General features: G+C 38.6%; 1 protein-coding gene across 1 annotated transcript; it reads left to right on the top strand.

The window, feature by feature from the left end:
- Positions 1–55,713: 55,713 nt before the first annotated feature.
- Positions 55,714–252,169, top strand: CHN1 (chimerin 1; the record flags this gene model as incomplete). Its single annotated transcript, XM_079710705.1, has 20 exons — positions 55,714–55,770; positions 64,113–64,724; positions 64,830–64,910; positions 65,032–65,124; positions 68,686–68,742; positions 71,218–71,313; positions 73,371–73,518; positions 93,191–93,412; positions 111,579–111,617; positions 117,139–117,194; positions 132,662–132,693; positions 135,004–135,117; positions 166,904–167,192; positions 201,077–201,154; positions 230,476–230,560; positions 240,050–240,223; positions 240,945–241,022; positions 243,863–244,000; positions 250,464–250,569; positions 251,998–252,169. 20 exons carry the CDS (start codon positions 55,714–55,716, stop codon positions 252,167–252,169), a joined length of 2,727 nt encoding a protein of 908 aa, XP_079566831.1.
- Between the last annotated feature and the right edge of the window lie 9,442 nt (positions 252,170–261,611).

Below are 261,611 nucleotides of genomic sequence, written 5' to 3'. Positions count from 1 at the left end.
TATGCAAAAGGAAGAACATTATCAAACACTTTTTAAGTGAGTGAAACATGGTAAAAGACATACAGTGCTTTTATGCACACTTAAACTAAATGAAGATCAGTAACAGTGCGTTTTCTTTTTTTTTTAAGATTTTAAGTAGGCATGAATTTTGGAATCCTTTATCATTTCAAAAATGACTATTTTTAAGGCTTAAATTCAGTATTTTAAACCCTGTTTTGAGACTAACAAAATATGAAATTATATAATGTACAATACAGGGTTATCAGATATCTAATAATTTTTTGAAATTCGTTTTTGGTTTTGTTTTGTTTTGTTTTGCAGATTTCAGGTTTCAAACTGAGAAGTTTATGCATAATCAAGTAAGGTATGGTTGCCAGAAAAGCCTAAAAATTACTACTTAGAAAATTTAAGACTGTTTACCCCCGTTGTCTTGTACTTGCAAGCTAACTTGTACTTATTCTTGTGAAAGCACTGTCATCTTTTAGTAGCAAATTTTGATAACGTTTCTCGTGGGAAAAAAATCAGTATCTATCTTTAGAACAATGTAATTATAATATGGGAAACGAGTGCGTGAGAGTGAGAGAGAGAGAGTGTGTGTGTGTGGTGTGTGTCTGTGTGTGTGTGTGTGTGCGCGCGTGTGTCTTTCAATAGTTCATGCCAGCAATCTTTGCTTGAATGTTTAACGATGCCTTCAGTGTGATGCTGGCCAATAGATGATTGCAATTTAAGATGTCATTACTGTGCAGGCTTGGATAACTAACATTCCATGATGTAGTTTGTTTCTGATGAGATGATTGTAGGTACACTTTTCTCATTATCCAGTCATCTGTGGGATACTGAGTTTTCTAATGTGCCATTATCTATTTTTATTCTGCAGTTATGTTCAAAATACAGTACAATATTTTAAAATAGACAAAATTGTTAAAAAAATAAAAATGTAGTAGACGTGTGTAAGAAAACTTTGTAAAATAGTTATGAGTCCTCCCCAGTAGCAACTTCTGGCATTCGAGCAGGATTCCATTATGTAAATATCTGTAATGCATTTCTAATAAGTTGTGTAGTTCGTTCTGCATCCATACTACACTGTTTGCTAAAGTCTCAGTGCCATCTCCTAATGAGACTGACATTTTAAAAACTGGTATGGAATATCCTTGGTAATTCAAGGAAATATTCCACCTGCCTAAGTTCCAAACTGGGAAACATTCAGATTATACAAATGACATTTCAGGACTTTTAAGTATGAAGATAATAGGAATTTTATTGTTTGGCTTATTAAAAATACCATTTTTGGTTGATAATTCTACTTCTAAAATTTTTTTATTTTTAACTGATTTTATAATTTTCCAGTAATCAATTTCTAATCATGATTTTGCCATAGTTATGCTAAGGAGTTGATCTCAAAGGCACAAAATATGAATTCTGCAAGAAGGCTGTTTTTTATTGTAGTTTGGATGGATTAGGAAAAGCCTCCATTTTTCAATCTCCTGGGTCGTTCAGTGCATTTTTCTTAAATTTTATTATTTATGCAAGTTAAAAGTTCTTTGGTAACAGGAATTCTTGCAATTGTAAAATAAAACTACATAGATGTAAGAAGTCATGTAAACAGTTAATGAGCTTATTACCAAGGTTAGCAAAACTTTCATTGTAAATCAGTCTGTACTCAGCAAATAAAAATCATTATTAGTTGTATAAACACAAATTCCATTTTGACTTTCAGGATGTCACACTACTTCTGTACCTAGCATTTTGAGTCCTTATATTTGCAATGTTACACAAACTGTACTATTTTCTTTTATGTGCAGTTTGCATGAGTAAACCATCAGAGAATAAATTTTATCTTTAAATTATGTTCATAATTTGCTTGTTCTTACCTATCCTTCATAAGGTAACATCACCTGCTAATGTTTTTCTCCTTCAGGGTGTTTATTACCTGAGAAGAACCTGATACTCCTTCTATTTCTGTGATAAAATTCATTCCTTCTCAAAGAAGACCTTTCATCTGCAAGGGTGTTCAGGCCTCTTTCCTCTTCTCTGAATTCACTTTAAGCCTCGTTCATACAAAATGAACCTTTAATCTATGTCTCCAGCCCAGAATATTGCCTGAGCCACACACGGATGCACCAGCCTTTGGTTTATCTTAGTGACTGCCTGACAAAACATAAACAGAGTATCTTCAATACTGAACTCTAATCTTCCCTCACCCTACCTTCAAACACACTGCTCCCATAATGTTTCATAGATCAGTTGAATACGACTCTATCCTTCCAGTTGCTTAAATCAGAACAACCTTGATTCCTCTCTTTTCTCACAACCCGCATCCAGGACGTCGGGAAATACTGTTTGCTTTACCTTCAGAGTAATACAGAATTCAACCACTCCCCACCATTTCCAGTGCTGTCACCCTGATCTGTGCCCTCATCGTTCCTCACCCAGATCCGTCTCCTTTCTTCCACCCTGCCTACTACAGCCCATCCTCAACACAGCAGCTAGAGTGGAGCTTTTCAAACACGTATCAGGTTATGGCACTCCTCCGCTCCGAGTGCTAGAGTGGCTCCTCATTACATTCAGAGCTGGAGTCATTACAGTGGCCTACAAGATGATCTGTTCCCCCATCCACATCTCTGACCTCATCTTCTATCAATCACGTTGTTTATTCAGTGAATATTTGAGCACTACTAGGTGTCAGTGTTTGTTCTACGCACTTGGAATACACCAATAGCCAAAACACAAAAACCCCTGCCTTTGTGAATCTTACATTCTAAGTGGGGAAGGGGGGGTGCTGGGAAACACAATTAACACAGTAAATAAGTACATCTTACTATGTTAGAAACGACAGGAAGTGCTAAGTAAAGAAACAGACAGACATACCAGTGGTGCTGGAGAGCACTGGAGTGACGTTTCAGTCTTCTCTCTCAGATAGAACCAAACTGAAAAGATGTAAAGAATCACATGGCTATTTTTTATTTTAAGGTATACATTTCAACAAATGTGCTTACTCTAACTTACATGATATTAGGTAAAAGATTTCATGAAGACAAACTGATGTGTTTCTGTAACAAAGTTTGACTAATGATACACTGAAAGACCACATCTGCTTTGACTTATTGCAGAGGACAGGAAAGATAAACTCTTGTCTATGGCATGTACTTACTGTTAAGTGTAGTTTTGCTAGTTCTCCATCTCTGAAACTATAAAGTTTGATGCTTGACATTAATAATTTATTTGTGAGACTCTAATTATGGGAGAATCCTATTAACTGCTGGGACTTCATCTTATAAAAATATACACATGTACAATCACACAGACAGACACACACAAAATACCTAAAGAACACAGAGTCATCAAAGCAGTTAGTTCTAAAATAAAGACATTTAGAAGAAAATTTTAATCTGACATTTCTAAATAGATTACCTTGACCACAAGATAATACTTTTGAAGCAATTAAAATTTTATTACCATTTTATGTCTGATGAAAAATCATTTCTTTAAACTATCAATAAATACAAATAAATTTCTTCTGTAATTCTCATACTTTTTTTTTTTAAGTGCAGGTCTTTCTGGCTACGTGTAACTGTAGATTGAGACTTGGGTTTTCATTGAAGCAAAGTATTAAGATCCTTCTGTGTGGAAAAAAAAAAATCACAAAATGTAGAATAAAGATTTTTCTGGAGAAATAAATAGCCCTACCATTTAAGTAAATGGTGAGTTGCCAATTATACATTGCCATAGAAAAAGTACAATCAGTGAAAATGTTTCTAAAACTAAAGGATTTATTAGTTCTGAAATAACCAAGGCCATGTGACATTGGAACCTACAATAAAAACTATGCATAGTTTCATTCTACTATAGCAGTCCAAAGCATCGAATGTTAATTGTAAAATTATCAAATATGTCACAGTAGTCAAACTAGAAGGATTCTGTTACTCAACAATGGGCCAGTGAGTTGTATCTCTTTTCCTCAAATGCACATGCAAATTTTTCCAATGGCTTTATGAGAAGAGGATGTCATTAGTACAGTCTTGTCATGGTCACAGTGCCTTCCTTGCCTCATTTTGCATTAGATTTTACATTTAAGAAATAATTCATTGAGCTAGAATTTTTTGAACCATGGTTTTATCATGTGTTACCTCAATTATTTGAGAAAGTATTTCTGATTATGAATTTCATTTTTAACTATCAGTTAAGTCAAATAAAGGTAGGTTTACTTTATTCACTTAGTTTTACAGTAGATTTTGCTTTCTATGAAAGTAGACAGGAGAGAATGTTCCCTCAAAAGAGCTCTTTTAAAATTATTTTTGCTTTAATAATTTTTTAAGAGCATGTAAATTAAGAAGAAATGCTATTTTCTATAACTTGACACAAAAAACATTTAATAGCATTTACTTAGCAGAATTTAAGATGAAAGAGCTGTCTATAATGAGTTTCTCATAACTGGGAAGAAATGCATTATGTGATGTTTGAGGAAATGAGAAAATCTGTGAATACCATTATCCTCAAAAATAAACCCTTTTGCACAATACAGTATTAAATGGATAATCAATTTTGTTTATTTTTTTCTCAACAATAACTTTTTTTTATCTCTGTGTAATTAAACATGTAGCTAAGTTCCTCTATTTTGGGGAGGTGTGCTTGTTAAAATTCTTTGTTATAGGGTCTAATAACATCAGTGAAAAATAAAATGAGTTAGGTAATACAACTATCCTAGCATAATTAATTTGAGCATTTAAAAATTATTCAACAGATAATTATTGACTTTCCCCAGTTTTTAAATTTTTAGAAAAATACTTCCAACATTACATCTTAATTTATTTGGCTCAGGTAATGGTTTCTGAGGTAATTGACTTCCAGCACTGTGAGGCAATCTGCTAAATTATGAACAATCATGTTAATAGCCTACGTTAACATATTGCAAGCAAAGATCTTCAGATCTTTTTCATGACTCTGAAGACCAATTCAAATAAAACTGATTGCAGTTCTTTTCTATGGACTAGAGTTTATGACAAGGTAACACTAGATAACAATTTTGAAAATAAGATTTGCTTCCACTGTCATTTTCATTAATGTGTCCTATTTATCTGTAGAAGCTGTTATGAGTGCCTCAAAAGTAGTGAGCTATTGAAAATATTATTGATCTATAATTTAAGAACTTGCATAAAAGGTATTTGTTGCTATAACTAGTAGTGCATAAAATTTTGTATAATTTTAAATTATTTATAATTTAAAAATACTTTAATCTCATGCTTAAAGTTTTCCCCCAATTTTTTATCAGAATTCCTAACATAAAAGAATTAATTTAGGTGTCTCTTGCTGGTGAAAGTACTTAGGAGTATTGGCCCACTAAATGACAGGCCATGGATGAGAATTTGGTTAGTAAGTACATAGTAAGCACCTACTTTGTGCTGAGGTGTTGGACTGTAAGGACCACAGTAAAAATAAAAAGACCAGGATCTTACCCTCAAGTAGGATCCATTTGGAAAGACAAAATACTTGTTACACCTGTGACAGGAAATAATCACAATCTACAACTTCTGAAACAGGTTTTATAAGTTCACCAAAGGAGACAAACCACATATTTGAACTTCACCTTAAATTATTAATGAGATTGGGATAGAAAGGAAACAAAGGTAAAGACAAAAGATTAGATAAACAAATGTATTACGTTCATAAGACAGTGGAAAGACGGGAAGAAGAGGGTTAGGAATGAGAAAAATTGCATAGCTAGAATAGGGCTAGATTATACAGGGTCCTAAAAGTTGATTTAGACTAGGAAACGGGAAACTATTGACTTTCACGAGAGGGACATGAGAGTGGCTTTAAAAATGTGCAGCAATAGGAAGGCTGGCCCACATGGAAACCAGCCTACAAATTGCACTAATCCAAGCATGAGTTGTAACCAGCACTAAGGAAGGAGAGCCAGTTAGGAGCAAAAGGAATAGGTGGAAGGAATGTCTTGCAAGAAATATCTGTAGAATTTATAGACTAGTAAGGAAGATGATGAAAAGCAAAAAGGTTAGAAGACTCCATTTTTCAGGCTTGACAGACTGGGGAATGGTGGTTATCACTTGTAAGAACAAGGAAGCTGGGAAAGGAAGCCAGTTTGGGAAGGAAAGATGATCCATATTTCGAAGATAAATGCAAATGTCCACGAAGCACATAAAAATGTAATAATAGCCTCTATTGAGTATGTATTATTTACTAAGTTGCCTGCATTTATTTCATTTAACCATCATCACAACCCTATGATAGTAGTAGCATTGTTTTAGTAAGAAGAAAGAAATGATGAGAGATTTAGAAGTTGGTCATTAAAGTCATGAGACTGAATTATTTGAAAGGAGATGTAACGGGAGACAGGCAGAAAATCACGTCTTGAATCATACCAAATGATTATAATAAAAAAGGCATAATGGTCAGAAGAGAACCAAGATAGTATGATAATTTCTATAGTGGTCTATAATTTATTAAGTGCTTTTATAGATATTAACTTATTAGAACCTCTGAATGCTATGAAGATGGCATTATCCCTATTTTAGATAAGAAATCAAACTCAAAAGTTATTTGACCAAAGTCACACAACCAGTAAGTGGCAGCAACATGCACACCCATCTCCTAACCCCAAATGAATGTGTTGTGTACACCACAAACAAGAAAAGCAAAATTTAAAAGAGAAGTGGTTTACATGCAACAGAAATGTCAAGGGGTGTAAAGATTTAAAATGCCACTTAATCTGGCAATATAAAGGTCTTTCATGACCTTTGGGAACATTTTCAGTACAATGATTGAGATAAGTGACAATAACCTGTATAGGCACTTGGATTTTATTTCTCATCTGGGGATAGGAGGAAAGTCTTGGGCTCTCTGATTTCTGGAGCTAGACCCCTACATTAAAGTGGGATTGTACCCACAAAGAAATACAAAAGGAAGCTTGTTCGTTTCTGCCTAAGTTCTGAGTTTAAAAAAATCTCCCCTGAAAAATGGAACCCTCCTGGGACTTCCGTGGTGGTCCAGTGGGTAAGACTCCACGCTCCCAATGCAGGGGGTGCCCAGGTTCGACCCCTGGTCAGGGAAACTAGATCTTGCATGCATGCTGCAACTCAGAAGTCCTCATGATGCAACTAAAAAAAAAAAGATCCCGCATGCTGCAACTAAAAGATCCCACATGCCACAACAAAGAGCCCGTGTGTCACAACTAAGACCTGGTGCAGCCTGAATGAATGAATGAATAAATAAATAAAAATATATAAATATACACACACACCCACATATATATATACACATATATATATGAAAAAAAAATGGAACCCTCCTGCCCTGTACAGTTCAGTTGCAATGTGTTGGGTTTTTTTAATAATTTATTTATCTTTTTATATTTGGCTGCATTGGGTCTTCGTTACTGCACACGAGCTTTCTTTAGTTGCAGCAAGCAGGGGCTGGTGGCTTCTCTTGTTGCCGAGCATGGCCTCTAGGCGCTTGGGGTTCATTAGCTGTGGCACGTGGGCTCAGTAGTCGTGGCTCGCGGGCTCTAGAGCGCAGGCTCAGTAGTTGTGGTGCATGGGCTTAGTCACTCTGCAGCATGTGGGATCTTCCCAGACCAGGGCTCGAACCCATGTCCCTTGCATTGGCAGGAGGATTCTTAACCACTGTGCCACCAGAGAAGTCCCTGGTTGCAATGTTTTAATGTGCATTATCCACATGATCTAGGAATCCAAGCTGGAAAATGAATGGGATAGCTTTTGGGCACAAATGCAGAGTCTCTACAAGCGAACATTCCCACAATCCAGGTCATACTTAAATGTCACAGGACAAAAGTTTATCCCACTAAAAATGAGTATATGTATATAAAAAAAAAGCTATCACAAACCAGGATTAACAAACAACAAACAGGAGGATTAGAGCGCCAGGAACTTGAGCTAATAAAACAATCAGAAAAAATATATAAGTATGTTGAAATGATTAACAAATAAAAGAAGAAATCAAAACCCTAAGGAAAGAATAAGATACAGTTGGCCCTCCATATTTGCAGGTTCTGCATTTGTGGATACAGAGGCCTGACTATGCTATGGCATTTTATTTAAGGGACTTGAGCATCCATGGATTTTGGTATTCAAGAGGGGCCCTAGAACCAATACTGTGGACTGGACTCCAAGGGATGACTGTACTATGAAATATGAACAGGGAGATTTGAAAAATAATCAACAGAACTTTTACAAATGAAAAATACACACATTGAAATTGAAAGGTCAATTAATATGTTAATTGTAGACTAGAACCATAGAGAATAGTAAACTCAAATTAGACCTGAAGAAATTACACAGAATGTAGGAAGGAGAGACAAAGAAGGAAATATAAGAGAAAAATTAAGAGACAGTAGAATAAGAAGCTCCTACATGTGTTTAACAGGAATTCCAGAAGGAAGGACTTTTTAAAATGGGAGAGATTGTATTAAAAAATAATGATTGAAAATTATCTAAAATAAATGAAAAACATGAATTCTCAGATTCAAGAAACAGTTTACATAAAACTAAATCTCTACCTGAACACATCATGTGAATACTTTAGAACTTCAAAGACAGAGAAAATCTCAAAAGCAGAGAAAAGATACTATTACACAAAGGACTAAGAACCCTCCATCCCCCCCCAAAAAAAACCAAACAATGCTAAAGAAATATTGATAATTGTTAACCCTGCATTATTTTCTCTACTTAGTGTTTTTTCAAAATTTCCCCCGAAAGAGTCTATGTTAAAAACCTTTAAAATCACTCAGGGAAAAATGACAGTCAACCCAGAATTCTGTTATTTAACTGTTGTTTAACAGTGAGACAAAGACAAGAGATTAAAAACCTGACATGTCATGGGACTTCCCAGGTGGTCCAGTGGTAGAGAATACGCCTTACAATGCAGGGGACGCGGGTTCAATCCCTGGTCAGGGAACTAAGATCTCACATGCTGCGGAGCAACTAAGCCCAAGCGCCACAACTACTGAGCTCGTGCATCTCAACTAGAGAGCCTGCATGCCGCAAACTGTAGAGCCCACGTGCTCTGGAACCTGCGTGCCACAACTACAGAGCCCACGTGCCCCGGAGCCTGCACACCACAGCTAGAGAAAACCCGCATGACACAACTAGAGAGAAGCCTGTGTGCCGCAACAAAAGATCTAGTGTGCTGCAACTAAGACCCGATGCAGCCAAAAATTTTAAAAATAAATAAATAATAAATGAACTTTAAAAAATAAAAACCTGACATGTCAAAACATGTACAGAGGGAATTTCATAAACTTAAATAGGAAAGGAAGAAAGGCTGAAAATGAGCTAAGTAACTCAAAAAGTTATAAAAACAATAACAAAAAACCAAAAGATATTAGAAGGAAAGATTAGAAAAAGGAAAATACAAGTAGAAATTAATATTTAAAAAGGACAGGAGAGAGGAGCAATAACACCCCAAATTTGGCTTTGAAGAAGGAAGGGAGGGAGGAAGAGAGGGAGAGAGGAAAAGACAAGCTCCTGAGGGACAAATGATTTAAAAATTAAAAAGAAGGGATATGGTCAGCATGATTTTCTGTATATAATGTTATATTTCAATAAAGTTTTAAAATTATAACCAAAAAAGCACAAGTAAACAGGAAGGGGGATTAAATTCAACAGAGACATAAGAGGTAGAATACCAACTTCACAGTACTAACTTAAAACTTGATAAAAAGAGAATTTTTTAGAGAATGTAACTTATCAAAATTCACAAATATGTGGAGATTAAACAACACACTACAGAATAGCGGGTCAAAGAAGAAATCTAAGGGAAATGAACAAACAACAACAACAAAAACAACCTTGAGACAAAATGGAAATACAGCATACCAAAATTTATGAGATACAGCAAAAGCAGTTCTAAGAAGGAAGATCACAGTGATAAATGCCTACATCAAGAAACAAGAAAAATCTCAACCTAACTTTATACCTCAAGGAACTAGAAAAAAAAGAACAAAAGAAGCCCAACATTAGTAGAAGAAAGGAAATAACAAAGATCAGAGCAAAATATATACTAAAAATAAATCAGTGAAAGAAAGAGCTGGCTCTCTGAAAAGATAAACAAAATTGAAAAACCTTTAACTAGACTCACCAAGGAAAAAGAGAGGACCCAAAATCAGAAATGAAAGAGGATATGTTAATACCGATACCACAGTAATACAAAGGATCATAAGAGACTATATGAACAATTATATGCCAAAAAATTTCACAATCTATAAGGAATGGATACGTTCCTAGAAACATACAACCTACCAAGACTGAATCGTGAAGAAACATAAAATCTAAAGAGACTGATTACTAGTAAGGAGATTGAATCAGTAATCAAAAACCTCCTAACAAACAAAAATTTACAACCAGATGGCTTCACTGGTAGATTCAACCAAGTATTTAAAGAAGAATTAATACCAATCTTTCTCAAACTCTTCCAAAAAATAGAGGAGGAGGGACTACTTCCAAGCTCATTTTACAAGGCCAACATTACCCTGATACCAAAACCAGACAAGGACACCACAAGAAAAAAAAAAAATTACAGTCCAATATCCCTGATGAGTGCAGCTGCAAAAATCCTCAACAAAATACTAGCAAACTGAATTCAACAATACATTAAAAGGATCATATATCTTGATCAACTGAGACTTATTCCAGGGATGCATGGATGGTTCAACATCTGCAAATCAATAAATATATTATGCCACATTAACAAAATGGATAAAAATCATATCTCAATAGCTGCAGAAAAAACATTTAACAAAATTCGACATCCATTTATAATTAAAACTGTCAACAAAGGTGGGTATAGAAGGAACATAACTCAACATAATAAAGGCCATATATGATAAGCCCACAGCTAACATCATATTCAATGGTGAAAAGCTGAAAGCTTTTCCTTTAAGATCAGGAACAAAACAATGATGCCCACTCTTGCCACTTTTATTCAATATAGTATTGGAAGTCCTAGCCGAGCAATTAGGCCAGAAAAAGAAATAAAAGACCTCCAAATCGGAAAGGAAAAAGTAATCTCTCACTATTTGCAGATAGCATGATATTATATATAGAAAACCCTGAAGACTCCACCAAAAAATTGTTAGAATAAATGAAGTCAGTAAAGTTGCAGGATACAAAACCAATATACAAAAATCTGTTGCATTTCTATATACTAATTATATACCATCAGAAAGAGAATTTAAGAAAACAATTCCATTTACAGTTGCATCAAAAAGAATAAAATACCTAGAAATAAACTTAACCAAGGAGGTGAAAGACTTGTATACTGGAAACTATAAGACATTTATGAAAGAAATTGAAGATACAAATAAATGGAAAGAAGTTTCATGCTCATGAATTAGAAAAATTAATGTTAAAATGTACGTACTACCCAAAGAAATCGACAGTCATTGCAATTCCAATCAAAATTCCAATGGCATTTTTCACAGAAATGGAACAAACAATCCTAAAATTTGTATGGAACCACAAAAGGCGCCAGATAGCCAAGGCACTCTTGAGTAACGAGAACAAAGCTGGAGGCCATCACAATCCCTGATTTCAAACTACAGTTGACTCTTGAACAACACAAACTTGAACTTCGTGGGTCCATTTATACACGGATTATTTTCAGTAGTAAAAACTGTGGTACTAAATGATCTGCATTTGGTTGAATCCACAGGTGCAGAACTGTGGATATGAGGGACCCTGGATACATACTGCCAACTGTAAGTTATATGTGAATTTTCGACTGCACAGAGGGTCCTAACCCCAGTTTGATCAAGGGTCAACCATATACTACAAAGCTATAGTAATCAAAAGAGTATGGTATTGGCATAGAAATAGACATACAGATCAGTGGAACAGAAGGAACCCAGAAATAGACTCATACATATATGATCAATTAATTTACAACAAAGGACTCAAAAGAACATATAATGGAGGGGGAGGAGTCAAGATGGCAGAGTAGGAGGACGTGGAGTTCACCTCTCCCCACAAATACATCAAGAATACATCTACAGGGATTCCCCTGGTGGTGCAGTGGTTAAGAATCTGCCTGAAAATGCAGGGGACACGGGTTCAAGCCCTAGTCCAGGAAGATCCCACATGCCGTGAAGCAACTAACCCATGTGCCACAACTACTGAGCCTGTGCTCTAGAGCCCATGAGCCACAACTACTGAGCCTGTTTGCCACAACTACTGAGCCTCTTTGCCACAACTATGAAGCCTGCGAGCCTAGAGCCCATGCTCCACAACAAGAGAAGCCACCACGATGAGAAGCCCACACATCGCAACGAAGAGTAGTCCCTGCTCGCCGCAACTAGAGAAAGGCTGTGCACAGCAACAAAGATCCAATGCAGCCACAAATAAATAAATAAAATTTAAAAAAAAGAATACATCTACAAATGGAACAATTCTCACAGAGCACCTGCTGAACGGTAGCATAGTACCTCAGACACCTAAAAGGACAAGAAAGATCGCCATGTAACTGGGTAGGATGAAAGAAAGGAAAAAAAAGAAAGGAGTAAGCGGGATGGGACCTGTGCCCCTGGGGGTGGGGAGGTGAAGGACAGGAGAGGTTCCTGCATCCAGGGAAGCCCCCTCACCAGCAGGGAGATCAGCTGGGACAGAAGGGGAGCTTTGGGGGCTCAGAGGAGAGCGCAGCAACAAGTCTGTGGCAGGCAGCACAGAGTGACACCTACACAGATAGTCCGTGCCACAGCCCTGCGTGCCCCAGCCTGAGACGTGTGTCCGCTGGTGTGCATGCGGGCTGGGTGCTGGAACATGAGGTTTGGAGAGTAGACCTGGGAAAAGCACTGCTGTTGGCTGTGAGGAGACAGCCTGAAGGGATGGGAATGAGGAGCTCCGCAACCAGAAATGTTCGCTGAAGAAGCACGGGACACCATAGAAGTGAAGTGCCATTGTTGAGTGACACGTGAAAAGTGGGGCTGCCACTGCAGCCTCTTTCCCCACGCGCTGTGCCCTGCCTCTGTGGGCCCTATGAGGGGCTCCCACCAGAGAGGGTTCACGTGCCCTAGTAGGTCACCACATCTGCCCCCTCCTGCTTGGGCAGGCTCATGTGCTCTGGGACAGCATCAGGAGCAGATGCCAGTGGGGGGCCCACATGCACATGGAGGCTAAACAATATGTTACTAAACAACCAATGGATCACTGAAGAAATCAAAGAGGAAATCAAAAAATACCTAGAGAGAAATAACAATGAAAACATGACGATCCAAAACCTATGAGATGCAGCAAAAGCAGTTCTAAGAGGAAAGTTATAGCGTACAATCTTATCTCAGGAAACAAGAAAAATCTCAAAGAAACAACCTAACCTTACACCTAAAGCAGCTAGAGAAAGAACAAACAAGACCCAAAGTTAGTAGAAGGAAAAAGAATCATAAAGATCAGAGCAGAAATAAATGATATAGAGATGAAGAAAACAATATTAAAGACCAATGAAACTAAAAGTTGGTTCTTTGAAAAGATAAACAAATTTGAAAAACCTTTAGCCAGAATCATCAAGAAAAAAGGGAGAGGGATCAAATCAATAAAATCAGAGACAAAAAAGAAGTTACAAGTGACACCACAGAAATACAAAGGATCCTAAGAGACTACTACAAGCAATTATACACCAATAAACTGCACAATGTAGAAGAAATGGACAAATTCTTAGAAAGGTACAACCTTCCATGACTGAACCAGGAAGAAACAGAAAATATGAGCAGACCAATCACAAGTATTGAAATTGAAACCGTGATTTTAAAACTTCCAACAAACAACAGTTCAGGACCAGATGGCTTCACAGGCGAATTATATCAAACATTTTGAGAAGAGTTAACACCTATCCTCTGAAACTATTCCAAAAAATTACATAGGAATGAACACTCCCAAGCTTATTCTACAAGGCCACCATCACCCTGATACCAAAACCAGACAAAAATACCACAAAAAAAGAAAATTACAGGTCAATATCACTGATGAACATAGATGCAAAAATCCTCAACAAAATGCTAGCAAACCAAATCCAACAGCACACTAAAAGGATCATCCACTATGATCCAGTGGGATTTATGCCTGGGATGCAAGGATTCTTCAATATCTGCAAATCAATCAATGTGATACACTACATTAACAAACTGAAGAATAAAAACCACATGACCATCTCAATAGATGCAGGGACTTCCCTGGTGGCACAGTGGTTAAGAGTCTGCCTGCCAATGCAGGGGACACAGGTTCAAGCCCTGGTCCAGGAAGATCCCACATGCCACAGAGCAACTAAGCCATGCACCACAACTACTGAGCCTGTGCTCTAGAGCCCGCGAGCCACAACTACTAAAGCCCACGCACCTAGAGCCCATGCTCCACAACAAGAGAAGCCACTGCAATGAGAAGCCCATGCACTGCAACAAAGAGTAGCCCCCACTCACCACAACTAGAGAAAGCCCACACCCAGCAATGAAGACCCAAAACAGCCAAAAATAAAATAAATTAATAAATTAATTTTTAAAAATCACTTCAATAGATGCAGAAAAAGCTTTTGACAAAATTCAACACCCATTTATGATAAAAACTCTCCAGAAGTGGGCATAAAGGGAACATACCTCAACATAATAAAGGCCATATATGACAAACCCACAGCTAACATCATTCTCAGTGGAGAAAAACTGAAAGCATTTCCTCTAAGATCAGGAACAAGACATAGTTTTGGAACTCCTAGCCACAGCAGTCCAAGAAGAAAATGATATAAAGAGAATCCAAATTGGAAAAGAAGAAGTAAAACTGTCACTGTTTACAGATGACATGCTACTACACATAGAAGATCCTAAAGATGCTACCAGAAAACTACTAGAGCTCATCAATGAATTTGGTAAAGCTGCAGGATACAAAATTAATACACAGAAATCTCTTGCATTCCTATACACTAACAACGGAAGATCAGAGAGAGAAATTAAGGAAACAATCCCATTTACCATCACATCAAAAAGAATAAAATACCTAGGAATAAACCTACCTAAGGAGGCAAAAGACCTGTATGCAGAAAACAATAAGATAACTGATGAAAGAAATAAAAGAGGACACAAACAGATGGAGAGATATACCATGTTCTTGGATTGGAAGAATCAATATTGTGAACATGACTATACTACCCAAAGCAATCTACAGATTCAGTGCAACCCCTATCAAATTACCAATGGCATTTTTCACAGAATTAGAGCAAAAAAATTTACAATTTGTATGGAAACACAAAAGACCCTGAATAGCCAAAGCAATCTTGAGAGAGAAAGACAGAGCTGGAGGAAATCAGGCTCCCTGACTTCAGACTATACTACAAAGCTACAGTAATCAAAACAGTATGGTATGGGCTTCTCTGGTGACTCAGTGGTTAAGAATCCATCTGCCAATGCAGGGGACACGGATTCAAGCCCTGGTCCGGGAAGATCCCACATGCTGCAGAGCAACTAAGCCCGTGCACCACAACTACTGATCCTGCACTCTGGAGCCCACGAGCCACAACTACTGAGCCCACGTGCTGCAACTACTGAAGCCCGTGTGCGTACAGCCCATGCTCCGCAACAAGAGAAGACACCACAATGAGAAGCCTGCGCACTGCAATGAAGAGTAGCCCCTGCTCACTGCAACTAGAGAAACCCCACATGCAGCAACAAAGACTCAATGCATCCAAAAATCAAACAAATAAATAAATTTATTTTTTAAAAAAACAGTATGGTGCTGGCACAAAAACAGAAATATAGTTCAGTGGAACAAGATAGAAAGTCCAGAGATAAACCCACGCACCTATGGTCACCTAATCTATGACAAAGGAGGCAAAAATATATGATGGAGAAAAGACAGTCTCTTCAGTAAGTGGTGCTGGGAAAACTGGACAGCTAAATGTAAACAAATGAAATTAGAACACTCCCTAACACTATACACACAAAAAAAAACCTCAAAACGGATTAAAGACCTAAATGTAAGGCTGGATACTATAAAACCCTTAGAGGAAAACATAGGCAGAACATTCTTTGACATAAATCGCAGCAAGATCTTTTTCAATCCACCCCCTAGAGTAATGAAAATATAAACAAAAATAAACAAATGGGACCTAATTAAACTTAAAAGCTCTCGCACAGCAAAGGAAACCATAAACAAAATGAAAAGACAACCCTCAGAATGGGAGAAAATATTTGCAAACGAAGCAACTGACAAGGGATTAATCTCCAAAATATACAAACAGCTCATGCAGCTTAATATCAAAAAAATAAACAACCCAATCAAAAAATGGGCAGAAGATCTAAATAGACATTTTTCCAAAGAAGACATACAGATGGTTAAAAAGTATGTGAAAAGATGCTCAACATGACTAATTATTAGAGAAATGCAAATCAAGACTAGAATGAGGTATCACCTCACACCAGTCAGAATGGGTATCATCAAAAAATCTACAAACAGGGCTTCCCTGGTGGCGCAGTGGTTGAGAGTCCGCCTGCCGATGCAGGGGACACGGGTTCGTGCCCCGGTCTGGAAAGATCCCACATGCCGCAGAGCGGCTGGGCCCGTGAGCCATGGCCGATGAGCCTGTGCGTCCAGAGCCTGTGCTCCGCAACAGGAGAGGCCACAACAGTGAGAGGCCCGCATACCGCAAAAAAAAAAAAAAAAAAAAAAAAAAATCTACAAACAGTAAATGCTGGAGAGGGTGTGGAGAAATGAGAACCCTCCTACACTGTTGGTGGGAATGCAAACTGGTACAGCCAGTATGGAGAACAGTATGGAGGTTCCTTAAAAAACTGAAAATAGAGCTACCATATGATCCAACAATCCCACTCCTGGGCATATATTCAGAAAATAACCATAATCTGAAAAAATACATGCACCCCAATGTTCATTGCAGCACTATTCACAATAGCCAGAACATGAAAGCAGCCTAAATGTCCATCAACAAAGGAATGGATAAAGAAGATGTGGTACGTATATACAATGGAGTATTACTCAGCCATAAAAAAGAACAAAATAATGCATTTGCAGCAACATGGATGGACCCAGAGATTCTCATACTGAGTGAAGTAAGTCAGACAGAGAAAGACAAATATCATACATCACTTATATGTGGAATCTTAAAAAAAAGCCTACAAATGAACTTATCTACATGAAATAGAGTTACACATGTAGAAAATAAACTTATGGTTACCAGGGAGTAAAGTGGGGAGGGATAAATTGGAAGATTGCGATTGACACATACACACTATTATATATAAAATAGATAACTAATAAGGACCTACTGTATAGCACAGGAAACTCTACTCAATACTCTGTAATGGCCTATATGGGAAAAGAGTCTAAAAAAGTGGATATATGTATTTCTATAGCAGATTCACTTTGCTGTACACTTGAAACTAACACAACATTGTAAATGAATTATACTCCAATAAAATTTTTAAAAAAAACCTACAATGAGGTATCTCCTCACACCGGTCAGAATGGCCATCATCAAAATATCTATAGACAATCAATGCTGGAGAGAGTGTGGAGAAAAGGGAAACCTCCAACACTGTTGGTGGGAATGTAAATTGGTACAGCCACTATGGAGAACAGTACGAAGGTTCCTTAAAAAAACTAAAAATAGAGCTACCATATGATCCAGCAATCCCACTCCTGGGCATATATCCGGAGAAAACCATAATTCGAAAAGATACATGCACCCCTATGTTCACTGCAGCACTGTTTACAAAAGAGGGGACATGGAAGCAACCTAAATGTCCATCAACAGAGGAGTAGATAAAGAAGATGTGGTACACATATACAATGGAACTTACTTAGCCATAAAAAAGAATGAAATAATGCCAATTGCAGCAACATGGATGGACCTAGAGATTATCATACTAAGTCAGACAGAGAAAGACAAATATTATATGGTATCGCTTAGATGTGGAATCTAAAATAATGGTACAAATGAACTTATTTACAAAACAGAAATAGAGTCACAGATGTAGAAAACAAAGCTATGATTACCAAAGGGGAAGGGAGGGGGAGGGATAAATTAGGAGATTGGGATTAACTGTAAATAAAATAGATAAGGACCTACTGTATAGTACAGGGAACTCTACTCAATATTCTGTAATAACCTATATGGGAAAAGAATCTAAAAAAGAACAGATACATGCATGTGTATAACTGATTCACTTTACTGTACACCTGAAACTAACACAACATTGTAAATCAACTATATGCCAATAACAAATTTTTTATAAAGAACATATAATGGAGAAAGGATAGTCTCTTCAATAAACAGCGTTGGAAAACTAGATAGCCACATGCGAAAGAATGAAACTGGACCACCATCTTATACCATACACAAAAATTAACTCAAAATGGATTAAAGACTTGAACATGAGACCTAAAACCATAAAACTCCTAGAAGAAAACATAGGTGGTAAACTCCCTGAAATTGGTCTTGCCAACAATTTTTTGAATTTGATACCAAAAGTAAAGGCAACAAAAGCAAAAATAAACAAGTGAGACTACATCACACTACAAAGGTTCTGCAAAACAAAATGAAAAGGCATACCAAGTGGGAGAAGATATCTGCAAATCATGTATCTGATAGGAGATTAATATTCAAACTATATAAAGAACTCATACAATTCAACAGCAAAAAACAAGCAAACAAATTCAATTGAAAAATTTCATACAGAGGAAAATGATAAGAATCACAGCAGACTTCTTGTCCACAACTAAGCAAGCCTCTTTAGTGTCTCCTTAACCTGCTGCAGAGAAAACTGATGAATCTAGATTTCTATATTCAACGAAAATATTTTTCAAAGTTGGAGGAAAAATAAAGGCTTTTTTAGACAAGCAAGTACTGAGAGAATTTATTAACTTCAGAATTGCACTGCAAGAAATGTCAGAGGAAGTCCTTCAAGAAGAAGAAATATGATGACAGACAGAAACTTGTATTGACAAAAAGAAACAAAGTTTTCCAGAAATAGTTAAAATGAAGGTAAATATAAAAGACATTTTTTCTTATGTCTAATCACTCTAAAAGATCATTGGCTGTCTAAAGCAAAAATAATAGCAATGTATTGTAGGTTTATAGCATATGCAAAAATAATATATATGACCGCAACAGCACAAAAGATGGAAGGAGAAATTGAAATAATATGTTGTAAGGTTCTTATACTGTATATGAAGTAGGATGACACTGTTTACAAAGATACAGTGTGATTACATAAAGACAAATGTTGTAAATCCTAGGGCAACTACTAAAAAAATGTGTAAAATCCTCTTTAAATAACTTCTATAAACTATAAAGTAATAGGAAAAACCAAATGTTACAACAAAAAGTAGACAAGGACAAAAATAGACAAACAAAAGGAAACCCAAACAGCAAACAAATACAGTATGTTTTAAAAGATTCAACCCAATAATAACCAGGGAAATGTAAATAAAAACAATGATATAAAAATTTCTCATCAGATTGGAAAAATAAATCAGATGTGACCAAGTATTGAGGGAGCATGTGAGAACACTGGAACCCCCGCACATTGCTGGTGGAAGCATAATTGGTACCATGACTTTGAAGAGCAATTTGATAACACTTTATAAAGCTGACATCCTACTGCTCAGCAATTTCACTTCTCTTGTCTAATTTTCTATAAATGTTTCATAATGTAAAATAAAATATTACATAAAAACAATTTTACTAAAATTGCACTGAATTTTTTGGAGTAGCTCATTGCCAGTTTTTCTCATAACAACCTGCTTTTTAAACCACCATGATCAAATCCCAGTCCCTGTGTGTTACTTCTCTTGAGGCTATTCAGAATCTTAAATATAGGCAAATATTTACACCAAGAGCAGATTTAGTTGACCAGTATTTGAAACAAGTAGCCAGTGATTTATACCGTAAAATGCCACTGCTGACCAGTTTTTCGCATATCCATTATGCTTCTGAGATTCTAGGTCATACATTTGCGTGAAATACTCTTTTGGATAGAGAAAAGATATTGATATACTCCTTCAAGACAAACCAAAATGGACCCAATTTAAGCAATTCATCTTCAATATATACCAGAACCTCTTTCTGAAACTAAAAGAACAAATATTGTATCTTCCCAAACGGAAAGTCTATTAAGAAAATTGCAGTTAGAAGAAAAGTCATAGTTAAGAATTAAAAAAAAAACTTTTTAAGATCTTACCATCAGATGTATCTGACGGTAAATTAGTGTATTATATTTATGTTCTACTTGATGGATAGCAAGCAGAGGCCACTAAGAAATTCACTACAAAAATATTGTATGGAACCTAATGAATGTTATGCAAACATTAAGATCATGATTTATATGGTAATTACAACAATGTAAAGAGATGCATATGATAAGATGAAATAAATATATTTTAAAGAATAATAAATAAAATTAATGCTTCTGCTTCCTCGGTGATTTAATTCAACATTTTTGGAACTTTGGAATTTATTTTTTGGATGTTTGCTGTTGTTTGGGAGAACTTCAGGATGGCAGACAGAGCTAATGTGGAATGCAACCCTACCTCCTCCAAACACATAAAAATGCTATATATAATATTTGAAATATTTTAATATATAGCTGAGGTATAAAGCAAGAGGAGTGCCATAAATAAAGAGGACGCCCACAGCAGAGTTGGACTTGAAGTTAGATTTCCTTGGCAGTGAGAGGCTGCCCTGGGCTTCTACTATAAAGCCAGAGCCAGGAAAGCATAACCCTAGTAAAACTCATCCCTGGCAGAAGAACTGATTTTATGTCTTTCCAGCAATATCTCTACACTATGGAGATAGAGCACGATTTTCGATGGGAGGTGGCCATCTCTACAGCAGTCCACCCCTTTGGCTACTAGATACTGGGCACACTCTCCTTCCCACACTGAACATGCTGTCATCTCCCAAAGGAAGAAAAACCAAAGTCCCATCAAGTTACTGCATCCAGTTCAAATTCCAGGGCTGATGAGGCACAGACCTCTTTAGATCTGCATGTGCCTCTGTGGGACCTCACAACACATGAACTAATGGGCATGCTATCTTCCCTCAGACCCCTAACACTCCCACTGTACCACTGCAGATCAAGGAGAGGATAACTATGACAGAAACTTCCCTCCAGAAGAAGGCCTGATGGAGGACACACAGCAATCATTGGTCTGTAGCAATTATGAAATCTGATGGGACAGGCATTATGAGGATTCTCTTTTCTGGCAGTTGGGGAATTTCCTTGATTAGACCTGATTCCACTTGTTGATGAATTTCTCGATTCTTTGTGGCCCCTGGATCACCTTTCTGGAGGTTCTTCCATGTCCATTATCCTCCTTGGCCACATTATGGTGTGTGTTAGAGATTATGTCCTTGGGAGCCTCAAGATTTCACAGCCTACTTCCCGCCTATGAAAGTTTGGGGGCCAGAGATTGTTTGAACCTGTTAAAAGCATTTTAGTCTAGGCTCACAGATTCTTCTGCAATATAACTTTCTCAAAATCTCAATTGGCTTATGATCTATTTGCTTCTTTAGTGTCAGGAGCCAGTAAGCACACTCAACTTTCATTTCTATTCATATCTTTCCAAAGACATCAAGTCTAGTTTACTATATTAATGTCTCACTCCCAGGCCTCTCTCTCTCTCTCTCTAATCACTGGCAGTTTGAAGCCATCAGACTTAAATGAGAAGACTCAATCCTTTATTGCTGGGTTTATTACTGATTGGCCTTTGATATTCAAACCTTTTCTTAATGTCTCTCACTCTTTAAAGTTTAGGAGCAGGTGGCTTCTCCAACTCTGCCACTCTAGTTCCCCCAGACCTAGACAGGAGGAGCTACTGCCCTTAGCTCCATATTTTAGAGAGTCTCTGTCACTCAAGATCTGATACTCAGCCCTGGCACAACACAAACAGCTGCTCTCATATCTTACACCATTCAGGCCCCAGGAATACACTTCTCTATATCTCTTTCATATGTCATCAAAACAAAATAACTAGGGAACTCCCCGGCAGTCCAGTGGTTAGGACTCCACATTTTCACTGCCGAGGGCCTGGGTTCAATTCCTGGCCAGGGAACTAAGATCCCGCAGCTGTGCAGCACAGCCAAAACAAACAAACCAACAAAAAACCAAAGTAACTAAATGGGAGTGTAATGTACCTTCATAGCCCACGTGCTGTCACTGCTGATGTCAGAGATGAACACTAATTTGTAGTGGACGGAAGACTGGAGTAATTGAAGTGAAAGAAAAAAGACTAACTTGTCAAATCTTTTCTCTCAACATGAATGCAGTAGATTCTTGCACAACAAAGTATCATTTCCCAGTAATGTCAAATGCCCATTTTCTTTTCCTGTTCCAATTTGTAGTATTGTCAAAAGTTGCACATACTGTCAGAGAAACATTTTGCAATATTAATAATTCATATTACTCTTGAATTTGTAAATATAAGATCTAGATACACGCATAAAGTGATACCAATATCCTTTATATTGGCAACTAGATGGACACTGAACACTAAAATTGCAATAAAAATTATAAAGTATCAATAATATTAAAGTTTTGAAATATTAAATTTATGCTTACTTAATTTTGATGTATAAGTTTGATATTCATTAATTATAATTTTATTTTACCTTTTCATAGATAATTTTACTATTATGGGAGAAAATGTTTTTTGAAAATAAAATAATTTTAATTTTTGATTTTGCATCTATAAAATTTTCCATTTTGATAAAATTCTATTTAAATTTTGTATACTTTGAATAATTACTTTGCTTTTAACACTTAATATCACTAATGTCAAGAGAATAGAAATAATGTAAATTCTTATATTCACATAATTAGTGATTTCATTAAAATAAAATTATATCAAATGTCATAAATTTTGTTTCTTAATTTTCTTATTCATGTAAATATTATTGACCCACCAAAGACCACCTAAAATATGTGCAGTAATTATTAATACAGTCATCTGTGATATTTTGTTGATTCTCAGTCATAAAAAAAGCTTTACATTATTTTTAATTTTTTTGTTATGGAAATATATTTGTCAAGGCAGGAGGGTAGAACAGATTTTATTTAATATTTTATCTCAGTTTATAACTTTCAAATATCTAGACAATTGTATACACACCTCCTTTGTGCTCTGGCTCCAGACCTCAGAAATGTTATGGGCAGGCCTACCCACAAGGCCTCAAATTTCAGGTGCTTTTTATTCCCTTTCATTTGTGTGTGCAAACTGGACAATTCTTATCACCTTATACATTGCTTATCACTATGCCAAAGTGGGGAGGTGGGGGGAGAGAACTCTTGAGGGTCTCAAACCAGCAATTCCAGATATCACAAATGTCATTTCTACTCACAACCAAGAACTAGTCACCTAGCTTAACCCAGGCACAAGGGGACCAAAGCTGGAGAACTGGAAAGATTTGGTCAGCACAACTGATGTGTTATTTTCCCATTTTACAGGTGAGGCAATGAAAGTTTAAGAAACCAAGGTCACATGGTTACACAAGCAACAGAGTCAGAATTTAAACACAGGCAGTTTAGGTCGTGAGCCTGTTCTCTTAAACACTACATGAATCCCCTGGGAATCTGAAGAAATCTTGGGTACTGCTCTGGACATACATAAGATGTGAAATCAGGGTTCAAGTTGATCTCAAGGACACAAGAAACCCTAGCTGATATCTAAGAGTAATTTTTACAGTGTTCTCACCCTAGAATTGCACACCCAGCCAAATTATCTTTTATAGGTGTCAGTGCCAACATTACCAAGAAATAAACATCCAAGGGCTCTGGAGGTTCATTCCCTCATCTCTCTCAGTAGCTTAACAAGAAGTCCATTCAAACGGTAATCACATCTACAAAATACCTTCACAGCAGAAACATCTAGACTGGTGTTTGACCAAACAACTGGGCACCATAGCCTAGCCAAATTTACCATAAAAACTCACCATCACATTGGTTCAAGATGGCAGGGTAGAAGGACGTGCTCTCACTCCCTCCCACAAGAGCACCGGAATCACAACTAACTGCTGAACAATCATCGGCAGGAAGACACTGGAACTCACCAAAAAAGATACCCCACATCCAAAGACAAAGGAGAAGCCACAATGAGATGGTAGGAGGGGCGCAATCACAGTAAAATCAAATCCCATAACTGCTGGGTGGGCGACTCACAGACTGGAGAAACATTTATACCACAGAAGTCCACCCACTGGAGTGAAGGTTCTGAGCCCCACGTCAGGCTTCCCAACCTGGGGGTCCAGCAATGGGAGGAGGAATTCCTAGAGAATCAGACTTTGAAGGCTCGTGGGATTTGATTGCAGGACTTCGACAGGACTGGGGGAAACAGAGACTCCACTCTTGGAGGGCACACACAAAGTAGTGTGTGCATCAGGACCCAGGGGAAGGAGCAGTGACCCCATAGGAGACTGAACCAGGCCTACCTGCTAGTGTTGCAGGATCTCCTGCAGAGGCGGCGGGGGGTGGCTGTGTCTCACTGTGAGGACAAGGACACTGGCAGCAGAAGTTCCGGGAAATACTCCTTGGCATGAGCCCTCCCAGAGTCTGCCATTAGCCCCACCAAAGAGCCCAGGTAGGCTCCAGTGTTGGGTCGCCTCAGGCCAAACAACCAACAGGGAGGGAGCCCAGCCCCACCCATCAGCAGACAAGCGGATTAAAGTTTTACTGAGCTCTGCCCACCAGAGCAACAGCCAGCTCTACCCAGCACCAGTCCCTCCCATCAGGAAAATTGCACAAGCCACTTAGATAGCCTCATCCACTAGAGGGCAGACAGCAGAAGCAAGAACTACAATCCTGCAGCCTGTGGAACAAAAACCACATTCACAGAAAGACAGACAAGATGAAAAGGCAGAGGGCTATGTACCAGATGAAGGAAAAACATAAAACCACAGAAAAACAACTAAATTAAGTGGAGATAGGCAACCTTCCAGAAAAAGAAATCAGAATAATGATAGTGAAGATGATCCAGGACCTTGGAAAAAGAATGGAGGCAAATATCGAAAAGGTGCAAGAAATGTTTAACAAACACCTAGAAGAATTAAAGAACAAACAAACAGAGATGAACAATACAATAACTGAAATGAAAACTACAGTAGAAGGAAGCAATAGCAGAATAATGGAGGCAGAAGAACGGGTAAGTGACCTGGAAGACAGAATGGTGGAATTCACTGCTGTGGAGCAGAATAAAGAAAAAAGAATGAAAAGAAATGAAGACAGCCTAAGAGACCTCTGGGACAACATTAAACACACCAACATTCACATTACAGGGGTCCCAGAAAGAGAAGAGAGAGAGAAAGGACCCGAGAAAATATTTGAAGAGATTATAGTCGAAAACTTCCCTAACATGGAAAAGGAAATAGCGACCCAAGTCCAGGAAGCACAGAGTCCCATACAGGATAAACCCAAGGAGAAACATGCTGAGACACATAGTAATCGAACTGGCAAAAATTAAAGACAAAGAAAAATTATTGAAAGCAGCAAGGGAAAAACAACAAATAACATACAAGGGAACTCCCATAAGGTTAACAGCTGATTTCTCAGCAGAAATTCTACAAGCCAGAAGGGAGTGGCATGACATACTTAAAGTGATGCAAGGGAAGAACCTACAACCAAGATTACTCTACCTGGCAAGGATCTCATTTAGATTTGATGGAGAAATCAAAAGCTTTACAGACAAGCAAAAGCTAAGAGAATTCAGCACCACCAAACCAGCTCTATAACAAATGCTAAAGGAACTTCTCTAACTGGGAAACACAAGAGAAGAAAAGGACCTACCAAAACAAACCCATAACAATTTAAAAAATGGTAATAGGAACATATATCAATAATTACCTTAAGCGTGAATGGATTAAATGCTCCAACCAAAAGACACAGGATTGCTGAATGGATACAAAAACAAGACCCATATATATGCTGTCTCCAAGAGACCCACTTCAGACCTAGGGACACATACAGACTGAAAGTGAGGGAATGGAAAAAGATATTCCATGCAAATGGAAATCAAAAGAAAGCTGGAGTAGCAATACTCAGATCAGATAGACTTTAAATAACGAATGTTATAAGAGACAAGGAAGGACACTATATAATGATCAAGGGATCAATCCAAGAAGGAGATATAACAATTATAAATATATATGCACCCAACATAGGAGCACCTCAATACATAAGGCAACTGCTAACAGCTATAAAAGAGGAAATCGACAGTAACACAGTAATAGTGGCGGACTTTAACACCTCACTTACACCAGAGGACAGATCATCCAAACAGAAAATTAATAAGGAAACACAAGCTTTAAATGACACAATAGACCAGATAGATTTAATTCATATTTATAGGACATTCCATCCAAAAACAGCAGATTACACTTTCTTCTCAAGTGCACATGGAACATTGTCCAGGATAGATCACATCTTGGGTCACAAATCAAGCCTCGGTAAATTTAAGACAATTGAAATCATATCAAGCATCTTTTCTGACCACAACGCTATGAAATTAGAAATCAGTTACAGGGAAAAAAACGTAAAGAACACAAACACATGGAGGCTAAACAATACACTACTAAATAACCAAGAGATCACTGAAGATATCAAAGAGGAAATCAAAAAATACCTAGAAACAAATGACAATGAAAACACAATGATCCAAAACCTATGGGATGCAGCAAAAGCAGTTCTAAGATGGAAGTTTATAGCAATACAATCCTACCTCAAAAAACAACAAACAGCTCAAATAAACAATCTAACCTCACACCTAAAGTAACTAGAGAAAGAAGAACAAACAAAACCCAAAGTTAGCAGAAGGAAAGAAATCATAAAGATCAGAGCAGAATAAATGAAATAGAAACAAAGAAAACAATAGCAAAAATCAATAAAACTAAAAGCTGGTTCTTTGAGAAGATAAACAAAATGATAAACCATTAGCCAGACTCATCAAGAAAAAGAGGGAGAGGACTCAAATCAATAAAACTAGAAATGAAAAAGGAGAAGTTACAACAGACACCGCAGAAATAAAAAGCATCCTAAGAGACTACTACAAGCAACTCTATGCCAATAAAATGGACAACCTGGAAGAAATGGACAAATTCTTAGAAAGGTATAAGCTTCCAAGACTGAACCAGGAAGAAATAGAAAATATGAACAGACCAATCACAAGTAATGAAATTGAAACTGTGATTAAAAATCTTCCAACAAACAAAAGTCCAGGACCAGATGGCTTCACAGGTCAATTCTATCAAACATTTAGAGAAGAGCTAACACCCATCCTTCTCAAACTCTTCCAAAAAATTACAGAGGAAGGAACACTCCCAATCTCATTCTATGAGGCCACCATCACCATGATACCAAAACTAGACAAAGATACTACAAAAAAAAGAAAATTACAGACCAATATCACTGATGAATATAGATACAAAAATCCTCAACAAAATACTAGCAAACAGAATCCAACAACACATTAAAAGGATCATACACCATGATCAAGTGGGATATATCCCAGAGATGCAAGGATTCTTCAATATATGCAAAGTCAATCAATGTGATATACCATATGAACAAACTGAAGAATAAAAACCATATGATCATCTCAATAGATGCAGAAAGAGCTTTTGACAAAATTCAACACCCATTTATGATAAAAACTCTCCAGAAACTGGGCATAGATGGAACCTACCTCAACATAATAAAGGCCATATATGGCGAACCCACAGCAAACATCATTCTCAATGGTGAAAAACTGAAAGCATTTCCTCTAAGATCAGCAACAAGACAAGGATGTCCACTCTCACCACTATTATTCAACATAGTTTTGGAAGTCTCAGCCACGGCAATCAGAGAAGAAAAAGAAATAAAAGGAATACAAATTGGAAAAGAAGAAGTAAAACTGTCACTGTTTGAAGATGACATGATACTATACCTAGAGAATCTTAAAGATGCCACCAGAAAACTCCTAGAGCTAATCAATGAATTTAGTAAAGTTGCAGGATACAAAATTAATGCACAGAAATCTCTTCATCCCTATACACTAATGATGAAAAATCTGAAAGAGAAATTAAGGAAACACTCCCATTTACCATTGCAACAAACAGAATAAAGTACCTAGGAATAAACCTACCTAGGGAGACAGAAGACCTGTATGCAGAAAACTATAAGACACTGATAAAAGAAATTAAAGATGATACAGACAGATGGAGAGGTATACCATGTTCTTGGATTGGAAGAATCAATATTGTGAAAATGACTATACTACCCAAAGCAATCTACAGATTCAACGCAATCCCTATCAAAGTACCAATGGCACTCTTTACAGAACTAGAACAAAAATTTTATAATTTGTAAGGAGACACAAAAGACCCCAAATAGCCAAAGCGGTCTTGAGGGAAAAAAACGGAGCTGGAGGAATCAGACTCCCTGACTTCAGACTGTACTATAAAGCTACAGTAATCAAGACAATATAGTACTGGCACAAAAACAGAAATATAGATCAAAGGGACAGGACAGAAAGCCCAGAGATAAACCCATGCACCTATGGTCAACTAATCTATGACAAAGGAGGCAAGGATATACAATGGAGAAAAGACAGTCTCTTCAGTAAGTGGTGCTGGGAAAACTGGACAACTACATGTAAAAGAATGAAATTAGAACACTCCCTAACACCATACACAAAAATAAACTCAAAATTGGTTAGAGACCTAAATGCAAGACCAGACACTATAAAACGCTTAGAGGAAAATACAGGCAGAACAGTCTCTGACATAAATTGCAGCAATATCTTTTTTGATCTGTCTCATAGAGTAATGGAAATAAAAACAAAAATAAACAAATGGGACCTAATTAAAGTCAAAAGCTTTTGCACAGTAAAGGAAACCATAAACAAAACAAAAAGACAACCTACAGAATGGGAGAAAATATTTGCAAATGATGTGACCAACAAGGGATTAATCTCCAAAATTTAAAAACAGCTCATGCGGCTCAATATCAAAAAAACAAACAACCCAATCAAAAAATGGGCAGAAGACCTAAATAGACATTTCTCCAGTGAAGACATTCAGATGGCCAAGAGACACATGAAGAGATGCTCAACATCACTAATTATTAGAGAAATGCAAATCAAAACTACAATGAGGTATCACCTCACACCAGTTAGAATGGGCATCATCAGAAAATCTACAAACAACAAATGCTGAAGAGGGTGTGGAGAAAAGGGAACCCTCTTGCACTGTTGGTGGGAATGTAAATTGATACAGCCACTATGGAGAACAGTATAGAGGTTCCTTTAAAAACTAAAAATGGAACTACCATACGACCCAGCAATCCCACTACTGGGCATATACCCCGAGAAAACAATAATTCAAAAGGACACATGCACCCCAGTGTTCACTGCAGCACTATTTACAATAGCCAGGACATGGAAGCAACCTAAATGCCTATCAACAGACGAATGGATAAGGAAGATGTGGCACATATATACATATATACAATGGAATATTACTCAGCCATAAAAAGGAACAAAATTAAGTCATCTGTAGAGACAGGGATGGATGTAGAGACTGTCATACAGACTGAAGTAAGTCAGAAAGAGAAAAACAAATATCGTATATTAATGCATATATGTGGAACCTAGAAAAATGGTACAGATGAACTGGTTTGCAGGGCAGAAACTGAGACACAGATGTAGAGAACAAACATATGGACACTAAGGCGGGAAGTGGCGAGGGTGGTGGTGGTGGTGGGATGAATTGGGAGACTGGGATTGACATATACACACTAATATGTATAAAATAGATAACTAATAAGAACCTGCTGTGTAAAAAAATAAAATTCAAAAAAAAAAGTGTCTATTCAGCAGGCTTAAGTGAGCCCAGTAGAAGAACAGGTTAAAACAAAAGGCTGAGCTCTGGAGGCTTTTTATCAGCCTCCTCAACCAGGAAAACCCACTATTATACCCACTAAGTGTTCCTCACTTTCTCCCATCTTCCCTATAAATATATAGAGTACTTTGGGGCCTCCCCTCCTGAAAACTGGTCCATATGCATGCAGTCCACCTTTCTGTGGAATAATCACCCTTCTGTGGAATAATGAGTGCTTAGGGCACTGGTGCCCTGTGCTACTTCTCTGTAAGTTTTTCCTCAATAAAATAATCTTAAATCTATATTACATGACACTATTCACATGTGGACCCATTCACTATAAGACACATTTTTGAATACCCAGGAATCCAGAACGTATGCTACACACATACATTTTTTTCTAAAAAAAATATCACGTAGGGAAGGAAAAAGAATCAGAATAAATAACTTACAAAACACGAAGTTCTGTAATATCAAAAAGTTATGAAAAATAAAACCAATAAAATGTGTTAAGTCCAAATATTGATACTATGTCTGTGAATTTAAGTAGAACTGTTTAAAGAAGTCTTTAAATGTTATAGGCATAAACTACAAAAAAATTAATCATCTGGAACAAAAGCTCAACATGGTTTCAACAAATCTTCAAAGCTACGGTGGACTTATGCGCCCACAAGAATGAAATTGTACTAAAATTCTTGTTTAGTTCTGAAGACTGATAGTTCTCCCCAATATCCATTCTCCCCGACTTAAATAGCATTAGAATTTTTAGTGGCATTTGGCCATTAAGCTACAGATTAATATATCAGGCAGGGTCCATTCAGGAAAGCTGAAACCATACTAGGTATTTAAACAAAGAGAATTTAATGTAGGGAATTAGTTTAACAGATGTTGGAAGACTGAAAAGTCAAAGAGGGAATGTGGCAGTAAAACAGAGGTAATAACTCCAGGAAGCAGCTACAAGTCCTTGGGCTGGAGGAACAAAGAGAAGAAATTGAAGTTGTAGAACCTAAAGGTTCAGAGAAAGGGTCTCCCGGAGCTGTGACTCAGACCTCTGAGGTGAGGGCGATGAGGCTGGTTCTGGGAGTGCCAAAAGAAGTTGGAGATTACAACCAATTGGTGCTACTGGGGGTGCATGACCGTTCCCAGCGCGACATGAAAAGGACAGCCAGCAAATAAGGAAGAAACACTCCGCTCTCCCCTTCTCCTACCTTCCAGCATCCCTGCACGGCATCCTCTTGGTGGAACTTATCACAAAGTCAGCTGACAAAGAAGAAACGTAGTGTGCAGAGTCCCAATCCCAGCATCAAAAACCAGAATTTAGAAGGGTGGAAATGGATCTGAGAGACAAGCATTCAATAGCCACACAATTGCTTTTCCCAGCCTCCCTTGCTACTGGGGCGGGCAGGTGAGGACGTTCTGGTTCACTGAATGAAGGGAAATCACATGTGCATTTGTTTGGTCATGCCCTTCCTTTTTTCCCTTTTCCCTGGCTGCATGTCCACATGGAAGTGAGCCATGATGACCATGCAGATGAGGTTAACAACTTACAGGTGGTGGAGTAATAAATTAAAAGGGGCTGAGTCCCTGAAATCACAGAGCCATCGTACATTAATGCAGAAAAATGTTAATTCAGCAGAAATCGTGAAATTGAGTGAAAAGGGAAAAAAAATACTACATAATAGACAGAAAGTTGGGTGAAATAGCAACCAAACTCCAACTTTATTCTCTGTACAAGAGATGCATATAAAACAAAAAGAGAGAAGGTTGACAATAAAGACATGAATAAAAAGGTACGCTAGGGAAAAGCAAACTAATAAAATTGGGGGTTGGGGAATGTTCAAAGTCTAAAGTATTAAATGAGACAAAAACATTTAAAATGGTAAAAATTTATCAAAAATATAAATAAGCCTTCTATTCTGAACAACACATCACCAAAATACGTTGTAGCAAAGTGAACCATGGATAAACTGGATCCCAAGAATTTTTAATTCTTGAAGAGAGACTGCAAACCCAAATTGGGTTGTCACACAATCCAAATTCAATTCAGCTTTTGATGTTCCAAACATACTCTAACATTAGATAAAGCAGTCCAGAATTTGAGAAATGTATTCATAATTATCAGGTAATTATTCACTTGAGTCTATGAAGCCTCTGTGAGGAGACTGGGTTTTCCCTTGATCGGATGGATACTTTCACTGTCAGTCATTCTGGGAACAGCTCAGCCCACGCAGAGACAAGGCTTTGGGTTGGAGAGAGAGGTGTCCCCGGAAACAGGAGGTCGTGATCTGGGGTGTGGAGATGCCTGGTGTGAGCTACTCCTTGCTCAGGTGGTCTGAGAGTGAGGCAGGTTAGGGACCCTGGGAAGATCTGGCCTATTTAGAAGTTTTTGTTGTTGTTCCTTTATGCTTTTTTTATTTCTGTATGGTACCTTTTTCATGATCCCTGTGGGTCTTCGGAACGTCTGGAGTCTTTTTAAATGTTCCCCCTGACCTCAGCTTTCACTGTGGGTGACTGAGGCAAAGCTGGTGCAGGGAGATCAGCGGCCTGAGAGCACAGTCCAGCACAGCAGGCTGGTGGCCAGTAACCATCAGAGTGTCTGTTCAGCCTCTCGGCTCCCACACCACCTCAGCCCTCCTTGGGCTCCTTAACCAGATGTGGTTGCCACTGGCAGCTGGCTGGGCCTGTGTACACTGGGTCTGCAGTCACCGGCCATCACCCTGGCCAACGAGGCTCCAGGCCCAGGACCTCATCACCAGCCCACCTCCTACTCCAGGAGGAAGGGCCCCCAGTCTAAGTGCCCACAGTCCTGGGCTGGGGCTCCTCCTATAGCCAGAGTTTGTTCTTCGCTTATTTTGTGAAGAGGTGGGGGAGGGTAATCTTTGATCATTGATCTGGAGGAGCTCTTGAAACTGTGTAAAAGTGGCTCCTGCGTTCACAGGAGGGAACGCCCCAAGACCACCAAGCTGTGGTCATCAAGTAGAGTCCTAGGTTAAACACTTGGTTCCCAAGGTTCCTTTGGTTTGTTTCTTGCCACCTGATCCCAAATTGCCCCCCGCTCCAATGTCTGCTGTGGGATCTCAGGGGGATAACTTGTCAGTGGGGTTAGGTAAGGAGTTGGCCTAACTGTGGAGCCCACTGGGTGATTTCAGGACTTTGTTGAGCCTGTTTGTTTTCCCACGGGTCACAAGATGAGATGATTTTGAGCTGTGATGGGCGCTCCAATCAGAGAAACACTGGGAGCAGGTGAGGTGGATGACGTGCGATGAGAGACAAGGGGGCCCATTTGGGAGCAGCACAGGTGTGGGGAGGCAGTACCGATGGCTGCAATCTGGGTGGCAGGCTATGGGGTCCCTGCTGTGTCACCCTCACTCTTCAGCAAAGTCAAAGAGCATCACACAATACTGAACGTTTTTGGAGTTCTTAGGACAATGCAGAGGGCTGGAGCTTCACGTCTGGGTCTGATCCACAGCTGAACCGAGGAGAGCTGGACTCACGAGCACAGAAAGCAGCAGGAGGACATAGTGGAAGTAGCGGGGAGGCTTTCAAGTACACAGAGATTCTCGAATTTGGGTTCAGTCCAAGTTTCATCAAGCTTTCTGGAGAAACACAGAGGCCTCAAGCAATGAAGAGTCTAAGGATATTTCTTGTAGTGGCCTCCAAATTAGCAGAGGTCCCGGATCACAGAGACCCAGCAGGAAAAAGATGGCACATTTAAATTAAGTAATGTGAGGAGCATTTAATAAAGGAATTATATACAAAGAGCAGGGCATGGAGGTTCTGCAAGTTCAGTGATTGGGACCAGTCACTGTGAGGGCAAAGACAGTGAGTAGTTACTGAAACCCAGAGGAAGAGAGAGAGCTGTGTGATGAGGGCTGCCTGTCAGATCCTGGGAAATTCAGTTGAGAGCTGCAGCCAGCCCCCAATGACCCCACAGGAAGGGACCTGGATGAACAAATAGCCCAACCTCTTTTTCCAACCTCTCTCCAATCTCCTGTCCACTGGCCAGACTCAAAGGGAAGCCAGAGGACAAAGGAAACTGTTCATCCAATCTACACAAGTCAACCCCCCGGGGCACAAAACAAGCTGGAGATGGGTGGACATTGGGCCTGGGCTGGGGGAGGGAGAGCCAACAGCAGATGTCCTGCACAACTCCTGTATGTTATTTAGTTTTCTAACAGAAATAACAATGAATCTGAAATGCACTTGTACTTAATCTCTGCTATTTATCAAGCATTCTGTACCCAAAACTTCACAACATTAAAAAAAAAATGTTCTGTTCGCCATAACAACCCTGGGGGTAGGGGTGGGGGGCAGATACTGGTATTACAGGTGAGAAAGCCAAGGTTCAGAGAGGTCAAGAGGTGTGCCCAAGGTCATAGAGGTGATAAGTAGCAGGATTAGTGTTCAAACCGAGGATGAATAGAGAGGGAAAGGAAGGCTTTGGGTTGATACATAAAATCCTATTTTACCGCTTCTAATGAGAAAGAAAAAATGTATTTATTTTACTTAAATAGTTGTTCTACTAGCTTGGAGGATCATAAGAGATTGATAATTTCGGTTGTTAACAGAGTGTTTTTAGTAATGAATTTGCAGAAGACCTGGTATGTCTAGTATAGGAGTGATAGGCACTATTAAATGGGACTAAAAAAGGCTTGTAAGCACCTTTAGTTTAAAGGGGAATTTGATTATTTTTTAAATATGAAATTTTAATTTTTTTAAAAAAAGGTGCAAGAATTGCAAATACAAAGTGACTTCTCAGTCAGGCAAACATTCATACTTCTCTCTCACATAGGACCTGCTTCCTGCATCACTACCTTCCCCGGGTCCTTCTCAGGGGAAGAAAAGAAAGACCTACTCATCTCCATTTCCTTTCAGGACAAGCAGGACATTGTGTAACACTCAAGAAAAGCAAAGTCTTCATTTTATACCATAGCTGGTCTAGAGAACTGGAATGAGCTGGAAAGCAAATATTAGGACTGAACTGCAGCTGGTAGCATGTTTACCTTACAGTACATTTCCTTCTGAAAAGGTGAATCAAAAGAACTTTACTTTTGCATGAATTGAACAAAACACCACCTAGGGGCAGTCGAAAATATTTTAAAAGTGAAGAGAACATAAGTTCCTTGTAGAAAACTTGGAATCAATTCACTATCAGTTTATTTTACCAGGTAACTTTAGTTAAATATTAAAATATTAAAGGGCTTACATAATTCGGGTTTTGGGGGGCTATAACTGTAAAATGTTGGGCAGATAAATTCCTGTTGCACCAAATATCCCTGAATACTCCTTTCTTAATGCATGTGTTCCAGTGCAGTATACACAGCCAATGGGACACAGTCTCTACTTGGAAGCCCAGAAAAACACCCTCCCCACATTTCAAATTTTTCATTTTCAAAACTAGCAGGCGATGATAGTTTGCTTCACTGGATGTACTAATGAGCCCTGCAGTGTCCCTTCTCTGTGTAGCCCCAAGAGTCACCTCCACTCTTCTCAAACTTTTATCCATGTGCCCACCTCTCTGAAAGAGATCCTCTGCCTACGACTTCACAGAGAAAAGGGGAGTTGTCACATGGGAACTCACTCAACTTCCTGCCACTGAAGCTACACACTTCCCTCCTGTGAGGACAGAAGAGGCGTCCTCTCCCTGTCTGAGCTTGAGCCTAATGCTCCCATCTGAATCGGGGCATCTTTCCTCAGGCCTCCTCGGATGTTCCTCTCTCTGCTGTGTCCAGGTCCTTCCCTGCTGACTCATTCCCAGCTTCGTTAAAATGGGGTGTCTCTCCCATCCTACAAGCAGACAAACCTCAAACTTACTCAGTGACTGCCTCTACCTTTAGTCCTATTTTCCTTCTTTACAGGTTATCTGCCTTTGCTGTCCCCAATTCTTTACCTGCCATTTGTTCCTTAACCAGATAGAATCTGGGCACTTAAGGCTTCTCTGCAGCATTGACCTCCAGTGGTCATTCCTTCCTCACTGAAGTGATTTTTGTCCCTTGGCTTCTATGGCACTCTTCTGGTTTCCCTCCACCCTCACCTCCAACTTTCCTCTTCATCTGCTTGGTGTGCCCTGGAGATGGTCTTCAGCTCTGGGTGTTTAACCCACTCCCTTGGCTTAACTTTCTGGTGGACTGAAGGAGTCTGCCACCCAAACACCTACCTCATTGTTGTTCAAAGTGTTTAGTACATTCTTTTAATTGTTCATTTATACTCTGCCTTGTTACAAAATGGAACTGAAGTGTAACTATGTGTCTATAAAAGCAAGAACTATGTGCTGTGTATTATGCCCAACAACTTTAAATGATTTATCTCATCTAATTCTCACAGCAAACTCATGAATCAGGTTCTACTTCTTTCATCTATTTTGCAAATTAAAACACCAAGGTTCTGAGCAGATAAATAATTTTTCCAAGGTCATACAGTTAGAAAGTCACAGAACTAGGATTCTACAATGGGGTAACGTTTTCATATTAAATTATACAATTTTTATTTCTTTACCCTCCACCTCTCACCCCAACCATTAAGCAGTAATTGTTTTCTAGGTGCATGACCTACAGAGGAATAATGGAAACAGTCTAGAACAAAGAAGTTATAGCTCAATTTTGCCTATCCAAACAGACATTTCTAAAGCCTGTGGTAGAAAAAAAAAGAAAGAGAGGCCTGGCTTTCTACTGTAAGAACTAAGCATTTGAATGAGACAAGGATTCTTGCTATACCTCCAAACACTGAGAATTAAGCTTGGAAATTTACAGAATGTACCCAGAACCACCGAGAAGAGAAACTGCAGAATGTGACATACAGGTCATGCTTCCTGAGTTGGGGAGGAACTTGGGAAGATTTGGGGGGATGAGTACTTAAGACATGTTGAGAGCCTGTTCCTTGAACCCCACTTTGGGGCCAACATTCTGATATAGGGGAGTGATGATGTCCACGAGACAGGTGTGGGGAAATTCAAAGCAGATGGGCTTGTTTCCTGCTTTTTAGTACATGGCAAAGAAAGTTTCCGATTCTCCCAGAGATGTCCTGTGTTGGAATGGTGCCAGAACAACATGACCCCAGGAGCTGGATTAGCAGTGGATGTGAGAGCTGTTTAGATGGATGTGTCCCAAGATAGCTTCACAGAGGCCTGCACCCTCCAGAATGGAACAGGGAATGCAGCTAAGACATCCTGGACTCCAAAGGAGGGGCACAGAAGTGCTGAGAGACTTGGGAGCCTGGAAGAGATATAGGGTCAGGACAATGGGGTCTCAAAAAAGCTGGAGGCAAGACTCACCAACATCAGCAGCGAGGCCTGTGTACAGAGATCAAAATCCAGGTGGCTCTAGCGCACTAGAGGGACAAGACTTCAAGGGATACCAGCAAAGACAGAATGACAGCTTGGGGTCTGGGCCACCCTGCCTCATTGCTATTATGTAATTTGAGGTTCCCTCTGAGCCAAAATGTCACTTGGGAAGAACAGAATGGAAGCAGGCACATCGCCTGAAAGATGGAATACTCACACCAAAGAAACCTAGTAACCTTAGCGGAGACTGGGGCTTAGGAGAGAGGAATTTAGGAAAGAGTGAGGTGAGAGTCTAAGCACAGAACTGTCAAGTCATGGAAAAGTTCCCCATGTCACATGTCCCCTGGAGTTGTCTTTGTTTTTCTGCTTTGTCCCTTGGAGGGACTGGTCACAGCAAGCCTGGTGGCCAACCGGCCTGGACATAGTTGGAATGGGACCCTCATCACTGCTGCTCATATTATTTTTGCTTTTTCCTCATTTTATTTGTTTGGCAGATTGGGGGTCAAAAATACTTCAGGGCGTAGTAAGAAATAAAGTCTAAAAGCTAATTAATTTGAAACCATGGTTGTGAGAGTTTGTCTTTGCTGAAGATTTCTGGATATAATCAAACAACTCAGGATAAAGTAGAAAGGATAGGCTCCTTCTCTCAGTGCCCATTGAGTTCTTCCCTAAAACAGGAAGTTTCTCTTCTAGTTATGTTCTGGGGTACCCTCACCAAATTTTTCATTAATGTGTGTAATCTGTGTGTGTGTGTGCATTCGTCAAGACCCAGTGGAACCTGAGTGATGAGAACAACACAGAAACCAGCATACTGAGCAAGTCATAAGGAACAGACCCCTCAGGGGGTGCAGCAGCCACCAAGGTTTTCTACCCACTCGCATTCCAACCCTCTTCTTGGTCCCCTCAGTCCTGACTTTGTTCAGGAATCATGCATACGTGTGCTTCAGGGAACTCTGGTCCCTAGCTAAATCAATCCCTGTAATCCCAGGCCTCTTGCCAGTGATTAGTCTAGTGATGGACTAAATTCTTTGCAATAATACAGAGAGCAATGGCTGCTGAGTAGATCCTGGGAGAGTTTGGGAAGGGCATCTATTCATTTGCCAGGGCTGGTGTAACAAATTACCACAAACTGGGTGGCTTAAGTAACAAAATATATTGTCTCACAGTTCTGGAGGCTGGAAGTCTGAAATCAAGATGTCGGCAGGTCTGGTTCCTTCCTAGGGCTGTGAGGGACAATCTGTTCCAGGCTTCTCTCCTTGGCTTGTAGATGGCCGTCTTCATGCTCACATGGCTTTCTCCCTGTGTCTTCACATTGTCTTCCCTCTGTGTGTTTCTCTGTGTCCAGATGTTCCCTTTTTATAAGTGATAGAAAAGGAGAAGACATAGAGATACAGAGAGGGAGGCCATGTGAAGCCGAGCCAGAGTGAAGTGTTGCAGCTACAAGTCAAGGAATGCCAAAGGCTGCAGCAACCCCAGAAGGCAGGAGAAAGGCATGGAACAGATTCCCCCCTCAGCGCCTCCAGAAGGAACCAACTCTGCTCATACCTTGTTTCAGTTCTGGCCACCAGAACAGTGACAGAAGACACTTCTGTGTTTTAAACCAACCAGTCTGTAGTAATTTGTTATGCCAGCCCTATCGCACAACCTGTGTGGCCAAAAGTGCTGCATTCACACAAACAGAGGCTCCTCTGAATTGGCTGAAACCTGTCATACCTGGAATAAAATCGCCAAAAAGTAACCTGAACGCTGGCTCTCAGCAGACAAGTAGCAGACATGCAGGAGTCACCAGGAAAGCCAGCTCCTGCACAACCAGGATCAGCCACCCGCAGCAGGATGGACGTGCTGGGCGCAGAGCCTGCTGTAGTAGTGATGACTGCTGTCCCTGGGACCTGGGAAAGGAGCCCACGTCTCACAGAAGGCGAAAGCAGACAGAAAGCACTAAAGCACCCAGAGGAGACCAAGAACAGAAACTAGCCCTGGGGCTTCCCTGGTGGCCGCAGTGGTTGCGGGTCTGCCTGCCGGTGCAGGGGACACGGGTTCGTGCCCTGGTTTGGGAGGATCCCGCATGCCGCGGAGCGGCTGGGCCCGTGAGCCACAATTACTGAGCCTGCGCGTCTGGAGCCTGTGCTCCGCCACGAGAGAGACCGCAACAGTGAGAGGCCCGTGCACTGCGATGAGGAGTGGTCCCCGCTTGCCGCGGCTCGAGAAAGCCCTCGCGCAGAAACGAAGACCCAGCACAGCAAGCAAGCAATAAATAAATAAGTAAGTAAGTAAGTAAGTAAATAAATAAATAAATAAATAAAACTAGCCCTGGCTAGTTAGCTGACAATATCACACTTTAGGACAATGGGGCTAGGAAGGTGCCGCTGGTTCTGCTACCTCTGGACACTTAACACTGCACTGTTGTCCCAGTAAATAATTTCTCAGTGGTCCCTTCATCTTTGAATTATTGCACAAGAGTTAAAGCCGCAGGTGGCAGCATCTGACTGGCTGAGCCCAGGTCCCCAGATGCCCATGCTAACTCCTGAGGGATGGAGAGAGAGGCTACCTGTCGGCTCCTGGTTCTGTCGTGGGAGGGAGGCCTTTTCCCACCCAGCCTTATGCAGTGGAAGACTCACCCGACACAGAAATAAAGTTTGGATGCTGAGTAGGCAGAGGAACTAACAAGCATCCCCCACAGTGAAACTACGCAACGGAAACATCAGAAACAAACCCGAGTAGCAGCTGGAACCAGAAATGCGGAGGCCTGCTTCTCAGCTGAAATGGTCTGGGAAGTGAAGGGAAACTTCATTGATTTAGGTAGGAATGACTGTAAATTTGTTTCCATTTCACTGGGCAAGGGCGGACTGAACAATACCTTGTAGGGAGCACTTGAATGAAAAACTTCAGGTTTGGCAAAGCTCCCGAGGCCCCGGACAGCAGACGCAGCTCTCAGAACTCGCGCGGCCCGGGGAGGGGCAGGCGGCTGTGCGCATGCGTACCACGAGGCGTGGACTCGAGGTCCCCCTGCTGGCGCGGATTTTCTCCAACTTCCCTTTCGCTGAGCCTTCAGTGCGCAGGGCTCGCAGTGCCCAGCAGCCTGGGGATTAGCACAAGTGGGCCCAGCTGCAAAGTCTAGCGTGGGTTCCTCAAATAAGAGTGGAGAAGGGGCGGTTAATCAAGAACGCAGTTCTTGGTGGGTCGGGGTGGGGACTGGAAGCTGGCTGTTTTTTCATTTCAGGATGCACACGACACCTCCGGGCTGAAGCAGAGAATTTCTGTGGTCCTGAGGCTGGGTGCAGAGCTGACACTGTGGCTCTCAGGAGTCTGCCCCTTACCCTGATGGCCAGGATAGGGGACAGATGCCTGCTAGACGCTGTGGCCCTGCAGGGCCCTTCCTGGCCCATCTTCTTCCTCCCCCTTTCTCACGCTCCTCCAGCATCTGTCAGCAGAAGAGAGGCTGTTCTCGGCAGGTCTGTTCTCGCCAATTGTGTGACTCATGGCTTTTTGGCCATGTCTTCTTTCTTGCCCAAGACTTGTACATACATATAGCCCGGATGAGCTGAGTTTTATCACTGCTTCCTAGATTTCCCCTGCTTCCCTTCTCCAGCTTGAAAGACCAGAACTTCCTCCCACCTGCTGCCAGGTGTCACGTTAGGGCTTCCTGTGTCTGTGCCACACGTCTTGGAGACATACACAGGATGATATGGAACAAGTGTAGATTGTTGCCTGGGGACTAATTCACTGCTATGCAATGTCAATAAGCCCCTTTGGGGTTGCTGTGAACAGGCCTCCTTGGCTGTGGGTACCATCTAGGGATCACTGGTTAGAGAACAGTGCTTCTGTGGCCACGGTCCCTGGGTCTGACACCCTCATTCATAGGGACAAGCCCAGCCCCAACCAGCCTTCTTAGAAATACAGTTTGGCTGTGAGTTAAAAAAAAAAAAAATCTAGGCCTAATTAAATCCACAAATCTTAAGGGTACAGGAGAGTTTTTATGAATTTATGTCCCTGTGTAACTGCCACCCAGATCCAGATACACATGTGATTGGACTTGAGAGGGTGAGTCAGAGCCAATTCCCCACTGGGGGATGGGGCCGCCTAAGGCAGTGGTTCTTAAACTTTAACATGCATCAGAATCACCTGGAGGACTTGTTATAACACGGATTGCTGGTCCCCACCCCAGAGTTTCTGATTCAGCAGGTGTGAGGTGGGCTGAGAATCTGCATCTCTAACAAGTTCCCAGAAGATGCTGACGCTGTTCTTCAAGGCCACACGTAGAGAACACCACCCCAAGCCAGGATCAAGGATTGCCAGTAAGTGTTAGTTAACCATACAAAGAAGGAAAGTCCATTAGCAGAATAATTTTGATAAAAATGAATCAGCCAGGTGCTTAGCATGTGGTCTTTAAATTCTGGCATTCAGTTGTCTGGCCCAGAACACTTTGATCCAATCTTTGTTTCCAGCAAAGGGGTCACCAAAGTTATAAACATAGATTGCATCAGCACATTACCTCTTGAGACTACTTACCAGGGAATTAATCAGTCCAAAGAGCTCCAAAGAATCGCATGTTTTTTTTTTGGTTTTTTGGTTTTTATTTATTTTTGGCTGCATTGGGTCTTTGTTGCTGCACGCAGGCTTTCTCTAGTTGCAGCGAGCAGGGGCTATTCTTCTTTGTGGTGCAGAGGCTTCTCATTGTGGTGGTTTCTCTTACTGCGGACCACAGGCTCTAGGTGCGTGGGCTTCAGTAGTTGTGGCATGTGGGCTCAGTAGTTGTGGCTAAGGGGCTCTAGAGCGCAGGCTTAGTAGTGGTGGTGCACGGGTTAGTTGCTCCGCGGCATGTGGGATCTTCCCGGACCAGGGCTCAAACCCGTGTCCCCTGCATTGGCAGGCAGATTCTTAACCACTGCACCACCAGGGAAGCCCGGATCATATGCTTTTAAAGTCTAGAAGATTCACTATACCCTTTTACAGTCAGAGAAAGGGTATTGACAAATTGCTCTGAAATCCTCAGAAGGAGATTAACCAGTCAGTATCTACTTTTAGGGCATTTAAAACATTTTTTTTTTTTTTTTTTTGCGGTATGCGGGCCTCTCACTGTCGTGGCCTCTCCCGTTGCGGAGCACAGGCTCCGGACGCGCAGGCGCAGCGGCCATGGCCCACGGGCCCCGCCGCTCTGCGGCATGCGGGATCCTCCCGGACCGGGGCACAAACCCGCGTCCCCTGCATCGGCAGGCGGACTCTCAACCACTGCTCCACCAGGGAAGCCCTAAAACATTTTTTAAAGGAGCACTGTGGCATAATAAGAAATATATATCAATATTTGGTCTTCCTCCCCATTTCCTGACACACAGTTCCTAAAACCCTTGGAAACTCTGGAGAGGGATAAGTATCTTTCGTATGCCCATGAGATGACTGTTACCTGGAGGCCCCTAGAAGGCTTCTGGATGGAACTCCAAGGCATGAGTAGAGGGTTGGAACTTTTAGTTCCACCAACCTCCCCACCCATGACTGGAGAGGGGCTGGAGATGGAATTCAATCACCAGTGGCCAGTGATTTCACCAATCATGCCTACATAGTTAAACTTCCATAAAAAACCCTAAGCCAGGGGTTTGGAGAGCTTCTTGGTTGATGAGAACATTGAGGTGCTGGGAGGGTGACCTAAAGAGAAGGCGTGGAAGCTCTGTGTAAGATCTTGCCCTATGCATCTCTTCCAATTGACTCTTCTTGAGTTGTATCCTTATAATAAACCAATAATGGTAAGTAAAGTGCTGTCCTGAGTTCTGTGAGCCATTCTGCCAAATTATTGAACCTGAGGAGGTGGGATCATGAGAATCCCCTATTAATAGCCAGATGGTTAGTCAAAAGTACAGGTGACAGATAGTCTGGGATTTTGCCTGGGCAGTCCTATAGGGTCTGCATGCTAACTCTGAATAGTTAGGGTCAGAACTGAATTGAATTGTAGGACACCCAGTTGGTGTCTGGAGAGCAGAAGAATAGATTGGTGTAGAGAAACATCCAACACATCTGGTGTCAGAACTGTTGTGATTGGGCTTCCCTGGTGGCACAGTGGTTAAGAATCCACCTGCCAGTGCAGCGGACACGGGTTCGAGCCCTGGTCTGGGAAGATCCCACATGCCGCAGAGAAACTAAGCCTGTGCACCACAACTACTGAGCGTGAGCTCTAGAGCCCACGAGCCACAACTCCTGAAGCCTGGGAGCCTAGAGCCCGTGCTCTGCAACGGGGGAGACCACCGCAATGAGAAGCCCTCACACCACAATGAGGAGTAGCCCCTGCTCACTGCAGCTGGAGAAAGCCCGCGCACAGCAACGAGGACCCAACACAGCCAAAAATAAATAAATTAATTTAAAAAAAATCTTTGAAAAAAAGTGTGATTAAGGACAGCTCAAGCACATTTAATAAATGTGACACCAACCACCTAAAATGTGCATTTTTTGTTTTCATATTCATTTTTCTGAACCTAGAAAGTTTTTCATGACTTTCCATATGTTCCAGATTTTTAAACAATGATTATATATTGCTTTTATCATCAGAAAAAAAACCCTGTCAACAAAAATTCAATTAACTATAAAGAAGAAAAAAGGGAATTTTATTCAAGCCAAACTGAATTATAACTTGGAAAACATTCTCAGAAATCTCTGAAAACTGTTCCACCTGTTAGAAGTCAAAGGCATAGTCATATACATTTTTGAGACAAAGGATCGTACATCAAAATGACACACTGATATTTTACATAAAGGTCACCAAGGATACATAGTCCAGGTAAGCTTGTAAAAAGTGAGCAGCAAGTCACCATGACCCCCTACAGAGCTGGGAAAGAACACTATTCTTTTAAGAAGTTACATTGCTAGCCTCAGAACAAAGAAAAAAAATTGATCTTTATGGTTGAGCAGACACTCCCATCTTTGAGGTGCTCTGGTTAATGTGTAATGCAGATGCACACTGCACATTAGGGAGAGAGGAGGCCCAAACAAACACACAGAGAGAATCTTATGTTTACTTTTTTTCCTGTCCTGCCTTAAAATATAAATTTCATTTCATCACCCCCAGACAAAAAATTTCCAGGGAAAGCAACAATAGAGATCCCAGGAGTTTAAATGATTCACTGACTGACACCTCTTGCTGCCTCTATTTGGATAAACAGCTGTATTTAAGAATTTCTGTGTTACAAGACATTTACTTTTCTTCCTACAAACATATATATATCGAAGTGTCCATGGGCTGTTTCTCAGTGCTATTTGAATCTACAATGTAGAAGAAATAGATTTGTAAACAATAATCGTTTCTTTAAATACACCTTTACTGGAGTATAATTGCTTTACAATGTTGTGTTAGTTTCTGCTGTATAACACAGTGAATCAGCTATATGTATACCTAGATCCCTATATCCCCTCCCTCTTGAGCCTCCCTCCCACCCTCCCTATCCCACCCCTCTAGGTGGTCACAAAGCACCGAGTTGATTAGTCTTTTAATATACTATCTTTCTATAGATTTTTCTTTTTGAAAAAGCAGCATGGAGCTAGAGCAGTGTTTAGATATAGAATGAAGGCTTTTGTGTTTTTTTGGTTTTTGGGGTTTTTTTTGCGGTACACGGGCCTCTCACTGTTGTGGCCTCTCCAGTTGCGGAGCACAGGCTCCGGACGTGCAGGCTCAGCGGCCATGGCTCACGGGCCCAGCCGCTCCGCGGCATGTGGGATCTTCCCGGACCGGGGCACAAACCCGTGTCCCCTGCATCGGCAGGCGGACTCTCAACCACTGCGCCACCAGGGAAGCCCTGTGTGTTTTGTTTTGTTTTGTTTTTTAAAGAAAAAGTAAATCACCACTTTCACTGTGGAGTAATTCTGGTCCCCCTGGTTCATTTTAATCCCCTGTGTTTACTTAGCGTGGGCTCTGCTAGCCAGTAGTTGCTCTGTGAGCAAACATTCTGGCAACTTTTTCTTTAGAAAGAAACGCACTTGCAGACAGGACCTGCACAATCAACCCTGTCTAACGGGCCTCCAGGGCTGAAAAGGAAGTGACCAAAGTGAGAAACTACACTCAGGTGGATTCGCAAGTCCTCACCTTAACATCACACTCGGTGGGGGGCTTCCTCTGGGTCCTTCCGAGGCTGTGGCCACGAGCGTCAGCGGCGGGGAAAGCAGACTCCTTGCTAACCACATGTCATGGTCCTGAAGACAGGACCAGCTGGGGGCAATCTGCCGTGATGGGCAGGCGTGGCTCCTCCCACTCCCATTAGGGCAAAAGGCAACCAATGTATGCAGCTGCTTCTACTTTTCCAAAGTCGCAACTCATCGGTCGAGTGTTTGATCTCCTTTAAATCTAAAAAATAAAGTTAAAAAAAAAAGAGGCATGTTTTTTCAGAATGTGAAATGAAACAGCGTATTTATGGATGACCCATCCCTCCTTGGGTTCTTTGTTAATACGTCCCTAAACTCACGTTCGCCCGGCTCCTCTCAGGGTCAGGGGCTTGTGGCTTTGCAAGGCGGCGCTCTCCATCACTAGACAGCTCTCCTGGCTAAAGAGCACGTACTCACTCTGAGCTGGGGTCTGCCACCGGTGCCTTCCCCCGCCCCACAGGCTTTCGGAGCAAGCCAGATGAAGTCCCACCCCTCCGACCCCTCCGCCACAGGACAGCACTTCCAGTCTCTGTTATTTCATTTTCTCTGAGTCTCCTGTTATTCAGAGCAAGCATTTTGAAGGCTCTCAACTGTTCTTCAAATTCTCGGGTTGCTACATGCCTCACTTCGGGCTCGCTCTCCACCAGACGCTCTCCAGCCTGTTCAAGTGCTGAATCTGTACTCCTACTTGAACGCTGAACGAAGACCCAAACATTGTAATCTTCCTTAGACGCTCTCCAGCCTGTTCAAGTGCTGAATCTGTACTCCTACTTGAACGCTGAACGAAGACCCAAACATTGTAATCTTCCTTAATTGACACTGCTGCTAGCAAGGCTGTCTAATCTTTGAAAGTTTTATGACAGCCTTGCCGTTCTTCTAGCTCAAAACGAGCTTGTGGTCAGCTAACCCCACGCCACTCCCCAAACTCAGGGTCTGTATTACATGAACGTCTGTTAAACCACCTGTGTTTAATTACTTGAGCCAGAGTAAGGGACTTTCTATATGCCTGGTTAAATAGTAAAAAACGGATTCTCAGGGAAAGTAGCCATTTCATCTAAGATTCCAACTAGTAACTGAGGTGTTAGCATATTATTCCTTGAGAGCACATCAACATCTTTTTCATTCCTGACTGTATCATTCAAAAGACTGTCAGCATCAAAACAAAACAAAAAATTTTTAAAAACACTTGCATGTATCAGGCATTGTTTAAACGCTTTTTGTAAGTTAACTAATTCAATCCTCATAACCACTTTATGAGATAGGTCCTATTATCATCCACATTTTAGGGTTGAAGAAGCTGAGACACAGAGAAATTAATAACTTGCCCAAGGTCACAGAGTTGATACATGGCAGAGCTGGGATTCACATCCAGGCAGTCTGGCTTCAGGAGAGGTGTGCTTAACCACTGTGCCGCGCAAAGAAACATTTCCACTTTTCTGTCATCTACAGATTTATAAAAATGTCTTGGATTTTAAGAATGTAGTAATTTATTTACTCAGCACTTGCTGACTCCCAGGCTTTATGCTTGGCACTTGATACACATATACAGAACAGACAAAGGGGAGGTTGGGCACAGGGTGATTTCAGTCATAAGTGACAGAAAGCTGGCTCAGGCCAGCCAAAAGGGAGGGTCTTTTGGCTCATAAATCCAAAGTGTAAGAGGAGGAGATCTTGGTTTACAGGTGATAGGATCTAGAGGCAGAGTGGTTAGAGGATGGGTAGGATTTGTTCCCAATAGAAGATGAGAAGCAGCCAACCAGGCAGAAGTAAACAAGAGCCACCTGTAGCAGATGGAGGTCCTTGGTTACAAGCAACAGAGGCCTATTCTAGCTACCTCAAAGGCAAAGGAAGTCTTAGAAGGCATGGGGTAGCTTTTAAAATTATAAAATCAACTGAAGATCCAGGCTCACCACTAACAGGAACTACGGCAGCTCGAGGGATCCCAGTAGCATGAGATTAACTGATACGCATCTTCCCTAGATGAATCTGCACCAATCTTTTTTTTTCCCTTCACGTCTCTCCACTCAAGATTAATGAGATTAATGAGATATCTCTGCACACCAATGGCTAAAATTAAAAAGACTGTACCACATGTTGATAAGCATGTGGAGGGATAGGAACTCTCATACACTATTGGTGAGAGTGTAAGATTGCACAACCACTTTGCAAAAGAGTTTGGGTTTTTTTTTTTTTTGACTGTTGGGTCTTTGTTGCTGTGTGCGGGCTTTCTCTAGTTGCGGCGAGTGGGGGCTGCTCTTCGTTCTGGAGTGCGGGTTTCTCACTGCGGTGGCTTCTCTTGCTGCGGAGCTCGGGCTCTAGGCCTGTGAGCTTCAGTAGTTGTGGCTCTAGAGTGCAGGCTCAGTAGTTGTGGCGCACGGGCTTAGTTGCTCCCCGGCATGTCGGATCTTCCTGGACCAGGGCTCGAACCCATGTCCCCTGCATTGGCAGGTAGAGCCTTAACCACTGCGCCACCAGGGAAGCCCTAAGAGTCTCGTTATTAAAAAGTTAAACATGCATCTATCATCTGATCCAACCACTCCACTCCTAAGCATTTACCCAAGAGAAATGGAAGCATGTGTGTCTACTAAGACTTGTATACAAATGTTGCTAGCACTTTGCTCATAATCACCCCAAACTGGAAACAACCCCAAAACCCATCAAAAAGTGAATGGATAAACAAACTGGAGTATTCATTCGATGGACTGCTACTCAGCAAGAAAAAGGAACAAGCTGTTGATGCACGCGACATGGATAAATCTAAAATAATTACGCTGAATAAAAGGAGGCAGTCAAAAAAAGTTGCACTGTGTATTATTCAATTTATATAAAATTCTAAAAAAATGCAAACAAATTTATAGTGACAGAAAGGAGATCAGTAGTTTTCCAGAGGGAGGAGCTAGAAGAAGAAATTACAAAGGAGAAGAAGAAAACTTTTTGAGGATGATGGATATGTTTATTTTCTTGATTGTGGTGATGGTTTCACAAGTATATACCTATGTCTAAATGCAGCAAAGTATACATTTTAAATCTGTACAGTTTATCATATGTTAATTATACCTCAAAAAAGCTGTTAACAACGTTCTCTACAAAGTCTCCACTAAAGATTGGAGAAGAGATGATAATTCCCCTCCTCTCCCAAACACCACTATTGGATAAATTATTAAATGTACGCTAATTTCTTAACGTGTCTTTGGTAAGTTAGTCTTTGGCGGTGTTGGTTATAGTGGATGCGAAATGCCTTGGGGGAATACAGCATTTTATTAATGGTTTCATACAGCCCAACACATTTGTACACAGGAAACTAGTAAATTAGTAAATCAGAATTTTTAGATTTGTAGGAACATTAGAAATTATCTAGTTCAACTGTGACGTTTAGTAAGTGAAAAAAATTCAGATTCAAAGAAAGAATTTGCCTTTAGTTATTTGTCTAGTTTAAAAAATCATGATACAATTAATTAATTTAAAATTTATCTTACTGGGCAAATGATAATCCCCCTCAAAATAAATACTAATAATAATCTTGCCAGATGTTTTCATTTGTTTGGCTTGTTTCTGCTTCTTCAATAGTCTTTGATTTATCCAATCTAGAGACACTCCTTTTCACAGAAAAAAAGCATGGGAAAGATGTGGCAGTCACTTGACTGCCTTTCTGAATTCAACTGTTTCTCCACCAAGGTCTGGAGAAGATACATGCCTTTCTGTGTATTGTGATGAAATCTATGCCATCCTGCTCCATGCTGCTCGGTCCTGCCTGGGATAGGAATCATCCCTTTGTCCAGCATATCCCACCTGTTAGTCACTCAGGAGCTGGCTCACTTACCAGATCAACTGTTGGGACATCGCAGTGCTTGTGTCCAGGTCTCCCTTATCTTCCTTAATAAGGTCCCAAAATGCAAAGGATGCTGGCAATTTGGATATGTCAAAGAGAAGCCATAAAATGCTTCCTTTAGGGGCTTCCCTGGTGGCGCAGTGGTTGAGAGTCCGCCTGCCAATGCAGGGGACACGGGTTCGTGCCCCGGTCCGGGAGGATCCCACATGCCGCGGAGCGGCTGGGCCCATGAGGCATGGCCACTGAGCCTGCGCATCCGGAGCCTGTGCTCCACAACGGGAGAGGCCACAACAGTGAGAGGCCCGCGTACCGCAAAAAAAAAAAAAAAAAAAAAAAAAAATGCTTCCTTTAAGTGAAAAGGTAGACGTTCTCAACTTAATAGAGAAAAAAAATCATATGCTGAGGTTGCTAAGATCTATGCTAAGAAGGAAAAAAAGAAAAAAGAAATTTATGCCAGTTTTGCTGTTGCACCTCAGACTGCAAAGTTACAGCCACAGTGTGTGATCGGTGCTAAGATAAGATGGAAAAAGCATTAAATTCATGCAATAAGATATTTTAAGAGAGAGACTACATTCACATTACTTTTATTACAGTATATTGTTATAATTGTTCTATTTTATTATTGGTTATTGTTCATCTCTGAATGTGCATAATTTATAAAACTTTATCTTAGGTATGTATGTGTAGGAGAAAACCCAGTATATATAGGATTCAGTACTACCCGCAGTTACAAGTATTCACTGCGGTCCTGGACCATATACCCTGAGGATGGTTGGCCGGGAAGGGGGGCCGGCAGCGGGGCGGGGAACTGTAGTCTTTTCTTTACACAGCAGCCAGAGGGCGCCTTTTGAATCATAAGTTGAAATGTGTCACTCCTGTCCTCCAATCTCTCTAGTGGCTCTCCATCTTGTCTAGAGGAAGCCACAATCCCTAGGGCCACGTAGAAGCTCCCATTACCTCATTAACCACATGTCCTCTCACTCTCCTCTTTGCCCCTCCCACCTTCCCTGCTCCAGCCTCTGACCTGGTTGTTTGAACATACAAGTATTATCCAACCTCCAGAACTTGCTGTTCCCTCTGCCAAAAATGCTCTTCCCCCAGACATCCCCATGCCTTGTTTCTTCACCGCCTCCAAGTCTTTGCTGAAAAGTCACCATGTCGGTGGATGGCTTCCCTGACCACTGTACTTGAAATGGACACCCTTACCCCCTGCACTGTCTGCCCCTTTCCCCTGTTTTCTATGTCTCTGTAGCACCTAACCACTTTCTGGTATACAATACAACTTACTCACTTATTTTGTTAATTGGCTATCTTTTCATACCTAGAATGCAAGCTTCATGAGGGATTTATCCTCAGCCCTCAGTACATAGCAGGGCACATAGCAGGCACTCAATAAACATCTGTTGAATAAGTGAATAAAAAGAGAATATCAGTGTTGTGCAGAGTCTGGGAAATGATTGCTTCCATATACTATTGATGAAACTGTAAGTGATGCAATGTTTCTGAAGAATGATGTGGCAATAGGGATCAAAAGTCTTAAAAATGTGTATCTCTTGTGTAACATTAACTTTACTTCTAGAAATTTATCATAAAGAAATAATATATTAGTTAGAACCCTTTTGGTTACAAAAACCAAGAAACCACTTCTAGGTCAAATAATAATAGTGGAGTGATTTATTACAAGGATGAAAGGGAGAATGTGTTATGTGGAATGTTTAGACATCTCTGCCACACCCGCTGTCTTAAGTTAGGCTCCCCAGGAAACAGATGGATATAGGGATTTGCATGCAGAGAGTTTAGCAGACGGTGCTCTTTGAATCAATACCTGTAAGGGAGTGAGGAAAGGAAGACTGGGCAGAGGGCAAAGTTGAACTGTGAAGTTATAATCAATGCCACAGTCAATGCCATGAGAGCTCTGGAGTTGTCCCATATTGAGGCAAGGAGCCCAGGCCTTTATAGCCACATATCAACCAATCATTGGATGTAGGCTGCCCCTATGTGGGGAAGGTGTGTGACCTTGGTCCAAGCAGCTCTTTTAGTCCAAGGACAGGTCCTGGAATTGACTCAGCTCTGAGCCATCAGCAACAGACATTCCTGGCATCTGAGGGAACGGGTACTGCACTCCTGATGGGAAGGATCTGGTCAGCACACCACAGCATCTACTCTACCTACAGAATTTAAAGAAAGTTTATGTTCTTCCAAGACTTAGAATAATTGGAACCAGACACGTGGATGCTGTCAGGGTCTCTCTTATCTTTTTTTTTTTTAATGCAACTCTTAAATGCTGTACTGTTTTTTGTTTCTTATTCTACACAGTCAAAGATTATTTCCAGCAGCCCCTAATTGAAACATTTTAGCTTCATCCTCAGAGAGAGGGTAATTGTGAATGACCCAGCTTGGGTTGGTGTTCATCCATAGACCTACCAAACGGCTATGGTAGAGGGTAAAGTCACACGGTACTAACATGTTGTAACCATTTGCATTCGAGGAGGCAGAGAATGGGGTAAATCCATGCTTGCATGTGCCGCATCTATAAAGTCACAGAAAAACATTTTCACAGAATATAAACAAAAATGTGACTATTTTTTGCTAGTGGAATTAACAATGGTTTCTCTTTCCTCTTTTTCTTTTTGCATATATATCTTTGTAATTGTTATATGTAGAAAAACAATATTTTTGTAACTGAAATATTTTTTAAAAGGAAAAAGTAGGCACCTGTCTCTGGCCCTCTGTACAAAAAATGCCACTAGGTGTAGGATATAGAAAGACCTCATATAAAGTAAGATTTTCTGAGAACTGGTATGAAAAAAATCTGGCTTGACTTTGCAAAGCTTATTCCACTGAACTGCAAACAAATGAAACATGGAAAAGCCAAATATTCAGCAGTTACAATTAACCTTCTTACCTTCTGGTGCTCCTTAATCCTCTATCATGAGTCTATGCTGTAAGTGCAAACTTTAAACAAAAACTTCCATTTGCTTTTGCCAAAATACAGCGTGGAGCACGGCAGTGTACACCATTGACCAGAATGTCATCAATATCCTAGCATGCTCTCCACTAAGAGGGCCAGCATGGAGGAAGCCCATTTGAAATCATTGTACTAGCTTTTATATTTACATTAATATATGCAACTGACGTTTGCTGAGTATCTATGTGTTGGGAAATATAAAGAAAAACATAACAGAACCCTACTCTTAATGAACTAAGGATCCAGTGGGTAGAAAGGTAGAATATGTGTATGTGTGTATGTGTGTCTGTCTGTGTATTATTCTCAAATATATATTCACAAGTACATATTTTATATATTTGCATATATATATTCAAATAATTATAAGAAAATGTAAAGTGATTTTAGACACACACTTGAACTTAAAGCACAGAGTTCTCTGGAAGTAAGGATTGTTACTTCTGGTTGGGGTGACTTCATAGAGAATTTCAGTTTAAATGATTGTTTTGAGACCTCAGCTGAACAATTTCATTTTATATATATATATATATAAAATATATATATCATTATATATATTACTATTATTGTATTTAATGTATCATTATATATTTTAACATTTATATATATATATATATATATATATATATATACACACACACACACGCACACACACAGGTTTTGCTTTCACCAAGCACTGTATTAGCATATCTCTATACTGCCATGGGCTACACACACTTGAAAACCAATAGGAAGCCCTAAAGAACTGGCATTAAATATGTTCAATTAAATGAATCTCTAACTCCCAATTTTGGGGGAGGAAAAGGACGCGTGCAGTTTCCAGGCCCTGAGGGTCTGGATGGCCGGGAAGGACCATAGAATGTACATGCAGTGCAGCCCCACCCCCTCACTCTAAGAGATGCCTGAGTCTGACCCTGATTACAGTAAGACGAGCAAACACCACTCCTTCCCTGAAGGAGATTATATCGTTAAAAAAAGGAAAAAACAGCTGGAGAAGTCAATTAGTCATCTTGTGACATCAAGTAATGGGATAAAAATGTGTGTTGAATGGTAGAAAGCCGAATGTTTCCCATTATAGTTTTTGGGGAAAAGGCTTTTTAGACTAAAGGGAGACTTCGGTTGAAATTGGAGGGACAAATTTACCTTAGTGCTCTGAGACTGGAAAGGGGTGGAGAACACAGAGGCAGGGTCAAGCTGAGTGAAGACCGGGTATGAGAGCTTTTTCTCATTCTGGATGTTTTCTTCTCTTTGTTAGGACTAGCACTTTATTTCACCCTGTCTCTGGAGGTTATCTTTCTCCAATTTGCATTGTTCCTCAGAAGAAACACAGGAAACACAGGAAGACATACCCTAAGACAGCTGGTTTCCCTTAACAGCTTAAAAGGTACTGGGCACTTCCAATGTTTTTAAAGCCTAGGAATCAGGCTAACACAAGCCCAGAAAATAAGGAGTATTAACGAAGTCACTCATCGCTACAATCAACACTCAACGGGAAGTTGGTTTTTCTACCTCAGGTTGCAATTTTAAAATCTTGTCAGTAAAATAAATTTCTTCCTGGCACTCATCTTCTGAAGAACCTATTATACTTCGACCCCTTGCAATTCCTGGGCGAGGAGTGTCTGGGCACTGTGGTGGCACTGATTGGTCCCATGACAGGAAAGTTCTAAGGACCTTTTCCCCTTCCTCTTCCTCTCTCTCCTGCTTAGCCATCTGTCTCCCCACAGAGATTTGATGACAAGAACTACAAGTTCACCCACCTCCAGCATTTAAAAAATTTAACCCCACTCTAATTCAATAATATTTCTTTTATTTAGTCTGCCCCTAATACATATTAAACACATATCAAAAAACACTTTGCAAAATACTGAGTTCATAACAGATGTTTTGTTAATACAGGTTGTTTGCTTTATTAGTTGGATTTCATCTCTTTGTATATCTGAGCTCCTGGTACCTTATTATTATCAATATTTTATCAAATGGATAAATGTTTAATTTCTAATTGGAACCTCAACTCTAAACTCAATTTTTTTAATAGCAAAATATTTGTTTAGGCTAATTTTTAGGAGAATTTTACAATAAAGGGTCCTCAATGGGCAAACTATACCAATGTTTATTAATATGCCAATAATCAAAATGTGTCTGTGGCTAGAACTTTTTATAGAGAAAGGTGTTCCAGTTACCCAAGCATTGGAGTTCTGAACTGGGAGTCCTGGATTCCAAGATCTATCCCACGTGGTTTCTGTGAGGTTCAAATGAGAAAATGTATGCAAAAGTATTTCACACAGTTCCTGGTACTCATTTTAAGCTGGGGATGAAATTTATTAGAATTTTGTCTTGCCATCTCCTCTTTTAATGAAAAGGCCAGATTTCTATCCTTTTTTGTGGTGCAGAATCAAGATAATGAGCAGAGAAAGACTAGAACTAAAAGGCAAGAGGGCAGGGAAGTAGATTCTTGCTTGCTGGGCCAGTTCCTGGATTCCCTGTATAGTGAAGAATTTAGGTACCAGTTGAAGGTTAAGAAAATAAACAGAAACCAGAGAGATCAAATTGTATAATAGAAAATAGGAATAGGGGAGAGCACAGGAAGGCCATGGAGACTGAGGAGTGGGAGAGAATTTGGGAGGTTTGTGAGTGCTTGGCTCTAGAACAGCTGTGGGCTGTGACAGAAAAAGAGGAAACGGGGTTTTAAGAAGTGTTCCTGTGCAGTATAAGGTGGATATCCTGTAATATTCTTTGTGAAATGCAAGATTACAGTTCCTTTTAACTTGCTTTTGCCTTGCTTTTGCCAGATGGATGTTTTCTTGGAATACAACTCTATGCAGAGACTAGGCCATTTGGGGTCCTGGAATATATTCATCTTATAAGCTTTATCATTATTAGCCAGTTATTAACATAATTAGCACTTACCCACCCCTGAGTATTGTTTATGGAAGTATGTACCTGTAAAGCCTCCTGGTTCATCACACACAGCCAGACTTGGGATCCCAGTTGAGGCTCAACTGGAAATCCTAAAACATAAAGAAAATAATTTTCCTTACCTTGAGTCAATTATATATTTTGAAAGAGACAAATTATTTTGAAACTGAAAAATATAATGATAAAACAAATGGCTGATTTGATGAAAAAATCCAACTGTTTGGTTGGCATTGCATAGTAGACAAACACACTTTACAAAACAATTGATTGCAATTTTTTTCTCCTACAAGTTGTGTCAGTTGATGCCACCATGACTGTAGATAGTCTGGGAAGGAAATATCTAAGAGGTTAAAAGAGTTGGGCATTGCTCTGACATTTGAGAAGAGACTTAGTAAGAAGAAGACTTGTTAGTACAGGACTTGGGGCCCTACCTTCAGAGACTATTTGGCTTTTACTGAATACTGATGAAAATAATCCTCATGGAAAGAGGATGAAAAGCCATATTTGTTGAATGTCCACTCTATGCTTTATTTAATCCTCAGAATGACTCTAAAAGGCATATGTGTGTGAGTTACTTGTGTGTGAGTCCCTTGCCCAGCCCCTTCTCCCTCCTCCAAATTATATACTGGTTTTTCTTTGGGGAACTCACCTCAGCCGTGAGGTTTGGGAAGACTAATCCACTCAGGTTCAGGTTACCTGTGATTAGCTGCACTCACCCTCTCTCCCTGGCCACAGCAATGATTCATGGATGGGCACATATCCCAGTTCAGGACAATGAGAGCAAGATATTCCAGGACTTGTGTAAGACTCTCTCTTCCCTTGACTGGAGAGGTAGGGCTATGTGATGTTTAGAACCTCTGAAGCCATTTCGCTACAAGGGGAGAGTCTGAAGATACCATGAGTGGGGAAACCCTGTGTGGTGTGAAGATAGTGACTGGAGAAATGGAGAAACTAGGTCCTTGGGGCCATTTTTTGCATTGCTGGATAAGCCTTTCCTGAAACTCACCCTGACTCTGTGTTTTTACATCGCAGAACCAGTAAATTCCCTTTGTTTAAGCAATTTGAGTGGTTTTCTGCTAATTGCAACCAAAAGGTTACAAATGAAGCGATACAGAGAGTACCTCTATTTTACAGAGGAGGAAACTAAAGTCCAAAAAGATTTTAACCTGCCCCAATCACAGAGGTAGTGAGAGGTGAAGCCAAGATTGGAAGCCAGATCTTTCTAACTGTACTGTGATATTGGAAAACTTCTAGAGAGGTAGAAGATGACAATTCCCCACCCTCAACTCTGGATTCAGTCAAATTCAGTGTTTCATAAGCTACGTGTTTTATAAGGCTATGCTTCCACTCATTATCAAGAGTAAACAAAATATTTAAAAACTCTTTCTTCTACCATGCTTAGTTTCTTAGTTGTGGAAGGGTCCACTCTAGTGCTAGTCTTTCATCTTTTTATGGCTAGTGTTCTCTCTCTGTTCTCTAAGGCCTCTCTCTGAGGCCTAACTCTCTAAAGTTCAGCCTCATTTCCCCTGGATATTATGGGTTTTGAGTGATAGCTCCTGGAACTTGTTGAAAGCTAGGCTCACTCAAAGTTGAGACCAGAAATCTTAGAAGTTGGAATTGACAATTGCAATATCAGGTGGGTAGAGCTTGAAATAGGAGCCACTCTCCTCTCTCTGTCTTCAACCTATTCTACACACAGATCTCAGGTTCATCCTTCTGAAGGTCAGCACTGACCATACCACTGCACAGATATTTGCCCTGGTTTCCCAGTATCTATACCAGCAATCTCCAAAGTAGAGTGTGCATACCCCAAGGGATATGCAAGACTTCCATTGTCTCGTGGAAAGAAAAAGTAGAACTTCTACGTACAGTTATTATTTTTCTAAATGAGGAGAAAATTAAGGTTTATTAGTATTTTATGCACAGAATAACACAGATTCCCTTACTCAGTTTGGATGTTGGAAAACCCCATATCACATGCATTATGTGCAAGTTATCCTGAGGGAGGAAAGGGAGTTCCATGATGAGGTAGGGTTGACAATGCAGTTGACTCATCTTTTCTCATTTGGCTCATTGCAACTTACTACTATTTACGTGACCAAGTTAATTGGATTTATGGGTTTGTTATATGCTTTTTAACTAAACTAATCTTTACCAAGGGGACAGCTGTCTTAAAAAATCCTTTCAAAGAAACCATGCTCTGAAAATCATACTAACAATACTAACACAAGTAAACATAAAATAAATGCCAGAACCTACATGACTCCTATACTTGGTGCAAGCCCTTTGTCAGCCATAAGTAAAATAATGATGACATAGTAAGATCTGACTGGAAGTTGACCAAAAAATCAGAAATTATCGAAAAGACTTTATTTATTTTTAATTTTTATTTTTGGCTGCATTGGGTCTTCATTGCTGCGTGCAGGCTTTCTCTAGTTGCAGCGAGCAGGGGCTACTCTTCATTGCGGTGAGCAGGCTTCTCGTTGCAGTGGCTTCTCTTGCTGCAGAGCACGGGCTCTAGGCACGTGGGCTTCAGTAGTCTTGGTACATGGGCTCAGTAGTTGTGGCACGCGGGCCCTAGAGCACGCGGGCTTCAGTAGTTTCGGAGCATAGGCCCCGTAGTTGTGGCTCGTGGGCTCTAGAGTGCAGGCTCAGTAGTTGTGGCGCACGGGCTTAGTTGCTCTGTGGCATGTGGGATCCTCCTGGACCAGGGTTCAAACCTGTGTCCCCTGCACTGGCAGGCGGATTCTTAACCACTGCACCACCAGGGAAGTCCCTCAAAAAGCCTTTAAAATATGGATTTATATCATTAATGATAAACCTCACCTTAAGGGTATATTGTGCTATTATGCCTTAAGTTGTAAGCTTACAGCAATATCACACACACACACACACACACACACATATTGGTGGGTACTCAATTTGTTACTGGAAAATAAGGCAATAAAAAATTTGAGACCGGGGACTTCCCTGATGGTCCAGCGGTTAAGATTCCATGCTTCCACTGCAGGGGGCACGGGTTCCATCCCTGGTTGAGGAATTAAGATTCTGATCCCACATGCCATGCAGCGTGACCAAAAAGTGTAAAAAAAAAAAAAAAAAAATTGAGACCAGAGTTTTACATGATGCATTTAAACTTCTTGTTGCCTTAAGTTCTTGTAAAAAGCTGGCAGGGTTCAGATAACATAATAAGCATCAGTGCAACAGCTTGGCCTTCTACATATGTCCCTAGCCTCTTCTCCCGTGAGTCCTTGCTACAGCTAAACTGTCCTGCCTGCCATTCTTCTCTTATGATTGCCTACCTCTTTCCTCTTATCTAAACCTCACCTCTCCCTTTCTTTCTTCTGGTTGCCTAATTCCTGTCCATACCTCAAAGCTTCATTCCTCATGAAGACTTCATCTATCACATCAGCTGGAAATAATCTTTCTCTCTTCTGAACTCCCACGATATTTTATCTGTACACCTCTTGTGGCCCTGTCACTGTCCCATTTATGACTCATCCCCAGGGGCTGCAAATTTTTAAAGATCTGGATACATGTTTGATACATTGTTGACTCCTTTGCTGGAATCTAGCATAATGCCTGGTATATCACAAGTACTCAGTAAATATTTGTTGATTGGATGAAGGATGGATGGATAAATTCCCATCAGTACCTTGTCTTAAATGTTTAATACAAGTCCTATTTTACAATAGCATACAAAGGAGCTTTGCGAAAAATCCATCGCAGGGGTAGACAAGGTTTGAGCCCAGACTGTTTTTAATCATGGAAGTACACTTCCCTCTTTTTCAGCTCTGTTATTCAATTAGAGATTGTGTAATTCTCACCCAGAGTTCATAGCTATTTTGCTGATTTATAACTCACAATGTAATCAACTTGAATAAGTCATCTTACTGTGGACACCCACATTAACCCGAAAAACCATGGCCATGTTAGGGATATTTGATTTGTAGCCGAATCTTCTTATACCCCCTTGAAAACAAAATCTGGCAGAAATCCAACTGCTCAAGTCAAATAGACTTTTAGCTACACTGTGCATTAGTTATGCCTGGTGACCTCAGAAAAATACACACAAATGGAAATGCTGGCTTAAAGTACCATAACATGATTATAGTTCAGAACAAAAACTTTTACTTGAGAGGAGCCATAATTGCTGTACTTTTTATCTGGTGTGTTTTGGAAAACGTATTTGATTTTAAACCCATAAAAAAATTTCCAAAAGCTCTGCTATACTATTTACCAGGAAATAAGTATTCTTTTAAACGTGTTTTCAAAACAAATTAAAAACAGACCTCTTTTACCCTTTCTTTTTTCCTGATCACTTGAAACCAGTGGTCACTTTGATCTGTCAAAATAAATTCTACCACAAAATTTAAAAAATAGGACCAGTGGCTTTCAGAAAATTCTAACCTAGGGTTCATAGTCATATCTGTGGTCCTATCACCTACTGAACTAAAATTTCCTCTTCAAGCTGAGCAATTAACAAGAAATCCATTACCCTGGGTCAGGGATAGAAAACCTTTTCATTCTGCTTTTGAATTTCAATTTCCTCTCTCTTCATACCCCTACACACACACACACACAAACACACACACACGGCCCTTCTACAACATTGGAAGTGATATAATGAAGACTGGGCAAACACTGTTCTGTAATGTGCAACTCTTCAGTAATATGCAATTCCAAACTCGTGCCCCACCGGCCAATAGCCACCTCCCCTTTTAGCATAATTTTGGTGGGATTATCTTCTGCTACTATAAGAAGCACTATGGAGGGGAACTGAAAAAGTTTTCAATTCATAAGGATCCTTATGTATTTTTCAAATTTTACTTCATTTCTAAGATCCAAAATTACTCTTATGGATAAAATTTAGACACCCTCTGGTGGTCAGTAGAACACAATTAACTCTCGTAAACATTAAGTTGAATTATCTAAGCTCAAAGGCCAATTTTACAGCTTATGACATAAATATTCTTTTTTTTCCCTAAATAGCTTCATGGTCTAAATCCTTAAATTCAGAGTAAATGCTCCCTCTGTTACAAAGCAGATGGCCTTGTCCAGTGAAAGTGCTGTTTATGAATCATGAAATTCCATGCAAACATCAGGTAAGCCTCAGATAAAAAGGGGGGGGGAATTCATCCAGATTAAGTGTTTAAGGAAAACATTATTAAAAACAGACCAAATCTACTCTAAATGAATCCACGCTATGGAAATAAATACTTCAACTGGTAACATAAACATAGGAGAGAATGTCACATATTGTGAATATTGTATTTTTTATTTTTTAAATTTTTTGGCCATGGCTCATGGCACGTGGGATCTTAGTTCCCTGACCAAGGATGGAACCCGTACCCCCTGTAGTGGAAGCTTGGAGTCTTAACCACCGGACCGCCAGGTTAGTCCCTATAGTGAATATTTTAAATAAATAATTTAAACCTTAATCTGTATAACTGAGGAGGAATAGAAGAATTTTCTATCACAGCAGAAATACACTCTGATTTTTTTCAACAGTAAACCTTCTGCACTATTTTGGGAACTGTGCTAATAACACTGGTATTCCTAGGGCTTAAAGCTGTGTTGACATGATAAAGTGCTATAATTTTAACTAGTTATTGTGAGGCAGCAACTGCCTAATTAATTTCTGTTTCATTCAAAACTGAGGAACAAATCAATGTTTACCAATGGGAATGAAGCTAAATGAGTAACAAAAAGAAAACCCAAAACACTTGTGATAAGTCATTAGTTTAAAATGTAGAAAAAAATTTTCAAGGGTTGTCTAAGTTCTGCTTAGTCAACAAAACTTAAATAAAAATGAGAAACCGTTTTTAGTAGATTTGAAATGGATTGTTTGGTGCATCTTCTTAATTTTAATCTTGTTAAACCTGAAAAAAAGGTTGCTCTCTGTACAATAAATATAACATCAGTATAACATAGTGCAGATGAAACCACAGTATCAGTGTTTTAATAAAATATAACTTCTTAGTCATACTAGGTATTTATGAAACTGTAACATAGGATGCTTAAATTCACTAGATATACCAACACTGAAATATATTGAATATTCAAATAAAAAAGTCTTCTTCTGTTTTATCCATAATCCAGTTGATTTATATATTTTTAAAATGTCATAGAATGGGGCCTCCCTGGTGGCGCAGTGGTTGAGAGTCCGCCTGCCGATGCAGGGGATACGGGTTCGTGCCCCGGTCTGGGAGGATCCCATATGCCGCGGAGCGGCTGGGCCCGTGAGCCATGGCTGCTGAGCCTGCGCGTCCGGAGCCTGTGCTCCGCAACGGGAGAGGCCACAACAGTGAGAGGCCCGCATACCACAAAAAAAAAAAAAAAAAAAAAAAAAAAAAAAAAAAAAAAAAATGTCATAGAATGACAGCCAAACCTAAAAGGAACATTAGAGATAACTTAGTCCCATTCTTTTATTTTTCAAATGAGGAAGATAAGAACCAAAAAGAGTATAACATAGGTCTGAAAATTGAACAACTATTTAGCAACAGAGCAGACAAATCTGGCCCTTCTAGGTGCTTACATTTTAAGCACAAAATTAAATCTTGGAATGGAAACATAAATGTTTTGAAAAGTCAATTCATTTTTTGCCCTGTTAATAAACAGTCTAAGGCACCACCCATAATAATCACCCCCAAGTGGTTAACACCCTTCCTTACATTGAATCTGTAGCAGAAAGCCTACTCCTTAATTTCCAGCTAAGTGAGAAAAAAAACACACTCTATTCCTCATTGGATAATACAATATTATAAAAATGAATACTATTTTCAAGACATAGCACTTTGATCAAGTATAGAAAGCATTTTGTTAGAGGATAAAACCATTAGGAAGTCAATTGAAAGAATGACTTGTGGAAAGCTAGATGCTTAAAAAGGGAAACACGGCAACATTCAGCTGTATGGTTTTAAATAGTACAGTATCCTAAAAACATCTTGGGGTGTGTGTGTGTGTGTGTGTGTGTGTGTGTGTGTGTGCTGGGTGTGGGGGTGATAAGCCTTGTACGGAAAAGAGGAAGGGGAGGGGAAGATGGTCCCCACCTGAGCCCAAGCTGAGACTGTCACTAGGATTCAGCTGTGATCAGCCTTAACTAGTGAGTGCAAAGGTGGTCCTGCCAAAGCTTGGCTGTACAATGGGAGGCTAAATCTGAGCACAGGACTGTTAATTCCCCTCTGACTCACCCCTAGGATATCTCTCCAAAGCATAGAGAGAATTACCAACAAGCTGAGCTGTAGCATCAAAACCTTGATGCTCAAAAAAAAAAAAAAAAAAAACCTTGATGCTCTGTTACCTCTCAAAGAGAGCTTAACAAAGAGGGAGAAAAGTGCCTCTTAGCCTGATTGGGCACATAGTTGGGAGTTGAAGAGCACATGAAGGAAGATTCTTTTGGACAAAATTCAACTTCTCAAACTACAAGAAGACCCAAACATGTAAAATGGTTGAGGAACAAACACACCCCTTGCAACTCTGCTTCTAATACAAAACAGATTTTTCTTTTTAAATTCAAACCATGTACCCTGTAAATAGGTGGGGGGTGGAGAGTGGGAGAGGTGGTCAGGGAGAACACCAGATGCCTAAGATTTTCCTATTAGTTCTGCCACTATATAGGTGTACACATTTGGGAAACTCTTTTGACCACTGCACCCTCAGATTCCTTATCTGTATATTGGGGGGTTTGGTCCCTTTCTGTTCAAAATTCCATGCTTCTGTATGAAAGGGGAATTTAAAAAAATTAACTATAAAGGCAAAAACTTTCCTAGATCAAAAAGGATATCTGGAGGCTAACCTAAGGTCCCTGAATAGTCTATAATCCCCCTGAAATTGTGTGAAAAAATTTTGGTGGCTGTATGTATACACGTAAACATTTTTCTAGGAAGAGAGACAGTATTTTCATTGACCCTCAAAGGGAAATTAGGTACCCAAAAGTTTGGGGACCTCTGATTGAGAGAGTAAATGGTGTTTTTAGTTTTTGCTTTATCTAGTTGTGAGCAGATCACCAGCAATCTTTACACGGTTCTAAAGTCTGTCCCACAAAGCTTTCTTGAGTGTCTCATTTATCTTCATGAGCTGTGTGTTTGTAATTTTTCACGAGCAGAAAGCCTGTTCAAAATCGAGTCCTTTTCATTAAAGATTTAAAATTCTGGGGATTTCAAGATTTATTCTGATATTAGTGGCTAAAGGAGAGCCCTTTTACTACATCAGACAATTTCAGACATATAGCATCTTAAATATTTGCCCACTGATGTTGAATTATTTTACTATTTCTTTTTCTCTTGAGGTAACTGACGTGAAACAAAAGGCTGGCTCCTCCTTCCAACCTGCTTTTCTTTTTCTTCTGATCTTTGAATCTGCTGTGAAAGGATGATGAATTAACTGTGGTTCTACTTGAAGTAGTAATTTTCATTTTTATAACGATTTTGATCCTCAAGATAAATTAAATAGGAGATATTGATATAATAGTCTTAAAAGAATTAGTTGAAAAGTAGAGAGAAGAGGAAAAGGACATTAGGGAACCTGAGGAACTGAAAGAGGAAAGATGCAGCCAGGAAGAAATGAGAACCAAAGAGAAAATCTACATGATTAGATGTTGAAATAGTATCAAATCCCTAAGCAGAGAAACAAGAAAAAAGGAGGGTTAAAAATAAAAACAAAAGCAAAACAAAACCCCCCAGGAAACAATCATAGCAACTAGGGAATACTGAATTTTTGAATCCATTAAATGAAAACGACAAAAACCATCATAACCGAGCTTTTCAGTAACATCTTTTGGCTGATAATCTCAAGGCGTTATATGGCTTCTCGTTAATTAAGGCAAGGACAGAGGCGATCAGAGAACATCACAGAAAGAGTGATGTTGCCAGTGATTACCAGATAAATGCAAAAAGCTCAGGGGAACAATCTTTTGTGGTAAAGAAGTGCCAATCGGCGAGAAATGTGGATTTTTTTCCTGAGGCAATATCAAAGCGGTGTAAAGTAAAAAGAAGAAAATTAGGTTTAAGTACTTATAACAAATGATTTTAGGTATTCCCAGATGCTTTTTAACCGACGACAATCTGACCAGAACTACTCTTAGTGACTCCTAAGTCCAAATGGAGAGGAAAGCAACATTCAGTGCTTCTGTTCGACTCTAGGCTCCCTTCCCGGAGTCCTATAGCTTCACGTCAAGGGCTCCAGACTCTCCGTTAACCCCGGAGGCGCCGGGGGAGAGATATATCCTCAAACGAACCCGATCCCCAGATGACCCTGGCTGGGTCCTTGTGTTCACGGAGCATCCTCCAGCGACTCTTCTTTCGAGTAACAGCTCCTCTCTGCGCCTCCACAAATCCCATTCCAGAAATAACCGGGGATTTCAGCTAAAACGCACACTGCCCCGCCCCTCCCTGGCTCCAGGAGGCCGCCTCCCGGGCGGCCCAGGCGGCTCCCAGCGGCCCGGGGCAGGAGGGGCGCGCGCCCCCGGCGCCCGCGCGCGCCCGTTGCCATGGGAACGCACGGGGCTACGCCGCCCTAGGGGGAGACGGGAGGAGGCGCGGCGGCAGATCCAGTGGGAGACGCTATCGCAAGATGGCGTCTGCGAGGCCGCGGGATGTAGAGTGAGCGCGCCCCGCCGGGGGCTCTGCGAGACTGCTCCTCTCCCCGCCGCCGCCGCCGCCGCAGCCGCCACTGCGGCGCCGCCTCTCCTCCTGCCATTGCGCCGCGGCCAAGCCTCCCCGCCTCGCAGGTACCGGCGCCCGCGCGCGCTCCGCGTAGTGCACAGATGGCAGCGACAAGTGCCGGCTCGCCGAGGGCTAGCGGGTCCCCCCTTGTCCGGGTGCGCCTGACAATAACGCGTAAATAACTTTTTCTTGCAGCTGTGCCCTGCCTCCCGGCCTGCAGCCTCCTCGCGCGCCAGCGCCCCCACCACGCCCCTCCGACTCCCCGTTCCCTCCGAGGTGTGAGCGCATCGCGCCGATGCGGTGATCTCCGGCCGGCCTGGGAGGAGCGCGTGGACCGGCGGGCGGCGGCGAGCAGTTGCCAAGCGCCTTTACAATGGCCCTGACCCTGTTTGGTAAGTGCAGCCCTTTGGCCGCGCCGCCGCAGGTGGGCCGCGCCGCGGGGCTCGGGGGCGGGGGCCGGGGCGCCTGGGGCCGGGACGCCGCAGGCGGTGTCGGGCGCGGGCCGGGGCCGCGGACTTGGGCCGCTCGGGGCGCCGGGCTCGCTCCCTCGCGCCTCTCCCATTGTTTCCTCTCCAGGCAGGGCCGATGGGCGTGTGCTCCCCTTGCCAATTCTGGGCAGGGAGGCTCTGAGGTCCTGGGTGTTTTGTAAACGGAGGATTCTCTAAGATGCCAACTTGGGAGCGAAGTTAGCTGGTTGTTTCCAAACCTATGTTTCTCAAGTCGGTAAATAAAGGTCCTGGAAAGTTTATTCATTTTGAACAAGATGTCTGTGCATCCCAACCTCCCTGGAATTGTCAGATGCCTGTGTTGATTCCTGTTGGATTTGGGGGGAATTTTTTGGACTCGGTATATTCCTTTGGAAACAAGAATGAGTGGTGAATTTATTTTAATATTTGCTAAAATTGAAAATGTTGCTCTAACAAATAGAGTAGACAGAAGAAAGTTGGTATTGAAGATAAGTAGTCTCAGGTGAATATCTTTGAGTATTTTACGAAAGTGTTATTTCTGTGGTGTAATTACTGTAACATTATTTCAGTGGTTAAGACTTACAGGTTTTTTTGTTTTGTTTTGTTTTTCCCCAGAGTCTGTAATGACAATGGGTTGGAAAGAAGGACTGAAAAAATACTTTATTTTCTTTTACAGAAAGAGACTGTGGTACTTACGTACCTTGCTTTAAAGCTCAATATGTGAAACTCAATATGTGAAAATTTAGATGATCAAAGTATTCAGTTTTTCAAAGGAGAAAAGTCCAGTGATATGTACCTGATAGCTACAAGGACAGTCTTAGTGAGTTACTCACAATATCAAGTTTCCAGTTACATTTTAATAATGTCATTTGATCAAGCACTTTATAGGCATCACATACCACAATGCTTTTTGATGTAAATACTTCAGAGTGAGTTAATCTGCTGAAATTAAAGAATTACTTTTAGTTAACAATCTTATTTTTCAAATTAAATTTAGACCCAGAGAGGTTATTTCCCAAGGTCACATGGCCCTTTTGTGGCAAAACTGAGCCTAGGACATAGTCTCTCTATCTTCAGTCTGGGACTATGCTTACTTTGCCCAAATACCCACAGTACTAGAAATGACATTTCTTATTTGGTGGTTCTCCATGAGTGTTTTAAAAATGTTTCTTCTTTCTCTGAAAGAAATAATAAAAATCTCTTGTTTTTCAATACCTTGTATCAAATATGCATTACTTAGTAGAAGCATTTCCTTAAGTGTGGACTTTTTTTTGGTATAGAAGTTAAAAATGATGGCTTTACTCATAGTTGATATTTTCTTTTGAAGAAGAATTTATCTTACATTGTTGTAGCTAATACATAGTAGTAAAATCTACTGCAGTAAATTCTCTTTAAAACTATTTTTGACTTTCCTTCCTAAAGAGAGTCTGCATTTTCAAGGTTTGTTTTCAAAGATAAGATTTACGAATCAATGATTTTTAAAAGACTGGCATTCTCGATGAATAAAACAGATAAATTGGGGAGACATGGAGTATGTGATGAGGCTCTTTTAAATGGATTCCTAAATTATTAAATCTTTAACTACTGAGGTAGAGGTGAGGAATGGAAGAGCATGGAATTTGACCTCTAGAAGAAGGTATAAGAAACCACTCCCACCCCTCAGGATGAATAAAATATCTTTAAAATTTTAAAGTCATCTTGTGGGAATATAGAATTTAGTTTGCAAAATCCAATTTGGTTACAATTTTTAAGAACATTCCTCTGTTGTAAAGCAAAGTATATCTGTGTGCAGAGGCTATTTTCTCAGTAATGATAGAGCAGCAGTTGATCTCAAGAGTGTGGCTGCACACTACTCATCAGTCATCTGAGATGTCGGTTAAAAATGTAGATTCCTTTGCCCAGAGACCCACGGAATCTGCATTTTTATTTTTATTATTTTTATTCATTTTTTAATTTATTTTAACATCTTTATTGGAATACAATTGCTTTACAATGGTGTATTAGTTTCTGCTGTATAACAAAGTGAATCAGCTATACATATACATATATCCCCATATCTCTTCCCTCTTGTGTCTCCCTCCCTCCCTCCCTCCCTGTCCCACCCCTCTAGGTGGTCACAAGGCACTGAGCTGATCTCCCTGTGCTATGCAGCTGCTTCCCACTAGCTATCTATTTTTACATCTGGTAGTGTATATAAGTCCATGCCACTCTCTCACTTCATCCCAGCTTACCCTTCCCCCTCCCCATGTCCTCAAGTCCATTCTCTACGTCTGCGTCTTTATTCCTGTCCTGCCCCTAGGTTCTTCATAACTTTTTTTTTTTAGATTCCATATATATGTGTTAGCATACGGTATTTGTTTTTCTCTGACTTACTTCACTCTGTATGACACACTCTAGGTCCATCCACCTCCCTACAAATAACTCCGTTTCTTTTCTTTTTATGGCCGAGTAATACTCCATTGTATATATGTGCCACATCTTCTTTATCCATTCATCTGTCGATGGACACTTAGGTTGCTTCCATGTCCTGGCTATTGTAAATAGAGCAGCAATGAACATCTCTGTGTCGTTCCAATTTTAGTATATGTGCTGCTGAAGTGAGTATGAATCTGCATTTTTAGAGGAAGGGGATTTTAAAGGAACTCCTCTGTGATTCTAAGGCACATTCAAGTTTAAGGACTATTATATTAATGATAAATACTAGATTTGCTCAAACTTGCCCAGTTCAAAATAGCTTTTTGAATAGAGCAGTCCCCAAGGGTTAGAAGAAACAGATTTTATTTTAGATATTACTATTTAACTAATTCGTCTTAGTCAGAAGTATCTCATATCCCTTCTTAATAATCAACCTAGAACTGAGGAACAATGAAATAAAGTTCTAAGAGCTGGTGAAGAGAAGGTAGGAACAAGAAACTAGACAGGTGTGACTTTTCAGCCATCAAGGTCAGAGCTCCATAGAGTTTCTACCTAAGCCTCCCCAAAGTAACCATTGCCAGAACTGAGAAAAAGCATCCTGTCGGGTCATCCCTTGGCAGGAATTTCTGTCATTTATAGCTAAACGGAGCTCTGGTTTATAGCCCGGCCAACTGATGAGATTGGGAACTCAGTTGCACTTCAGCTAGGCTAGCTAAACCTGAATAACTCTCTTCTCCACCTGGGTAGAATTGGCTCTGACATTGCCCCTGCTCCCCCCCTTTTTTTCTTCTTACCATTTATTCACCCTCATCACTGCCATAGATCACTTCTAGTATTTAGGATTACACTGTAATTTGTTACATTCTTTCCTCACACTCTTCTACTGCCATGGAAACCTTTCATTATGCTGCTCTTTTTGGCATCTTTCACTATCCTGACACACCTGCCTATGGGCATCTTGGCAGAGATCCTTTGGAGCAGTTAAATGGGAATGGAGTATTCTTTGTGGTACAGTTAGGAAATGTTCTGATTTCCATTACTGTCCTGACATTAAAATGTATTTTTAAAAAGACAGCTGTATATTTTCAGTACGATTTATTTGACAAAAAGCTAATTTTATAGGAAACTCCCACTTGAATACACTCTCTGCTGACATTTTAATTTTTCAGACATTGCTCATCAAGGAATATGAGAGGGAGTTACCTAAGCAGCAGAGTGCTCCAATGGTGAGAGCCCAGCTACTTTTTTTAGAATGTTTCATCTTTTCAGCTGTCATTAAAATCACCATCCTTATTTAAGTACTTGTGCATATTCCTTCTTTAACTGGTGTCAAAAAGTTAACATCTCAGCTTAAAATTTTTTCTTTTAATGTTTGCAGACTTGGTACTATGTAAGAGAGATAAAAGAATTATAGTTGTTATACCTCTGATAGTCATCATCTGTGTACAGTGTAAGAGGAATGTTGGTTATGCAGTTTTTTGAGGCACATCTGTCCCTGCAAATAACCATCCTATAAGCATTCTAATCTTTGAAGATAGTGATATGCGTAATTACAAACATTTGACATATTTGTCAAGAAGAGTTTCAGTTTCTTTTAGATCAGTATTTTTCAACCTTTTTTTTAAAAAATCACCCTCTGTAAGAAGACTTTTAGACATTTTTTCTTAATTGTTCTCTCCATGAGACTCTGTTTATGGACTGTATGTTTGTCTGCTTTATGCATGAATAGAGTAAAGTTTTTTGACTCCCAGAAGCAAAGTTTTGCTCCCTTGAGGGCAGTCTTACCCCCATTGAGAATACATGTTTTAGACTAATCTAAAGCAATCATAAGATAATTAGTTAGGCAGAAAAATACTGTTTGGTTGTGCTTTATATGTCATATAATAATAGTTCTGAAGGAATGACATAAGGACAGTAAGCTATATGTTTTTCACCAGATTGATTTGACTTAAGTATTAACAGTTTGGTTCATCTTTTTTTTTTTTTTTTTTTTTTTTGTGGTACGTGGGCCTCTCACTGTTGTGACCTCTCCCGTTGCGGAGCACAGGCTCCGGACGCGCAGGCTCAGTGGCCATAGCTCACGGGCCCAGCCACTCTGCAGAATGTGGGATCTTCCCGGACCGGGGCACGAACCCGTGTCCCCTGCATTGGCAGGCGGACTCTCAACCACAGTGCCACCAGGGAAGCCCAGTTTGGGTCATCTTGAGAGCAGCTGTGACACAGAGTTCCTTGCTGGGGCTGGCGTGTGTGTGCAGCTTTTCTCAAAAGTCCCTCTAGTAATGATAATATCCTTTGATATGGGTAATTGATGTTTTCTTTTTCTCACTCTTATAAAGTATCAGTAACAGCACCTTTAAAGAACTTTTTATCTGCAATATATAATCTAAATGAAGTCACTGAACTTGCTTTGCAAACCCGATGAAAGACAAATTCTTGAGTCTGGCCTTAACAACCAATTACCGGTCATAAGTCATTCTTACATAGAAAATGATTCCCATAAACTTTGATTTTTTTATTTATTAATATTATCCTACTGTACTTAAAAAACAGAGTAGGAAAAACTAAGAAAGCAGAATGATGTAACCATATTTTATACTGAAAACATATTAAAAAAAGAATCATGTCTGACAAAATAAAGTTACAAATATACATTCCTAATTTAGCTTCTTATATTTAAAAAGCAGGATGAGTACTTTGTGAATATACTAAAACCACTGCTTTGTGTACTCTAAAAGGGTGAATTTTATGGTATGTGATTTCATCTCAATATAAGATTATTAATAAAATCATGGGGGGAGGGTAGGAAATCAGATTGAATAGAAGGAAAATTTATTTCACTTAAACTGTAAAAACAAAATACTATTTTTATTTTTATTTATTTTTAATTTATTGTTATTGAGTAACAGCTAATTTGTTCAGGATATAAGCTGATCACTTTTGTTCCAGCATCTTCTTTTGCACAGAATCTTGCACACATTAGGCAGTCAAAAGATACCTGCCAAATTGAATTAATGCTTCTCTTGTAACTTTCTATATTATATTCAAAACCATAAAATAATGTCTGACGCCAAACCGTTAGATTAAAAGAGCCAGACACCATGGATTGCAAATAGAAAAAACTTCATTCCGAAAATACTATTTTTAAAAGAGTGGTTTTACATACAGGAAGCTTTAGAACTCTCCATGTTTTTAGAAAGTTTTTTTTTTCTTTTATTCCCCAAGGAACAAAAAACAAACTTAAAAATTGGTACGTTAAGATACCCCTACCTGTTTTGAATGGTTGTTTTAAATTTAGAAAAGCAAGCACTTCTTGGAAAGACTTAACTGCCAGACAATGGAGTAGTCTGGGGGAGAAGGGAAGATGAGTCAGGCCAGGCCTGCCGCCGGCAGCTTGGTGGCGTGGGGCCACCTCATTGTGTTTCATCCAGCTGTGCTAAAAGTGATTCCTTTCCCTTTCCACTCGGACTTTTTACCTTTGGATTTCATTGGACCTTGTATATTTCACGGTGTAAAGCAAGCAGAAAAAGGATGTTGTCCAAGAAACATTATCTCCACTGGAATAGATTTTTATGACCACAAACTTGACATTTCAGAAACGGAATGCGTCCTCTTTAAACTGCTAATCTTTCCTGATTTTCCCATTTCTGCGATTAACACATAGCTTCAGCCTTTATTCTTTCTGTCTTGTACTTTTTATACAGAATGTTGTTTTTCAGCTCCTTAATGGCTGTGAGATTACTTTGTCAGAGATGATTTTTGGATTTGAAGTAGCTTGTAATAGGTGGGACAGACAACAGGTATGTGGGTAGATGTGCATTTGAGGGTTACGTAAACATCTGCCTGACTGAAATAGTTCCCCTGTAGGCCTTTTATGGCGAATGAATTTTACACCATTATATTAAAATTAAAGCATGATTTTTTAGCGTATTACCTGTAAAGAATAACATGCTAAATATAGATACTTATCTTCATATAGCATGGAAGAATGATTTTAATTTATGGACTGAAGATCTTAAAGTAGTAAGACAAACAAGTGTTTTGACCAAGGGAGCTACACTGTAAGAGAAAAGAAAGTTGTGGAAGTTTTTGTTTGGAGTGGGGGGCATTACTAAGAGGGACCTGTGTTGTAGGTGGTGGTGTAATAAGCAAAGCAGTATAAAAGCTCAGGACATCTGGGGTGAGGGGGAAGGAGTGGATGATAGAGTGGGAGAAGGAAGCAGAAACAAGAAGCCTACTCTTTCATAATTTTCCTAAGGAGTAGCTCTGTAGCCTGGGGTGTGTTTTCCTATTTAGTGATTCGTTTACTCATCTGTTTGATGAATTGAGGGCCTAATATGTGCGAGGTATATATTAGTTCCTGTCCTCAAGGAACTTATATATGCAGTGAATGGTGACAGAGAAAAATGTATAATGTGCCAGGGGGCTAATGCTGTGAAGAAAAATGAAGCAGGGTGAGGAGGATGGGGCTAGCTATGCAGCAGAGTGGTCAGGGAAGGCCTCACAGCAAAGGTGGATTTTGAGCAGAGACTAGAAGGAAGTAAGGGAAAGAGGCCTGTGAAAATGGGGAATCACCTCGTGGAACAGGCTTTAAGGCAGGGATGTGCTCAGCAGTTTTGAGAAACAGGAGGAAGGGCAACGTGGCTGGAGCAGAGTGAGCCGGGAAAGTGCTAGGAGGTGAAGGCAAAGAGACACCTGCGGGAGGAGGAGTGTTGGGGTCACAGATTATGTAGGGCCGTGACCTTAAAGCACGGTAAGGACTTCAGATTTTACTCTGAGTGAGATGGGAAGCTCGTGGAGGATACTTCCATACCATGAAGTGCAGAGGAAAGGGCTTAGATTTTGGAGTAAGAGAGCTACGTTTAGTCCTTTCTCTGCCAAGTGTCAGCTCTAAATCCTAGCCTCATTTTCCTTATATGTAAACAGGGGCTAATTCCCTTAACACGGTGGTTGAAGATACATAGTAGCTAATATTGTTACTAATATTATTATGATAACTGTTAGCAAAGATCCAAGATACCAACAGAGTTTCTCTGTTTTTTTCACAAGTCTATTGACCCACTTGAAAAAGTGGTTCTGCAATATTTCTGTTTGTATGTGTGGCTAAATATATGTCACATGCCACTGTAGACTTTGTCTGAGAATGCTCTGGTAGAGATCTGGTTCAGGGAGGTACAGGGAAGAGCAGATAGATTTCTTATAGTGCTGGGCACTTGGTACTTTCTAGTGCACTCTGAAAATGTAAAAAATACACCGGCCAAGGCTTACTTCTCTCTTGGGAGGTAATCCAGAATATAGTCAGATCTAGCCCCAGCCCCCATGACACTTAAAGTATATCAAGGACTGTGAGCTCAATGGCGGGCACATAGTAGGTGCTCAATCCAAGTTTATTGAGTGAATAAATGAATGAGCGAAGAATAAACATGTAACAGTGGGCTGTCACTCTATACACTTATCCTGTGAACAACCTTGAATCAGTTTAAACACTTATCTTTTTTCTTCCTTTATTATTTTGGGTTATTCTTGCTTATTGTATTAGTGTCCATAATTGGAAACTCAAACCTGCCTCTTAGAAATTTATTAGTCTAACAATTCACTTCCCTACCTGAAATCCTCCAGCGAGTCCCCATCACCATTAAGATTAAGTCCAAATTCCCTAGTTGGCATATAAGGCTGTCAAGATAGGACTGCTGCTGGGAGTTCCCTGGTGGCCTAGTGGTTAGGATTCCGGGCTTTCACTGCGGTGGCCTGCGTTCAATCCCAACCACAAGCCACTCAGTGAGGCCAAAAAAAAAAAAAAAGGTAGGACTGCTGCTTACCTATTTATTTGGCCTCATATCTTATCCCCTCTTCAGAGGCTGTGCTGAAGGACTTGAAGTTTCCAGAAGGGATTGTACCCAACGTGGCTTTGGCATCATTGCTCAAGCCCTTCTTTGCCCCACTCCCCTCTACGCATCTCGCAAAACTCAGCTTGAATAGTCATCTCTTCTATGTGGTCTTTGTGGGTTAGTTACACCTTTTTGCATCCATAGTGCTGTATATATGTCTCTGCCCTGCCACTTTTCATGTGGTGATATAATGGTTAGTTTATATTGTCCTATCTTCCCCATTAGGTGAAGTTCCTTAATGGGAAAGCTATGGATTCCTTTCTGTCCTTACCTGCCACTGTGATGCAGCCACTCAATAGCTAAACGATGAAGGTTTCAATGAATGTATGATGTTACAGTAGTCTACTGTATTCCTTCAATTTGGAAGTTAATTTTAAGGCCCAAATCCATATGATACACACTCTCTGTTTTTCATAATTTTTTTGTTCATTCATTTAAAAAAAAATTCGGTGAATGGGCCATCATACTATCCCTTGGTTCCATACTCTAATATGGAATCCCCAACTGGAAGCTCGCAAAAGCTTGAATAAAATGGAAATCTCTCTGGGAGCAGATTCTTTGAAGTTTAAATATAGTATTACTAAGCATCCGCAGATGTTTCTAAATTATTTGGTATAATTAGATAACAAATTCCGCTTCATTAAACTATTGTTCCTTTTCATTTCAATAGTACAAAGGAATTGCACATAAATTAGCTTGGTTTGTTCGTGCTTTACCCTCACAGTAGCGAACATAATCGAATTGAATAGGAATTCAGTATGAAAATGGCTAACTTAACCTTTTAGAGGTCAGAAAATAAAAACAATATAACCCTTCTCTCATAATAATAAATTTGTGTGCTACGTGAGCATTCCTATTAGTTTTCGTATATTCATTAGAAGAGCAGATATAAGCAACAGTTTCAGCATTCATATTTTTAAGTGGAAAGAAAAGGAAAATTTTATTTATTACTTATTAATACTTCTCATTGTTCCAGAAAGAATTTGAGGTGGTTTCCAAAAAGATACAATGCAAGAGGATTAAAAACAGTAAGCGTGGGAATTCGTTTTTCTCTGTCTTGTATCCTTAGTTCCTTCCTCTCCCCTGAATCCTGGATCGTTTCCCTCTGATTACAGCCATGCTTTCCTATTCTGTATGAGGGCATTGGAGCCCTCTCATGCCATCCGGAGTTATTAGTGGCCCTCTTCTTACCAGAGGTTTGTTGAAATGGCGTTCGGTGTACACCCCCCCTCTTCCTCTACACTCTCTCTTCTCAGCCACCATATTTTATCATTATTGGTTATGAGACATTTGTGAATGTCATTAATCTCTAGTGAAAAAAAGATCGACAACTGCGAAAGGAGAAACTTTTCTGACACTTGTTGAAACAACAAGGAAGACTTTCTTCAAGACTATTGCAATAGGTGTCAAGACTATCACACTAGGAGAGAGAGATCAGGCTTAACTCCGAATATAAGAACAAGTGGGGATTTATAGTCAAGGAGCAGATTGGTGGGGGGGTGATTGATCAGTGGATGGAAAATTACTAAGAGGAGACAAGGATAGGGGGAGTTCTTGTTAAACTGACCTAACAGGATTCTTGCTGAGGGCAGGCCAGGTGGTCAAATATCAAGGGCCGGGGGTGAGGAATTTTTTTTTAAATTAATTAATTTATTTATTTATGGCTGTGTTGGGTCTTCGTTACTGTGCACAGGCTTTCTCTAGTCTAGCCCTCTCTTTGTGTTGAGTGGGGGCTACTTTTCGTTGCGGTGCGAGGTACTCTCATTATGGTGGCTTCTCTCGTTGTGGAACATGGGCTCTAGAGCGCAGGCTCAGTAGTTGTGGCGCACGGGCTTAGTTGCTCCGTGGCATGTGGGGTTTTCCCGAACCAGGGCTCGAACCTGTGTCCCCTCCATTGGCAGGCGGATTCTTAACCACTGCGCCACCAGGGAAGTCCCCAGGGGTGAGGAATTTGATTAGGTATCAGGTATCAAGGGTGTGGGATTCTTTCTAAAGTGACTTAGAATTGTTGCTAAAACTGGGCAGCGCAGGCCTGGCAAGGCCAGGGGTCAAGGTTGAACCCTTTAGAAATGGGCTTAGAGGAGCCTAACTGAAGTTTGGTCAAGAAGAGCCTCCATTGTGCTTCTGTTTGGAAGTGCTTTATCAATTCATAGCCAGTAAACAGTGGCTTCTCCATTGTTGTCGTGTTTGATCTTTTTGCACTATTTGCTATTTTTGATTGCCTCTTTCTTCTTGAAACTTTTTTCTCGTCTTTCAAACATTGTATTCTCTAGCTATTCTTTTCTTCCCTTTCACTGTTCTTCAGTTCTCTCTTGTTTGCTCCCCTGTTACTGCTTTTCAGGAATGGACCTTCCTTTCTCACTTGGGAATATATAGGCTTCAGCAGTGAGCACTGTGTGGCCGATTCCCAAGTCTCCATCTCCAGCTCTGCCCTTCCATGTCCTCCACATCGCTATCAGGATTCCCTGCGGACATTTCTGACTCCACACATTCCCAGCCCCAAATCCTTAGCTTTTGTCCTTCCGTCCTCCCTCCCCGTGCCTCTAGTACCCAATCAGCTGCTAACTCTTGCAGCTTGATCTCTGCAGTAGCTTCCGTTCTGTTCCTTTCTCTATTTCCAGCTCTTGCTCTGCCTTTCGTTTCAGCACCGCAATCCATACCCTCCGCCTCCTGCCACCCATTCAGAAGGAATCCCTTCATCTTCTGAATTCTTTATCATTTTATCCATGAATCTCCTGTGACATTTGTCAATGTGTTCCTTTCACAGTAGTAATGTATCTTTATCATCTGTTTTCTAGGCTGATGGTTCCTATAAGGGAAGAGTCATTCTCATTTCTGTGCTCCTTACCATGCTTGGCACAGTGCTTCACATATAGCAGGTGCACAAAAAATATTTAAGTGAATAAAAGAGTTATTAAACCACAGTACTTCATAGTTGAACAGTTTCCAGAGTAGAAATAGAAAGCATCCTCTAATTTTTTTCTATAACTTTATAATACTTTAAACAAGTTAACATTAACAATAGTAAGCATATCTCAGAATCTCTCATATATTGTCTTTGTTGTCTGATGATCTTATTTTCAGTCTTTAAAGGAAGAAATGCATATATTCCTGCAGTATTGATGCATGTCAAGGGCAGATATGTCATTTATTTTGTGATTGGTTGCTTTTGTTAGCTTGACTTTTTCCAAAAGTTCTGGTGAAATTCTGGTTGAATTTATACTGCTTTTTATTCTGTAGAAATCCTCTTAATCCTGGAGAAGGGGCACTAAACAGTAGATACTACACACACAGGGCTTGTTAATCTAGGTTGTTTTGCTGGTCCCTTTAATGTTGCATTGTGTCCAGTATTCACCTGAAAACAGAATACTCTCCCTCCTTGTGGAGAGACCGTGCTAAAAGTAAGAGAAATGATGGGTTCTCCTGATTTCATATATGTTCTCTGCTCTTTTAGACTTTCTCAGGCCATTAGCAAGGAGATGGTGAAGAGCCCTACCTTGTTCAAGCTCCCTTTCAGGACTCGGTGGGTTAGCCAAGTTCATAGGACATTTGTATATTAGTCCACCATTTGGAAACTGGCTTATTAAGTGTTTCTAAAGTTGCTGAATAGAAGTCACTAAGCAGTGGACCAAAAAGCTAATGCTAGTGATTGTTTTTCAGAATGTGCTGAAACCCAAAAAGAAAGATGAAGTCTGTGGTTTATAGGACATTTCATGTATTGACAGTAATACTTCATTTAACTGTGAAAAATTTTTTTATGAAACTGATTTTGCCGCTCCTATAAGTTGCTTTTGGTGAGCCTACCTATTTAAGTCTTTCAGTGACATTTGTTAATATTCTCAGATTTAGATGTTATAAAAATGCTCATTATATATGTGTGCAAAATATGTAGTTAAAGGTGAGAGCCATAAAAGCAAAGTTAGTGTGTTTTTTCTTCATCGTAACGTTGATAAGTGAACCAGAGACTTTTAAGTTATATTCTTTGAATAAGAAATGATTCTCAACTTGTCAGTTCACTCTTTTAGTTGAACTTAAAAGGTTAAATTATTTCTAAAGAACAAGAAAAAAGAACAAGATGGATTAATCGTACAGTAATAAAAAGAAAGGAGGAAACAGACGTTGCTCTACAGTAGGGAGACTTGCAGACTACTTCGAGGCCTGTCATCCTGAATTTTCCAGACAGATGGCTCTGCAGTTCTCTGGAGAGACAAAAGAGCCTCTTTCTTGGGCCGCCCCTGCCCCACCTGCTGTTCTACGTCTCTCCAGACGGAGGAGCTCTTGCTCTCTCTTTTTTCTCAATCTTTCACACAACCTGGGGAAGGATGGGAGGGAAGGAGCAGTGATTGCACACGCAGATCCCTTGTTTCTCTGGGGTGAGACCTCATTCAGCTCCAGGTTCCTTTTGACTTCACTCCTCTAATCAAAACTTTTCTCCTTTCATCTTGTTTTTCAGTTACCATAATTGACCTTAGGGAAAACAGAGGCATTTGAAAACTTAAAAATGATATTTTGAAGTAATTTTCACTTAATCAAAAGTTAATAAAAGTCTCTACAGAAAATATCCAACGTTTCAGGTCCTGTAATAAGCTATTTTCCGTTACCAGGAGAAGAAGGAACATTAACGTATGCTACGTGTATTAATGTTAGATAATTTGCAAAAGATCTGTCCCAAGTAGTCTTTTTCATTAGTAAGGTTACATTTAAAATAAATGGGCGCTTTTTTTTTTTAACCAGGGAATGAGAGAGATCTTACAATGCAAACTACAACTCTTTGATGAAATAAATTTAAAAATTTTTTTATTTTATATTGAAGTATAGTTAGTTGATTAACAATGTTGTGTTAGTTCCAGGTATACAGCAGAGTGATTCACTTATACATGTATCTGTTCTTTTTCAAATTCTTTTCCCATTTAGGTTATTACAGAATGCTGAGCAGAGGGATAGATTGGGAGTTTGGGATTGACATGTACACACTGCTATATTTAAAATAGGTAACCAGCAAGGACCCACTGTATAGCACAGGGAACTCTGCTCAAAATGGGCACTTTTAATATGTTGCTTACTATGTATTTTCAGCCGCCATAATTAGATGGCAAGGTACAATTTTTATTTATTTTAAAATTTAAACAGAAGGCTTATGGAAATATAATTAAGCTCCATTTAATTAATAATCCCTAGATTGAGAGATCAAGAATTTATAATATCTAAATTTTTTTATTGAGAAAATGCAGCCACTTTTAGTAATAAATTCTCTCAATCAGCACTTTTTCAAACTTACATTGTGATTTTTTTTTTTTTTTTTTGCGGTACGCGGGCCTCTCACTGTTGTGGCCACTCCCGTCGCAGAGCACAGGCTCCGGACGCGCAGGCCCAGCGGCCATGGCTCACGGGCCCAGCCGCTCCGCGGCATGTGGGATCCTCCCAGACCGGGGCACGAACCCGTATCCCCTGCATCGGCAGGCGGACTCTCAACCACTGCGCCACCAGGGAAGCCCTTACATTGTGATTTTAAGGCAGACTTAGAAATGGTAATATAAACTGAAATGAGTGAAGTCTACCACTTTAAACTCTCTTGTTCTATATTTCCAATCTATTTCCTTAAGTTATATCCATCTGAGACTTTTTCCTAATTAAAAATACACTGTTAATGCTGAAAACTTGAATGAACTGGTATATTTAACACTGTATTATCATTTTACATACTCTTTTCTAAAGAAAGCAAACCAAAGCTGAAATTTAATAGTCTTCACATTTTATTTTCCAGTGCCTTACTATAAAAAGATTCATAGCTCCTGAGAAAGCTGCTATAGAAATAATGTTATCTATCATATTGTCACAAGGCAACTAAAATATTATGGTAGTTATGTTGTAAATAGTCATTTATAAAACTCTAATAAGAAAAAAGTCATTGTGGTGGGCCAAAGAAAACATATTTTGGGGTTGGTGGTGAGGCAACTCTAGGCCACTATGTAAATTTAGAATATTAATATTTTATCTTTAATACTATATGAAAAAATAAAACGATGCTGTTTCTAAAGTCTGAAGAGGATCATATGAGCATGACTCTGGGGCATCTTCACATACTATGTACCTTAACTCCTAACTCAACTTGTAAACTTTTGCTTATAAGACACACACACAGCGGATCTATGGATGTATCTATTTATTAGTTCCACTAAACTTTAGAGTTCTTGTCAACTTTTGCGATTTAGATTTTATAAACAACAAAAGGCCTCTATTTTGCAAGGTACTATCCTAAGACTGTTTGCTACATTACAAAATTAGGAGAATTATTCTAACTTCTCCACTGACTAAATGCTCTTAAAATTCCTTTGGTATATAAGATTCTCAAGCTTCACAATTGCATAATATATCTCTCCAGCCTAACTCCTGAGGATGCTCTTGAGATCAAATGTGATGGTTTGACTATAAATATTCCAAGTGCTTTAGAAGAAGGATCATAAATTCACAAATGTACTTCATTACAGTTATTGGTATTTGGGCCCTGGAAAACTGAATACTTTGATTTAAATTAAAGTAACATTTTGAATATTGAGAACATTGTATTGAATATTAGAATGATTTGCTTCTGGAACTGTACGGATGAATAGAGTGAAAACATTTTCTAGGGAGTCCACAAGATGGCGCTTGCCAACCTGTTTCCTTGGTTTTTCCTTACCTTAAGGAAATTTGGCAACAATTTAAGAAGGAATATCTAAATATTAATGTATTTAAAATGCTAAAGCTTAGACTTCCAGAAAGCTTGACTCCTTAAAATTGATGAGCTTCAATTTAACGTTTTGAAAAGTGCTCATTTCTAATATCGGAACTAAGAGTTTTTGCTAAAGTTTAAGGTTATTTATTTATTTATTTTTTGGTACGCGGGCCTCTCACTCTTGTGGCCGCTCTCGTTTCGTTGCGGAGCACAGGCTCGGGACGCACAGGCTCAGCGGCCATGGCTCACGGGCCTAGCCGTTCGGCGGCATGTGGGATCTTCCCGGACCGGGACACGAACCCGTGTCCCCTGCATCAGCAGGCGGACCCTCAACCACTGCGCCACCAGGGAAGCCCAGTTTAAGGTTATTTTGAAAACACACTGGGATCTGGGATCTGTATAATACAAGGGCTGCCTCCATTCACCTCTATTTTTATTCACACCTATTTTTAAAGAATATGTGATTCTTTAATATGTGATTTGTGAGACATCTAGTCTAGATGCATGCATAGTTTCTAGACATCTTAAACGATTGATGTTTATAAGGACCTGGCCAGTAGTAATTGTTCTAAGATAAACAGGAAGGTGTAGTTGGAATATAGTTTAGAATTTCTAATTATGAATGAGATTTAATAAGTGGAACAGTAATGAAGGGTAACAGGAATCCACCCAGTCATAATATGGATTACCTTAGGCTTCATTTTTACTCTTGTGCCTTTATCATTTAATTAATACTGTTTTACGTGTTTATTGTTTACATTAACATTGTTAGGGAAGGGAATCATATTAAAATTATGTTGGGGTTGGTAAGGGAAGTTTTATATTTGTTTATTGTTTTGTGAAATCCTGTGCATAATTTCAAAGAAAAGAGCTATATTCATAAAAAAACTTAAGACAAGAAAGTATATCCAGTAAAATTTAGAGCAAATTAGGTTTTGGTCTGTAGCATTCCATAAGTCTGATTTTTCTTAGCCTCATCATAAAAGTAGTCAATAGAATCAAAAGAGTGGTCAGTAGGATCAAAGGCCTGTCATGAAATAAGAACAGTAAAAGGAATTTTCTGTTGAAAACGAAGTCAAAGTTGGAAAATATAAATTAAAGCTTACAACCAAATTAAGTTTTGGTCTGTAGCATTCCATAAGTCTGATTTTTCTTAGCCTCATCATAAAAGTAGTCAATAGAATCAAGAGTGGTCCGTAGGATAAAAGGCCTGTCATGAAATAAGAACAGTAAAAGGAATTTTCTGTTGAAAACGAAGTCAAACTTGGAAAATCTAAATTAAAGCTTACAATCAAATATTTTAGATGACTGGAAAGTAGTCATTTTTCACCATTCTTACGAAGTTTTGTGGAAAAAGAATCTTGTATATATGGAGAAAGAATCACTAAGGGTTTCTTTTCAAAAACACTTATCGTACGTGCTGGCTGCTAAGCTTGCATAATGAATGTGTTCCGTGGGTAGGCTGCACATTGAGACCATTCCTTTGTCAGCTTTCCCTTTCCTATATCAAGGCTTCAGTGTTCGGTTTCAGGTTGCCATCATTTACATCATACTGTTTTGCACAGGATCTCCTTTAAAAAGGCTTATATAACACAATCTCTTTAAAGTTCAGTAGTTTTCATTGAATTTACGTAAACATTGAATCTAAGCTAAATTAGTTTCTGAGCTAAGGGACTTACTGAGAAACGTTGGTCAGAGAAATGTAACATGGGAACAGATGCAGGGGATGTACACATAGCACACAGGGCTGATTCATCCATTGGCATCTTTGAATGCTGAGATCTTAAGATTTCATTTTTAAAGTGCTTAGATTGCTTTTCCATTGATAAAATGAAGATTGTGCTTTCAAGTGTGCCTGTTTCCACATTTTCTCCTAGAATTCTAAAAAAGTTCTGAAAAAAAATCAAGCAATAAAATTCCTTTCTTTATGTCTTCAAATTCGCAGTCCACACTTGAGACCAAGTGAAAATGAAATAGCTTAAACTGAAATGTGTTCTTTGTGGGTCTTTCCCATCACATCTTTAGAAAATGTAGACATGGATATAATTGTCAAGGAAAGGATTTGTCTTTTCAGTTGGTTGACTGACTTTTTTTTTTGTTTCTAGAATACATGAGTTCTAAGGCTTGATTTAGACTTAGATACATTTTACTCATTTCTTCTTCTAATCTCTAACAGTGGCCTGTTAACTTTGAGATTTTTTGGCCCTGAGATTTTTTGGCCCATGACAAACACTATTTGAGATAATTATTGCACCCTCTGATCAAGTTGTACTTGATCAGTAGAACTACTGACGTTATCCTAATAACAGTGGAACTGTAAGGAGCCATATTTATTTATTCCCTAAGGATTATTTTTCATTTTAAAGTGTCATATACATGCAGAAAAATGTACAATACATAAGCATATTTAAATAAAATACACAAATATCAATAAATAAAAATAGTAAAATATAGATGTCATAAGCTTGATGAATTATTACCAAGTGAACATACCCGTGTAACGACTACTCAGGTCAAGAAATACAACATTGCCAGCATCCTAGATAGTCCCCTTTGGAACCCTTCCTAATTGCTATCGCCTCCAGCCTCCCCAAAGTTTATTACGATTCCAACGTCTAACACTGTAGATTTAATTTTGCCTGTTTTTGTTTTTGTTTTTGTTTTTAACAGCATTTTTTCTTTTTGGTGGTGAGGATGAAATGCTTTTTCATATTAGAGTCTTTAGTAGAGTCCAATTCAACCCGGTAAAATGCTTCTGAATCTCATAGAAGGGGAGGGAATTGTGTATGTGGGGAAACACTGTATTTTTAAAATACATTTTAAATTATAAATTTAAAAAATTAACATGGTATTTCCTGGTATATAACTATCTATTTTAAATTTATTTATTTATGTTTGGCTGTGTTGGGTCTTAGTTTCTGTGCGAGGGCTTTCTCCAGTTGCGGGAACGTGGGCCACCCTTTTTTTTTTTTTTTTTTTTTTCCGGTACGCGGGCCTCTCACTGCTGTGGCCTCTCCCGTTGCGGAGCACGGGCTTCGGACGCGCAGGCTCAGCGGCCATGGCTCACGGGCCCAGCCGCTCCACAGCATGTGGATCTTCCCGGACCGGAGCACGAACTCGCGTCCCCTGCATCGGCAGGCGGACTCTCAACCACTGCGTCACCAGGGAAGCCCCGTGGGCCACTCTTCATCGCGGTGCGCGGGCCTCCCACTGTCGCGGCCTCTCTTGTTGCGGAGCACAGGCTCCAGACGCTCAGGCTCAGTAGTTGTGGCTCACGGGCCCAGTTGCTCCGCGGCATGTGGGATCCTCCCAGACAAGGGCTCCAACCCGTGTCCCCTGCATTGGCAGGGAGATTCCCAACCACTGTGCCACCAGGGAAGCCCACTATCTATTTTAAATTGCTGAAAGATGTCAATGACAGGTGAAGGTATGTGCTGTTGCCAACAGAAAAAGGGACCTACAGTAACACAACCTCACATTTGTTTTTCACACTTGCTGCCAAAGACAGAGGAGAATAAATAGGTGGGGTTAGTGATTGCTGGGGGACATTTGTGGGTCATAAACTGATATAACCATAAGCGTGGCATTTCTTTGAACTCAGAAAAAATTATTTATTATTGCTTTCCTTAGTTAATGGACAGAGTGCTGATGAACTGAGATGTCACTTTTGGAAAACTGCGTTGAATTAAGGAGTGTTCGGACTCATAAATTCGTTAACACAAATGGGAAGAATTTTTTTTTATTACTTTGGGAGATATGTTCAGGCAGTCATAGAAAGGATGCTGAATAGCCTGGGCAATGTTTTTGCACTTCACTTAGTGGGAGTTTCAGTAGGTGTGACCTTATTGAGAAGTTAAATTGCTTTGTCATATGAAAATATTTGTTAAAGGGATGTTTTCAGTGACAAAAGATAATGGTCCTGTGAATGATACAGTAGCTTCTGCAGTGCTTTATGGCCTTGATGCTGAGAACCTTCACATAACTTTACCTGTCTTCTTTTTAGCCCAGTCTCTTGGATATATGCCTGTGGAATTTTTTAGTTTGTCTCAGAACTCTTGCTTTATCATCACTTTGCAAAATGACATGTCTACATAGATGTTATTATTATAAATATATGAACAAAGACCAAATTATTAGAATTCTTATCCAACTTGAAGTTAAAGAGCCAAATTAGCTTCCTCAGTCAGTTGCTTAAATAGATCTTAGAGCACATTAAGAGATATCATTTGATGATGGCACCTTTCTCCAATTGGGTCCCTCTTCTTGCCGGATGTGGATTAGCCTATATCCAAGGTGCAAAATTTGGCCAAATTTCACATTCCAAGGTGATTCTCAAACCAACCTGTATGGGAGTTTTAAGCTTTTTTTCAATTTGCAAATTAGTTTGAGGTCGAGCTGCTTACTTTACTGTTCCCACCTAGGACGTGTCTTCTGTTTAGTTGCAAAATATATTTGGGGCTTTTCCTTCAAATTTTACATGATTACAAATCACTGGAAGAGTGATAATTTCATTACAGGTATTTCTTATATAAAAAATATAAAGGCTTAGGTTCATTTGCTAGTTCACAACAGTTAACCCATTAAAAAAATGATTATTTTAGTACATGATATGCTTTTCAGATGATGACTGCTAATTGTTACTGATTCATTAGTTGTGGTTGAGGAAAAACAGCATCCTAATCACTTTTAGGAAACCAGGTATACCTCATGTGAATTTCTTTTTTTTAAATCATTTGTACTTTACAAGGTACTTTAAGCTTGATTATTCAACCCTTTTCTTTTAAACAAGTAATGCATACTCCCATTTGAAAACAGTTTTAAAATCATAATAAATAAAGGCTGTAAAATTTCACATGGAAAAAACACGACTTCAGGTATTTTTATGTTATGGAGACTCATAATGTCAGAGGAACAGAACTAAATGTAGTGCTTACAAATGTGATCAAATGCAACTACAGCAGGAAATTTAACTGATATGTGGGGGGTTGTGGCCTTTTTTTTTTTTGCATATCAAGTAAATAAGGAAACAAACCAAACATTTGTTCCTAGGGTGAAAGCTTTCTTTTCCTTCTAAATCTTGATGTTGGATGTTTCTCCCTTCTGGGTGAAATGAAGATTGCAGAAGTTGTGTTGGTCAGTGTTACTAGCCTGGCTTTTTCTGAGAGCATTAGCTAAAAAGCATTAGCTTTTATTAAGTGTATTTAGACTTGACAATAAGAATAATGCCCTAATAACATAAAAGTTATGTTATGCTAATAACAGCCAACAGTTCCAGTTTTGTTTTTTTGTTTTTTAGTGTAGAAGCATTTCTACTCTTAGGGCTTTCATAACTTCCCCATCCCCAGAGAAAACCGTGAGTCAGCTGGTAATACAAAAATTCCAGAATTTTAAATCTTGGCATAAAATTGCTGTGAAAGGATGCGCCATGTTAATCCTGTGTGCATCCTAAGTGTTGCTTTGTACCCCTGGGGCTACAGGTGACCAGAGCCTGCCACTAGACAGGTTTCCTGGGTTGACTGTAGGAAAAAAGGAATGGAGGACTGAGATTCCAGCTTGAGTGATATTATTAGGTTGATCTTGCCTTCTTTTAACATAAATACTTAGCTTATAATCCACAAAACCTCCCATTGCTCATGAGTATTTTATCAAATGAAATAATTACTGTGTGTATCAGGAACAAGTTATTATGGTTGATAATAATACCTCTCATTTTTCTATATCACTTAATAATTTTGTTTCCAAAGCTCTTTCTCTTTCATTGTAACTCCACTGAATCCTCTGTGAAATGTGCTGTGGGTGTTTGTACAATGTAGTAAATGGCAAAGTCTGGGCTTGAAATTGGCTCTCCTGGTATCCATTAGCAACTCTATTCTAGCATTTCTCATACTGCTTTATGATTTTTGTAATGTCTTTCTTCAGCCCTAAACTATGGAATTCTCAGTACAGGGACAGTGTCTTACGCCTGTTTATTTCTATATAATGTATTCCAAGGTCCCATTGATAGTTGGTACTTGATACATGTTTGGTGGGTGGATGAATAGATGAGATTTTATCTGATGGTAATATAGATTTTCATCTCTGGAGTCACTAAGAGTTTACATACCATTTTGATTTCCAGGGTATTTTGAAAACATTTTATTGTTGTAGCCAGTCTGGAAGGATAAGAGATAGTATGCTGGGAACAGTTTCAAATTATTGTGTATCATTAACTACATTTCCCACTAGCTAGAATTTATTTGAGATATATTTGAAATCTAGACTCTTTATTGTATTTTGGCAAATGCAAATGCAAGAAGAACCAGAGGTAATGATAAACTAGCACTAATTAGAGATGTATTTGAAGCCTGGAATTAGCATTTACAAAATGGTATGTGTCCTCATGTGGTGCAGTGGGAAGTATATAATCATCATCTGTGTAGTAGGCTTGCAGAAATGTTTAATCTGAATCAAGGCTGGCTTCATGGGTGTGTGACCCGTGTGGTCACACAGGATTTGCAGTCAGAAGAACCTTGTTTTTAGTTTAATATTCCGCTGTTGCCATGTTGAAATTCTTAATAACTTTTTAACAAGGGACATGAAAATTATGTAGCAGGTCCTGACCTGAATCATGGGGAAATAATCACAGAAATACAGAATGTTGAAATTCTGTAAGAAAAATTCTCCTGATTTTTTTTTAATGTCATTGTCATGGAAGCTTTTTTTTTTTTTTTTTTTCCTTTCTTTGTGGTACACGGGCCTCTCACTGGTGTTGCCTCTCCCGTTGCGGAGCACAGGCTCCGGACGCACAGGCTCAGTGGCCATGGCTCACGGGCCCAGCTGCTCCGCGGCATGTGGGATCCTCCCGGACTGGGGCACGAACCCGTGTCCCCTGCATCGGCAGGTGGACTCTCAACCACTGCGCCACCAGGGAAGCCCCCATGGAAGCTTTTTAAAAAGGTAGAGGAGCAGGAAATGTTCTCAGTTAAAGAATACTAAGGAGAGATGGCAACCAAAGGTGATGCATGAACCTTAATTGCATCCTGCATCAAAAAAGCAAAACAAAACAAAACAAAAGGACATTTTCCACATAATTGGGGATATTTGGTAGCATGTTTAACCCTAGATATACCATGAGGGTCCTTTTTTACTCACTATTGATTTTTGAATTTCTTTTTTGAGCAGTTCTAACTATTTGTGATAGCTAATATTTTAAATAGAACAATATCTTGCAATTATCATATAGTTCGTTTCTTTATAAATCTAAGGTACATTAAGGGATTTTTATGTTCTTACTTTTCCTGTATCTTGAAACGTTTTGCCACTTCATCATTCTGGGAATTATTTCATTATTACTTCTCAGTTATTCCCAATTTTGCTAAAAGAAAAAAAACTAAAATAATAAGAAAACAGAAGAATGCTGTAGTTGTGAAATACATGATCTCTATTTTGTCATCCTTCAGTTTTCTTATTGCATTGTCCAAAGTATTGAAACTGAGCAGGACCCTGCAGGGCCCTCCTGGGTACAAAAGCCCCTCTTTGTCCCCCATTTCTTATTTGTAGAAAAAGGCTTTAGTCTCCTAGGCCTTCCCAGAGTTCCAACGAGCAGACTGAAGCAATTACTAATTAGAGAAGTGATGGAATGCAGGAACACAGGAAAAGCAGAGTCCTAATTCCTTCTCAAAGGGTATACACAACAATCTGACACATATCTTTGAGTTGTTCTGCAGAGATTAAGACTCCTACCCAGGTGGAGGATGGTGACTACATGCTAACCACAAGCACTAGACCCCAGACTGGTTGGAACCAGAAGGTTGATGATTAGGATTCTGGAAACATCACCTTGTAACCTCACCACCGACCAGTCAGAAGAAAGTCCACAAGCAGCAACCCTCACCCCAAATATTGCCTTTAAAAAAAGCCTTCCTTGAAAGCCACTGGGGAGTTTGGGCCTTTTGAACACTAGTTGCCTGTTCTCCTTGCTTGGTGCCCTGAAATAAATGCTGTGCTTTCCTTCACCACAACCCAGTGTCAGTAGAGTGGCTTTGCTGTGCGGCAGGAGAGTGGACCCAAGTTTGGTTAGGTAACAGTATTGCATCATCTTCAAGAAGGTATAAAAGAAGCTCAGAGACACTATTTTTGTAGTTGTGTTTTATTAAAATTTCATTGCACACAGTTGAAAGTTTAGAATATTTTACTTTCAGCCTATAATGGCAAATATTTCTCAAAATCCTTTTATTTTGACAGAGGAAGACGTATCAAAATTATTTGATAAATCAGAAGATGAACAGATAACAACACTCTAGACTCTAATGATGACAGTTAAATTTATCATACAGAGGAAGTCTCAATATAAATCATTAGATGATGATAGGTCCAGGGTCAGCGAGCTGGCTTACTGCCTGTTTTCATAAGTGAAGTTTTATTGAAAGCCATGCCCCCTCATGTACATATTGTCTATGGCTACTTTCCCACTATAACGGCAGAGTTAACTAGTTGAGAGAGGTGGTTTGGCTTGTAAAGCGAAAAATACTTACTGACTCCTTACAGAAAAACTTTGCCAGCTAATGTCTTACGTGAAGTTTCTCAACCTCAAAAGGTGACAATGAACAATATGTCTAAGGAAAAAAGGGAATAATGTATTTAAATTCAGTTAGTCATTCAACAGGAAGGATTTCATGGCATCATATTTTGCAGCAAGAATCTGGACCATCTTATTTTACTAATTTAAAAATAATTGACATTATTTTTCCATCTTTCATGATGTTTTTGCACCAAAATATGACTGATTTAAGTGGACAAATGCCGAAGGCAGGTATGTTTACAGAAGTGACAGGCAGGAAATAGGTGACGTAGAAGTGAACAAATTTATTGGCTTGGCCATTTTAATTAGTTTCTGTAAACCTAAAAATGAAAATGTTTTGCAGTTATGGAGCAAAGAAGATGGCTGTCCTCTCTTTGACAAAATGTATGAGCCATCCAAGTTTTCAAGTGTTATGTTTTGAAGATGCAAGTGCAAGAGGAAAAACCAGAAATAACAATAAGCTAGGACATTAACAAAATGTTTTTGAAATATGAAATATTTATTGCACTTAGACAGTATAAGTGCAAGAAGAACCAGAGCAGTGATAAGCTAGAATCCATTAGAGATGTTTTTGAAACCTGGAATCAGTACTCACAAAATGGATATGTCACAGGTTCACGCACGACAGTTGGTGAGCAGTTGGTTGCATTCAAAGAATGCTGCCTCTTTTGGCCATATTATCTTCAAAAGAGAAAAATACAGGATAAAATTTGGGCTTCCATGTTTAAATTTTTATTAAACTTCTAATATGTTGTTTTTCCACCATCCTTTTATTCTTACATCTATAAATTATTCATACAGTGACTTAAATATACAAAAATAAAGTTTCATGGACCTGGGTAGTAAACGGTGTTGACTTTTTTCCTGGCTCACAGAGAGTTAATTTCTCAGGTGTGATAATGATCTTGTGGTTGGGTAGGGGAGTGTTTTTATTTTTAGGAGACACATGCTGAACTACTTATGAGTGAAGTTTTGTGATACCTGCAACTTACTCTGAAATTGTTTTGGCAACTTACTCTGAAATTGTTTTGGCAACTTACTCTGAAATTGTTTGGGGGAGGTATATAGGGAGAAGAAGGAGAAGCTGGTAACAGAGGGGCAGAATGTTAACACTTAGCTTAGATGAAAGACACAATGGTGTTCCTGTTCTTTCAACTTTTTTGTAGGTTTGGATATTTTCAAAATAAAAAAAAACAGAGAAAAAAATCACAGAAATGAAAATTTGGCTTCCAAATAGGTGAAAAAAAGAACATTTTCCCCTTAATACGCTTTCGTTTTAGAAGGGACACTTGCATTTATACTATAAATACATATTTTTTAATGGTTAGTTTAGCTTGCTTCTGACTGTATCAGCATTTTACTGCTGAGCAGTAAAGGAATAAAATGGTGAATTTAATAATATGCATTTGTTTGCCACCAGGGCTTTTCTTAGAATTTCTCGTGCTTTCAGAAAATATTACATTTGCCAATAAAACGCAGAAATTATTTTTGTTATGTAATAGGCAAGTTTGTTAAAACAGTTAACCCCAGTGGGTGATCCAGATTGCATCAATATGTTCTGTGTCATTTTTATCATTCCTTATGGCCTGTTTACATAGAAAATCAAGAGAATTTTATCTAAAATTGCAGGCATATGTTTTGTACTGAGAACTCAAGTTTTCTGAAATTGTTTACTTCCCATATATATTATATGCATAAAAGAAACCTGTCTCATGTATGTGTAGGTATTAATGATATGAATGAAATTATATTACTTTACCTCTGTTTTTGGCATTTCATGGTTGCTGGGAAAACATTTACTACTAGCATATTTGCATTGACTTTCAAGAGTACGCTATATTTAACAATTTATGAGGAAACAGAATTTGATCTAATTGTTACTCATGAACTGTAAAAATTCATTTATTTTTGTTATGATATATATAAGAATTTTAAGACTGATTAGAGATAAATAATTCTCTCTTACTGACTGATAAAGGCACATGAAAATGTTTTTCCATTGCTGTCATTTCTCTGTGGTCGATGCTGGTTTGAATTTGATAAGTCTTTTTTCATTTTCCAGTGACAATGACCTTTTGTTCTCCAATTGTAGTATTCAGCATCCTTGAGGGCATTCTAACAATGTTAGTGCAGTGAAGCATGCAGACAGTACTTTAAACAAAATGCTTGTTCACAGCTGCATGACATAAATCACTCAGTCTGCTTTTTGAATAACAAATAATATTGCTTATTAGTAAGGTGCATCAAGTCTGGAGTTAAAAGAAAACTCCATTTAGATATCTTAAGTAAACTGATTATCTACCTTTTCATTTTGGTAGAACTATTATTGGACTGTAACATTTCATGTCTGAAGTATGTTAGACATTAGCACAGCATTCTTTCTGAGTCCTGAAGTAGAATTGGGGAAAAAAAGAATTGATGTCTTTTAAATAAGGATATTTTGGAACATTCTTTAAAGTATGGTCTCTTGAGATACTTCTAGGTATTCTGTTTACATGGTAGTCCTCACTTCCCATTAGAACTGGTTGGACTTCATTGAGCTCTAGCTATGTTCACGTAAGAGGTCTCTTGTACTGCTTTAACTCATATATTTCTTCATAAGGCTTTAACCAGTACCTTTTTCCCCACTGTTCCCCATCCCATGCTTGATATTTTATACATATATATGTGTATATATACATATATACATAAACATAAAATTGTCAGATATGCCATGTATTGTTATATATATATATGTCATCTATATATAATTGTTATGTGCATGGGGGATAAATGTTGGCTGGAATCGAATTAGACAACTTTGACTCCACATCAGTCACTTTTATTAAACTGTTTGCCGTTCATTCTACAGAAAATGCTTAGTAGCATAGGAAATGCTCATTGTGGAATGACAAAAAAGGAATGTTATTCTGTAATGGCTTAGGTTATGGTATATAACATGTTCTGAAGAATGTCTTTGAAATGTCTTACTAGTAATATCTACATTTCTTTCCCTGGAAATTTCTTTAATGTCAAGTACCTAAGGAATCAAGTTAAAATTTTTTTGCTAATAATAATAATAACAGATTATTATGTGAGTTGACTTGCCCAAGGTGAGACTCACAATTAGTAAGTGCTGCTAGAGGCAGGTATCCAAACCCCCGGAGCCCATGCTTGTAACCACTACCCTGTACTGCCAAAGCTGGTAGCACAGAGGGGGGCAGGTCCTCACAGTCAGTCCTAAAACTCATGCCAGCCTGGCACACAGTGTATCATTCATCTTCCTCCTAAGAACCCAGGGGTAAAGCACTCGGGCATCCTTGTTCTTTCACTTGTCTGATATGTTTACAGAAACATATCCCAGAACATTGTTTCCATCATTAATTTTTTTGACCCAGTTGGATATATTGTCAACTTCTGCTCTAGGTTTCTGCCCTTCTTAAGAAAATTGTGTTCCGGGCTTTGAGTGGTCTAAGTTGGTGCATTACTGTCATGCAGAAAGACCACAGAACACTGAGGAATCTAAAACACAAATAAATGTGTTTCATATACATGTCTTCTGTATTATGATCTAGCAAAATGTTGAGTCACTGTAGTTGGGTATACCATATGTCAAAGCATGGGCTGCAGTGAGAAGGAGGCGTGATGACCTGATGACAGCCTGCTCAGCTCTGGAAACTACCAGTGAGCATAATAATCCTTACCTAGCATTCTCTTTCTAAAACCTAGACTTTTACTTCAATGACCCCATGTAGGAGAACGAGCAACTTAAGGGTTCCAGGCAAAAATAGCATTAGGGTAATCCTGGATCACTAGTGAAGCTATGAAAGCCCTTATAGTTTTCTTTTTATATTCACTGATAGAAAAAGAAGACAGAAGACTAGAGAAAGAGAATGTCAGTAATCATTTATCATTCCTTGTATATTAGAATCTTTTCAGGATTTCCCTCATCCAAAGTTTTGAGACTGTGCTTATAAATTCATTTTTTCCATTGCCACAGTTATTAGGCATACCAAGAGGTTATATTTTCCTATTTCTGACCGTCTATATGCATAGCTGAGTCAGAATTTTTCTCTGATAGGGTTATACAGCCTAATTCCTCACAGTCTCAGCACTGAACACATTACACGTAGGTGAACACTCTAACCTGACATTATGGCCTCCCTCTCAATAGCGTGAGGAGAATGGTTCCGAGATCTCACTTTACTTCCTTTGCCCTAACTTCCATTATCTGTCTGAGTGGTGCATTGCTAAAACTAGGATTACTGCTGTGCCACCCACTTCATCTCCTTTTTTTTCCCCAGTCCCGCATCACTCATTTTTAAATCATCCTTAACAACAAAAGTGAGTCATGGTTTAAATATTACAGGATGTAGAAACTTCAAGCTTGAGAGGTATGTCTGCATATTCTAGCAGGAATTTTTAGCTTAGGGAAATTTGAAATTGGAAAGGAATTACTGTTCTTGACCTTATAGGACTCCTTCATAAAATGCAGACATCTTAATGTCTTAATGCCCTTTTTGTCACTAATCCAGTCAGGATGATGCAGCTTCAGGGTATCACCCGACTGTGGGCCCGAGAGGAGCCACTTCTCGGAGTGGGTAGATATAATGAGGCGGAAGCTCTCTTTGGACATGGGAACCGCAGAATTTCATTGAAGGTTATACTCAAGCTTGAGATACAGGGAAACCAACAGCAGCAAGAAGACTTTAACAGCATCATGAATGAACCTGACCATAAGGGATATCAGCTTGTCTGTACTAGCCTTGGAAGCTGGTCTTGAAGCTAAATAGACATCTTAGGGTTTTTATTGTCTGTTCTTCAGCCTAGTGGTAGTTGTTGTAACCTTGTGAGCTGTGCTTGAAATATTTTCTCAAACATCTGATTCTGCCTCTGAGAAGTTGTTCTGGTCTTTCTTCTGCTCACATGAACCTTCTTAGATTGCCTTTCTTCAGTCCCCACACCATTTGGCTTTGTATTTTGGCTCCTTCTTATGCCTTGATAGTTTTAAAGTAGCCACCTGGCTTCGCACTGTTTGCCTTGTTTCTAACCCAGCATGCCTTTATTATAGTGTCAGTAGTGGTTAGGAGCATGCGATCTGGAGTCACCTGATCTCAGCTGCTGTTTGTGACTTTAAACAAATACCTTGATCTCTTTCAAGTACCAGTTTCCTTACCTGTAAAATGGTGATGGCAATAATACCTACTTTGTAAGATTGTTGTGAGGCATAAATCAGTGTAAAAGTATTTAACAAGAGCCCAGCACATGGTAAGTGTTCAGGGTGACAAAATTTACTACTATTTACTAGTTATTGTTTTAGGCCAGTGGTTCTCAGACTTTTTTTTTTTTTTTTTGTGGTACGCGGGCCTCTCACTGCTGTGGCCTCTCCCGTTGCGGAGCACAGGCTCCAGACGTGCAGGCTCAGTGGCCATGGCTCACGGGCCCAGCCTCTCCACGGCATGCGGGATCCTCCCGGACCGGGACACGAACCCGTGTCCCCTGCATCGGCAGGCAGACTGTCAACCACTGCGCCACCAGGGAAGCCCCCTATCTTAGACTTTTTTAATCTCAGGACCCATTTACACTCTTAAACATTATTGAGGAACCTAAGGAGCATTTGTTTATGTGGGTTATATATATTGCTGTTTATTGTATTTGAAAATAAAATTGAGAAATTAAAAAGTTATCCGTTGATTTAAAAATAAGAATAAACCATTGCATGTTAGCATAAATAATGTATTTTATGAAAAATAACTATTTTTTAAGGTAGTGAGAAGAGTGGCATTCTTTTACATTTTTACAGTTCTTTACATTTTACAGTTCTTTTACATTTTTACAGTTCTTTACATTTTTACAGTCTAGCTTAAAAGAAGAAAGCTCAGGGGCTTCCCTGGTGGTATAGTGGTTGAGAGTCCGCCTGCCGATGCAGGGGACATGGGCTCGTGCCCCGGTCTGGGAGGATCCTACATGCTGCGGAGCGGCTAGGCCCGTGAGCCATGGCCACTGAGCCTGCGCGTCCGGAGCCTGTGCTCCGCAACGGGAGAGGCCACAACAGTGAGAGGCCCGCATACCGCAAAAAAAAAAAAAAGATTGAACACAATTAATAGTTTTTAAATTGCTTCATCAAGGACATTCCTAAGTGAAACTGAATTTTTTAAAAAAAACTATCAATGTATGTTGGCTAATGACAGTTAATACAGTTTGGTGCCACTGCATCTTTCTGTGCTGAAGCACCAGCAGTTTTACCCACCAGAGCTTTGGCACTACCAGAGCAGATGTCAGTGCAGTGAAAAAGGCAGATTTCTTAGTATAATTATGAAGATAGGCTTGACCTTGTATACCCCTCTAAAAGAGCCTCAGTGAGCCACAGAGGTTCACAAACCACACCAAGGGATACAGCAATGTGAAAAACAGACAAAAGAATCCCTGCCCTCGTGAAGTTCACATCCTAGCAGAAAGAGACAAACAAAAACCAACATAGTTTGGCAGGATGTTAGTATTTTATTTTATTTTTTATTTATTTATTTATTTTTTGCGGTATGCGGGGCTCTCACTGTTGTGGTCTCTCCCGTTGCGGAGCACAGGCTCCGGACGCGCAGGCCCAGCGGCCATGGCTCACAGGCCCAGCCGCTCCACGGCATGTGGGATCCTCCCGGACCGGGGCACGAACCCATGTCTCCTGCATCGGCAGGTGGACTCTCAACCACTGCGCCACCAGGGAAGCCCAGAATGTTAGTATTTTAGATAGTGATATGAACTAAAGAGAAAGAATACAATGACAACTAATGAAAACAGAGGAGAATATGAATTGTCAGGGGGTTTTGAGCATTTTAGTTAGGGTGACAGGGAAGGCCTCATTTTAAGTAAAGAACTGAAGCAGGTAAAGGAGCAAGTCAACAGAGATTCTTGCGGGGAGAACATTCCAGTCCCAGGGAACAGCTAGGTGGGAATGTTTCTCGTGTGTCTCGTGAATGGCAAGGAAACCAAAGAGACTGGCAGAGTGGGTGAAGGGGAGAGAAGTAGGAGGTGAACTCAGCAAGGTAAGAAGGGCAGATCAGCTAGGGTCTTAGAGGTCAGTGCTTCTGGAAAATCAGGTGCATGCACATCACCTGGGGATCTTGTGAAACTGCAGATTCTGATTCACAGGTGGGAGTTGGGGCCTGCAGTTCTGCAGTTCTAATGATTACCAGGTGATGTCAATGTTGTGGTCCCCTTTGAATAGCAGTTTTGTAGACTGTTGTAAAGAGCTTGGCTCTAATTCTGAGTGACATAGGAAGCCATTGGAGAGAATCTAGCAGGAGAGTGTTGTTATGTTCCGACTTAACGTTGTAACATGATCAGCCATAATATTAATAAGAGTAGCGGGGGCTTCCCTGGTGGCGCAGTGGTTGAGAGTCTGCCTGCCGATGCAGGGGACACGGGTTCGTGCCCCGGTCCGGGAGGATCCCACGTGCCGCGGAGCGGCTGGGCCCGTGAGCCATGGCCAATGAGCCTGCGCGCCCGGAGCCTGTGCTCCGCAACGGGAGAGGCCACAGCAGTGAGAGGCCCGCGTACCACAAAGAAAAAAAAAATTAATAGTAATAAGAGTAGCGGGTTTGGAATCCTTTATCCAAAACCCTTGGTAACAAATGTATGTTAGAATTCAGAATTTTTCAGATTTTAGAAAGGTAATACATTTCATATATACATATATACTTATATGTATAACACCCTAGCAGTGTCTGACACATCACTTTATAATCACACATTAATATTTCTGCAGTGAAATGAAGTCACATTCCATATAATAAATAAGGACTAAATATTCTCACATCCATTAAGGTGAGGTTTTTACCATCAAATGAGTTATAAAGAACTATAAATATACTCTCAGGTTCAGGTCAGACTAGAGTTTGCTGCCAGATGAGTTATAAAAATACTTCTACTCTCGAAAGCATTCAGATTTTGAGAACTGAGAAAAGTGGGTCTTTGTTGCTATTATACTTTCAGTTAGTTGCTCCTTGTGTCCTCACACTGCAGGAACTTCTTTAAAACAAAAAGTCCATTACATGTTCATTTTAGGCATTGCTGGATGCAGTTGTTGGCAGGAGAGACCACAGCCCCCAGACCTTTTATGCCCTGGGTTCTGTTCTCAAAGGAAGAAACATAGGTAACCTATCAATTTGGAACATAAGTTCTCATTTCCAAAGAGTTTTTGCATCTTGGCAGTCCATACTGTCATGTGCGCAGTCAAAGCACAGTTAATTAAAACATGCTGAGCGTTTTATTATACCCTGGGACAGTTAGCATGTGCTTAGAATTATCCCAACTCTGCTCATTTGTGGTTTATACAATATTACTTCCATATCTGACTCTGTTTTCTTCCTACAGCTGTGAGCTGCCTTAGTCCACATTTGGCTCCACATCTTGTAATCTAAGGCAAACTTTTTTGTGTTCTTCAGAATCTACTTGTGTGTGTGTGTGTGTGAGAGAGAGAGAGGAGACAGAGACAGAGACAGAGACAGACTCTGATTGGTTTTCCCAGAGAAGTCCAGTTTAAAAGAAGCACATTTGGAAATTATCATGATAAGATGAGGAATGTTGTGACCTTTTCCTGTCTCACTTGTCTGTGATGTCAAAGTATTAGTAATAGGAACATTATCCCTCTTTTCCCCATAGAATTAAATTTAAGGGTTAGTATATCCTATTTTCTGAGTAGCTGTCCTCTTGATAAAGCTTGAAAACGCTGATGTAAGGCAAGACTTCGAAAGGTTGCTTGTTGGCTTGGGGGAATCCTAATTATTCTATGAATCTGCATCAAAAAATAATGCACATTCTAATAAACACATTCTACTGCATACTCTGAAGCCTGAGATTCCTTTTCCAAGGGCAAGGATCCAAGCGAGACATTGCTATAAAACTATGTAGGAATGGGAAATGTATGGATTAGGAATAATTTGTCCCAAAGGATGAATTACAAGGAGAAAAAACATTGTTTGCAACTTTACTTTAAGAAAAGAACAAGGAGGATACTGAAGGAGGTGAGGGCATTTGAGACAACTGAGTTATAGTCCTTAAATAACTGACTAAGAAGATCCCCACTAAAAGTGTAGTTTTAGTTGATTATTTTCTAGAACTTGTATTTATAAAAAGTAAAATTGCTGTGAAGAGTTTTCATGGTTACATTTTTAATATCTGTAATTTCAAGTGCTCTGGAGTTGCTGGATTTGGAAAAAGTGTTCCCCAGGTGTATTCTTTTTTTGTGTGAGGTAAAATGTATATACCACATGATATACTCTTTTAAGGATATAGAATTACAAGGATTTCTTAATTTATTGCAGTTTAATTTTAGATATGTGAGTTGCAGAGAAATCAAGTAGAAGGGTATATACTCTATTGTATTTGTTGAGTTTTGTGTATTCTATTTTTTTTTGTGGTAGAGGGTTTTAGGAACTATCATGTTTGTAAAGCTGAATTTTTTTTACTTAGTTAAACAAAATCCAAATGGGAGCCATTTGGATATGTTGAGAGGCTTTATAGGAGCTAAATCTCTTCTTGAAGTTTTCTGTTAGAAACCTTGTGTTAAGTGGGCCTGAGGACTTTCTGTTAATATGCCAACATGCTGGGCTTCCCTGGTGGCGCAGTGGTTAAGAATCTGCCTGCCAGTGCAGGGGACACGTGTCCGAGCCCTGATCCAGGAAGATCCCACATGCCAGGGAGCAACAAAGCCCGTGCACCACAACTACTGAGCCTGCGCTCTAGAGCCCGTGAGCCACAACTACTGAAGCCCGCATGCCTAGAGCCTGTGCTCTGCAGCAAGAGAAGCCGCCACAATGAGAAGCCCGCGCACCACAACGAAGAGTAGCCCCAGCTCACCGCAACTAGAGAAAACCCACACGCAGCAACGAAGACCCAACGCAGCCAAAAATAAATAAAGAAAATTTATTTTAAAAAAATACCGGGGCTTCCCTGGTGGCGCAGTGGTTGAGAATCTGCCTGCTAATGCAGGGGACACGGGTTCGAGCCCTGGTCTGGGAGGATCCCACATGCCGTGGAGCAAATAGGCCCGTGAGCCACAACTACTGAGCCTGCACGTCTGGAGCCTGTGCTCCGCAACGAGAGGCCACGATAGTGAGAGGCCCGCGCACCGCGATGAAGAGTGGCCCCCGCTTGCCACAACTAGAGAAAGCCCTCGCACAGAAACGAAGACCCAACACAGCAAAAATTAATTAATTAATTAATTAACTCCTACCCCCAACATCAAAAAAAAAAAAAAAAAAAGCCAACATGTTAGGATAAACATGATCAGAAATGACCAAACCTTTTAAAGAGAAAACTTCAGAGAGATATGACTTGTCTAGAAGAGAAATAGTAGGTTGGAAAATGCCAGCCCTTACCTTTGAATTGAGCTGAATGACCCAGTTCCTGTGTATAGCTTTTTGTTCCAAGAGTACTGTATTGTGAAAAGATTTGAGTAAGCAGAAGGCTTTGTTTGTGTAGTCTGTTTGCTGGGTCTGCCAAGTTGGTTAGAGGAACCATCGCTTAGATCTTTAATTAAAGGCCAAGCTTGAGTTTTTAAAAGAAGAGATTTCCAAGCTTGGGTCGCATTTAATTTAGGAGGCTTTGTTGGCCTATGCTGTGGGTCCATGGTGAAGAGTTGAACACTGCACTTGCAGAATATTTGTTTTTGGAGATCTTTGATGAAGTTACATGTGAGCCCTCTAGTTGCACAGTCTCAGAAGTTCTTTTTCCCATGTATTAACAGTTCTGGGTCATTATTCTCTGAAGAATTAAAAACAATTATCTTTGGTTTTAAAAATAGTTTATTTCTGTCAGAATTGTATCGTGACACATCACTTTTCAACTTGGAGCAGTTTTAAATGACTTTGTTTCTTCTAAGGTTGAACTTAACTGACCTGATTTGGCTATGACTTTGCAGAGTGAATATTAATTATCTTAGTTAAAATGCTTATTCACTGTGTTTTGAAGCATCTTCTAAGAAAGAAGTTTACAGATATGAGTTACCTAGAAACCTAGCAAAGCTCTTTTTTACTTGGTTTCTCCTTAGTTTAGAGTTGTGAATGTTATTATGAGCCTTTTAATTTTTACTGTAAATTTTTGTTTTCCAAAAAATGTTTTTCTTTTAGAGTGAGAAGTTGGGTTGTTTTCTTTATGACTCTTGCAAATATTAACTGTAGTAATTATTTGGTTTTTATTGTGAATTTTATGCCCTTGTTCTTTTAGAAGATCACTTTATAGTAAAATAGAGTTTTATGGTCACAAGCATCTCATTATTTTAGTATGCCAAAATTTGGTACACAACAGGTGGGGATTAATCATTAATGCCTTGTATTTTCTGATTAAAGCAGGGCAGGGAATCTCTTGCAAGTAGGTTGAAAGTTGAGTCTTCATTTCAAGGGAAAAATGGCTTTTTCTTATCAATAAACGTCAATTTTTAAAATTTTTAAACAATTCTAAATTGTTAATTTTCAAACCAAAGGCAATCTGAAACATTCTTTTTTTTTTTTTTTTTTTTTTTTTTTTTTGTGGTACGCGGGCCTCTCACTGCTGTGGCCTCTCCCGTTGCGGAGCACAGGCTCCGGATGCGCAGGCTCAGCGGCCATGGCTCACAGGCCCAGCCGCTCCGCGGCATGTGGAATCTTCCCGGACCGGGGCACGAACCCATGTCCCCTGCATCGGCAGGCGGACTCTCAACCACTGCGCCACCAGGGAAGCCCTGAAACATTCTTTAAAACATTAATCACATAGTTTTTTGTTTGTTTGTTTGTTTGTTTTTGCCGTACGCGGGCCTCTCACTGTTGTGGCCTCTCCCCTTGCGGAGCAGAGGCTCAGCGGCCATGGCTCACAGGCCCAGCCGCTCCGCGGCATGTGAGATCTTCCCGGACCGGGGCACGAACCCGTGTCCCCTGCATCGGCAGGCGGACTGTCAACCACTGCACCACCAGGGAAGCCCTAATCACATAGTTTTTGAGTGTGAGTATGTCATAAGTCTAAAACCTCATTTAAAATGCAACATAATCCTTTTTGAGAAAATTCATCATATTGTTAAAAAGTTGTAAAAGCCTTTTTGTTTTGAGCCTAAGACAATAAACAGCTTATATTTAACATTCTAGTCTGTTCTAGCATGAACTATTTATTTATTTTTATTATTTTTAAATATAAATTTATTTATTTATTTATTTATTTTTGGTTGTGTTGGGTCTTCGTTGCTGTGTGTGGGCTTTCTCTAGTTGCGGCGAGCAGGGGCTACTCATCGTTGTGGTGTGCGGGCTTCTCACTGTGGTGGCTTCTCTTGTTGTGGAGCACGGGCTCTAGGCACGTGGGCTTCAGTAGTTGGGCACACGGGCTCAGTAGTTGTGGCTTGCGGGCTCTAGAGTGCAGGCTCAGTAGTTGTGGCACATGGGCTTAGTTGCTCCGCGCCATGTGGGATCATCCCAGACCAGGGCTTGGACCCGTGTCCCCTGCATTGGCAGGCAGATTCGTAACCACTGCGCCACTAGGGAAGCCCTATTTATTTTTTAAAATAAAAAGTTAAGCAGGTTTAAACTTCATCAGTGGAATATTATCCTAATCAAAGAATTCGTAAGACATAACTATATAATGATACACAAAACTGTATAATAGAAAGAATGAAATAAAATTTTTTCTGTTTTCAGAGGTCAGTTGTTTTCAATGACATCCATAGCTAGGCTGGACCTAGATAGGATCTAATTGGAGAAAGCATAAACATTTACTCAATCATACAATGTTTTAAGTTAATCTAAAAATTGAGAACATTAGGGTATTTATGAGCAGATTTAACCTTGTGAATCAATAAGTGAATGCTTTGAGTACCTCCCAAATAGCCCTAATAGTATATATTATAATTGATCATATCTAAGATATTATCCTAGATATATTTTACTAAGATTTTTAAAGTCATTGCCTAAAGATACAGATAAGTGTCTTGAAGTTTTTAATATTCAAAGGAAAAATGAATGTCCTGAAAATATTAGTATTTACAGAAAGAAGTAGCAGAAGGGAAAATTATAGGCAAAAACATGTTTAACACTAAATCATGCTTAAAATCTTTATCTTTGAGTTTAAAAAAAAAGCAAGAAAAAATTGAAATCATTTTCATAAACATGATAAAATATGTAAAAGTAAGATATTCTTGGCTCATAATTCTTTTTTTTAACATCTTTATTGGAGTATAATTGCTTTACAATGGTGTGTTAGTTTCTGCTGTATAGCAAAGTGAAGCAGCTATACATATACATATATCCCCATATCTCTTCCCTCTTGCATCTCCCTCCCTCCCACCCTCCCTATCCCACCCCTCCAGGTGGTCACAGAGCACTGAGCTGATCCTGTGCTATGTGGCTGCTTCCCACTAGCTATCTATTTTTACATTTGGTAGTGTTTATGTGTCCATGCCACTCGCTCACTTCGTCCCAACTTACCCTTCCCCCTCCCCGTGTCCTCAAGTCCATTCTCTACATCTGTGTCTTTATTCCTGTCCTGCCCCTAGGTTCTTCAGAACCATTTTTTTTTAAGATTCCATATATATGTGTTAGCATACGGTATTTGTTTTTCTCTCTCTGACTTAATTCACTCTGTAGGACAGACTCTAGGCCCATCCACCTCCCTACAAATAACTCAATTTCATTTCTTTTTATGGCTGAGTAATATTCCATTGTATATATATGCCACATCTTCTTTATCCATTCATCTGTCGATGGACACTTAGGTTGCTTCCATGTCCTGGCTATTGTAAATAGTGCTGCAGTGAACATTGTGGTACATGACTCTTTTTGAATTATGGTTTTCTCAGGGTATATGCCCAATAGTGGGATTGCTGGGTCATATGGTAGTTCTATTTGTAGTTTTTTAAGGAACCTCCATACTGTTCTCCATAGTGGCTGTATCAATTTACATTCCCACCAACAGTGCAAGAGGGTTCCCTTTTCTCCACACCCTCTTCAGCATTTATTGTTTGTAGATTTTTTGATGATATTCTTGGCTCATAATTCTTGCAGTTAACCAGTAGTGAAAAACATTTAATTAAGAAGCTGTTCTCTTTTCCATTCAGCAAATTCATTTAGAACAGGGAGAAGAGGTAAATGAAGACCTCCACAGAGGTTCTCAGGGGGGATTCGAGGACTTTAGAAGAGGTGGTGTTATTTATATGTTTGCCACAAAGCTTGTGGTTGATTTCTAAGCCTCTCAGACTGGAGATATTATTTCTCTGGTAAGGTATTCATTTCAAGAGCCCATTCAAAACAATTATAATTTCCTGTGGAGTTTGTTAAATGGTGCTTTTCTCTATCTGAATCAGTTTCCATGTTTTTCTCTTCTTATAAATAGTTAACTTATACTTAAAAAAATTTAAGTATAGGTGATTTACAATATTGTGTTAGTTTCAGGTGTACAGCAAAGTGATTCAATTATACACACACACACACACACACACATTGTTTTTCAGATTCTTTTCCATTATAGGTCGTTACAAGATACTGAGTATAGTTCCCTGTGCTGTACGGTGGGTCCTTGTGGTTTCTCTGTTTCGTATACAGTCGTGTGTCTCTGTTAATCCCAAACCCCTACTTTATCAGCCCCCCCTCTTTCTCCTTTGGTAACAGTTAATTTTCTATGTCTGTGAGTCTGTTTCTGTTTTGCAAATAAGTTCATTTGTATCGTTTTTAAGATTCCACATACAAGTGATACCATTTATTTGTCTTTCTCTGTCTGATTTACTTCACTTAATCTGATAATCTCTAGGTCCATCCATGTTGCTGCAAATGGCAATATTTCATTCTTTTTTATGGCTGAATAAGATTCCAGTGTGTGTGTGTGTGTGTGTGTGTGTGTGTGTGTGTGTGTGTACCACATCTTCTTTATCCATTCATGGATAAAGTTGAAGGACACTTAGGTTGCTTCCATGTCTTGGCTGTTGTAAATAGTGCTACTCTGAACATTGGGGTGCTTATATCTTTTTGAACTAGAGTTTTCATCTTTTCCAGATATTTGCCCAGGATTGGGATTGCTGGGTCATATGGTAGTTCTATTTTTAGTTTTTAAGGGACCTCCATACTGTTTTCCATAGTGGCTGCACCAATTTACATTCCCACCAGCAGTGTAGGAGGGTTCCCTTTTCTCCACACCCTCTCCTGCATTTGTTATTTGTAGACTTTTTAACAATGGCCATTCTGATCCATGTGAGGTGGTATCTCATTGTAGTTTTGATTTGCATTTATCTAATAATTAGCAATGTTGAGCATCTTTTCATGTGTCTGTTGGCCATCTGTATGTCTTCTTTGGAAAAATGTCTATTTAGGTCTTCTGCTGATCTTTTGATTGGTTCGTTTATATACTGTTTGTTTTTAGTAGTTGCTTTTTCCTCCTTAGCACAAATGAATATATGCATTATATAATTTTTAAAAATACACAGATATATAAGAAAAGTAAAAATCACCATCAAGAGAATGGTTCTCGGGAGAGAATGATGTCCCAGTGGCCCAGCACATCCACTGTATGTAATAAGTTAACTTCTCTCTTGCTTATAGAAAGACTCTGGTTATCTACCATACATGGGAGAACTGTGAAAATGCCACTCAAAACATTTTATGTGCTCTGTGGTTCAGGTGAGGAGCCTGGGTGAGGAGGGCCGACCTAGAGATCACTACTATTACTTAAATTAGCATATGTCATTCTGAATCTTTCATATTCTCTCTCCTTGTCCCTTTGCCCCTCCCCATGTACACATTCACATACACATTTATATCTTTTCTTTTCTTTAAAAAAAATAAGATCATACTATACGTGCTAATCAACTTGGCCTTTACTTATTTTCCATATAGTTTAACAATCTCATTTTTTCTTTTGTTTTCCTGAATTATTTGTTTAGGTTTTTACTTAGAGTCACAGAAGAGAATGTCTCAAACAGAACCCGCCTTTTTACCTCCCCAGTTGATTAGACGTAGAGCCATGTCTCCACCTTCCCAGGCCTTGTCCACCACCTGTGATTTTTGAGTCCATTACTTTCTCCTCCTCTGAGTCTTTGCTCCATCGATTTTTTCTCTTACCTTTGGCCTTCCTGCTGCTTGGCTTGTTTTCTCTGACTCATGAGAATTGACCTGGGCCTAATATAGTATTCCTCTCAGACATCTGAGTATTTAATACACAAAACAGAGGAAAACACATGGTGCATTACTTATGGATTCCTCCTGGACAGCACAGCCCAGGTTCCCTCCAGGGCCTGAATCTCAAGCTTTCCTCAACATGTCTTCTATTTCAACCACTCTGCATTTTTACTGTTCCTCAAACACTGTCTGAGCTTTCTTGTTCCTGTGTCCTATTCACTGTGTTGCCTCTGTTTAGAATGTTGTTCTCTCTTTTATTTCCAGTCTTCTTGCCTCGGCCCCTGTACTTTAAAAATCATCCGTCCTTCAGAGCCACTGTCAGATGATATCACCTCTGATTTGTCTTTCTTCACACTCTGGCCAAAAGTGATTCCTTCTTCCCTTCCATTCTTTCATCAGCTCAGCAAATACTTATTGGGGACCTATTCTTGTCAAGCATTTTGACAAGATGATGGTTTATGAAACTCTCATTATGTAGAAGAGTATTACGTATTACTCTTATACTCTTATGTATTACTCTTATTATATTACCTTGTTAGTAAGTAATAATATCCATCTTATTCTTCTTACCGCCCTTAAAGGCGTAAACGACATCTGGACCCACCTTGTAACTGACATTCTTACCCACAGAAGGTGTTTAATACATATTTATTGAATGAATGGAACTTTCTGATTGTCTTAACGTTTCTGTATGGCAGCATAATTTTGATATTTATATAAAATTCTTTTGTGTAGTGAATGAAAAGTAGTACTTACACATAAAGGCAATGGAGAAAATGGATTTTGTGGGTATATACTTAATTTAAGCACTCATCTATACCACGCTAAGATTATTTTAAGCAGCTGTCCCTGAATTTAAGTTGGTTTTAAAATTAGCTGTCACTGAGTTATAGGTTGTCAGGCTGTCATTCACAGTCATGCTCTAGAGATGGAAGTCTGTCATGTTGATATGCTTGGCTTGGGTGGATTTTCTGACAGAATCAAAAAGAAGTGATGGGAGTCCTTGAGACCTCTAGCTGAAGGCTCTTGCTAACTTCCTTTGAACGAGCTGAAAGGACTTCGTTCTGCTAAAGGAATTCATGATTTCCTCTCTTTTCCTGTCTTAGTTAACTTTTCTATTTCTTCTATTAGATGAAATGTATCTTATCCCACCTTGCCCCATACCCTAAATGTGCCAAGGAAATCATGGTTTGAAACAGTTGTTCTCACAGCATGTTCTAGGGACTCCTGGAAGTCTCCAAGTTTTTTCAGAGTTTCCACAAAGTCAAAACTATTTTAAGTAATAGTAATAAGACAGTATTTGCCTTTTTCACTCTCATTTTCTCACAAATGGCTAGTTGGATCTTCCAGACTGTACATGGCATGTGATATCACAACAGATTGAATGCAGAAGCAGATAGGAGAATCCAGCTGTCTTCACTTATACTGGACATTAAAGAGATGTGCAAAATTTAAAACAAATGTTTTGTCTTGAAAACTAAAGTTTTTTTTCATAAAAATGTTAAGATAGGGCTTCCCTGATGGTGCAGGGGTTGAGAGTCTGCCTGCCGATGCATGGGACATGGGTTCGTGCCCTGGTCTGGGAAGATCCTACATGCCATGGAGCGGCTGGGCCTGTGAGCCATGGCCGCTGAGCCTGCGCGTCTGGAGCCTGTGCTCTGCAGCGGGAGAGGCCACAACGGGGAGAGGCCCGCGTACCGCAGGAAAAAAAAATGTTAAGATATAATCGGTTTATTATTTTTAATAAATTAACAAATATATACTATTAAAATTTCTGTTTTAACTTCTAATATGGTTAATATCAGTAGATATTAAAAGCTCTTTAGGGCTTCCCTGGTGGCACAGTGGTTGGGAGTCCGCCTGCCGATGCAGAGGACGCAGGTTTGTGCCCCGGTCCGGGAGGATCCCACATGCCACGGAGTGGCTGGGCCCGTGAGCCATGGCCGCTGAGCCTGCACGTCCGGGGCCTGTGCTCCGCAACAGGAGAGGACACAACAGTGAGAGGCCCGCGTACAAAAAAAAAAAAAAAAAGCCCTTTAGAATCCATGTTTTTGAAACCAAGAAGTTTGAGAGACACTGTTTTAAAGATTAAAAATATTTAAAATATCTGTCAGACTTTCTAACTTTCATACCGCAAAAAAAAAAAAAAAAAAAAAAGAGTGTAAGGTATGTTTTTCTAAGCCATGCAACTTCCCCTTCCCAGTGAGCCCCTTTTCCCTGAGTCCTGAGGACGGTGGTGCCTACCCTTTGCCTAACTTGTTCAACAAAATGGCCCATACCAAGGTGACCTAGGGTCTCCACCCCTAAACATAAGAGAGACTGTCATAATTTTTTTTTTTTTTTTGCGGTACGCGGGCCTCTCACTGCTGTGGTCTCTCCCGCTGCGGAGCACAGGCCCCGGACGCACAGGCTCAGCGGCCATGGCTCACGGGCCCAGCTGCTCCGCAGCACGTGGGATCCTCCCGGACCAGGGCACGAACCTGTGTCCCTTGCATCGGCAGGCAGACTCTCAACCACTGCGCCACCAGGGAAGCCCTGTCATAATTTTTAAACGTTCCCTTTCAAGGAGCATCTCATTTAATCTCTTCCTTAACAGATGCCTGTTACACACTTTTAAGGCTTATGGTATGTATTGCCAGTTGTCCTCTAGAGAGGTTGCACCAGTTTACACTTCCACCAGAAAAAAAATAGATTGCTAGGAAAAGACTTTTAAAACGCAAACTATGTTGTTAAATGTCACTAATAATTAGAATTGTTTTAATATTAAAGGAAACACAAACTTAAATCCCAATATTTCTTCGTTATTTGCCAGATACTCATTTTATTTGGCCACAGAATTGTGATCTGTAGCATCTCAAATAATGTCATTCATTCATTCATTCATTCATTTATGGCTGTGTTGGGTCTTCGTTGCTGCGTGTGGGCTTTCTCTAGTTGTGGTGAGTGGGGGCTACTCTTCATTGCAGTGCACAGGCTTCTCATTGTGGTGGCTTCTCTTGTTGTGAAGCACGGGCTCTAGGCGCATGGGCTTCAGTAGTTGTGACACGTGGGCTCAGTAGTTGTGGTGCACAGGCTTAATTGTTCCACGGCATGTGGGATCTTCCCAGACTAGGGCTCGAACCCATGTCCCCTGCATTGGCAGGCAGATTTTTAACCACTGCGCCACCAGGGAAGTCCCTCATTGTGTCTTTAAATTTGCTTTTGGTGAAGGCAGGAGAGGGTACTCATTTACTAAAGGTCTCCTGAGTGCAAGGTGCTTAGTGTATGATACCTAATATAATCCTCACAACAAACCTGTGTTGTTACTATTCCCATTTTAGATGATATTGTTACTCTATTTTATAGATAAAGAAAAGAGAGGTAGTACATTTCCTAAAGTCACACAGCAAGTAAAGGTTGATGTTCCCCTAAGAAAGCCCTATCTAGGACTAGATGAACAATCCCCCAGAGAAAGAACTTTGATTATTAGCCTCTTACTCTCTTACCATCTCCAAAGTGAAAGCAATCTCCAGGGCCTCCTGCTCACAGGTACAGGCTTTGCGCAGAGTTTGCAAGGAGCTAGGGCCAACTGCAAAGTGAGAGGGCACAGTCCTAAACACTTCTTTCACTTCTGACACCAATTGCAAGTTGGAAGGGGTTCCCTCAAATCACGCTTGGGTTCGATGATTCTCTAGAAGGACTCACAGAACTCACTAAACACTGTTGTACTGAGAGTCATGATTTATTACAGGGAAAGGATACAGATTAAAGTCAGCCAAAGGGAGGGCCTCCCTGGTGGCGCAGTGGTTGAGAATCTGCCTGCTAATGCAGGGGACACGGGTTTGAGCCCTGGTCTGGGAAGATCCCACATGCTGCAGAGCAACTAGGCCCGTGAGCCACAACTACTGAGCCTGCACGTCTGGAGCCTTTGCTCTGCAACAAGAGAGGCTGCGATAGTGAGAGGCCCGCGCACTGCGATGAAGAGTGGCCCCCGCTTGCCACAACTAGAGAAAGCCCTCGCACAGAAACGAAGACCCAACACAGCCAAAAAAATAAATAAATAAACAAATGTGGGTTTAAAAAAAAAAAAAATCAGCCAAAGGGAAAAGCACATAAGACAGGGTCCGGGAGAAGTACAAAATGCAGAGCTTCTCTTATCCTCTGTGGAGTCAGGATGCATACTCTTCCAGCATTGATGCGTGATGATCCACATGGAGTATTTCCAGCCAAGGAAGCTCTCCCAATCCTGAGTTCAGAGTTTTTAATGAGGGCTTTATGATTGATGGCCCACATGGTTGATCTCATTCTCCAGCTTGACTGACACTGTGTGACCCAAAACCCCACCCTAGGTCACATTGGTACTCTCTGGCCAGCCCAAGGCTCCCAGACAAATAAAATTACCTCCTAGGAGCTGAAGGCAAAAGTCAGACCTCTTCTGGGGCACAAGGTTAAATTCTTTACTGCACTGGGTCTCAGCCTTGTTGAGTGCCCTTCCTCTTCCTGGCCGCATGTGCCGTCTTCCGCGTGGTGGGTCGGGAGGTGCCTGGTCACTGCAGCTTATGCTGTTTGGACGCTGGCAAGGAGGCTGAGACACACACTTGAATATGGGTGAGTGCCAGGAGAGTGAACGTCCACTCTCCTGTTAGACCTGGAACTGTCCTAGGATTGAATGGCAATGTAACAGCATCCATATGGCATCAATGAAATCATTAAATGACTTGAATGCTTAGAAGCAAATTTTTCCTCATATTAAAAATATATAATTCAATTTGCTTATTAAGATAAATGTCAGTATAATTAACCCTCCAAACATACACACACCCCACCCCCACCCCCTAGCAAAGTAAATCTGTATATATCTATATGTCACTGTGCTGAGGTCGTATTTCATCCTAATGTAATATCATTCCTATGTGAGTTTACCTGAGTTGGTAGTTTTCCTGAATAATCGCTCATTCATATACAGACAGTCCTCATTATTCTTGATTCTGTTTGTGCTTGCAGATTTGCTTACTTGCTAGCATTTATTTGTAACCCTTTTAAAATAAATACCTGTGACACTTTCATAGTCATTTGCCAACATTTATAGAGTGGCAAATTGAGTTGCATGAGCTGAATATTCCCAGCTGAGGTTGAGCAAGGCAACTCTGCCTTCTTTGTTTTAGCTCTTATACTGTTAAAAAGTGTTCTTTTCATAGCCTATTTATTGCCACATTTTTTGCATTTTTGTGGCTTTTTATTGGTGATTTTACTTTTTAAAATGGCCCCTAAGCATAGTGTCAAAATCCTGTCTGGTGCTTCTAAGTGCAAGAAGACAGTGATGTTATCTTACAGAGAAAGTACATGTGTCAGATAAGTTTCATTGAGGCATGAGTTGTAGTACAGTTGGCTGTGAGTTCAATGTTTATGAATCAAAAATATATACTAAATAAGGTGTGTTTAAACAAAAATACACAGAAAACAAAGTTATGTATTGACTGGTTGATGAAAATGTTGTGACCAGAGGCTCACAGGAACCTAATTTGTGTTTCCCCAGGTGCAGTGGTTCCGTATTGGTTAATTCAGTGTTTATGGTGACGTTGTAGAATATAACTACTGTGAATAATGAGAGTCAGCTGTATTTGCTGCATTACTTCATTCATTTGTTCATGTAATCTTTTATTCATTCTTTGAGAAAACATATATGAAAACTTCTCCTGGGTGCCAAGCAATTTCTACATGACTTAGAATTTCCCTTTTATGTTCTTTTGCCCATCATCAGTAGTCTTACTGTAGCCCTCTGACTCAAAGTATTTGTGTGGTTTATGATAACACATCATGAATGAAGTGTGAGATTGCATTTTAAAGGTTGGGGGTTGGGGGCCGAATGTTTCGAGCCTGTGGCCATTTTCCTGTGAGCCACCTATACGAGAAATCACCCTTCTCAATAAACGTCCCAGGAGTTTTCTTGCCTCCTTGGAGACCACGAGTTTTAGGATCAGATTCCTCAGTGGGTTTCTGTTGGATGCCAGCAGAGCCAGGTGATGTGTCTGGCCACACCTCCCCACACCAAAATGCTGTGTCTGCTGGTTTGGCTACATGGCCTTGCAGGCAGGGCTTTGTGCTGGCAAGATTATTCCTCAGCTGTGCTTCCCAAGATGAGAAGCCCCAGACCACGCTGTCCCCTCTCCTTTCTCCAATTCCCTCGTCTCCCTCGTGTGCTTGTATTTCCATCTCTCTCCACTGTCTCTTCACACTGTCTCCTAATTCACATTCAAGCAGAGTGAGGGGACATGGACCTGGAGAGCACATGTTCACCTCATGTTCTTTGTGGCTCCCTAGATACACTGACCTACATTGAAGTGTTGCTCATTTCCTGGTTTTGATTGTCCAGGATGTATGAGGACTAAGGTCTGTACCTTGCTGTTCTTCTCTCTTGATGTTGGTAAAACCAGTTTCCCTGGACTCCCCCAAATGTGATGGAGGGAAATATAGAAAAGTTCCAATGATTTCAGGGATCTTTCAGTGGCATGATCATAGAATTCAGCCCAAAGACATTATTGATATTACCTCAGTGACTGTAAAAGCAGTAAAAATTAAGCATGACGTTTTTATGTGATAAGCAGTTGAATAAATACAGTAACTTTCTTCGAACATCTTTGTGAAATTGTACTCCAAGGAAGGGAGGACCAAGGTTAAAAAACCTTTGAATGCCCTTTAGTGCCTAGCATAATGCCTAGAACAAATAGACCTCAACAAGTATGTATTAAATGAATTAATGATTAAAATATCTCATTTAAAATATAAGTATTCAGTAATGTTAATTTGATGTTTATTCTTTCAGATACAGATGAATATAGACCTCCTGTTTGGAAATCTTACTGTAAGTATACAAATAAATTGGGTGGGTTATAGTGCTTTATAAGTAATATAAAAATATCAGGAACATTAGATATGAAGAGTCATTCCATTTTGTGTCTATTATTGAAAAATTAATTCATAACAGAATTTGTGAATAGCACAGAAAAAGAAACTGGGGAAATAGGAGCATTTCCACAAAGTCTGTCATGGTTTGCATGTCAGGAATGCATCTCATCCCTCTGAACTCGCATGGAATTCCGTATTGTGGAACTGGAGACCACTTGTTGACAGTGGCTGATAAAACTAATGCAAGGAGAAGCTAAGAATTCAAGGAATCTAATATTCTTAGATCCTGTTTTTTATATTAAAAAAGGAATAAATAAATAATGATAAGTCAGGAGGCTATCTTGCTAGAAAGAATGAGTAAAAAGTGGTCTTCTTTTTTAGGAATTGCCTTCCGAAATATAAGAGAGACATTGAATCTATATTGTTCTTTAAACTTGGCATTAGAATACAGATTTTTTCTGAAGAGTCTAGGTTCTTAGTCCTTTATTTCCACTTCCTTGTTGCCTAGAGAATATTATTGCATCAAGTAAAAGCTGTTTCAGAATTTTTAAAAATGGAAATAGGGTTAATATAATCAGAGTTGTTTTTTAAAAATCCATGAATGCACTGTTGCAGAAACCAGTACTGTAAACTTCTGTTTGTTGTCTATAGAGTCAAATAAGCAACCTAAAAAACCTATACTTTAAATACAGATTATTAGCATCTTCGTAAATGTTGAGTTATTCTGAATTTTGATATTTGTAAGTTGCTGAAATTTGCTGACTGAAAGAGCAGCAATTCAGATTCTTACTTGGTTTTATGTTCCCAGAGCAACGGATAGTTTATTGTAATAGGTTGCCACTGGGGGCTAATTATAGTAAGCAAAATATGGACAGTCTCTAAAAATATTGCCATAGATGCGTTTTTCCCCACCCCTGCTGCTTCTGTTTTGATTCTGGGGAGTATAGTTCAAAGAATGTATAAAAATGACTGATGTTCTTTACCTCTCAGAGATTTTGTCTCATAATCTCATTGGCGGCAAGCCTGTTTAAAATTCTTCTCTGCATTTTCTGGTTTTCAGTTTATCTTTATTCTCTTTGCTCTGATTTGTGCCTTGCACATTTTAATGTAAGAGCATTTATAAAACCTCAGACTGTTATTGAATCATGGTGGTGATTTTTCCCCCGAAGAATATTGATTACTAAATGTGGTATATGCCATTTGTATTTTCTGTATCTTCCTGTGTCTTATAGTAGCTACCATTTGTCTTAAAAATGGCATATTTCTTTTTTTTTTTGGTGATAATACTGAGTGTTATAGTTTCTTTCAGTGACTTAAGTGCCTGAAGAGCACTGCCACCCCCCATCATTTTAACAGTAGAAACAGGGAGGAAATTATTAGAATAGACTTTATTTTCTGACCATCAAATGCAAAAACTTCCAGTTCAAGGAAATTTTATGATTAAACTGTGCTAAAGCCAAGCAGAAAGGTCCATATTTAAAACTGGTCATGTGAAATTTCCTTATGAAATCATGATGTTGTCTTCTAAGAATTTGTATATGTGCAAATTTTAACTAATGAGAAAACATGTAAAAGTTACATTGTCACATTGAAGTAATGGTTGTGATGATCGTTTAGATTGTTAAATGTGTTTGTCAAAATTCTGATCCTAGAAAAAATTGGGATGTAGGTTGAATTCTTTTTTCGTTTTGTTTGTTTGTTTTGCCTTTACCACTCAGTCAGTTTTATAGTTTTATGTCTAGCTAGCTGTAAATAATCTCCAGTAAGGTATTTATTAATAAAATTCATCTTTATTAATGAAGTTCATCTGTCCCAGAGTCTGTGCATTTTAGTAGGAAAAACTTTTTAAACTGACAAGCCTGTGACACCCGTATTTCATCAATAATGACTGAAATTTTAAGTTACTGAAGTAGTAGGCCCTGCCCAGTACCCTCAATAATTGAGCCATGACATTGTGTTTAATTCCTATATATATGCCTTGATCAGAGTTGATAGTTAACAAATTCTGTTTGATCGTCTTTGGGACTGACAAACCATAATGCGTTCGTCATCTTCTCTGTATTGTGACTTAAATTTTTGTAATTAAAATACTCCTCAAAATGGTGATAAAATCTAAATGGATTGAGATTTAAAAAAAATCAGGTATGTCAGTCCACATAAGGAGATACAAGCAGAATGAAAGCTATTCAGAATGTTCTGATTGTTCACTTCTATTCTGTACTACATCTGTAAAGCTGAAGGGGACAGTTACATTTTCATGTCAAAAGTTGCAGCATGTTAAGGATTTTTTTTTTCTGTCTTCAGCTTGTTGGGGTCTGAACAGCTTTTCACAGTGTGATTCTATGAGAAACTTATTTTCACTGTGATTCTATAAGAAACTTATTTTACCCATGCCTCTCTTGTGCTTTCTGATTTTGGTTTAGTTGAGCTTGTGAAAACATAATTCTAAAACCTTACAAGTTCAAACCAATAATTAAATAGAATTAGCAAGATTCTAAGTTGAGAACTCTTTTAAGACAAGTACAGTTTTGTTGCTTTTCAGTATGTATTGCTTGAATTAAACCAGGGGCCAAACATGTAATAAATGAGGCAAGTGAGGCAGGTGGGGACTGTGAGAAAGCAGAGAGAGGATGCCCTGTATGTAGGGAGTAGCTCATAATTAGCTCCCCTTTACTGTGGGTATCTAGCACTCTGAGTCCAGTGTTGTCACATCTTCTAAGTTTTCAAGAGAAGCTGGAATTCTCTTTTGCTTTTGTTGTTGTTGTTAAATCTGTTAATTTTTAAATGTTAAAAACAAATTTAAATTTGGAAAACAGCTAACCAAACGACACACGTGAGCCAGTTTTGACCTCAAGATACCAACTTGTGATCTCTGAACTTGATTAACAATGTATTGTCTCTAGATACTGAGAATTTCATTAATAAGTGCATAAACATTGACACTTCTAAGGTGATTGAAAAATGTTGAGTACTTTAATCATATGTCTTCTCATCTTGAAGTTAGCTATTAATTTTTGGTGAATCATTTAATGATTGTGCAATTTAAATTTTCAGCTGAGTTCTGGTTTAAATGACCAAAAAACTCTAAATTGAGAAGGGCCTGAATTAATTACTCTTTATTACAATGTATGATTTTTTAATGATCCTTTTGATGGGTATTCCCTGAGTTCATATGTTATATTCAGTTATACAATATCCAAAGGCCCTCCCTTTATATATATTTTTATTAAAAATGAGTCTTAAAGATAGACTAACCATTGGTAGCCAATAAGGAGGCATTTGTCTAAAAATTACTCCTCTCCATGAAATAGAACTATACTCTTTGAAACTCTGATTAAAACAAAGGGTGAAATTCTCACATGATGATATTTCACTCTTTTTTTCATACTGGCTTATCTTAATATTTGCTTGCTGAATAGGTAAATGCATTATTGGTGATAACCAGATACTACAGTATTTGTGCTTTGAATCAAAATCAACATTTTACTTTCTGTAGTAACTTTTAATGTCCTCTTGACCACCATTCAGTTTTCATAATTCAGTTTCTATAGGTGACCCTACTTTCCAAAGCATTTGCTTGACAAAGGGAAACAATTGATCTTTTGAGAATTGCTGGTCAAAACAGAAATGTGAACTGAATTTTCACATCTTAGAGTTATAGTTACCAACTGGGAGGAATGGACCTGAAGCATGGACCTTTTTGCATATCATGATTTGGTTCTCTTGGGAGGATGGAGATTTACAAATATCTCTGAGTGGTACACATGTGCTCTCACTATCAGGGCCAGACAAATTTAGTTTCAGTGCTTTCTTTCTTCCCTTCCCCATCTCAAAATTATTCCCTTCATATCATCTCTTTAATCCATAAAAATATATTCACAGTAGTATTTTTGAAAAACTAACTCTCACAGTAAAATATGGGTATCTAAAACTATTTTAATATGTTACGTCTCTTAGGGATTTTTGCAACAAGGAGGATAAGGCAAAGGAATACATTTCTCTCAGTAGATTTCAAACATTATTAAATGAGAAATGTTTTGTTTATTTTTTGATTCTTAAACAGTAAAGCTGTATCTTCTTAGCGCCTTTTAAATTATAGCATTACCATGTTGTTATGTTTTGGTGATGAACTGTAGATGCATCCTGGTACCCAAATATTATTGTAAAGAATTTTATGTATTAGTATCAGTCACCTACATATAATAATAGCTAATCTTTATTGAGTGTTTACCATGTGCCAGGGACTATTTTAAGTCTTTCACATATAGTATTTAATCCTTTCAGTAATCTATGACGTAGAAACTATTATTATCCCCATTTTCAAATAATGAAAGCCGAGGCTCAGTATGCATTGTTAGAGGCAGAGCCCCAGTGTTCAGACCCCAGGTGGTTTGGTTCAGGAGTTCAGATTTGCAACTGCAATACTCTTGTTGCCTTTACATAGCAATAAGGAACAGTGATGTGTGTCTGTTCTCAGTATATTTAGTGTATGTATACCCACATATATACATATACATAGTCTAATTGTATATGTTTATATATGTCCCTATACTATATATGAATGAATATGATCAGAGGTGGAGTCTATATAATGACAGTTGAAATGTGAGCCATACATTGTCTGACAACCCCAGATGCTGGGTAGTTTGATGTTATATTGACCAAATGTCTATGTATTTAAATGTAGTATTAAATTCAGTTATATGTGATTACATGTATAGAAATAAAAAACAGATTTTCTCCAAGAGATAAACTTAGACCTACATAAACACACTTTCTCTGATAACTACACGTTCTATTCATTTTTTCTTTATTTTAAGTCAAGAAGCCTGAAGTGAGTCTTAGAAGGACATGGTATTGGTATAATTTTCACCAGTCCATTTTCAGATACCCTAAAAATTATCCTCTGGCAAGCTATTTAAGTGTCTGAATTCTCTCTTTTGCTGCATTTACTCTAGTTGAATAAGTGGTGGTAACTTTGGCTCAGAAATTTTGTTTCTAGGGGAGATTATCTTTGAAGATAGATGATCACAATATAAATAGGGGAGAAAAACAGTGTATGTGTTACATCTAGCCTATAAATCCTAATTTTAGTTTCAAGTTTGACACTTAATAATGTACTTTTAAAATATACAACTAGTATTTGTTTATAGCAGAGGCATGCTTTATGTAATATATCCACAAAAATTGGGGAAAATAAATGACCAGATTATGGAGAAGAGAGCCAAATATCCAATACTGATTTTTTATAACACTTCTGTGGATTATGATTTTCTTATTTGTGTTTGCTCCTGGGCTTTCACTAAATTTAGTTTGGTTTACTTTCTTTGCTTCATAGCAAAATTTAATTTAATAACAAATAGGACCGTACCACAGTTTTCTTATGAACATAAAAAAAGCAGGCAGGTTTTGATTCCTAATATATTCAGATGTTCTACATAAGGGAAACTGACATGTTTTATTTTCTAACTTCCCAGTATATCAACTGCAACAAGAAGCCCCTCATCCTCGGAGAATTACCTGTACTAATGAGGTGGGTGTAATGAAACCATTACAACGAAATGTCTCTCAATCATTTATGTTTCCCAAACTTTGACCTTCCTCAGTGACATGGTTATTTGTGGGATTAACTTTTGATGCTACTTAGCATCATAAAATTGTAACTTGAATGCATTTTTCTTAACATTCTTCTCACTTGAAATAACTACCACTTTTTAATGGACTGTTTGGAACACAAGATAGAATAAGACAGTATAGTTTTAAGTGATGTTAGTATTCTTTTCAGTGAATTTATACATTCTTCCATTTTTTAGTTTTATTCTTTACTTTTTAAAACAGAGTTTGAAGGCATCATTGTAGCATTATTGAAGTAATTTTTCCATTAAAAAACTATTTAAATCATTATTTTATAAAGCAAAAGTCAAAAGCAAAATCATGGACAGTTCACCGAAAGAGATATGACATATATGACATGACAGTATATGAAAAGATGTTCAACTTCATTAATAATAGAAATGCAAATTAAAATACACAGTGAAAATTTTCACTTTTCAGATTGGCAGAAGTTCAAAAACATAGAATATACTCTTTAGCTGGTAAACCTGTGAGAAAATAGGCATGCATGTATTGCTGATGGGAATGTGAAATGCTACAACTTTATGAGAGTTTTGTAATATCTAACGTGCATTTACCCTTTGACCTACCAGTCCAAATTCTAGAGATTTACTCTGATGACTTGCCTATACAAATATGGAATAGCATGTGCTCAGAGTTTTTCATTGTAGGATTATTTGTAATAGCAGAATATTGGAAAAAATCTAAATGCTCATAGGCGACTGATTGAATAAATTATAATACTAAAAAGAATAAAGAAGATTTATACGAGCTGATATGGAATGATTTCCATATGCAAAATGTATATATAGTAATTATGGTCCCTTTTTAGTAATAAAGAAGGGAAAATAAGAGAAAAATAAAGCTTATTTTTGCAAAAGAGAAACACAGGAGAGTTAACCCAGATACAAGTGAAATAGTTTTCCATAAGGAGTGGGTAAGGAGCAATGTAGAGGGGATAAGGATGGAAGTGAGATGCCTCTGAGGGTGTGTTTTTATATAGTTTTGACTTTTGAACTATGCAAGTGTTTCACATATTCAAATAACCAAATTAAATAAAAATGATTTAAAAAACCCTAAAATTGAATACAAATAGAAACAAATGAACCTAACAAATTCATAACATAATCACCCAAAATTAAGTAGTTTTAAAACATATTATTTTGGCTATACAAACATAGAAGGAAATATTCTAAGGTCCATAACCTACAAAAAGAGCTTTTAACTATAGTTATTAGATTTGTTATTGTTAGTGGTACTTGTTTAGAAATTCTGCAGTTATTTTGTTGTATTATAGGATAGAGCAAATAAGTAATTATATTGGATTTTAGGGAACAAAGGTTTTTAGGAGATATTAAGATGGAATGGGGGAAATTGAGAGGCACACTGTGGTATTGAATTTGAATTGGAGGTATTAATAAATACCTATGACATCATAGATTTTTAAAAATGTATTTTCCATCTCAGTTTATGGAAAGGACTTAGAAGCAGTGATGCCCCAGTAAGAACGAATAAACCCAGTGCCCAAATTTTAGTTTCCAAATACTGTTTCCTACTAAAAGGAGCCAGTGCTCCTTAGAGAAATTCCTGATTGGAGAATATGGGGCAGAGAGGTCCAGGAACATCTTATGTCAGAAAGCAAGAAGGGCTCAAAAATGGATGAGGATGTGTCAAAAACACATAGGAGCCCACTTGAAGAGTTCCCAAAAGCAAAATTTGGGACAATTTAACATCAAAAAGAATAATGATAGTAATGAATTACAACACATTGAATGAAAAAAGAATGTGTAAGTCTATAATGATACTTACAAAAAACCCTATCCCAATACAAAGAGGGAAAAGAAAGGGGAGAAAATTGTTCTTTCCAGCACTAGTGCCTAAAAATGTAGAAAGAATGATAAGGATTTGCACTGATAAAATTGAGTCAGGCAAGGATCATCACTAGACATTAAAACATTGAATAAAAGGTTGTAGGTAAACAGAATAATCACATGGTCTTGATTATTTATGAATTGCAAAGAGAAAAATACATCTTTATAGTGGAGAGGTCTAACAGTCACACCGTTAGTCAGCTGATCAAATTTACCATTACCTGCAATGGGACAGACTGACACGTGTCTCCTAAATGATGCAATGAAACATACACATCATCATTTATGTAGTATTTCTGCCTAAAATGTTTAACTTAAATCTGTTTATGAAGTATAAGTCAGACCAATCCAGAATGTGTACATTCTATAAGACACAACTGTTCTGGGCTTTTAAATAATTTCATTTTCATAAAAGAAATAACAGTTGTGGGACCATTCTAAAGTAAAGGAGACTAAAGAGGCATGCCAACCAAATGCAATGCATGCACCTCGATAGAGTCCTGGTTTTATACATATATATATATATTTTTTTTTTTTTTAAAGCTACACATTCTGGGTACAGTTGGAGAAATTTGTATGTGGACTATATATTAGGTAATATAAAGTCGTGGTAACTTTCTTATGATATACTGTTGAAAAGAATTGCGTCTTCATTGTTTAAAAAAATATTGAAATGGATTTTGTTATTGTGACATCTGGTTTAAAAAAACATTGAATAACTCTGAAAGCACATAGTTAGTTACAAAGGAATGAATTTACAAAATTAGGCAGGGATTTCATGAGATTACCTTTTATTTATTTATTTTTGGCTGCATTGGGTCTTCGTTGCTATGTGCAGGCTTTCTCTAGTTGCGGTGAGCGAGAGGCTACTCTTCATTGTGGTGTGTGGGCTTCTCATTGTGGTGGCTTCTCTTGTTGCAAAGCATGGGCTCTAGGCACTCAGGCTTCAGTAGTTGCAGCACGAGGGCTCAGTAGTTGTGGCTCCTGGGCTCTAGAGCACAGGCTCAGTAGTTGTGGCGCATGGGCTTAATTGCTCCGAGGCATGTGGGATCATCCTGGACCAGGGCTCGAACCCATGTCCCCTGCATTGGCAGGCAGATTCTTAACCACTGCACCACCAGGGAAGTCCCAAGATTACCTTTTTTTTTTTTTTTTCCCCCCCCTGCACCTACCTCCTTAACCACTCCTTCTCAATCCTGGAAGGGCATCAGAATCACCTCTAGATCCTTTAAAAAAATACATGTGTTCAGGCCCCTTCTCAGACCTTTTGAAGTATGATCTTTGGTAACGGAGCTCAGAAATCTGTATGTATAGGAAGCCCACAAATGATTCTGACCTACAGAGATGTTAAGTCAGCACACTTTTCTTTAAAATCTTTGAAAAAAGAGGATACTTCATGCATGCCCTGGTATGGAGTAATCTCCTGGAGGGAGACCTGGAGTAGACTCAGCCCTCCCACAGGTTAGTCATCACCAGCTAGGTACTGAGGCAGCACAGAGACCAGACTCCATTTGGCCCTTTACTCATCTTTGAAGATTCTACTGTGTTGCCCACTGCTGCTGAGACTGGTATATGTTTAGCACTGCAAGTCTTTAGTTATGATATTGCAAAAAATAACATCTTGAAGATGTTTTGACAAATAAATTTGACTTCTGAGTTATTCCTGAGAGAGTTAAAAATAAAGTTCCAAGGGGTTTCTGAGGAGATATTGTTCAACTAAGCTTCTACATTGCTGATTTTGCTTTAGGTAGTTACTTGTGCTACTACTTTATCTGCTTATTAGCAAATTGAAGTTTTTCTTCTTCATTCATCCTTGTCTGCTAGAAATGCTTGTCATTTTCCACCCAATCAGGTTCTGATGACTTCACTTTACTCATCCTCTCAAATATTCATCTTTGAACTAAGATGAGCTCTTTATTCATGGGCATAAAGAGAGATGATTAGTAGAAATGGACTTGTGTTTTTCCATTACATTTCTTAATCATGTCTTAGTTCACTATGATGATCCACCATTTTCTCTGTTTCAGAGAACTATCAAAATTGTCAACTGTCATGTATTGAGGGCTATGATTTGTATAGGACAAGTTTAGAAGCTTGAATACCAATAGTTTGTCAAAGGTCCTATTTCAGTGGAGTCATAGGATGTTTTAAGAGACCATCCAGTCCAACCTCTATACCATATCTCTGAGATAGCTATGTGCCTTCCAGGGGAATTAATGACTTCGTTTGCAGCCATTCTGTCTTCCAAGAGCTCTAGCTGAAAGGTTTGTTCTTCAGCTGTATTAAATGCTCTCTCTCTGAACCTTCTAGTTTCAATTCTAGTTTTGTCCTTGGACTTTTGCAGAATCAGTCAAATCCTTCCCCACATAACAACCTTAGGAAACTTAAACTTCAACCTTCAGAAACTTGACGCTGCACCTAAATTTCTCTTCTCAAGCTACAAAATGAGTTACTCATAAGCATTGTTTTCCAGAATAGACATACCAATCACAACCAAATACGTTAGTGAGAGAGTTGGCAAAGACCTGAATCATAATCACTTGTCTGAAACTGGGTCCTTTCCTGTTTCCTTTCCCCTCTTCTAGTGCCAGTTCATTTAATTCTGTTCTGTTCCTGGCCTCTTAGAGAAACTTAACTTTACCTTTTATTTTATTTGATAAGAATACTGGTGAAAGAGAGCAGAATCTTCTAAGAGAGTTATCTAAAATAACTAGAAATTAATATTTCTGAAGGATGCTTTAAGCTGCAAAAGCCACCTTTAGTAAATGAGTGCACAAAGGCATCCTGCCAAGCATTTGGGGAGATCCATAACTGTTGCAGTGCTTTAAAGCAATTCTGTGATTAGTATTACAGAAAGATAATCTATCATGAAACTACATCATTAAAATAATCTCTGCCTTGTTTCTGTATTAAAAGTTCTCTGTTCACTTCAAGATGCTCTTAAATCAAAGATTTTTCTGAATCTAAAGGCTTTTGTAGGGAGTCTCTCCTCAATAATTATAAAGTGTTTCATGTTACTAATTTTATTTTTAATTTATTTTTAAAAATTTTAAACATTTTATCAAGAAGACACTTTTTTTTTTATACAGCAGGTCCTTATTAGTCATCAGTTTTATACACATCAGTGTATACATGTTAATCCCAATCTCCCAATTCATCCCACCCCCACCCCCCCACCGCTTTCCCCCTTTGGTGTCCATACGTTTGTTCTCTACATATGTGTCTCAATTTCTGCCCTGCCAACTGGTTCATCTATACCATTTTTCTAGGTTCCACATGTATGCGTTAATATACGATATTTCTTTTCTCTTTCTGACTTACTTCACTCTGTATGACAGTCTCTAGATCTATCCATGTCTCAACAAATGACCCAATTTCGTTCCTTTTTATGGCTGAGTAACATTCCATTGTATATATGTGCCAAATCTTCTTTCTCCATTCGTCTGTTGATGGGCACTTAGGTTGCTTCCATGACCTGGCTGTTGTAAATACTGCTGCAATGACCATTGGGGTGCATGTGTCTTTTTGAATTATGGTTTTCTCTGGGTATATGCCCAGTAGTGGGATTGCTGGATCATATGGTAATTCTATTTTTAGTTTTTTAAGGAACCTCCATACTGTTCTCCATAGTGGCTGTACCAATTTACTTTCCCACCAACAGTGCAAAAGGGTTCCCTTTTCTCCATACCCTCTCTAGCATTTGTTGTTTGTAGACTTTCTGATGATGCCCATTCTAGCTGGTGTGAGGTGATACCTCATTGTAGTTTTGATTTGTATTTCTCTGATAATTAGTGATGTTGAGCAGCTTTTCATATGCTTCTTGGCCATCTGTATGTCTTCTTTGGAGAAATGTCTATTTAGGTCTTCTGCCCATTTTTGGATTGGGTTGTTTGTTTTTTTAATATTGAGCTGCATAAGCTGTTTATATATTTTGGAGATTAATCTTCTGTCCATTGATTCGTTTGCAAATATTTTCTCCCATTCTGAGGGTTGTCTTTTCGTCTTGTTTATGGTTTCCTTTGCTGTGCAAAAGCTTTGAAGTTTCATTACGTCCCATTTGTTTATTTTTGTTTTTATTTCCATTACTCTAGGAGTTGGATCAAAACAGATCTTGCTGTGATTTATGTCAAAGAGTATTCTTCCTATGTTTTCCTCTAAGAGTTTTATAGTGTCTGGTCTAACATTTAGGTCTTGATCCATTTGGAGTTTATTTTTGTGTATGGTGTTAGGGAGTGTTCTAATTTCATTCTTTTACATGTAGCTGTCCAGTTTTCCAAGCACCACTTATTGAAGAGACTGTCTTTTCTCCATTGTATATCCTTGCCTACTTTGTCATAGATTACTTGACCATAGGTACGTGGGTTTATCGCTGAGCTTTCTATCTTGTTCCATTGATGTATGTTTCTGTTTTTATGCCAATACTATATTGTCTTGATTACTGTAGCTTTGTAGTATAGTCTGAGGTCAGGGAGTCTGATTCCTCCAGCTCCATCGTTTTTCCTTCAACACTGCTTTGGCTATTCGGGGTCTTTAGTGTCTCCATACAAATTTTAAGATTTTTTGTTCTAGTTCCGTAAAACATGCCATTGGTAGTTTGATAGGGATTGCATTGAATCTGTAGATTGTTTTGCATAGTATAGTCATTTTCACAATATTGATTCTTCCAATCCAAGAACATGGTATATCTCTCCATCTGTTGGTATCATCTTTAATTTCTTTCATCTTAAAGAAAGAAATGTCTTATAGTTTTCTGTGTCTTATAGTTTTCTGCATACAGGTCTTTTGTCTTCCTAGGAAGGTTTATTCCTAGGTATTTTATTCTTTTTGTTGCAATGATAAATGGGAGTGTTTCCTTAATTTCTCTTTCAGATTTTTCATCATTAGTGTATAGGAATGCCAGAGATTTCTGTGCATTAATTTTGTATTCTGCAACTTTACCAAATTCATTGATGAGCTCTAGGAGTTTTCTGGTGGCATCTTTAAGATTCTCTAGGTATAGTATCATGTCATCTTCAAACAGTGACAGTTTTTCTTTTCCAATTTTTATTCCTTTTTCTTCTCTGACTGCCGTGGCTATGACTTCCAAAACTATGTTGAATAATAATGGTGAGAGTGGACATCCTTGTCTTGTTCCTGACCTTAGAGGAAATGCTATCAGTTTTTCTCCATTGAGAATGATGTTTGCTGTGGGTTTGTCGTATATGGCCTTTATGATGTTGAGGTAGGTTCCCTCTATGCCCACTTTCTGGAGAGTTTTTATCATAAATCGGTGTTGTATTTTGTCAGAAGCTTTTTCTGCATCTATTGAGATGATCATATGGTTTTTATTCTTCAGTTTGTTCATATGGTGTATCACATTGATTGACTTCGCGTATATTGAAGAATCCTTGCATCCCTGGGATAAATCCCACTTGATCATGGTGTATGATCCTTTTAATGTGCTGTTGGATTCTGTTTGCTAGTATTTTGTTGAGGATTTTTGCATCTATATTTATCAGTGATATTGGTGTGTAATTTTCTTTTTTTGTAGTATCTTTGTCTGGTTTTGGTATCAGGGTGATGGTGGCCTCCTAGAATGAGTTTGGGAGTGTTCCTTCCTCTGCAATTTTTTGGAAGATTTTGAGAAGGATGGGTGTTAGCTCTTCTCTAAATGTTTGATAGAATTGACCTGTGAAGCCATCTGGTCCTGGACAAATTTGTTGGAAGATTTTTAATCACAGTTTCAATTTCATTACTTGTGATTGGTCTGTTCATATTTTCTATTTCTTCCTGGTTCAGTCTTGGAAGCCTATGCCTTTCTAAGAATTTGTCCATTTCTTCCAGGTTGTCCATTTTATTGGCATAGAGTTGCTTGTAGTAGTCTCTTAGGATGCTTTGTATTTCTGCGGTGTCTGTTGTAACTTCTCCTTTTTCATTTCTAATTTTATGGATTTGAGTCCTCTTCCTCTTTTTCTTGATGAGTCTGGCAAATGTTTTATCAATTTTGTTTATCTTCTCAAAGAACTGGCTTTCAGTTTTATTGATCTTTGCTATTGTTTTCTTTGTTTCTATTTCATTTATTTCTGCTCTGATCTTTATGATTTCTTTCCTTCTGCTAACTTTGGGTTTTGTTTGTTTTTCTTTCTCTAGTTCCTTTAGGTGTAAGGTTAGATTGTTTGAGATTTTTCTTCTTTCTTGAGGTAGGCTTGTATAGCTATAAATTTCCCTCTTAGAATTGCTTTTGCTGCATCCCATAGGTTTAGGATCGTTGTGTTTTCATTGTCATTCGTCTCTATGTATTTTTTGATTTCCTCTTTGATTTCTTCAGTGATCTCTTGATTATTTAGTAACGTATTGTTTAGCCTCCATGTGTTTGTGTTTTTTACGTTTTTTTCCCTTTAATTCATTTCTAGTCTCATAGCGTTGTGGTCAGAAAAGATGCTTGATGTGATTTCAATTTTCTTTAATTTACTGAGGCTTGATTTGTGACCCAAGATGTGACATATCCTGGAGAATGTTCCATGTGCACTTGAGAAGAAAGTGTAATCTGCTGTTTTTGGATGGAATGTCCTATAAATATCAATTAAATCTATCTGGTCTACTGTGTTGTTTAAAACTTCTGTTTCCTTATTTATTTGCATTTTGAGTGATCTGTCCATTGGTGTAAGTGAGGTGTTAAAGTCCCCCACTATTATTGTTGCTGTCGATTTCCTCTTTTATAGCCGTTAGCAGTTGCCTTATGTATTGAGGTGCTCCTATGTTGGGTGCATATATATTTATAATTGTTATATCTTCTTCTTGGATTGATCCCTTGATCATTACGCAGTGTCCTTCCTTGTCTCTTGTAACAGTCTTTATTTTTATTTTATTTTTTTTGCGGTACGTGGGCCTCTCACTGTTGTGGCCTCTCCCGTTGCGGAGCACAAGCTCCGGTGGCACAGGTTCAGCGGCCATGGCTCATGGGCCCAGCCGCTCTGCGGCATGTGGGATCTTCCCGGACCAGGGCACGAACCCATGTCCCCTGCATCGGCAGGTGGACTCTCAACCACTGCGCCACCAGGGAAGCCCTTACAGTCTTTATTTTAAAGTCTATTTTATCTGATATTAGTATTGCTACTCCAGCTTTCTTTTGATTTCCATTTGCATGGAATATCTTTTTCCATCCCTGGACTTTCTGTCTGTATGTGTCCCTAGGTCTGAAGTGGGTCTCTTGTAGACAGCATATATATGGGTCTTGTTTTTGTATCCATTCAGCCACTCTGTGTCTTTTGGTTGGAGCATTTAATCCATTCACGTTTAAGGTAATTATCAATATGTATGTTCCTTTGACCATTTTCTTAATTGTTTTGGGTTTGTTTTTTTAGGTCCTTTTCTTCTCTTGTGTTTCCCAGTTAGAGAAGTTCCTTTAGCATTTGTTGTAGAGCTGGTTTGGTGGTGCTGAATTCTCTTAGGTTTTGCTTGTCTGTAAAGCTTTTGAATTCTCCATCAAATCTAAATGAGATCCTTGCCAGGTAGAGTAATCTTGGTTGTAGTTTCTTCCCTTTCAACACTTTAAGTATATCATGGCAGTCCCTTCTGGCTTGTAGAGTTTCTGCTGAGAAATCAGCTGTTAACCTTATGGGAGTTCCCTTGTATGTTATTTTTCATTTTTCCCTTGCTGCTTTCAGTAATTTTTCTTTGTCTTTAATTTTTGTCAATTTGATTACTATGTGTCTCAGCGTGCTTCTCCTTGGGTTTATCCTGTATGGGACTCTCTGTGCTTCCTGGGCTTGGGTGGCTATTTCCTTTCCCACGTTAGGGAAGTTTTCACCTATAATCTCTTCAAATATTTTCTTGGGTCCTTTCTCTCTCTCTTCTTCTGGGACCCGTATAATGCGAATGTTGTTGCATTTATGTTGTCCCAGAGTCTCTTAGGCTGTCTTCATTTCTTTTCATTCTTTTTTATTTATTCTGTTCCTCAGAAGTGAATTCCACCATTCTGTCTTCGAGGTCACTTATCCGTTCTTCTGCCTCAGTTATTCTGCTATTGATTCCTTCTAGTGTATTTTTCATATCAGTTATTGTATTGCTCATCTCTGTTTGTTTGTTCTTCTAGGTCTTTGTTAAACATTTCTTGCATCTCCTTGATCTGTGCCTCCATTCTTTTTCCGAGGTCCTGGATCATCTTCACTATCATTATTCTGAATTCTTTTTCTGGAAGGTTGCCTATCTCCACTTCATTTAGTTGTTTTTCTGGGGTTTTATTTTGTTCCTTCATCTGGTACATAGTCCTCTGCCTTTTCATCTTGTCTATCTTTTCTGTGAATGTGTTTTTTGTTCCACAGGCTGCAGGATTGTAGTTCTTTGCTTCTGCTGTCTGCCCCTCTGGTGGATTAGGCTATCTAAGAGGCTTGTCACCTTTATTTTTATTTAGGAATTTTTTGTTCTCCTCATTTCCCATTTTTTCTACCCATGATATGCTATCATAAAAGAAATGTTACCTACTAAATATAGAAAATTAGGGAAACCAAAGCATATAATTCGGCACAAGTACTAATGTAAAATCATGTCTTACTTAGTCATATTGACTTCAACCAGTTTTAGTCTGAAAAAAGTTCATTGACTGTTATTATGCACTTTAAAAACTTAGAAATAAACGTATTAATGTTTATATACACATAGCATATTTTTATTATTGCATATAACATTTAAATTCCCAGTTTGATCTATTTGCAAGTAAACTAGTTTGGGATCATTCATAAACATTATTTGTATGATTTCAATTGAATCAATTTCAAATTGGTTGTAAGGTGGTTATATTACTGATTAATACTTTATTTTGATTATTAGTGTAATGCTGCACTGTCTGTGAGTTTGAAAAGACTGTTCCAAGTCAGTACTTAAATAATGATATCTAAGACATCTAAATGCTGTAGTTGGGGAGGAGAAACTTCTCTACCCTCTTAAGTTCAGTGTCTGGGGCCTACAAATTAAACTTACAAAAGAGACATTAACAGGAGAAAAGATTTATTTCATATGCATATGGATAAGGAGGGGCTCACAGCAGGCAAATAAAAGCCCCAAAGAGGCAGTTACACCCAGGGGCTTTTATGCCATTTTAATAAAGGGTGTTAAGAGACAAAGGAAAAGGGAGTCTGGGCTTCTGAGGGAGGTGGTAAATTGTGGGAAGGTGATTAGGAAATGTATAGTAAATAAGGGTTGTTTAGTAAGGGTTATTATGCAGATTCAAGTCATCTTGGGTGTCTCTGAAGTCCTTCTGTTCTCCTCCTTCTGTTTTGGGAGAGGAGGACACATTTACAAGGGGAAATTAAATCTGTGCCCTACTTTTAGGCCGAAATGGGGAGGGCAGATAGCTCCTCCTGTGTTTGCTCTTTCTTAATTGCCTTCAGCTCAAAATAATCCTTATGCTAAAGTGGCATATCTTGGGGTGGCATATTCTGATCCCCTTCACTATCTAGATACGAGAAAAAAATTATTTTAAATTTAGTTTTATTTGACATTTCTGTTATAAAAATGCAGAAAAATGGGCTTCCCTGGTGGCGCAGTGGTTGAGGGTCCGCCTGCCGATGCGGGGGACACGGGTTCGTATCCCGGTCCGGGAGGATCCCACATGCCGCGGAGCAGCTGGGCCCGTGAGCCGTGGCCGCTGAGCCTGTGCATCCAGAGCCTGTGCTCCGCAACGGGAGAGGCCACAGCAATGAGAGGCCCGCGTACCGCAAAAAAAAAAAAAAAAAAAAAATGCAGAAAAGGTATAATTGGTGTGTGAATTTTATTTTGGACTTACTGCTATTGTAACAGTACTGTATTAATCAACAGTGTTTACTTAATTTCTTTTAATTCAAGATTCTTTTGGGTAAAGGAAAATAATTATTCAGCAATATAAGGCCAAAATCAATTATGTCATCAAGATGATTACTTAGGTAATCAATGGAAACATATTGTGGACTAATGCAGGACTATCAAATAAATAATCAGTATTTGTTTTGAGTTGTAACACTATTACTGAACCAAACTTGGGTCCACTCACCCGCATAGCAAAGGCAAGTTATTGACACTGGGTTGTGGTGAAGAGAAGTACATTTATTGCATGGCTAAGCAAATAGAACAGGCACCTCATGGTCAAAAGTACCGAACTCGCTGATGGCTTTCAGGGAAGGGCTTTTAAAGGCAGCATTTTGGGTGAGTGCTGCACGGTGCATGGCTTTCTTCTCATTGGCTGGTGGTGAGGTTATGGGGTGGTGTTTCAAGAATTTTAATCATCACCCCTCTGGTTCCAGTCAGTCTAGGGTTTACGTGCTTGTGGTCAGCACATAGTCGCCATCCTCCATCTGTGTATGGGTCTTAGTTCCTGCAGAACAACTCAAAAATATATGTCAGATTGTTGTGTATATCCTTTGAGGAGGAACTAGGACTCTATTGCTGAACTATGTTTGTTGACTGCTTTTCCTCTGCATTTCTTCACATCCCTAATTAGTAACTGCTTGAGTCTGTTCCTTGGAACTCAGGAAAGGGCCTGGGAGACTGAAGCCTTTTTCTACAAACAAGAAATAGGGGTTATCGAGAGGCTTTTGTACCTGGGAGGACCCTGCTCAGTTTCAGCACCATTGGGCTGCCACACCACTTGGGGCCACCACCAGCCCCTCAGCTTTCACTGCTTGTCCAGGATTTTCATCAATGACTAGAGTGTATTCAAGAACTTTCCTCTTTTTACCTCAGTCTCATAGGCCTGATAAAGTATTTTACCTTCAACCACCTGCAAAGATCTCGTGATTTGACGGAAAGGCCATGATCTCCTCTTTTCAAAATGTTGGGGGCCCCCATTCTAATGTGTCTGAGACTCCACTGTTAGGTTGTATGGAAGTTAATCTTGATTTCTGTTTTTTTAAAGGTGACGTTCTTTATTAAAAAAATTTTTTTACAGACACTACTAAAGTCCCTTTTTTGCTTTTCCCTTGGGCCTCTCAGTTCAGTTACCTCCCAGCTTCCTATAGGTACCATTTGAATTTGGTATATATTTTTCCGGATATCTCTCTATGCTATAAATATATATTATTGCATGTGCATGTGCTTTTCCTAAGTGGTGTCATACTGTATTACTTATTTTATAGCTTATAACTATACTATTCAATAGTTTGTCTTGGTGACCTCTTCATGTTAGTTCCTGTAGTTCTACATCATTCCTTAAAACCATGCATGTTATGCTATAAAGCAGTTTAGTTATTCCCCTATTGGTATATATTTACTTCCATTTTTAAAATGACTGTGAACAGTGCTTCAGTGAACATTCTTATATGTGTTTTCATGTGTACATGTGCGAGTGTTCCTCTACAGTAAATACTGAGGGTTTGCACATTTTTAGTTTGACTAGACACTGCAAAATTGTTCTTCCGGATAACATTTCACCATATAATACTGTAGAACTGTAAATTAATTATTTAAGACCTAAACATTGAATTTTTTTCTCAAAAGGAAAAGTTTGCTTTCAAACAAAAGTAGATGCATGACCCTACTCTAATAAGCTCTGGACCTAAAAATAGAATAGCCATCCTCTGTAGCTCTAGGGACCAACTGGTATATTTTTAGTACACTGAGTTTTATGAGCAGAGAAATTATGCAACAAGACCAAATCAGGTGGAATTTACTTTGAGAATATAAATAACCTGACTAGAACCTCAGCAGACAACAGAAGATTCCTAAAGGGTAAAGTATTATTTAAATATAATGTTCAGGAAGAAGTAAAATCGTGTCTCTCCTACAGAAATGAAGACGAACATGTGTTAAAAATGTATTTTCTCACCACAAGAAGAGAGAAGCCCGTGAGCTGCAACGAAGACTCGACACAGCCTCCCCCTGCCATAAAAATGTATTTTCTCATGTGATATGAGGAAACCAGGCAGATGTTAATAATCAGTTCAAAGGGAAAAGTCAAAATAGCATGTATTTATAGGAATTCAAGGAATGTTGAGATGAATTGTAGTTAAAGACAAAACCTGATTTTCCCCTGAGAAGGGGTAGGGAAGAAGTCAATAAAATCACTACCACACAGGAAAAGTGTGTGTGTGTGTGTGTGTGTGTGTGTATGTGTATCAGTTACCTACATCTTATAGAGTTCCAAATAGCTCAAAGACAATGATCTGGGCTACATAAGCCAGCAGTGTATGCTATATATCATGCATTTCATTGAAATACAAAATTTATTTATCCAAGACGAATAAATATCTCAAGTTTGCTGAGACAGTACCAGACCTTGATGACCTGTGGATAGGTAACCTAGACTTGGTAGTCAGGCTCTGTGTAGAGGTGAAGGGAAGACAGTCACTGAAAGGATAGACTTTGAGTTTAGCTTTGGGAACTGCCATATTTAACTAATTCAGGTGAGTCAGTGTCAAATAGACAAAGAGTTTGGGCCCTTCTTGCTATTCCTGAGTAAGAATCCCAGTTTTACCTTAGGCTCTACCAAGAAACCTTGAACAAGTTCTCTAACCTCTCTGATTCTCAGTTTTCTTCCATCAATAAAATGAGAATGATAATACTGTCTTAATGAGGATGCAGTAGGATAATTCATCTCATTGTGAGGAAATGATCTCCAAATGTAATTATAGCACAAAGCACAAACTCAATAAATGTAGTCCATGGTGTCACCCAGGTACCTCCTCGGGAAAACTTATTCCATTCCTGTCAGGACCCAGTTTACATGTCATCTCAGAGAGGTCTTTCCTGACTATCCAACTTAAATACCTCGTTAGTCCTCACTTTTCTGTTACTCATTCTTATTTTCATTACAGCCCTTATCACTACTTCCTATTTTCTTGTTTGTTTTATTTCTTTAAACTTATTTATTGTCTGTCTCTCATCATTAGAAAGTCTCAAAAGAGTAATCACTATTTTTGTCATATTACAGGTAGGACAATGCTTATCACTTATTTGCCACTAAATAAATGTTTCTTGAATGAACAGGGCAAATCTTTTAAGTCTACCCCTAGTAAAAGTTCCTTAGAATCTATTCTCCTGGACCTTTCTTTAGGTATAGTGAGCACACCAGCCATGAAAAGCTAGGGGAGATAAACTGTGGTGAGGGAATAGCTGGTGGGAGAACAGAAGGGCAAGATTATATGGAGATGTTAACAGAATGGAGAATATGGTGTAACAGGAAGGGAGAGGATGGGAGAGAAAGCCACAATCTGTTCTGACACAATCGTGGCATTACGTTTTTGGATGTTTCATTTTACCTTTTGGATAAAGTGATGTAAGTATTTTTTCAGATTCATAAAATCCTAGAAATGAAAGATAATTTAGTCTGACTCTTTTTACACACACAGTGTTTTATAGATAAGAAAAAGGTCTGAGAGATGAAGTGACCAGTCCAAATGGCACAGTCAATCTGCTGATAGGACTGGAACCCCAGACTCTGATTTTTCTAATCTTATTCTAATTCTTTTTCTTAATATATGCTTTAGTTTGTCACATATTCAGAATGTTGAGTTATGTTCTGAACATTTCCATTTTCACAAATATCCTTTTTTCTCTTTCCCAATAGGTAGAAAATAGACCAAAGTATTACGGAAGAGAGTAAGTATGGATTATCAGAAAACATTTTGTAGATTGGAATGTATAAGAGAGACAGGTAAATGGATGCTTTTAGTAAAAAAATAAAAGCAAGAGGAAGGAGGTATTCAAGTTTGAATGAGTTAAATTATTTTTCTGATTGTAAATGTAGTTGGTGAAAATATAGAAAATAAAGATAAGTGTAGAGAAGAAAATAGCATGGGAAAATGTGTACGTGATAATGTTAAAATAAAGATGCAAGCCATATATGTAAATAAATAATGCTAGATGTATGTATATGAGGAAAAGTATATATTTGATTGTATGTGTTTATTAAGCATATAGATACATATACATACATGTATGCATGTAATAAGGTATGGGTGGTTTATTCTACATTTATACTTTTATTTTCCAAATTTTCTGTAAGTAAATTCATGCTACCCAGAAGTACCTAATGTTAACAGTTTGAAGTATTATCTTCTGAAGATCTATTTTCTTAATGGTTTTTAGAAAATTGAGTTATTATACATATACTTTTTGTAGCCTGATTTTTCCATTTAATATTAATAATGAGCATTTTTCTCTTTTATGAAAAATGTAATAATTTTTAAAGTCCTTAATTCTTCTGATTATTAAAAAAAAAGGAAATATAACCCTTCGAGGAAAGGAATAAAAATCACCTATAATCCCATCATTCCCCAATAAAATCATTTGTTCTTCATGGCTGAAGATCATATCAGATAAACAATAATGTATATAACAAATATTTTTAAATTATCTAAAATTCTGTTTAAGTTTTCAGGACTCTTATGAGTAGAACCTAGGTACTTAGGAGTGGAGGGGAGCCACTGGTGTTCTTTATGGTTATACCATAATTTAGTCATTTCTCTGCTTTTGGCATATAGGTTGACTTTAAACGATAGTATTAAAAGTAACACCGTAAGAAATATCTTAGTGCATTAATCTTTTTCTGGGGCGGAAATTTTGGGTCAGCTGGTATGAATAGTTTTAAGAGTCTTTAAATACCACCATCAAGTTTTGTTCCACAATTTGTTTCCTTGAATGAGATTTTCTTCTGAATTAATTGGATTTTTAAAAACAAGGAGATATTAAATTTTACTAACTTTATTAGTTGGTGTCATGTAAACTTAAAATAATATACCAATATGCTAATCTAATATATGTGTTATTACCACAGATAGGTTACTATCTTCTTACTCCTACAGAATCAGAGTGGACCTGGTTCTGAAAGATTGAGGAATTTAAGGACATAAGAAATTCTAGGAGCCCATTGTTAAACCTCCTTGTTCTAATTGTCATGATTTGAGCATATGTACTACAAACTGCTTTAAGACTTAAATTGAGAAAGACCGAACTTTTCCCATGAGAAAAATTTCAAAAAGTTGCCACTTGAACCCTCGTAAAGTTCTTAAATTATTAAGGTGCTATTTCAGGGCCTTTTCAAAATATCATTCCAAATTCAAGGGACTGTTGGGTTTTTTGTACCTTTAAAAGCTACGGTCTCATGTGAGCAGTTGTTCAATTCAGTTTTCTTTGAGTTAATGAAAGGACATAATATTTGTGTAAGTTCTTTATAAACTGTACATCACCATACGAATATAAGGTGGTTTTATATTTTTAATATTAATCATTAGTTACCATGGATGTTTTTTAATTTTTCAGTGTTTTATGTCAGAATGTTATAGGTGAATCTACTGTGTTTGTATAAGGAGTGTGTTATTTTTGTTTACTCTTCTTCCTCCTTTTTTCTCTGTTAATCAAAAATAGGGTTTTAACAGGGAGTGAAAGCAAGTATTACAGTTGTTTGCTTTTGGCTTGAGTATGCAGTGATGCAGATTATGCACATTATTGAGCAATCATGCCAATTAAGGGCAACCCAGGGTACCTGGAAAATTGCCAACTTAGACTCTGAGCCAAAATTTTTGGAGCAATGCCACTGGTGTGAAGAAAGGAAGTGGGACACATTGCTGAGTGTTTTTTAGCATGTCCATATGGTCAGGCAGCTACATAAGAAGGGAATTGTCCTCTTGAGACAGGTGGTTGGTCTTCCGTAGATGGATGTGAATTTTGATTCCGTGATTGTTAAATGGATTGGAGAGCTACTTCGGTGCTGTTCTTGGCACCACAGAGAAGCTGGCCCCAGGCCAGGCCCAGAGAAACACAAGCACAGTTAAACCCAACTGCTCCCCTTCAATTTTATGGCAGCACTTTGTCTAGAAATCAACAAGAGAAGGTGGGAGGTTTTGTTTTATCTTGTTTTATTGAAAAAGGTGGAAAGCATGCAGTTTCTGAATTGACTTTGTTTCTTAGGTTTCATGGCATGATCTCCCGAGAAGCGGCAGACCAGCTCTTGAGTGTAGCTGAGGGGAGCTACCTCATTCGGGAGAGCCAGCGTCAGCCAGGAACCTACACTTTGGCTTTAAGGTTGGTCATGGACCTGTGATTATAACTGTGCCTCATTTAAAACCCTCTTAATAGAGGGCTTTAAATTTTAAAAGCATCCAGCATGTAATTGAATTGGTTCTTGTTTTCTTGGGACCTAATTACCATTTTAATAGCTTTGAGACTCTTAAAAAGTTCCTCATGAATGGTAGACTCAGTAATTAAGAACTGAAAAACTTTTAAGGCATTTTTATTGTAGCTGCTTTCTTCTATTTCATCTTACCCATTCCCTCCCATCTGTCCTGCTGTATCAGCTCCCATCTATTTCTTGAATAAGGAAAGGAACTAAAGAGAAAAGACCTTTGTACCTCGTAAAATTAAAGCCGATGTCATTTCTCTTGGGTTGGCTTTTGGTTCAAGCAGCTTTCCTTGGGAACTCCTGGCTCTTTCCTATCTACTGAACTTTGCCTAGCATTTTGGCTGTTCTTAGCTTACAGCACAGTGGCCAGAAACAAGTATTTCCATTAACCCTGCAATAATAACAGAGCAATAATACAATAGCATGCTTATCCATTGGGCTAACCTCCTGCCAGGACTCTAACCTCATTTAATCTTCACAGCAGGTCAAGGATGTGTGTACAATTTCTATCTCCACTTTACAGATACGGAAACAGAGGACCTAGAGGTTGAGTAACTTGGACAAGGTTATACACTTAATAATTTGTGTAGCTGGTATTCAAACCCAGACAATTTGGCTTCAGAGTCTATGCTCTTAATCACTCTACATTGCTGCCTCTCTAGAGGCTTGGAATAATTATCTATCGTCTTTGTTCATTCCTTCATTTGTTCATTCATGCATTCATTTATGCATTGTTTGGAAAAGATTTAAAAGTAGAAACTTTGAAGAAAGAGGTCAAAGAAATAACATTTCTTTTGGTAGCCACAGAGAGAGAAGAGAAAGCTAATATTATTGCTTAGGACTCTGATATGACCACGTCCAACTCCTTCTCCAATCACTTATGCCTAGGTGAGTGAGCAGGGACTGTTCTTACTCCCATCCACCAGATTTATTATTAATCTTTCTGGCAAAAGAATGGTATAATTCAGTATTTCCTCATGCTGAATTCTGAATCAATAGCATACTTGGACAATAGAGCTTGTTAACAGGAGTTCATGGAAATCTGCTTTTATGGAAAATTATAAAGCGTAAATCCCCCTTCAGTTACTTAATTATGTTGCTTTTTCAGGTTTAAATTTTGGTATATAGGGGAAAAAGTCTGGGCTGAGAATTTAAATACCTACTCATTTTGCCACTAAATGAGCTAGACGACTAATTTGGAGCAAATCACAGGTATTCTTGAAGCCAGCTGCTTCATCTTTCTATTCCTAACATTTTATAATTCTAGGATTCTACAATACCACATATCCAAGTAGATGGTCATCTGAGTGTCTGGGGTAGATAAGCCTTGATGTGCAGGCTAGTGGGCCAAAATAAGCAAGAAGGAGGTGGGGTGAAAGGAAAGAAAGCAATCTGTATACTCTCTTCCTTTTCCCTTTGTTGCCGTCTCTCCACCTTCTTCTGAGATCACTGGAATTTTAACTCAGTTTCACCTCATTGCAAAGTTCAGGTACTTTCTATTATCCTACATCGCCTCATAATGTGGTTTTCACGCTGTTTTTTACTGAATAACACCAGCAAATGCCCTGGGGCCAAGGATTCAGTGTGGGGAAAAGTAGCACCCAGATCTTCCAAAGTCTTCCTCATTCCCACCCTCTCAGAGACCCTCTCTCATGCTACTCATGACTTCACAATCACTCACCGTCCACTTTGGCCCAGGAAATCCTAGAATTGGATTGAAGAATAGAGCAACATGGGATTGATGACAGTGCTTTTAATGTATAGGTCTGGGGTAACACGCAGCTTTCCTTTTGTTTTTGAAAATCATCATAAAGTTTTTACATGGAAAAGAAATAGTAAAAGGGCTTGTAGTGGAGGTAGGGAATTTGTGAGTATGCATCGTGAGTAATGTACATGCTGAAATATGATTTTCTTTGTTTTGAACTAGCTGTATGGCAGGGAAGTGTTAAACAGAATGTGAAATAGAAATTGTATTGATATATCTATTAATCTTATCTGATATTCCCCATTTCAACTAATGATTCTCCCAGTTAACGTCAGTCTGTTTTTAACAGAATGCATGATCCACTGGGGTAGGGAGGCAGTTTGAATTTACAGCCATCAGTGTTTATTATGCATTTACTGTGTTAAACAAAGGCCCTAAAATTAGGAATAAGTCCTTGATTTCAAGTTGTTCCATAGTCACCTCAACCTCACAATATGTCCAAAACCGAATTCATCAGTTTTCCTCCCAAATATGCTGTAACACCTGTATCCCTTTAATAGCTGGTGACACTGTTATTTAGCCAGTTCACAAGACCGAAAGCAAGACATCATTTTTCTTTTCTCTTAGTTCTGTTTTAAGATGTTTGTAGGCCTGGCCTTATTCATTTAGAGGCCTCCATATCAAACACTATATCCCATATCAAATATATATATTTTGCTGTTAACTTCACTTTTTAAAATATAAATTGCTTTTGAAATTAACTTTAGATTTCCTTTTATGTTTTGGAGCCACACCTTTTTGTTCATATTTTATACCTTTTCATAGACTCTGGAAAGCCCAAGGTACTGTACCTATATTATCTAATGGTTAAAAGAACTTTTTCTTCTTGCTCATCTCACACAGCCAAGCCCAAAAATCTTTTATTTCTTAAGTAATTTTCAAAATTTCCCCTTCTTTTCAATCAAGCCACCTCCTGGATTAGTTTCATTAGGAATTTACCTGTATCCAGCCTTATCCCCTCTAATGTATCTTCCATGGTATCATGAGTGATCAATCTTAAAATCTGATGCAGTGATCTGCAAAGTCGTAATGTTGAGTAGGACACAAGGTTTCAAAGGCCACACCTCCCTCTGTCACTGGCATCTCCCCCATACCTGGGGAAGCCTCACCTTTACTGATGATCTTTGTGTATAATGTGAGGTATCAGTTCGGCAAGGATGTATTGTATGTGTGGTGTCACAGTATCAATTTTTTGCAGTCAGCAAGGAGATTTTCATTGCATGGCATGGAAGGTCGTCTGTGGTTGACATCTCACTTTCTTCTTCACCATCATCTTCTCTTACACGCCATCTCAGCCTGAATTTCTGGCCAGGCCTTGTCCTGCTTTTCTGCCTTGCCCATGTGGACCCCTTGGTTCAGAAAAAATGATTGTCACTCAAAGTCTTTTATACAATGAAACACTAGACAGACATCCACATAGTTGGAGTGTGCAGTTGAAGATAAGATGCTCTCCCAGGCACTAGATTATACCTCATGAAGCATGAAGTGTTTCCTCTGACTTCGGGATTTTCTGTATGTTGATTTTGATAACATTTGTATTAGTTATAGTTTAATGAGGTATCATGGAATGTATTAGCTGCAAGTAACCTAAAATAAGAAGTTTTGTAGAAAACATTTTTCTTTGTATGATTTTCATAGTTTTAGAACTAATTCTTTAAAAAAATTTTTTTATGTCATTCTATGGTTTTTCTCACTAGGAGGAAAAATTGTTCAGTGTTGTACATATGGAGTGACAAGTGAAAAAGATAGGACTGTGCATGTTTTGTATTATCCTTTTAATTAAATGTTAAGTGTATACAAAAGAATAGTTATAAGAAATATAAAATTATTAAATATCATGATACTATAACTGTAGGTTTATTCATCATAAATTATTTCCTGAATTTTCCAAATTGTTTTTCCTCTGAGCTTCTCACTTCCTGACTTTCATCTCTCTGAACTTCAATTTGGACATTTTCTATTGACCTGTCTTCCAGTCCACTAGTCCTTTATTCTGCTCTTTTTGATCAGCTGTAAATCCATTCATTGAGTTCCTAATTTCATATACTGTGTTATTCAGTTCCAGAATTTCCATTTACTTTTTTTTTAAGATTCTAATCCTCTGATGAAATCGTTTCCTGCATTTTCTCCATCTTTTCCTATATATTCTTGAACTATAACCTATCAAAACTGTTGTTCACTATAAGTAACTGTTAGAATTACATAAGCACCCCATGAATTCTTGGAAATAGTGAAATAAGAAGGTGAAAAGACTAGTGGAGAGCTAGTGTAAGTGATCATGTGAAATGACCTTTTAAATATGTGGTATCTGTTTTCTCATTGCCACCACTGTACCTGATAAGAACCTGGTTCTTATCAGATAAAAATCTGGTTTTCTTTTCCTGTTTTAAAAGAAAGAAGAAGGTTGGAGTGAGGAGGGAAAATGGATACCAGTTACACAGTATAGCACAGGTAACTGCATCATCAAAAACAACAGCACATCATCCCAAAATATTTACTTTGTAGCTATGAAAATAGGAATTTTCTTCACATGGTAGAAACCATAGCAAAATCAAATAAAAGAGAACCTGTTATAAAAGAGAACCCATACAGATTGCAAACATCAATAAGAAATAATATTACATATGATTTAGGAGCTTTTATTGAGCTTTTGAATTCTGCCAGATATTATCCAATGGGTCAAAAAGGGAGACATTTAAGCTGCCTCATAAAGGTAGAATATAGGTTTGCCAGGTAGAGGATAGGATGTGATTATAAAAAAACGAGCATTTTGGGAAGAAGAAAAAGCCAAGGAAGGAATATATAGAACAGCATGGAACATTTGGTGTATGGCAGGCTGCTAGGACTCGGGGGTGCAGGAAGCTTTAGCAGTAAGTATGCCAGGAGAGGCTGGTATTTCATGCTTAAGAATTTGGACTTTATCTGTAGGAAATGGGAGTCACTGAAGACTTTTAATAGAAGAGAGTAATGGTTGAACATTTGTAATTTTAAAAGATTATTGTGGGAGCAATAAGAATAAATAAGTGGATTGGGTGGTGGGAATTAAGTTTTACCAGAATTATTTGATAATTAATTTAGTAAGTAGTTTTCCTTGGGCAATGGAAAAGTGATCTTCAAAAGAGATTCTAGATACCTTATTGATTTTAAAGGGTTCCCTTTGAGGAGAAATGTTAACTCCAAATTTGGCAACCCTAGGGACATTTCTGTTGAGTCTGACTCATTTTAGCTTCTCTAAACTTGGAGAAGAGCAAGATGACACACGTGTAAGAGTCTTGATAATCTCCAAGTCCTGTGTTTAGATATTCCAGAACAGATTTTGGAAATATTCCAGAGAATGTTGCATACCCACAGTGCTTGGCACTTCCTGTTGAGTTTATGCTGACCATAATGATAAGAATTATTTTGAAAAATTTTAGGTACTGGAAAACAAATGAGAATTAAAAAACTGAGAAAGTGTGATATTTGGACATATATTTTCTTTAAACAATATTTCTTATTTGATAAGTTCTGAAGTATACCCTATGTTAATCTACAAAATAAAATTCACTATACAGGACAGTATATAGAGTATCATGCTATTTAATATACGTGTGTGTGTGTCTGTCTGTATGTATGTATAGGGTATATATGTAAGTAGACAGCTGTCTAAAAGACCGATTGCCAGTGTTCATAGTGTTGTCTCTGAGTTTGAACTTAAAGGTGATTTTTACTTCTCTGTACCTTTCTGAGTTGTCTGATTTTTTTTCACAATGCCATGTGTATCATTTTTACAATCAGACAAAAAAAATCCATAGGGTTATTTTCATTTTGGGAAAAATTGAAGACACTAGCTGAAACCTTGGGTCAAAGTGAAAGACAGTACTCCTAAGTCTTTGAAGATATGACTCCAAGTGAAATGTGTCACCTTATTTATTTATTTAATCATTAAAACATTGATCAGAAGGAGAGGGACAGCCTTGGGGGCAATAGAAAGGGAAGTCACAGAGGTGTGCTCTAGAGTCCAGGGTCTGTGGGAGAGGGAAGTCTTGACCAACACTGGCAGTGCTGTCTCTAGTATGGAGATGCTCATAAAGGAACTGTGTGAGTCTCCCTGCCACTAACCATAATCGGTTGGGTTTCTTTGATGCAGTATTTCTCAGATCCTGTGAGCATTTTTAATAGAACTATGCTGCATTTCCCAAACTCATTTGATTATGAGACCCTCTTTTTGTGGAATCTCTCTGTGAAACACTCTTTGAGAAATAGTCTATTAAACATTCAATTCACTCAGTTCCTCTTGCTCTGGACTCCATGTTCACCAAGTAACTTTCTTTTCTTTTCTTTTCTTCTTTTTTTTTTGAGGGTCTTTTTAAACTATTTTAAAAATTGAAGTGTAGTTAATTTACAGTGTTGTGTTAGTTTCAGGTGGACAGCAAAGTGAGTCAGTTTTATATATATACATATATATATATTCTTTTTCAGATTCTTTTCCATTATAAATTATTACATGATATTGAATATAGTTCCCTGTGCAATACAGTAGGTCCTTGTTGTTTATCTGTTTTATATATAGTAGTGCGTATATGTTAATCCCAAACTCCTAATTTATCTACTCCCACAGCCCCCACTATCCCCTTTGGTGACCATAAGTTTGTTTCTATGTCTGTGAGTCTATTTTTGTTTTGTAAATAATTTCATTTGTATCATTTTTTTAGATTCCACATATAAGTGATATCATATGATATTAGTCTTTCTCTGTCTGACTTACTTCAAATCTATCCTGTTCCATTATCTATATGTCTGTTTTTGTGCCAGTACCATACTGTTTCAATTACTGTAGCTTTGTAGTATAGTCTGAAGTCAGGGAGTGTGATTCCTACAGCTCCATTCTTCTTTCTCAAGATTGCTTTGGCTATATGGGGTCTTTTGTGTTTCTGTACAAATTTAAAAATTTTTTGTTCTAGTTCTATGAAAAATGCCATTGGTAATTTGATAGGGATTGTATTGAATCTGTAGATTGCCTTGGGTAGTATGGTCATTTTAACAATGCTGATTCTTCTAATCCAAAAAACATGGTATACCTTTCCATCTGTTTATGTCTTTTTTTTTTTTTTTTTTTTTGCGGTACACGGGCCTCTCACTGTTGTGGCCTCTCCCGTTGCGGAGCACAGGCTCCAGACGCAAAGGCTCAGTGGCCATGGCTCACGGGCCTAGCCTGTCCACAGCATGTGGGATTTTCCCGGACCAGGGCACGAACCCGTGTCCCCTGCATTGGCAGGCGGACTCTCAACCACTGCGCCACCAGGGAAGCCCTGTTTGTGTCATTTTTAATTTCTTTCATTGTATCTAACAATTTTCAGAGTATAGGTCTTTTGCTTCCTTAGCTAGGTTTATTCCTAGGTATTTTATTCTTTTTGATACAGTGGTAAATGGGATTGTTTCCTTAATTTCTCTTCCTTATATTTTGTCATTAGTGTATAGATGCAGGATTTCTGTATATTAATTTTGTGTCCAGCAACTTTACTGAATTCATTGATGAGCTCTAGTAGGTTTCTGGTAGCATCTTTAGGATTTTCTGTATATAGCATCATGTCATCTGTGAACAGTGACAGTTTTTACTTCTTCCTTTCCAATTTGGATTCCTTTTATATCTTTTTCCTCTCTGATTACTGTGGCTAGGACTTCCAAAACTATGTTGAATATAAATGACCACAGTGGGCCTCCTTGTCTTGTTCCTGATCTTAGAGAAAATGCTTTCAGCTTTTCACAGTTGACTATGATGTTAGCTGTGGGTTTGTCATATATGGCCTTTATTATGTTGAGGTATGTTTTCTGTGTGCCCACTTTCTGAAGAGTTTTGTTTTTCTTTAATCATAAATGGATGTTGAATTTTATCAAAAGCTTTTTCTAATCTTTTGAGGTGGTCATATGGTTTTTATTCTTCAATTTGTTAATGTGGTGTATCACATTGATTGATTTGTGGATATTGAAGAATCTTTGCATCCCTGGGATAAATCCCACTTAATCATGATGTATGATCCTTTTAATGTACTGTTGGAGTTGGTTTGCTAGTATTTTGTTGAGGATTTTTACGTCTGTAGTCATCAGTGATGTTGGCCTGTAGTTTTCTCTTTTTGTGGTATCCTTGCCTGGTTTGGGTATCGGTGATGGTGGCCTCATAGAATGTAACTTTCTGATTAATGCTTTCTGATGTGGTTCATCTACAGGGAGGAAAAAACTTAAAATGTATAGTCTGACTCTTAAGAGCCTTTGAGTTATTTCTCACTTTCAGTTAATAAATTAGAATTAAATGTTGGGAGTACAGGGGAGAAAAGAAGGATAAAAATTTACCAGGTTTCTTCTGTTTGGTAAGTCAGATAGACACCCTCCCCATTTTTTTTCTTTTTTTTTCAGACCCCTTTTTGATAAATGAACCTAAAAGACTTCTTGTTAAAGTGTTCAGTTGATAGAGGAAAAAAATTTTAAGACCTAGTTACCTCACCAGTTCTTTTTCTTCCTGTTTTCTGATTTTTTTCCCTGTACCAAGAAAGGTTTACCTCCTATCCTAAGAGTGTTCTGAAACATGTACTTATGGCAACCAAGCACTGTTTCTATGTATTAACAAAAATTCAGCCTTTTTCTTTTTTTCTAACTTTATTCCCAAGCTTGGCTTTTGCATGTGTTGTCTTTTTTTTTGCATGTGTTGTGTCTTTTTGCATGTGTTGTGTCTTTTTTTTTGCATGTGTTGTGTCTTTTTGCATGTGTATGTGTCTTTTTTTTTTTGCATGTGTTGTATGTGTGGCTTTTGCGTGTGTTGTCTTTTTTTAAACTTTTCCCTTCTTTTAGTTATAAATAACATACCAATTCACCCATTTAAAGTGTACAAATCAATGGTTTTTAGTGCATTCACAGTTATGCGACATAATCAATCTTAGAACGTTTAATCACCCTAAAAAGAAACTCCATACCCATTTACAGTCATTTCCCATTTCTCCCAATCCTCCCAGCCTCAGGTAACCATTAACCTACTTTTTTATCTCTGTAGATTTATACATCCTGGATGTTTCATAAAAGTGGAATTGTGTATATAATATGTGTTCTTTTGTGAGTGGCTTCTTTCCCTTAGCATATTTCCAAGGTTCATCCATGTTGTTGCACATATCAGTACTTTATTTCTTTTTAATATTAATATCAATAATATTAATAAATTATAAATATTAATATTTATAATTTATATAAATTTATATTTATAATAAATTATAAATATTAATATTTAACATTAATAAATAATATTTGAATACTGTTCCAGTATTTGGATATATATCATATTTTGCTTATCCATTCATCAATTGATGGACATTTGAGTTGTTTCCACTTTTTGGCTATTACGAATAATGCTACTATGAATAATGCTGTGTACAAGGCTTTGTGTGTACATATGTTTTTATTTCTCGTGGGTATATACCTAGGAGTGAAATTGCTGGATCATATTGTAACTCTGTGTTTATCATTTTGAGGAACTGCCAGATTTTTTTCCAAAGTCGTTTTACCATTTTATAATCCCACCAGCAATGTGTGAGGGTTCTAATTTCTCCACTCCTCGCCAATACCTGTTATCATGTCTTTGATTTAAACAGTGGGTGTGACATCCTAGTGGGTGTGAAGTGGTATCTCATTGTGGTTTTGATTTGCATTTTACTCTCGAATGGTACTTCATTTTTCAGATTTTATGCACAGCATGGTTTTTATTAACTGATATTCTTTCTATTCAAACTTCAGTTCCCTCTCAGAAAGTATGCATCTATAGCAATGGGTTTAAAGCAGAAGGTAGAGAAATCAAAAAAGCGGATTTCAAGATATTTTTGGGGTTTGCATTTTTAAGGCACAGCATAAGGCAGATTCCACCGAGCAGTTCTTTTAGGGTAGAATTGAGTTTCAAGTACATTTCTGGCTAATCAACAGGAACTTTGATATAAGAGATAAAATTCCAACTCTCTGGCTGTCTACTCTGAAAGAGAAACTGGAATCTGACTTGTATATCTACTTTAAGGTGCAGTAGGAGACATACCAGGTTCTTTTAATGTAAGGTCTGTTTCTTGGTAACCAGAGACAGCTCCAGAATGTGTTGATAATGTGCCTCCTTTCCTATGAACGAGTTGTGTACCCACGTACTTTATTAATGGGCCTACTGGTTTTATACATATGATAATAGTTAATGTTTACTGAATATTTACTGTGTCATGCACTGTGGTAAATACCTTATGTGAATTATCTTTCAGTATTTTCTAATGCTTTTTCATGTTGTGGCACCCATTGAAAATTATGCTGTCACATGGCACACTGAGAGTAAATGCAGGGGGCTGACTGTGGCCAAATGTGGCCAGTGCCAGGACTTGAGCTGCATCAGACCGTCCCGGCCTCTGAAAGGGCTGACAGATTTGATATCGTGTAGCCTCTAACCTCTGTTCCTGACAAACAGGTTGGAAAACTCAGTTTTATCTACAAAATCAGCCCATGGAGTAGATACTATATTTTCTGCGTTTTACAAGAAAACTGAGGCTTAACTTGCTCAAGAACAAAAAGCTAAGAAACAGAAAATATAACCTGTTAAAAACAACATCCAAAGTAATAATAAAACATGTAGCACCATGTAAGTTGAAAAGGGGTGTTGCACAAGAGTAAACCCTTAGCTTTTAAGTCAATGAGTTTTGTTTTTTTTTTTTGTGATACGCGGGCATCTCACTGTTGTGGCCTCTCCCGTTGCGGAGCACAGGCTCCGGACGCGCAGGCTCAGCAGCCATGGCTCACGGGCCCGGCCGCTCCACGGCATGTGGGATCTTCCCGGACCGGGGCACGAACCCGTGTCCCCTGCATCAGCAGGCGGACTCTCAACCACTGCGCCACCAGGGAAGTCCCAGTCAATGAGTTTTTAATAAAGATTTTTAAGTTGTCAATACAGTACCATTTTTATAAAGCAGATAAACCTTTGTTTAAAGCCTTTAAGGATGAAATTTACTCCAACTAATTCTCAAGGGTTAACTTTCCACCCCTCTCTCCCCAAAAAGAGAAAAGCCAAATTAAGTATATGTAAAAGTTTAATTATTTAAGCTAAAATTACATTATAAAATCATTTGGTGATCATATGTGCTTATAAAAATAATTTTGTAGTGAGTTTGGACAACTTTTCAGAGAAAAACAGCAATAATAATCTGTAAAAATAATAGTGTACTTGCATCCATGTCATTTATCACATCTCTATTATGACTATGAAAACAATATATGGCTATTGTAAAAAAATATTTTTTTCAAATAAGAGAATTGTATATAATGATAAATTACATTACTTTCCCTTCCACATACTTCTAGTTCCACTCCATAGAGATAATGCCATTCACAATTATTTGTCTGTCCTTCAAGAAATTGGTTGTGCATAAAATATACATATATTTTTATGGCATGTATGTATGTTGTATTTTATTATATGTGACAGTTATTTGGTGGTGGCTAACCATAGCAGCAAAGATCATCTCTAGTCTTTCCACAAGTTTTGCCCTGTTGTCTGCCTGGCTGTATAGTTATGTAATAAAAGCCATCAATACCTTGTTTATTTAGTCTTAGCTGATGGTTGGTAGTTTAAGAACATGTTGAGCTATATTCTGTGAGTCTAGCTTCAGTTTCTATGATAGGGGTTGATGATTGGTAGTAGAATGGGCAATAAGATGATAAAATGGGCTTCTTCCTATTATGTAAATGCATTTGTGATTTAATTTATTGTGACTTTGGGTTTAGAATGCTGGTAAGATTCTATTAAGGAACTCCTGAGAGAATGTTACTTAATCTTTACAACTCTGAGATTTAGTATGAAGAAACTATTGCTATTGTATTAGAAAATGATGAAATGCCGTGAAGTAGGAAATGTAATTTGCTAATGATTGAAAAAAACAATTTCTAATTGAATCTTAGATCATTAGGTTGACTTTTAAAGTGAACCCAGCCAAAGAATTCCTGGGTAAAGTCATTGGTACAGGGGCTTTCACATTTTTAAAATATGAAAATTAGTTGAAAGCTTTTTTCATGTTTAGGAAGAAGGATCAAAAGGAACTGGGGAAGGATTATGCTTCTGGTAGGCGTTGACGTGTAATGTACTATGTGTTCTCTTGATCTGGTAGCTCATGATAGGTTTAGTTGGTTACCATGGTTTCATTTCATTTCCTGCAAGCCTCTTTGTTGTGCTATTTGGAATAAGTGGAAAATAGTGTTCCGCAGAATAATTTTTCAAAAATGCTTTTCTGCTTCTCTTAGTTAAGCTTGTGAATCACTTTTGGGGAAATTTTATGAATATAAGAGTAGGTGATAAAACACATAACAACCATAGAATTTCGTAGTCCTGCAATGTCAGAAAATTCAAATTGATAAAAACAATAGCATGATTTACTTTAAAATGTAATACCATGTTGTCAGTGCCATAAGCTTTAAAAAAATATTGGTGTAGGGCTTCCCTGGTGGCGCAGTGGTTGAGAGTCCACCTGCCGATGCAGGGGACACGGGTTCGTGCCCCGGTCCGTGAAGATCCCACATGCCACGGAGCAGCTGGGCTCGTGAGCCATGGCCGCTGAGCCTGCGTGTCCGGAGCCTGTGCTCCGCAACGGGAGAGGCCACAACAACAGTGAGAGGCGCACGTACCGCAAAAATAAAAAATAAAAAAATAAAATTAAAAAAAATTGGTGTAATAATTCTTATCAAGGACCCTCTGGTCAAGTAGGCTTTAATAAAACAAATTATAGAAAGTAATTAATATGGCACAGTAGGGAATGGGTAGTTTAATATAAAGCATCCCTTACTTGAAAAAAATAGGTGTATTCCTAAAAATGGGTTGCAAATTGAACAGTATTGTAAATCCACAAGAGTGCATAGCTGTTTAAAGAGATCGGTTTTTCTTAACATATATATATATAATACAGAAAACAATATTTGGGAAAAAACAGAAAAGCAGAAAGAAAAGCAAAAAATCACCTCTAATCCCACTAGTCAGAGATAATCACTGTTAAAATTGAAGTGTATGAAATTCTAGTACTTTTCTGGGTTGAATAGAAATGGTTTCATACCAAGTACACTATTTTATGGCCTATGTTTTCAATTAGCTGTATATCATGAACATTTTCCATGTCAGTAAATACGTCCGAAGTTTGTTATTTGAATTAATTCTTCATAAGGTCTGGTTTCACCTCCTGATTTTTTAAAACTCTGGTTTTCAGTAGTTATATTTGTTTATTTAAATTTAGGTCCATCATAAACTTTTTTTTTTTTTTTTTGCGGTACGCGGGCCTCTCATTGTTGTGGTCTCTCCCGTTGCGGAGCACAGGCTCCGGACGCGCAGGCCCAGCAGCCATGGCCCACGGGCCCAGCCATGTGGGATCCTCCCGGACCAGGGCACGAACCCGTGTCCCCTGCATCGGCAGGCGGACTCTCAGCCACTGCACCACCAGGGAAGCCCAACTTTTGTTTTTTATTAACATGTGCGTTACAGAAAATATGTAAAATGCAGAAAAGTAGGAAAAGAAAAATATTAACTATAGTCTAACTGCCCCCAAAATAAATAACATTTTTGGCATTTAAAAAAAAGTATTTTGTTATTGTTTTGTTTCTAAAAAAATTGTAATGATACTCTTCTGGGTGCTGGAGATACAAGGATGAACAGGACAGTCAAGATCCCTGGCCTTAAGGAGTCTGTCAGATGGTGAGAGGGTTAGACTTTAACGAAATTGTCCCACAAATATAGAATTAAAAACTGAGGTGAGCACTGTGGAGAGAAAGCACAGGTGCTATCACTGTGTAAAGGAGAATCTGATCTAAATCCAAGGAATCACAGTCAGGGAAGGCTATTCTGAAAAAATAGAGTCTGATTTGGAAACTGAAGGATGTCTGAGAGTGAAACTGAGGGTTTTGTTTGTTCTTTTTTCTCTAGTTGCTTTAGGTGTAAGGATAGGTTGTTTGTTTGAGGTTTTTTCTTGTTTCTTGAGGTAGGATTATACTGCTATAAACTTACCTCTTAGAACTGCTTTTGTTGCGTCCTGTAGGTTTTGGATTGTCGTGTTTTCATTGTCATTTATCTTTAGATATTTTTTTTTTTTTTTTTTTTTTTTTTTTTTTTTGCTGTACGTGGGCCTCTCACTGTTGTGGCCTCTCCCATTGCGGAGCACAGGCTCCGGACGCGCAGGCTCAACAGCCATGGCTCACGGGCCCAACCGCTCCGCGGCATGTGGGATCTTCCCAGACCGGGGCACGAACCCGTGTCCCCTGCATCGGCAGGCGGACTCTCAACCACTGCGCCACCAGGGAAGCCCTAGATATTTTTTTATTTCCTCTTTGAGTTCTTCAGTGATCCATTGATTGTTTAGTAACATATTGTTTAGCCTCCATGTGTTTATGTTTTTTACAGTTTTTTTCCTGTAATTGATCTCTAATTTCATAGCGTTGTGGTCTGAAAAGGTGCTTGATATGACTTCCGTTTTCTTAAATTTACCAAGGCTTGATTTGTGAGCCAAGATGTGATCTATTCTGGAGAATGTTCAGTGTGCACTTGAGAAGAAAGTGAATTCTGCTGTTTTCAGATGGAATGTCCTGTAAATATCAATTAAGTCTATCTGGTCTGATGTGTCATTTGAGGCTTGTGTTTCCTTATTAATTTTCTATCTGGATGATCTACCCATTGGTATAAGTGGGGTGTTATAAAGTCCCCCACTATTATTGTGTTACTGTTGATTTCCTAAAAATAGAGCTACCATATGACCCAGCAGTCCCACTCCTATGCATATGTATATCTGGAGAAAACCGAAATTTGAAAGGATACACACACCCCGATCTTCATTGCAGCACTATTTACGATAGTCAGGACATGGAAGCAACCTAAATGTCCATCGACAGAGGAATGGATAAGAAGATGTGGCACATGTATACAATGGAATATTACTCAGCCATAAAAAGGAATGAAATAGTGCCATTGCAGAGATGTGGATGGACCTAGAGATTGTCATACAGAGTGAAGTAAGTCATAAAGAGAAAAACAAATGTCATATAATATCACTTTTATGTGGAATCTAGAAAAATGGTACAGATAAACTTATTTGCAAAGCATAAATAGAGTCACAGATGTAGAGAACAAACTTAAGGTCACCAAAGGGGAAAGAGGGGTAGTGGGACGAATTGGAAGATTAGGATTGACATATATACACTACTGATACTATGTATAAAATAGATAAGTAATGAGAACCTACTGTATAGCACAGGGAACTCTACTCAGTGATCTGTGGTGACCTAAATGGGAAGGAAATCTAAGAAAAAGAGTGGATGTATGTATACGTATAGCTGATTCACTTTGCTGTACAGCAGAAAGTAACACAACACTGTAAAGCAACTATACGCCAATAAAAATTAATAATAAGGAGAAAAAAGAAACTGAGGGAAAAGAGTGAGAGTGAGAGAGGGTGAGGGAGAGAGCAACCCAGGCAGAAGGACCAGCATGTGCAAGGGCTCTAATGCTGAAGCAGCCTCGTGCAAAACTGAAAGAAGCTGAAAGAAGAATGTAGCTGAGGGGCAGAGTGAGCTGGAGAATGAAGGGATGAGGCTATACCGTCTGCCTCTTGTGGGCCATGTTAAGGATTTTGCTCTTGAGGGAACCATGGCCAAGTTTTAAACTGGGTTGTGATTTGACCCAAGTTTGAATTTCTTTTTGGTTTTAGTAGGAAAAACAGCAAAAGGAGAGCAATAGTGAACACACAAGGAAGTTACTTGTTGGATTTTCTCTTAGTGACCTGTTAGGCCCTATAAATTCCTTACATATTATGTATGCAACCATTTATCATATTTACTGTACGTGGCTTCTCTTTTTTGTTGGTTTTAACATAAAAATATTTTAATTTTATTTGGTTACATTTTCAGTGAATCTTTTTCTAATGATTTATTCCATTCTTCTTTAGCCTGGAAAGCACCACCTCCACAAGAGATTTGATAGTTAAATTGGTTCTCTTTTAGATTTTATTATGTATTTTATACATTTAACTTTTTAATCCCCCACTAATTTATTTTGATGTCAAATGAGGTAAATATTTCCCCAACTGTATTATCTGGGATACTTTCTTTCAGATATTGATTGGTTTCACAGAACTAAGGTAAAATGAATTTTGGAATTGGTGCATACTATATCCTGTTCTGGAGATTTTTTAAAAGACTCTGAGAGTCTTACAGTAAAACAAGACAAACACACATAAAAAATAATAATTTGTTCAACTTTCTATAAGTATTTTCCTAACTTTTTGGCAATAAATAGTACTTATTAATACCGCTCATACCATAAGAGATAATTCCAAGTAGATTTATCTGCTAATTGCTAACCAGTTGTTCAAACTCTAAGTAGTCCTTTTTTCCCCAATTGTTAGGGATTATTCTTAACATCACACTGCTATCAACTATACTGTGAACTTTGCCAAGCTTCTCAAAATTGAAGTTATATTTATTTTTCCCTTCTTTAAACCTTAGTTAAAAAGACATGGTTAGTCATGTAGATCAGGTGTTGGCAAACTTTTCTGTAAAAGATCCAGTAGTAAATACTAAAGGCTTTGCAGGCCAATTGAGAATATTATGTTATATAGGTATTTATACAGCTATTTTAAGTGTAACCATTGAAAAATATAAAATCCATTTTTAGCTCGTTAGCCTTACAAAAACAGATAATGGCCTGGATTTGACCGGTGAGCTATGGTTTGCCAACCCCTGATGTAGGGCACTGTCTGTGTTCCTGCTACTACATTTGTCAAATCTTTGACCTTATGAATTCTAGAGTTGATGTACATACTGGGTCATAGCCACAGGGAAAAGAAGATATTTACAGGATGTTTTTACAACTTCATTTTGCTTTTGTTGTCCAAATATAATTCCTGTTATTTTTATCAGTGATTTTTAAACTTATCTATACCATGATGGCTCTTTCTAATTTGTATTTGCCATGTCTGTCCTCTCCTGAGCGCCCTTACCTTTTCAGTTTCCAAAACTTTTTCTGCTATTTTTTATTCTTGTTTTATTAAAAAAGATTCTGCTGGCTTAAATGCACATTTAAAAGGAAATGAGGGGCTTCCCTGGTGGCGCAGTGGTTGAGAATCTGCCTGCTAATGCAGGGGACACGGGTTCGAGCCCTGGTCTGGGAGGATCCCACATGCCGCGGAGCAACTGAGCCCCGTGAGCCACAGCTACTGAGCCTGCACGTCTGGAGCCTGTGCTCTGCAACAACAGAGCCCACGATAGTGAGAGGCCCGCGCACCGCGATGAAGAGTGGCCCCCACTTGCCACAACTAGAGAAAGCCCTCCCACAGAAACGAAGACCCAACACAGCCATAAATAAATAAATAAATAAGTTTTTTTAAAAAAAGGAAATGAGGAAAGTGGCAACGTAGTGTGGGAGCCTTGGAGGCAATGGAGCCTGTCCGACTGGCAGACTAAGGAGTTTAAAACTCTGGATTTTTCTGGGAATTTTCCAAGCAAGTCCAGTCACCATCAAACTTAAATTCTACTCTTGATTTCCACTATACCATTATAACAGACAAACAAAAGCATCTTTTGGGGTGGTAATATCTAGGTAATGGAAAATAAATTAGAGCCTTTCTGTTTGCACATTTTTTAGCTCTCTTATTCTGTTACTGTCATAGAATTCTTAGGGTAGCTGGTGGCAACTGGTGGCAGAAAGTTGTTCATAGTATTACTTAAAAATTTTTTTTATATTATACTCAGTCAGAAAGACATGACCTCTTAAAGGAAAATCCCCAAGTAACGGAAACAAAAGTGGACTATCTTTTGTGGTAAGGAATAAGAATTGGGATTAGGTTTGACTAAAAGTAACTGAGTAAGTGTCAGTTCCTAACACAAAATAGATTTTTATTTTTCTCCCACATTCGAAAAATCTGGAGGTATTTCAAGGCCAGTGTGGCCCTCCACAAGATGGTAGATCCAGACTGGTCCCATCTTGTTGTTTTCCTGTGTGTGGCTTCTGAGTTTATCTCAGGTGGCTGCTGGAGTGCCAGACTATGTCCACATTCCAGCTAATAAGAGACAGAAGGGGTGACGACCCCTATCACTTTCACTTAGTTTTCATAGGCTACTCCTAACAGCAAGGCATGGCAAGCTGAGAAACTTAGTCTTCAGTTTAGGGAGCCATGTTCACACCAGAAAATCAGGGGGTTATTTTTGTGGAGGAAGAAGAGGGGAATGGATATTGGGAGACTATCAGCAGTCTCTGATGCAAAAGTAAATGACAGGTTTCTTTCAGACTTTGTCTTATTTAGAGGCAGGTCATTCATTTTGGGAAATACTAAAAGCTGGTTGTTCTTTCCTTTTTTTTCCCTTTTTCACCACATCTTTTTGTTGCTAGTCCCAGGAGAGAACAGACTGTGATCAGTTCAGGGGAGCCTAGTCTTTCTACGGTTGTCAGAGCTATCTTGTTTAGCAAGCTTTCCAGTTCCATTGTAATTATTTTTGTGTTTTTTAAATCACTATGTGTTTCTTTGTTTCCAAAATAGCATACATAATATGTAGCTCAACTGATCACGACATAGGTTGATGAAACTTCATACTGATTTTATAAACTAGGAAGAGGAGGAATACTTTTTATTCTGTGCAGCTGAATTTTGGAGTGTTTTAACTCTTTAAAATTATCCTGACAATAGCACTAATGTATCTTAGAAATGTTTGAAAAAATACATTTATGTAGATCTGTATTTATATCTCTCATAATACACACCCCCCCCACATACAGACACACACACAGATTTCTTTGAAGATAATTTTGTCATGATCCTAAGGCAAATACCACTCTTTTGTCATTTATGCTGCCAGCTGCTCAAGGATAGACTCCTGCCCTGTCAAAATATAAAAGAATGAATACATTTTCTCTCAGATTATCATGCACAAAATAATAGAAATGCAGTAAGTATACAGAGTGATTCAGATTTTGCTTATTTTGGGAAAAATCATCTTTCCATTCTCTAAATTTCAGTGGATTTCACAAAGTGGAACATCCATTTTGAATAAAAAGCATTAGGTCCCAAATAATAAACCAACTTTTTTCTAGTCAGGTTTTGCCAGAACAGATTTCAGAATATACCAATTTTAGAATTTGTCAGAATATGTCAATAGAAAATGGGAAAAACAACTCATCTCTTTCCTTGCTTCTCTCCTCCTTCCCTGTTTTTTCATATTTATAAGGCATTTCACTAAAGCATATATGTGATTTGAATGTTGATATGACATTTATAGTATAGATAAAAGTATAATTTATACCAGTATATGATAGGTGCATATTATATATATGATTGGCGATATACATTAAGATTTAACTAGTTGAGTCTGGCATTTGAGCAACAAATATGAATTTTGAAGATTTATTGATAAGCAGAATTAAGTACAGTGATTTTGGAAACAGATACATATTATATTCACGCACCAACCTAATTAAACTGCCCTCCCTGCCCCAGCCAAATGTCACCACATACTTTTTAGAAAACTGTGACTTAATTGTATTTAGTTTTTAAAGAACTAACAAAGATTAGGAAGAGGTGACATGTAGGTGACACCTGAAAATGGAAGGAAATCAAGTATGTACTTATGATTGGGAAGAGGGGAGAGATCACAAAGACGTAAAGGAGTTTGTGGTTTTCTCTTTTACAAACTTAACCTTTGTCATACCCAATACATAGTGAAGTTAATGAATTATGTAGCAGCATCCAGTTCTATCTCAGGAGTATAAACTGGCTCTTTATACTCTGTTGGGGCTATAATGAATATATAGAGATCTCCTATTAAAGAAGGTGGATTTTTTTAAATTTCAGAGTTAACCTTTGTGACATCATTTTCCAGCTTATATGAGTAAAAAAATATTGAAGCCAAAAATAGTCAAGGACTTTATAAATGTCATGTAAGTATTTATAAGTGTGGCTTTAGAGTTCAGTATAGGTGTTGTCCTTAATTAATTGGTGAAGGCTTTCATTTTTTTCCTTGTACCAGAAATGTTTCAGTGTTTAGATTTCAATCACGTTTGTCTTCCCTCTACTGACTGAAAATATTAATAAGCCTTCAGCTCTCCTCTGTCACTAAAAATGAACAATTCCTGTGAGTTGAGCTGAGGGGAAAGTGGAAACTTTGCATATATATAATTAATAAACATAATAAAGTCTTTCAGATTTCAGAAACCTCCTCTGCCATGGATAGGGATAACTTTGCAAATAGCCTCATGTACAGTGTACGGGTTGAGGATAGTAACTTCTGTTGTCTTGTATGAAGAGATGGATTTGGATTTGCTGGGGAAAGAGCAGTTATTAATTTGTCTCAATGGAGTATCCCTTTGGTATTCCTAATCTATACCCTCATTTTTCTGAACTACATATGTACATATACATATATATCTTTTTACCCACTTAATAATTTTAAGTGTAGATTATAGTATTGCTTACTTTATTCACATTGTTGTATTGGTACAGCAGATTTCTAGAACTTTTTCATCTTGCATGGCTGAAACTCTGTAGCCATTGAACAACAACTCTCCCTTTTCTCCTTCACCCAATCCCTGGCAACCACCATTCTCCTTTCTGTTTCTATGAGTTTGATTACTTTAATACCTCATGTAAGTAGAATTATGTGGTATTTAGCTTTTTGTAATTGGCTCACATTTTCTTTATCCATTCATCAGACAGTGGACGTTTAGGTTGCTTCCACATCATGCTTATTGTGAATAATGCTGCAGTGTACATGGATGTACAGATATCTCTTTGAGGTCTGTTTTCAGTTCTTTTTGATAAATACCCTAAAGTGGGATTGCAGCATCACATGGTAGTTCTACTTTTAATATTTTGAGGAGCCTCCATACTGTTTACCAGAGTGGCTACACCATTTACAATCCCACCAATAGTGCACAAATGTTCCAATTTCTCCACATCTTCTCCAACCCTTGTTATTTTTGTCTTTTTGGTAGTGGCCATCCTGTTGGGGATGAGGCCATACCTCACTGTGGTTGTGATTTGTTTCTCCCTGATGATTAGTGATGTTGATCATCTTTTCATATGCTTATTGGCCATTTGTATATCGTCTTTGGAGAACTGTTTATTCAAGTCCTTTGCCCATTAAAAAAATTTTTTTTGAGTTTTATGAGTTCTTCTTGTATTCTAGATATTAACTCCTTATCTGATATTAGTTTGTAAATATTTTCTCCCATTCCATAGGTTACCTTTTCACTCTATTGTTTGCTTCCTTTGCTGTACAGAAGTTTTTAAGTTTGATGTAGTCCCTTTTGTCTGTTTTTGGTTTTGTTACTTGTGCTTTTGGTGTCATATCTAAGAAATCATTGCCCATTCCATTTTTCTGAAGCTTTTCCCCTGTTTTCTTCTAGCAGTATTATAGTTTCAGGTCTTACATGTAGGTCTGTAATCAATTTTGAGTTAATTTTTGTATATGTTATAAGATAAAGTTCCATTCATATTCGTTCTCTTATTTGGATACCCAGTTTTCCCAGCACCATTTGTTGAAGAGACTATCCTTTTCCCATTGTGTAGCCTTGGCACCCTTGTCAAAGATCATTTGACCATACTCAATATTTTGTAATAACCTATATGGGAAAAGAACCTGAAAAAGAAAAGTTATATATATGTGTGTCTATGTGTGTGTGTATATATATATATATATAAGAAACTGAATCAGGACATTGAGGATATTGAATCTAGTTCCCTGTGCTATACAGTAGGACCTTGTCATTTATCTATTTTATATACAGTAGTTTGTATCTGCTAATTGCAAACTCCTAATTTATCCCTCCCCCACCCCATTTCCCCTTTGGTAACCATAAGTTTGTTTTCTATGTGTGTATGTTTCTGTTTCATAAATATGTTCATTTGTGTCATATTTTAGATTCCACATATAAGTGGTATCATATGATAATTCTTTCTCTGTCTGGCTTATTTCACTTAGTATGATAATCTCTTGGTCCATCCATGTTGCTGCAGATGCCATTATTTCCTTTATTATGGCTGAGTAATATTCCAGTGTGTGTATATATACCACATTTTCTTTATCCATTCCTCTGTCAATAGACATTTAGGTTGCTTCCATTTCTGGTTTGTCTTTATTAGCCTGCCTATTGTACTGTTCTGGGAGCTCAGATCTCTTAGTTGTTTCATCTATTATGTGAGGGAGTTGGATTAGACTGGTGTTTCTCTAACTTTAATGCACCTAAAATCACCTCAGGATCTTGTTAAAAATGCAGATTCTGAACCTGAAGGTCTGGGATGGGACCTGGGGGCCTTCCAACAAACATGAACAAAGGATTAGACAATTACAAAGGTTTCTTCTAATTCCACAGTCTTATCTTTCAGACTTAAGATTTTTGTAAAGTAGGAGAAGCTAGAACTATTATACTTTACTCTTTCAACATACATGTGTATTTCATGATGGGCAGTAAACCAGTAGCTATAGATAAGGCTCAACAAAACACATTATTAATTAATAGCTCTGCCAGGCATTATAGTTCCAGAAAATTAAGTCTTCCGTTCTTCTTCCATATATGTTTGACTGGGTCATATACATTAAATTATCTTAACATGTTCTCATTTTTAAAATCTTTCATTATACTTTTATTGGCTATGAAGATAAACAGTTGACTGAAATATGAGGTGTGTTTCTGTGATGGTGTAAATTTGTATGGTACATACCTTCTTTTCTGGAATGATATTGACATACTTGCTTAAATAAATTATTTTTCCCAACCTTACTCAATCACTAGTCAATATAAAACATGGCATCACTGGCTGTGTTACAGAGGAGAGCAGAAAGCTTTTATTTGTGCATGTTTTTGACTGACATCCATTGACTTACCCCTGACATTCTGTTTAATGATCATTGGTTAATAAGAGATTACGATAGAAACGAGGGAGTTGGGGGTTGTCAAGAATGAGCAGGTATAGGAAGAAGAGTTGAGTAGGAGAGAGATTTTACAAATTTAAAGGTGCAAGATGCTATCACTATAATTGTATACAGAAGAGATTTTACCAGGGAATAAGCTTCTCCCTGAATTTAAGGGACTTCGGGGGCCTCTTGAACAGGTCGTCAAGACTGGCCCTACTTACCAAGTCTTTGCTTGGATTTGGCTTCATTACAACAGTTCTGTTAACTGGTAGCCTAAAGACATAAAGGAACTCATCCACCAGTTCATAATTAAGAAAAGTTCACTGGATTTCATGGAAGTGAAATTCTAATACATACAGTTCTATTGTGAGGGATGGTCACTTATTAACATAAGTAAAATTCTAGACATTTCTTAAAGGTATCAATATTTTAAAATGTTAAATTGCTACTACTTAATGCAGTATTTGTAAAAACAAAGCAAAACAAAAATAAAAATACCCCAAGTTAACATTATCATTCATTGACTTCTAAAGACTTTTTGAAAAGAAGATGTAACTTTATATCAAGAATGTATTCCTGTTGTCTATAATTTAAACAACAGCTTGTCTGGATAGACTGTCCTCACTGTACTTTTTCTTACCCTCAACACTGTATGGTTATCATACCACTGTTTTTGACATTTATAGTTACTGTAGAGAAATCTAAGAACAGTCTTGCTTGTCCCCCAGTGTGAACTGTTTCTTGCCTGGTTATCTGAAAAATTCTGTTTATTCTTCAAATTTAGTAACTTAAACTAGGATACATTTTAATGTTGTTAGTTCTTTAATAAACTTATCCATCAAACAGGGTGCTCTTTCATTACTGAGATTTGGTTCTTTCTTTTCTTCATGGAATATTTCCCAAATTATATTTCTGAGTAATTTTTCTGTTCCATTTGTTGGCATCTGAACCTCAGGGGCATTTTTTTATGTTCTATTGTCTTAGTCTTCTGTGTTTGTTATCTGCCCTGTAATTGATTTAGTCTTTTATTTTTCCTGTGCATTCAGTATGTTTATTCAAGCCTTACCTCCATGCCACCAATTTGTTTTTCAGTCTTGTTGATCCTATTCCCTACCATTTCTACTTATTTATTAGATTTATAGTAATATTATTTTGATACTCAATTTGTTTGTCTTAGCTCTGTAATCTCCCTTTTCATGTCATTATTTTAAAAACTCAACATTGAATTCTCTTATTAAATTTATATTCTTAGATTCCATGTAAAGCACTTATAAAGAATCTGTTTCTGATTGCTTCTTCTTCCAGGGTAAGGTCTTTGACTGTCATTTGGATGCTATATTCTTTGCTTTTATTTTTTTAAAATAAAACATACAGAAAAGTATATAAATCTTACATGTACAGTATTAAAATAGATTGCATTTAAATATAAGTGAACTTATATAATCCCTACCACATCAAGATATAATATTTTAATGGTAGTCCAGAAGGTTCCCGTGTTTCCCTTTCTTATTATTATCTCTACCTTCCTCACTGTAGTTAACCACTGGACTCTCTTCTTTTTCATGCTTTTATTTATAGTCTTACCATCATATGTACATTCTGATATAATGCAGTTGGATTTTGCCTGCCTTTGGACTTTATATATTTGAACCACACTATATGTACTCTTGTGACTTGTTCTTTTTTCTCGACGTTTTAAAAATTCATTCATGTTGTTGCATGTATCCATTTCCCTTGCTGCATAGTATTTTATTGTATTAGTCAGGGTTCTTGAGAGAAACAGAACCAATAGGATGTGTATATATACGGAAAGAGATTTATTACAAGGAATCAGCTCACATGATTGTGGAGGCTGGCAAGTCTAAATCTGCAGTGTGAGCTTGCAGGCCTGAGACCCAGGAGAGCCAGTGGTGCAAAGACCAAAGGCAGTCTGCTGGAGAATTCCCTCTTACTCAGGAAGGCCAGTCATTTTGTTCTATTCAGGTCTTCAGCTGACTGAATAAGACCCACCAAATTACGGAAAGCAGTCTGCTTTACTCAAAGTTCACTGGTTTAAATGTTAATCTCATCTGAAAACACCCTTCCAGCTGACACAGAAAATTAACCATCACAGTATGTGTACCACAGTTTTGTTTGTTTGTTTGTTTTACTGGGAATTTGTGTGGTTTCTAGGTTTAGGCATTTTAAACACTCTTCCTGCTGTGTGTGTGTGTGTGTGTGTGTGTGTTTCTCTCCTAGTGCACATAATCACTCATATTGTCTGGAATATTATCTAGGAATAGGATTGCTATGTCATAGGTATGCATGTATTAAACTTTACTAGATATTTTAAAACCATTTAGTTAAACAGTATGCCTGGTGTTGGTTATATTAGTGGCTCTGTATCCTTGCCAGTTCTTGGTATTGTCAGACTTGTAAAATTTCATCATTCTAAAGATATAATTTGTATTTACTGGACTACTCTTTGAGTATCTTTTCATGTTTACCCTCTTGGTGTGGGCCTATTTTTGTCTATTGTATAAACTTATAGTCTTCAATTGTGATAAATTTTCTTGAATTACCTTTTAGATTTCTTCCCCTTCTGTTTTCTCTTTTCTCTTTCCAGACCTCCTATTTTCTAGATGTTGGACTTCCTGGATTGATTCTCTATCTTATTTTTTTCCTCTATTTTTCATCTTTTTGTCTTTTTGCTCTTCTTAAATATTTTCTCAACTTTATCTTTCATTTCTTCTTTAAAATGTTCATTTATGTTATATTTCCTTTTTTTTACTTATTTTTCTATGTATTCTATATTTATTCCTTTTCTTATAGCATCCTAACATTTCTTGCTGAATCCTATTCAAGAATAGAAATAGGAGACATCCCATTTTTGTTTCTTTGAACATTGATAATTTAAAAAAAATATTGTCATCTCTTTGCATGATTTGTTTCCTTCAGCTTGGTGTGATTCTGTTTGTTTATCTGTCTTTGTTCTTCATGAGAGAGATTTTCCTCAGATGTCAGGTGGTCCTTAGCTGCTTGCTCATATTTAAGTTTATTTGGTACTAAATGGATAGAACTAGACAGACCAATAAGAAAGAGAAGGACTTGAACAATGTTATACATCAGTTGGACCTAACAGACATATACAGAACACTCACCCAACAGCCCCAGAATACATATTCTTCTCAAGCACACAGAGAGCATTCATATATCGCACATTGGTTACAAAACAAGTCTTAACATATTTAAGAAGATTGAATCATATCAAATATCTTTACCAATCACAATGAAATAAAATTAGAAGTCAAGAGCAGTAGGAAAACTGGAAAATTCACAGATATATAGAAATTAAACAATACACTCTTGAATAACCAATGGATCAAAGAAGAAATCACAAGGGAAATTAGAAAATTTCTTGAGGCAAATAAAAACTAAAAAGTTGACTGGTAGTTCTGGGAGCTTGAGAGAAGCCTCCCAATTATAGGATGATGTCTCTATTCTTAAGTCTTTTCAGTTGAGCTGATAGGATTTCCCAGAGAAGAATCTTCCACTCTTCTTGTAAGGAAAGGTACAAGCCTTCTAACCTGGTGGTGAAGAGAGGTGAAGTCTCAATCTTCAGTATTTAAAACTTTCACTTAGTTTTCAGGATGGTATCTCCCTTCAACTCTGTCTGGCGTTCCTCAGTTCAAAATCTCCTTGATTTACTATCCAGAGAACAGAGCTCAAGTCTTCCACCAGAGTGGGGAAGGGGTTGCACTGGGGACAGGATTAGGGAGTGTGGGGGGATGTCTAACTCTTTTCTTAAACAGACTTTCTTCAACTCTTCTTCCATATCAGTTCCACCTTGCAGAGCTGCCTGGTGCCACCTTTGAACGTTTGGTTAGGTACATCGGTTCGCTTCTTTCTTTTTTTTTTTTTTTCTTTTTTTTTAAATTTTTTCTGCGGTACGTGGGCCTCTCACTGTTGTGGTCTCTCCCGCCGCGGGGCACAGGCTCCAGATGCGCAGGCTCAGCGGCCATGGCCCACGGGCCCAGCCGCTCCGCGGCACATGGGACCCTCCCAGACCGGGGCACGAACCCGCATCCCCTGCATCGGCAGGCGGACTCCCAACCACTGCGCCACCAGGGAGGCCCGGTTCGCTTCTTTCTTGTAGATGATTTATTTTGCCAAGGGAATATCATCATGAGTTCACATATTTTAATATTTTACCCCATTTTGCCACCCGGAATTACACAACAAGATAGAAAAAAGTAGTATCCTAACAAAATTTTAGATGGAGAAAATATTGTGAAATTGTATATAGCTAAGTTCTCTCTCCCTTAGCCTTTCTTAGTCAATCTAAATTCATTTTTTAGTATTTAAGTGAATGCCTCATCATATTCTTGTCTCTGTTTTAACCCTTGTTCCGAGAGTATGTTTATGATTAGAAGAATTTATGAAACATTTTTTATTTCACCACTAGGTTAGCTTCTTTGACTCTGCTAAACAATACACAAATACATATTTGTGATAAATAAAATTGCTTTCCTGTGTTGGTTTCTGGAAATAGTTCTAACATTTTATTGTTAACTTAGACAAGTGTGTTGTATATGTTTTGTTTTCTGTTTGTTAACAGAAAACATCTGTTAGCTTGGAGCTTTCCTTTGGAGATACTTCCAAATACTTTGGCCTCAAATCAGAACTAATTCTTGGTTTTAGAAAAAGTAAAGTAAGATCCCAAAGGTTATTCTCTGTATATATTTTCATCACTTTGTACCTCTAGATTGAATTTTTTATGAGTGCGATTTACTTGCTAAAAAATAGAAAGGATGGTATTAAGGGTTTTGTTCACTTTTTAAAGCTAGCTGTTAGAATTATGATTTTGAAATTCATTTGAATGCAGCTGGGCACAGCATTAAACAATTTTTTAAAACATGAAAACCAAAATCTGGAATCACTGGAGAAAAAGACATTCTTTGTAGAAAATGGTAATTATATACAACAGTAGCAGTTCAGAGCAGATTATCCCAGTCTTTCTATTTGTTAGCTGCAGTACCACTTTGGAGAAAATGAATTTTCATCTTGTTGAACTCTATCTACATGAGGGTTGGACCTATACAGTTTCAAACATATTCATCAAAAAAATGAACAGATATGTAAAAGAAAGGATAGAAGCAGGGAATAAATATAAGAAAAAGTGAAAAGAATATTTTCCTATAAAAATGCAGGGAAAATGGTTTAGCATTAACAGTTTTTACAAATCAGTACTCTGCCTTCAAGAGTTCAGCAGTCGTCACTAGATCCATTTAATATGTCCTGCTTTCAATACAAGAATATTTACTGACCTTTCTTCCTTGAAATCAGAAACCTGACTCCCAAGCCCCTGTGGAAGGACTCTCCCAGCTTCTCTCCTCCCCTCTTTGCACTCTGTTGTATTTCCACTCAGTTAACCACGTAGTATAAACATACTCAGGGGTATCCTGAGTAAAAAAAGTCACAAAGAACTCCTTGTCTTTCATTGACTGTAAAGTCAGCCCGGGCAGAGATGTTCCTATACAACCAGCATTACCAATTATTTATTCAACTGTCTTCAGTGCATATTTATCAAACATCTTTTGTTTTAATTTATTGTTTGGTAATCATCTGTCATTCTCTGCAGAGGTCTAAGCTAACAGAGGAGAAAGGGGACTACTGTTGAACGTACTATATACAGTTGACCCTTGAACAGTACGGTGGTTAGGGGCACCTACCCTCTGCACACTGGAAAATCCACATATCACTTATAGTTGGCCCTCTGTATCCATGGTTCTAGATCTGCGGATTCAGCCAGCCACAGATAGTGTAGTGCTGTAGGATTTACTGTTGAAAAAACCCGTGTCTCTAAGTGGACCAGTGCAGTTCAAACCTGTGTTGTTCAAGGGTCAGCTGTACTTAGCTTTAACTTAAATATTCTTATGTAATCCTCACAGCCGTGTAATGTTATTACTGTATAGGGTAATGTTATTCCTGTTTTCTAGATGCAGAATCTGAAGAATGATTTTCCCAAAATCATACAGCTAAGTGGCAGATCCAGGATTTAAACTTAAATTGTCTGATGCTGAAGCCTGAGGTTTTCTGTTAAACACATAGGACCCAGGACTTGCCTGTCCCTGTCCAAACCGTATTTCAAGACTGCAAAGGTCTTTTGTACTGGGACATAAACAGTAGCTCTGAGATCTTATGTAGGCTTAAGTGTAATATGTCAGATCTAGTTAAACAGTGAGTTTCTTGGTTTTCTTAATATAAGGGAGATACTGGATTTACTTGGTTTCATGCATCACTGTAGAGAAATGTAACTTTTCTGTATATGAACAAGGTTATACACATTATTATAACCATTTTTTAGAAATCAATCTAAAGATGAACTTTTTAAAATTCAGCAATTTCATCTTGTCTTTGTATTGACTTGTTTTTATGTTTGTTTATTTCCCATTGAGGTAATCGAGGAAACAGGAACTTTATTATGAACTACCTAATATTTAAGAGTTCCTGGGTGTTTTGTTAAATGTTTGTTGTATAAATGACAGTCTGTGAGCGATAAGTTTTATAAGGAAGGATTCTTTATTTGCCCTTAGATTTGGCATCTCCTTTTTATGGCTCTTTTTTGTAGAATAGACACACTCATTCCCCACCTTGCTCAAAGATTCTCTGTCATGCCTTTTCAGATCAAGGAAGGGGAGAAGTCTCTCTGTCAGTCTGTAGGGCGATGCTGTTTTTTATGTAGCTTCCAAAATAAAAGAGAGGGATGTTCAGAGTAGGCATACAAAGCTTATAGTTCCTTTAGTAAAAATAATGCAATTTTTCTTAAAAATTCAATCATAATTGTCATAGTTCCAAAATGGAAATTCATTTTCTTGTCCTTTGATATTGTTTTAATCAACCCATATTATGAGTTATTTTAGTTATCTGATCAGCTTCCTTAAGGCTGGAAGCTTGATTGGACTGGAAGTCTAGAGCTCAAGTACAGGCTGAAGAGGAACTGGGAATTGTGCATGGGGTCTCTTAAAGTCACTGAGTTGAGAAAGAGAAATGGACAAACTTATTTAGACTTTTTTGCCCAATAACCTAGAGGTAGCCAGGAAACTCTCTCCTTGGATGGCTTAGAAACAACTCCATTGTCAAGTGCCAAGAAATCTAACCTTAGATTTCCACTTTCGATTAACCATCCCAACCCACATAGGCCAGTTTAGCCATCTTCCCTTCCACCCTCTGCTCCCATACTTCTCAGATTTCAGAAGACAGTTGAGTGACAAATGCCTGCCACCATTACTTAGATAGTCTTTATTTTAAGTGCCGTACCCATTGTGAAACTGCTTATTGTAAAATCTTAAGCCCCTGCAGGAGTAAAATGGTCTAAATCCCTTACTGAAATGCCTCTGAATACAACTGAAATATGAAGGAACTTAATGTTAAACAGTGTTGTGTTTGTTGCTATATGAACCTTATAAAATTTATGAAATGGCTATGTTTATTTCTCAGTAACAGATGATGAAAATTAGTGAAAAGGAAATAGCAGTATATTAAACTGAGAAAAAGTTTATGTTTAACTTTGGTGTAGAAGTTTTACCTTCCAACTTTTTAGACCTGCATTATAATGAAATTTTACTTAGGAGAAATATGTCTTTAACATTAGAGGAAAATGAGAATGGGAAAGTGGAATTATATGGATCATTCACTTGAGTATAAATCAAAATTTAATTGCTTTTAAAGAACCAAAAAGTAGATCAATTTTATTTTAGAAGAAGGACCAGCATGGATAGAATATTGGGTTCTAGATTAAATAACTACTAAAGTCTAATTTGAACGACAGAAACAGAGATACCTCAGGCCACTATTAAAAATTTTTTTTTGTTTCCCTTTTTTAGGGCACATTTAAAGTGAAATCTTAAGAAGGTTCTAACTCCTGTCCTCCTGAAATGTAACCTATACCAGAATAGTATTGTTGCATAAGTTTGCAGTTCCATTTAAACACTTTACTTAAACAGCTATTAATTTAGTATTTTAGTTCATCTCTGTTCTGTGTGTTTTTAACAGTGAAATTAAATATATCCTTTCTGATTTGTTTAGTTTTAAATTAGGCTCGCTCGGAGCTAGCTTCCAGAGACTGTGACTTGGCCCTTGGTGCCTTTTGGCACCAGCTTTTATTAAAGTCAGTGCATGTTCTTGTCTTTGTCATCTTGGAAGGACACTGATGCTAGTCATGCCAACTTGGATCCATTTCCAAGGTTTGCCACAGGAAGCAAAATACTGAAATTATCATAAAAGTAAATCATTCTTCAGGTTTTTTAAAATGTCACTGAAAGATGACTCGAAAGTGAGAACAGAATTTCTAGAGTTTAATAGTTGATAACTTATATGCCCTATATATATTGCAAGCATACCTTGCCCAAACTCAACAAGCCGACAGAAGAATGACTATGTAAGAGGGAAGAGCAAGTCCTTGACCCATGGCTAGAAATAGCAAAAGTATGTTTCTGTGCCATCCTGCTCTACTGTATGACTCAGGTTCTGGAATCAGCTCTACTTTAAATGATTGCTGGCATCACACTCAGGTGAGCCCTAAAGGGAGCTTTCCCATTGAAAGACATGAATGTTGGGGTCTGAAGTACATTGAATACTTTTATTGATCAACTTGGAGAGAACATGCTAATATAGAAATTTCATATATTATGTAGTTGACCAGTTGATTATTGAATGTGTTCTAATAGTATATGAGGTTTATTTTCCCCTGTTTTTCCTACAGGCATAATGAAGTGGCTTAAAAAAGATGAATAAGAGCAAGGTTTTCCTACTAGGGTAGGCATGCTTTTGGCTAGTTATCCCTAGTTGTTGCAGATTCATTCTTTGTGTTCAAAAGTGTAATTTTCCATATTCCAGACGACTCATAGAGATTAGCCACAGTTTATTTAAACAAAGAAGACACACACAAAGCAATAGTTTTAAATATTTTTTCAGAAGGAATTCACTTGCTTACTTTTCTTAAAAACATCTTTCCCATTTCATTGAGGCAGATTTGGAAGTCAAACCAGAAACTTCAGGCTCTACTACGATGGAAAGCACTTTGTTGGGGAGAAGCGCTTTGAGTCCATCCACGATCTGGTGACTGATGGATTGATTACTCTCTATATTGAAACCAAGGCAGCAGAATACATTGCCAAGATGACGATAAACCCAATTTATGAGCACATAGGATACACAACCTTAAACAGAGAGCCAGCATACCAAAAACATATGCCAGTCCCGAAAGAGACACTTGATGAGAAAGATTCTACAGGCCAGGATGGGGTATCAGAGAAAAGGGTAAGCTACCATGAAACCACACTTTGTCTTCTTCTGTTTGGGGTTCTTATAAGAAAACCATTATTGCCAGAAGAAATTGACTTCTCCACAGTGCTTTGGAAAGGATATGCATTTTCCTTAATGTCTAGTTTCTGTGATGCTGAGCTTTGGTATATCTAATTCTTGTTCAGTTAAAATATGTCAGGTATATTTTTGTACTCTTGATTATTTCCTATTTTGTCAGTTTCACAGTTTTAAAGATTTGTTGGAAAAATGACTCCTAGTAAAGAAGTTCAGGGGTTTTGGTCAGAAGCATAACTTACACTAGCTATATTACATAAAGAATTAAGGGGGTCACATTATCTATCAAACTTACTTTGTTTCCCTTAAAGATAATTTACTTTATGACAGTTCTGTTCTTTAGCAAATTGATAGATAATATGTATTCTCAAATACACATGATTAAATTCAGTCTATCAATACTGTATACTGTTTTGAGAATCAGTCAGCCTTGAGTAACAGGAGAATTTTTCTCTTTATGGACTTATGAAGTAACTAAATCCGGAAGATATACTTTTCTTTAATTATGAAAGACAATTTAAGTTTTTCATTTGTCATATTTTAATTGTAATGTGTTTAAGGTTAACATCAGAAGTTTTAATTCCTTGGCATTAAGATAATTTTACTTTGAAAATTGTCCTGAGCCTCCCTTTCATCCCCCAAGAAAAAGTGAGAATTTTCTCATGTTTTATATTGTGTGGGATTTAGTTGGGATAACTTTATATATTTTAATTGTAATTGTGTTAGCTAATTCTTATATTGTTTAGTATCTTAAGTTGCCATATTAAAGAAATGTAGTATTATATAGTCATTTGAGCTTGATTCTGTCACCAAATAGATTTGTGCTCAAATTCTGTCATTTTACCAGTTGAGTGACTTCATCAAGTTACTTAAATTCTCTGTGCTTTAATGTTCTTACTTGTAAAATTGTAATAACAATCAACTTCTGAGAATTGACTGAATGAGATAGTATGTATAAAATAATCAAACAGGGCGTGGCACAAAGTAAGCACTCAATATGAGTTTGGTGGTAATGTTACTGTGACAGTCATATTACCTCATGGTAGCATCCTAAAATACTTCCCATTATCTTGGAGTATTTAGGTACAGAATGGAAATTTCAAATGTTCATTGTCCATTTCAAATTTTAGTTTCTGGCAGATCTTACTTAGAGTGGCATTTTGTGGCTGCAGAGAAACCAACATTTTAAACTATAGTCTGTAGCAAATAGTTTTTCATACACTTAAAGTTGTTAGGAACTACACATCTTTTTTTGAAGTAACCAGAATTTAGAGTCCTAAATGCATGCTGTATTTAATATTGTTCTTTTCACTCTAGTTCCCATTTTCTCACTTTTGGTTATTTTTCATTCATGGCATTTTTCAGTAATGCTTGTATTTAAATACCTAATACTGATTATTATATGTTATGAAGACGTGCCTTGAATATTCTAAGTTAACATCTGTGAAATATTTGTTTAAATACGTACCTGTGAATCTTTCAAATTTGATCAACCTAATGATAACCTTTGCTAATGTGTTCTGTATACATTTTTGTACATTAAGGGACTCAAGCTACAGACACTTAGCTATTTAACGTTGGGCTAGTCATTTAACCTCACAGGGCCTTAGTTGTCCCTCCTACAAATTGAAAGTAAATATTCACAGAGGCAAGAGACTGAGGTGGCTAATGCCTAGAGGACGCTTTTAACTCTAGGATCCATGATGCCCTATGTATTCTGGCAACATTACCTGTTAAATTACCTGGATTTTTTTGTGCTGAAGGCCAGTGACATAGAGTGAAGTAGCTAGCCCAGAAAGGGTTTCTCTTCAGCAAACCTTGATTAAGAATCATCTCTTAAAAACTACTCTTTGCTTTAAACTGCATGCATCTTAAATCTAGTTGGCTTAAAATCTACTCACTCAAAACTAGATTTATTTTATTTACAGGTGTCATCCAACAGGACAGGGATGATGACCTGTTCAACAGCTTGAAACATTGATTCCCTGTCACAGTGGATGACATTTGTAAGTAAAGACAATCATGTTTAACTGATTTAAGATACCTACTGACACAAGTGTGGTTTAATAAATATTTTACTGGGTCCTCCATAGCTAAATCCCCTCTCATTCATCAGTCCTTTTCCTCAGAGGCAAAAAGTGTTGGCTCTGCAGGAGCTAGTATGCTGTTGTGGAAAGGATAGCAGCGTTGGAATTAAGAGCTAGGTTCTACTACAGGCATTGATTTTTCTGTGTCACTTTCTTTTTCACTTCTCTGTCACTTTTCAGTCTCTCTGTGGAGACTGTTTCCCACCTTTAAATAGGAGGGCTTTGGACTAGATGACATCCAAGGTCTGGTTTATATATTCTGTGATCCTTCAGGGAGTGCAGGTTTTGTAGGAGGGAACACAGCACGAGGAAGAGCACTGAGGTGGGGTCTAGAAAGGAGAGATCTGTTTTTTCTTATCTACTAAGTGTATGACCTTGAGACAATCCCCTAGCCTGTCTGGACTTCACTTCCTCCGTATATAAGACAAGGGTTTTTCTACAAAACATTAATTTTACAGGATTTTAATAAATACTTACTGCAAAAAGGGTTCTGTGCTCAAATAGGTTTGATAAAAATTAAGTTTTTTTAAAAAACCTTAACCATTTCTTTTCTGTAGGCTTCTCAGCTTTGCTAATGCCTAATGTGCATTACGACTCTCAGGAGTGCTCCCAAACTTATCTGAATCACCTCGCCACTATTCAGAACATTTTGGGAAAATAATGTTTCATGAAAGCAACTTTGGGAAATTTTGAACCAGATGATCTCTTAAGGTCTTTCCTTGTTCTAAAATCTAGGGATGAGAATTCTATGCGTATTTTTTTTTTCAGTCCTTAAGGTATAAGTTGAGTGTCTGAGCTTTTGTGGAAGGTTGGCAGGTTTTATGGCCATAAAGTATTTTTGCCACAGAAAGTGAATCCTGAAGATTCTTTGTTGTCCCTAGGAAATCTGGTGGCCTGTTGTGCGGGGAAAAATTTTTTTTTCCAAGCGTTATCTGTGTCATTTTTCTCATTAACTATTTTTTTAAAGATTTTTTTTTGATGTGGACCATTTTTTTTAAAGTCTTTATTGAATTTGTTACAATATTGCTTTTGTTTTATGTTTTGGTTTTTTGGCCACGAGGCATGGTATCTTAGCTCCCCAACTTTAGCTCCCCAACCAGGGATCGAACCTGCACACACTGCATTGGAAAGTGAAGTCTTAACCACTGGACCGCCAGGGAAGTCCCTCTCATTAACTATTAAAGTTGCTTCTTCAGCTTCAATATCAATTAGAAACTTGTGTGTGTGTGTGTGAATGCTTTTTTCAAAACATTCTTCTCTTGTTTACTCATAAAATTTGTTGTGATTCCTAATCATAAATCAAAGAATCATGGAGTTGGAAGGGGCCTTCAAGGTTACCATGTTTCAGAAGCAATTTAAGTATACCCTCTGATGTTGAAATTCCTTCTTTGATATCCCTCTCTCTCTCTTTTTTTTTTTTTTAACATCTTTATTGGAGTATAATTGCTTTACAGTCAATTAGGAACTTTAAATGTCTCTCAACATTTTTGAAAATATTTTTTAATCATGAAGCTGTAGCATGTTGAAAAGCCAGACTTCCTTCTCTTCTAGAACAGCTTACCTTTGGCAGTCTAGATTGGCCAAGAGCCCAACTTTTATTAGTTAATTTTAAAAAATTTATCTTGGAACTGTATTTGAATAGTTTCTTCCAAGTAGTGAATATAGTACACTTCAAGTAGTGAATATAGTACACTTGCTTCAACAGCTACTGGACCTATGGCAGGATGCAATGGTTTTATGATAATTTTACACTTATTAGTAACGTAACTTTAAATCTTCCAAAACCATGCTTTTGAAAATGTCTCACATGACTGTTAGCAATATAAACTGTCAAATAAAATATATAATTTGCATTTCAGAAACCATACTGTGAGTCAGAACTCTGACTCTAGCCAAAACCTCTTTACTTTCAGACTTAGTCCTCCAAGCTCCAAACCTGTCTCACATGTAAGAATGACCTGTGATGGCGTGGGGCAGCAAAATCGGCTTGTTGGTTTTATGGAAGTTCACCAAGCTAAATAAGCTACGTGTGTCTATGTGTGTGTGTGTATATATGTTTTGTTTCCCTGGAAGTTTGGAATGAATGCAATTCTTGGCATATTTTCATATTAATTTATTCTTAAGGAATTTCCTGTACATTTAAATTTCATTTATCAAAGACTTCTTTGGGGATCGCCAGACTGCATATGTATCGAAAAGCCTTGTGAAACTTGAAGTTGAAATGAAAGCCCTGCCAAAAACTGCCATAACTACTGGAATTCTTTGGTTACCTCCATAAAATGACAGGAGTCTATGTCCCTGTCAAAGGAGCACGGACTGTCTGTCTGCTAATTGTCTTAGTCTCCCACAAACCCACTCTTCTAAATGTTTTTACTTCGCTTAAAAATACATATAACAGGGCTTCCCTGGTGGCGCAGTGGTTGAGAGTCCGCCTGCCGATGCAGGGGACATGGGTTCGTGCCCCGGTCCAGGAAGATCCCACATGGGGCAAAGCGGCTGGGCCCATGAGCCATGGCTGCTGAGCCTGCGCGTCTGGAGCCTGTGCTCCGCAATGGGAGAGGCCACAACAGTGAGAGGCCCGTGTACCGCAACAACAACAACAACAACAACAAAAAACCATATAACACATTTTCTGTTTCTGTATCATCTCAATGTAGAAATCAGCAAGAAAAATACTTAAATTTAATCATTTAAAAATAACAATAGGGGCTTCCTGGGTGGCGCAGTGGTTGAGAGTCTGCCTGCCGATGCAGGGGACACGGGTTCGTGCCCTGGTCCGGGAGGATCCTACATGCTGCAGAGCGGCTGGGCCCATGAGCCATGGCCGCTGAGCCTGCGCATCCGGAGCCTGTGCTCCGCAACGGGAGAGGCCACAGCGGTGAGAGGCCCGCGTACCGAAAAAAAAAAAAAAAAAAAACAACCAGAGGAGTGGGTAGCATGAAGCAGTCTGAAGAAAACTGTGTTTGGTTTCTGGATTTTGTGTTTTCGCAGTCTTTTGGGCCTTTTTTTCTCCTTCCTTGTTCCTCCCCAAGCTGTGCTCCTTTTGTTCTCCTTAACTCTGCCTTTATCCACATCCATCCCTCTTGCCCTTTGTCAGATTTACATGCCCAAGTCTCCTCTGTGGCTTGTTCAAGGTTAGGCTCAGTTGTTCAGGGTGAATAGGCCCTTAGAGAACTGCTAGATGTGCCCAAGGTCACTTATTTGTATTAAAAAATCAATTTAGTAATTTATGAGGAGACTACAACTTCCATACAGAACTTCTAATAGTGGGTTTGTCCGCCTCTGTAACTGTCCTTCTTAAGAAAGCAAATACAGTTTAAAAAAAAGGAAAAGCCTACATGGTCAGTACGTAAGTATATATTAGTCTGTGTGTTCTTAGCAAGCCCTTAACCTCCCTGGGTCTCAGTTTGCCTCATCTCTAAAATAAGGTCTGTGGATTCCATTGCACTGGTGGTTATGAGTATTAATGAGATTTTGTAAAGTGGCCTTCCTTGTATGTGATGCATTATTGCACTCTAGGCTCAGAGCCATCACCAACCAGATGTCCCTTCATGGGTCTCAGTACTGTTCCTCCGCCTTCGCTAGAAACAGCATATTCAGGTTTCTCTTCAAGATCTGTCTTTTCAGTGCTTCAGTTGCCCTCTGAGTTCACAAGATAACATCAAAAGGCTCCTACTTGCTTCATCAAAAAGTGGAGTTTCTCTTAACAAAGACTGTGATACCTCTAATTGTGTCCAATTAAGAAGCATGTGTCTTTGCCCAGTAATGTGCTAATGACTTTTAAGGCTAAAATATGTTATTTGCCTGTCATATTTACATTTTAGTATTGACCAGTATTTTAACTCTACTTCCCCTTATTGTAAGACAAGTAAAGCCTTCTGGTCCTCTTCCTGTCAGTGAACTATTATTGAACCTGCACTCCTTGTTGAGACTGTTAGGATCTCTCAAATCTCCCCTAACTTCTAAGTCTGCTTATTCTCTTAACTCCAGCTGGGTAAACCCTCTCCTTCCTTTGCCTTAATGTCTTCACACTTTATTTTCTAAGTAGTCTTTCACGAGCTATCTATATAAAGAAATTCTGTTAGTCAAAAGTTGTCTTGGAACTTAAGCAAGTTAAGAGCACAGCAGAATATCATCCCCATTTCTTCTTTGGTTTCCATGAACTAAGTCATCTCCTGTCAAAATTAATTGCATTTAATTCAACCTCCTATTTGTAAGGAAACAGGCCAGGCTCTGGAAGTTATAAAAGATGTACAAGATTTAAGCCCTGCCTCAAAGAGCTTATATTTTAATGTTTTCATTGTTTCTACCCTATTTAACACAGACATCCTGATAGCAAGAGGCAAGCCACCTATATAATCTATGTAATATTACAGGTGTTCATCAAATATTAAGTTGGACTTACTCTGATTTGAGCTTGCTACTATAATAGCCCAGCAGATCACAGGAAACACTTTTGTAGATAAGAATGCTAATTTTTCAGAATCATGAATCAGAAATGAATATGACATTCTGGCATCTACCCCGGTTTCAAAGGCTTTAATCCCTCAATATTGTTTCACTTCTGAATCAGCACCTTGAGTTTTACATAAACAGTTGTTGACTGAATGAACAAATGAATAAATTACTATATTTTATGAATTCGGCCAAATCCAAGGCCCTAATATAATTCAGTCCTAAGACTGAGAAAGAAAAGTAACTCAACTTGATACTCTATATTTTTCCCTTTAAGAGCTAAGAATCTTTAGAATGTCCCTGTGAGGCAGGGAGGGCCATTCCTCTTTCCACAGATATACCATTTGAGTTACAGAAAGATTATCTTTGTGATATGCAATAGTTTGTGAAGGGTGGTAGATGCACCTCCTTAGGGATATGCTCAAAGAAGCCAACGTGGCAGACAGCATCTCCCCAAACTTACATTGTCAGTCGTGTGTCAGGACAGCCTAGACCCCATCAGAGAATCATACTTGAAGTGATTAATGAAAACTCAGATGGGGCCCAGGAAATTGTTTGCATGAATCTCAGCTGTCCTTCCATCTTATCACCCACAGAAAGGATTAGTAATTGAAAGCCATTAGGGAAAACCAGATGGAAGGAGGAAGATGGAAGATAAACAACAGTTCCTCAGCTCCAAAGAACCAGGCCAACGGAAGACCAAATCGTAATTCTCCAAGCCAGCTGCAGTTTTGGAAGATTTCTGTATATGAGCCAATTAAATAAATAACTCTTAATTTACTGGTTTGAGGGTTGGAAAAGGAAGCTGTTAGAAATTCTTTCATAATTGCTATTTCAGAGCCTTTAGCATTTTGGTGGGAAAATAATCATTGATGGCAAGATCCCCGTCCATTAACTTTGTGAAACAGAAAGAAACTCTGGTGGCTTGATGATGGTAATAGCATTTTGGGGTCCCAAGCAAGTGGAGACTATCAAGCAATAATCTGGCCTTCCATGCTGCTCACAAACTAACTTTGTGGGCAATTCTAAAAGAATCAGCTCTCTAGTTTTAGTAAATCCTTACGTTAGATCTTATGCTTAATGATTTGGATCTATAATGTTCATCTTCTGCTTTTTGCTCCATATTTCCCCCTTATATTTGGAGTCATTTCTCTTTCCCCCTAATATTTAGAGTCTCTCAGAGACTGATCAGTCAAAGCCATGCCCTGAGCCTTTTTGTAAGTTATGAAAACTTAATGGTTTTATATGGCCTCATAAGTTAGTCCTGAACTCTTCTTGGGTTTCCTTCAAGTTACTATAATTGGTCAAAAATACTCAAACCTGAACTTTATATTGCAATAATTAGATTCTTTCAGTAAGAAATTATAGACATCTCTAGTGGCTACTATTTGTACCCTTATTTATATGTCTCCTTTTAAGTTTAGTGCTGCTACATTATTTTCACTGTGGTTTGTTCAGTAACTTGAATGAATCAGCCCTGTTATCCTCTATTTCCTTAGCTTCTGAAACCATCCAGTGAAAATCCACTGATGCTGTAGGTTTGCTGATGACCTATTTTACATTATTAAATTTTACATCTCATACAGCTTAAACATTTTCCTTGATAATTTCTAAGTTACTATACTTATTTACCAGCAGTGTTTGATAAAAGGTCACCTTTGCTATAAAATTTCCCTGCAAAAGCAGAAGCTTTTATATAAGCTGCAGATTGTTTAGCACCTTGTTAAGAGATTTATACCTCCCTTCCTTTTGCCCACTCAGCAGGAAGAGATCCCTGATTGTGGATATAGTTTGCTTCATAACTTTAGAATGATTTTGGACTGCTGCTCAAGTTCATAGTAAGGAAAAAACTGGTGCCCTATCCCTTGAGAAAGTTCTGTTTTTGTATATAATGGGGAAAACTCTACAAATGAGCCCATACCTCTTTATAGGCTTGTTTTCTGAGAATTCTTTATAAGTGAAATTTATTGAATATAATTTACATACAGTAAAATGTATACAGTTACGTATACAGTTTGATGAGCTTTGACAAATGTATGCACCTGTGTAACCAATCAAATATAGAACATTTCATTACTCCAGAAAGTTCCCTAGTACCCCTTTGTAGAAAATCCCACCTCTACCCCCTGCCTGAGGCAACTACTGATTAGATTTCCATCTGACAAGAAATTTGTTTAATGGTTGATATGAAAGGTGACATCCTATTTAATGTTTTAACTTTCTATATTTATAGCAATTCTGACCTCCATCTTTTTTCTTTTTATTTATTATAAACACATCATCTTAATATCTTTAAAAACCTATCTTCATTATCCCTGATTTTAGATGTAAAATTTCTCAGGTCATGTATTTTTAGGGAAATATGAGCAACAAAGGAATTGTTGGTATGTAGTAGTGCTCACAAAATACTATAACTTGTTGAAGTTAAGCCCTATCACTGTGGACTCTTCACTTTTTAATCTGTAATAAGGACTTTAATAAATTTTTGGGTGCACAATGAAAGAGAGTTCTTAGGTGCAGGGAGAGAGATCTGCTGGGGTCTTGGACCTGAGCCGGAAGAACTCAGTCAGCCCTCGTTTAATCACTGGCTGTTCTCCTTGCCATTCCTCTCTGACCTGGGCTAGGTCCCATGGCAGGGTGTTAGTCACGGTCAAGTTGATGGAAAAGAAGGGTGTCCCCTGCTCTCTGAATGTGAACTGTTACTACATGGTACCAAGTATCACAATGAGAAAAACTACCATTTCTGCTTCATCCTCCCAGTCTACTCCAAGGGAAAAAGGCATTCTCTGTGGCAATGATATGATTCCAGAATTCCCTATGGAACACCACTAAAGCATTTTTTTTCTTCAGCTTCATTGAGCCCACTAAAACATTTATATTTCTCTCCCTATAATCCTTGAAAGCATGCAGGTGCAACCCACTCAAGAGTCCTGTAGACCAGAGTTCTCTGCCCAGTCCCAGGTGAAGAGTGACATTCTCTTGTGTAACAAGCTCCCATGGAAGAACTATGGGTCATCTAAAATTCCTGGAGAAATGGTTATAACTCTTCTCCTGTCTCCCTCAAAAAAGCCTATTGGAATGTGAGTGAATGAGAAAACAGTGAAAAACAGTAAGAACATAAAAATCCCACCAAATCCTACTATTGACGGATAACATAACCAATAATATTCTGCTGTTTATCCTTCTAGAGTGTGTGTGTGTGTGTGTGTATGTGTGCGCACGCGTGTGAGAGAGAGAGAGCGGGAGCGCATGCCAAGCTTGTGTATCATTTACAGTTACCCAGTTCTAAATTAACAAAGCTTTTTGAGAGGAAAGGATTTCCATAAGTTCCATGTGCAGCGTACACAGAGGGACTTAGTTGGAACTATTATTTAAACCAGAAATATTTTGCTATCTTGTGGACGTAACATTCTAATTACCACTTATTTCAGTGTGAATGGTAAATTTCCATTGTTTCCTTTTAGATAAAGCCTCCCCACCCAAATGCGTTTGCCTAATTAACGATTATGACAGATACTTTTATTTGGAAGCAGTGTTCATAGTTATTGCAAAGGGGCTGATTTTTTTTCATATTTTTAAATTCATAGTGATATTGGATTGTAAACAAGGGATTTTAATCTTTCACTTTGAGTTTCATAAAAAGTATTCTAAACTTTTAAGCTAAATTAATTTTTTTGCTCTAGGACACAATGCGTAAATAATAATGGATCTTTAACATTTGATCTGGTCTTAACCCATAAAAGAAATTCTGTAGCCCTCTGGGCTCGTGTTTGGTCATAGCTTGGGAGCAGTCCACAGCATCTAGTTCAAATGCTCTCTTTAGGCTACTCCCTTTCTCTCTTAATTCCTTGTTTTTTGAGATTTGTTTTCCACAAAGATCCACCTTTACTCCTCACATAAAAGCACTTCAAAAGGAGCTTTGATTATCACATGTTGTCTCCTATTTATTCAGTCATTCCCACACACACCCCCAAAACAATTTTTTTTAATTGGGCATCTCCTTGGCAAAGATCAGGATCCTCATCTTATGACTTTAAGTAATGATGTCACTTTCAGCATGTCATCAACCTCTCTGAGCCTCAGTTGTGAAATGAAGGACTCAGCTTCACATATGTCATTCAGGTCCCTTCTAGCTGTCACCCATAAATTTTCATTAACCCTCAAGAGGTTTCTCAGACTTAAGATTCTGTACTTCTGAGAACTTATTATTGGAGAAGTAGAACAGACTGAAAACATGCAGATTTAAAAAAATTTTTATTTTATATTGTAGTATGGTTGATTTACAGTGTTGTGTTAGTTCAGGTGTACAGCAAAGTGATTTAGTTATACATACATATACATACATATATCTATTCTTTTTCAGATTCTTTTCCCATATAGTTTATTACAGAGTATTGAGTACAGTTTGCTATGCTATACACTAGGTCCTTCTTGATTATCTATTTTATATATAGTAGTGTGCATATGTTAATACCAACCTCCTAATTTATTCCTACCCCCATCTTGACCCTTTGGTAACCATGTTTGTTTTCTAAGTCTGTGAGTCTATTTCTGGTTTGTAAATCAGTTCATTTGTATCATTTTTTAGATTCCACATACAAGTGACATCATAATATTTGTCTTTCTCTGACTTACTTCACTAGGTATGATAACCTCTAGGTCCATCCATGTTGCTGAAAATGGCATTATTTCATTCTTTTTTATGGCTGAGTAATATTCCATTGTGTGTGTATATATATATATATATATATATACCACATCTTCTTTATCTATTCATCTGTTGATGGACATTTACGTTGCTTCCATGTCTTGGCTATTGTAAATAGTGCTGTAATGAACATTAGGGTATGTGTATCTTTTCAAAGTATGGTTTTCTGCAGATATATGCCCAGAGTGGGATTGCTGGGTCATATGGTAACTCTATTTTTAGTTTTTTAAGGAACCTCCATACTGTTCTCCATATTGGCTGTACCAATTTACATTCCCACCAACAGTGTAGGAGGGTTCCCTTTTCTCCACACCCTCTCCAGGATTTATTGTTTGTAGACTTTTTGATTATGGACATTCTGACTGGTGTGAGGTGATACCTCATTGTAGTTTTGATTTGCATTTCTCTAATAATTATCAGTGTTGAGCATCTTTTCACGTGCTTTTTGGCCATCTGTATGTCTTCTTTGGAGAAATGTCTATTTAGATCTGCCCATTTTTCTATTGGGTTATTTGCTTTTTTTAACATCTTTATTGGAGTATAATTGCTTTACAATGTTGTGTTAGTTTCTGCTGTATAACAAAGTGAATCAGCTATACGTATACATATATCCCCATATGCCCTCCCTCTTGTGTCTCCCTCCCACCCTCCCTATCCCACCCCTCTAGGTGGTCACAAAGCACCGAGCTGATCTCCCTGTGCTGTGCGGCTGCTTCCCACTAGCTATCTGTTTTACATTTGGTAGTGTATATATGTCAGTGCTACGCTCTCACTTCGTCCAGCTTACCCTTCCCCCTCCCTGTCCTCAAGTCCATTCTCTATGTCTGTGTCTTTATTCCTGCCCCTAGGTTCATCAGAACCGTTTTTTTTTTTTTTTGATTCCATATATATGTGTTAGCATGCAGTGTTTGTTTTTCTGACTTACTTCACTCTGTATGACAGACTCTAGGTCCATCCACCTCACTACAAATAGTTCAATTTCGTTTCTTTTTATGGCTGAGTAATATTCCATTGCATATATGTGCCACATCTTCTTTATCCATTCATCTGTCAGTGGACACTTAGGTTGCTTCCATGTCCTGGCTATTGTAAATAGAGCTGCAGTGAGCATTGTGGTGCATGTCTCTTTTTGAATTATGGTTTTCTCAGGGTATATGCCCAGTAGTGGGATTGCTGGGTCATATGGTAGTTCTATTTTTAGTTTTTTAAGGAACCTCCATGCTGTTCACCATAGTGGCTATATCAGTTTACATTCCCACCAACAGCGCAAGAGGGTTCCCTTTTCTCAACACCCTCTCCAGCATTTATTGTTTGTATTTTTTTTTTTGATGATAGCCATTCTGACTGGTGTGAGGTGAAACATCATTGTAGTTTTGATTTGCATTTCTCTAATGATTAGTGATGTTGAGCATCCTTTCATGTCTTGGTTGGCAATCTGTATATCTTCTTTGGAGAAATGTCTATTTAGGTCTTCTGCCCATTTTTGAATTGGGTTGTTTGGGTTTTTTTGATATTGAGCTGCATGAACTGCTTGTATATTTTGGAGATTAATCCTTTGTCAGTTGCTTCATTTGCAAATCTTCTACCATTCTGAGGGCTATCTTTTTGTCTAGTTTATGGTTTCCTTTGCTGTGCAAAAGCTTTTAAGTTTCATTAGGTCCCATTTGTTTATTTTTGTTTTTATTTCCATTTCTCTAGGAGGTGGGTCAAAAAGGATCTTGCTGTGATTTATGTCATAGAGTGTTCTGCCTATGTTTTCCTCTAAGAGTTTTATACTGTCTGGCCTTACATTTAGGTCTTGAATGCATTTTGAGCTTATTTTTGTGTATGGTGTTAGGAAGTGTTCTAATTTCATTCTTTTACTTGGAGCTGTCCAGTTTTCCCAGCACCACTTATTGAAGAGGCTGTCTTTTCTCCATTGTATACTCTTGCCTCCTTTATCAAAGATAAGGTGACCATATGTGCATGGGTTTATCTCTGGGCTTGTTATCTTGTTCCATTGATCTATATTTCTGTTTTTGTGCCAGTACCATACTGTCTTGATTACTTTAGCTTTGTAGTATAGTCTCAACTCACAGAGCCTGATCCCTCCAGCTCCATTTTTCTTTCTCAAGATTGCTTTGGCTATTCGGGGACTTTTGTGTTTCCATACAAACTGTGAAATTTTTTGTCCTAGTTCTGTGAAAAATGCCATTGGTAGTTTGATAGGGATTGCACTGAATCTGTAGATTGCTTTGGGTATTCTAGTCATTTTCACAGTGTTGATTCTTCCAATCCAAGAACATGGTATATCTCTCCATCTGTTTGTATCATCTTTAATTTCTTTCGTTAGTGTCTTATAGTTGGTCTCTTTAGGAAGGTTTATTCCTAGGTATTTTATTCTCTTTGTTGCAGTGGTAAATGAGAGTGTTTCCTTAATTTCTCTTTCAGATTTTTTGTCATTAGTGTATAGGAATGCAAGAGATTTCTGTGCATTAATTTTGTATCCTGCTACTTTACCAAATTCATTGATTAGCTGTAGTTGTTTTCTGGTAGCATCTTTAGGATTCTCTATGTATTGTATCATGTCATCTGCAAACAGTGACAGTCTTACTTCTTCTTTTCCGATTTGGATTCCTTTTGTTTCTTTTTCTTCTCTGATTGCCATGGCCAAAACTTCCAAAACTACGCTGAATAATAGTGGTGAGAGTGGGCAACCTTGTCTTGTTCCTGATCTTAGAAGAAATGGTTTCAATTTTTCACCATTGACAACGATGTTGGCTGTGGGTTTGTCATATATGGCCTGTATTATGTAGAGGTAGGTTCATGCTATGCCTACTTTCTGGAGAGTTTTGTTGAATTTTGTCAGAAGTTTTTTCTGCATCTATTGAGATTATCATACGGTTTTTATTCTTCAGTTTGTTAATATGGTGTATCACATTGATTGATTTGCATATATTGAAGAATCCTTGCATTCCTGGGATAAACCCTGCTTGATCATGGTGTATGATCCTTTTAATGTGCTGTTGGATTCTGTTTGCTAGTATTTGTTGACGATTTTTGCATCTATGTTCATGAGTGATATTGGTCTGTAGTTTTCTTTTTTTGTGACATCTTTGTCTGGTTTTGGTATCAAGGTGATGGTGGCCTCGTAGAATGAGTTTGGGGGTGTTCTTCCCTCTGCTATATTTTGGAAGAGTTTGTAAAGGATAGGTGTTAGCTCTTCTCTACATGTTTGATAGAATTCACCTGTGAAGCCATCTGGTCCTGAGCTTTTGTTTGTTGGAAGATTTTTAATCACTGATTAAATTGATTTTTAATCAGTTTCAATTTCAGTGCTTGTGATTGGTCTGTATATATTTTCTGTTTCTTCCTGGTTCAGTCTTGGAAGGTTGTGCTTTTCTAGGAATTTGTCCGTTTCTTCCAGGTTGTCCATTTTATTAGCATATAGTTGCTTGTAGTAATCTCTCATGATCCTTTGTATTTCTGCAGTGTCAGTTGTTACTTCTCCTTTTTCATTTCTTATTCTATTGATTTGAATCTTCTCCCTTTTTTTCTTGATGAGTCTGGCTAATGGTTTATCAATTTTGTTTCTCTTCTCGAAGAACCAGCTTTTAGTTTTATTGATCTTTGCTATTGTTTCCTTCATTTCTTTTTCATTTATTTCTGATCTGATCTTTATGATTTCCTTCCTTCTGTGAACTTTGGGGTATTTTTTCTTCTTTCTCTAATTGCTTTAGGTGTACGGTTAGGTTGTTTATTTGAGTTGTTTCTTGAGGTAGGATTGTATTGCTATAAACTTCCCTCTTAGAACTGCTTTTGCTGCATCCCATAGGTTTTGGGTTGTTGTGTTTTCATTGTCATTTGTTTCTAGGTATTTTTTGATTTCCTCTTTGATTTCTTCAGTGATCTCTTGGTTATTTAGTAGTGTGTTGTTTAGCCTCCATGTGTTTGTATTTTTTACAGTTTTTTCCTGTAATTGATATCTAGTGTCATAGCATTGTGGTTGGAAAAGATACTTGATATGATTTCAGTTTTCTTAAATTTACCAAGGCTTGATTTGTGACCCAAGATATGATCTATTCCCGAGAATGTCCATGAGCACTTGAGGAGAAAGTGTATTCTGTCGTTTTTGGATGGAATGTGCTATAAATATCAATTAAGTCCATCTTGTTTAATGTATCATTTAAAGCTTGTGTTTCCTTTTTAATTTTCATTTTGGATGATCTGTCCATTGGTGTAAGTGGAGTGTTAAAGTCCCCTACTATTATTGTGTTACTGTCAATTTCCCCTTTTAAGGCTGTTAGCATTTGCCTTATGTATTGAGGTGCTCCTGTGTTGGGTGCATAAATACTTACAATTGTTATATCTTCTTCGTGGATTGATCCCTTGATCATCATGTAGTGTCCTTTTTTGTCTCTTGTAATAGTCTTTATTTTAAAGTCTATTTTGTCCAATATGAGAATTGCTACTCCAGCTTTCTTTTGATTTCCACTTGCATGGAATATCTTTTTCCATCCCCTCCCTTTCAGTCTGTATGTGTCCCTAGATCTGAAGTGGGTCTTTTGTAGACAGCATACATACGGGTCTTGTTTTTGTGTCCATTCAGCCAGTCTGTGTCCTTTGGTTGGAGCATTTAATCCATTTACATTTAAGGCAATTATTCATATGTATGTTCCTATTACCATTTTTTTAATTGTTTTGGGTTTGCTGTAGGCCCTTTTCTTCTCTTGTTTTTCCCAGTTAGAGAAGTTCCTTTAGCATTTGTTGTAAAGCTGGTTTGGTGGTGCTGAATTCTCTTAGCTTTTGCTTGTCTGTAAAGGTTTTAATTTCTCTGTCAATTCTGAATGAGGTGCTTGCTGGGTAGAGTAATCTTGGTTGTAGGTTTTTCCCTTTCATCACTTTCAATATGTCCTGCCAGTCCCTTCTGGCTTGCAGAGTTTCTGCTGAAAGGTCAGCTGTTAACGTTATGGGGATTCCCTTTTATGTTACTTGTTGCTTTTCCCTTGCTGCTTTTAATATTTTTTCTTTGTATTTAATTTTTGATAGTTTGATTAATATGTGTCTTTGCATGTTTCTCGTTGGATTTATCCCGTATGGGAGTCTCTGTGCTTCCTGGACTTGATTGACTATTTCCTTTCCCATATTAGGGAAGTTTTCAACTATAATCTCTTCAAATAGTTTCTCAGTCCCTTTCTTTTTCTCTTCTTCTGGGACCCCTATAATTTGAATGTTGGTGTGTTTAATGTTGTCCCAGAGGTCTCTGAGACTGTCCTCAATTCTTTTCATTCTTTTTTCTTTATTCTTCTCTGTGGTAGTTATTTCCACTATTTTGTCTTCCAGGTCACTTATCCGTTCTTCTGCCTCAGTTATTCTGCTATTGATTCCTTCTAGAGAATTTTAAATTTCATTCATTGTATTGTTCATCATTGTTTGTTCACTCTTTAGTTCTTCTAGGTCCTTGTTAATTGTTTCTTGTATTTTCTCCATTCTATTTCCAAGATTTTGGATTATCTTTACTATCATTACCCTGAATTCTTTTCCAGGTAGACTGACTATTTCCTCTTCATTTGTTTGGTCTGGTGGGTTTTTACCTTGCTTCTTCGTCTGCCACATATTTCTCTGTCTTCTCATTTTGTTTAACTTACTGTGTTTGGGGTCTCTTTTTCACAGGTTCATAATTCCCATTGTTTTTGGTGTCTGCCCCCAGTGGATGAGGTTGGTTCAGTGGCTAGTGTAGGCTTCCTGGTGGAGGGGACTGGTGCCTGTGTTCTGCTTGTTGGAGCTTGATCTTGTCTTTCTGATGGGCAGGGCCATGTCCAATGGTGTGTTTTGGGGTGTCTGTGCACTTAGTCTGATTTTAGGCAGCCCCTCTGCTAATAGGTGGGGTTGTGTTCCTTTCTTGCTAGTTATTTGGCATGGCGCGTACAGCACTGGAGCTTGTTGGCCGTTGGGTGGAGCTGGGTCTTAGTGTGGAGACGGAGATCTCTGGGAGAGCTCTCGCCTATTGATATTACGTGGGGCTAGGAGGTCTCTGGTAGTTCAGTGTCCTGAACTAGGCTCTTCCACCTTGGAGGCTCAGGCCTGACACTAGGCCGGAGCACCAAGACCCTGTCAGCCACATGGCCAGGTCCGTGGGGATTTTCTTGCCTTTTGGGAAGTCTGAGGTCTTCTGCCAGAATTCAGTAGGTGTTCTGCAGGAGTTGTTCCACATGTAGATGTATTTTTGATGTATTTATGGGGAGGAAGGTGATCTCTATGTCTTACCCCTCCGCCATCTTGAAGGTGCCCCTGCAATAGGAAACTCCACTGAAGACGCCAACCCCCTCAAGAACTAGAGGTACAGAGGCATTTTTTCAGTGGGTTTACAACTTGTTTTTTTTTTCTTTTCCTTTGTGCTTTGTCTAGTTTCACTTGTTCACAGGGTACCTCATGCAGAGGTCTCGCACCCAGCAGTTCAGATTAGAGTGCCTAGTGAGAAATGGCTGCACTGTCACCTCAGCTCGGTGGGCCGAGCCCTGTGCAGAAGCGCTGCCCCGACACTGCAGCTCAAGATGGCGGTGGAAGGCCTGGGTTGTTTGTTTTTTTCTGCATGAGCTGTTTGTGTATTTCAGATTTAATCCCTTGTTGGTCGCCTCATTTGCAAATATTTTATCCCATTCTGTGGGTTTTCTTTTCATTTTGTTTATGGTTTCCTTTGCTGTGCAAAAGCTTTTAAGTTTAAACATGCACATTTAAGTATAGGCTTGACTCTGCTGCTGACTAGGATTTTAAGTCTTTGAGCTGGTCATATAATTTTTTTTGGCCTCAGGAAATTGAAGGTCTCCTCTTGCTCCTCAGTATAGATCCTCTAAAAGTTGTAAAACTAAGAATAATAACAGTAGTAACTAACATTTATTGAGCCTCTTTATGTGAGAAAGTCGGCTAAGTACTTTACCGGATTATCTCCTTTAATCTTTGTAACAATCCTTTTGAGAGTAGGTATTATAATAACATGGGTATCTTTGGGGATGATAGGTTTATGGTGAGTTATCAAGGGATTCTATGGGTGTGTTTTAATAGTGCATCCTTTATTTTTAAATATGAAATCACGGAGAACAACCAGACCCTTCCACAAGATGCCCTTTGGTGTCATCATGGAGACTGAACACTGGACTGTGTTAGTATTTAGACTAAGTGGATCACTGTATTTTGAGTAATTGGGTTACTCAAAAGAGAGAAGTTAAAACATCCTGGAATCTGTCCAAAGGAAGTTGAAGCATAGTTCAGATGGGCCCTTCACCTATTGAGGCATGCCACTCTAGAACTGCAACTCTTATGTTCAGTGTTTAAAATAAACCCTTATCAAATATTAAAAGAAGAAGATTCCAGATTACAGAATAAGAAAGCCTATGTTCAAATTTTAAATATAAAAAACTAAAACAAACTCTCTTTCCCTATAATGTAGCTTAGTTCTCTAATGGTTGCTTGTATCAAATGCTAGCCTCCCTTCTTTAAGTACCACAGAAGTGTACAAATCCAAATAGTTTTGTTCCTTTCATAGGGACAACAACAACACAAATAAATAAGAAAGGATTTATACTTATGCGATGGTGTAAATTATACATAAATGTGCAAAGCTGCCAATAATTCAGCATGTATATTTTATTTCTTTTTTTTAATCTATAGGCTTCTTTATAAAAATTTGTTTATTTATTTTTGGCTGCATTGGGTCTTCCTTGCTGCGCACAGGCTTTCTTTAGTTGCAGCAAGTAAGGGCTACTCTTTGTCGCGGTGCACGGGCTTCTTATTGCGATGGCCTCTCTTGTTGCGGAGCACAGGCTCTAGGCGCGTGGAGTTTGGTAGTTGCGGCACGTGGGCTCAGTAGTTGTGGCACACGGGTTTAGTTGCTCTGCGGCATGTGGGATCTTCCCAGACCAGGGCTTGAACCCGTGTCCCCTGCACTGGCAGGCGGATTCTTAACCACTGCACCACCAGACAGCCCCACAGCATGTGTATTGTATTTTATTTATTTTTTTATGTGGGTGAATAATTATTTTATTTTACTTTATTTTTTTAACATTTTTATTGGAGTATAATTGCTTTACAATGGTGTGTTAGTTTCTACTGTATCACAAAGTGAATCAGCTATACGTATACATACATCCCCATATCCCCTCCCTCTTGCGTCTCCCTCCCACTCTCCCTATCCCACCCCTCTAGGTGGTCACAAAGCACAGAGCTGATGTCCCTGTGCTATGCAGCTGCTTCCTACTAGCTATCTATTTTACATTTGGTAGTGTATATATGTCCATGCCACTCTCTCACTTCGTCCCATTTTACCCTTCCCCCCACCATGTCCTCATGTCCCCATGTCCCCATGCCTAGGGGCAGGACAGGAATAAAGACGCAGACGTAGAGAATGGACTTGAGCATGTGTATTTTAAATCGCAGTATACTTAATAGAATGAGATCTGGATTAATTTTTTTAAAGTTTTTACAATGGAACCATATTAAATGATTAACATAATTTATCTGAGTATTAATAATATATAATGGTAACTAAGATTTATAATATAATAAAGCGTGTATATGCTTATATATATATAATATAAAGCATATTTATAATAATATAAATTTATTATATTTAAGATGTCAGCACACTTATACATTTTCAATAGTTGACTTAAATTTAGGTTGACATCTTCAGGTTTTCATCATTTCAGTCTTCAGAGTGCTTATTAGCATTTTATTGTCAAAGTTGAAGCTTACTTAGCTCTTTGAAACTGACAAAAGACCTCTGAGTTGACAGTCATCTCCTAAATAAACAAGATTTTGAAGGCAGTTGAAGTGTCTTTCAAATCAGTACTCCAGAGACTATATGTAAAACTTACTGAAGAGAGTTTATTATGATCTAGAGGCAAAAAGAAAAATAAACAAACAAAAAACACTCTCAGCTTTTTAACACAATTCAAGTTTACCACTTTTCATGGCATCTCTCAGAAGCAGGGAAACCAATAACAATGAATAAAGATTTGCTTCAGAACTATAAAAGAAAAAATCAAAGATACTATTGCTAATATTAGTACTTTTGAGAAATAATATAATGAAGAAAATTTTTTTAAATAACTTTAAAATAAACTTTTGGGAAAATTCTAAAATATACAGTCATAGTGGCATGGATGTATGTACACTACCAAACGTAAAATAGATAGCTAGTGGGAAGCAGCCGCATAGCACAGGGAGATCAGCTCGGTGCTTTGTGACCACCTAGAGGGGTGGGATAGGGAGGGTGGGAGGGAGGGAGACACAAGAGGGAGGCGATATGGGAACATATGTATATGTATAACTGATTCACTTTGTTATAAAGCAGAAACTAACACACCACTGTAAAGCAATTATACTCCAATAAAGATGTTTAAAAAAATAATAAATAAATAAAATAAAATAAAATATACAGTCATGGATAGTTTTTTTATTAAAGGGCCAAGTCAGATCAGTGCACTTACCAATTAAGCTTTATATACAATAGAGATACCTGCAGAAATTTTGATTCAGTAGAATCATCACAGGGCCCAGACATCTATTACTATAATTGTCTTTCTGTGTGTATGTGTGAGATCCTGTTGTAAAGGTTACAACTAATGGATTAGATCCATGATTCTCAAACTTTTTGGACTTAGGATCCCTTTACACTTTAAAAATTGTTGAAGATCTCAAAAGAACTTGTATTTATGTGGGTTATATCTGTGATATTTACTACCTTGGAAATTAAAACAGATTTTAAAAAATACCTATTAATTCATTTTAAAAACAAAAAGAGGGGCTTCCCTGGTGGCGCAGTGGTTGCGAGTCTGCCTGCCGATGCAGGGGACACGGGTTCGTGCCCTGGTCCGGGAAGATCCCACATGCCGCGGAGCGGCTGGGCCCGTGAGCCATGACTGCTGAGCCTGCGCGTCCGGAGCCTGTGCTCCTCAACGGGAGAGGCCACAGCGGTGAGAGGCCCGTGTACCGCAAAAAAAAACCAAAAAAAAAAAAAAATAATAATAAACCCATTACATGTTAACATAATAGCATTATTATTAAGATAACCATATTTTGTGAAACATATGTAGAAGGGTGGCATTTATACATTTCTGTAAATCTCTTTAATGTATGTCTTAATATTAAGAAAACTAGATTCTTGTAAATGCTTATGCATTGAATCTCTGGTAGTATCTTATTTTGGTTGAAGTATATGAAGAAAATCTGACCTCATACAAATACACATTTGGTAAAGAGTATCTTAAGAGACTTTTCAGATAATTTGGATATTTCTCTTTGCTATCACACCAAAACTGGGTAAGTGGTAGTTTCTTAAATACTACTTGCAATGTAGAATCTGAAATGCTATAAATAAGCATTTCTTATTCTGTTACACTAAAATCCATTGGTCTGTCTTGGACTCTGAATGGATCTTTCAACTATGCATTATTCTGTAACATCATGCATTGGTCATTTGGAAAATATTGGTTCAGTGAGTTATTTAGGTCTTTCAAACATTGAAACATTTCTGTAAATGATGAAAAAAATCACATTTGTTAGTATCATCATTAATTTCATCAGAAAACTCATCTAAGTAGTGGGAAGCTGTCGCGTTCAGGGTGGCAGATACAGAATTTCCAAAATTCTTTTTTTTTTTTTTTTTTTTGCGGTGTGCGGGCCTCTCACTGTTGTGGCCTCTCCCGTTGCGGAGCACAGGCCCTGGACGCGCAGGCTCAGCAGCCATGGCTCACGGACCCAGCCACTCCGCGGCATGTGGGATCCTCCCAGACCGGGGCATGAACCCGTGTCCCCTGCATTGGCAGGCGGACTCTCAACCACTGTGCCACCAGGGAAGCCCCAAAATTCTTATTTTCACTTGAAAGTTTAGATTTTATCACTCACTGTCAGTTATTTTCCTTGAGGTGACAGGCTCAGTTTGTTCATTTTTGAGAAAATGCCCAGTCTCAATAACCAGAATTTATGTTCGTTGTTCTTCCAAGAAAAAAAATGGTATTCCATGGAAAAAGCCGCCAGCTCAGCTTTCACCTCAAGCAATACTTCTCCTAAAGAAAACGATCCCCACAAGGATCCCAGATGTCTTTTACATCATCTGGTATGACTCTAACTCTTCCTCTTTTGGAGAGTTTTTCAAATGTGGAGGTGCACATCTCTAAATGTAATCCAGATTAGAAACAACAGAGGAAACAGAGTTAGGAAAAAACTGTCTAAATATGTGACCCACAGTAGCTAATTTAATATGCTGTTGTTCATTAAAAGCAGTACCACTGGTATAAAATAATGCATTAAATTCTATACTTAGTATCTGAAAGACTAGGCTCTTTTGAAACTGAAAACAACAGAGAAACACTGTTCAACTGATGATGTGATTTAATATTTCTGACACTGAAAAATGCAACCAGAGCATCCACTTTAAAAAATCTACAGCTGATCCTGCAGGAGGAGATATTTTAGGCAAGTTATTTTTTTTAACATCATACTTCTTATTTTAATGTCTTCCTTATTAATTCATGCATTTGAAAATAGTTTCATCTTGGAATTTTCCAGCAAGTTATGGTTTGAGTTTATGGGAAGAAAAATAATCAAACTTTAGGCTTACAAATGGTAGATATAACCAAATTCCCTTTTCCTTCTAACATTTTCTTGAAACTCATCAATACAGAGAGTTTTTATTCATCCATACATTTTCATGGCATTTTGCACTATTCCTCCCATAATAGTTGTTCTGGTCCTGCATATTAAGTTAAACCTCGATTCAACAATCTTTAGAATTGGAAACTGCAATTCATGAATCCCAAGCATCCTTTGTGTTTCAGGTGGCACCTGTTCTCTTCACACAACAAATGCTTTCAATTCAGTCTCATCCTTTAGTCAGCTATGTTGCTAAGATGCCTTCGTTGTCACACATTTTCTCTTTAACATGTTTTCAGTTCATATTTGCATACATTTTGGCCATCAAATGAGGAAACAATATTTAAGATGCACTGCTTCCTTGCACCTCTGGCCAGCCAATACTTTTTTAAAAACCATTAAAACATTTTTAAAAGTGGCCATTTTCTTTGTATTGATATTAAATCTATTCTGACCATATCATAAGAGCAGGAAGCTGGAGCCGTTCAGACAGGCATTTGTCTATGAGTCTGAAGAATTCAGCAAGGCTTGCAAATGTGCCATGACTTTGTGAGCTCGTTGCTTCAACATTTAGCACCTCCTTTGTTCCAAGCATTGTGTTAGGTGATAAGACTGATGCTAATGATGTGAGCAGTGTCAACATCACTACCACCACCTGGGCTTTGAGAGCTTTGAGAACTCTCTGTATTTTGGGTACTAAAGATACAGGTTTACATATATTCCATTCATTATCTCATCCCTATGAGGTAGTTTCTGTCATCATTCCAGTTTTACAGATGAAGAAACGGAGACTTCTCCTTAGATCCTGTAACTAGTAAGTGAAGCTGAGATTCTTTTACAGAGGAGACAAGCTCTTAACCACTTAACTATAGATAACACTGAACTTTAAATTGTTTTAAATCTTTATGGCAAGGGTGATTAGGCAGATTGAGGAGGAGAGCTTATAAACAACAGCTCTCTCTTTTTTTAATTTATTTTTTTTATTGAAGCATAGTTGATTTACAATGTTGTGTTAGTTTCAGGTGTACAGCATAGTGATTCAGTTATACATATACATATATATTTTTTTTCAGATTCTTTTATATGTTATTATAAAATATTGAGTATAGTTCCTTGAGATCCTTGTGCTACATAGTAGGTCCTTGTTGGTTATCTATTTTATGTATAGTAGTGTGCATATGTTCATCCCAACCTCCTAATTTATCCCTCCCCCACCACCCTCCCCTTTGGGAACGATAAGTTTGTTTTCTATGTCTGTGAGTCTGTTTCTGTTTCATAGATAAGTTCATTTGCATCATATTTTAGATTTCACATATAAGTGATATGATATGGTATTTGTTTTTCTCTTTCTGACTTCACTTAATATGATGATCTCCAGTTTCATCCATGTTGCAGCAAATGGCATTATTTCATTCTTTTTTATGGCTGAGTAATATTCCATTGTGTGTATATACCACAGCTTCTTGATCCATTCATCTGTCAATGGACATTTAGGTTGCTTCCATGTTTTGGCTATTGTAAGTAGAACAGCAGCTCTCTGTGTGCATTATTTCTGATAAAAAGACTATATGAGGTGTTCAGCAAAATTCCCTGTGGTTTGGGCATTAGGAGGCTTAGGAAGGCACATCCATAGGGGAAGGAGAGCAAGAGAGAGCTGGGATGGAGAGTGTAGAAGTCACCGGTTAGAGTCTCAGAAGGACCATGAGAGCAGGAAATAGCTTGGAAAGAGGGCATAGACATAAATTTCATGAATTCATTCCACCTTTGTAAGAAAATGTGATTGTTAGGATTAAAAATACATCACCCATCCACAACTTAATTATTATTAATTCAATAATATATATCTATTTGTTTAATAACTGGTCCTGTTGAAAATAGCATAGTGCCCTATTCTCTGGTGTTCACCAGTTTCACTAATGTCTGGAACATAGTAGATACTCAATAAAATATGTATTGAATGAAAATTATTTGAGAGTCTGTAATGTACACGTATGCATTGACCATTTCTGTACTTTTTTTTTTTTGCGGTACGCGGGCCTCTCACTGTTGTGGCCTCTCCCATTGCGGAGCACAGGCTCCGGATGCGCAGGCTCAGCGGCCATGGCTCACGGGCCCAGCCGCTCCACGGCATGTGGGATCTTCCCGGACCGGCGCACGAACCCGTGTCCCCTGCATCGGCAGGCGGACTCTCAACCACTGCACCACCAGGGAAGCCCTCTGTACTTTCTTTTAATGAATTTGTGGGCTATATGAAGTATTTACACTTTTTCAGATCACATGTCCAGAACCTCAAATTCTTTTAAAGATAAAATGCATCTTATTTATGTAGTTACTCACTGCATTGGCCATTCTGGAATCTCTGTTATAAATACAAGCCTTAGTTGATTGTTTACCCATGAGATTGGAATGGCTTTCCACCTTGTAAATTATGTTTGTCTGGAGAATTTTAATGGAAAGTTTAATTACCTGTTTCTAAAGACAGCTTAATTAGCTGCTCAAGAGACCCCTCTCTCAATTCATGTTTGGAGGATAGTTTTGTTGATTTGTTTTTAACTTTAAAAAAATAATAAAAGGAAAAGTCAATGCAAAAACAAAACCAGGCATGCTGCTCAGTAACTTTCCTTGAAGCCCTAGTAGGCATTTGATGAAGGAGCTGCATGTATCTAAGGAAGAGCATCATATCATTTTACCCACTACCCTCAAAATAATTAAAAAGGCTTTTAAAATGCCAGAAATTAATCACCAAGGCTGACCTCACTTCTCTGAATGTTGTAAACCATTTGTCAGGCTTAGCACTGAATTGGGGAAGGTCATTTTCAGCTGTGAATATTTCTGCTTGCTTATGGTCCTGGGTGTTTGGGTGTTTGCAGCCCGAGCCTTACCAAAGTAAGAGTCAGTTTCCTCACACTTCCAGTAATCTTATCTCCAGGTCCCAGGAAAGCAGGTGGAGTGACAGAGGAGTAGGTGTGAAGTCTGGAGGCCTGGGTTCCCACCACTGCTCCTTTGCTTAATGATTTCTGCCTCTGATCAAGTACCTTAACACCTTTGCACTGTCATTTTGAAAAACAGGAATGGGAGGATACAGTGAAATTGTGTATGTGACAAAGCAGTTTGTAGAATCTAAAACTCTGACTAAATAAGTGCTCCTGATTTGGAGGCAGTGAAAGAGTTGGGCCTGGGTGTTGTTTTTTTTTTTTTTTTTTAAACAAAACAAGCAGAAGAATACAGTAATTAAAGCTATTGTAAAGTAAGACTGGAACAGGATTATGAAGCCATTTACCTCACAGATTACTTCTTGCTGTGCACCATGGTGACAGAACCAGGCCTGCTGCTGGAATGGATTTTGTAAGACTCCCCCAGTCACCCAAACCTGCTTTCCTGAAACTAGATGATAATTTCCTGCTACTAGGCAGGGACATGCTAAACATAAAGATTAACTGTGACCCATCTTCCCAGAGCATCGATTTTACTCAGTAGTCATTGATCGAAAACATTTTTATTTTAAACATTTTATATGGGCACATTTAGGGGAGCTTGAAGAGCCACCCCTGGATCCCTGCACACCCCTGTTCACTGTTGGTTGCTATTGGGGACATTTTGGTAGAAAGGGTAGTAAAGCACTAGCTGAAGCTGGCCAGATAGCCTTTAAATAACTTTTTTTTTTTTTTTGCGGTGCGCGGGCCTCTCACTGTTGTGGCCTTTCCCGTTGCAGAGCACAGGCTCCGGACGTGCAGGCTCAGCGGCCATGGCTCACTGGCCCAGCCGCTCCGCGGCACGTGGGATCTTCCCGGACCGGGGCACAAACCCACGTCCCCTGCATCAGCAGGCGGACTCTCAACCACTGTGCCACCAGGGAAGCCCCCTTAAATAACTTTTGACCTTATCAACCGAAGATCTTCAATTGCTCCTTAAATTATCTCCCATTAACCTGTCCTTTGTGGAGGAGGAAAATGGCAAGGTAGATCCCTCTCAATACATTAAAATGTCACTGAAAGATAGATGTTAAATCATCCTTTAATCTTTCCTTCTTCCTTCTCACAGGAAGTTGATTGCAGTCTGACTTTCTGTGTCTTATTTTCTAATGTGCTAATCATTTGTGGGCCTGGTCTAGATGCCTCAAATCACTCATGAGATGTTAAGGTTCAAATGGAGCACAGTATATATATATATACATACACATACATACACACATATATGGAAGAATCTAATTATATATAGATTTCATATATATCATATGTATGTATGATATATATATATGAAAGAATCTAGTTATCTCTTCTACGAAAAAGAACATTCAAGTTAGGGGAATTTCAATTTCATTAGGAACCTTTGAACTAACAGGAATTTCATAAGATGAAATACTATGGACATGATATAAAGTTTATATTAGAAAAATGCCGAGATGCAAGCTATTTTTACTTTCTCAACATCATTATCTTAATGTAAAACATGCCATGTGGTAGTGTCATTACAAAGAAAAGACAGTATTTGGCAGTGAGGTGAACAGTTAACACATCTATGAATAATTCTCATGCTTATACTTCTTCTCAGGGAGATTATTTATGAAAGTTAAATCTGTTACCTTCAGGCCACTGTTGCCATTTTCAAACATTAAAAATAGGCTTTCAAAAGTATGTTTGAATTTCACAAGTACACTTTATACCATGAGCCCACGTTGCCATTTTCAAATATTAAAAATAGGCTTTCAAATGTATGGTTGAACTTCACAAATACACTTTATACCATGAGCCCACGTTTATTTTTATTGAGGCTTAAAATGAATATTAAAATAAATTACATTTGGAATATTCTTATCAAATTACACATACAGGAAACAGCTTTTATAACTTAAGTTTTAAGAAATTCGGTAACAGGTCCTTTTTAAAATAACCATATCACATAGACTTCATCTTATCCTAATCAGTTGAAGTCAGTGGTGGAATGAGAAAACTGAAAATACAGTGCCTGGCTTTTATTCTGATTCACTGGCTTGCTTTTGTTAAATTGGTGATTGTGAAATGTTCACTGAACTGCAATAACTTGAAATAACCTCTAATGGCAGTTTAAAATCTGAAAATACTCCTAATGTCAATCTGAGTCTGCTTTTTAATATGTATATGTATGTATATGTGTATACATATACCTACATATGTATATTACAATGAAAAGCTCTCTGAAGAAGTGAAAACATCTATGATCTCAGAGTTTTGCACTGGATTTAAAGTCTCTAATTGTTGATATAGTGTTAGAGCTTCTCTAATTTCATCTCCTCTATTGTTACAGAACAATAAAAGTGTTTCTTTAAGTCATGCAATAGGTATCAAAATTTGGGGTAAAACAAAAACCAAAAGGTAATGACATATTTCCCTAATGAGCCCTCAACTTCACTTAGGGGGGAAAATTGAGAAAAAGTTCCTGTGGGGGCCAGTTTTCAGCTTTTCATTTGGAAGAACTGGGAAAGAACATTATGATCATCATCATACAACCATCGCTGCGAATGGCCAAATACTGGAGCGTGTTAGACTAGAATACTTTACTCTTATTATGTAATTTTATATATAATTACATGTATATATTAACTTGTTAGATGATTCAGGGCAGGAAAACATCTGCCATTTATTTTATTTTATCTTCCCAAAGCACCTATTATATAAATTGTTATCAATACACCAGGGCTACAATCTAGCATCCATTAAGAACTTGTAAATGAAAAAATAAGACTGTGTCCTATGAGTTAACCTTAAGATCACCACCTGAGATATTTGGACAGAGATATGCAAAATCATCATAAAGAGACACCTGGAAAAAGGAGACTCAAAGAGCTCAGAGCTGCTTATGCCCATCTAAGCACTGACTGAAAATGAAGGTGCCTCTCACTAAATGGGCACTGAGCATTCTAGTCCTGTGGCAGGGCCATCCTAATTGTAGAGGACTCAAAGGATGTCTTAATTCTATGCATTAAATATTCAGTTCATCTAACACACTCCACTTGTCTGATTCCATTCTCATCTGCTTCCTAATTATTTTTTGTTTCCAGTGTAGATATGCTGCCCAAAAAAGGGCATGTTGGTCACCCACTTTATGATAATTATATCTCATATCTTAGTATAAACTAGACAGCCATCATTCTGCTTTTACTTACCAGTTTCATGAGCTTGGTATTATAATATCATTCTCTCCCCTTGAGAAATAGACATGATCTCCTTGCTGACAAATTAAGTTTCTGAGCCTGCAAAACTGAGTCCCACACAAAAGCCTGTAGTAAATTAGCCAGAGCTACCTTGAAGGGACTCACTCATAGCCAAGCTGGCCTTTCCTACTTAGACACACTCACATCTTCACATTCCTATGTGCTAAATGAGTGTGAACCTTCCTTTTTTGTTTTGAATTTCTGTTAAAAATATAAAGAAGACCATGGAGTTCATTTAGTCCAGCTGGGCCTTACAAAAAGTTCAGTGACTTCGTTGGTATCTGTCAGAACCAGGCTTGGTAACCAGGCTGTGTGCCACTCTGCCGCCTCCTCTCTGGGCCTGGTGTGCAAAACACTTCCTCAAACTGGTGCTTGGAGAAGTTGGTCATTTCTCTTGTTTCTTGAAAGGGTAAGGAATGCGGGGCTGTGCTTTTTTGTTCGCATTGTGTTTTCAAATGTTTTCTGTTTATAATTATTGCATGTAAGTCAGGGAACATGTTAGAGTGTACAGAGTTTGGTAGTGTGACTGTTAATATAGAGTAATTTAAATTTATTATACACTGAAGTGAATGCATTGATGTGCCTTATTGTTATCTGTTTAGAGAGACATTACATTAAGGCTAGGGCAGCTATGTAATGAAGACTGAGTTAGGAATTATGATGTGACTGATGCCAGGAGCATAAAAACTTAGAGCCCTAGCCAGATTTAAGAGTTTCCTATGCAACATAAAGTTATTTATCCCAATGTTAACTTAAGGAATTTATAGAGTTCTGTATAGAAATCTCTAATGTTTGACTTAAAATGCATTTGAACATTTTGAGGAGGTGATGAATCTGGAAGATGCTATAAATTAAATATAAGCAGTACTGAATTGGCTAGTGATCTGAGAGGTATTAGAATATAAATGATCCAGAAACTTATTCAAATGATAGCCTTTCAAAATTGCATGATAACTACAGGTAATATGAGGGGCAGGAGAGTCTAGAGGAAAGACACAGAATTTGAAGTCACGTAGACCTGGGTTCAACTCCTATTCTCACCACGTATTAGTTAGGTGACCTTAATCTCTCTGAGCTTCTGTTTCTTTTATCTATAAAGTGACACCTGCCCTACTGTTTTTTTTTTGTTGTTTTTTTGTTTTTTGCGGTACGCGGGCCTCTCAGTGCTGTGGCATCTCCCGTTGTGGAGCACAGGCTCAGCGGCCATGGCTCACGGGCCCAGCCGCTCCGCGGCATGTGGGATCTTCCCGGACCGGGGCACGAACCCATGACCCCTGCATCGGCAGGCAGACTCTCAACCACTGCGCCACCAGGGAAGCCCTGCCCTATTGTTTTAACAACTAAACGACATCATACATGTATAGCATTTACTAGTATAGTGCCATGTAGTTGTCAGTTAATAAATGTAAGCTGACATATTGTTGTTAAGTACCTTGAATATATTCTACTTTTGGCTCTAATGGTGAGAAACTAGGTTACAAATGATAATTCAGGGGACAAATGTATGAATAATCTGTGTATCTAGAGTGAGCTGAATTTGCTTGGATCTACAGATTTTGATCGTGGAAGAGCTGTGTTTATATCTCAATTTTAACATTTTATAGAAATTGCAGGATTTGCTAAACCTGAACCAGTGACTCAGATCACCCAGTAGTAAGTAAATCCAGCTACTCTTCTTCTCCCGGAGCATCAGGGCCATGCCAGCTCTAACAATCCTTTATGGTGCTTTCTGGATGGAATGTTGATTTAGCTTAGTTAACTGGGGCTTGAGATCATGAGTCTGTGATGTCATCATGATGTTACAAAGGAGGTGGATGTTTGCCTGAGGTTCTTCAGCAGTTAGTTGTGATTTTGGTGTTTCCATAAGAAGTGTTTGGTGTTTCCATCCTTCTACTCAGTTCTTCCAGCTATAAAATGAGGATAGTATATGCCTCATAGACATTTTTCTGTGGAATTAATGGGATTCTGTATGTAAAGTGCTTAGCTGGGTGCTTAGAGCATAAGTGCTTAATAATCAATGAACGATAGGCATAATTAACAGATGCTGTATCTATCTAAGTAGACAGATATGGCCAGAAAAAATATAAGGAAGTGTGGTATACATTTGTCTGGAAGGTCAGAACTTTGATACTGGTTCTGAATTCGAGAGTTAGCAGTTCTGACTTGAGAGCTCCTCAGAATTAATGCAGAAATGCAGCTGCAGTTATGGAAGGCGTAATAGTGAGCAAACCCCCAGCCACCTGAGGGGAGCTAAGAAGTTCTTCATCCTAAACCATTGTTTCCGGTCTCCTTAGTGCCCTAGATAGTTGCCCAAGTTGTAATTATTCCAGTATTTCTTGCTTACGCAGAAAAATTACTCAGGAAAGACAGTATGACTCTGCAGAGTCTGCAGTAGACCTGGCCTCTCAGTGACAAAATGTTCACTTTTACTCAGCCATGAATTTTCTGGATAAATCTACCTTGAGTATTTTTATGCTTTGGTTGAATTTTCGTTACTACAGCTGAAGGACTGGGGTGATCTATATAATAAAGGACCTTGATCAGAAATACTCAGGAAAAAAAAGTTAGTTGGGTTACATGGGTGATTGTTTTCTTTAACTTAGTAACTTTAACATTGTTAAATGTTGTGGAGAAAAAAATTACTGTTAAATTTGCCTTCAGAATCTGTTTTTTTCTGGGCCAACTGAGAATCGGATAAACTTCACTTTAGGTTATTTGTGACTAAAGAGTTGGCTGGCCTTTATATTTTTAGTCATCATGTGACAAACTAAGTCTAAGCTGAAGAGTAATTTAGGTTAGGCAAGGAAAGTTCTTTCCATCCTATTTCTTCTGGGGAAAAAAATTTTTTTTTCTCATGCTAATCACTTTAGGATATAAATTTGTGGAAATGAAACATCTGTAGATGTAAATATTAACTTTTGCCTTCTATTTTCTTAGAAATGTTTTTAAAAGAATAAACCGTTTTAAAAGTTGGAACTATATACTCAAAATATTTGGGGGTGTTTAGAAAATCAGTCATTCAGTATCATCAATATCTAGCATGGTTTAAGGACCACTTCATGCCCTGATTAAATAAGAATCTGCATTGGGCCCATAACCCCTGTAGATTATGAAATCTGAGATAAAATCTTTGCAATTATCTAAGCAAATAGACGGAATTCATTTCAATATAGAGTTTTAGATTCTTTAAATACAGTGTAACCTTAGAATCATAATGGGTTAAACTTAATTACTATAACATGAGGAAACAGATGGGAGGTGTTTAAGGAACCAATATGAGAAAACTTAAGCTTATATAGCACCTTAGTAAAAAAGTATTGTATAGGTATTGCTCTTAAATGGAGCTGGATTTGAGTCTCTTGCCCTGCACCCGCCTTTCTACATCAGCAAAAATACCTAAGGTCCAACAAGCACAGTTACATTACATCTGGGACCTGTGAACATGAGGAATTATTCCCAACCGGCTTGCACTGTGACCTGGCCTGAAGCTCTTTGAATGAAGAATGTTGAGACTAAGAATGAAACTAGTGGTTGGACCTATTTAAGCATAGATCCACAACAAAACTACTCACGGTAGGAAGTCAGAACTGACCACCCCAGGGTGTTGGCAGCATTATGTGCATGCTTCTTGCTCTCCATGAAAATAGAATGATAACTAGTTAAACTCCTTTTCTTTTTCATCAAAATACTTATCAGCTTTTGCTCATCTTTAATAAAATGGGGTTTTAGTTAACTCACCTCAGTCCATATGCACAAAGGTGGATTACAGATCAGCCTTTCATAATTTACCTGGCAGTGGTGCATTCTTTTTAAAACCTACTTGTTGTATGTGTTAATTTTCCTTTACTTTTAATAGGTTAAAAAAAATCCATTTTGTAACGATGCATGACTCATTCAGTGTTCATTGTCTTCCCACTAATTTTTTTTTTTTTTTTTTTTTTTTTTTTTGCCTTGAGCCAGCAAGAAAATCTTACATGAGAGGAGGGAGAAACAGACAGTGAGTTGAGGAATACAGTACTTAAATACTGTTGCTTGATTTTCATTGGTTATCTCCTTTCTTAACGGTGACCAGTCTAATCCAGCCTTCCTTGTCAAATCCCTCCCCTCCCCCATCCACTGCCAGGGGCTTCACAGGGTGTCAGTTGCTAGAAACTGACTGCAGGCAGTATGTAGGCATCTTTCATTCAGAATGGACATTAATATATTGACTAGAAAAGAAAGCTTTTAGAAATGTGTCATTTGTCAAAATTGCATGGCTTTTTAAAAAGGATAGAGAAATGCTGAATGTTTTGTATGTTAGCATCGACTCTATTTCTGTTCAGACTCTTAAGTTTTCAGAAGCTTAAATATAGAGCCCTTTAAAAAAAAAAAAAGGAAGAAAGAAGAATTTTTCTGGTTAGTCGACCTCTTTTTAAGAAGTGCTTCATCATCCTCCTCCACCTCTCCGTGATGTTTCTCTGCAGCTCTCTGTAGGGTAGGGTTCTGTGCTGGCTGGCAGAATGCTCATTTGTTAGCTGAATAGAGTTCATCGACAGACATAGATCAATATAGGTTTTCTTTATTTCCTGTGAATTTCAAAATGCCATCCAAAGAGTCTTGGTCGGGTAGGAAAACTAATAGAGCTACAGTTCACAAATCAAAACAAGAGGGCCGTCAGCAAGATTTATTGATAGCAGCCTTGGGAATGAAACTGGGTTCTCAAAAGTCGTCTGTGACAATCTGGCAACCTCTGAAACTCTTTGCTTATTCGCAGTTGACATCACTTGTTAGAAGAGCAACTCTGAAAGAAAATGAGCAAATTCCAAAATATGAAAAGGTTCACAATTTCAAGGTAAGAATATTTATTTTTAACCTTTTGTTATAAGAAAGGAAATGCACGTTACTTGAAATATACAATATTAAAGTGTGTCTTTTTAAAACTAGGAAGACTGGACTAAAATGTTCTTGCTATTCGGGGAATGAAGATGTTTTAAGCAAGATTTTTTTTAAGGAGTAGCTTAATAAAGGTGATAGAATCCAACCCCATTTTCTCTGATGCTGATTTAGTATTCTGTTTGATCAGTGTGTACTGAGTGGTAAAAGTCTTGACTGATATTTAAAAGATCTCATCTAATAATGATTTTGGTGTTATATTTATTTGTGATGCAAATACGTCTAACTACCTTCGTGGGATATTTTATGAGAGGATTAGATCTTATCTCCTTCCGTTTCTGGTAAAAAGCTTTGGCTGTAAGAGGCATGTGCTGTTGCATCTGGATTGAGCAGATGGTGTGCATTTCCCATAGTTTCTGTCTTTTCTCCTCTGCTAATGAATTGACCATGATGAAAGGAGGATGGCTACCATGGGACCGTTATGCTGCTGACATTAGCAGCTTCTCTTCACTTTTTGAGTATTTTCTTTCACTCTGTGTGTGTGTGTGTAGTTTTTAATTATTGTGTTACTGTGTTTTACCAACTATACTTTAATCATTTTTCATCAAGATGTGTGTGTATGTTGATTCAAGCTGTGTGTAGATCTTGCCTGTATTTATAGCATGATATAAGACCCTGAAGTTCAGTCCTTTGCAACCTAATTCAGAGAACATACAATGTGAGGTTGTGCATAAGGAGACCCAGTTACACTTCATGGGTAGATGCACTAGCATTTCTATAGTAACTTCCCAATAGTTATACAACTTTATGATGAAGTTCCTGAGACATGAATATTGTTAGTGTAGACAAAATGGCATTAGTTTTGATGTTAGCGGGTATCTGTTTTCAAAAGATGATAAAGCTGGAAACCCTGATCTTCCTTTTATTTATTAATTTATTCAACATTTATTCAGCAGATAGAATGCACCAGGCTCTGTAGTAAGACATTTCATTCCAAATTTGCAATTTATCCTGATTTTTAACACTAGCATTAATTTTACTCAAATGCTAAATACCCAGCCCCCAATATGCTCTGCTTTTTCCATAGTGAAAAAGATTTTTATGAACTTCAGATTATTTGAGGATAAAGGATACATTCCAAAATGTATGGGCTGTGTAAAGATTGCTAATATTTCAAGGTAAACCAAACAGAGTTTTCTTTTTCCTCTCTAAACATATTATTAAAGACCTGATCTTTCAACCAGCATCTTTGATGTAAAATGAAATTGAGACCATTCAGTGTGTGCATCCAGTCTCAACCACCTCTTCCATTTATGAACCTAAACAGTCCATGCAGGTACTAGTCCTCAGTGTCTTCTTGCATGATATACAACCTGGTCTAACAGGATTTTTATCAGGAAAATGACCCCAAATACATCCTTTTGCAAATACCAAGTTATGTGCATGTTCGGTCTCAAAAATAGCCATTTAGGTTCCTAAGCAGGAAACTATGCAAACTTTTTAGAAATGGCTGAGATTTTAAAATATATCCCTCTCGTATGTTAAGCAGGAACAGATTGACCTATTAGGGATGCCATTTTAGTGCTAAGTTCATTGTACATGCTTTCTGTCAATATTGATAAAAAGCAAAGGGTAGAGCTGTTCAAGGATTTGCATAAACAAACACATTCTCTAATTTTTTTTGGTTGTGTCTTCCAGTAATTTCTCAATTTTAATTTAACACATGGCTTTCATGAGCAAATTTTTGTATAACCAGAAAGTACTGACTATGGGACCAATTGTGACTCATAGCTTGATACCCACGCTGTTTTAAAGATACTTGTTTTATATTTTTTAAAGAGGCATGTTAAACAGTAGAAGCCTGCTTCCTTCTCTGGAGCTAAAAAATTAAAACGAGCTTGGGCTCACTGTTTTAAAAAAAAGTAAAATATTTATGCTCAGGAAGAGCTCATGTTGGACAGTGAATTGCATTACATATTTTTTTTAGAGTTGCTAATAAGGTCAAAAGTCTTTGACTCTCAAAAGGATTTGACTCCTTCCATTGAAATTACTCTTTGTTTCTTAAAAACTGTTTCTGTGGGGTGGCATTATAAAAAAGAGAAGGAGGGGTCATACTTGACTTCCGGGCACATCCCTAAAAGAATTCAGACTCTGTGGCAGGAGCAGTGCTCTCCCACACAAATGCTCACTTAGAAGGTCACTGCCTGTGATATGTAAGTATGTCCAGTTCAGAGATTTATTGTAGGAAAAATCTGGAGCATTTACAAAATGGTAATTGTTCACGTGGCCTTGCCATTGACTATTTTCTATGTTGGTGAAAGTGTACTCTGCCTAACCACCAACCCACTCACCAAACTCATTTCAATATGGTTTTCTTTTTTGCCTCTTGAACTGCCTTGTTATATAACGTTGCTCTGTGGTGTCGAACAGCTGTCAAGTCTCATTTCAGAAGGTGAAACCATGAGTGTCATATACCTTTGGTGAAAGCATTCACCAAGGTGAAATCCACCCCCCCCAAAAAAAAATCAACTGGGCCTTACTGCAGACTCCAGGCAGGTGTTTGTTTTTTGTTGTTTTTGTTTGTTTTTAATAGAAGGAGAAAAAAAACCCAGGAAGTCTTCCCATTTTGCTGTGTTATATAACACAGTCTTTTTTTTTCCCCAATTGTTACTTACAAGGATTTGATAAAGCATCTATCACAAAAAAGATAGTTGTTTCTCTCAGGGAGGTCATCATTTTAAAAATAAATGTACCACGTCCTTTAAAAATGATTACCCTATAAGTTGTCAATGTAACTTAGAGAGAAAGTAATTTTAACTGTCTCCTGGATCAACCTCTCATTTTAAGAACTGCCCCATCCTAACACAACAGAGAGAGTGAGTGAGCACACAAGTACTAATTTCTTAAACCAACTTAAAAACTAAACCAACTTAAAAACTAAGCAAAACAAGACCACCTCTGCCATTAAAAGTCAGACACAGGCACCCCACCAACAGTGATTGCATCCTACATCTGAGACTCTCCAGATAGGATGATAACTAAGACCCAGCCCTTGCCCTGAGGAACTTGCTTGCTATTTGTATGACCTTGGGCAGACTGCTTCATCTCTCTGAACCTCTGGTTCTGCATCAGAAAAATTGAATTCCTGGTATGTGTAGGTACTTGGTACCCACTGTTCTTGTTATTACAAATTACCCCTAAGTGGGCATTTTTTCTGAATCCACGTCAAGACTGTTTCTTGCCCAGTAGCAGAGAGCATGATGCAGTTGAGAACCCTGGCGTGACTGTGGTGCTAAAGAAAGCTCTTGCTTCTTTCTTAGCTCCCAGGCACAGTTAGATGTTATGTAAGAGCAGTGCATTTTCACGCACCACAGGATACAGTGAAATCCTCTGTATTTCTTTCACTCCCTTCAAATCATTCAGTGTTCCATTTGGTATGTTTAATTCCAACAGCTCTATAAAACAAAATCAAGATTACATATAATATAATAATAACAGAAACCTGGCTACTTAGGCAAATTAAATAATTAAAAGAAGACATGAATTATAGACACTTTATTTTTTTCTTTTTTCTTTTATATTGGAGTATAGTTGATTAACAACAGCGTTGTATTAGTTTCAGGTGTACAGCAAAGTGATTCAGTTATATTGCATACATATATTTTACATGTATCTATTCTTTTTCAAATTCTTTTCCCATTTAGGTTATTACAGAGTATTGAGCAGAGTTCCCTGTGCTATACAGTCGGTCCTTGTTGGTTATCTGTTTTAAATACAGCAGTGTACATGTCAATCCCAAACTGCCAATCTGTCCCTCCCCAACACCCCACACCCGTAAACATAAGTTCGTTCTCCAAGTCTGTGAGTCTGTTTCTGTCTTGCAAATAAGTTCATTTGTATCATTTTTTTAGATTCCACATATTAATATCACATGATATTTGTCTTTTTCTGTCTGACTTACTTCACTTAGTATGATAATCTCCAGGTCCATCCATGCTGCTGCAAATGGCATTATTTCATTCTTTTTAATGGCTGAGTAATATTCCATTGTATATATGTACCACATCTTCTTTATCCATTCATCTGTTGATGGACATTTAGGTTGCTTCCATGTCTTGGCTATTGTAAACAGTGCTGCAGTGAGCATTGGGGTGCATGTATCCTTTCAAACCACGTTTTTCTCCAGATATATGCCCAGGAGAGTAGGGTTGTAGGATTATATGGTAGTTCTATTTTTAGTTTTTTAAGGAACCTCCATACTGGTCTCCATAGTGGCTATACCAATGTAAATTCCCATCAACAGTGTAGGAGGGTTCCCTTTTCTCCACACCCTATCCAGCACTTATTGTTAGACTTTTTGATGATGGCCATTCTGAATGGTGTGAGGTGGTATCTCACTGTAGGTTTGATTTGCATTTCTCCAATAATTAGTGATGTTGAGCATCTCTTCATGTGTCTCTTGGCCATCTGTATGTCTTCACTGGAGAAATGTCTATTTAGGTCTTCTGCCCATTTTTTTGATTGGGTTGTTTGTTTTTTTGATATTGAGCTGCATGAGCTGTTTTTAAATTTTGGAGATTAATCCCTTGTCGGTCACATCATTTGCAAATATTTTCTCCCATTCTGTAGGTTGTCTTTTTGTTTTATGGTTTCCTTTACTGTGCAAAATCTTTTGAGTTTCATTAGGTCCCATTTGTTTATTTTTGTTTTTATTTCCATTACTCTATGAGACAGATCAAAAAAGATATTGCTGCGATTTATGTCAGGGACTGTTCTGCCTGTATTTTCCTCTAAGTGTTTTATAGTATCTGGTCTTAAATTTACATCTTTAATCCATTTTGAGTTTATTTTTGTGCATGTGTATGGTGTTGAAGAATGTTCTAATTTCATCTTCTCACATGTAGCTGTCCAGTTATCCCAGCACCATTTATTGAGAGACTGTCTTTTCTCCATTGTATAATCTTGCCGCTTTTGTTGAAGATTAATTACCTATAGGGGCATGGGTTTATGTTTGGGCTTTCTGTCCTGTTCCATTGAGCTATATTTCTGTTTTTGTGCCAGTACCATACTCTTTTGATGACTGTAGCTTTGAAGTATAGTCCGAAGTCAGGGAGCCTGATTCCTCCAGCTTTGTTTTTCTTTCTCAAGATTGCTTTAGCTATTCGGGGTCTTCTGTGTTTCCATACAAATTTTAAAGTTTTTGGGTCTAGATCTGTGAAAAATGCCATTGGTAATTTGATAGGGATTGCATTGAATCTGTAGATTGCCTTGGGTAATATACTTATTTTGATAATGTTGATTCTTCCAATCCAAGAACATGGTATATCTTTCCATCTGTTTGTGTCATCTTCAATTTCTTTCATCAATGTCTTACAGTTTTTGGAGTTACAGATCTTTTGCCTCCCAAGGTAGATTTATTCCTTGATATTCTTTGTGATGCGATGGTAAATGGGATTGTTTATTTCTCTTTTGATCTTTTGTTGTTAGTGTATAGAAGTGAAATAGATTTCTGTGTATTTATTTTGTATCCTGCAACTTTAGTGAATTCATTGATGAGCCTAAGTAGCTTTCTGGTAGCATCTTTAGGATTTTCTATGTATAGTATCATGTCGTCTGCAAACAGTGACAGTTTTCCAATTTGGATTCCCTTTCTTTTTCTTCTCTGATTGCTGTGGCTAGGACTTCCAAAACTATGTTGAGTAATAGTGGCGAGAGTGGACATCCTTGTTTTGTTCCTGATCTTAGAGGAAATGCTTTCAGTTTTTCACCATTGAGAATGATGTTAGCTGTAGGTTTGTCATATGTGGCCTTTATTATGTTGAGGTATGTTCCCTCTCTGCCCATTTTCTGGAGAGTTTTTATCACAAATATGTGTTGAATTTTGTCAAAAGCTATTTCTGCATCTATTGAGGTGATCATATGGTTTTTATTCTGCAGTTTGTTGATGTGGTGTATCACACTGATTGATTTGCAGATATTGAAAATCCTTGCATCCCTAGGATAAATCCCAGTTGATCATGGTGTATGATCCTTCTAATGTGTTGTTGGATTCAGTTTGCTAGTATTTTGTTGAGGATTTTTATGTCTATCTTCATCAGTTAGTGGCCTGTAATTTTCTTTTTTTGTGGTATCTTTGTCTGGTTTTGGTATCAGGGTGATGGTGGCCTCATATCATAGAATGAGTTTGTGAGTATTCCTTCCTCTGCAATTTTTTGGGAAGAGTTTGAGAAGGATAGGTGTTAATTGTTCTCTAAATGTTTGATAGAATTCACCTGTGAAGCTATCTGGTCCTGAACTTTTGTTTGTTGGGAGTTTTTAAATCACGGTTTCAATTTCAGTACTTGCAATTAGTCTATTCATATTTTCTATTTCTTCCTGGTTCAGTCTTGGGAGATTGTACCTTTCTAAGAATTTGTTCATTTCTTCCAGGTTGTCCATTTTATTTGCATATAGTTGCTCCTAGTAGTCTCTTATGATCCTTTGTATTTCTGTGGTGGCTGTTGTAACTTCTCCTTTTTCATTTCTAATTTTATTGATTTGATCCCTCTCCCTTTTTTTCTTGATGAGTCTGGCTAAAGGTTTATCAATTTTGTTTATCTTTTCAAGGAACCAAAGGAGTTTCATTGACCTTTTCTGTTGTTTTGTTCATTTCAATTTCATTTATTTATGATTTCCTTTCTTCTACTAACTTTAGGTTTTGTTTGTTCTTCTTTCTCTGGTTGCTTTAGGTGTAAGGTTAGATTGTTTATTTGAGATTTTTCTTGTTTCCTGAGGTGAGATTGTATTGCTATAATATTACTTATATAAACTATTTATATAAAAATATTACATATATAAACTTCCCTCTTAGAACTGCTTTTGCTGCATCCCATAGGTTTTGTATTGTCGTGCTTTCGTTTTCATTTGTCTCTAGGTATTTTTTGATTTCCTCTTTGATTTCTTCAGTGATCCATTGGTTGTTTAGTAGCACATTGTTTAGCCTGCACATGTTTGTGTTTTTTACAATTTTTTTCTTGTAGTTGATTTCTAATCTCATAGTGTTGTGATCAGAAAAGATGCTTGATATGATTTCAATTTTCTTAAATTTACCAAGGCTCGCTTTGTGGCCCAGTATGTAATCAGTCCTGGAGAATGTTCCATGTGCACTTGAGAAGAATGTGTATTCTGCTGCTTTTGGATAGAATGCATTATAAATATCAATTAAGTCCATCTGGTCTAATGTGTCATTTAAGGCCTGTGTTTCCTTATTGATATTCTGTCTGGATGATCTGTCCATTGATGAAAGTGGGGTGAAGTCCCCCACTATTATTGTGTTACTGTTGATTTCTCCTTTTATGGTTGTTAGTATTTACCTTATATATTGAGGTGCTCCTATGTTGGTGCATATATATTTACAATTGTTATATCTTCTTGGATTGGTCCCTTGATCTTTATGTAGCGTCCTTGTCTCTTGTAACATTCTTTATTTTAAAGTCGATTTTGTCTGATATGAGAATTGCTACTCCAGCTTTCTTTTGATTTCCATTTGCATGGAATAGCTTTTTCCATCCCCTTACTTTCAGTCTGTATGTGTCCCTAGATCTGAAATGGTTCTCTTATAGACAGCATATATACGGGTCTTGTTTCTGTATCCATTCAGCCAATCTATGTCTTTTGGTTGGAGCATTTAATACATTTACGTTTAAGGTAATTATTGATATGTGTGTTCCTCGTGCCGTTTTCTTAATCGTTTGGTATTTGTTTTTCTTCCCTTACTCTTTTGTTCTCTTTTGTGATTTGATGACTAACTTTAGTGTTGTGTTTGTATTCCTTTTTCTTTTTTGTGTATCTATTGTAGATTTTTGGTTTGCGGTTACCATGAGATTTTGATACAGTATAAAAACAAGATTGTTTTAAGTTGTTGGTCTTTTAATTTCAAATGCATTTCCAATATACTGCATTTGTGCTCTCCTCTTCTCTCAGTTGGTCATTTTGATGTCACATCTGTGTACAGATGATTTTCTGCCATTATTATATGTTTGCCTTTACCTGTGAGCTTTTCCATTTTAATTTTTTGTTTCTAGTTGTGGCCTTTTCTTTTCTGCCTAGAGAAGTTAAGTTCCTTTAGCGTTTCTTGCAAAGCTGGTCTGGTCATGCTGAATTCTGTTAGCTTTGGCTTGTCTGTAAAGATTTCTCTGTCGAATCTGAATGAGAGACTTGCTTGCTAGATTATTCTTGGTTGTAGATTCTTCTCTTTCATCACTTTAAATATATTGTGCCACTCCCTTCTGGCCTGCAGAGTTTCTACTGAAAAATCAGCTGATAACCTTATGGGAGTTCCCTTGTACATGATTTGTTGTTTTTCCCTTGTTTCTTTTAATATTTTTTTGTTGTCTTTAATTTTTGTCAGTTTGATTACTGTGTGTATCTGTGTGTTCCTCCTTGGGTTTATTCTGCCTGGGACTCTTTGCAGTTTCTGGACTTGGGTGACTGTTTCCTTTCCCATGATAGGGAAGTTTTCAGCTATTATCTCTTCAAAATTTTTCTCAGGTCATCTCTCTCTCTCTTCTCCTTCTGGGACCCCTATACTGCAAATGTTGGTGCATTTAATGTTGTCTCAGAGGTCTCTTAGACTGTCCTCATTTCTTTTCATTCTTTTTTTCTTTTCTGTTCAGTGGCAGTGATTTCCACGATTCTGTCTTCCAGCTCACTTATCTGTTCTTCTCCCTCAGTTATTCCGCTATTGATTTCTTCTAGTGTATTTTTCATTTCAGTTACTGTATTGTTCATCTCTGTTCTTTATTTCTTCTGGGTCTTTGTTAAACTTTTCTTATATCTTCTTGATCTGTGCCTCCATTCTTTTTCTGAGATCTTGGATCATCTTTACTATCATTACTCTGAATTCTTTTTCAGGTAGATTGCCTATCTCCACTTCATTTAGTTGGTGTTCTGGGGTTTTATCTTGTTCCTTCATCTGGGACATATTCCCTTACCATCTCATTTTGTCTAACTTTCTGTGATTGTGGTTTCTGTTCCGCAGGCTGCAGTGTTGTAGTTCTTCTTGCTCTGCTGTCTGCCCCCTGGTGGATGAGGCTAAGAGGCTTGTGCAGGCTTCCTGGTGGGAGGGACTGGTACCTGCCCACTAGTGGGTGGAGCTGGGTCTTGTCCCTTTGGTGAGCAGGGCTGGGTCACGGGGTGTGTTTATCAGGCAGCTGTTTACTCAGGAAGACTTTAAGCAGCCTGTCTGCTTATGGGTGGGGCTGTGTTCCTGCCCTGTTTGTTGGTTATTTGGCCTGAGGCATCCCAGCACTGGAGCTTACAGGCTGTTGGCGTGGGGGCCAGGTCTTGGTGAGAAAATGGCAGCCTCCAAGAAGGCTCACACCAATGAGTACTCCCCAGAACTGCCACCATCAGTGTCCTTGTCCCTTCAGTGAGCCACAGTCAGCACCCCGCCTCCGCAGGAGACCCTCCAATACTAGCAGGTAAGTCTGGCCCAGTCTCTTATGAGGTTACCGCTTTTTCTCCTGGGTCCTGGTGTGCACAAGACCCTGTGTATACCCTCCAAGAGTGGAGTTTCTGTGTACCCCAGTCCTGTGGCATCACACACTGCTGGCCTTCAATGCCAGATTCTCTGGGGTCTCCTCCTCCCATTGCCAGACCCCCAGGCTGGGGAGCCTGATACAGGCCTCAGAACTTTCACTCCTGTGGGAGAACTTATGTGGTACAATTATTTTCCAGTTTGTGGTTCGCCCACCCAGCCTGTGTGAGATTTGTTTTTATCATGGTGTGCCCCTCCTACCTTCTCCTTGTGGCTTCTTCTTTGTCTTTGAATGTAGAGTATCTTTTTTGATAGGTTCCAGCATTTTTTGGTCAGTGGTTATTCAGCAGTTAGTTGTGATTTTGGTGTTTACATAAGAAGGGGTGAGCTCACGTCCTTCTACTCAGCCATCTTGTCTCCTCTTTTTTTTTTCTTTTCCTTCATGCTGAGTCTAGTGTCACTTGCTCATTGGGGGTGGCATGCAGAGGCTTTGCATGCTTCACTTCAGACCAGAGTTCCTCGGGCAAAAAGGCCGCTGAAGAATTATAGATACTTTAAAATATGAGTTTAGTTCTTTTCTAAGGTAGTCTTGAAGTGGTGACTGGTTGAATTTAGAGTTTCAGACACTTGCATTCTACACAGAAATGAAAGATGTGACATATTAATAGATTTAATGTTGCCAAGATAATAGGTAAGCAATGAATCCTGAAATATTAATTGATAATGTAATTAAATTAACTCTATAACACGAACCTTATATTATTTTAAAAATTACTGATTCAGGACTTGGGATATAGTGGTAATAGTTAACCTGTCAATCCTGGCCACCAGACCAGATGTTCTACTATTTGATAAACTGAAGGTTAGAAATGGCAAGCACTCCTGTGGAAAGTGGTGCTTCCTTTCCTTCGAAGGACACAGACAAATCTGAGCCCTATGGTCTTCATTTGATTCACATTTGAGAAAAAAATACAAGATGAAACAACAAAAACAGATTTAGTATAAAATGTGGAGTTAAAACTACATGATCTATAAGTTCTCTAACAGCTCTTAAATTCTCTGATTAAATTATATTGAGAAGTATTAGATTTGTTAATGTAATTATTCTCTTTTCCATTGTTAAAAAAATATTCTTTCATATATAGTTTAACTAGTTATATTAACAGTCAGTGAAATGTCATATTCCAGGACCATTATCTACCATGTCCTTTGTATTGTTTTCACCAACCATCATAACACCACCTCCTGCCATCTTTTCTCCCTTTGTTCTTCCTTCCCTTGTCCCCATATCTAGTAAAATGACTTGTAGATGCTCAAGAAGCATCCATTGAATCATTAAATAAATGAGCACACAGTGTGAGATGGGGGACCTTTGTTGTGGTGGTGGTAGTAGTTGTTATTTTGAAACTACTTTCATGCAGCAGGAAATTTTGACACAACAATAGATTTTTCTAATGACCTTAAAACCTATATTGTTACAAAATTTTTTAAGTCAAATTCACGTGAGTTTTTCAAATGAAAATAAAACCCAAAATATCATGTTATATTTGACTGGAGAATCTGTGTTCACATTTTAAGTTCTCAGAAATTTGAATATTGTTTTGAATTAATAGTAATTTAAAAGAAGTTAAATGCAGCATGACAAAATGGAAATGGTAAACCTGGAATGTCTCATAATTAGCCTTCAGCAATAATGTCACTCACCATTGCTTCTCCCGTGGATGTGAACATGGAGTGTCCAACAAACATTTTAAAAGAATACATAATGTTTTTCTCCAAGTAGGAGGTTAAACTGAATTATATTATAAATTTCTGTATTATACATGGATATGAATATGTATACACACACAGAGAGTTCCTGATTCTTAATGTGGGTCCATTGCAAGGGAAGATAAAAATAAAGATCAGAGCATAGTGGGGGTGGTTCTCTCTGTCTAGGGCAGTCAAACTTGTAGAGGGTGATGGAGAGAAACTAAGAGATTAGACAAGATCATCTGTAAAGTCCCTGTAGGCGCTGTGTTTCTGTTGCTATCCAGTACAGTACTTACCAGATGATATGGAAGCCAAAAATGAACACATATTGCTCCACTTTTTACTTCTGCTGCTGCTCGTGGTGAGTAGGACCACAGAGACTCATCATGCACTTCCATCCAGGCCTGTACACTGCACCCCAGCACTGTGGCCCTCTCGACCTCAGTCCTGTCTATCCTTCTTGTGTTTTGTAATGCTGGCTGGGGAACTGGTTATGACACCTTGAGTGTAGATCTAGATCATTAAGGTCATTGGGTTACTGCCTAACATTAATACTCCAAAATGAAACATTTTACAAGGTTTTTGTTGGTTTGCACATAGTTGCTTATACTTCTTCATAACCACTTTATGGAGCTAGAGAACTTTAAATATTGTACTTAACTCAAGAGAAACTCATCATTTCATGGACTAGAAGAATATTGCTAAAATGTCCATACTACCCAAAGTGATCTACATAGTCAATGCAATGCCTATCAAAATCCCAATGACATTCTTTACAGAAATAGAAAAAGACACCCTAAAATTCATGTGGAACCACAAAATATCCTAAATAACCAAAACAATCTTGAGCAAGAACAACAAAACTGAAGGCACCACACTTAATAATTTCAAAATATATTGCAAAGCTCCAATAATCAAAACAGTATGGTACTGGCATAAAAACAGACTTGTAGACCAATGGAATGAACTAGAAACCCCAGAAATAAATCTATACATCTGCGGTCAACTGAATTTCAACAAGGGTTCCAAGAACACTAAATAGGGAAAGGATAGTCTGTTCAATAAATGATGTTAGGAAAACTGAATATCCACATGCAAAAGAATGAAATTGGCCCCTATCTCACAGCATTTATAAAAACCAACACAAAACAGAATATCCACATGCAAAAGAATGAAATTGGCCCCTGTGTCACAGCATTTATAAAAACCAGCTCAAAGGGCTTCCCTGGTGGCGCGGTGGTTGAGAGTCCGCCTGCCGATGCAGGGGATGCAGGTTCGTGCCCCGGTCCGGGAGGATCCCGCATGCCACGTAGTGGCTGGGCCATGGCCGCTGAGCCTGCGCGTCCGGAGCCTGTGCTCCGCAACGGGAGAGGCCACAACAGTGAGAGGCCCACGTACTGCAAAAAAAAAAAAAAAAAAAAAAAAAAAAAAACCAGCTCAAAACAGATTAAAGACTTAAATATAAGCCCTGAAACCAAAAAACTAGTAGATGAAAGCATAGGGGAAGAAAACGTTCTTGACTGTGGTCTGGGCAATGATTATTTAGATATGGCACCAAAGCATAGGCAGCAAAAGAAAAAATAGACAGGTAGGATTACATCAAGCTAAAAACTTCTGCACAGTAAAGGAGACAGTCAGCAGAGTGAACAGGCAACCTATGGAATAAGAGAAAATATTTGCAAATCATATATCTGATAAGGGGTTAATATCCAAAATATATAGGGAAGTCATACAACTCAACAGCAAAAAAACCAAAAACAAAAAACTTGATTTAAAAATGAGCAAAGGACCTGAATAGACCTTTCTCAAAAGAAGATATACAAATGGCCAACAGCTGTATGAAGAGGTGTTCAGCATCACTGATCATCAGGGGAATGCAAATCAAACCACAGTGAGATATCATCTCACACGTTAGAATGGCTGTTTGTCAAAAAGACAAAAGATAACTGGTGTAGGCAAGGATGTGGAGAAAAGGGAATTCTTGTACACTGTTGATGGGAATGTAAATTGGTACAGCCATTATGGAAAACATTATGGAGCCTCCTCAAAAAGTTAAAACTTTATTATGATCCAGCAATGGGTGGCCCTTTCACTCTGTTGGTTATTTCCTTTGCTGTGCAGAAGATTGATTGTTAGATGTAGTCTCACTTGCCTATTTTTGCTTTTGTTGCTTTCAAATTTGGAGAGAGATTTGGAAGTTTTTCTTACTTGGTGACTGTTAGTGGAACTTATTAGGTGTTCTATTTCTTTTATAGAATTAAGAAACAAAAAATATTAGTAATTTAACATTTGGGGAGAGATTTGCAAGTTTGTTTTCACTAGGAGACTGTTAGTGGAACATACTAGGTGTACCATGTCCTTTATGAAATTAAAAACCAAACAATTTTAAAAATAAAATCTGAGGCCAGCCTTTAAGATGTTAGGGTTGCCACTTTTAAACACCTTAAGGAGGAGCCTGGCACTCTCTCTCACCAGCACCTATCCTAGTTCTTATTTTCAACCAGTATCCTAATTTGAGACCCTCTGGTAGACAACTGCATCTAATGTGGTATTGATGATTTCCATCATGTATGTATATCCTGCTGATTTAATGTTTGGTTTCTCTAAAATTTATCCCAAAGTAGAGAATTGGCCTGGCATGTGACTCCTGACACAATAACAAGCTAAGGATGTGCATAAATCCTTAGGAAGAACACACAATTTTAAAAAGTCACCTCCTCCAGAATTCTGTTCTCTTAATACTTTAGTTTTTGTCCACACAGTAATCTAACCTTCAAGGATTTGGGACATGTTAGTACTTTAAAGGCAACTTTTTATAGTCATTTGTATCATATATCCATTCCCCACCCCCAGATTTAACTGAGGATTAAGTCTTAATTCTATTCTGCTTATTTTGTAAGTTAATAGGAGAGATACATGTATAATATTTCATTTCTGTTTTCCAAAACCTTGTTTGACAAATTATACTTTTATACTTCATCTTCATGACACACTATATCAACATTCCTCGGAGGACAAAGAGTCTTACTTAATAGTGAAGCCTACTGTGGCTTTAATACAATATTCCTCAAGCACATGCTTTGACTATGTACATTTCATAACATCTTACTTCCCTATATCTCAGTACAATTATTATCATTATTAGCATTCATTATTCGTATGTAATAGTATCTGACACAAAAATATCGTTGCCCAAAGGGCAGAGAAAAAAAGAGAGACATGCATAAACAGCAAAGGAAGTTGAATATAAATCTAGGAAAGAATTTTTTAAGTGAAGAGAACACATGCAGATACTGATTTTTCTTAGATATTTTACCACAGCACTGCTGGTATCTGAAAACCACTACAGATTATTTTCCTGATAAATACTATACCAATAGCTTTTTTTCAGGTTTACTAACTTCTCATATTAAATTATCTTACTATTCTTCTGGCTGCAAAATAGGAAAGCTAAAAAGAAAAGGGGAAATAGCCCAGTGGTGTTACACTTCTGAAGGACATTGTCAACTGCTTATTTTCTACATGTTTATATTTTGGGGGGAGCAAAAGTAGAACTGGGTGTGTTTTTTATTTTTATTTTTATTTATTTATTTTTTTTGTGGTACGCGGGCCTCTCAGTGTTGTGGCCTCCTCCATTGCGGAGCACAGGCTCCGGACGCGCAGGCTGAGCAGCCATGGCTCACGGGCCCAGCCGCTCCGCGGCATATGGGATCCTCCCGGACCGGGGCACGAACACGCGTCCCCTGCATCGGCAGGCGGGCTCCCAACCACTGCACCACCAGGGAAGCCCCGGGTGTGTTTTTTAAAGTGTTGTCCAGACAAAAATTAAAAAGAAAAGAATATATTCATTTTTAGGTCATGGGAGCCAGAGGATTCTTGACATAGTAGATGATATCCTCCAGACTGTTGTAGTAGAGATGACGTTTTCGGCTATGTGAATGGATTTGCCCAGATCAGGCCTGAAATGTCAGGCTCGTTCTTTCTCTTTCGTAGAACTCCCTTTTCTTGGAGTTCTAGCCCTTACATGTTCCACACCCTGATGGCTGCTTGTGGCTCTGCCTTACAAGCTTGCACAGTGCATTCATAAAGAGAAGGTCCATCTCTTGGAGGTATGTGATTTTGCTTTGATGGTTTGCTATTACAGCTCATTACTCCACAATTGTATGACATTGCTTCAGTGTGTCTTTTTAAAAAATCCACTTGGAACCCATAACTGATATTTACCATTTGATGGAACAGATGGGAGACTTTACACTGCAAGTGTCAGAAAGCCCAACCCATGCTCATGGAGGCAAAATGGGAAGTTATTAACTCACATAGTAGGAAAAGTTCAGTGTTAGTTGAAGGTATCCCTTAGCACAGGGGCTTAAAATGCTACCAGAATCCTGTCTCCCAGCTCTATCTTCATTTTTTAGGCTCCCTCTGGTGACAAGATGGCTGGCAAAGGCTCCAGCTGTGTATATTCTCAGATTCTAGTCAGCTCCAAAAAAGAGACTATTTGAGCAAAAGGTCTAGGCCTGGTAGGCATTCACACAGTTATCTTGTATGCCCATCTGTGAACCATTAGCTCTGGTTTAGGAGAATGGAATGTGCTTATTGGCTTAGATCTAGGTCGCATACCTTCCCCTGGAGCTTGGAATAGGATCAGCTCCATACAGTTCACATGGATTGAGGACCGTTATCCAAAGACAAGACATCTATTCTGCATGGCTAAAAAATAAGAAATGCTGGGCTTCCCTGGTGGCGCAGTGGTTGGGAGTCCGCCTGCTGATGCAGGGGACGTGGGTTCGTGCCCCGGTCTGGGAAGATGCCACATACCGCGGAGCGCCTGGGCCCATGAGCCATGGCCGCCGAGCCTGCGTGTCCGGAGCCTGTGCTCCGCAACAGGAGAGGCCACGGCGGTGAGAGGCCCGCGCACCGCAAAAAAAAAAAGAAAGAAAGAAATGCCCACTACAACATTAAATGACAAATGAAATCACCAGTTACAAGACCCTACTATACAGCCTACTGAATACAACAACATTAATGTAACACTTTGCTGAGAGAAGCATGCTTGTAGAACATGAGGGTAAAAGAATCCTGAAGCTGTTCAGCCTATATAAAGGGCATTGAGAATTGCTGATTAGGTTAATGTCAGGTTCAAGCTCACATGAAAGATCAGTTTTAGAAACAAGAATATAATCTGAACTCCCACTTTCAGCCATGATGGAAGAAATAGATATACCTTCCCATCTTACACAACTAGCAAACCATAAAAAGTATATAAAACAACAGTCAGACATTGAACCACAGGTGTTACAGTTCTGTGATACCTAAAGAAGGAACACAAACAAGATGAGTCTTAAGATTGCTCTCACTGCCTGGAGTCAGTTTCTAGGCCACAGCACATGGAGCGGGAATCCCAAGAGGACCTGCTGGTCTAACCAAGTTGAGGACACAGAGACTGGAGTTTGGCAAGACAAAGCAGCTAAAATTTCTAGGGCAGGGTACCTGGGGGACAGAGCTGTACACAGAAAGAGCTCTGGAGATCTGCATAGGAGTCTTCATGAGTCTTTGGTACTTATCTACACCTGTGTGAGAAAAAAACTATCAGAAAACCACTAGAAAGCAATAGGCTGAATAATCACTGAAATTGTCCCTGGGCTGCATATAGTTTTGCCCACCAGTTGGAACAGAAAGACATCATAAAACATAAGGCATTGTTTAAAAGTCCTCAAAATGGTATCATCTTAGTAACATGACTGAATTAGCAGTATACTAAAGGCTGCAGTGAGGAAAGAATTGGAAACTATTTAAAACAATCCAAATGGAATCTCTAGAGATGAAAAATATACCTGAAACTTAAAATACATTGGATGGTATTAATGGCATATTAGGTACCACAGAAGACAAGATTAGTGAACCAGAAGACATAGCAATAAAAAAATAACCAAAATGGAAGACAGAAAGAATCAAACGTTCGCGGGGTGGGGGTGGGGGCACAGCATCAGTGACCAGTGGGACAATGCCAATCAATCTAACTTCAGTGTACTTGGAGTCAGAAGTACATTTTTTTAAAAGAAGAAAATTACACTACTGTTTTTTTTTATTAACATCTTTAAATAAAGATTATTTCAATGTAGGAAAAATATGTCAACAGAAGAAACATGGATTATTTTCCTTTGTCACTGGTATTCTTACATATTTTGCAAAGTTCTTTAAAAAGCAGCAGGGGAAGTGGGAAGAATACTTGTTACATACAGATGAATAAAGAATGGCAGCAAAATTCTCATCAGCAACTATGCAAGACAATGGAATAATATTTTCAAAGTACGCAACGACAACAACAAAAACTATAACCTAGAATTCTATATCCAGCAAAACTATCTTTCAAAAATGAAGACAAAATAAAATATTTGTTTTTTAAACAAAGAAAAACTGAGTGAATCCATCACCAAGAGACCTATGCTATAAGAATATTAAAGGAAGTTCTTCAGAAAGAAGGAAAATAATATCAGATGGAAATTTAGATCTGTACAAAACAATAAAGAATGCCAGAAATGGTAAACATATAGGTAAGTGTAAAATGTTTCTTTTCCTTCATTTTAGTGTTTTTTAAAACATAAATTTGTTTAAAGCAAAAATAGTAATATATTATGTAGTTTGTACAAGTAAAACAAATAACAATATCATAAAGTACAGGGTGGGAGGAGTGGAAATGTACTGTTGTAAGATACAGTATACATGAAGTGGTATAATATTGAGGGTAGACTATAATATTATTAAAATGTGTATGTAAACCTTAGAACTCTAAAGAATAAAATAGTTATAAGCTAATAGAGGAGGCAAAATGGATTCATAAAAAGTATGTAATTTATCCAAAATTACGCAAGAAAAGAGAAAAAAGAACAAACGGAATATAAAGAAAAAGCAAGATAACAGATTTAAACCCAATTATACTGATAGTTACATTAAATGGAACTAAACACTCCATTAAAAGATAGCGGTTGGCTTCCCTGGTGGCGCAGTGGTTGAGAATCTGCCTGCCAATGCAGGGGACACGGGTTCGAGCCCTGGTCTGGGAAGATCCCACATGCCACGGAGCAACTGCGCCCGTGAGTCACAACTACTGAGCCTGTGCTCCGCAACAAGAGAGGCTGCGACAGTGAGAGGCCCGCGCACCGCGATGAAGAGTGGCCCCCGCTTGCCGCAACTAGAGAAAGCCCTTGTACAGAAATAAAGACCTAACACAGCCAAAAATAAATAAATTAATTAATTAAAAAAAAAAAGATAGAGGTTGTTGTCAGATTGGATTTAAAAACCAAGACCCAACTATATTCTATCCACAAGAAACCCACTTCAACGACACAGAGAGGTAAAAAGAAAAAGATATACCATGTAGACAATAATTCAAAGAAAATTAGAATAGCTATATTTATACTAAACATAGTTTTCAGAATAAATATTATTGGCAGTAAAAACATTAAAATTAATTAAGAGGGGACTTCCCTGGTGGCACAGTGGTTAAGAATCCGCCTGCCAATGCAAGGGACACAGGTTCAATACCTGGTCCGGGAAGATCCCACATGCCGCAGAGCGACTAAGCCTGTGTGCCACAACTACTGAGCCCGCATGCCACAACTACTGAAGCCCGTGCACCTAGAACCCGTGCTCCACAACAAGAGAAGCCACCGCAACAAGACACCCTCACACCGCAACAAAGAGTAGCCCCCGCTTGCCGCAGCTAGAGAAAGCCCACATGCAGCAACGAAGACCCAACACAGCCAAAAATAAATTAATAAAAAAATAAAATAAAATTCATTCAGAGGACATAATTTAAATTTTATATGCACCTAAAAACAGAGATTCAAAATATGTAAAGCAACAACTGAACTGAAAAGTGAAATGGACAAATCCACAATTATAGATGGAGATCTCTACACTTCTCTCTCAGAGATAGGACAAATAGACAAACAGAGAAATAGAACAAATGGAAAATTAGTAAGGACTTAGAAGACTTGAACAACAGTATCAACCAATTTGACCTAGCTGATATTTGTATTCTACTTGGCAACAGCAGAATACACATACTATTCAAGTGAACATGAAAGATTCACCAAGATAGACAATATTCTGGGCCATAAAACAAGTGTCAATAAATGTAAAAGGATTGAAATCATACAAAGTATATCCTCTTACCATGACAGAATTAAATTCAAAATCAATAAGAGATATCTGAAAATGTTCCCACATATTTGGAAATTAAACAACTTACTGTTAAATAACTCATGAATTAAAGAAGTAATCACAGGGACATTGGAAAATATTTTGAACTGAATAAAAAGAAAAATACAACACATCAAAATTTGTGGAATGTGGCTGAAGTAGTGCTTAAAGTGAAATTTATACCATTAAGTGCTTATTTGGGGAAAGAAAAAAAAGGTCAAATCAATTAGCTTCCACCTTAGGAAACTAGAAAAAGACCCAATTAAACCAATAGAAAAATAGAGAAAATCTGGATCTCTTTTACTAGAGCTTTAAAAAGGGTTTGAACTACAGTTTAATAATTTTTTTGCACATTTTAGTCAAACCTTTTTCCAGGTGTATTAGAGGAATACTTTATTCATAATATAATATGTTTTAACAGCAAACTGCTTTAGATGACATTTTTACAACCAAACCAAAGAGAAATTGAAATCTGGTTTTGTGGAAATGTTAATATTAGTACAGACTTTGAGGCTTTGTGGAATTATGGATCATAAGATAACGTGGATTAGTCTGAGGCTTTTTTAGTCTCTCAGTGTTCAGTTTACATACTGCAATGCGGTATAGAAATTATCTGTCACTCAGCTGTGTATTATACAGTGGATTTTATTGCACAACCAAGTTGATTCATTGATTTTATTTTCCTGTTATATCAATACCTTCATAATACAACTTTAGGAGATTGGTATTTTGAAGTATTGATTCACTGTGTCGATATTTTTTACTACTGGTATTTGAATGCAAACATTATTCCAAGTAATGAAACTAAACTGTCAAAGTAGAAGTGTTTTAGGTATGGCATGTGACATGTTTAAACTTTAACTGTTATTCAGTTTAGAGGTAAAGCTCTCATTAGAGCTCCTATGAAAAGAAATTAAAAAGAAATTTGCTTCTGAAACCTGGAAAATGGCTAAACGTTAAATTACACGTTTTTTAATACTTTAAACACCCATATTTTGAAATGGAAAGTGTTTTTTAATTACTGAGTGATATTTATTGTTATATCATTTATTATACAAACTGTACCTTGTAACGTGATAAATAAATAAAATAAATGCCTTGATTACTTTGGTGTTTCCACTGCCTGATTTCTGGATTTCAAGTCGATGGCTTTGTGCAAGGGGCCACTCTTGCAGCTTAGAACAGAGCCTTGACACCAGAAACTGCGTTCGTGTTCCAGCATTAATGTGGTTGTGTACGGTTCTAAGCAAGTTCATTTGCTGTAACTTTATTTATTTATTTACTTTTGGCCACACCACGCAGCACGGGATCCCGACCAGGGATCGAACTTGTGCCCCCTGCAGTGGAAGCGCAGAGTCTTAACCACTGGACCTCCAGGGGAAGTCCCTCAGCTGTAATTTTAGAGATATTTCTCCTTCATTGGGCTAGTGTTGATAGGGAAATGTAGATCATGAAGGAAGCCATAAAGGAATTTAAACTTTGTTAATAAGGCCCTGTATAGGATTATGGTGAATGGACTGTGTGAGTAGAATTGATAATAATTCATTATTTTATCTGTGCCTGTTTAAAGTATTGTTTTATATACCGATTAATAAAAACCATTTTTATGTTTTTCATGTGGAAGCAGAGCTAAATTATTAATATTGTCCTAGTAATTGCCCTACTAGTAAAGTACAACTAGTGTTGTCATAGCCTGACCATGTTATATCAGCTTTTTCCTGTAGTTAGTTCTCATATTTAAGGGGATACCACTTATTTGTGATATGACCATGGTATGTCCAGCAGGCTTTTATAGTTATCTCCCTCAATTTTGAACAGTTTTCTCACTCTTGAAACATTAGGTCACTGAGTTTTCTGTCATTTGTCATGCTTTTCACAGTAATACTTCTGATGGTGTTAACTACTTGTGAGGTGAAGTGTGTGCCTCACAGAGTCCCTGCACAACCATGTGTAGCAGCCAGTCGTAGAAGCCGTTATTAGCACCTGCGCCCCTTCACCAGCTGTCCAGTAACCCCAGGCACACAGAACCTCCTAGATTCTGTCTGCCGCTGGCCAGAGGGTGTGCCCCTCCTCCTAGACCAGGCACTCACCAGCCCCAAGTACTGCTCGAAGCCATGTTTCAGCAAGTGCTCCGGGCATTCCTTCTGCCTTTCCTGCTGTGGGCACCACCTTTCATGTCCATTCCATCAGGACAAGAGGGGGAGGCATAGTCAGCGTGGTATCAGTGCTGCTGGCTTAACCGTACCCAAACCTTACTGTTTGTTATAGATTTTTCCTGAAGAATGTTAAGACCACTAATAGTTTAAATAACAAGGCAAGAAGGTATTGCTTTGATACTACAGATACTCCTGTTTCTAAGTTCCCCCTCCCTACCTTTTTTTCCTGTAGGGAACCTCTATACAATTTTATGTATTTGTTGTTAATGATCATAGCCAATGTTCTACATTCTCTTCTCATCACGTAGTATAAATCAACATATACTTTAACTGAAGAGGTCAAATTAGGACCCAAATTCTAAATTCCAAATCTTTTGGATCAAAAACAAGCCATGTTGGTGAGGCTAAAATTGGTTACTTAAAAGAGTACATTCTGGTTGCCCTAAAGATAAAAATGGAAAAGAAAAAATAAGAGAGAGAGAAAGCCTTTCCTGCCCAGCTGCCTGCCTACCTATGTTCCTTTCCTTTCGATTTTGATCATCTGTTCTCTCCCTTCATTGCCCAGTACCGCGCTGGAGAACTGACTCATCAGGGCCTCCCGAATTAAGAGCAGCAGCTGAAATGTCATCCCCACCTTCTCAAGCACAATTTCATTTCCCCCAACGTTCTTACTGCCTCCAACACAGTTTACATTTGCAGCAGGCTTTGTAGGCATGCTCCTTGGCTGTTTGCATTCATGCTTATTTCTAGAGGGAGTGTTATGGCTTGGAAGGGATAATGAAGTTGTGCTGAATTTTTCTTTCTCTTCTAATAGCATGGAATTCTTTTCCACTGTTTCTGTTACTGACATTCAAACTGGAGATGTGAACGTCAGAAACATGAGAAGCAGACCTGCTGGTTTTCTTATAGAAGCCAGGGTTTGGGTCAGTATAACGGTAGGCCCAGTGAGAATGGCTTCAGTTTTTACCTAGGTCAGTACACAGGAGACACAGGACCCTTGGCCTGTGCCACGTGGGCCTCTCAGTAGCCCACCCATCTCCCTTGCTGTCTGTCCTTTTCAGCCTGCTTCTGACCAGTGCCCTCCCTGTGACAGATTCTTTTGGGTCCATTAGTTAATCCAGTCTTTCATCTCCAGTTTTAAGGTGATTGATGTGACAGGAGGTATTCACAGGTGAGAGCAATCTCAGATGCCATGTTGTCCTTTTTCCAGTTGCAAAAGAGAAGAGGTCTTTAAAACAAGTTGCTATGCCCTTTGTTCATGAAGGTATAATTCAAGCCGTGTACTCTGTCACTTTCATTTGTCGAGATATACCAAAAGCTTTGGAGGTGGCCTAGAAAAACAATACTTGTGGCCAACTTACGAGGTTACTGTTCTCAGGACCATCTCTGACCTCACTGTTATATGATGATGCTGATTGTTACCAAAACATCCCCCAAAGGAATCCCTTTTTTATAAAATGATCAAGTGATTTGTTTAAATAACTCTAAGGGAGAAACAGTCCTGTTTATAAAGGAATTGGTTATTTTCCCACCTTATAAAGGCAGTGTATGTCATTATGGTCATACAGTAAACAGCAGAAACAGAGGTGGCTTCTGCTTATATGAAACAGTAACTAGAGACTAAAGAATGTCACAGAATAAAAAGCAAGATGCTAACACCTCCTTTCTCACAAGACCACTGTCCCTCAGCCTCAGCTACAAGAAACACAGACAAGGAACCAGAAATTTGGTGGGTTTTGTTTGGTTTGGTTTCTTAACACCTTCAAGAGGAAGACAGATGACACATTTTCTTGATTTATATCCAATGCTAGCAAAGTTATCAGATTTCCTGGTCCATAACTAAGAACTGGTGGATGGAAAAGGGAGAAGGGTTAGGAGGAAAGAAAAAGAGCCAACAACTTTAGAGAATAAGAAGAGACAGGAAAACTAAAACACAAACTTATGAAAACATAAAAATCTGGGGCAATTTAGAATTGAAATCCCCTAAAAATGGAAAATGTCACTTAATGAGTGTTCGTTGTATTCTGTTATGAAGACATCAGTAATCTTGATTCCCTGGGTGTTGACCTGTGCAGATGTCTAAGGGCGTCTGCTACACTACAGGGAATCACAGGCACAAGTCACTCTGTCTTATAAACCAGGGCTTGGCCCGAGCTCCTGCACTCCTTGTGAACCACTCAGGCCTCCTTTCTACCAGATCCCACCCTAGCTCTTTCTTAGCATTCTCCTAAGCAGAAAGAACCCCCAAGATGCAACTTTTGACCTTTTAATTATTGCGTTTTGAATGCCTGTTACATTCTGATTTGATCATTCTGAGACGGGTAATCAAAATACAACCATATCTAGGAAGCAGAATTATCTGCAGGTGTCAGTGCCCTAGAGCCTCATCTGCAGGAACAGCGCCCTGTTTCCGTCGTGCTAGGTAGAGGAGAACAACTGCAGAGCTATTCTAAGTTGTACAATTTGTGCAACTGACTTGTTAAAGATATCTTTTTCTGAATTGGTAAAATATGTGATAAAAACATCACTGATAACGTAAAACTGCATATAAAATAAAACATTTAGATAAAGCTCAGATATAACACAATCACCCTTTTTAAAAGAAAGTATTTGTCACTTTTTCTTTAATGCACTTGACACTGTTATAGTATGACTGTAATGACATCCAGGAAAGAAGCTTGCTTTCAAGTCCAACAGCCCTTCTCTGAATTTCTGGCCAGTTCCAGTTCCTATTCCCCACTTTTTCTAAACTCTTCATTGGCTCCATGACTGAACTTACTTCCTAACACACAGAAACTAGACCATTGGGTATGAACTCCCTTAGCCTTCTGCCTCCAGCCGCCCCCCCACTCCTGCACTGCACAGCCATCCTCTCCCCCTTACCCTTGGCCCTGCCAACACAGGGAAGGGGAAGAGTTGAATTTTCTCTTATTCAAAACTAATCCCTCTGCCCTGGCTCCCATCTCCACTGGATGCCCTCAGGAACCTTACTCCATGGGTTACCTCCTATTTCTCAGCAATCTTCAATCAGCCATTTCCACCTCTTCCACTGTTTCCCTCCCACCTCACTTCCAAACCTGTTCTACTTCTCTTCCCCGTTAATGCCATCTTCCCCCTAAGAGTTAGCCCTCGTTCTTCCTCTCTCCTTTGCCTCTGATTCAGTTAGTCACCAAGCGCTGTTGATTCTGCCCCATGTTCTCCATCAGTACTGTCTGAGTTCAGATCCGTGTCATCTGTTACCTGGACTACTGCTGTAGCACCCTTGTCTGTCTTCCTCCAGCCTTGTCCCCTCGACTGTGTCACTTTCCTTAAAAGTCTTCAGTGGCTCTGCATTGCTGACTGAACACAGTATACATTTGTAGGTGTGGAAGAGGCCCCGTCTGCCTCTCAACTCCTGCCACGCCGGTCATTAGGGTCACCTAATGCACCCCGCTCCAACACGCCTACCCCCATTCAGGCCTGATCTGCTCACCTGGCTGACCCTGCTCATCCCGGAAACCGCAGCTCACACATAATACCTGAGCAGTGCCCACCCCAGCTACCCTCACGCTTTGCAGACACTTTCAGAAGAGGCTTTTCACATTATATTTAACAGGAGAAACCTATGGTGAATTCCTTGAGCCAATATTTGGTTTAATCTTTGTATATGTCATCACCTAATAACTGTTTATGAATGAATAAAAATAATTAATGAGTGACGTCTATTTGTTTTGATGACCTCTAGGGGAATAAAAAAGATAAAAAGACTACAATACTCCATTTTTACAAATACAATCCAGTGTCATGAAAGTCACAAAACAAAATTTAAGAAATAACAAATTTTAGGGCTTCCCTGGTGGCGCAGTGGTTGAGAGTCCGCCTGCCGATGCAGGGGACACGGGTTCGTGCCCCGGTCCGGGAGGATCCCACGTGCCGCGGAGCGGCTGGGCCCGTGGGCCATGGCTGCTGGGCCTACACGTCCGGAGCCTGTGCTCCGCAACGGGAGAGGCCACAACAGTGAGAGGCCCGCGTACCGCAAAAAAAAAAAAAAAAAAAAAAAAATTGATACAAAAATTCAAAAGGGAATCCAGTTAAATCCTGTTATACAAATACAAGTTTAGTAAGCTTCCAGTGCTTCAAGGCTTACTTCTAGAACCATTTCCTGGAGAGCTACATAACCTGCCTTACAAACAGTTTAAAAAAACGAAAGTAGGGCTTCCCTGGTGGCGCAGTGGTTGAGAGTCCGCCTGCCGATGCAGGGGACATGGGTTCGTGCCCCGGTCCGGGAAGATCCCACATGTCGTGGAGCGGCTGGACCCGTGAGCCATGGCCGCTGGGCCTGCGCGTCTGGAGCCTGTGCTCCACAATGGGAGAGGCCACAACAGTGAGAGGCCCACGTACTGCAAAAAAAAAAAAAAAAAAAAAACGAAAGTAAAAACACCACCACCACTAAAACCAGCCCCAAGTGGCAAGATGCCTTTATAAAAACCTGTCCAAGAAGGAAATGTATAAAGAACAATTTCCTGAAGATTACTTTCTGAGATACATGTGTGATCCTCTGATTAGAGAACATTGGACCGCTCATACAGTGAAACCCTTCCTTCAGCATATATAATATGAAGAAATGCCCCAAGGTTTTCAAAAGGCCACATTCATTACTGCTTTGTGAAGGTGAGGAAGGGAATTGGTTCTATCACAACATCTCAATACCCAGTTGTGTTTGCCAAGTTGTGTTTGCCAAGAGCCCTTCTCTGTTTCAGTGGTTTACATACCAGTAGAACTTTAACACCCTTTATCATGAGTAACTGGCAGGTACAAAACCGGACTTCCTCCACACTTCTTATCCAGTTTATTAATTAACCTTACCAAGTTAAGTAAAACTGGATTATCCTGAGACTTCCCCTAAAAAATAACTTCACAATTCTCTAGCTATTTCATGATTATATAACTTTTAAAATATGAGTCAGTGCTATCTGTTTCACTCATTCGCCTCAGATTAAAAGCAAGATTACATACTTTATCCAGTTTTATTCACTCAGAGGAACACAGAAGAAAATAAAGACATCACAGACTATCTGAAAGTTGATCTTGAGCTCGGCTTCAGGAACTCCAGGAAATGCTTTCAATTTACAGGCTGTGAACATCATTAACAATCCAGAAGCAACTGTATCTGCATTCCTGACCCTTTTCCATAAAAGACATAGAAGGGATTATGGCCGCCTTTTCAAAATCAACACAACATTTTGTACTTGAGCTTACTTGGCAGTGATCAGAGTCACAAGCACATACCTGCTTGGAATGAACCCTGGGTTATTCACTGCTACCATATATGGATATTTTGGCCAGTAGTAGTATTTCGAATTCTGATATACCATATTTCATTGATTCTACTATATGCTTTTTTTTTTTCATTTTAACATCTCTGAAATTGGGATTAAGCTTATAATCAGTGGCGTGTCATAAATTAATTGGCATGGTTTTTCTAAATGGAATATATGTATCTTACATTCAGGGTAAGTCTTATGTTCAGTAGCCTCTTAAGTTTGAAGTAAGTTTGTTTGTTTATTTATTTATTAAAAATCACTTACTATTATACAAATAAGACCTAATTAAACTTAAAAGTTTTTGCACAGCAAAGGAAACCATAAACAAAATGAAAAGACAACCTACAGAATGGGAGAAAATATTTGCCAACTATGTGACCGACAAAATATACAAACAGCTCGTATAGCTCAATATCAAACAAACTGTCCAATCAGAAAATGGGCAGAAGACCTAAATAGACATTTCTCCAAAGAAGACAGACAGATAGCCAAAAGGCATATGAAAAGATGCTCAACATTGCTAATTATTAGAGAAATGCAAATCAAAACTACAGTGAGGTATCACCTCACACCGGTCAGAATGGGCATCTTTCAAAAGTCCGCAAACAATAAATGCTGGAGAGGGTGTGGAGAAAAGGGAACCCTCCTATACTGTTGGTGGGAGTGTAAATTGGTGCAGCCACTATAGAGAACAGTATGGTGGTTCCCTAAAAGTCTAAAAATAGAGCTACCATATGATCCAGCAATCCCACTCCTTGGCATATATCTGAAGAAAACCATGATTCGGAAAGATACAAGGACCCCAAAGTTCACTGCAGCACTATTTACAATAGCCAAAACATGGAAGCAACCTAAATGTCCATCAGCAGATGAATGGATAAAGAAGACATACACATACATACACACACACACACACACACACACACGACGGAATACTACTCAGCCATAAAGAAGAATGAAATAATGCCACTTGCAGTAACATGGATGAACCTAGAGATTATCATACTGAGTGAAGTAAGCCGGACAGAGAAACACAAATACCATATGATATCGTTTATATGTGGAATCTAAAAGGAAGGAAAAGACACAGATGAACTTATTTCCAAAACAGAATGTTTACCAAAGAGGAAAGGGGAACGGGGGAGGGATAAATCAGGCGGCTGGGAGTAACATACACACACTGCTGTGCATAAAACAGATAACCAACCAGCCAACAAAAACTCACTTATATAAATAGAGCAGTAGTAAAACTGACAGTCTTAGCTGTGAATTTCATTATTTGCCCTAGCTGTTTGGGCAGATATTTATGTTGAAATCAAATCGTCACACTTTGTGATTTTCACTCTCTTGTATTACTGTTTTCTGCTGGAGGAAATCATATATACGTAAGAAATGATCTCAAGTAAATGCAGTTTGATACAGATCAGTAACTTCCTTGTTCCCTGTCCCTTTTCTTTTGACTTATTTCTTGAGTACATTTTTAGCCAGTATTTGCTCAGAAGTCTTAAAGTGTTACTGATAATATTCAAGATATTTTTTCTTTCATTCTTTAATGTTTGGGGTTTGGATTTATGGCTTCTCTATTCTACCAATATTTTTTCATTTAGGTTAAGCTAGAATGGCTTCTCTTTCCTATCCATAAAGTCTATAGGTATCTTGGCATTTGAATCCTTCTTCTTTGGAGGTTCCTTTCTTAGGGATAAAAGAATCAAATGCAGTAAAACCTTTATGAGCTGGAAAGATGACTGAATAATTACTGTATTCAAACAGGGTTTCTGATCAACTGTAGCTTCTGCAGTTTCTAAAATATATTCATTTTCTTTTGCTAACATAGTATCAAATGGTTCTGAACAGATATTAGCCCTTTTTGATGATTCTGTTGTAACCAGCCACTAAATACCACCTTCACCACCCGTGGCCCTAACTGTGGTCACAGAGGACAGGAGATGGATCATCTGACAAAATCCTTACAGACAGATTCTGTCTCCATCACTCCTTACCCCCCTTCACGCCGTAGCGCTCAGAATATGCCCATACTTGTATAGCGCACAGATGAGACTGCTTCCAGCTGGAGGGGACCAGTTGGAAAATTCCACTGTAGAAATTGTTTTCAAAAGTAAATAGCAGAATATTGGTTTGATTTATCACCATTTCTAAAACAAAGAGGAAATCAAGCTCTGAAGGAAATTGTAACTGCTTGGCAGTTCCACTCAACCAGGGTTTTTCTAACTGTAACCATATTGTGCCTCTTGATACTGACTATGGCTTGTGTATGACTGCCTGGAAGGGAAATAATCTCCTCATCTGTAATCTCCCCTCGGGCCACTTTTTCACTACTCTTTTTCAGGTCCACACATTCAGGGGGCCGCACTGGTGTGAATACTGTGCCAACTTCATGTGGGGACTCATTGCTCAGGGAGTGAGATGTGCAGGTAAGAGCTCTTCCCTTTTCGCCTGATTGTGTAAGTTATGAAGCTATAAGGAGTAACTCATGAGGAGCTTTGCTATTCTGCACATATAATGGGCTGGACCCCCATTTGCTCTTAACATGCAACAGGCTGGATTCTCAGGCAGCCAATCTGACTTGATATTTTATCTGCCCTTCACCTTCTTGTACTTAATGGGCAGAAGTCTGGTCCATTAAAAAGAGAGAAGTTGTCTTGTTCAGAAAGTCTGATAAAAGGAAACAAAAGTAAGGCAGTTATATTTGTCTTGCCTTTGATGTTGCAGCAACTAAATTTATAAGAATGATTTTTTTAAAGCAGTGTACAGGGACCTATGATTGTTGCCTTAGAAACTGAATTTTAAAGATAACTTGTTAAGCTGAATTGTCCTTACTAAATTTTGTGAAATCAAATTGAAGCTTTAAAAATCTGTGAATTTATCTCAAAAGATGATTACCAAATTCTGAAAAACCACTTAGTCACTAATGTTTTGTTTGTGACATTTTAAAATCTTGAATATGCCCTATCTTCTTTATAAAATATGACCATAGTATTTTAGATTTAAATTTAGAAACTTGAAGGTTTCCACATAAAGAAATAACCAACTCAGGGATTTATTGAAATGCTTTATGAAATAAGTAGTTATTCACATAATGTGAAATTCATTTGTATAGAACAACTATACTGACTACTGGCCATTTATTCAAACTGCTCTAAATTCTGGTATAGGCTTAAAAATAATTATTTAAATTTCAGATGTGTAATGTTAGGTCATAGAAGTTTCTTTCTGCTATTTAAATTGTAAAACTAAAAAATACCTTCTTACATGTCTTTTGCCTGAAGCTTAACTCTAAAAATGTATGTGAAGAGTAAAGTATTTCAAAATGGTAACTGAAGTAATTCTGTCAAATTTAGCACTGTAAAAATCCACATTTATTTTGTGGCATGATTCCTAATGGAATATTTTTGTTGTCCATGATGCGCAGAAACTTCTGGGGTTTGATTTTTCTTATTTCTAAATTGCTTTTTCTTTGAATAGCAAGGTGTGGTATGCATTGCATGTGCACGTTCCAAGTCACCCTTCCTTCGGTTATAACTCCCTTAGCACCACTAAGGCATGATAAGGTTCCAGGCATGTATCACTAGCCAGATCCATTCAGGGACCTCGCTGCCAGGAGGAGGGGGATGAATTCCTCACGTCTTGACTTTGAACTGTGCAGAGGTGTCCGTCAAGGAGAGCCTCAGCTCAGAGCCAGTCTAATTCCTCCAACATCCTAGAAGGCTGACAGCCCCATTTGCAGTTCTCTGCCCAGAGAATAAATGAGGACAACATTATCCTTCTGGCTGGTGGTTACCCAGAGTCAGGATGAGGACCCATCACTAGGAAGGTTGTGGTTAAGCCTTTGAACGGAACATAGTCGTGTAGTAAGAACATCCACGTCGTTGTGGTGTTTCAAAGGCAAATGGAGTACCCTTTCCAAAGCACAAATCACCTGCTCGAAGAATGGTTGTCTTAAGAAGCCTGGTTTGCCTTTATGACATAGCCTTGACCAGCTGAGACTGCAACCGTTTCTTACACATTTTAAGACTGTCACTAATTCAAAAGCTTTTCTTTTACTAGAGTGATGATGTTTATCATTTACATTTTGCAAGAGTGAAGGCCATCTACATGGAAATTCTGAGTCAGCTATTAGCAGAGAATTAGCACAGCACATGTGAATAATCTTTGGCCATACGCTACAACCCCAAATCATGTTTAGAAGAAATGTTTTGGAATGTTTATGATAGTAATAATGTGAAGGAAAAGAAGAAAGAAAATGATTCACCCCATCCCATAGCCACCCACTTGATAGCCTCCACTTTTTATTGTGAGTAAAGGTCAACCATGTAAAGAAAAGCCTTTTCATTTTATGTTATATCTTGTCTTCAAAAGCATTATATTCTGTGTGATTGGAACCCTATTACTGAGCAATATAAGAAGAATTCAACCCATTTTTTTAAAATATGGAAGGTTGGGATTTGAATTACTTCTGTTTTCTATGACAACTAATTACATTTAGATTGACGGTGGGATTCTTTCATCGGAAGCGGCTCATCCTGACCTTTGAGCCATCTACTTTATATAAAACAGAATGCAAAGAATTAAGAACTTCAAGAGAGAGAGAACTAACTGTGGTAGGGTGAACGTTGGCTCCCCAGAGATGTCTACTTCCTAATGCCTAGAACCTGTGACTGTTTCCTCTCATGGCAAAGGAGACTCTGTGATTAAGTTAATGAAGTCGAGATGGGGAGATTACTGTGGACTGTCAGAGGGGCCCAGTGTAATCACAATCAAAGCGTCCCTGTAAGCGGGAGGCAAAAGAGGCTGAGTCAGATAAAAGGTATAAGAACAGAAGCAGAGGTCAGAAAAGAGCAAAGATGCTATGCTGCTAGCTTTGAAGATGGGGGAAGGGGGCCATGAGCCGATGAATGCAGGCAGCCTCTGGAAGCTGGAAAAGGCAAGGCAAGAAACAGATTCTCCCCTGGAACCTCCGGAAGGAGGTCTTAGGCTTGCTAAGGCCTTGATTTCAGTCCAGTGAAACTGATTTTGGGCTTCTGACCTCCAGAACTGTTAGATGATACACTCATATTGTTTTAAACCACTGAGTTTATGGTTATTTGTTACAGCGGCAACAGGAGACTAATACATTAGCCACTAAGCATTAAAGCTTTTACTTCCAAAGAAAAATGGAAGTAATACTGCCTGTCAGAAAAGAGATGTATTTATCTGCTTTTGATCACTAAGACAGCTTGCTTTGTTCTGGTTTCTTTTTTCAAAACCCACCAAGGCAGAAGAGAGGTTGTCAGGAATTTTTAAAGGAATGTTTGCCAAAAGCAGCAGTTTTGTATCCCACCACCACCCACTTTTTTTTTTTTTAACATTATGCAAAGTGTTGGGTGGTGTTCCAGTCACCAGGCTGGTGGCAGAATAGCTGAAGGAATCAGACTGAATCCAGCTAATAGCAAGCAAGCTGTCCCTTCAGTACTGGAAGCTCTAGGCTTGCTCAACACCCACAGCTGACAAGGACAACTGAGGGAGCAGCAGGGGGATGCAGTCATTGCAGACATGATCTTTCCAAAACTCCACAACATGAGGTTCCACAGTCGGCGTTAAACGTCTCACCTACCACAGTCTCCCTTACTTTAGGCTTCTTTAAAGTGGGTAAAATGATGTTGCAAGAGACCATCTAACTGCAGCTTGGGAGTGGTGCTCCTCCTACTAAAATATTTACGATCAAAGTAAGTGGACTTCAAAAGTTAAGTGCAAAGGATCATTGTTGTTCAGATGGAATAATTTTCCCAGACCATTTTTCCTTTCTTTATGAAATTTAAGCTTATAGGTTAAAGTAATCTATTATAAGATCACCAAACATTTCTCTCATGAAAAAGACCATTATTCCACCAGCATTCCTGAATTGTTTTCATTTTAGCCTTCCCAAAATACTCTAAGAAGTTAAGCCGGATAATAATTGTAAATCAGACACATCAACTTAGTGTTGGTTATTTATGAAAGTGACTTCATTTTTCCAGTGTATCATTATCATTGCTGCTGGCCCCCAAAAGGAAATGGCAGCAGTTTTTTTCCTAATAATAAAATGTATTTATTGCTTTGCGTATACAAGCACTTAACTTTTAGGTTGGAGAAGGGGAAGTAATTTCTTCTATTTTAATTACTGCTTTATTGTACCTAAAAAGTTATGTTTGCCCTTGTAACCCAATAAGAAATTGGTTAGACTTGCTTACGACTTTCATGTAGCTCCTTTTAATTGAAAGCAATGTTTTCATAAATATCCCAAAGAACAAAGTATTCTTCTTAATTTTGCTTGTTAAAATAATGACTTCTGATGCATGTTAGAAATGGGCTAGTCCCACTTTTCCTGGGTGGGCGTGGAGGTGGAGGTAGGGACAGCTAAGAGACATGTTTTAAAATAAAACTTCTATTTGCAGTGAATTTAAAATAGGAACACTCATAGAAAAGAATGAATGATTACCTTTCCTTTCAAAACACACATTAACATTATCCCTTAATCCTATCAATAGAATATAAATAATATCAGCTATTTATTTCAAAAAATAGGTTTCTGTGCTTTTTAGATATAAAGCATGCATGTTTTTTAGAGAAATCAAGCCCAGAAAATCCGAAAGTAACCTCAAGTTAGTATTCTAATAGAAATACTTGATTAATAAGGACAGAATGAAATATGATTTGAACTTCTCATTCTTCCTTTCATGTGTTTATTCTGTGCTTATTAACTTGAAGAATTGGGAGGGGGCAATGTGATTTAATTGTAATATAAAAATAACCTACCAAACCAAGAGATGCAACAAATGAAATAATCTTTTATGGACTTTTTTTTCCACTTATACTGTAGAGCTTCCCTGGGAGAAATTGAACTATATAGGAGTTATATGACTTTAATAAATAAGTATGAAAACCAAATAAAGTCTTAATGGCAACCTGAAATATTGATATATTGCTAGTCCCTGAAGCAGCAATTTTCAGAGCAAGCGCAGAGCTGGTATATTGCACTGTGAACTTAAGGGTATAATGATACTTCATTTTAATGACTTTACCCTATCCTTTGGTCTTTTGAAGGACTTCATATCCAATCCTGCCAAAAAATTTGGCCTTTGAAATTTATTTCTAAAATTGAGCATAATATATTGTCCCATAGTTTAATCTTATCCAAATGTAAGAAAGAATATCAGTTTAGGAAACATTTCTCTTCTTGTTAAATACCTAAATCTGAGCTCAGTCATCTCTTTATCCAGTTTTCACTGAGTCACAAATAAATTAGGCATTTGCTGATGTGTAAAATGGGAGATAACTGCAAACATTCAAAGGAAAAACGTTAATATTAGTATCAGACCATTAGTGCCATTCAGATGTTTTGATATTCTGTGGATGCATCCAAATTTTACTGTTTTACCTTCTAGTGGATTTCCACTTACTTAGGAAAGAACGTGACAAAACAAGAATATAATGCGTAGGTTTTATCACTGCTTTTTAAAAGTCCTTGCCAAATCACATATAGATTTCTGTAACAGTAAAATATAGCAGAGCCTTTTAAACTCAAGTATATACAACAAATAATAGGTACAACATACATTATTGAATAAGAGGTTGAAAATAGCAAATTCATCTTCAACCCTGAAAACAGTAACTCAGCGTACATCGTGTACTGCTGGTGAAAAGTGGTATATATATCCCTCAGTGGGAAGAGCACAGGCTGGGAATTAGGAAGCCAAGGTTTAAATCTCAGTTCTACCAGTTTCTGGCTGAGCAACTTGAACAAGTCATTTAGCCTCTCTGAGCTTCATTGTCTTTGTGAAAAGAAGACACGGGTAGGTTGTTACTAACAGCCATCTCCAGCTGGATCTGTGACTTCTATGTACACAAAGTATGAGCCACATCAACATTATTTTTAGATAATGAAGCTCTGCTGACTTTTATACTTTTAAAATATTATGTAAGAGTTCTTCCAGTTCTAGACGAGTTGAATAAATATGTTTTATTCCTCACAATAATGATAACAAAAGACCCTGGACAGAATATATACATCAATTATCAAAAGACTGAAAGTTGGGTAAAAGAAGGAAGGCTGAGTAGGGACCTCAGGACTCAAGGAGCCCAGAAGCGAGTTGCCTGGTGGTATTTTGGATTTGGGGTTTTTTTGAAACTCCTGTGTGTCCCAGCCTGAGCATTAAAGACACCCACAACCCATAAATGCCAATAGGCACAGACAAATCCCAAGAAAAGCTGGCTCTTCCTAGCCAAAGCCCTGGGAAAAGGGCACCCAAGCCAGACAGAAGTCTTTTAGCCGTATCTACCATTCTCCAGGTGAACACCATGATAAAGCCACATCGCTACCCCTACCCACGGACTTCTGCTGGATGCTGCAGCAGAAGTCTGTGGGTAGAACCCTATTTTCCATCCCACTCTGCAGTAACAAGGTTGCACTTCTCTCCTGTGAGTCTGTGAGCAGAGCCCTGTCTTCCATCACCATCTTGCAGGAAGAAAGTGGAACCCCTCCTTGGCTGAGACTGTGGGTGGAACCCTGACTTTCATCCCCCCACCTATAGTAGAAGCAGCACCCACTCAGCCCAAGTCTACGGGCAGAGCCCTGTCTTCATCCCTGACCTGCAGTAATGAGGCAGCTGAGACCATGATCGGAACTCTCTTCCGTGCCCACCCTGCAGTTCCATGCAGCACAGCACTCCTCCCCGACCAGGTTTGTGGGCAAACCCTGACTTCCATCCCTACCCTGCAATAATAACTAGGACATGGCCCTCTTCCCTCCCCAGAATGTAGGGTAGGGTCCTGCCATTTGAGTAACATACAAGTTTGGTAGGCAAAATGGCACTGCAATAGCATTCCAAAGGCTTTGTAAACTAGTTTGACATTTGAAACACAGCCTATGAAAGTGTGCCAGGATGTGCATTCTAAATCTAAACAGGTTAACTACCTGCTAAAATTGAAAATTTCAGTAGGAACCAGAGTCTTATAACACTCAAAATATCCAGGATGCAGTTCAAAATTACATTTCATACCAAGTACCAGGAAAATCTCAACTCAGATGAAAAAAGACAATCAACAGTCGCCAATATTGAGATGACAGAGATGTTGGAATTATCAGACAAGGAAAGCAGCTATCATAAAAACGTTCCAAGAAGCAATTAGAAACACTCTTGAAACAAATGAAAAAAAAATAGGAAATATCAGAAAAGAAATAAAGATATAAGAAAGAACTAAATGTAAATTTTAGAACTGAAAATTTTATTAACAAATAAACCCACGGGATGGGCTCAATGGTAGACACGATATGTCAGAGGAAGGAATCTGTGAAGCTGAAGATATATCAGTAGATATTATCCAATTCAAATGAGAGCAAAAATAGATTTTTAAAAGTGAACTGAGCTTCAGAGACCTGTAGAACAGTAACAGAAGATTTAGCATTTGTGTTGTTGGAGTCCCAGGAGAGGATAAAGAGTGAGAGGGTGGAAGATATTTGAAACACTGGTGGCTGAAGACTCCCCAGATTTGGTGAAAGCAGTCAGAGAAAAATGATGTACCTATTTGGAGGTACGTTTATGTAAATGAAGTGTATAAAGAACAGTGTAGATGAGGAAGCAGCTATAACCCCAGCATCCAAGTCCTTTTCAGGACCTGGCATTCACATCTGACGAACACAGAATTGGCCTAGAAGTCAGCTTAGCTCCTGACCTTAAGCTGATTATGACAATGCCTTACAGTGAACCCTGGGGCACTACCTAGGAAAGGCCTCTCAAAATGTTTCACTCTTCTAAATAATAACAGAGTCATGGTAAACAATTATAATTTACTATGTGTAAGCATTTTATGTGTATTAACATTGAAGCCTCACATTAACATAATAATAGAACCTAATAATCTAATATTAATGGATAAATACTATTATTATTCCCATTTTATATAACTGAGGCACAGAAAGTTTAAGTAACCCCCTCAAAATCACACAGCTAATAGATTCTAGATCTAACTCTAAATTACGGAAGTTATACAAAACATTAAAATTTCAGGGGAAATGAGGTCCTTTAAGTGGCCATTGCCATTGAGTTGCCTTATGATTGAATCAGAAATCTTATTTATATCTAATATAGAATAAAGAGGAATTTGGGGTTCGGGTTATGTATTCATTTGGACATTATTTAACTACACAGAACAGTGTTGGGTCATTTCTTCAGATGGTACAGATCGAGCTCCTTGCCCTGGCAGCCTTCACATATTCAAAGAAGCACCTGTTCTTCTTTAGTGATGATGATGTTTGGACACTATTAGCATGGGCTGTGCCATCACCAGTGCTGTTCACTTACACACACGTTCATCTGTTCACTTACACACACGTGTTCAAAGACTCAGCTTCCCTCTACACCTAGCCTGTTTTTGCACATGGGAGGTGCTCAGTACACATGACTTCTTCCCTTAGAGTCACCACAAGCCTTAAGTTCTTTTTTCAAGTTGATAATATCTACACATTTAATAAAAGAACAATTCTATTTATAAGTTTTGGCTAATTTTCCTTGTCTTTGTTAACTGTTACTGCCATATATATAACTAGATTTCAGCTTTACCAAAAGTCATAATAATGATAATGATCATCAGTATTTGTCTAACATTTTATAATATGCAAATCACCTTGAATGCATTGGCTTATTAATTCTCATAACAATTCTGTGAGGTAAATGTTATGCTCCCATTTCTGCCCAAACAGCAAGCAAAACTGAAGCTTGCCCAAGGACCACAGACAGTGGTTGTGGGACTGTATGGTTTTCAAATCCATTAAGACCTGGCTATAAATTGTGTGTACCTCAGTTGGACTGGATTTATGAGAGGTCAGCAACAAGTTTTCATGAACTTAAAAACAAATGGTTAATATTTTAAACAAACATAAAGGTGACATTTATTTTTAGTTAAATTATTCAGGTATGGTCCATGTCTTTTAGGTCCAAGTTAGCAAAAGATTTGTATTCCTCTCTATTTCTTCTAAAATGCCATTGTGCTCTTCTTGTTGAAAATAAAATACCTCAAAATATTAACTAGAAAATATTTGGGTTCTGGCATCTTAGAAGCTATAACCCAATAAAATGACAAAGCAAAGGAACAACTTCAGTAGAGGCAATATGGTATAGGTGTTAAAATCGTGGACTATACAATCTTTGTAGGCTTGAATTTCAGCTCAAATGTACTAAATGCCATGGGTAAGTTACTGAACACGTACATGCTTGGTTTCATCAGGTTTATGAAAGAGAAGAATAAAAGTACCTGGTTTATAGAGTTTTCTGTAAATAATGTAAAGCACTTGGAATAGTGCTTCGCATTAGTAAGCTGTTGATAATAGTAGTAACAAATAATAACTGTGGCTATTTTTAGCTACTAGATGTATTCTATATTCATTATCTTATACATATATATAAAGAGTTAGGAGTAGATACAAATACGAGCAGCATCAATTTAAGAGGGCCCTGGGATACTCTTACTTTTGGAGGTTCAATTCCACCTCATATCAGATTTATTAAAATGCAGTTATATCCACATTGAATATAATTTTTTATATAACTTTAAAGAAACGGAACTTTAAATTTTTAGTTGGCTAGTTGTTGTAATATTACATTTTGTAGACATTTAATTGAACACTTACTGATTTTGTTTGACCTGGGTTGGTATTCTCCTGAGATCATACAGCAAGTAAATGACAGAACATGAGCGAGAATTCTAGTCTTCTAACTTAAAATCAGAATTTTCCTAAAGAATGAGAAGAATGTTTCCCCCACTCTGCAGGCTGGAAGCTAGTCCCCTTTTAAACCTAATTCAAGTTGGAGTGTCTTGCCAAAATAAACACTCCAGAATGCTCAACATTCTGAAAATAATAATGAATTTTTCCTTTCTTTATTCTTTAGACTGTGGTTTGAATGTTCATAAGCAGTGTTCCAAGATGGTCCCAAATGACTGTAAGCCAGACTTGAAGCATGTCAAGAAGGTGTACAGTTGTGACCTGACAACACTCGTGAAAGCCCACATCACCAAGCGGCCCATGGTGGTGGACATGTGCATCAGGGAGATTGAATCTCGAGGTGAGGCGTTTCCAGCAAGGTTCAGAGCAGTCGTAACTCACTGCACAGCCAGGTTTTCTTCTGCCAGTTTAGGGGGAATGATTTCAGATAACAAATGATCTGAAAGTCTGAAATCAGTTAACAGGTAATTAACCAGCATGATTCCAAGGTACATTTAACCAGTTATAAGAAATATGCTTAAAATATATTTATGGTTGATGCTTCCTGTCTGTAAAAGTTGATATGTAGGTACCAATTCATTTGTCAGTTTTTATATTTTTTCTTAGGTCCAAAAAGCAAAGGTATAAATGCTCTGTTTAAAACTATCCTAGGCCAAAAAACCAAAAACCAGAACTGCATGCACCCTAATTATTCTTTGCCACTTGGGAAAAACTGCTATATGCCTATTAATATAGTTTATCTTAGTCTTCCGTTATGTAAAAGAATTTATGGTGTAAGGGGGGTGATGAAATAATTTCCCTTAAGACCTAAGGTATTTGATCTAGTTAGACAAAATGATGAGCCAAATTACAGATATTCAAGTGACAGTAGGTCAGAATTAAAGAACTGTGAGTGAAATGGTTTTATCTTGGGAGAAAAGTGTGAAGAGGTTTCTAAACATGTATATTTCATCATTCTTCCTGACACATTACTTCCCCAGCCTAAAGTATGAGAAGTTAAAATTTGAAGAAAAGGCATAATTCCAAAGAAACTAATTAGCTTCCCTGCTTTATTTCTACAGGTCTTAATTCTGAAGGACTGTATCGAGTCTCAGGATTTAGTGACCTAATTGAAGATGTCAAGATGGCTTTTGACAGAGGTGTGTTTTCCAGCAGGTTCATTAACTTAGGACAATAATTCTCTGCCAAAAAAGGCACAATTTCTTATGTTATTCTTTCCATTATTTTTCTAAATCATTAATGATCATTATGCCAAATGAAAAAACTTAGCTTATAATTTTTATTATTTTTTGTATTAGTTGTAAGTATTAAACTGTTAAATTTCAGGGTGAGAAATAAGCATAAAATTTAACTGTATTACCAACATTTGAGTATCCAAGCCTGGTCCACGTTCACCAAAATGTATACATAGCAGTTAAATTTACCAAGAACCATGGAGAAAACAGTGGAGGTGGATGGTAGGGGAGGGAATCTAAGTCATTGCAGATCTCAGAATTTCCAGGTTTGCGGTGGCCCACCTAACTCTGCCTGCCATGCATGCCTCCCCAGCATCTCATTATGAAAGTTTGAGCTCATGTCAGGGCAGGAATCTGAGAGGAACTGGGGACCTTCTGGCATCAGACCTCCCACTGTGGGAGAAAGGACCCAGCCAAAGAAAAGCTCAATGGGACTTCTTTTCTTTTAACTAACGTTTAAATTAAGGTTTCTTGCCATGGTTCTCCAATTTGTCTTTGTTTTGAGCACTGGAATAGGTGGTACCAAGGAACTGTAAACTTGAATACAGGAAGTGAAACAGAATAGGAGTTGTGATCGTAAAGAGCCTCTTTCCTTTGCAAGCACATATTTCTAGTTCCATTACACTCCCCTCCCATCACAGACCTCTTACAGCCAACAGAGACAGAAGACAAAATAAATGAGATATTACTACCAACCCAGTAGGAGGAAATCTAGGTCAGCCCACATATTTGATAAGATTGAAGAAAATGACATGAAGTAATGGCATCAGGAACAACCCTGAATCTACGCCAGATTGAATGTTAGGCATTTCTTTTTCTCTGAAAGGTAGCAACCTGTATAACAAAGTGAATCAGCTATACATATACATATATCCCCATATACCCTCCCTCTTTTTTTTTTTTTTTTTTTGCGGTATGCGGGCCTCTCACTGTTGTGGCCCGTCCCGTTGCGGAGCACAGGCTCCGGATGTGCAGGCTCAGCGGTCATGGCTCACGGGCCCAGCCGCTCCGCGGCATGTGGGATCTTCCTGGACCGGGGCACGAACCCATGTCCCCTGCATCGGCAGGCAGACCCTCAACCACTGAGCCACCAGGGAAGCCCTCCCCTCCCTCTTGCGTCTCCCTCCCACCCTCCCTATCCCATCCCTCTAGATGGACCCAAAGCACCAAGCTGATCTCCCTGTGCTGTGCATCTGCTTCCCACTAGCTATTTATTTTACATTTGGTAGTGTATATTGATACAGCCACTATGGAGAACAGTATGGAGGTTCCTTAAAAAACTAAAAATAGAACTACCATACGACCCAGTAATCCCACTTCTGGGCATAGACCCTGAGAAAACCATAATTCAAAAAGAGTCATGCGGGCTTCCCTGGTGGCGCAGTGGTTGAGAGTCCGCCTCCCGATGCAGGGGACACGGGTTCGTGCCCCGGTCTGGGAAGATCCCACATGCTGCCGAGCGGCTGGGCCCGTGAGCCATGGCCGCTGAGCCTGCGCGTCCGGAGCCTGTGCTCCGCAACGGGAGAGGCCACAACAGTGAGAGGCCCGCATACCACAAAAAAAAAAAAGAAAGAAAGAAAAAGAGTCATGCACCACAATGTCATTGCAGCTCTGTTTACAATAGCCAGGACATGGAAGCAACCTAAGTGTCCATCGACAGATAAATGGATAAAGAAGATATGGCACATATATACAGTGGAATATTACTCAGCCATAAAAAGAAATGAAATTGAGTTATTTGTAGTGAGGTGGATGGACCCAGATACTGTCATACAGTGTGAAGTAAGTCAGAAAGAGAAAAACAAATACTGTATGCTAACACATATATATGGAATCTTAAAAAAAAAAAAAAAAGTTTCTGAAGGACCTAGGGGCAGGAGAGGAATAAAGACTCAGATGTAGAGAATGGACTTGAGGACACGGGGAGGGGGAAGGGTAAGCTGGGACAAAGTGAGAGAGTGGCATGGACATATATACACTACCAAATGTAAGAGGCTGCTTTTTAATCATTAAAAATCTTTCATAAGCTAAATGGAATAAAAGAAATCTAGTATAAGATCTAGCTCAGAGTAGACACTAATTAAGTCTTTAGTAGATGAAAATTCAGCTGTTTTAACAAAGTACTAAGTGCAGGGGGAGGGCAGAAGGGGCTGCCCTGAAAGAAGGCCAGCTTTGCTTGAGAGTCATAAGGCCCAGCAACTCTAAAATTTCCTCTATTTTATAATTTTTTCTCTTGTTATCTCAACACTCTAAAGTTTTGTTTTGCTTTTTCACTTCTCACTACCTCTCCTACCCCCAGGGCTCAGGCAAGATCTAATGTTAGGTGTGGGAACCTGGGGTGAATCAAAGGTGGCCTCTTGTGCTGGGTCGTTTGTAAGTTGGGAGGACCTCAGTTGTTATTTTTCACATTCTCTGTGTTTATTTCAAAAAGGAAAATAAAGTAACCCCACATTATTCCCCTAGGATTTCTCAAGTACTCATGAAATTTAAAAATATTTCTGTTAACCTCAGTCATCCCCTACTTTTCCCCTCCATCATTAAACATGGAAAAATAAGTAACTTCAGAATATAAAATTCAAAAAAATATTCTTTCACAGAAAAAAATATATATATATTTCAGCACAGTGAATTTGATGTTAAAAACTGAAGCATTGCTCATCTTTAAAAACAGTATACAAAAATGTTATTTGTTAAAAGTGCTATGAATCCAGATATTTACTTGTTTCTTTTAACATCCTTCAAAGATGGTGAGAAAGCAGATATTTCTGTGAACATGTATGAAGATATCAACATTATCACCGGTGCACTGAAACTGTACTTCAGAGATTTACCAATTCCACTCATCACATACGATGCCTACCCTAAGTTTATAGAGTCTGCCAGTAAGTATGATGGCGTGCATTTGTAACCTGACAAATCGCCTCTTCTTGGTAATCACATCTCCTGTTTTTTCTGCTGAGTATCTTGAATGCATTTTATGAAGTATTTCTCCCTGGCCTCTCTCCATGGCTAATACACTCACAAGAATTCTGAACTCTTCTCTAACATAGGTTGTTTATGACTTCTACCATCAGAAGCATCTTTGCAATGTATTTTCCAAAGTAAGGCTTATACCAGTTCTCCTAGATACGGACCAGTACTTTTGTAAAATAAGATAAAAATAACTAGAAAAATAAAATTGAAAAAACAAGACCAACTATTTGTTATTAGATTCAGCAAGCGTGAAGATTACTCTGTCAGAATGCTATAAAATATATAAATTCTTACTCTCAGTTTCTGTCCTTATCCTGTGACAGGCCATTAATAAGCAGTTTGCAAACTGGCACGGGTTCACAGATTATACTTTAAGGAGCACTATTTTAGATCAAAAAGTTATTTTTTAAGTTTTAGTTAAGATGAAAATGAGAAAAAGCAAAGGCTCATTTGCCAAATTTTATTTATGGTGCAAAAATTATACCTGTAATTTACACTTTTTTTTTAAAGAAGGGAATTCTTTACAGATTTTAAGTGTTGGCATTACCATTTTTTAGAAAAGATAGGCTATTTCTGTCATTTACTTTTCTCTCTTAAAAACCATATGCCGTGTTAATCTTTAAATAATAACATCACTTCCTTAGTAACACTGATTTGCTTTCTGATTTTGAAATTTCACAAGTACAAACTTTCTTTGTTCTAACTTTCAGTTTCCCCTTCAGAGCTTGTGTTGAGAATTTCTGTGGTTAGTTCCATGGAGCCCTGATTTCTCGCGGGTCAGCTCAAGCTCTCATGTAGAGAACAGCTGTGAGAATTACACTGGTTTTTACAAACTTTCATGTTAGAAGCCTGAAAAGACTCTAGATCTCTTCCATGGGAATGGGGGATTCAGGGCAGATCATGAAAATGGTCTGAGGGAGCTTACAGGTTCTTCTTTGTTGGGGCAGAGGTTTCCTCCCCAGAGAGATAAGTCAGATCGCCACTAACCTGGAAGGCACTTGACATACACCTGTATCGCGAAGGGCTCCTCAGACCTCGGTTTGCTCTGACCCCCGGCACAACTCTGGGGGCTCCACTGGATGGTGTTCCTGCCCCCTGTTGCTTGCAAGTAAAACTGAAACTCAGCTCTGTGGCTACCCCAAGGGCATCCGATTAGCACAGGACAGAGCCAGGATTCAAACCCCGGGTATGAACGCTACACAACCCCTTTATCTACTTAGAAGAAGAATCTAAGCACTCCTTATGGATTTTAAGGCCTTTTGCCCCACACCCCCCAACTACCTCACCTTCTTGCCCCACACCCACCTGAGTTGCTGAGGACAATCTCCCCTCTTTATTATTCTTCCAAAGCATTTGTCACTGTTCTTGGGTTTGTGTCTGAAACAGCCCTCCGGTGTGAAATCAGCCAGCCCCCTTATGTCACCCCTCAGAGAGCTCTTGAAAGCACATCGTAAGAAAGAAACTTTCCTAAATCAAGGTAGAAATTCCATTTCCTTCTAATATAAAACTGTTTTGATGTGTGACATCAAAAACCCTGGCATAATAGTTACACACAATATAAACGTTTACTGTATGTGTTTGATACTGATATCAAAAATTTTGTGGAACATTGTGTCCTTGTAACATGTCTTTCCTAGTAGTAGAGTCTGTTTTATTCTTTAGATGCACAGATATAGCCATCCTCTTATCTGTATAAGCAGATAAGGAAGATGAGTGAAGCTAAGATTTATAGAGCATATACCAGGTGTCAGGAATGGTGCTAGGCACTTTACACCCATGATGTTGTTTTAGAAGAAATGAGATGTTACAGGTATAAGTAAATTGTCCAGGGTCACATGGTGAGAGGAGGTGGCCCTGGCATTCAAACCCACATCTGTCAAAGCCGTGCTGTCTCCACTCTACACACAGCCTGGCTCGCCTGATGGAACAGGGTACAAAAGGCTTAAACGGAGGAGGAAGATAGGAGGGGAGGGGCGGAACCCTTTCCAAACAAAGGACAGGGCTAGCTCACCCCTCCCGATGAGCTTTTTGTATCTCAGAACTTTTTTGTATCTCAGCCACTAAAACAACTGGGGCCCTGTTTTTCAGGTCTCAGGTCTCTGGCATTTATTAGCAGCCCTTGCCAACAAAAAAATCAGAGTTTGTGTTAAAGCTTTCTCCTGCAAAAGCTGTTTGAGCTCTGCTCTTGCAGCCTTCCTTGGAGAAACTGCTGGGTAAAAGCTGGAAGGGAGTGGTGGCAGGAAATGAAGAAAAGGATTCAAGGGTGGAGGAGGCCAGGGCATCCCAACCAAAATCTTGAAGAGCTTCGTGATCCCCTGGAAACTCACTTATGAACCACCTAGAAGCCTTAGTCTACCCAGCACTTCCTCCTCATTCCCTCTCCCCAGTGAAGAAATTGGTGCCCTACAATACAAAGGCCCAGAAGACAGATGCTTCTCACAGGCCGTGCTCAATAACCCAGCATGCACGGAGGCTTCCCAACCACCGTGGAAACAGCACTGCCACAGTTGAGCTCCTGGTCAGGCTGAATGGAGAAACCTTCCTCTGGCCAAGGAGTGTAAGAGCTCTTCCCAGAAGATCTTAGAAAAGCTACATGACTCAGTCAGTGTGTAACCTTGAGCGAGTCAGATCAACTCAGAGAGAAAACCCAGAGTTCTTTGTCCTCAGCAACTTAAAATGTCCTGAAGAGAAGCCTGGTAGCTTGCCGAGTTTCCCCTCAGCTCTGCCACTGATTCACCCCTTTTGCTTGCCTAAGTTTTATTCTTCTTGTATTTTAGTTTCTCTGTAAAGAATTAGACAATACATTCTTTCAAAGAGCTTGTAACTAGATCTGACGCAGGTTCAGAGTGCTCATTTCCTGCCCTGACAATGTCCACATCCCCCAATCCTCCAGACCTTCCCTGCACCTCGCAGCCGTAGGCCGCCTTTCTCCCCTGGATTCCCATTGTGCTTGGCTGGGCTTCTTTCACAGCCTGTTCCTTCCTGCCGAAGTTATAGTCATGTCTGGTCTTCCCTAGTAGACTGTAACTTCCTCAGAGGCAGGGGTCCTCTCCTGTTTGCTTTCCCGCAGTGCCCAGTCACGTAATAGGTACTCAAAATATTTGTTGAGTAAACATAATTTTATATTAAGAACCATAGAATCTTAGAGTTTTTAGATACTCTAAGGGGTCACATAACTGGACTTTCTTCTACAACACATTCTTTTTTAAATACCCTGTAACTGCAAGATCACTGCTTCTCTAGGCGGCCCGTCCGCTGGTGGACAGATGTCCACTGACAGATGCGCAGGGAAATCTGCCTGCTTTTACCTCCCTCCCATTGGCGGTGGTGCCAGTGTCACCCTCTCCCACATGCAAGCCTTTCGTATACTTGAACAACTGATGGTGGCCATTCATCTCAGAGTACATTCCACTGTGTCTGTCTCGCTCTTAAATTATGCTGTGGTTTTCTTAAGGCTAAAGATTTGTGTTCTCTGAAGAATTGATCATGGGCAAGACTCTTCTAAGTGGGGAAAAAAGAGAAGTGAATTCCAGGGAAGAATTTTTGTCAATTTAACATCCATATATTCAAATGCATTTTGTCATATGTTCCCAAATTTATATCTCCAGTCCGGACCTCTCCCTAAACCCCAGATCAATCCACAGTCAGTACGTTCACTTGGACGCCTGAAGGACATCTCAAACAGAACTCTTGACCTTCCCCCGAGACCTCCTCCATCCGTGATCTTCCCCATCTCAGTGGATTGAGGCTCCATCCTTCCAATTGCCTAAGCCCAAACCTTGGCTTATTCTTGATTATTCTTTTTCATACAGCCCTCATCAAGAAACCCTCTGGACTCTACCCTCAAAATAAACCCAGAGGGTTTCCCTGGTGGCACAGTGGTTGAGAGTCCACCTGCCAATGCAGGGGACGCGGGTTCGTGCCCCGGTCCGGGAAGATCCCATATGCCACGGAGCGGCTGGGCCCGTGAGCCGTGGCCACTGGGCCTACGCGTCCGGAGCCTGTGCTCCGCAACGGGAGAGGCCACAACAGTGAGAGGCCAGTGTTCCGCAAAAAAAAAAAAAAATATATATATATATATATATTCCCAGAATCCAGCAACTTCTTACCACCTTCACTGCCACCACCTGGTCTAGACAAGTGTCATTCCTCACCTGGATTTTTGTAATCATGACCAGAGTGGTCTTTCTGTTTTCACTCTTGCCCTTCCATAGCCTGTTTCCCACGTGGCAGCCAGAGGAGCAATACTGTGAAAAGTGTATGTCAGATCCTGACCCTCCCTCATGCAGAACCTTCCCATTTCTCTCCGTAAGTGCCGTGTTCTTAGACTCGCCCGCAGCACCTGCCGTGATAAACTGCCCTGTTACCTCTCTGACCTCACCCCCGTCTGCTCCTCTCTGCTCAGCCTCCTGCAGCCACACTTGCCTCCTCGCTTCTCCTCAGACATTACAGGCACATTCTCCCCTCAGAACCATGGCACCGATGTCCCTCTGCCTGGAACCATCTTCACCCAGATCTCCATGGGTTTCATTCCCTCCCTCCCTCAAAGTCTGTACACGAGACTTTCTTTCTCATTAAGGCCTATCCTGATCATCCCATGTAATATTGCACCCTCGCAGCCCTCCCAGTGTTTCTTATCCTGCTGTTTTCTGCATAGCGCTCATTCTAATCTAGTATAAACTGTAAGATAGAATATTTATTGTCTATTGCCTCCAGTAGAAAGTAAGCTCTCTGTGAACAGGGAATTTTGTTTCTTTGCTAGGCCACCTACACTGTCCTTAATTTCACACTATCTCAAGAGTCTCCTTATAAAGATTAACTATAGAAGTGAAAAGGAAACTAAGTTACTCTTTTTTCAATTTCCAGAATACTATGGTTTCAAATTAATTAGTCCAATCATAAAAACTATAGCTAAGTAAAAACTAAATAGTAGTTTTCTATAGTAAATGGAATTCTCTTCTGTTTGTTCTAGAAATAAAATGATTGGATTTCAGTATCTGAGATGTTATTGCTGTTATGAATTGGCACTTTGAACCTTAATGCCCCATGGTTCAAAGACTATGCATTATTTATCATAGCAAAAGGCAAATAATACATTCTTTATTGCTAAGAAATGAACCAAGAACTCTGGGGAAGCTTTGGGCAGAAACTGTAAAATGGCCAAAGTTTCTTTGAATTAAAAAGCTTCAGTCACTGTTCACATTCTGAAATTTATCACATCTGCTCTGCCAATGCTAGGAACTTTTCACTTTCATCTTGTATCAGTTTTTACCTGACTCCAATACATTGCCATTGAGTTGGTTTGTTTTATAAATTAGAAAGAGTAGGATTCTTGGTCTTGTGTCTAAAATGTTGTATTCTGGTCAGATATGGCCTTCTAGCATTTCAAGGCTGCTAACCAACACTTAAAGGCAATTGCCCTGAAGCCCAGCGTTTAAAGGCACCCCATCTTCTTGACGTTTGGATAGAAGCAGGAATGTGCTATGGTCCTCTTTTTGAGAGCATGAAATTCTGAAGATGTCTATTGTTTCTGAATATGGAAGTGGTTGATGAATTAAACGCAGTCTGTGACCTCAAAGGAATGTGGGTTTTTGGCCAAAACAGAACTAAAATATCCAAATGAAGATTGTTCCCCTCAAAGTTTACACCTTTGTAAGAGTCACATTTTTCAGGGATCCTGTTGTCACTCAGAACGTTTGGAATTGCCTTCAAAGTCTGTACTGCATTCTTCTGAATATCTTAAGTAGAAGAATTGTGCTTTGAGAGTAGAATTGACTTTTTTATATAACAAAATAATTTAAAACTAAGTCTAATGAATAAAGGAAGTAAATATTGGATGATACATTTCTTGGTCTACAAAGAAAAAAGCATGAATATCAATTAATAAAACTTTGGCAGGGGTTGCAGTGGGCACTGGGCTGGCATCGCTTGTATACCATTGCTGAAAGGAGATTTTCAAAATATTTTGAACAGTGCAACATTGTTTCAATATGTCTGTAATGTTCTAAGATGACCTTATTTGAATATATAAGTTTTTATCCTTGCATACGTTTATGTGTCTGAATTTTTTATAGTTACATCCTATATATCCAATATCCAATTTTCATATTTATCAGACTTTAGGACCCTCAAGTGAAAACACTGGGTGCTCTCCCCAAAAGTCCAAGTAAATGATATTGCCACATTGACACTAAACTTTTGGAAATCTGAGACTTGAACCTTAAAAATACTTTCCAAAGCTGTGGGCAAGGAGCTGGGAGAAAGCACTTCTTGTCAGTTTTAGAAGATCACCACAAGAATAGAATTAAATGGGCCATTTGTACCAGTTGTCTATTAAATTTTCTCTCCTTGGTATTCATCTTGCTACTGTAGAAATTATGGATCCTGATGAGCAATTAGAAACCCTTCATGAAGCACTGAAACTGCTGCCGCCCGCTCACTGCGAAACCCTCCGGTATCTCATGGCGCATCTAAAGAGGCAAGTTCCCAACTCGGACGCTTATACTTGTACCACATCCAAATGTTAAGAATCAAATGAAAGCAAAGGTGAAAGAAAGGACAAATGATCTACTGAATGAATGAATAAATACATAGGTATCTTGTCTTCTTGTGTAAAATCGCACACATTGAGAAGGAATGCTAAAAAAAATTCACTACAATACTGAATGCAGACTTGATTCCGACATAAATGTATTCGCAGTTCAAGTATATGTTCCAAATATGTTAGAAATATCAATATTCTGCTGAGGACATGCATTAATTTTTGTGGAAAGGGAAAAGGTTGCAGCTGTAAAGACACTAGCATTAGTATAATAAAGGAAGAACGAAGCAACTTGCAAGGAAGCTCACTTATGTCTTGCTCCAAAATAGGCACTTCAGACTTGGCATTTTAGATTATTGAATTAATGTTGCCAACATTGAAACCTGCTGTAAAAAGTGATGGAGTAAAGTAAGGAGTAAAGAGAAGAATGGAAAATAAAATACTTCAGTTACTTCTGGTTGAATGTTTTAAAGTGATTGATGGTGATATAGCTTTATTTCCCTGCTTGGTCACCCTCCATCTCTCCCAGTTGAAGCAAGGTTTTTAAAATTATATGACCAAGTTTTAGTGGCTTTAGGATTTCCAAATATAGTACCAATCAGAAACAAAAAAACCCAGCAGAACTTGACATCTACTTTGTATGCCTTTAGGTGCAAGTTACCCAGAAGTGAATATTTAACTCACAGTGCTTTTAAGGATTTACGTGGTTTCCCTCCTTAAAAGCACCATAAGTTCAAACTTGTTTTAATATGCTTCACTTGTAAATTCAAGTTTGCTGTGTATGTGGATGCAGTTAAGAACTCCACACTAAAACAAAGGAATAACTCTCAAATTATAGTCTCTGTGCCTTTGCTGTAGCAGTAAAAAGAATATAAATACACTCCCTGACGAGGTTGCTTAGCTTGAGCCATTTCCTATTAATATGGCTACCACTCTCTCCCTAACTACTCAATAAACCATTCAACTTGGCAAAAATGCTCTATAGGAAACAAGATCCCGCCAAAGTGGAGGGAGAGCTGATGGAATTATCAAGATGACCCTTTCCCTTCCCTGTTTACAAACACACCCCTGCAGCTCTAGGCTGTGGCAGGCGGATCCACAAATAGAACTGACTCCACTCAGGCCAGCACATCAACTCAGGCTTCAGCTCCAGTGATCACCAGAAGTTTAAATTATTTACTAACATCATTTACGTTAAGGAAAGTCAGTACTTTGAAGTTAAGGAGAAGTGCAGAGAAATAACCTAGCGAAAGAGCTGATCAGTGGGCACAAACCTTTACTGTGAATCTTTTGTTTTAGTGCTTCAGCACGCCAAAGACCCCCGTAGCCTACATGAAGTCACCCTCCCTTCCTTGTATTTTTCAGAGTGACCCTCCACGAAAAGGAGAATCTGATGAATGCAGAGAACCTTGGGATTGTTTTCGGCCCAACCCTCATGAGATCTCCAGAACTAGACGCCATGGCTGCCCTGAACGATATACGATATCAGAGACTGGTGGTGGAGCTGCTTATCAAAAACGAAGACATTTTATTTTAGATTTTTAGTTTGAAGGAAAAAAGAAATGTTTTACAGATGAAGGAATGTTTTATAGTAATTTAATTGGCTCTTACAGCTGAATTATTTCTTGGTTAGAAGTTTGGGCATATAACCAGATTAAAATGAAGGAACTTCCCATTGTTTTCATAGCACTGCTCCGCTGTCCTTGTAAAACAGTGAACACATGCTTTCCAGTTCTAGTAGTCCTGGGTGTTTATCACGTTAAGAGAAACTCAAGCTAGTGCATGATTAGCCCCCTGTTTGGCAAGGGAACCCCATACAAAGGAGACACCAAGCCTGCGCCACCCCTTCGTCCTGGGTCGCCTGTGGTTGTAGTCCAGCATGTTTCACAGAGTAACTCTGTCGTGACTTTGCTTTTGGGTCCTGCGTCACTGGTTTCTGATGCTTCCATAAACATGCACACAAATGGAGAAACCAGCACCTCTGGCTGCCGCATCGCCATAGACTATAACATATGCCTGCTTTTCTCAAATGCTTTATTTCTGGTTTCTCTTAGTTCTTCTCTAGCATAGTACTTTCTTTCCAGCAAAAGCAAAATGTGTTTTCAGATTTGTTACTTTAGTAAATTATCTCTACCAATAAAAAAGTACAACGCAGAGCATTTTCTGTTAAATTATTCTTGGTTTTCAGTTGTAATTTTGTGTTTTTATCTGGCATGCAGTTATTAATTTATTAAATTTGGCTTTTAGAAATCAAAAATATTGATAGCTCACTTTTTTCTCATGACTGAGAGTATTTGGAAAAATGTGTTTGGCCATTTATTTAATACTGAGTACACCCTCTCACCTCTTTTGTTTACTGTTGAAAGTTTTACGTTGAGCTCCTAAAAAAAATAATTTAAAACTGCTTAGAAATAGAATACCCATTCATTGAATTTATTTTTCTTCTTGCATACTCTGGAAACAATCTAGAATATTTTCTCAACTTTTTGGGACAGTGGGGAGCGCAGGCAGGAGTTCCTTCTAGAGCCATCAGAAAAAGAAAAAGGGCTAACTAAAAAGAATGACTTTTCTAAATGCTCGGGGGTTTGTCAGAGATGCATGATGTTGACGTGCAGTTGAGCTGACCACACTGCCTGAGAGGAATCTCAGGTAGCAACCTGACAACTAGGGAAGGGTGTTCTGCGCACAACACAAGGCCCGGAAACCCAGGCAATGGCCCTGATATTGTCACTAGCCACCCACATGGCTTTGAGCTAATGATCATCTAGAGTCTGTTTCCTTATCTGTCAAATGAGCGCCCTCCCAGAACTAAAGTTCTATCCTGCTTTAAAAGCTGAAAAAAAAAAAGTGGGACTTCCCTGGTGGTGCAGTGGATAAGAATCTGCCTGCCAATGAAGGGGACACGGGTTCGATCCCTGATCCAGGAAGAACCCACATGCCGTGGAGCAACTAAGCCTGTGTGCCACAACTACTGAGCCTGTGCTCTAGAGCCCACAAGCCACAACTACTGAGCCCACGTGCCACAACTACTGAAGCCTGCACACCTAGAGCCCATGCTCCGCAACAAGAGAAGTCACTGCAGTGAGAAGCCCGTGCACCACAACAAAGAATAGCCCCGGCTCGAAGCAACTAAAGAAAAGCCCGCATGCAGCAAAGAAGACCCAACACAGCCAAAAATAAATAAATAAGTAAAGTTATTTGGGGAAAAAAACTGAAAAAGTAATACAAGACACATTTCCATGTTTGCCATTTCGATCCTTAGTGCTTTCAAGACTGTCTCAAAGATAACGGAAACTGACAGAAATACGGAGTTTTTCCATATTTTTACCCTTGGGCTATAGTAGGAAGTTGATCGTATGTTTTATTAATGTCTATATTCAGAAAACTGTGGTGGTGCAGTTCATTACAGCCATCTCCTCAACCACAGTCGCCTATATGAAAAATGTCACTGCACTAAGCAACATGGGATATATAGATTAATAAAGTACAGAGATTTGTTTTATATAGTATAGATATTTTCTTTAAAATGGAGGTCACTGAAAAGCACTAAACACTAAGGGGATGCTTTTGACTCATGAAACACATTTGTCAGGGAAATCTGATCACATGGGTCTGTCCCTGGGTTAGGTACATCTGTTGAACTGCTGCTACGTGCTCAGGACTGAAGTTCATTTTGTACAAAGTCCTTTTAAAGGAGAATTCAGTTGCCTTTTTAGAATATAATCACCCTAATTTTTCCCTGAAAAGTAACAGATATGGTTGACTTTAGAGCAGGCACTTACTGGAATTACAGGTGTATCTGTATTATAGGAGCAGTGCCTGATCATAGTACATAAGAAGCAGATGTTCAGATAAAATTCTGAGTAAGTCTTCAGACAAGGTTACTATTTATCAGGTTTGTGAACAAGTGCACTGGGCATGTTTTTAAACAGATGGATGTGTGGTTCATTCCCCCAGGACGTGCGGATACAAATCACAGCTACATCATCTGTGAGCACCTTTGGACTGTCGGGTGACATTTCTTGAAATGAAGGAACAATTTTCAGTCACTAAGGGAGGCTCTTACTCAATAATTTGCCAGAGTCTTTTATACATATCTTTCTAAGACTACTTGGAGATTTCTCAAATCATGACCTTTTATAAAATGAGGCAGAGGCTTCAACTTCCATCCCATCAGGAGTGGGAGAAGGGACCAGTGAGCCGCTCCACCATCACCCACAGATTTGGCAGCACTGCCGATCCTCTGCCCTGAACATAAAGTCCATTTCTTCTCAACTCTCTGTATATAGTTTTAAGGAAATTATTGAAAAACGGAAGATTTTCCCTTCTCTACATTCTTTGTTAGTTTTTAATGCCAGTTATACCAGCTGGCCAGAGGAAGTAGTTCTTCACTGAATTGAGATGAAAAACGTGTCCCTAAGTGGAAGAATGGATATTTATCAAAATGTTTCTGGTTACTTAATCAGCTCAAATAGAAGGCCTCTGAATACATTAGGTTCAGGGCTCCAACACTATTACATTTTTAACAAAATATTTTAGAGTTTATAGTCCCAAACCTGATTACGTGTTATTGGTGAGTCCACCTAAAAAGCCAAAAGTGTTTTTGTTTTTAATGCACATTGGAAAAGCAGAATACTCCAAACTCTTCTCCCAACTATATATTTTTGTCATTGGGAGGATAACTTCTTATGGAACTCTTAAAGCGTCTTAACTTCATATGCCTGTAGCAACTGTACAGCATTCACATTTGTCTCCTAGTGTTAAGTGAGAGGCGTTACTCTTAAGAGCGGAAGTAGCCGTGCTCTTTACATACATCATTACCGCACCTCACACCTCCACGGGACACTGGGCGGCTCTGACCCTTGACTGGCACGCGTTGTGTGAGGATATAGAAGGCTGAGAGGAGTATAGCGTTGTCAGGGATCGGCCAGTGTCTCCAATTTTTAGCAATCTAGATCTCACTTGCATTCTCTCAACAAGTGAAGCCCAGACCTGCATCCCGATATATCCGCACGCCTCATTCCACACCCATTTCCTGCCTGCTCCCTCCCCACGGGCCAGGCACTGTGCTAGCCTGGGAACAAGGTCAACTCCAGTTCTCAAGGAACTTACCAGATCATTTTGGCCTAGGGAAACTTGAATCCTGTCCTTTTCCTCACTGTCTTATTTCCTATGGGCCTCGGCACTAGCTGCCTATCCCTGTGAAGAGAGTGTGCAGTCTGGAATGGGACAACAGAGCATGAAAGGGCCCTGTCATGCCATCCTCTGCTGTGGATTCACTAGCCTCTAATTTCCCGGCATCACACGAAGCTCGGCAATGATGGTATCAGTCTACTGCAGCTGAGTGCACTTAGCTCATTTTGGCCAATTCCACGCACAGTTGGCAGTCTTTCTGGAAAAAGCCGTCTCAACCTGACAGCTCAGAGTCACCATTTATCTAAAACAGACTGTGACAGCCCTAGCATTTCCCAAATAGTAATGAGGGGAAAAAACTGAAGTTGTTTTCTCTAGATTTTGTATAGTCAAGGACTTAGGTTATAACTAGTATACCAAATCCTATTTAAGACCAATTAGCAAATTTACTAGAAAAGGTTGTATTAATAATGTTATTATAGATTCAAACATTTGTTGATTTCAACACATTCTTCCACCTTATCAAAGTCATTGGGGCCTCTCAGCAAATGCTTAAATAACTTTTAAAGTAAAATTATTTCACCAGTCTGGCATATCACACAGGCATCTCACATCAATTGATATTTCATGTGTTGAAACCAAAAATCAAGAAAGAGCTAAGCTAAAAATATGATTCATTCATCAACACACAGTGTAAGGAAACTCCTGATTTATGAGGTTTTTTTGTTCTTTGCTGAAGAGAGACTATTTTAATATAGTCAGTAATAGCATATTTGACAATGTAAATTTTTTCCATTATTGCTTATTCCACAGGATAGCACAAAACAAGAAGTATAAGCATGTTGCTGACCGAGTTTTTGGAGCTCTGAAAGTGTTAGGGTGTTTATTATTGTTCAGATACAGTCACGATTAATTGTAGCAGGTAACGTCAGCATGTGAAGCAAGATGCGTTTCTAGTTCTGAATCATAACTACTTAACTGCCCATGTCACTGTGGTAACACAAAAAGCAGAGGAGGTAATGTTTAGAGATTAAAATGAAGAATATTAGCAAGAAGGGCCCTCCAGAGGTAAAATGTTGTAAACTTGGAATGTTCTGAAAACAGAAAAATCTTCTGATTTTCACTGTACCAATCTCAGACCAGTGAGTTTCCTCTGATGTGTCTATAGGTAAAATGTGGCCACAGGCTGGGGCTTGTCTGTGCCAAAAATCAAGGCCTGGCCTGATATTTGGATGCCTCTCCATAGGAATGAACATTTTCCTAAGACAGTTTTTATTCTTACCAAAGAAAATTCATAGTTTTGAGGAATAATTTGCTCAAGTTTTTTTAAAAATAGTATCCAAACTATATGAGAGAGGAGATGATATGGGCATACAAAGGTGAAGTTCAACTACATCAGTGCCAGCTCTGTCCCAAGATTCTAGGAACACGGTGACATCAAAAACATGGGAGGGAGTAAAAATGTAGAGCTTTAGAATGCACTTAAACTTGTTATCATCTTAAAATAGACTGTTATAAGTTGTTTTATGTAAGCCTCATGGTAACTACAAAGCAAAAACCTATAGTAAATACACAAAAGATAAAGGAATCTAATCATACCACAGCAGAAAATCATCAAGTCACAGAGGAAGAGAGCAGGAGTAGAAGAAAGGAAAGAGGAAATAAAAAACAGCCAGAAAACAATTAACAAAATGGCAATAAGTACACAATTATCAAAAATTACTTTAAATGTAAGTGGACTAACTTCTCCAATCAACAGTCATAAAGTGGCTAAATGGATAAAAAAAAATGCAAGACCCACCTATATGCTGCCTACAAGTGACTCACTTCAGAAGTAAGGATACACACAGGCTGAAACCAAAGGGATGGAAAAAGATATTCCACGCAAATAGAAACCAAAAGAAAGCTGGGATAGCTATAGTTATATCAGACAAAATAGACTTTAAGACAAAGACTATAATAAGAGACAAAGCCATTACATAACAGTAAAGGGGTCAGTCTAACCAGAGGATATAACATTTATAAATATTTATGCCCCTAATCTAAGAGCACCTAAATATATAAAGCAAATTTTAACAGACCTGAAGGGAGAATAGCAATACAATAATAGGAGGGGACTTTAATTCATCAGTGGATAGATTCCAGACAAAATCAATAAGGAAACATGGGCCTTAAACGACACATCAGACCAGACAGACTTAACAGACATGTATAGAACATTTCACCCAAAAGCAACAGAATACATATTCTTCTCAAGCACACATGGAACATTCTCCAGATTAGATCATATGTTAAGCCACAAAACAAGTCAATACATTTAAGAAGACAAATCATATCAAGCATCTTTTCTGACCACAATGGTATAAAAATAGAAATCAATTATAAGAAGAAAACTGGAAAATACACAAATACGGGGAGACTAAAAAACATGCTACTGAACAACCAATGGGTCAAAGGAGAAATCAAAAGTGAAATTTAAAAAATACCTTGGGGCAAACAAAAATGGAAATACAACATACCAAAATTCATGGGGTGCGCCGTGATTCTAGGAAGCGAAGAAGTGGTTGATCAGCACGAGGAGATGGCGTTAAATGTAGTCATAAAGGTAAGGGCTCCAGGCCCTCAGCCCACTGTTGGCCTGCTTCTCTGACTCTGCCCTGCTTTAGCCCAGTGCAATGGTTTTCAAACTTTAGCGTCTTTCAGAGTCACCTGGAGAACGTGATAAAGGCCTTACCGCCAGAGGTTCTGAATTAGGAGATCTGGGGTGGGGCCCCAAAATTTGCATTTCTAACAAGGCCCCGGGTGATACTGATGCTGCTGGTCCCAGGATCACCCTTTGAGAACTACTGGCTCAGCGTTTCTCAGCCCTGGCTACACATTAGAGTCACCTGAGGCCCTACTACAGGCCAATTAAATCAAACCCTCTGTGCGCAAGCGCTGGGCAGACAGCTTCTCGGGTGATTCTAATGTGTCCCTGGTGTGCAGACTGTTGCATTTCCTGTTGGTATGTTAAAACGCGCCTGGGATTTGTTTTAATCAGGTATGGTAAGACACACAGACATGGAAATGATGATCCCTAGGAACAGGAGCCATGCAGGGCCACAGGGGGATGGACCAGGGTCCGCCAGGAGCAGTATGGGAGAGAGCAGAGCATGGCCCAGAGGCTTTATCGGGGTTCTCTTGGGAAGGAGGGAACAAGGCAGGGTGGGTTCCCTGAGTTGGTTTAGGTTGGATAGTCTGAATAATTTTGATGGGCTCTGGACTATAGGGGTGGTCCCTGGTTGTCCAGGACCTGACACTAGGGTGACTTAAGGCAGGGGAAATATGGGCTTGGTCTGTGAGAGTTTAATAAAGGAGACAGTTGGGGATGTGGGCTCTGGATTGGTTGGTTTGCACATCAAACGTGCAACTTTCCTAAGAGTCCTTTGCAATCTCTAGGACTTAGCTAACCCTGGGTCAGCTGGTCTCTCCAGGATGAAGGCCTCAAATGCCAGAACATCAAGAATACAGAAAATAAGAAAGAAGAGTCCAACATGTAGTTGGCTTCATGTGCTCTCCTTCACAGTCTCACCTCCTAGTTTCTGACCTAAGTCTGATCCTGTCCTCAATATTTTTCTTACTCAAATTTTGTTCAAAATCGCATAGCCTAACCTAAATTAGATATTAAGTCAGAAGAAGAAGATGGGTTCTAACAGGAACCATATTAAACCACTTTAAGAAGGAGTCCATATTTCTCAGACCACATTTGATGAGACTAACATTCCACAGTGTAAGAAATACAAATTGTTCTCAGAACTACAACAACCTGCACCAACCGCACACAGGTAGAAGGCCTAAGAGCTTGTGTCAACATGACTTAGCTCTCTGTTCCAAGAGACCTTTGCCTGAGGAAGATAAGTCTTTGCTTCAGGAAATTCCTGCAGATCCCTTTACCTGAGACAACGGACTCCTCACCTGGGCAAACAGCTTGCTTATCAAACCACAGCCTACCTCTCAAGACCCTTGCTATGTTCACCAGTCTTAAATGACTCTATTCCCCCACCTTGATATACACATCTTAAACACTTGAGCCCAGACCCCCGAAACCCTGCAAAGTCCCCCTCTGACGTCCCCCTTCTGCAACACTGCTCGGCTGCCGTGGTTCTCTGCTTAGTGCCTTCAATTCCAGTTAGCTTAGTTTGGTTTTATTAGCAGGCAGTCTGATAATACACTGGGGAGCTCAACAGTTATTCCAAGAGTAAAGGGCTCTAGAGTCAAATAAGTTTGGGAAACACTATATGGTTGACCCTTGAACAACAGGGATCTGGACTGCGCAGGTCCACTTCAATAAATACTTACTACAGGATTCGCGGTTGGTTGAATCAGCAGAAGCAGAACCATGAAAATGGAGGAACCGCAGATACAGCCACCTATGAGTTACGCTCAAATTTTCGACTGTGCCAGAGAGTTGGTGCCCCCCATCTCTGCATTGTTCAAGGGTCAGCTGTTCAAGCGTCAATGCCACCTTTATTAAAATTGCAATCATGGGATTTCCCTGGTGGCGCAGTGGTCGGGAGTCCGCCTGCCAATGCAGGAGACACGGGTTCGAGCCCTGGTCTGGGAAGATCCCACATGCCGTGGAGCAACTAAGCCCGTGCGCCACAGCTACTGAGTCTGCGCTCTAGAGCCCGCGAGCCACAGCTACAGGGCCTGCGCACCTGGAGCCTGTGCTCCGCAACAGGATAGGCCACCACAATGAGAAGCCACCGCAACGAAGAGTAGCCCCTGCTTGCCACAGCTAGAGAAAGCCCGCGCGCAGCAACGAAGACCCAACGCAGCCAAGAATGAATAAATAAAATAATAAATAAATAAATAAAGATTGCAATCATGTTAGCATAATAAGGAGTCTGAAAAGATTTGCCTTAAAAAAAAAAAGCTTGAGATCAAGTGAACTGGCAACTTGTGCATGGAAAGCTTTGTTTTTCTGCAAACTTACTAATTTCTTTAAGAACATGTTCTCCTTTAACATCTGTTTCAAAATACTGATTTAGGTAAAGTCATGAATGATTGGAGAGAAATTAAGAAGTACTAGGCACGTATCAATAATATATAACTCTGACGTCTTGAAGCTGCTGGCGAGGGAGCTGACACCAGGCTTCCCTGCCCGGAAGCGTCCTCACCCACCGTCAGCACCTCGGTGCTGGGCTGGCTGCCGGATGAGGCTAGTTTGCACATTATGAATGGTTTCTACATGATTAGTGAGGGAGGGTTCACTGGCATCCACCAGCCTGTCTACAGAGGACCGTTCCCTGAGGCCCGTGAATAAGGCATCCATCCACTTTGTCAGAGCAGGAGGAACCAGGATGCCCTCTGGCTTTGGATTCCCAAAGCCACTTGACTTTGCACTGTGCTTTGCACAGAATGAGCCTCAGTGAATGCTCACCAGGTAACAACAATTCCTCTTCCCGGTGGCACTGCTGAAAGATCAGAGGAGATTCCCCCCACTGAGTCCCTTCACAGCCTCCTCAGAGGTGGGAGGAGAAATCAGTCAGGGCAGCTCACTTCCCCACTGTTTCTGCTCTGGAAACACCCTGGTTTTGTCCCAGATCTAGGAGGAGAAATTAACACATTATCAGAGAATTCTGGGATCCGATGCATTGTCTGTGAAACAGGTGGCCAAGCCAAAAGGACGATGGCCTCACAAAATCAAGGTTATTCAAATGACCAGCGGGCACTTGTGCCAGTGTGTTCCTTGATATGTCCTCATTAAAAATTAATCATCATTAATATTAATTACAGTGATTAAAAGGAAACATCTGTGAAGACAGACTTGACTCCTTATAGCTCTGGCTGGGTGTAGCAAGATA

Source organism: Hyperoodon ampullatus (assembly GCF_949752795.1).
Source record: "Hyperoodon ampullatus genome assembly, chromosome: 8".
Lineage (NCBI taxonomy): Eukaryota > Metazoa > Chordata > Mammalia > Artiodactyla > Ziphiidae > Hyperoodon > Hyperoodon ampullatus.
The sequence above is the reverse complement of the archived record's forward strand: the minus strand, read 5'-3'. Positions and strand labels throughout refer to the sequence as shown.